At 43.0% G+C, this 288,358-nt stretch overlaps 1 protein-coding gene and 1 non-coding gene across 2 annotated transcripts; one reads left to right on the top strand and one right to left on the bottom strand.

Annotated features, from left to right (window-relative positions):
• The first annotated feature begins 79,720 nt into the window (after positions 1–79,720).
• On the top strand, positions 79,721–223,593 carry LOC126191271 (general odorant-binding protein 70). Its single transcript, XM_049932080.1, has 7 exons — positions 79,721–79,836; positions 158,932–159,019; positions 162,246–162,319; positions 175,701–175,748; positions 194,894–195,038; positions 206,964–207,028; positions 223,392–223,593. The coding sequence occupies exons 1-7, from the start codon at positions 79,771–79,773 to the stop codon at positions 223,413–223,415; spliced, it is 510 nt and encodes a 169-aa protein (XP_049788037.1). The 5' UTR covers positions 79,721–79,770; the 3' UTR covers positions 223,416–223,593.
• Trnat-ugu (transfer RNA threonine (anticodon UGU)) lies at positions 93,322–93,396 on the bottom strand. Its single transcript has one exon. It is a non-coding gene; the product is annotated as a tRNA-Thr (tRNA).
• Positions 223,594–288,358: the final 64,765 nt, after the last annotated feature.

Here is a 288,358-nt window from a genome sequence, read left to right as displayed (position 1 = left end):
AACTACACAAGCATGCATTTCACTTTTGACTTTGACATATGAGCTTTTTTTGGTCTGGGTGATCCCTCTGAGCACCATTGCGAACTGTGGCTTTTTGTCTCTGGATCGTACTGAAGAAACGAACTTTCAACACAAGTTATAACACCGCTCAACAATTCTGGATTGATTTCCGTTTGCTCTAACAGATCGGCTGCCACATTTTTCCGTGATTCTCGCTGTTGTGGTGTGAGATTTTTGGTGACAATTTTTGCACGAATCTTTATCATAGCAAATTCTTCAGTTATTAGTAGACGAACCGTTTCTCGATTGATGTTCACTTCTTCTGCAATCATTTTCACAGATGATCTTCGATCAGATCGTACTAGTTCACGCATCCTGGCCAAGTTGACATCCGTCCTTGAGGTTGATGGTCGTCCACTGCGGTCTTCGTTTTCAACATTCGTTCTGCCTTCAATAAACATGTCATGCCAACGAAAAACTTGAGTTCTTGATATAACCTCCTCTCCAAAAGCCTTCTGACTCTTACCGTAAGTTGTCGTCACGTTTTCACTCAATTTAACCGAAAGAGAAATGGGATACTGTTGTGCAATATTATGCGGTTACATTTCTGTGACGAGTGACACAAACACGTGTTAACTTATTCCAGCACAACTCACGACTGACAGTTGCATCGATGTGCCGCTTGGACTAGAAGCTGCTTATAGACCAAGGTCAAAGGTATTGTGCCTACGAAACCCTGCAGGGTTGCCACATCTTACAAAGAAAGTCAGTCTCATTACTTTATTGTCGCACCTTGTATATAGCGAAGGACATTGATTATTTGCATGTCGCCAATTGCTTGTGACAACTCATTGTTCAAATGGTTCAAATGGCTCTGAGCACTATGGGACTTAACATCTATGGTCATCAGTCTCCTAGAACTCAGAACTACTTAAACCTAACTAACCTAAGGACATCACACAACACCCAGTCATCACGAGGCAGAGAAAATCCCTGACCCCGCCGGGAATCGAACCCGGGAACCCGGGCGCGGGAAGCGAGAACACTACCGCACGACCACGAGCTGCGGACGACAACTCATTGTAAATACCAAGTTAAGTGTTGTCAGTTAAATTACTGTAGTAAACTCCATTAATATGATTTGCTTGTATGTTGTCCAGCTATCCGAGAAAACAGCTTCCCAGGCACCCGATAAGAGACGAGTGCGAAGGATGCCACTGTTTCCTTCAGACTCAGTATCATAACTGGCATCATACCGACAAGCATTGGGAGGTAACCCAAGCTGCGGCCTGTAAGCAGCACAATGCAGGGGCCCGAGCACCCTACTAATACGGCTCAAAACTCTACGAACTGTATCAGCAAGGAAGCCGTTTTCTACAGATGCTATCCTGTCTAAACTTAAAGTCTGTGGGTCCTTGACTTGCACAGAAGAGGTAATCCGGTAACTGGACCCTAGCTTGACAGTGCTATAAAATGATACAATCACTGACATGCCACTTGCTTCTTATTGTTACATTTTTAATCACTTTTAGGTCATTGCCGTCTGTGTGGAACTGAATATGGGCAATATTTATTTTCCCAAACATACAGGGCTATTACAAATGATTGAAGCGATTTCATAAATTCACTGTAGCTCTATTCATTGACATATGGTCACGACACACTACAGATACGTAGAAAAACTCATAAAGTTTTGTTCGGCTGAAGCCGCACTTCAGGTTTCTGCCGCCAGAGCGCTCGAGAGCGCAGTGAGGCAAAATGGCGACAGGAGCCGAGAAAGCGTATGTCGTGCTTGAAATGCACTCACATCTGTCAGTCGTAACAGTGCAACGACACTTCAGGACGAAGTTCAACAAAGATCCACCAACTGCTAATCCCATTCGGCGATGGTATGCGCAGTTTAAAGCTTCTGGATGCCTCTGTAAGGGGAAATCAACGGGTCGGCCTGCAGTGAGCGAAGAAACGGTTGAACGCGTGCGGGCAAGTTTCACGCGTAGCCCGCGGAAGTCGACGAATAAAGCAAGCAGGGAGCTAAACGTACCACAGCCGACGGTTTGGAAAATCTTACGGAAAAGGCTAAAGCAGAAGTCTTACCGTTTACAATTGCTACAAGCCCTGACACCTGATGACAAAGTCAAACGCATTGAATTTTCGGCGCGGTTGCAACACCTCATGGAAGAGGATGCGTTCAGTGCGAAACTTGTTTTCAGTGATGAAGCAACATTTTTTCTTAATGGTGAAGTGAACAGACACAGTGTGCGAATCTGGGCGGTAGAGGATCCTCACGCATTCGTGCAGCAAATTCGCAATTCACCAAAAGTTAACGTGTTTTGTGCAATCTCACGGTTTAAAGTTTACGGCCCCTTTTTCTTCTGCGAAAAAAACGTTACAGGACACGTGTATCAGGACATGCTGGAAAATTGGCTCATCCCACAAATGGAGACCGACAGCGCCGACTTCATCTTTCAACAAGATGGTGCTCCACCGCACTTCCATAATGATGTTCGGCATTTTTTAAACAGGAGATTGTAAAACCGATGGATCGGTCGTGATGGAGATCATGATCAGCAATTCATGTAATGGCCTCCACGCTCTCCCGACTTAACCCCATGCGATTTCTTTCTGTGGGGTTATGTGAAAGATTCAGTGTTTAAACCTCCTCTGCCAAGAAACGTGCCAGAACCGCGAGCTCGCATCAACGATGCTTTCGAACTCATTGATGGGGACATGCTGCGCCGAGTGTGGGAGGAACTTGATTATCGACTTGATGTCTGCCGAATCACAAAAGTGGCACATATCGAACATTTGTGCATGCCTAAAAAAACTTTTTGAGTTTTTGTATGTGTGTGCAAAGCATTGTGAAACTATCTCAAATAATAAAGTTATTGTAGAGCTGTGAAATCGCTTCAATCATTTGTAATAACCCTGTATTGTGACTCAATTTACTAAAGAATCCTCAGTAACCTGAAATACTTATGTATACAGCAGAGAGGGCTGTACGTGGTACTTTCAAATTACATATTCTGCTCTTACAGACGTATGTTGCGGAATCACAGTTCTGGCACAAACCCATTTTGCTCAGTCTATGTTTTATTACCTACAGTGTGTGCTGATATCGTTCTACGTGTGCTGTGTTTATGTTGCTGGTGAAGCTGTTATTCTGCCTGCAACACTAAATACAGGTTTGAGCACAGGTCACAAACTGCAGACATATTCTTCCACAATGTTAACTTTTCTGTGTTATGTAACGTTGTCAACTGTGGGCTGTATTTCAACTACTGCTCATTACCAAGCCTGGCCAAAAAGATGACAAACACACACAAATATAAGAGTTCTTCTTGTGGGGCAGCAGCAACTACACAAGTCCATTTCGAAAAATGAAACAACTGTTCTGTGGTTTCTTCGTTTTCAAAACATAAATATAACACTTAACTATACAAAACACAAGCTACATCTCATAGTTGGCAGCACTATGTAACATAAGCTAGTCGAGATGTTGAAAGACTGTGTACTGTTTGTGTCTAGCGCTGAAAAATGTTTTCAGAACTGTAGGCTGAATAACAGCTCCACCAGCAGTGTAGTGCGTGCACATGTAGAACAATATCAACACCCACAGTCAGTATTAATACATACATAGGGCAAAATGTGGATTGGTCAGAACTGTTTCTAACTTACCTTTACAATAGCAGAAAAATTTGTGAGTACTTCAGACCATTGATGAAGCCTTAATAAACTGAGGCGAAACGCGTCTCGTAGAAAAAATACTGCATTTATTCAATTGCATACCGGCGGTCCTAACCTGAAACTCATTAACGTAATAATAATAGCAATTGGACGGACAAATCAACAACGTTGAAGAAATTGGACAAAGATGTACACAAGTTCTCCGCTGTAAATGTCTAGAAAAACATTACCTGTCAAAACAGAATAGACGACATATAGTTGACATTCCGTCAAATGTGTCACAAGCACTGTAACAGGTTGAAGTAGCAAATAATAAACAGATGGAAACCGAACACCCGCTGGAGCGGGAGCGTGGAATGGTACCATTCAAAAGCAAACGCCATACGCGTTAAGACATTTAACCAACTGGGAGAAGATAGGATCAGTTTCTGCTTATTACACCATGATCGGCCGCTCAAAGGTCACGTCAGTACTCTTGCACTTCATTATCCGACTGAAAGCAACGTCCACGAATGTCTTTCTTCAGGTCGCCAAAGATATGAAAATCACATGGAGAAAGATCCTTGCTGTACGGAGGATGTTGCAGTGTTTCCCAACCAAACACATGAAGCGTATCCTTTGTCAGATTGTTAGTTTGGGGTCGGGCGTTATAGTGGAACAGGATGATTTTGACCGACAGCACTCGTTACTATAAAGTGTCTTCATGGTGCTGCACACTGATTGTAGTTGCACGCTCGAGCAACTCGGCGAACAGAGGCCCACTGCAGTCGAAGAAGGAGGTCATCGTGATCTTACTGAAACTTATGTGAACCGCTTTAGATGTCTTTGGCGGGATAGACGTGGAATGCTTCTACTTTTAGCTTTGCACTTTGCCTTCGAGCTGTCGGAATGCGGTCGGATAGATACATCCTGTTGCACGATAACGCCTGTCCCCACGGTGCCAATCGAACGAAGGATGCGATTCATCGATTTGGTTGGACAGCACTGCAGTTTCCTCGGTGCAGCCCAAATCTTCCACCACATGGATTTCATATCTTTGGCGGGTGAAGAAGGACATGCATGGACGTCCGTTTCAGTTGGATGAGGAAGTGGCAGAGCCGGTGCGGTTGTTGATCCGTCAACGACCGACAGCGCTTTGCGTAACACAACCTGATAGGCTCATCTCCCACTGGGATAAATGTCTTGGTGATTACCTTTGAATGGAACGATTCCATGGTCCAGTTGTGGAGGCTGTTTGGTTTTCATTTGACTGCTCGTCATAAAGTTACTGTCTGTCAAGCGAACCATTATTGCTGCCGTTTTTATCCAAAGCTGAACATCATGAACACTTTTGTAGTCCAGTTTAAACACGAACACTGTGAATGATGACATGCCCCGTCTCACGAAAAACACATCACCAAACAAAGCTCGCTCGCCAGCAGGACGATTGGAATAGAACTAAATTACTCCTACAAGACGAAGGCTAATGATATTCTTGCAGACATCGTCGTTCTACTGTATTTTACATAACACATGCTAAATAACCACACTGAACACGCAGGTTCACCAAGTGGTCCTTCTGTCGTTGGCTTCTCACGACACAAAATCAACAGAGCAAGCAGTGTATTTCCCGCGGTGATCTGCAAGGATTGTGGTGGCACAGCAGCGAAAGAAATTGATCTCCCAGTCCGTAGGACAGCCCAGTTCGCATTCCGTCTAGACATTACTCAAATTGCGTAAGGCAACTGACAAGGCAGCTTCTTCCCAATCCTCGTCTAATCCGAGCATACACCGTCACTAATGACGTCTTCGACTGGGCGTTAAACTCTGTTTATTTTCCCTGTAACACCTGCAGCTGGCGCTTGCCATCTGGTGCATTACTCATCACTCTTGGCAGGAGAACGTACTGCCGAATTCACGCATCAATGCTATCTAGTCGTAAATCTCCGATTCCGTACTGAGTAATGAGGTTGGTGGAGAGTCATGTTCATCAATGGGGACTATAATCGTGCAGCTGTAACACATCTTTTCTCAGGCCGAAGTTTGGTTTTCAGTCATCCTGTTAAAGATTCTGAAGGATTCATCGCATGTGATCCATAACCAACGGGCCTTGTGCGCTTTATATATTTCCTGATTGTGGGAGTCGCACAAAAAAACATCTCTGCGGAGACTGTACGACTAATTAATTGCACTCTCCGAATATATAAAGGGCGATCAAAAAGTTTGCGTTTGACGACGTTGTGAAGCGTGTGTGCACTATTCCGATGCGGGTATATGAGCACCGACATGTAGGCAAGCGATTATTGTGACATTAGCGTCTTTACAACGTCCGGAGATGTGAACCGTGTCGACGTCATTACCAAATGCGTCCAACAGAACCAACATCCTGTTATTATTTTCTCGGCTGTCGAAGGACAGACACCGGTAGACATGCACCGGAGGACGGAGAATGTGTATGGAGGAGCATGTCTGTCGAAAATCACCGTTGTGGAATCGTGCGCAACAAGGGGGCGCTTGCTGCTTCATGACAACCCACTCGCCGATATCGCAAATTACGTAAGGCAGAAGTTACAAAAAGGCAGGTTGGAGACACTCTAGCACACGCCCTGTAGTTCTTCCACCAAGCGATTATCATCCCTTCAGTCCCGTAAAAAAGGGCTTAAATGGTTGACTATTCCTGTCGGACGAGTATATGCACCAGGACACCGTTTCCTGCCAAACACGCATCTTCAACGGGATGTGTTGGCGGGATGATTGCCTCTACGCTTCCGGGAATTTATCATGATTGGAATACCGATTCTGGACCGTACGGCCTTCGAGTAGAAACTTTTTCATCGCCCCTTTTAATGTCTCTAAATACGTCATACAATTGTAACGACGTAAGAATTATTATTGTATAGAATTTACATTCCCATAAATCTTTACGGTTTTCTTTATTTTAGTCAGTGACTGAGACCATTAATGTTCGTCGTGTGTCGTATCATACCATTATCTGAACACTGTTGAAAGAGAACGCTTGAACTAGTTTGGAGGACGCATAATATTTGTTTTCTCTCCTTATACCAAATAACAAAACTAGTGTACTTTGAAGCCGTTTGCCCTTCCGTTGAGGGGGTTCTCGTGCTATTAATTTTCAGTGACTTCTTATACATCTTATTTTAGTAATTGCTAGCCAGGGACAAACGTCAGATTCGGAGAACCGTATTTTCCGGAACCACCGCAAGACGAGCAACCGGCAATTTCTGTGTGGAAAAAATTCCAGAAAATAAGTCTCATTACGAAAAATAAACATTTGCTGCTAACGTATGATAGGTACGACTGAGCTGTGGTGAGCTGGCGCCAGTGTTGTTTTGTTCATGTATCGCTGAGATCCATTGTGGTTGAGCTAGATCTTTGCTTCCCGCGAGTCCTATCTTCCGCGTTGGCTGGTGAAGCGAGTTGGTTGTGAGCCTTCGACGGGTAACCATCGAGATCACGTGCCATTCGCAGGGAGACGAGTGTCAACGGCTGCCGAACGAGCGTGATGACCGTTACGTGTTGTGGTGTGAAATTGGTTGGGCGTTTTGCCGACATGGGCAGCTTGGAGACACAAGTTCTGTGACTTCGCTGGGAACAAAATTTGAAGGGAAGCGGTGAAGTTGTGGAACCCGCTCCCTCTTATTGTGTACCTGATATGAAGTAAGTCGTCGTAATTGTGTTTGTTCACCGACACACTCAGAGCCATTTAAACGTTATTATTATGGTGAGACAGGGTGGAAGAGGTCAGTTGGCTTAATTAAATGATGGCCGTTATTTGAAAGTTTTCTCAGAAGTTTTACTAGTGCTAGGTGTCTCTTGAAATCAAATGATTTTATGTTGCCGTTTTTAAAGCCTGCACTCTATTAATACAACTTCCCATGTAAGTCAAAGGCTCTGCCGAGTGTTTCTATGTTCCAGAGTTTTTGGAACGTCTTTGTGATTCGGGCAGAAACTTTTGATTGTGCCAGCGCCTTGGAGGGGAGTGAAATGTCATCCCAGGCAGTGTTTAAGAATCTGGTGACTATTGGGAGTTGTTCACATATCGCCTTTCGATACTCTTTCATAGTATTTAAGATATGGTATGTAAGTGTGGTACTATTAAGGAATCACGTGTCAACGACTGTACAGTGTTGTTTCTTACAAAATTACTGAGAAACTTCGGTAATTCAAACTCCCGTATAGGATTTCCCTGAAAACACATATAACACCATCTTCCTTTCACCAAGGTGGTTTAAGCTGGTGGATATATAAATACATATTGTATGTAACCTATATGTACATGAATTTGTTTCCTTTTGTCATTGGGTCACCCTTTACTTGTAATTGTTTTATTATACGTGTTTTCAGGGAAATCCTATATGGGAGTTTTAATTTCTGAAGTTTGTCAGTAATTCTGTTTTCTTAGTAAGGGACTGTTTGAGTACTGAGTCAGTTGCGTTTCTAACTGTGTTTGCAAAGCTTTATCTAGTGGCTCGTCCAAAATCTGTAATTCTCAGTTTTTTTAAGGTGTAATGTCAATAAATTGCCTCCATTATACAGTGTGTCCACCAAACATGATTCCATCCAGCTTCCTCTTTCATAGTATTTAAGATATGGTATGTAAGTGTGGTACGATTAAGGAATCACGTGTCAACGACTGTACAGTATTGTTTCTTACAAAATTATTGCTTCCTATGGCTCAGTTATTGCACTTAAATCGCTGAAAACCAATATACATTACAGTGAAATCTCTGGACTGACTGCTCACAGCAGGATGGGACAGAATCACACACAGTGATTCTAGAAACAGAGAGAGATGATGTAGACAGATACAAATCCTTACCTTTGCTAACAATGTTCAAGAATTTTTTTGTTAAGGCAATATGCAGAAGGGTAGTTCAACAAATCATTACATACAATACGTAGTCAGACCTGATAACTTTGCTGCTGACGAATCCTCTCGTTTAAAAACAACATAGTGAGTACTGTTTGGTAACACTTTTTCAGTGTAATACGATACCTCTTCGTACATGCCGTATATACGTATTTTTTGCATTAGGGTACGTGCGGAACTGTAACGAAAGCTTCATGGAAGTCAAGACATACCTAAGAAACATCTCGCCAACAAATGCTCACGTGGAAGACAAAAGAGTCGTTGTTCTAGAATCTTCAGTGTAACCAATTTTAGATTTAATACACCAGTAAGGGTGCAGCTGTTGCCGCTGGAGCGAGCGCCCTCTGGTTTACGATGCGCTACAAAACTGGATCAGAGTTTACTCTCCTCTCAAAACTTTGCTTAACAAGGATAACCCTAACGCAGTTTACGCGCGGTCCTAGGACTGAAATTTAATTTGCAGCGCTCGTACTGAACGCTGCAGGCTCATTCCGCTAGATGATCTTTGCTCATTCATCAACATCTCAATAGCGCATCTCGAGAGCTTGTGCAAGTTTACTAGCGTGTTGCGCGACACAGACTTCACTTCATCTTACGAGGTCCGTCGTAGTTCGAAGCTACGCTGAATTTTCGACATCATTACGGGAATCATGCTCTCATTTCTTTAGTTATAACTTCGAATGTTAAACTTATCTTACAAGGTTAATACTAAGCGAACGACAACATATGATCTTATTTAAAAAAAAAAAAAAAAAATAGAGAGAGAGAAAGAGTCAATGTCTGAGGACTCAAATAACCTGTGAGAGATGATAATGGTGCAAACAGTTTTTCGTTTCAAGCCTTTGTTTGTATTTGCTGTATTTTAAGTTTCGTTCTACTAGGCACATTGTTCGGGTGAGAGATTAGGGTATTAGCTGGAGGAAGCACATTAAAAACTCTCCTGATCATTTCCAAAGAGCGCGTAACATTTCATCGTAATTCTTCGGTAGTATAAGAAAGGAGAGCACAGGATATCATTTTCCAATTTCATTCGTAAATCTGATACACACTTGTCTTCCTGTAACCTACGACCGACGAAGGGATAAAATTCGACGAGTAGGCACGTGGAAGTGATCGTTGTAGGAAAACTAGAAAATGTGAAAAGGGAAAAGTAAAGGCTTTATCTAGATCTACTGGCGGTAAATGAAGCGAAATAAAAAGAAGATAAAGGATTTCTAGTCAGAGAAATATAGAGTGCTATCAACGGCGGTAGAAAATGTTATAAAGAGAGTGGGATACGTAATGAATATTAAAGTAGGGCAGAGAAAAGTGTGAAAAGTTCAGTGACAGGGTTGTTCTCATCAGGTCTGACAGCAAACCAACGCCAATAACGATCGTTCAGGTATACATGCCAACATCGCAAGCAGAAGATGAAAAAAATACGGAAATATATGAGGATACTGAACGCGTAATTCAGTATGTAGAGGAAGATGGTAATCTAACAATCATGGGGGACTGGATCGTGATTGTAGGGGAACCGAAGAAAGGGATACACGGGTGGACACCGGCTGGGCAGTAGGAATGAGAGAGAACTGAGTCCTACAATAAATTGCAGATGGTAAGAGTGAATACTCTGTTCAAGAATCACATGAGGAGGAAGTGTACTTCGAAGTGCCCCAGAGACACGGTAAGGTTCCAGCTGGATTAAATCATGGTCAGACAGAGATTTTGAGATCAGATAGTACACTGCAAGGCGTACCCAGGAGCATGTATAGACACTGATCCTAATTTAGTGATCATGAAGAGTAGAATGAAGTTCAGAGAATCGTGTGGAAGGAAGTGGAGTGTTGAAGTAGTGAGGAATGATGAAACGCATTTGAAGGTATCTAAGGATCTGAATACTGTGGTAAGATGTATCACAGTAGGCAGTTCAGTTGAAGAGGAATCAACAGCTCTAAAAATAGCAATAACAGATGTTGGAGGGACAAACATAGGTACAGGAAGTTAACTGCGAAGATGAAGTACTTCAGTTTATCGTAGAAATATTTCTGTTGTTCGACGGAAGGATGGAGCATACAAATTTCAGGGCAAGACAGGAATACAGCAATATAAATCACTGAAGAAGAAGAAAATATGAAGTGGAGGACAGCTAAGGTGAAATGGCTGCAGAAAAAATCTGAAGCAATTAAAAAAGAAATGATAGTTGGAGGGACTGACTCAGGATTCAGAAAGGTCGAAACGAACTTTGGTCAAATTGAAAGCAATGTTGATGACGTTAAGAGTTCAGTATGAATTTCACTGTTAACCGCAGAGGAAAGAGCGGATATGTGGAAAGAGTAACTGAAGGCCACTATCAGGAACTCGTCTGATGACTTGATAGAAGAAGAAATTGGAGTAATTAAGAAAGACACAGGGGATCCCATATTAAACTTAGAATTTAAAAGAACTCTGGAAGATTTGAGAACAAAAAAAGCAGAAGGGATAGACGACATTTCGTCAAAATTTCTCAAGACATTGGTGGAAATGACAACCGAACGAATACTGAAGTTGGTGTGTAGACTCTATGAGACTGGCAATATATCATCAGACTTTCAGAATGTGGCGAAACAAGCGCTGTATCATTTCAGAGATGCAAAGACGAGCGAGTGTGGCGGGACTTACCCAGTTCACTGCTACTAGGGACACGTCATCATAACGCCACTGTGCGTAGCGAACAAGTAATTCGCCATAATTTAAGAATGGAATTAAAATTAAAGAAGCTTTTCCCAACTTTGTCAACGAGTACTTAGGTATATTAATGTTTAAATCAAAGGTTGCTCAGGTGCATATCTGTCCCTAAGTACATGATTTTAAGAAAAAGTACGTGGTGCTAAATAACAAATCTAGAAAGCCAAATATTGATCCGAATGTGGGAATGTATGTCCAAATTAACTGGTGCAGGTCTCAACGTGATCGGAACAAGATTTTAGTCAGAATCCACGTTTTTAGGAAAAATTAAAGGCGCTAAATATTAAACATAGAAAGATGAAAATTTGTGTGAAGCTTCAGTTTGATATAAAAACAGTAACTTTGTGAACCATTAAGCTACCTCTAATAGTTTTCGAGTAATTTAATGAAAACTAAACTTGGAAGAAAACGTTCTTATTTTTAGTAGGTTAAGTATCATTTATATTAATGATAGAAAGTTTTGATTTCAGTACCTGATGAAATCCATTAAATACTAGAGTTGTAACAAATTTCAAGACTTTGATGTAAATAACAGTCAATATAAGGTCTCTTAAAGTTGAAGTTTAGAGGTCATGTTCTACTGTCAGTTCCGTTCTAAAAGTTCTAGATGGCGAAGTTTAAATGCAGTCGAGCTAAAATTTTTTCCTGCGATAAAAGCCTACTGAGCTCCATTTACACAAAAATTAAGAATATTCAAAATTGAATCATGACAGTGTTCTAAAATATTATGTCTCCGAGAAAGTGGCCATTTAGAGGCTATACCGGGCCATAGATCGGATGACAGCAGGTGGTCCCTTGGCCGTCCGCTGCGCCCATATACACTCCTGGAAATTGAAATAAGAACACCGTGAATTCATTGTCCCAGGAAGGGGAAACTTTATTGACACATTCCTGGGGTCAGATACATCACATGATCACACTGACAGAACCACAGGCACTTAGACACAGGCAACAGAGCATGCACAATGTCGGCACTAGTACAGTGTATATCCACCTTTCGCAGCAATGCAGGCTGCTATTCTCCCATGGAGACGATCGTAGAGATGCTGGATGTAGTCCTGTGGAACGGCTTGCCATGCCATTTCCACCTGGCGCCTCAGTTGGACCAGCGTTCGTGCTGGACGTGCAGACCGCGTGAGACGACGCTTCATCCAGTCCCAAACATGCTCAATGGGGGACAGATCCGGAGATCTTGCTGGCCAGGGTAGTTGACTTACACCTTCTAGAGCACGTTGGGTGGCACGGGATACATGCGGACGTGCATTGTCCTGTTGGAACAGCAAGTTCCCTTGCCGGTCTAGGAATGGTAGAACGATGGGTTCGATGCCGGTTTGGATGTACCGTGCACTATTCAGTGTCCCCTCGACGATCACCAGTGGTGTACGGCCAGTGTAGGAGATCGCTCCCCACACCATGCTGCCGGGTGTTGGCCCTGTGTGCCTCGGTCGTATGCAGTCCTGATTGTGGCGCTCACCTGCACGGCGCGAAACACGCATACGACCAAAATTGGCACCAAGGCAGAAGCGACTCTCATCGCTGAAGACGACACGTCTCCATTCGTCCCTCCATTCACGCCTGTCGCGACACCACTGGAGGCGGGCTGCACGATGTTGGGGCGTGAGCGGAAGACGGCCTAACGGTGTGCGGGACCGTAGCCCAGCTTCATGGAGACGGTTGCGAATGGTCCTCGCCGATACCCCAGGAGCAACAGTGTCCCTAATTTGCTGGGAAGTGGCGGTGCGGTCCCCTTCGGCACTGCGTAGGATCCTACGGTCTTGGCGTGCATCCGTGCGTCGCTGCGGTCCGGTCCCAGGTCGACGGGCACGTGCACCTTCCGCCGACCACTGGCGACAACATCGATGTACTGTGGAGACCTCACGCCCCACGTGTTGAGCAATTCGGTTGTACGTCCACCCGGCCTCCCGCATGCCCACTGTACGCCCTCGCTCAAAGTCCGTCAACTGCACATACGGTTCACGTCCACGCTGTCGCGGCATGCTACCAGTGTTAAAGACTGCGATGGAGCTCCGTATGCCACGGCAAACTGGCTGACACTGACGGCGGCGGTGCACAAATGCTGCGCAGCTAGCGCCATTCGACGGCCAACACCGCGGTTCCTGGAGTGTCCGCTGTGCCGTGCGTGTGATCATTGCTTGTACAGCCCTCTCGCAGTGTCCGGAGCAAGTATGGTGGGTCTGACACACCGGTGTCAATGTGTTCTTTTTTCCATTTCCAGGAGTGTATAAATACCGCCTGAGAGGCGTGAGTGTGTGAATTCCATGTTTTTAGTAATCATAGAAAGTGAACTCACAAGGACTGTGCACCGTCATGAATAGCTAAGATTTCGCGGAAGTAACTGTTTGTGCTCCGCCCTTAATGTTAAGAAAAACTTGTGGTAAGTGGCAACATTATTTTCCACTTTTGTAGCGAGTAATTAACTTTGATTATCAGAAGTCAGGGTGAAAGACCATTTAATTTGAACTTACCGTAGAGGTCGACTCTGAACTGCTCACAGTGTTGTTTATGATAGAGACGTCATATTTTGGATTACTATTATCATCAGGAATATTACTACGCTGCGCGTGTGACTGTTTATCAGATATATCTACCAATTAGAACTCAAAATCTTCATTTATAATCATAGTTCCTGATCCGCTGAGTAAACAGAGAACAGAAATATTTCTTTCAGTGGGCAAGACAAGAATGTGGAACTGCAGACTGGAAAATATGGTCAGTATGTTCTCCATCGCTTTCTAGCTGACCACGGAAATAGTTATCACGCCCTTGTAGAAGACAGCAAACAATATTTCCAATAACCTATTCCTTATTATTAACCCCTTCCCGCAAGAAGAATATGATCCGCACAATTTCAAAGATAGCAAGGGCACACTCAGAGTAAGACGTCACACATCCAAGCAACCGTCAAGAATAATATACTGAAGAACGGGAAAGAAAACTGAGAATCTGCAATATGAAGATCAGTTTAGGGAAGGGCACCACAAAATCAGGTCTGACTGCGCTCGACAGTGGAAGCAGGGCTGAGGAAAAGTCAAGATATGCTCGTAGGATTTGTCCATCTAGAAAAAACGTTCGACAGTATAAAATGGTGCAAGATGTTCGAAATTCTCAGGAAAACAGGAGTAAGCTGCAGGAAGGACGGGTGATACACAATATGTGCAAGAAGCAAGAGGGAACAATAAGATTGGAAGACGAAGAAGGAAGTAGTAGGATAAAAAAGGGTGTAAGACAGAGACGCTGTTCAAGCCATATGTCGAGGAAGCAGTAAAGGAAATGAGAGAAACTGGGATTAAAATCAACGATAAGATTCAGTGATGACATAGGTACACTCAGCGACAGTGTGGAAGAATTACAGGATCCATTGAATGGAATGAACAGTCTGAGTATAGATTATGGACTGAGAATAAACCAGAGACAGACAAAACTAACGAGAAGCAGCCGACATGAGAACACTGAGAAGCTTGATACTTAAATGCGGGCTCAGAAATTCTGCTGCCTTGGAAATGAAATAGCCCGTGACGAACGAAACAAGAAGGGCACAAAGAGCAGGCTAGAAGAGGGCCCTCCTGGCCAAGAGAAGTCTACTGGTGTGAAACACAGCCTGAATTTGAGGAAGAAATCTCTCAGAATGAACGTTTGGAGCACAGTGCTTTTTCATGGCTTCTTCATCGCGTTTTCATGTTACAGGCATTTGCATCACCCATGTGAGGTTTTGGAATTGTAGTTCGCCCTCCAATTCCCTGCTTTTGGAGCTGTCTTGATGTTGTTCTGGTGCTGACATGATTCGCGAGTGCAACACCGAGTTCTGCTGTAACTTTTGGGCTGTCGACCTCTTTATTTTTCGTCACAGTCCTCTTGAATGACCGTCCGCCACTACCATGCAACACACATTTTGTCAACATTATGACATAGTAGATGATGTTTTTCCGCTTTCCCTGCATGCTGTGTAAGCTTTCGATACGGTGCCTCTTGAAACACCAAACACTTCGGTGAACTTGGACACGGGAGCAACCCCACCCCCCTCCCCCGCCATACGAGCACAAAAAATCTTACCGCTTTCGAATTCACTTGGCCCCGACATAACGCACTCACAACTACCTAAAACACTTCTATGACCACCACTGACACTTGCAACGTATTGAGGACATTGCAGAGATGCCGTTCGTGATCAAATACAACAACGCAACCTGCAGGCTTGGACAGCATCTACATTTAGGTTCAACCATACATTTCTCTCTGTTTTTCCATACTTTTGCCGAACTCCTGTATGTACATGTGTGTGTGTTTGTGCTGACTTTCTTAGCTTCCCTTTGGTGCATTATGTACTGTAATGGTCTCATCAGAAAAGTGAGATAGAAGGGTGGCAGCGGGGCCTACGAATCCACTGCTCAGTATCACTGAAATCCATCAGTTCTTGTGTCTCAGAAAATACCGTGAGTTCACCTGTAATGATGAGGTAACTCGAATAGAATGACGACCACCATGAATTTCTAACACAGCGGCGTTTCGAAATCTCAGTTCTCTTTTCAACATCCCATTCTGAAAGCCTTGTTACAACGCAAACTGATAGTTATAATATTTGTCAACCACGAAAAAATTTTTGATTCATTCACACAACAACGTTAATAGATGGATGAAGAATCGTCGACCTACGAAATTCTGTCCCACACTGAAAAAAATTATAGAATAAGTATTACAGGAAACATTCACAGCTTTTTCCCTCTAGTGATAATTTCAACTGTTCACAGCCGTGCTTGACAGAATGATCAATATATTTATTATAATTTGCTCATCACCGACCACTACATAAAAAGTCACCACTGTTATTCCATGTTCGTTTTGTTTTCCTGTCTTTCTCACGTGGACACGAGCCACATGTTGATCTCTTCTCCCCCATTCACTTCTCTTTCAAAATTGTTGCCTAAAATCCTACCAGATGTTGAAATGCACTTACGTTTACTGCATCTATTATGGTCTTGGTTCCTTTCTGTGATATCCGTAATCGTCTTCTTATTTCGGGTGCAGCAATTTCTTTAGCAAGGTCTCTTACAAACATCCTACTTGCTCTGTTCTTTTATTCGCCCATAGAAATTATGTTCCTGTGCAGAATACGGGCACTGATGGCTGCCATTTCTATCACGTCAAAAAATAAAAAAAATAAAAAAATAAACGCCAGCAAGAGGCGAATCCTCGTAGCTCATTTAGTTAAATACTGCCTTGCCATCATGGTGACAGTGTCTACTCCAGATTTCGTGCTGTTGCAGAATAAAAAAACCCTTTGACCCCCTATGCACTTTGCCTCAGGGTCTACAGCCTCCCATATTTTTATCCCATGTTTCCTGGTTTAGGTGGTATATGCACTCTGAAGCCACACCTTACGCTAAATGTGCACAGATGCTCGTCCACTGTAAAATTATCACCTACTATACAGCATTAAATACAAGTTTCAACGAACATCTCAAATACAGCTCCTACAGATTCTCTTTTATTTTTCGAGATTTCTTTTCTCGTCTAGTGTGTAGCCTTATCATCAAATCCCAGACATCGTAGTAGATCTCCAACCCTAATTCTACTCATGATTGTTCGGAACAACGGAATTCCATATTCATGAAGGAACTTACCTTTGCCCTTCTCTACACACATCTTTTCTAAATTAGGGGCACTTTGAATAATGGGCATGAAATCATCTTCAAAAATCTTCATGTACCGTTCGGTAGTCACTGTGCCATTATGGAATAGCGTACCGATTATTCGGCGACTAGACATTGCACACCACAGTCACCCGTTGAGAGCGAAGTGACTGCTACATTGCGAAATGCGGATTCTCAGTCCCCCAGATGAGCCAATTTTGCTTATTGTCGAACCCATCCAAATGAAAGTGGGCTTCGTCGCTAAAACAAGGCATGCATGCGAATACTAATTCTCTTCATGTTCCACTGCCAACCGTGCAGTTTGAGCGCTCCGACACAAACCGTTGAGAAGTTATGACGATTTTATTCCATATAGTTCAATAACTCTCATCCTGTACCTAATGTTATTTGTTGCACTTAGAAACCTAAGTGTATTACCTTCATTAACAGCTGCATCGCATATTTACTAGAGTACTAGCGTACTAAAAGAAATCCGATAAATTTTGGGTATACGACAAATCGCACAAATCTAAGGGAATTACAATTACGAGCTACTTAAATTGGAAAGACCACATAGATAATATTGTGGGGAAAGCTTAACAAAGACTGTGCTTTGTTGGCTGAACACTAAGAAGATGCGACAAACTCACTAAAGAGACAGCCTACATTACGCTCGTCCGTCCTCTGCTGGAATATTGCTGCGCGTTATGGGATCCTTACCAGGTAGGATTGACGGAGGACATCGAAAAAGTAGGACATCGAAGAAGTGCAAAGAAGGGCAGCTCGTTTCATGTTATCGCGCAACAGGGGTAGGAGTGCCACTGATATGATACGCGAGTTGGGGTGGCAGTCACTGAAACAAAGGCGGTTTTCTTTGCTGCGAGATCTATTTACCAAATTTCAATCACCAAATTTCTCTTCCGAAAGCGTAAATATTTTGTTGATAGCCACCTACATAGGGAGAAATGATCATCATAATAAAATAAGAGAAATCAGAACTCGAATGGAGTGATTTAGGTATTCCTTTTTCCCACGTGCCATTCGAGAGTGGAATGGTAGAGAAGTAGCATGAAAATAGTTCAATGAACCCTCTGCCAATGACTTAAGTGTGATTGCAGAGTAACCATGTAGATGTAGATGTATATGTCGAGTTTCATACACAGATTTTAAGAGGGTTTAATGTCGAAGAAAACTGGTTAAAACGTATCTATTGAAATAAGAAACTGCAGGAATTTTTATTAGTACACTCTGTCAATTTCCATTAATTTAATGTAATTCTGTATAGCTCTACCTGCAGACTGCAGAAACGAGCGGTTATTACACAGTAAACGAAATAAGTTTAAAATATAACCACACATCGTTCTTCAGGTATATGAGGAAAATCGGACAGTCCGTCTTAATAACAAGTTGCTTCGTGGTGCTACCAACGCATCATTCGCAGACAGTGAAGAGCGTGGATCACGTGTGGAGACCGCTGCACCGCAGCTCGCTCTGTGGACTAGTGATGGGGAGCTCGTGAATGAGTCGTTCAAATGATCGCTTCACTCCAGTGAAGTGTGAACTAACCACTCAATTTCAATGAACTGGTACTTCAAACTCTCCACAGATAGCACACTCCACACTTTTTTTCTAGTTCGTTCACTCACTCTCTTCCCCTCCCCCTCTCCCACTACATTGGCGCTACGTCACTCATTCTCCCTTCGCTTCAGTCCTCCCTCTACTGCCTGTCGACGAATCGCGCGGTGAAATACACTGACAACAACAGTTGCACTTTGCTTTCCCATCACCTAAATCAGCGAAGAAACCCCAAATTTCACTACTTCTACGCGATCGCGAGTTGCTAGCCATTATATAAGCGTGAACAGACACAAAAATTGCTTTCCGAATAAAATAAAGAGGGATTTTACCTGAAATTGTACCAATGACTACAGGTGACAGTTTACATTTTGAATTTAGAGGGTTATTTTTCTCAACAAAAATAAAATCTACAGGAAAACTTCTGAATAATTACTTAACGTAGATGTATAGAATTTGTGACAGTGGTAAACATACTCATTCTATTTTGCATTAAATTTAAAAGGAACATAACATTGGACTGAATTTCGTTAGTAACCCTAGTTTTCAGTCCATAAATACAACAAATAAGGTTTCACTTGGCAGATGAAGACTCTTTTTGGCGCTTCATGAGAAAATGTCGAGCAAGGTTAAACGTAATACCTTCTTTATATGTGACAGGCTTCTCTATTTATCTTTCCTTTGTCCTCTTCGACCATGCAGTATTTAAGTGAACTCAGACGCCGTAAGACGCAAAACATTGCGTGGACGTTACTTCATAGTTCGGCCATCTGTTGGTAAAATTATGAAGTATTACGAAGCTTTATTGTACGAGCGAGGCGAAGCGAGCGTAGCCGCGGCTGAGCGGCGAACTGGACAACTTCGCCAGGCTTCCGTACTTCATGAATGAACTACTTCATTTGAACGCTACACGGCAAAGAGTGAAATGAATGAAGTACTTCACGGGAATGAACAAGTTCGACCCATCTCTACTGTGGATGCGTCTGTCTCCGCAGCATGGTCGGCCGTTAATCGCTGACCTCGATAGCCATCTGTCGCCAGAGCTTTGAAGCTCTAAGACTCTCAAGTACCAAGACCTACACCGGCGGTGCCCGAAACGTTTAGGGAACATTGCGACAGCGTAGTTCGGGATGATTACGTCTTTCAAATAGAGACATTGTCCAGAATTTGACACAAAGAGATTAAAAACAGTGTGTTGCATAGTGATAGACTCCGTCACTTAACTACATTGACTGGTGATTTCGTATCAGTTATCACAGTCTCAAGTACAATGGGGTCCAAAATTAAAGCAACAAATGGAAATTTGGCAAGGTAGCAGTTATTTTGCCAGAAAACAGTATAAACCCGCGATAGTAAAGTAGAAACAATGTAAAGGATACAGAACGTAATCAACTGCAACATGCATAACGGTAGACAAAAATTTCCTTCGTTTTCTTCCAGCTTCACGGATTTGCAAACACAGTCTGACAACTGGTTAGTGCGCTCAGTGTGGGATGTGACCACTTCTGGCAACAATACAGACCTAACGATCACGGGACATGCTGTGAGTGATGTCGTGAACCTCATGTTGAGGTAATAACGCCCATTCTTCCTGCATAGCTGCTCATAAGCTCTTGCAGAGTGGTTGGAGGATGGTGCCGTGATGCAACTCGTCTCTCTAGTGCATCCCAGACATGCTCTATGTGATTGAAACCGGGAGAGCGAGCAGGCTACGCCATACGCGCAGTATCTTCCGTTTCGGAAAAAAAAAAACATCATCCACCTGTGTTCTGTGAAGTCGGGCATTATCGTCCATCAGTATAACGTCTGGGCCCACAGCACCTCGCAACAAACCTGAGATCCCAACATATCCTCACGGTACCTGACAACAATTAAATCTTGCTGAATCGCCCGTACAATCTCATGAAGAGGTGTTCGAATGGGCAACATTATCCTTGTCCATCTATTAGACATCCTACTCGATATCGGTCTCTTCCAATAATGATGCGGTCCTAAGATAAAGTTCCACGTTCCCTCCAGATGCGAGTCTATCGAAAATCACTCTCCAGACCATATCGGGACTTAACTGTGAAAAGAACATTGGCCTACCGCTCGATCGCCCATGTGGCATGTTGGCGGCTCCACTCTAGACGTTCCCTTCTATGAAGACGCGCTAGAGGTGAACAGACAGCAGGTCTCCTACAATAAAGGTCACTCTGTTGAAACCTTCTGTACACCGTTTGCCTCGATACGACATGTCCAGGGGATGGCAGTACAGTACTAAGGCGGTACAGTCGTACCCGTGCAGCTGATGTCACACGCGGTCGGCCCTATCCTGGTGTCCGGGATACAGTTCTATCTCTATAAACTGTCGCCTCATCCGAGAAACAACAGAACGATTCACATTAAGGGGCTCCGGAAAGGCTCAAAATCATGAAAAGTTCAATTTTTACTTTTTTGCGTTTTCTGAATCTGCAGACTATTACTTTTTAATAGATATATAATTTATTCAATTCCGAAGACTACAACTATTTTTAAATTTTTTTTGAAATGTGTTCTACATGGGCGTGACCCACTGTGGCGCTGTTAAACTGCTGTAAAATGGTGTTATTATTAACGTCCGTGTTCATCAGGTACATTTTAGTGATGTGAGATAAAGTATGTGTTGTGGCTAACCTATTTTCATAGACTTAGCAGCACCTGAACTGTTGAAAAGGTGTATTCACGGAAAAACTCAAAACCCCAATGAAAGTGTAAATAGTGTTATATGGTCGAGAATCCCCAAGACTGTATTTGTTGGAATAGAAACACTTCACTTTGGTGTGTATGATGCTGTTGCTACTTTCAATGATGGCAACATTGTAAGGTGCAATGTATTTAGAAATATGGGAATGAAGATAGGTTCCAACATGGTACGAGCGATGCTTGCTTTAGACAAGGAACGCCTTCGGGCTGCAGACAGGGCTGTAAAGAGTCTAGAAATACAAGCAAGAGTAAACAGGAGGAGGAACAAGAGGAAGCTGGAGGAGGAGTTTCCAGAGGATGATGATAATCCATCCTATGGACCTGGAATGCACTAAAAAGTTAATCCAATCTTTGTCGCTCGATTCCCAAAACTTTTATTTTCTCATACTAATTACATGTTTTCTAAGGATCTTCCAAACATATTTGTTTCAAACTTTCAGTAAATGTTACACAGTACCTTCTGCATAATTTAACACAGCCTTTTTCCAAGAAACTGTATATTTTTGATTATATAAATAAAAAATTGCAAAAAAATGTTGTGAATTTTCATTACAATTGAAAAAAAATCATCTTTAATAACTGAACTAAAATTTTGTAAAATCCCTGTGTTAAGTTGTAGCCCATATTCCAATAAATAATCTGTAAAAAGTTCAACTTCCTACCTCAAATACTTTGTGAGGAAAGATGTAATTTATAAGCGTTATTTTAACATTTCAAGTATAGGGCATTTCGGAGCCCCTTAAGCCATCGGGCCACATCAGTTTGCGACTCTCCTGCTTCCATTCTCCTGCAGAGAGTCTGTAGGCGCCTTCTCTGTCCCATACAGCACCATCTGTGACTGTGTACACTGCGATTGTTGATGTGGGACTACCCTGCAAACACTACCCCGCTTGATAGGAGCCCGGACATGTTGACGTGGTTGTCTGTTAATCGGAATGCTCTCTTCCGTGCAGAACACGATCGTAGCGACATCTGTCGACAGTTTGTATTATTATGTTGCGAATTACACACAGGATGGCGAAAAAGCAGCTTCTTGGTTTAGTTTTGGACACCAGTATTTATGGAATGGTTAGCGACGATATTATCGTTCCATCTAAAAAGATTGGATTTGATTATTGCGTATGTATTATCATTCTATTATACCTATATAATTGGTAGAAAGAACCAGTGTCTTGCGAATAAAAGATATATATTATGAAATAACAATAAAGTAAAACGTACCAGCTGATTATTCGACGTTACTCTGTGATCCCAAATCTTATATTAAAAAGGAGGAAGAGTCAAACCATCCAAAATTGTAAAATAAAAGTTGACTTTTTTACATGTTGATGAATAAAGTACACGACATTAATTACATAGTATTTTCTTTTATAGATTCATTGCAATAACAATGTAACGCAAAACTTGATAAAAAACAGTACATTTAGTTTGTCCACCAAGAGAAAGAATAGTTGAATTCTTAAGAGAACGAAACTGTGTGTAACTCTGGAATGTCCAGAGCAACAAATATTCCATTTGACTACATTCTAAACATTGTATCGATTCCTCAGTCACCTAACCTAAACACGCGCATATGTGTATAGTATGACGAATGCTATTCGCAGACCATAAAGACATTATACACTCCTGGAAATTGAAATAAGAACACCATGAATTCATTGTCCCAGGAAGGGGAAACTTTATTGACACATTCCTGGGGTCAGATACATCACATGATCACACTGACAGAACCACAGGCACATAGGCACAGGCAACAGAGCATGCACAATGTCGGCACTAGTACAGTGTATATCCACCTTTCGCAGCAATGCAGGCTGCTATTCTCCCATGGAGACGATCGTAGAGATCCTGTGGAACGGCTTGCCATGCCATTTCCACCTGGCGCCTCAGTTGGACCAGCGTTCGTGCTGGACGTGCAGACCGCGTGAGACGACGCTTCATCCAGTCCCAAACATGCTCAATGGGGGACAGATCCGGAGATCTTGCTGGCCAGGGTAGTTGACTTACACCTTCTAGAGCACGTTGGGTGGCACGGGATACATGCGGACGTGCATTGTCCTGTTGGAACAGCAAGTTCCCTTGCCGGTCTAGGAATGGTAGAACGATGGGTTCGATGACGGGTTGGATGTACCGTGCACTATTCAGTGTCCCCTCGACGATCACCAGTGGTGTACGGCCGGTGTAGGAGATCGCTCCCCACACCATGATGCCGGGTGTTGGCCCTGTGTGCCTCGGTCGTATGCAGTCCTGATTGTGGCGCTCACCTGCACGGCGCCAAACACGCATACGACCATCATTGGCACCAAGGCAGAAGCGACTCTCATCGCTGAAGACGACACGTCTCCATTCGTCCCTCCATTCACGCCTGTCGCGACACCACTGGAGGCGGGCTGCACGATGTTGGGGCGTGAGCGGAAGACGGCCTAACGGTGTGCGGGACCGTAGCCCAGCTTCATGGAGACGGTTGCGAATGGTCCTCGCCGATACCCCAGGAGCAACAGTGTCCCTAATTTGCTGGGAAGTGGCGGTGCGGTCCCCTACGGCACTGCGTAGTATCCTACGGTCTTGGCGTGCATCCGTGCGTCGCTGCGGTCCGGTCCCAGGTCGACGGGCACCTGCACCTTCCGCCGACCACTGGCGACAACATCCATGTACTGTGGAGACCTCACGCCCCACATGTTGAGCAATTCGGCGGTACGTCCACCCGGCCTCCCGTATGCCCACTATACGCCCTCGCTCAAAGTCCGTCAACTGCACATACGGTTCACGTCCACGCTGTCGCGGCATGCTACCAGTGTTAAAGACTGCGATGGAGCTCCGTATGCCACGGCAAACTGGCTGACACTGACGGCGGCGGTGCACAAATGCTGCGCAGTTAGCGCCATTCGACGGCCAACACCGCGGTTCCTGGTGTGTCCGCTGTGCCGTGCGTGTGATCATTGCTTGTACAGCCCTCTCGCAGTGTCCGGAGCAAGTATGGTGGGTCTGACACACCGGTGTCAATGTGTTCTTTTTTCCATTTCCAGGAGTGTATAATATTTGCAGAATTCTTTTCGAATAATCTTGGAAATAAATCCCATTTGTACTGTCATCATTGAGTATAGCGTCTTTCCAAACTATCATTTTGACACTAATATCTAATGTTTTCGATTACACAGGCCAATTAAAAAAATTTTCTTAAACTTTTTTTTGTACTTTGATATTTGATCTTTATAGATTGTTATGAGCTGAATACAAATATAGCCTTAGTTTTTTTTGTATCACCCATAGTTTTCGAGCAATATGCTTTTTACTAAATGGTATAAGAATCCTATGCTATACGGTAAATGGGGAAATTAATGAAACGCTTTGTTACAACATTAACGTGGTTTGTATTTACAGGTAGCTACTTAAATGGTTCAGATGGCTCTGAGCACTATGGGACTTAACTTCTGAGGTCTTTAGTCCCCTAGAACGTAGAACTACTTAAACCTAACTAACCTAAGGATACCACACACATCCATGCCCGAGGCAGGATTCGAACCTGCGACCGCTGCGGTTTCGCGGTTCCAGACTGTAGCGCCTAGAACCGCACGGCCACTCCGGCCGGGGGTAGCTACTTAAACCAATGATATGTGTAAACAGAGGTTCCACTTGTCAACTGGAATTGGTTTGTATTTTCTTTCTCTTTTTTCTTCAGAGCTTCTTGTGTAGCTTTTTCTGCGATGAGTTGCTTGCTGAACTTCTCGGTAAGGTGAACAACAGTAGTCCCCCATCATGCTGGTGTTCCAGCGACCTTGATAGTGTTTTCCCACAACTTTAATGTTATGGTGAAAACGCTCTCCTTGCTCCTCACTAAGATCTCCCACATTGTCCGGGAAGTAATCAAGGTGATTGTTCAAAAAGTGAACTTTCAGGCTCATAAAACATCCTAAAGTTTTAAAGTTCTTTAACATTGTAGCTATAACAGCAACATATTAATGGACATTTTCATGTCCTAAGAACTTTGTAACGATTTGCTTGAATGATACCCAAGCTTCTTTCTCATTTAAGGTCATTGTGGATTCAAAGTTAACATCAAACATCAGTTATCTAATGTCAGGTCCGACAAAGACGCCTTCTTTTAGTTTAGCCTCTGAAAGGTGTGAAAACTTTTGGCAGAGATACTTAAAACGTGATTCATCTTTAGGTAAATCCTTTGCAAACTGTTTCATTAGGCCTAACTTTATATGCAGAGGTGGTAGGAGTACGCTTTTTGGATCTACAACGTTTTTGCGTAGAATGTTCTCACCAGGTTTTAAAGACTATGAGGACTGGCCAGTTCTTTGTGCACCAGTGTTAATCCGTAGCTCTACTGTCCCATTCACACAAGAAACATGAAGATTTGGTAAAGCCAACTTGCTGACCAAGGAGCACGTATGTTACTTTTAAATCGCCACATATCATCCAACCATGAGCAGAATAGCCTATTTTATTTAGCACTATTTCTAGGTTTCCACAGCTTTCTTTCATATCTACAGAGTGTCCAACAGGTATAGACACATACATGTTACCATTGTGTAATAAAACAGCCTTTAAACCAGTTTTGGATGAATCAATAAACAGCCACCAGTCTTCTGTTTTGTATTCAATACCAAACTCATTCATCAGATCAGGACTGTCTGAGCAGTACACTAAATCACCTTCCTGTTGAAAAAACTTGGAAAATTGCCTCTCTCTCTTTCTATACATGTATATGTTGGTTACAGCTGCCAATAAGTTCTTTTCTTCTAATCTAGAGCCAAGTAATTCAGCTTTTTCTTTCGTTATTCCCAGATCCCTAACAAAATCTTTAAGTTCAGTCTCAGTAAACAATTTGGGCTCTAGACTTTCTGTATTACAATGGAATTCATCGTCATGTGGTTCATCTAAATCACATAGTTCACCAGAAAACGCTTGTGTTGGAATAGAGTTTAAAACATTTGGTGGTTCAGGAACCGGCAAATAGAGACAATGCCTTACTGGTTCGATGGCAGACAGAAGGTTAGCGTAGCTCATTACCTCCTTGTTTTTCGAATTATGACCAGTAATATCAACACTGAAAAAGCAGCAATCATTGGAATGATTTCTTGGCTTCCTCCATATCATAGGAACAGCAAAGCTAAAGGCTTTTTTCTCTTTTTTGGACCATTTTCTCAGATTTTCAACACACATATAACATACCTTATGTGGGGCCCACGATTTATCTTGATCACCAAGTTTAGATCCAAAGCATGATAGACGAACTTTTTCACAAAGTCTGTAATATTTCGTTTATCTTGATCACCAAGTTTAGATCCAAAACATGATAGACGAACTTTTTCACAAAGTCTGTAATATTTCGTTTTTACAACCACTATTAGATATTGTACTAGGCACACGTACAGGAAACCGGAAAGTATGGTTAGGTTGACAGTAAACAAAACACTATCTGTTAACGCAAAAATAGAACAGAACTTTTCTTGCCAGAAAATGTTTTTCAGCAGTGCTACAACGTCATCTACATTCATTACAACTCCTTTTCAAATTATTTTAACTGTTAAATTCTTTAAAAAATAACTTAATTTAATAAATTTAACTGTAAAATGTGAAGAAATGGAGGGTGATACGGTTTTTTAAGTATCATATTTAGACTTCCCACCGTAAAGAATATAAGATATTTACAGCAAAAAAAGTATTTACGTCGTTGGCCTGTGTTATTCTGACGTCACCCTACTTCCATTTCAACCCCTAACAGCAGCAACAATGCTGAAATGTCATACGTACGGTCTAATGGCGTCAGAGACTATGGGTCTGACACTTGTATTCACTGTTTTCAACTATGCCTTTTCATGTTGCATGTTAATGAGTTGGCAGGTCGTATTAACAGTAATCTCCCACTCTTAGTAGGTAATGCACTTACCTATAACAAAATACTGAGTAAAGGAATATTTTAAAGTGTTGCAGAGATTTGCAGCTTGCTTCAAACGTTCAGAAACGTAAACTTCTGCACTTCAGAAGACACAGAATGATTTTGACTACAGCTGGAATTAGTTAGCTGATACAAATACCTACGTATGACAATTGCTAATGCTATGAAACGGAATGATGATGTAGGCTCAGCTGCAGACAAAATGGAGGCAGACATCGATTCAGTAAAGCAGGTCAATAGTGATTTTGCTGTTTTAGATTTTGACGTATTTTTATAGAAATTTACATGCCCTCATTCTAAAAGTGTAGCCCATATAACAGTAACGATCATAGTTTCTCTAAGACTTATTATCTTCAGTTTCTATTTATTTTACTGTCTTTTATGTGAGCATGAAAATTACACCATGGCAACCTCACCATCTATTGGAATAAATCTACTCAAAAGCATAAATTTGCTGTTTTAAGACAGATGGCAGCACATTCCTAGCTGTTTACATCATTTTGTATTGTGAATATATCAATAATGGCCGCAACAGTTATTTTACAAAGGAAGAAATTAATATACTAACAATTTGTTGGCCTTATCGTATGTATTTCAGTACAGACTAACGCAAAGGAGGTGTTCAGTAAATAATCGAAATTCATCTTGCTACATTTAAGGTATTTTTATTGTGAGGAAGATGAGAAACAATACATTATTTGTAACAAAAGCTCACAACGCTCATTTCGGATTCGAATTTGGAACTCGATTGTCATTTGGTCTCGTCATACTGTGCGCAGTGCTTATGTGAAAAATTACGAAATTTGACAAAGTGAAATAAACCATTACAAGACTTTGGAATGTCAATGAACTGGTCTATCTATCTAGAGATACTGACTGTTATCTCTGTACCCAAACTTGCCATCTGCTATGATACCACTGGCACATGGCCCTGGCATTCCCATAGCAAAGCCACCTACAAACAGTAGTGTACTGCAGACACAGGAGCGGTTCTACGCGCTACAGTCTGTAACCGCGGGACCGCTACGGTCGCAGGTTCGAATCCTGCCTCGGGCGTGGATGTCTGTGATGTCCTTAGGTTAGTTAGGTGTAAGTAGTTCCAAGTTCTAGGGGACTGATGACCTCAGAAGTTAAGTCCCATAGTGCTAAGAGCCGTTTGACAAATTTGCAGCCGGCCTCGGTGGCCGAGGGGTTCTAGGTGCTTCAGTCGGGAACCGCGCGACTGCTACAGTCGCAGGTTCGAATCTTGCCTCTGGCATGGATGTGTGAGATATCCTTACGTTAGTTAGGTTTAAGTCGTTCTACGTTCTAGGGGACTGATGACCTCATATGTTAAGTCCCATAGTGCTCAGAGCCATTTGAACCATTTTTTGAACCCATTTGCAGACAGAGCCATTAACCGTTATCGTCGTCACTCTTGTCCGACGAATTCGTTCCTGAAATATTAAATGCCCCAGATCTATTATCAAAGGCCAAGCTAAGTGATACAGTAAGGGATTTAAAACTCCCGAACGATGCAGCTGAGCTGTTAGGTTCGAGGCTACAGGAAACAACTTAGTTGCCGGTGATACATTAGCGTATTTTTATAGGAACAGAGAAAAGGGTCTCTTGCAGTACTTCAGTGATGAAGGAAATCTAGTTTATTGTAAAAACATTCGCCGGCAGTTGTGACCGACCGGTTCCAGACTCATCAGTCTGGAGCTGCGCGACCGCTACGGTCGCAGGTTCGAATCCTGCCTCCGGCATGGATGTGTGTGATGTCCTTAGGTCAGTTAGGTTTAAGTAGTTCTAAGTTCTAGGGGACTGCTGACCTCAGAAGTTAAGTCCATAGTGCTCAGATCCATTTAAACCACTTTTTTTTATAAAAAACATTCCAGATTAATAAACGACCTACGTTTTGTGTAAATATGACATATAATTATATATTATTCATCGATGTTAGTAAAAGTACTCTTAAGTGTGTGCGACCAGACAGTGTTAATGTTCTGTCTTCAGTTCCATCAGCATACCGAGTGCGGCCGAAGGAGAATTCCGACAATTTAGGAGAAAATTAAATATGCTGAAGATCAGTCTTTGTTTTATGGAGATTTGCAAGCAACCTATATGACATTAGGGCTACAACAGAGATTCACAAAGTATCCATGTTATTTCTGCGAGCGGGCAACCAGCGCAAGAGTCAAACATTTGAAACAAAGACAATGGCCCACAAGCGAATGGTTAACACCAGGTACTAACAGCTCAATAAGGCGTAGCCTAGTAGATCATAGGAAATTTCCTTCGTAACCGCCGGCCGCGGTGGCCGTGCGGTTCTAGGTGCTACAGTCTGGAGCCAAGCGACCGCTGCGGTCGCAGGTTCGAATCCTGCCTCGGGCATGGATGTGTCTGATGTCCTTAGGTTAGTTAGGTTTAAGTAGTTCTAAGTTCTAGTGGACTGATGACCTAAGATGGTAAGTCCCATAGTGCTCAGAACCATTTGAACCATTTGAACCTTCGTAACCTCTTCATATAAAACTTAGCGTAATGAAACAGTTTCTGAAAGCTCTTGATCAAGTCACTGATAGTTGAAGATATGTCAGTGACAAGTTTCCCGCTATTTTGGAAGCCAAAATTTCAGTAGGGAGTTTCGTAGGTTCTCATATCAGAGCTCTGGTTAAAAAACAGAAAAGTTGAAGTTACTATTACTTCTAAAGACAAAAATCATTGAAATGCATTTAAAGAAATTATGGGAAATGCTGTGGGAAAAAAATAAATACCCTGAGTATGTCAGAAAGCTGAACAACATGCAACAGAAGATGAGATTTGGATGTATTTACCGGCAGCCGGGGGGCAGTCAGTGAGGGACAAGCAGAGAGTTTTCACCACGTTGTTTCAGAAATGGAGAGGAGATATCAAGGGCGATGGAATAATTCAATGCTTGGAGATTAGTGTTGGATGTTGTGTAGGGATTCTACAGAAAAACACAAGAAAAAATCCAAGAGGCAAAAATCGAACAAGATTTTACTGATGTACTGTTTGTAAAATTAAGAAATGTGTGAAATTTAGTAATAAGTAAACTTGCCAGTTGATTTGTAACTCTTGCCAGTGTCATGGTTATATAATATATTTTAAGAAAATTTGTATGTCATTTTCGATTTGTCAACAAAGCTGGTGTGTTGGACAAACAAGAAAGCCTTTTTCAAAATCAGCGTTACTGCAAAATTGAAAATAACTTTCCAAATGACAGACAGCTCTTAAGTAGTTTTAATACGTAGTCCTTTTAATGGGATGGGTATAAGCAAGAGAGCTCGATGACGTAAAGAGGATCACTCGTAGCGATACCATGGCTCAGCATTGTGACATGAAATACGCTGAAAATGTAGCCGTCCACCTGCCTGGCTAGTTACTGAAAGAAAGAATACTTCGTCACGCAGAATACGTCATTTCTGCAACAGCAGCACCCCCAGAACCTGCTTTGGCATGTATAAATATCGGCTGTCTGGGAATGTACCACAATAGCGTCAGATCAGAACAATATGATAGCACTTTTATTGAGTGAACAAAATAAGTGACTTTAAAATTCTAGTGTATCGTCTCGGAAGTTACAAGTACAGGTGACGCGGGCAGCAGTGATCTACATATTCAAACACAGCAATCGTGACCGAATAAGGATTGTAAGAAGGCGATATAATTATTCACAAAGCTATGTGGAAAGATTACTGTCATCATTGGGTGTTGTCTATGTTAAACATTACATGTCACATCCATTAAGTGCATAGAATATTCCTGTCCACCTGGAAACAAAGTGTGCGGAACAAGGTAAAATATCAGAAGTCTTCCAGACCGTGTCGTCTTCACACAACCCACATGTCGACGACCGGTTTGCGTTTAAAACTTATAATTCTAGTCTAGATGTTCCGTTACAAAATGTAGGTACGGACTGAATGACGAATCACTTCGCTATGAGTGCGTGTTCCCCTGTATACACATTGACAGAGAGCTGGTGGCACACGTGTGGAGGCGACCAGCACGGCAGACGATGTTTATCGTTCTGTAAAAATTGTAAACAAGTTATTCGTTGTCACTGGCTCGCTTTTTATCCCGTCCAACAATAATTCAGGAGGCCTTACTGAAGTTTATTTCACGTACTGCAAAACATGTGGCCATGGAATTCACCGTCACAGCCGTGTATAAATTTACTATTTTTAGTTCAAAAATGGTTCAAATGGCTCTGAGCACTATGGGACTTAACAGCTGAGGTCATCAGTCTCCTAGAACTTAGAACTACTTAAACCTAACCAACCTAAGGACACACACACATCCATGCCCCAGACAGGATTCGAACCTGCGACCGGAGCGGTCGCGCCGTTCCAGACTGAAGAGCCTAGAACCGCTCAGCCACACCGACCGGCTGCTATTTTTGGTATCTGATGCTCTTAATGGATAACTGACAGACCTTGCTCTACTTTAATCTCTCATAATTGGGTCGCAACGATTTGAAAAATGAAACAAAGTGCCCATACACCCCGTTCTATCTCTAATAGTTTTCGCTTGAGGCGAAATTACAAATCTCTCTCGACTATGGTCCACTGTTAGTGTGTTCTTCTAGGATTTATCATTCCTATTTCTTCTTAGAAAGAAGACAACTATTCTAGGACGTCAAAGCAGATTTCCCAGTAACAATTCCCTTCTTATAGCAAGACTTTTACAAGAACCCTCTGCTCGCTCATTCCTTCTTGCACTTCTTAATTTCGTACTTCACTAGAGAATTCAAGAAACGAAAGAAAGTTTATTTTTATTTCTGTCGATGTAATGTAACTGGATAGATAAAAAATCTACTCGCCAAGCGGAGGCGGAACACACACATAAAATAAGTTTATGTTTAAGCAAGCTTCCGAAACCAGAGACTGCTTCTTCTGTCAGAATGGTTTAAGGGGAAGGAAGAGGGTTGAAGGAAAAGGACTGGAGAGGTGATTTCGGAAGCGGTAGATTTCGGAATAATCACCCAGAACCGCGGGTCAGGAGAGTCTTACAATACGGGATGAGAAGAAAAGATTGATTACTGAGGACTTCACCGGACGAGATTTGAAAACCTGAGAGCTTAATGATGGAAGACGGAGTAACATACAAGACAGAGATTACTGCGTTACATCGAGTATTAGTTAATAAGAGTGAGAAGGTAAGTGCATAGCTCGTAAGAGAGGTAGGAGGCGGAGGGCAACAAATGGAGAGGTAAGAAAACGGAAGATGTAGAAAACTAACACGGAGTAGTTATTATCAAGAAATGCTGAGACGGAAGAAATTAACGTAAATTAAGGCCAGGTGGGGGGCGAGAACCAGGGGCACGTTATAGCGCTTGTTCCAACCTGCAGAGTTCTGAGAAACTGGTGTAAGTTAGTCTCTTATGAATAGTAGGCTTTGTTGACGTACTTTTGTGTGATGTCCGGCAGTATTCTGCCAAAAATAATTAAAAGCAAAAATTCATAAGTAAACATTCGAATCTCATGGTAACGAAACAAAACGTCCCGCCGATGACATGAGCATTAGTGACATAGGAAAAGATCGGGTTTTGGAGAAGCTGGAAGGAAATCAGCCGAGTCCTTTTCAAAAGAACCATTCCGCCATTTCTCTTAAGAGATTTGGTGAAACACCGGTAAACATCAATCTGGATCGCTACGAATCTAGATGAGTGGACTGGCACCTGAACCATCATTCAACTTATTCAAAATATGATGTCTTCTCGTTACAGCACCCTTACAGGTATCGATGGTTATTAAGTAACTACCTGAGTTTCACGAAATTTCATTACATCGATCACTGATGCTCTTTAGATGCCACATGTAAGTTGAGAGGTAGCAATACTGCTGAAATCACCAAATCCTTTCATTATAACGTATTGCCTGGTGTTATTGAATATTCTTTCTGACTATCGGCAGCTCTCTTGTAAGCAGAATTTCAAGGTTCTATGTTTCATGAATTTTTGGTTACTCACTTTCGTGGTAGCCACGCCTGTGCCTTACTTGACGACATCATCTACAAGGGTACGTGTACATTTCACGTGTATTCTTAGATGTGTGATTGGATGCCCCGCAGTCATGTAGCACGTTATTAGCACTATATAGTCGTTTCAGTAGCCAGATGTACCCGTGAACCGCAACTTAAGTCTCTTAAAAAAATCTCTGTAAGTAACTGCGTCATTTAGCTCCCTCCCATTACCTAATTACATGCATATCATCAATCATCAGTGTTCTGTCAGCTTGTAAGTTCTTGCTTTTAATAGATGCATAGAGCAAATTCACGTCTGTATTTTTTCATGAGTCTTAAATCCCATACTTTCTGTATGCTAAGTCAGCAGTTCATGTTAGGCCATCTGTAGCGTAGCTGTGTCCGACCCATTAGCTGAACGCGTGGGTGACAGGGTTCGATTCCCGGCTGGGCTGGAAGATTTTCTCCACTCAGAGACTGGGTGTCCGCATCATTTCATCCCCATTGTCGACGCGCAAGTCGCCCAATGTGGGGTCGCACTGAATAACACTTTCACTTGGCGGCCGAACTTCCCGCCTGGGAACTCCCAGCCGCTGACGCCATACGCTCATTTCCATTTCCAGCGTAGCTGTTTCTTTTTAATTCAGGTTATGACGCCTGTAACTGTGTTACGTAACTGTAATGGGCAGTACGTTCCATCAAGAGTAGCGAGACTTTTTCTTGTTTCTTATGTACAAGAGCTGTAAGAACGTCAAGGCTTATTCGTTAGTTTGCTTTCTAAAGAGACTCACGTAGTTATCAAAGTCCACAGGCGAAGAACGAGTGCCTCCAAAAGGTGCCTTCTCGCAAAAAAAAAAAAAAAAAAAAAAAAATCCCGTTTCGAAAATTTTCTACTAGATGCTGTCAGCAACCTTATTGCTGTTACAAAATTATTAACGTCTTCTGTTCAACGGGCAGCATTTTTTTGATCAAGCCCGATTAATATTCACATTGACAACTTCCTAGATTCTATCTGGGATTACCTCCTAAGTGAAACTGGATGTCTGTAAAAGACAATTCAAATTTCCCTCTTGACTGCATTGTGATCTACATCTACATCTACATCTACATCCATACTCCGCAAGCCACCTGACGGTGTGTGGCGGAGGGTACCTTCAATACCTCTATCGGTTCTCCCTTCTATTCCAGTCTCGTATTGTTCGTGGAAAGAAGGATTGTCGGTATGCCTCTGTGTGGGCTCTAATCTCTCTGATTTTATCCTCAGGGTCTCTTCGCGAGATGTACGTAGGAGGGAGCAATATACTGCTAGACTCTTCGGTGAAGGTATGTTCTCGAAACTTCAATAAAAGCCCGTACCGAGCTACTGAGCGTCTCTCCTGCAGAGTCTTCCACTGGAGTTTATCTATCATCTCCGTAACGCTTTCGCGATTACTAAATGATCCTGTAACGAAGCGCGCTGCTCTCTGTTGGATCTTCTCTATGTCTTGTATCAACCCTATCTGGTACGGATCCCACACTGCTGAGCAGTATTCAAGCAGTGGGCGAACAAACGTACTGTAACCTACTTCCTTTGTTTTCGGATTGCATTTCCTTAGGATTCTTCCAATGAATCTCAGTCTGGCATCTGCTTTACCGACGATCAACATTATATGATCATTCCATTTTAAATCACTCCTAATGCGTACTCCCAGATAATTTATGGTATTAACTGCTTCCAGTTGCTGACCTGCTATTTTGTAGCTAAATGGTAAAGGATCTATCTTTCTGTGTATTCGCAGCACATTACACTTGTCTACATTGAGATTCAATTGCCATTCCCTGCACCATGCGTCAATTCGCTGCAGATCCTCCTGCATTTCAGTACAATTTTCCATTGTTACAACCTCTCGGTACACCACAGCATCATCTGCAAAAAGCCTCAGTGAACTTCCGATGTCATCCACCAGGTCATTTATGTATATTGTGAATAGCAACGGTACTATGACACTCCCCTGCGGCACACCTGAAATCACTCTTACTTCGGAAGACTTCTCTCCATTGAGAATAACATGCTGCGTCCTGTTATCTAGGAACTCCTCAATCCAATCACACAATTGGTCTGATAGTCCATATGCTCTTACTTTGTTCATTAAACGACTGTGGGGAACTGTATCGAACGCCTTGCGGAAGTCAAGAAACACGGCATCTACCTGTGAACCCGTGTCTATGGCCCTCTGAGTCTCGTGGACGAATAGCGCGAGCTGGGTTTCACATGACCGTCTTTTTCGAAACCCATGCTGATTCCTACAGAGTAGATTTCTAGTCTCCAGGAAAGTCATTATACTCGAACGCAATACGTGTTCCAAAATTCTGCAACTGATCGACGTTAGAGATATAGGTCTATAGTTCTGCACATCTGTTCGACGTCCCTTCTTGAAAACGGGGATGACCTAAGACCATAGTTGAAAGGTGGCTACACTGAGCCACAGCGCCAAAAATCGCGCCAGAGAGTATTGTTCCGCCGCCTCACCTGGCAGTGATTATTGAGACGTAGCGGCAAGCAGTTCTTGCCGAGAAGTTGTGGTGGACACTGCTTGTAGCTGAAGTCAGAGTGAGATGCGGTAGTGGAGAGTGTTGTTCCATGTTTATGCAGTTATTTGATGGGAGAGATAGCAGATGTTGTTCCAATGGAGATATTGTAATGATCTGAGTGCTTTTCGTCAATATAAATTAAGGTAACTAACTACTGTTCTTTATTTTCTTATTATTTGTGTGTCCTGAATAATGCTTCATTACAGGTTCAGTCAACAAAGCATCTGGCGTGTGTTCTTGTATTAGAGTGTAATTCTGGGTTTCTTGCACAATTATAGTATTTCTAATTTTCTTTTATCACGTCAGTATAAATGATATTTAAAAATTCTTGTCTTGTTGAAGAAGAACCGTGCCAGATGTGCGTTGAGTCATACTACCACATACAGAACAGCTACACTTGTGTTTTGTTGGTTTCGTAGGTTTTATAGTTGTTGGGGACTTAATTAATTAATTGTTTTAACTAAAATTTTCATTTCATTCTTTGTTGTTGTTCTATGCAGTCAGATTGCGTACTAAAACTAGTCAGGGCCAGCCGTTTACGAAATAGCGTAATCGGACATACAGCGACAGAAAATTAAAAAGTATTTGCATTGTATTCTTATATCTTTATTATAATTAAGCCCCCATGCACGTGGCGACCGCTGCTTCGGATCGTCCCTTGGAAATCTTCTGATTGTAAAAACAGTAGACAGTAGTATTGTTGTAGTAATTTGTAGTTTAGTAATTGTAGTCTAGATTGCATGTGTAGATTTGGTAATTGTCATTCTTGTAATGGTATTTCATAATTTAATTTTGTTGTCTTGTATACGCGTTTGACAATCTAGTGCAATTATTTCAATTGTTCGTTAATCGTGTTTGAGGGAAACATTGCACGTAAATGGTATTGTTGGAGATAAAGAGGCATTGTGTGTAATTTTCATATAGTGACGAGTTTTGTATATTTTGTAAATGATTACGCGATCAATGAAAAAGGCAAAAATGATGAATAGTGAGAATAACGAAATTGTTGATATGGCGAACTCGCCAACACAGGACAACAGTATGATGGATAATGAAGTGGGAAACAATTCAATAAGCAGGGAAAATAGTCCGGAAATTGTTCAAAATTTTTCACAATCAAAGAATTTTCAGAATACGAGATTAACGACAGAAGATATGCAGCGGTTAATGGGTGCAATATTAAATCTGGGATCACAGTTGGAATCTAAATTTAAAACTGAGATGAAAGCAATGACAACACGGTTATGCTCAAAAATAGGAACAATTGAAACAGAAATTAAAACCGAGATGAAAGCAGTGGGTTCAAAGTTACGATCTGAATTAGAAACTGATATGGGAACAATGGAAATACAGCTAGGCTCACGAACAGGGACATGGTTCAAAAACATGAAAGATGAATCAAAGAAAGAAATTAGAGAAGAAGTACAACCGATTTTGAAGGCTCACAGTAATAGTTTAATTTCAACAGAAATCGGACAAGAGGAATAGGACAGAGAACAGGAAGAAAAAGATCGCGTGATAGTACAAAATTTTTCAGAGTTAAATTTACATCGTGCACACGATAAGGAAGAAATAATTGAAAGAACCGAGGAATCCGTACCAAATGACAGAATAAATAACTTAACGCAACAGTGTGAACAGTTAACTACTAAATGTGACAATACCGAAACCCGATTCGCGACACTTACGGAAGACGTAAATAAACAGGAAGAAAAAATAGGTGACTCATCGGAAAGAGTTGAGGAGATCTCAGATAAACTGACAAGTCTTAGTTTAAATGGGGACAGGGATTCAGATGACACAGCTCCATTGCCATTTTCAGAAACCAAAGAGTACCAGAGCATAAATAAACATGTTGAAAATCAGGGAAAATTTAATGAACGTGTTAAAAGGGAGTCTGAAGCATTAGGAAAGTAAGTCAAACAAATTGAAAGCAAAATCGTAGGAAAGGACGGTAGAAGAAATTTGGAATCACCGATAGCAGCGGGTTTTGAAGATAGTAATTTATTTCATTTACGAGAAGCAACAAGAGAGCGCCAGGCGCGCGAACTTGACAATAATCGACATTCGGACTGGGACAGACGCGGTAGGTCTTTGTCGCCACAAGGAGAAAACATTGACGATAAACACTTCTTAACTGTTCGGAAATTTAAGATCTTTCGTAATTCTAACAATGACATACATCCATGTTCATGGTTAGATCAATTTACGTACGCACTTCCGCCAAATTTGCCACTAAGTCACAAACTAAAATTAATGTGCAGCTATTAAAGTCCTCAGGGGATTCACTACACTAAGTGAATATGTGCCGTAGCGTGCACAGGGCCTCGAGCTGTAGTGGTGCTATTTCTCTTTTAGTTTTCTGCACCGCTGCCTACTCTTTTACTATTCTTTGCATCTATCAAAACAACTCTTCAACTATCAATCTATCTAGAGAGCGTGTAAAAAAAAAAACCGGATACGACTATATTACCTAAAAGTGATTTCGGAAATTACCGTTTGGACTTACTGTATCTTCAGCAGCATTCATTCGTAGCTTAAATGAAATTTTACCCGTTTATCTTCGTGACAATATTACTTCATATGTTGACGACATTCTTATTGCTAAACATTCTTGGAGTGAGCATAACAAAATTTTGGATTCATTATTACGTATTTTTGCAAGAGTTGGCATTACGGTGAACTTAGAAAAATCTGAATTTGGTCGTTCTCAGGTGAAATTTCTCGGTCACATTATTTCTACAGAAGGTATTCTTCCTGATCCAGAAAAATTAGACGCTATTCGTAATCATGCTGTTCCTACCACAAAACGTGATGTTCGTAGTTTCCTTGGTGTCTGTAATTTTCTTAGACGCTTTGTTAAATTGGACGATTTGGCCACACCTCGTTTATGCAAATTATGTCAAAAGCCGCCAACTATTTCTCACAGAGCACCGTTGTTTCCTATCATTCCAGCGAAATTAAAGGACATGGCTGCAGTTTATTTGTTCGGTCCAGTGGTTCGATCTACTAATGGTTTTGCGTACATTTTCGTAGCAGTGGAGTTGACATCAAAATATGTGTGTTTTACACCGTTACGCAAAGCAACAGCTCGTTCAGTATCTAACGCTTTCATCAAACATTTTCTTAAAGAAGTGGGTCATGTTGATAAGGTTATATCAGATAATGGATCACAGTTTCGTTCTAAAATTTGGCTTCGTACTCTACGGCATCTTAAAATTAAACCAATTTTCATTTCACTTTTTCACCCTCAATCTAACGCTTCAGAGAGATGGATGAAGGAAATCAATAAATTGTGTCGTCTTTATTGTCATCAGAATCACAGAACTTGGGATCAGTATCTTCATATTTTTCAAAACATTCTGAATGAACTTCCTAACGACTCAACTTCTTTACCACCTATACTGATATTAAAAAACAAAGCACCGACAAATCGCATTTCTGAAATCGTTCCTTTTCCGCCTACACGGAAACTGCGGCATTCTGAAGTTGTCAACCTGGCTCTACAAAATATTGCATCTGCAGCTGCTAGAAGAGAGAAATCAGCTATGCGTCCTGGTCGTTTAAAAATTTTGTCAGTTGGTCAGAAAGTGTTAAATAAGGCTCATCGTTTGTCTCACAAAGGAAAAGGCTTGTGTCGGAAATTTTTTCTGCTTTATAACGGTCCATATATAATTCGCAAAATTATTCATGATAACACTGTCGAAGTAGAAACTCTTAAATCACGACGCTCTAAGGGAATACATCATATATCTAACGTTAAAATTTTTGTGGAATGATATACTTTTGAAAAATGTTTGTAGAATGACGTACTTTTGAGAAATTAACAGTTGTATGTAAACACACGGAGAGTACAAGGATACCGCGCAGTGTTTTGGCGGCGGCATATACTCAAAGCAACAGTCAAGTCTGCGCGCCGCACAAGGCAGTCGTTGACCGCAAACAATCACTTCCTACGTCACGCGCCTACAGCTGATCGAGCACTCAGTGCGAATGCACTGACAGCCGTAAATAAATACACAGTCTAATTTCTCTGACTAAATTCAGTATAAAGCTATAGTGACTTGATGAATTCTGTTATTAACATTCAGTATTTTTCAGGATACGGTTCTATAAAATATTTAAGAACTTCAGGTAAATTCTGTGCGTGTCCGACGTTAAGACGACTTGCTATCGAGAAAATTTCAGGAAAAATGTCATTTCGAAGAAGAAAGTAATAAACTAAAAAGGTAATTATTAATTGAGTTTATTTTTCAGGTAACATATTTCCACTTAGGTACGTACTTTAGACGTAATTTGCTGCTCGCGATTACGTGATTCATACTTTGTACTAATTTCATGCTCTATGAATTTACTTGTGAAGCGACGTGCTTGCGTACGTTAACTGATTTTGACAATGATTATTAATGAACTGGATTGTTACTTGTGTATATTATGCATCGCTTGGCTGCACTGCTTTTTCACTGATGTCATATTTTTAATTATGTGCCTGCTGTGCCTATTTATTTAAATTATAATTGTCACCTGATTAATTGTGCTGATGTGGTTAGGTATGTAAGTTATACTTTGTGATTTATCTGCTTGCGCCTTCATGTTTACTTATTAAGATACGATGCTAATGACCTGTTTAGTACGTAAGATATATGTTTACTGCTATGCGTATGGATTGCACATTTACGCATTTCTGCTTGTTGTCATAACTATACTTTAATTTGGTATATAGCAATGCTGATGTACAGTGTACGGACATGGAGTGTGGGTTACGCTGTGGTATGGGTTACGGATTGTTCGCTTGGCGAAGCCTCGTTATAGAAATTGTGCTGCATCCACTTGTTGACATTCTGTTCACTACTGGTATATTTACTCGCTGTTGCTTGTTTTGCTTACGCTCAATGCTTTATATTTTAACATAAGAAAATGAACTGCAGTAATTCGACGAGCGACTTTAGTACAAGAAACTTCATAGAAGTCACATGAGCTGGAGGTTTTATGAAAGCTGTATAAATGTATGCCAATAGGAAGGACATGACATACCAACACAGTTATTACACTGCATTTTTCGTGACCAATTGAAATAGAAAGTGACACTTGACACAAGAAATACTTCACATGTTTGCTTCTGTTTGCCATAATTCTTGAAGGGGTGTACACACTGTGAAATATTAGGATCATTCTCACTCCGTAATCGTACTTAATTACTGAGAGTTATTCTAACTAAGTCTGTTAGAGGTCATGTATGCATTCTTTGTTTATAATTCATAATGAGTAGAAGATTTTGGTCAGATGGATTACACAGAGGTTGTGTGTTGACAGTGTGTCTTCGGATTGTATGGGATGAGGAGGTTTGCATTAGGATTTTATCTGTACTCGATCGAGGAGACTGACTAGAGGAAAGAGTTGTTATGGAAGTGAAATGATACTGGCAATAAGGTTTATATGTATTGACGTATTGAAGAGGTATGATGGAGGTATTGAGATTATATGAAGTTGATTGGAGTTATGGTGTATAAGAGGTAAAATAAGTGAGGTGCATATTTTTTGTTGTTGTTGGTCTATATGGAACAAGGAGGATGAAGATAGCAGACTAGAACACTAAAATGGAAGGAAGATTGTCTACACACACTTTGTTAAATCACTAAGCAGTATGTACTTTTTTTTTTGGAGAGAGGAAGTTGCATATCTTGGCACACTGACAGTTGTTCAGCAACAGTACATTTTGATCTGGCTTGGCAAACATTGGTCTTGACATGACGACTATGACGTTGACTTAACTATTATTGACTGTTATACATTGCTGTCACTACTACTTGATACACATGATGAACATGAAATTTTGACAGAAGTGGATTCACACAGTTAACACTATTCAATTACACAGTAGTACTTAATGTGGATGAAAGATGAGTGAGTGTGTTTTGTGTGTTTTCCTTTCCTAATCCTACCCACCTATCTCCTAAATATTATTTTATTTGTTTGTAGTGGCTTGCACTGACACCCATAAATATTATAGGTTTACTGATGTTTGTGTATTTGTAATAGTAATATGACAATTTTCTGATATCATTTGTGTGTTTGTTATGATTTGTATGTTTAGTGTAAGAGCATTGTAAAAGCATTTGTATGTGCATTCAAACTATTGTTCATGCTTGAACTGTCTGATTAGTGATGGTGATATAATGGACTGTTACTTGTACTTTTTCTACATGATTGGTGCCACTAGGACATGTCTAATTTCTGCTAATGAACTGTGTGATCAGTGATAGTGAATATTATGGACTGCTGTCTGCACCTACTCAACATTGCTGGGTGCCACTGATGGACTGCTTATACTGAGATGATGTGACCTGTTGGAGTCTGCACCTGTTCCACAATGCTGGGTGCCACTGATGGACTGCTTCTACTGAAATGATGTCACCTGTTGGAGTCTGCACCTACTCAACATTACTGGGTGCCACTGATGGACTGCTTCTACTGAAATGATGTCACCTGTTGGAGTCTGCACCTACTCAACATTACTGGGTGCCACTGATGGACTGCTTCTACTGAAATGATGTCACCTGTTGGAGTCTGCACCTACTCCACAATGCTGGGTGCCACTGATGGACTGCTTCTACTGAAATGATGTCACCTGATGGTGTCTACACCTACTCGACATTGCTGGGTGCCACTGATGAACTGCTTCTACTGAGATGATGTCACTTGTTGCTGTAGCACCTATTCAACAGTGCTGGGTGCTACTGCTGGAACTGTCAACTACTTGTTGTGAATATTTGTATAAACTGATTTTTTGTGTATTACTGTTTGTGAAAAGTTATAAGACTCTTACCTGCTCATATTCGTTATTGCTGACGCTATCGATTGAATTGTATAACCACATGATATTTCTGTAAACTATTATGTAAAGTCATATGTATGAAAGAATTTGTATTCCTTAGTGTATTTTATATATTAGGCTATTGAAAGGTCAGTGCAAAGCCAAAATTTTATCTAGTTATATGATACTTACGTATTAATATTATCTTTTATTTTTGTCTGTATTTTTTTTTGACGAATTTGGTGGTATTTTCACCACCAATGCTGGCAAAAATACCATCAAATTCTAGCCCGTGGAGGAAGGGCATATGAAAGGTGGCTACACTGAGCCACAGCGCCAAAAATCGCGCCAGAGAGTATTGTTCCGCCGCCTCCACTGGCAGTGATTATTGAGACGTAGCGGCAAGCAGTTCTTGCCGAGAAGTTGTGGTAGACACTGCTTGTAGCTGAAGTCAGAGTGAGATGCGGTAGTGGAGAGTGTTGTTCCATGTTTATGCAGTTATTTGATGGGAGAGATAGCAGATGTTGTTCCAATGGAGATATTGTAATGATCTGAGTGGTTTTCGTCAATATAAATTAAGGTAACTAACTACTGTTCTTTATTTTCTTATTATTTGTGTGTCCTGAATAATGCTTCATTACAGGTTCAGTCAACAAAGCATCTGGCGTGTGTTCTTGTATTAGAGTGTAATTCTGGGTTTCTTGCACAATTATAGTATTTCTAATTTTCTTTTATCACGTCAGTATAAATGATATTTAAAAATTCTTGTCTTGTTGAAGAAGAACCGTGCCAGATGTGCGTTGAGTCATACTACCACATACAGAACAGCTACACTTGTGCTTTGTTGGTTTCGTAGGTTTTATAGTTGCTGGGGACTTAATTAATTAACTGTGTTAACGAAAACTTTCTTACATTCTTTGTTGTCATTCTAAGCAGTCAGATTGCGTACTAAAACTAGTCAGGGCCAGCCGTTTACGAGACTTGCGTAATCGGACATACAGCTAAAGAAAAATATTTGCATTCCTATATATAAAAAAAAATTAAGCCCCCATGCATAGTGATTTATTTAGTGTGAAAATAAATGTCTTATCACAAAATAGCCAAAGCAGAAAACGGAATTATTAACTAATAAATTTATGACTGTACTATGCGATATGAAAAACTTTATAGACAGTAAGTTTGACAACAATTATTTCGTCGACTTTGCTTTTCTAAGTTTTCAGTTAACCCAATATTAACTTTGTCGTCCCTCACAATCGTCCCATCTTATGCTTCCCACGGATCTAGGTGTTGTTCCTATATCCATGACACAGTCGTAAATGAGAAGTTCACTATCTGTAAGCCTAACCCAACAAATATATTAGTCATAAGTATGATTCAATGTAGTGACGGATGGAACTGTTGCTTCTGACTGTAGCAGTCTAAGGAAAAGCTGTTAATCAAGCTGTAATTTGGTTTTGGAACTCTGATTCTTAGCTAGTTCGTTAAGCATCAGCTCCATTCTCTCGCAATGTTTTATTTCTGCCCTATAGTTTTTAAAGCAGTACTGGCAATCCGTCCTGATTTCGCACGGGTTGCAGTAGGTGTCTACATCCGGACGGCTTTTTGTAATATGTGGTGATTTACACAAGTCTTTCTCACGAATCAGTCTGTCTGTTAGCGAAAACGTTATCAAAATCACTGCAGTAGTTCTTGTCAATAACTTTCACATACGTTAATAAATAAGCGGCGGGGGAATTTCATTTACAATATTTATACAAGGTGTTTTTGTAAGAGCGTGCAAAATTTAACAGGACATAGAGAATGCTCCACTGAAAAATTTGAGTTAGGGAACCTGGGGTCAGAGAAGCCAGCTTAAGGATACAAAAGGAATAAAATGACATTGCTGTCTACTTTGTTATTTACATTAGTTACAGTTAACTGCAAATACCATTACTGACACAATGAACATACCATTTGTACTCTGCATCTTACAAAATGTGTTGAATTTAACGGCCATCAACCTCAATGGAAGCGTGACATTGGCAAACAAGATTCAGACTCACCCTGAAAAATAACTCTGTGTGTTTCGAATCAAATCACTTTCAGTTACAATTCTGTCAACTAATTCCATCTCCGTATCAACTGGGTTCTCATCCACCAGTGCAGGGTGACAATTATTGAACTATATGAAATGAAAACGTCATTACTTCTTAACGGTTTGCGATAGGATGTTCAAACTGCACGGTTTTCCGCAGGGCATGATGGGAATTAGTATGCGCAGTATGGTTTGGTTTAGCGACGAAGTCCACTTTCATTTGGATAGGTTCGTCAATAAGCAAAATTGGCGCATCTAGGGGACCAAGAATCCGCATTTCGCGATCGAAAAGTCTCTTCAGCCTCCACGGGTGACTGTGTGGTGTGCAGTGTCCAGTCACGGAATAGTCGGCGTGATATTGCTTGATGGCACCGTGACTACCGAACGTTACGTGAAAGTTTTGGAAGATGATTTCACCCCCATTATCCAACTGACCCTGATTTCGACAAGATGTGGTGTATGCAAGACGGAGCTCGACCCCATCGAAGCAAGAAAGTGTTTGGTCCCCTGGAGGAGCAATTTGTGGACCACATTTTGGTGGGACTTCTATTGGCCCCTGTATTCTCCGGATATGAACAAATGCGACTTCTTTTTGTGATCCTGTATTGAAGACTAGATGTACAGCAATAGCCCCAAAAACATTGCTAAGCTGAAAACAGCCGTTGAAGAGGTCATCGACAACATAGATGTTCCGACAGTTCAGGGGATCATGCAGAACTTCGCTATTCGTCTGCGCCAATCATCACCAATGATGGCAGACATATCAGACATGTTGTTGTGGTTGTTGTGGTCTTCAGTCCCGAGACTGGTTTGATGCAGCTCTCCATGCCACTCTATCAAGTGCAAGCTTCTTCATCTCCCAGTACCTACTGCAACCTACATCCTTCTGAATCTACTTCGTGTATTCATCTCTTGGTCTCGCCCTACGATTTTTACCCTCCACGCTGCCCTCCAATACTAAATTGGTGATCCCTTGATGCCTCAGAACATGTCCTACCAACCGATCCCTTCTTCTGGTCAAGTTGTGCCACAAAATTCTCTTCTCCCCGATTCTTTCAATACTTCCTCATTAGTTATGTGATCTACCCATCTAATCATCAGAATTCTTCTGTACCACCACATTTCGAAAGCTTCTATTCTCTTCTTGTCCAAACTATTTACCGTCCATGTTTCACTTCCATACATGGCTACACTCCATACCAATACTTTCAGAAATGACTTCCTGACACTTAAATCTGTACTCGATGTTAACAAATTTCTCTTCTTCAGAAACGCTTTCCTTGCCATTGCCAGTCTACATTTTATATCCTCTCTACTTCGACCATCATCAGTTACTTTGCTCCCCAAATAGCAAAACTCCTTTACTACTTTAAGTGTCTCATTTCCTAATCTAATACCCTCAACATCACCCGACTTAATTCGACTACATTCCATTATCCTCGTTTTGCTTTTGTTGATGTTCATCTTATATCCTCCCTTCAAGACATCATCCATTCCGTTCAACTGCTCTTCCATGTCCTTTGCTGTCTCTGACAGAATTACAATGTCATCGGCGAACCTCAAAGTTTTTATTTCTTCTCCATGGTTTTTAATACCTACTCCGAATTTTTCTTTTGTTTCCTTTACTGCTTGCTCAATATACAGATTGAATAGCATCGGGGAGAGGCTACAACCCTGTCTTATTCCCTTCCCAACCACTGCTTCTCTTTCATGCCCATCGACTCTTATAACTGCCATCTGGTTTCTGTACAAACTGTAAATAGCCTTTCGGTCCCTGTATTTTACCCCTGCCACCTTTAGAATTTGAAAGAGAGTATTCCAGTCAACATTGTCAAAAGCTTTCTCTAAGTCTACAAATGCTAGGAACGTAGATTTGGCTTTCCTTAATCTTTCTTCTAAGATAAGTCGTAAGGTCAGTATTGCCTCACGTGTTTCAGTATTTCTACGGAATCCAAACTGATCTTCCCCAAGATCGGCTTCTACTAGTTTTTCCATTCGTCTGTAAAGAATTCGTGTTAGTATTTTGCAGCTGTGGGTTATTAAACTGATTGTTCGGTAATTTTCACATCTGTCAACACCTGCTTTCTTTGGGATTTGAATGATTATATTCTTCTTGAAGTCTGAGGGTATTTCGCCTGTTTCATACATCTTGCTCACTAGATGGTAGAGTTTTGGCATGACTGGCTCTCCCAAGGCCGTCAGTAGTTCCAATGGAATGTTGTCTACTCCGGGGGCCTTGTTTCGACTCAGGTCTTTCAGTGCTCTGTTAAACTCTTCACGCAGTATCGTATCTCCCATTTCATCTTCATCTACATCCTCTTCCATATCCATAATATTGTCCTCAGGTACATCGCCCTTGTATAGACCCTCTATATACTCCTTCCACATTTCTGCTTTCCCTTCTTTGCTTAGAAATGGGTTTCCATCTGAGCTCTTGATGTTCATACAAGTGGTTCTCTTATCTCCAAAGGTCTCTTTAAATTTCCTGTAGGCAGTATCTATCTTACCCCTAGTGAGATAAGCCTCTACATCCTTACATTTGTCCTCTAGCCATCCCTGCTTAGCCATTTTGCACTTCCTGTCGATCTCATTTTTGAGACGTTTGTATTCCTTTTTGCCTGCTTCATTTACTGCACTTTTATATTTTCTCCTTTCATCAATTAAATTCAATATTTCTTCTGTTACCCAAGGATTTCTACTATCCCTCGTCTTTTTACCTACTTGATCCTCTGCTGCCTTAAGTACTTTATCCCTCAAAGCTACCCATTCTTCAAATAATAACCGAAATCCGAATATATGTAGTAATATTTACATGTTGAATAAAGTGTGTGAAGAGCGTATTTTGTAACTAATTTAGTTTCTTTTTTTATAGTTCAATAGCTGTCACCCTGTAACTTTATACATCCACATAGGAAATAATCAAGGTGATTCAGGTCAGCCTTTCAGCAGCGAGAGCATTGCAACGTACTTCCTCAGACACGAGGTGCATGCCAGTGAATTTAGTGAAAGTGTACCAGAACTGCTCCTTCACGTTGTACAGTACGTCTCTGAATAGCACTGACTAATAAATGGGCCTGTAGGTGAATCATAGTACGTTGTGTCATGCGGAAAGTTTAAATACCATTCAGCAGAGCCCCGTATGCACAAGTAAAGTAAACAAAACCTAAATCGTGACTTCCTAGTAATCAGGCTCGTCTTCCTTGTATCCTCGCAGGAAATAAATAATGTACGTGCAAATAAACAACACAATAAGTGTAAACTTGTAGGAGTGTTAGTTGTAAATAAGCTGGGAAACAATAACGCTAGACAGTGCGGTAGGTAAGTTTACTTCCATATCTCCTTAAGCTGGCTTCTCCGACTCCAGGTTCCCTGCCTCAAATTCTTCAGTGCAGCATTCTCTAAGCCCTGTTTCATTTTTGCAGCTCTTACAGAAACGCCCTGTAGCGTAAACTTTATAGAGGAAAGCTACCAGATCCTGCTTCCTTACGCTGTGTTTTATTTGAGAGTCAGGTAGCTCGTTCTGCTTCAAATGCTTTTTTTCTTAACTCTGTTCCTCGGAAAGAACGTCGCCTTCCTTCCTTTACAAATGAAACACACCCCCCTAAAGTTAGGTCTTCACTTTCACAATCCTCACATACTCGTTCCATTTCATATCGCTTCGCAACTTTGCGTTGTGTCGCGCAGAATACTAATAGTGCTGTATCCACATATCACGAGTTTGTTTTTCCTACAAATTTGCGTTAATATTTATTTTTCTTCATTTAGAGCTAGCTGCCATTTTCAGACTAATTAGAAATTTCGTCAGACGCGTTTCGTATCCCCCTGTAACGCCGGAAATGCATATCCTCCTATTTCCATCTATTGTACTATTATTTTTTTCCCTGCTTTGTTACCTCAAGATACGACATTTCTGTCTCTTTATATATTGTAATTGTTTTACTGTTTGTATATATATATTTATGCATTTATGTCGATGTATAATTGGTTTATTTCGTAAATATTATTTGTATTTTTACGCTGGGTCTTGCCTAGGGAAAACTGCTATCGAACGATTACGTCGATAGGTCGTGTGAAGAATCAAAGTGTGTTGGATCATCGGTAGTGTTAACTCTGCCGCGTGGAGCGCGGTCTGGGCAGAGGGAGTCTGGCTGGAGTAGCGAGTGTAGCAGGTGTGTTGTGTGACGCTCCCGCGAGTTGCCGCGGTTTCGGGGTTTGGCAGCATGTAATTGCGCTCGACTTGCGATGATAGTTTCTGACATGGTGTCGCGGACGGGAAACATTAACTAGCGCACATCAAGAGCCCGTTTCGTCTGGTGACCGTGTCGAGAAGAAGGCGCGCCAACATCCAGCTTCTGCAACAGCGACGGCCGACAATGAGTGACTGTCGCCACCTCCTCGATCGACGGCTTCAAACCTTCAATCAACCAACAAGGAAGACTGGAAGCACGTAAAGTTTTAGAACTGCATGGCAGACCTCAGCTTTTAAAACTGTTCAAATCACAAAATTACAGCAACGTAGCATGAACCTTTGTTGCTCATTGTCCCAGTTGCATTACCAAGCAGGGTCCCTTCCTTTTCCGGAACGAACCCGAGTGTCGTTGAAATTCAACGCCAGCATACTATTTCACTGCTTTAATTTCAAAGTTCAGTTAAGGTATTCATAGCTGGCTACAATATTCAGATTACACAAGCACAAATTAAGAGTGCGAGTTTTGTTACCATATTTTAGTTACCTGTGACTACAGCTCAGCTTGGTACGTACTAAATTTTACTATTGTTAATTGTTCAGAATCATTTAATTCAAGTTCAAAGTTAAATCTCTTATTTCTAAATAGCGTAGATTCAAGTAGTTTTTGAAAGGATTGTTGAGGTAGTCCAAGACTAACCGTATTTTACTGAATTTCGATGTGCTTCAGAAAGAAAGCTCACTATTAACTTCAGTCACTAAATTAACTTTTGATTTTCCGGTTTTATTAATTCTTTTGCTAAATTAAGTCATAGTGTAGCGAAATTGATTACTTCTGACAAACTTTCAGTTTTCACACTACACGTGTCAACCTTCAGTTGCCACGCTTCTAGTGCTAATTATATGTGTAATAACCTTTCTTTTTCAGTTACTATAGTAATTGTCCTTAGGACTGGCGACCGTAATTTCCCCCAAATCTCAAATATCTAATTAGCGCCAATTAATTGTTAACGTGACGACCGCACATTTACTTTCTTTATTAACTTTACCCCTTTTCAAAATTAATTTCCACCAGTTTCATTAGCATTTTTCCTCCCATTTAGATGTAACCCTTTCCTCCCTCTTTACCGACAAATTAACCTCGGTGACGATTGCTTTTCCAAAATTCCCATTAGGTACACGCGGTTTCATTTTTCACTGTCATTAAGGTCGATAAGTGAGGGGGAGGTTACACCCCTACATTCACTCAACAACAACACCTTGCCATAAGTTCTCAATACAGTCAGTTATGTATGAGACGTCACTTCAGTTTCTTTATCTTGAGTCGAAACCTGATGGAAATCATTTGCTACTGCAATCATACGCAATGAAATTGGTTGTTTTCTAATGGATGAGACAGTGAAGATAGCTATTTTAGAAGCAGTGTGTCCCTTACATAGAAGTAAAATAAGTTATTAATTAGAAGTACGAGTAGAAGCGTTAGCAAAATGTATTTTTCAAAACCGTAATCATAATGTACGCAAATTAAACTTTTCAGAAGTTTCTACGTGATCTGACTAATACTCAAATCACGTCACTGGCGGAGTTTTTATCGGTGCAGCTTAAGGGGCACGAACTTTTACTGCGCAGTGGAGTACTTAAATGTGAAGGCAGATTACGAGAGTAACAGGACCTTTCGGAGGAAAACTGGGAAATGGTTTGAGATGGAACAAAAAATTCATATTAATAAGCGAGGTATGTTTTGAAATCTTGTTACAAATATTTTTCTACAACGTAGCATTGGTTATTAATTCCAACTTATTTAGTTTTTAGTGAATATTATTGTTGTGGTCACATAATGATCTGAATCATAAAAGGAAAGTGCTGAGCATTTATTCGCGTACAGTCCAGAAATGAAAAAGACTGGAAAACGACATTCAAATATCGAGAAGTGTCTTCCACAGAAATTTCTGTATCGCAGAACTTATGCAGCTATTTGAGTCGGGATTATGTGACGGAAGAAAAGAACGTGAAAAATGAGTAACAGCACTCTAGAAAAATAACTTACGTTGAACAATGATTGCGAGCCTACTACAGTATTCCACCGACCGCTGATAATCTCTCGCAAACCAAGGAACTTTCGGTATCCCTGCCAAACAGAGATGTAGAGATCGCAAGTATTTACGATGTGCTGACGGCGACACTAATGCGAGCTTCCAGAAACTGCCGTAAGGGGCGCTATCGTCGCCTCTCGTGGACAACACGTGACGGTTGCCTGCGCATAAGAGGTGCGGCTCTGTGGCTCGCAGGCTATTGCACGAATACATGTGGCATAGGTAACCTGAACATGTCGTCTACTTTACTCTTGTAACAGAATCTCACATTTTCTTTGTCTGGGATTTATTGATCCAGAAGGAAATTAAAAGTAGTTTCCATTACCCGATTCTGGCCAAAATTTTCGGGAGGTATCGATTGGTTGTGAGGCACATGCCGGAGCTGAAACCCATTTTCCCCTTCCCCTCCCCGCTGCGAATATTACAGATTAGTGTTCCCTGTTCCAGACCATCAGCTCTCCTGGCATTTGGCTGGAAACTCCATGGCCCTTCAATGGATATACATCTATATACTCCAAAAGCCATTTTACGGCGTGTAGCAGGGGCCACTTCCAGTACCACTCACACTCTTTTCCCCTCTTCCCTGAGCCATTTACAAACAGCGTATGTGAAGAATTACTGTCGGCCAGCCTCTCTTCTAGATCTATTTTTTTTGATTTTCTTGTTACGGTCATTTCGCGAGAGGTGATGTGTGTCAAGACTCATCCCTCGACTTACTCTCTTTGTATTTCCATGGTAAATCTTCCTGTGAAGCACAACACCTCTGTTGTAGCCAGTGCCACTGGAGCCTCAGCGTCTCCATAAAGCTCTCGTTGTGACTAAACGATCTCGTACGAAACGCCCTGCTCTTTGTTGAGTCTTCTTTATCTCTTTCATCAATCCAGCGTGTTGAGGTTAAGAGCCCCCGGACCTTTGAGCAATGCTCACGATTCGGTCGGACAAGTATTATGTAAGCCACTTGTTTCGTGGGTGAATTACGTTTTATTAACACTCGTCCACTGAATCTCAGCCTGGTGTCCGCTTTTGCTTCAATTTGCATTATGTGATCATTCCACAGTAGATAACTCCGGAAAGTTACTCCTAAATATCTTACGGTATATACAGGTTTCCCTGATAATGCAATCGTACAGTAGTGGATCTCTTCGACTGTTTATGAGCGCTACGTTACACTTGTTCGAGTTCAGAGTCAACTGTCATTTCGTACACTAATCATTCACCCTCTGTAGGTCTTCCTGTAGCTCGTTATAATCATCTGGCGTTGCTACCACCTTATAGTCAACTGTATCAACAGCGAACAGCCTCATGTGGCATCCGACGTTATTCTAACACCATTTATACACTTAAGCGCCAAAGAAATTGGTATAGACATGTGTATTCAAACATAAGAGGTACGTAAACAACCGAAATACGGCAGCTGTAGTCGGCAACGTTTACATAAGACAAAAAGTGTTTGGCTCATTTGTTAGATCGGTTACTTCTGCTACAAAGGCAGGTTATCAAGATGTGAGTGAGTTTGAACGTGGTGTTATAGTAGGTGCGCGAGTGATAGGATACAGCATGTCCGAGGTGGCGATGAAGCGGGGATTTTCCCGTACGACCATTTCACGAGTGTATCGCGAATATCAGGAATCCGGTAGAACACCAAATCTCCGACGTCGGTGCGGCCGGAATAAGATCCTGCAAGAACGAGACCAACGACGACTGAAGAGAATCGTTCAACCTGACAGAAGTGCAAACCCTTCCGTTAATTGTTGCAGGTTTCCGTGCTGGACCATCAACAGCTGTCAGCGTGCGTGCCATTCAACGAAACATCATCGATATGAAACTTCCTGCCTGGATCGATACTCGTACTTGGGACCATTACCTGTCGCAGGCAACTGCTCCACCAGCTAGCTGTGAGGTCGGGTCGTGCCTAGGAAGCTCAGTTGGTAGAGCACTTGCCCGCGAAAAGCAAAGATCCTGAGTTGGAGTCTCGGTCCTGCACATTGTTTTAATGTGCAAGGAAGTTTCACATCAGCACACACTCCGCTGCAGAGTGAAAATTTCATTCTGGAATCATCGACATGGGCTTTCGGAGCCGAAGGCCCCCTCGTGTGCCCTTGATGACTGCATGACACAAACCCTAACCCCTTGCCTGGCCCGTCAACGCCGATATAGGGCTGTTGATGACTGGAAACGTGTTGTCTGGTCGGACGAGTCTCGTCTCAAATTGTACCGAGCGGATGAACGTGCACGGGTATGGAGACAACCTCACGAATCCAGGGAACCTGCATGTCAGCAGGGAACTGTTAAAGCTGATGGAGGCTCTGTAATGCTGTGGGGGGTGTGCAGGTGGTGTGATATGGGACCCCGACGCATGTCGATACGCCTCTGACAGGTGACATGCACGTAAGCGTCCTGTCTGATCACCTGCATCCATTCATTGTGCATTCTGAGGGACAAGGGAAATTCCAGCAGGACAATGCAGAGTGGCTCCAGGAACACTCTTCTGGGTTCAAACGCTTCTTCCGGCGACCAAACTCCTCAGACATGAACACTATTGAGCATTTCTGGGATGCCTTGCAACGTGCTGTTCGGAAGAGATCTCCACGCCCTTGCACTCTTACGGATTTATGGACAGCCGTGCAGGATTCATAGAGTGGATTCCCTCCCGCACTACTTCAGGCATTAGTCGAGTCCATACCACGTCGTGTTGCTGCTCTTCTGCGTGTTCGCAGGGGCCCTGCACGATATTAGGCAGGTGTACCAGTTTCTTTGGCTCTTCACTTTATATATTGTAAACTGTATCAGTCCTATCACACTTTCTTATTCTACTACAGTTCTTGCATATATATTCCGGAGAATTTTCCCTTAAGACCAACGCTTTAAGTTCTGTCTGCAAGGAAGTCCTCAATCCAATCACAAATCCGGTATGATAGAAGGTAGGCTCGTATATCATTTGCTAAAGGACGGTGTGGAACCGTGTCAAAAGCGTTGTTGACACCAAAGAACACGGGATAAAGACGAGGTTTAGGGAGCACTTTTTAAATAAGGAAGGTCAGATTAAACAAAATTCCGCATTTGCTGAGCACCTAAAGACCAACGGAACCAGTCCCCTACGTTAGAAAACCTGATGATACTATACCTTGCTCAGAAGGGGAAGAAGCTGTATCTACTAAAGGAGCTGGAAATTGTTAAACATCTCCATGTTGACAAAGGCAGGTTGATGAACGATCAACAGATTAGCAGTATGCAAATATATTGTGATACAGTGTCACGAGTGTTCCGAATGTTGCTGAAATGATTATTTTATGTCGACAGTATCACTCTCAGTTTCTTGGTTTTTGTGTGGGGATTGGAGTAACAATATTTTAAAGAGGAATTTTTAACGACATTTTGTTGTAGATGGCTTTACCACTTTACGTTTTATAGCTTATGTGTCTTTATTTTTGCCGGCCTCTGTGGCCGAGCGGTTGTAGGCGCTTCAGTCCGGAACCGTGCTGCTGCTACGGTCGCAGGTTCGAATTCTGCCTCGGGCATGGCTGTGTCTGATGTCGTCAGGTTATTTAGATTTAAGTAGTTCTAAGTCTAGGGGACTGATGACCTCAGATGCTAAGTCCCATAGCGCTTAGAGCCATTTGACCCATTTTTCTTTATTTTAACGACAGAATATTTCTAGCTCTTGTCTGCGATGCTTAATACTGCCCCCGATCCTGGTATCTTGAAGTTTTATCGATTCCGAATGCATATGCTATGAATGTACTCCAAAATTCAGCTGTTTTACTCTCTGCGACGGAGTTTTAATGATATACTTTGATTTGTTTATATGTAATCTTTATACCTATGCTTTATATGGGGGTACTTTTAGTTTACTCTAGAGTTTTAAGTGTCTCCATTGGTTTGATTGTATCTATTTTAATCTACTAAGCTACGCACTTCGGTTATTTTTTTTTTTTAATGTGCCTTAAGTCGGTCCTGCACACCACATGGGTTCTTCTTGCCGCACTATACACGGCGCTGTATCTCAACTTTTCATAGTAATGTTTGTGAGGGCGCCAGTACAGACAAGGTACCGTGTGTGGTTTGTACCGCCGCTTTGTAATCATGGCCCTATCGTGTACTGAAAGCTTTTGAAATGTGGTGCTACAGAAGAATGCTGAAGATTAGATGGGTAGATCACATAACTAATGAGGAAATATTGAATAGGATTGGGGAGAAGTGGAGTTTGTGGCACAACTTGACCTGAAGAAGGGATCGGTTGGTAGGACATGTTCTGACGCATCAAGGGATCACCAATTTAGTATTGGAGGGCAGCGTGGAGGGTAAAAATCGTAGAGGGAGACCAAGAGATGAATACACTACGCAGATTCAGAAGCATGTACGTTGCAGTAGGTACTGGGAGATGAAGAAGCTTGCACAGGATAGAGTAGCATGGAGAGCTGCATCAAACCAGTCTCAGGACTGAAGACCAGTACAACAACATCGTGTACTGCGACGGCGGAGCGGACTGGTGTGCTCAAGATAACATACGGTAAACGTGGTAAATACACTCCTGGAAATTGAAATAAGAACACCGTGAATTCATTGTCCCAGGAAGGGGAAACTTTATTGACACATTCCTGGGGTCAGATACATCACATGATCACACTGACAGAACCACAGGCACATAGACACAGGCAACAGAGCATGCACAATGTCGGCACTACTACAGTGTATATCCACCTTTCGCAGCAATGCAGGCTGCTATTCTCCCATGGAGACGATCGTAGAGATGCTGGATGTAGTCCTGTGGAACGGCTTGCCATGCCATTTCCACCTGGCGCCTCAGTTGGACCAGCGTTCGTGCTGGACGTGCAGACCGCGTGAGACGACGCTTCATCCAGTCCCAAACATGCTCAATGGGGGACAGATCCGGAGATCTTGCTGGCCAGGGTAGTTGACTTACACCTTCTAGAGCACGTTGGGTGGCACGGGATACATGCGGAACAGCAAGTTCCCTTGCCGGTCTAGGAATGGTAGAACGATGGGTTCGATGACGGTTTGGATGTACCGTGCACTATTCAGTGTCCCCTCGACGATCACCAGTGGTGTACGGCCAGTGTAGGAGATCGCTCCCCACACCATGATGCCGGGTGTTGGTCCTGTGTGCCTCGGTCGTATGCAGTCCTGATTGTGGCGCTCACCTGCACGGCGCCAAACACGCATACGACCATCATTGGCACCAAGGCAGAAGCGACTCTCATCGCTGAAGACGACACGTCTCCATTCGTTCCTCCATTCACGCCTGTCGCGACACCACTGGAGGCGGGCTGCACGATGTTGGGGCGTGAGCGGAAGACGGCCTAACGGTGTGCGGGACCGTAGCCCAGCTTCATGTAGACGGTTGCGAATGGTCCTCGCCGATACCCCAGGAGCAACAGTGTCCCTAATTTGCTGGGAAGTGGCGGTGCATTCCCCTACGGCACTGCGTAGGATCCTACGGCCTTGGAGTGCATCCGTGCGTCGCTGCGGTCCGGTCCCAGGTCGATGGGCACGTGCACCTTCCGCCGACCACTGGCGGCAACATCGATGTACTGTGGAGACCTCACGCCCCACGTGTTGAGCAATTCGGCGGTACGTCCACCCGGCCTCCCGCATGCCCACTATACGCCCTCGCTCAAAGTCCGTCAACTGCACATACGGTTCACGTCAACGCTGTCGCGGCATGCTACCAGTGTTAAAGACTGCGATGGAGCTCCGTATGCCACGGCAAACTGGCTGACACTGACGGCGGCGGTGCACAAATGCTGCGCAGCTAGCGCCATTCGACGGCCAACACCGCGGTTCCTGGTGTGTCCGCTGTGCCGTGCGTGTGATCATTGCTTGTACAGCCCTCTCGCAGTGTCCGGAGCAAGTATGGTGGGTCTGACACACCGGTGTCAATGTGTTCTTTTTTCCATTTCCAGGAGTGTATTCTACTTTCTCTGTATTACTCTGGCTGTTTCCCTCTTTTCACTATGTCCATTACATGGTTCAGATGTTTCATGACATAGGGATTATGTATCGGGTTACCTTGGTGATTACATTACAATACAAGTGATTTTGTGACTGAGGGGTCTTGTATCCAGCTACTTTTACGCAAGTTTTTATTACTTTTAGTTCGTGTTCTCTACGTAGCAGTGCATGGTATCACCATGCCTTTTTCCTTCATATGTATCTAATTCATTGATTTCTTCTTTTTTGTAAACGATCTGATGATTCCCTAAAAAAGTGAAACGCGAGATTGACATTAAAAAATTATTTCACAACCGAGACTGTTTTAGTTTCGAAAAACCTTTAAACCGGTTGCCGTAACATCCTGCCTCGATGGAACGGGAATTTTTTTTAATGTGAATAAGGGACTTAGAGTAATGAATCGCACTAAACCCAACGACAGTCCAGTGGAAGGATTTGGGTTTGGCTAATGCCTGGGAACGTCACCTGCCGTCAGGTATAGTGCCAACAGCGAAGTACGGAGCAGGTGCTGCTAAGGTAGGGAGGTGTTGTGCGTAGTAAGGTTGAGGTCCGCATATTACGCTTAAGAAAACGCTAAATACGGAAGGATATGAACACATTTTACAGCGTTGTGTACTTAGTGGATTAGATGAACAGTTCGAAGGCGGTGCTTGTATCAGCATGACAATGCACCCTTTCTAAAAACAGTATCTGTGACGCGATGATTTGTGGACAATAACATTCCTGAAATGAACTGGCCTGCTCAGATTCCATATGTGAAGAAAATGTAGCACTTTTGGGTTTGAGTTAGAACTCAACTTCGCTTCAGACCCCAACGTGCAACATCATTACCCTCTGGTTTCGGTTCTTGACAAAGAGTCGACTGCCATTCATAAAGGCGAAGGGTGGATGAACCCCTTATTAATGTCCACAAATAGCTGTCCGGATACTTTTGATTAGATAGTGTATGAGTGGTTTTCCGGAACTGTCACACAAGACGCGGTTCAGCGTCTATAAAAATGGCGTACCATTTACTGAAAACTGTTTCACGTCCGGGGTGCCATAAACGAGAAATGCATCAGGAATTCCTGAGGCTCACTCTGGCTGTTACGGATTAGGAATGTGCGACACTTTATATCCCTCCCTCATGAGCAACACCAGACAATACCACAACAAAGTAATTTCCCAAAGTGGGTGTGATACAGATATCTTCAAATTATGCTTTTGGGTACACCTTAAAAGTATTATGATTGTCGATACAGTGTTTGACGAGCAGATATCAGATGCACCTGTCCGTGCATGATGAGTCGCTATTCAGAGAAAGGCTGGAATATTCTATCGGGTGAGGTAGACGATGCTATGTTCGGGTGCAGCATCTCACTGCATAAGGACGACTGTGAAGGTCTGATGTATAGTAAACAGCATCGGTCGGGTTCTCACTTCCCGAACACGGGGTCCCGGGCTCGATTCCCGGCGCAGTCTGGGGATTTCACCTGCCTCGAGATGACTGGGTGTTTGTGCTGTCCTCATCACTGCATTATCATTCATGAAAGTGGCTAAATTGGACTGAGGAAAAGTCGGGAATATGTACGGGCGCTGATAACCGCGCAGTTGAGAGCCCAAGAAACCAAACATCATAGTTGACAGCATTAATAGTGCAGTCGCATCGGTACTCATGCCATTTCTTTACTTAAAGTTCAGTTGGCGGATGGTATGTCAACAGAAAGATTTTTTTTGCGTTGTGTACATCCGAACTCCTCCAATTTTTATGACGTGGTTGTAACCTTCCCCTCACTTACCGACCTTAATGACAGTGAAAAATGAAACCGCGTGTACCTAATGGGAGTTTTGGAAAAGCAATCGTCACCGAAGTTAACCTGTTTGTAAAGAGGGAGGGAAGGGTTACATCTAAATGAAAGGAAATGTGCTAATGAAACTGGTGGAAATTAATTTTGAAAAGGGGTAAAGTTAATAAAGAAAGTAAATGTGCAGCCGTTACGTTAACAATTAACTAGCGGTAATTAGGTATTTGAGATTTGGGGGAAATCACGGTCGCCAGTCCTAAGGACAATTACTATAGTAACTGAAAAAGAAAGGTTATTACACACATAATTAGCACTAGAAGCGTGGCAACTGAAGGTTGACACGTGTAGTGTGAAAACTGAAAGTTTGTCAGAAGTAATAAATTTCGCTACACTCTCACTTAATTTAGCAAAAGAATTAATAAAACCGGAAAATCGAAAGTTAATTTAGTGACTGAAGTTAATAGTGAGCTTTCTTTCTGAAGCACATCGAAATTCAGTAAAATACGGTTAGTCTTGGACTACCTCAACAATCATTTCAAAAGCTACTTGAATCTACGCAATTTAGAAATAAGATATTTAACTTTGAACTTGAATTAAATGATTCTGAACAATTAACAATAGTAAAATTTAGTACGTACCAAGCTGAGCTGCAGTCACAGGTAAGCTAAAATATGATAACAAAACTCGCACTCTTCATTTGTGCTTGTGTAATCTAAATAGTGTAGCCAGCTATAAATACTTTAACCGAATTTTGAAATTAAAGCAGTGAAAACGAGTTAGCTATATTACTTTAATGCTGGCGTTTGAATTTCAACGACACTCGGGTTCATTTCGGAAAAGGAAGGGACTCTGCTTGGTAATGCAATTGGGACAATGAGCAACAAACGTTCATGCTAAGTTGCTGTAATTATAGTGACGACAATGGAACAGTTTGAAAAGCTGAGGTCTGCCATACAGTTCTAAAACTTTACGTGCGTCCAGTCTCCCTTGTCGGTTGATTGAAGGTTTGAAGCCGTCGGTCGAGGAGGTGGCGACAGTCACTCATTGTCGGCCGTCGCTGTTGCAGAAGCTGGATGTTGGCGCGCCTTCTTCTCGACACGGTCACCAGACGAAACGGGCTCTTGATGTGCGCTAGTTAATGTTTCCCGTCCGCGACACCATGTCAGAAACTATCATCGCAAGTCGAGCGCAATTACATGCTGCCAACCCCGAAAGCGCGGCAACTCGCGGGAGCGTCACACAACACACCTGCTCCACTCGCTACTCCCGCCACACTCCTTCTGCCCAGTCCGCGCTCCACGCGGCAGAGTTAACACTACCAAAGATCCTACACACTTTGATTCTTCACACGACCTATCGACGTAATCGTTCGATAGCAGTCTTCCCTAGGCAAGACCCAGCGTAAAAATACAAATAATATTTACGAAACAAACCAATTATACATCGACATAAATGTATAAATATATACATATACAAACAGTTAAAGAATTACAATATACAAAGAGACAGAAATGTCATATCTTGAGGTAACAAAGCAAGAAAAAAAAAGTAGTATAATAGATGGAAATAGGAGGCTATGCATTTCCGGCATTACACGTGCCCCACATTGTCTGAAGATGTTCGTGTAACGTAAACAGATTCTGAAAATGTCCCAAAAAAGAAACAGCGGAAATGCATACGCTCAAAACATCAAAAAAATTTAGCATTCGTCTAATTAATCATAAACCAATTTTTATACAATAATAATTGAGTGGAGGCACTCCTAATCTTATTCCACTCAGTCATCTTGCACAAAATAAAACAGGTTGATTAAATATCAAAATTCATAGAAAACATAGAAAATGGTTTAGCTATTCCAAAATCATTAAAATTCGTAACACTATAAGAAATGGAATACTATTTGCAAAATTAATCAGAGTACATGGTCATAAAAAACAGGTATATAAAAATACGCAAACTAATGATTAATTACATAGAATACACATTTTTATGTAACCTTTTCATAATTAATTTTCTCGTCATGTCCAATTAACGCTAAACAACAAAATAATATACAGCAGATCGAAAAAGACACAAATATTGACAGCAGAATTCTTTCACATCAGCTGTCCGGGAAGAAAAGCAACTCCACATTCCGTACTCGCGAGTACAAAGAATGCCGACAGCGGCACAAGAGCCGACAGCGACACAAGAGCCGACAGCAGCTCAGCCTTGCCAGTATTGTTGCGCCCGCCTGTGCGGCATGCTTGATCTCACTAGACCTTGTAACGGCGTTTCCAGAATGTCCGTTTCACTGAATTCTTTCGGAAAAACTCACTCCCAAGTAATCTCAAGGAGTCCATAGCCACTATCACAGTGGATAACTCAACACTGTCCATCAACACACGCATGTACTAGCCTGAAACTTAAAACAGCGTATAAGTACATCGGCAATGACTAATAAAAACACACATTCATGAAATACTACAGCAAGTTACAATATCATATTTACATTCCTTAATCTACTGTGACTCAGCTGAAAACTTAAACTAGCAGCTTGGATTTTTCAGATGATTACTAATCAGTTACTCTTAAATCATTTAGTTAAAATTAATTACTTATTAATTACAACTTCTTTAATGACCTCTAGGTCAGGCAAAAGCATCGTAACATGGCACATCCTTAAATCTTACACTCTATATTTACATACTGTACAAATTACCCATTGTGTGGTATTAATCGATCCTAGGTTGGTACAATTTCAAGTCTACAATATTCCGTATACCTAATCGTTTTCCAGAGCTTGGATACTCTAAGCAATAAGCATTTGTGTGAGGTATACCAATGACTTTATATGGTCCATTATAAACAAACTTAAATTTAGAGATTTCATTGTCTATCTCGATCGATTTCTCATGAGCTTTTACAAGTACTAAGTCTCCGATTGCAAACTTAGCAAAACGCGCTTTAGCGTCATGACGACGTATGCTGGCATCGGCTTTTAGCTTCATTACTTCTCGCAAACGATCTTTTTTCACACCAATACTAATGTCAATCCGTGGAGGGAATTTGATTATCTCTTCCACTAAACTTTTACTTCTGTCATCCAACAGGATTTCCTCACATTACAGTAGTTCAAATTCATTCGTACGTCAATGTCATCCAGCCAGTTAACAATGTGTATAGGCTGGTATTGCTTATGCACACCGTCTCCTGCCTCGTCAAAACTAACTATTATCGTTTTATCTTGTGACGTACATGTCAAAGATTTGCTTTCGCAATTAATCACCGAACGGTACTTTAATAGCCAATCTAACCCGATAATTACTTCCGTAGTCAAGTCTGGCACGACGACAAACTCATGTTGAAATCGTGCCCCACATATCTCGAAGTTGACAAAAATCTGTTTTGTGACCGGTTTACTGGCCTTCCCAGTAGCACCGATAATTTTCACTCCTGTTACTGGCATAACTACGATGCCAGGTCTGTCTTTCAGTAACTCAAATATTTTCCCAGATACAGCACTCAATTCTGCACCGGTGTCAATCAACACGTTTAGTTGTAGGTCATGCATATTAACAGACACTACTATCTGTCTACACTTGTCCTCGACTGTTTCTTTCTTTTCCCATAGTAAATCCTCGTCTATATCCAGGTCATTCCAGAAAAAACCATCCGGCTTTGATCCTAAATTCGGCTTATCTGGCGGCTTTTTCAGCCTCTGTTCAAATACAGTTTTAATTTCAACACGTTTGTCCTGAGGCTTAGTCTGTAGCTTCGCCTCCAATACCGAAACCTTTTCCTGTAACTCGTCAACTAGTGAGTGTTGCTTAGCTATCAATTCATTAATCGTCACCTTCGTTGATTCCACTTTGGTCAGATTAATCTCTTCTGCCAATCTACCTGGAGGAATGTGCCCAGTATTATCTGCAATTACTTCCTCTGGATCTGCGCAACCCACACTGCTACCGTCTGACCGTATAACGTCAGCTCTAACCCCATACACGCTGTAATCTATGTGCTTTTCTACCAATCGTGTCCGGCTATCACTAAAATTTTCGCAATCTTTCTCCTTAATACTCTCGCAATGTTTAAACTGAAGGTTTGCGTCGGATGGGTCGGTTACTTCTACCACTGAAACTTTCGGTAAGGTCTGCCGGTTAGGGCCAGAACTTTCCGTTACTACTTCAACATCTAACTCCTGCGGGACGAAACACGACGAATCTTGCTCGTGCTCCCCCTTAACATCAACTATTTCTAGTAAAGTCTGCCGGTTAGGGTCAGAACTTTCTATCATTTCACAAACACTATCTTCCTGCGGGACGAGACGCGGCAAATCCTGCACGCGCTCCCCATAAACACTTCTCCCATACAGACCCCTATAATCTCTTAGTTCGTCGTATAAGCGACCGAACTGCCTTAACCAGACCTCATCCCTCTCTGCATCCCCTCGCTCGATGACGGACGTGTTATCCGACATCTGATCTTCTCTCAACAATTGCGAATCATTCTTAAACTCAATCTCCAGTTCCGCTGTGGGTATTACAGCTGCCACTTTATAATCGATTTCCGGAACACTACTTAAATTGTTCTCACTGACACTGAATGTACTACCTACTGCCGTGTATACAGCTGATCTACTACTTGTGGGCGCACTCCTTTCTCCTAACACTGGCACACACTCCCGCCGTTGATTATTCCACACGGAATTTTCATAATGACGATACCTGGGTTTTCTCCTGTTATTGGGCCGCCAAAATTTCTCCACGCCCGCTCGGCCCCTCACCGGCGCGGCTAATGGTTTCCCTGTCTCGTCCCAGCAGATACGCTCCCCGGATGCTGCTGAGGCGGCTGATCACACCCTCTGGCGTTATTACTATTCTGTGAAGCCCGTATCACGTTAGTATGATACTGGTTTCTGTCATTCCTGTTATTATTTGCATTGTACCGATTGTTATTACGGTCCGAACCATTATTGTTATTGCTGCGGTATGCATTATTCACATGGTTATCGTTGTTATGGTTGGGGTGGTATCCGTTGTTGTTACCACGGCCTCTACCACTGTCGCGATTATTGCGCCAATTGTCCTCGTCCTCAACTCTTTCCAGGAAATCATTGATTGTCTTGTAATTGCTTCCTACGTAGCGTTTTGTATCATCTGGAAGCTTCTTGTAGAGTTCCCAGACTATTTCGGATTCCGTGCGGCGATCACGCAAATATTCCAACTTGCGGATCCAGCCCTCACAAAACTCCCTCATCGAACCGCGCGAATTCGCATCGAAAGGCCTCGATACGACAAATTCGCGCCAGACACTTTGCTGTTTTTGCTCTGACCAGTATTCTGCCAGAAACAAATGTTTAAACTCGTCAAAAGTCAGGTTCGTAATGTTGAGGTTTAAGCCCCAACGCTTGGCATCACCAGCCAGCACATCAATAACCGCATTAATTTTTCTCTCATTAGTCCATGATCTGGGTAAAACTCTTTCACAATTTTTAATGAAATCCGTCGCGTGTATACCGCCTTTTTTCAAGGGGTCGAACCGCTCCTCTTTCGTCAACAATTCCGAACTATGTGCACAGATTGGCACATAGCTCTGTTTTTCGTCAAGTTTCTTTTCTAATTCCGACACTCTCGTAATTACTTGGCAAGTGGTTGTCGCAAGCGTTTCCACTTCCCTCTTTTTCTCTTCGCAGGTATTAGCCTGCTCCCTCACTTTAGTGTCTACTTCGGACACTAAAGCCTTTAAAGTTTCCACCTTCTGTTGATCCTCCTTTTTCACTAATTGAATTTGTTCCATCACCTTATTCTCGATGATCGGAGCAACTGCTTCTCCTACACTTTTCTCGATTCTGCTAATTTCGGAATCAAAACGAGTATTTATGCTCGCAATTTCCGCCTGAACGCCTATCATTTCCTGTTTAAGATTACCGATTTCGGTATTAATTACAACAATATCTTCTTTGATTTTATCAACTTTTGTATTAACAACTCCAACATTGTTGTTAACAACATTAATAGCTTTGTTCTGATTGTCTAGCTTTCGTTCAATTTTTTCAGACTGAGCTTCTTGCTTGGCAGCCTGAGCTTCTTGCTTGGCAGACAGAGCTATAATTTCTGACGATTGACTCTTGATTTCGTTAATCAAAACATTCAATAAATCAGTTAAATTCCCGGAAACTACCGGTTTTACTTCCGTAGCGGCTTCCTCTTTAATTGTTCCCCCATATTCGTCATCAAGGGATTCAGATTTGATTTTCACTTTCGATTCCGAAACATTTTCTAAAGTTTGGAATTCCATTTCTGCTCTTTGTTGCGTTTCGGCGGTCGCGTCTTTCATGCTAGCCGCCTGCCCCTGAACAATGGGTACCGCGGCGCGCGTTTCCCACTGTTCGACCGAATGTTCCGTATCCAAGTCTACCAAATTTTGGCAATTGTTGCTTTCACTCATTTTAATAATTTTCAAGATAAATGCCAAATCTCAAATACAATTAGGATTACTCCCACTACTTATTCTCGCTGACGTAACGACCGTTTCGTAACCAGTACTTTGTTGCGAGATTTGCACAATGCAAAATTCGTGTCCAGAACAACCTCAAATTCGAAGATTGTCCTGTCACCAGGTCGCCACGTGTAACCTCCCCCTCACTTACCGACCTTAATGACAGTGAAAAATGAAACCGCGTGTACCTAATGGGAGTTTTGGAAAAGCAATCGTCACCGAAGTTAACCTGTCGGTAAAGAGGGAGGGAAGGGTTACATCTAAATGAAAGGAAATGTGCTAATGAAACTGGTGGAAATTAAATTTGAAAAGGGGTAAAGTTAATAAAGAAAGTAAATGTGCAGCCGTTACGTTAACAATTAACTAGCGGTAATTAGGTATTTGAGATTTGGGGGAAATCACGGTCGCCAGTCCTAAGGACAATTACTATAGTAACTGAAAAAGAAAGGTTATTACACACATAATTAGCACTAGAAGCGTGGCAACTGAAGGTTGACACGTGTAGTGTGAAAACTGAAAGTTTGTCAGAAGTAATAAATTTCGCTACACTCTCACTTAATTTAGCAAAAGAATTAATAAAACCGGAAAATCGAAAGTTAATTTAGTGACTGAAGTTAATAGTGAGCTTTCTTTCTGAAGCACATCGAAATTCAGTAAAATACGGTTAGTCTTGGACTACCTCAACAATCATTTCAAAAGCTACTTGAATCTACGCAATTTAGAAATAAGATATTTAACTTTGAACTTGAATTAAATGATTCCGAACAATTAACAATAGTAAAATTTAGTACGCACCAAGCTGAGCTGCAGTCACAGGTAAGCTAAAATATGGTAACAAAACTCGCACTCTTCATTTGTGCTTGTGTAATCTAAATAGTGTAGCCAGCTATAAATACTTTAACCGAATTTTGAAATTAAAGCAGTGAAAACGAGTTAGCTATATTACTTTAATGCTGGCGTTTGAATTTCAACGACACTCGGGTTCATTTCGGAAAAGGAAGGGACTCTGCTTGGTAATGCAATTGGGACAATGAGCAACAAACGTTCATGCTAAGTTGCTGTAATTATAGTGACGACAATGGAACAGTTTGAAAAGCTGAGGTCTGCCATACAGTTCTAAAACTTTACGTGCGTCCAGTCTTCCTTGTCGGTTGATTGAAGGTTTGAAGCCGTCGGTCGAGGAGGTGGCGACAGTCACTCATTGTCGGCCGTCGCTGTTGCAGAAGCTGGATGTTGGCGCGCCTTCTTCTCGACACGGTCACCAGACGAAACGGGCTCTTGATGTGCGCTAGTTAATGTTTCCCGTCCGCGATACCATGTCAGAAACTATCATCGCAAGTCGAGCGCAATTACATGCTGCCAACTCCGGAAGCGCGGCAACTCGCGGGAGCGTCACACAACACACCTGCTCCACTCGCTACTCCCGCCACACTCCTTCTGCCCAGCCCGCGCTCCACGCGGCAGAGTTAACACTACCAAAGATCCTACACACTTTGATTCTTCACACGACCTATCGACGTAATCGTTCGATAGCAGTCTTCCCTAGGCAAGACCCAGCGTAAAAATACAAATAATATTTACGAAACAAACCAATTATACATCGACATAAATGTATATATATATATATATATATATATATATATATATATATATATATATATATATATATATATATATACAAACAGTTAAAGAATTACAATATACAAAGAGACAGAAATGTCATATCTTGAGGTAACAAAGCAAGGAAAAAAAATAGTACAATAGATGAAAATAGGAGGCTATGCATTTCCGGCGTTACATGGTCATTAGGGGCAAACACGTCTCAAGAAACTATGCGTTTCACGACTTGTTCTGGCACATAATGTTTTGAAAGTCTTTCAAAAAATGGTTCAAATGGGTCTGAGCACTATGGGACTTAACTGCTGAGGTCATCAGTCCCCTAGAACTTAGAACTACTTAAACCTAACTAATCTAAGGACATCACGCACATCGGTGCCCGAGGCATGATTCTAACCTGCGACCGTATCGGTCGCGCGGTTCCACACTGAATCGCCTCGAACCGCTCGGCCACTATGACCGGCGAAAGTCTTTCAACAATCGACAACGTCGTCGTTGCATCGTCTTCAACTGGCATTTATTAAGCATTACCTTGTGGCTCTAGCGCTGCCGAAAGAAATCGGCAAGGTGAAAAACAAGCCTTCTTCAGAATTCGTCTTACTCTTGTGTCAGTTCTATTTGGAAAGGGTCCACGCCGACGAATATACTCACGTTTTTCACGAGATTTGTTGTGCTGGTGAATTACGCTTTCAAATACCTCTAATTTATAAGGTCTCTAAGGTCAGGAGCTCTAAAATGTGTGCGGCTTTCGTATTAAATGACCTGCATGTTTGGCTTTTACTCATATAAGTCCTATATTCAGATCACGAGTGCCCTCTTCAAGCCAGATAACAGTTCTAATACCCTAACTGTGGTGAACCGTTCACGACAAGGAGACCAACAATCACCGATTATGGGCAACGCATCCAGTACTTGCAGTCTTACTGGAGCCCAAAATAGCATAAGTTACAACTCTCCAGTCAAATGAAAGTACTATAAGCAAAGAATAATTATCTATCCCTACAATGCATCTCAAGCCTTAAATGGAAAGCAAACTTCAGAGTATTATAATAGATTCGAAATGACTGCTTCACACAGTTGCTCACTCCTTATGATATGTCCAAGAAAAACAGTAAAACCCTGATTATTAATTTTTCAGATATTTTCTGAAACCACTGTATACATTTACTGTCTCTTATGATTCCTAAAAAACTGCCATCTGGTGAGCAAGATGTATGAGACAGGCGAAATACCCTCAGACTTCAGGAAAAATATAATAATTCCAGTCCCAAAGAAAGCAAGTGTTGACAGATGTGAAAATTACCGAACTATTAGTTTAATAAGTCACAGCTGCAAAATACTAACGCTAATTCTTTACAGACGAATGGAAAAATTGATAGAAGCCAACCTCGGGGAAGATCAGTTTGGATTCCATAGAAATGTTGGAACACGTGAGGCAATACTCACCCTACGACTTATCTTAGAAGAAAGATTAAGGAAAGGTAAACCTACCTTTCTAGCATTTATAAACTTAGAGAAAGCTTTTGACAATGTTGACTGGAATACTCTCTTTCAAATTCTGAAGGTGGCAGGGATAAAATACAGGGAGCGAAAGGCTATTTACAATTTGTACAGAAACCAGACGGCAGGTATAAGAGTCGAGGGGCATGAAAGGGAAGCAGTGGTTGGGAAGGGAGTGAGACAGAGTTTTAGCCTCTCCCTGATGTTATTCAATCTGTATACTGAGCAAGCAGTAAAGGAAACAAAAGAAAAATTCGTAGTAGGTATTAAAAACCATGGAAAAGAAATAAAAACCTTGAGGTTCGCCGATGACATTGTAATTCTGTCAGAGACAGCAGAGGACTTGGAAGAGCAGTTGAACGGGATGGACAGTGTCTTGAAAGGAGGATATAAGATGAACATCAACAAAAGCAAAACGAGGATAATGGAATGTAGTCGCATTGAGTCGGGTGATGCTGAGGGAATTAGATTAGGAAATGAGACACTTAAAGTAGTGAAGGAGTTTTGCTATTTGGGGACCAAAATAACTGATGATGGTCGAAGTAGAGAGGATATAAAATGTAGACTGGCAATGGCAAGGAAAGCGTTTCTAAAGAAGAGAAATATGTTAACGTCTAGTATAGATTTAAATGTCAGGAAGTCGTTTCTGAAAGTATTTGTATGGAGTGTAGCCATGTATGGAAGTGGACCGTGGACGATAAATAGTTTAGACAAGAAGAGAATAGAAACTTTCGAAATGTGGTGCTACAGAAGAATGCTGAAGATTAGATGGGTAGATCACGTAACTTATGAGGAGGTATTGAATAGAAATGGGGAGAAGTGGAGGTTGTGGCACAACTTGACAAGAAGAAGGGATCGGTTGGTAGGACATCTTCTGAGGCATCAAGGGATCACCAATTTAGCATTGGAGGACAGCGTGGAGGTTAAAAATCGTAGTGGGAGACCAAGAGATGAATACACTAAGTAGATTCAGAAGGATGCAGTCTGCAGTAGGTACTGGGAGCTGAAGAAGCTTGCACAGGATAGAGTGGCATGGAGAGGTGCATCAAACCAGTCTCAGGACTGAAGACGACAACAACAACAACAACAACAACAACGTGATTCCTAACTATACTTCACGTAAGACAAAGAATTTTAAGTTTATCAATATTAAGCAGTCTGTCCTGAAGCAAAAGGAGATTGACATCAGTCTTGCGAACACAGGCCGATCACTGACGCTCTACAACGTAATTCATGCTTCCTTTTTAATCAACAACTTCTTCTGTACTCCGCATGCCTTCGGATTTATTGTTCCGGCCTCATGCCTCCTTCATTCTGGTACTTTTCCATCCTGGCGGGGTGAATTATTGCGTGGATGTTCGATACTCAACATTAAACAGATTTTTAGAATAACTGAACGGCCGTTATAGTCGGACCGTTTGAAATATTTATCGATGTACATTTCTGACATTGTAACCGCGGGGGCGATCTATAGTAGGCTTAGTATGAACACTATATAAATATTCAGCTGCCAATATCGCTTAAACCCGTCACTCATTCAGATGATCGTTTCCGTAAATTATCTTTTGCCATCTTCAGATCAATGTTTACATCATTAAACAGTCTTTAGTGTTGTGCCGAAACCGGTAACCTATTGAAATAAAGGATTTTAGTAATCCTGGCACTTGAAAATTTATGCGCTGTCCGTTTACGATATGGCTAATTGCTATGTATGACTACCGATTATGTCGTCAAACGGTATCACGTCTCTTCTATTTACACGAAAAATATTACATTCTTTTATGTTCAGGGCCAGCTGACAGTCTTTGCATCAAGTTCTGTTGATATGCAAGATAGTCCTCCTCTACTTCGTAACTACCTATTAACTATGTGTCTCTTCTGCACACACCGTTGTCGTCTGCCAATAAGGTCAGAGAGTTACAAATCATTCAGTCAGTTCATGTACACAGAAAAAGAAAAAACCGATTAGTATTTCGTTGCGCACTGACAGCGACAGGTACAGATTTATATATAGTGCGTGACTGAGCAAATTGGTCTTCCCATGGAAGGTAACAGGTATAGAAATATATGGAGTTTAATAATGAGTTAAACAGTTACCACATGATGACCGTGCTGAATGTGAGTAATGTCACGTAAAAGAAATTTAAGAAATCAATACGGAAAGAATCAAATGTGGAGATAACGTTGACTGCTCAGAGAAAGAGCTAAAAATAAAAGTGCAATTTTGCACATGAGATAGAAGGCAGAAAAGAGAAAGAGGTACGAGAAGTGCTTGGATAGTGTTGAGAATGTGGCACACATACTGGTACATCGTCGGACAAAAAAGAAACAGCTCGGATATTCCGACAGATATTCCGCGTAACACGCGGGATACAGAGGAGTTTGTCCCAGAGCAGTACAGCTGAAACGGAGAATTAGCCAGTAAAAGATTTAGTACTCTTTAAAGGTACAGCCAAGATGCTGGGCGTATCAGTAGGTGTTTGATACGTGAGGAGAGCAGCTGATAACAAAGAAACTTACGGAGGAAACAGATCGCTAGGAAATCAAGTAGCCCGCCCGGTCACATTCGCTCAGTCTCAGCATGCTCGCGTATTACGACATTTCTGGAGACTGAAAATCTCCTCAGTAGCAACGAACACGGGCCCCGAAAATAGCGATCGTCTTTACCTCAGCTCACTCCGTTCGTCCACGAGAGTCACAATATATGCCGAAGTTCCCCGCCTTCCAGAAGGCGTTCGATACAACCCGCACTGCCGCCTAATCCTCGAGCAGGGGTATTTTATACCGCAGCAGATGATTTACATATCACAGTCTCACACGTTAGGAAAATGAGGTTTATTTCTTGAATACTGTTGCTGACCATTATAATTCTATATTTTTTGTGAACCTGCTTGATTATTGGTACTTTTTAGGGTGAAATTTAAATATGTCATGGAAAGTTAGTACAAAGTGTTTCGTTTGAGGTTTACTTACTTTATTTTCAGTTGTGTACACGTCCCCTACAATGTAAGCCTATTGAACACAAGCCGCAGTTGAAACAACGTCTTAGTCGTTACAGTTGTAGCAAGTGAATTCCGAAACAAACATTTTGGATGTATCACATACAATGATTCTCGCTGCATCTTTTGTTCGTCCACAAATTACACACATCCCACGTTTCTTGTTTACTGATTCTTGAGAAGTAGATGGATATAGGTCTTTCTTTTACAGGAGTTCTAGATATTTAGTTAAGAATGCCGAAATGTCACCAGTGGGACACATTACTTTGGATCTTTCACTCAGATGGGTCTTCATCAGTGCCATTGCTAAATTCTTCGAAAACATTCTTCTTGCATAACGGGGGTTCTTTGAATTAGTGGAAAACAAGATCTGTGTACTGATCTGTGTTGCATTCATGAGAGAGTCGAGACACACATTGGCCTTCACCTCAATATGCAGGAGACATTGTACGCATTGCATAATTGATGCAGCGTGTCACCTCCCCATTTTATCATATTATAGTCCATCATAATTACAATCTTGTTTGTTTTATCATCAAATTTCGGTAGTTCATGTATCGTTGATAGCAATATTGAAAGTTAACGCTCTGGAGGCTATAAATATGATTAGGAAGGAAGCAAACTTTACTAGAGTTCTAACGACAATTATTTTTCAAAAGAAAAAATAGACATAAATTATGATAAACAAGTTATTGATCGAATACCGTAAACAACTAACAGGTGGTTTAAGACCAGATTGGACAAGGATCCTGGTTTGCAGAAGTGAGTCAAGTACTTTGGCCCTAAAAATGTCGATAACGCAATCTGAACTGATCTGACGCTGTGCAGACTTCGATTGTTCAAATCTACAGAATTTTCTCTATGCAGGTGCAGCTGAGAGCAAGTGGCGATTGAGGTCTGTACTCCCCGACAAGGCCGGAGCGGCAGCACGTTACGCTGTTTGCTTTGTGTGGCGATGTAACTCGCAGCTGGCGAGATGTGTGCGGCGGGGGCGAGACGTGACGTGGCACCAGTGAATCGATCGCGGCCACGAAATAAATGCAAAAATCTCACGGTCTAGCGATCAGGCAGACGAATCGGAATTTACTCCCTACCAGAGCCCTGAAATCATGGTAGATTTCAGTGTGTTACACACCCTTCGCTGCTCGTACCAAGGACCAATTTGGCTCACTTATATGACGGAGCACACAAGGATACCAAACGTCAAGACTGTCCCCTCGGCAAATGAGTAGTCCGATACGTTTGAAGTCACACTGTCAGTACAGTAAGAACTTCACCTTAGGCTCCCCAATCCAAAGTACTCGCAAGTGAAGTCAGTCTTAAGACAGAACCCAAGCACCAATCACAGATGCCAGAGCATCGACCAGATGTGTTCTTACCAGACAAAAGACCAGCGCCCGAGTACCTGGCACCTATTCAGAAAAAAATACTTTTTCCCACGAAGTGTACGAACGACACCACCTTCATGCCGTCTTGAGCGAATCACAGGGCTCTAGAGGAGCTAAAACGCCCCTCCCACACGACAGCACAAACTGATGTTGAACCAGCGCAAGAGTTATGAAAGCTGCGTTTCTGGAAAAAAAAGAAACCGCCAATTACTGGTTTTTTATGTTTTCACGGAGGGGGAAGATGGTTTAATCTGTAGTCGTGTCTCTTCCACGCCAACAAGTGAACAGATACAATCTCAATGATCTTTATCAAAATCGTCTGTGCCTTGGAGCTTGTTAGTCCTAGCTATAAGGTGTAATAAGGATTCTATATCCAAACGTTTCCCAGATGCCAAAGTTTCTTATACAACCGAGGCGACTATTGGAAGTCGTTCACAGGCCTATTTGCAGAATCAACGAACACGAAAAGATGTGAAATTTATTACTTGTGGCTCTGCGCACAATGGCAGATTTATGACTCCATTGTGTAGATGCATTCCTTTAGTCTGTTGCCTCCAGCCCAGGCTTTGGCTGGCGCCGGTGCAGGTGCCACGGCATTGTTCTGCTGGAGATCTGTCATGGTGAGGGGCTGCTCTGTCTGCCCTGTATGGCAGTAAGTTTTACTGAGGGATGGGCTCGCCGCCAATTGCTTTCAACTCCCAACATGGCGTTTCTCCGAGCTAAGAACCATAAAAATGCCTCTTGCTTTTAGTGCCCTACCAGGCTCCATCAACGTTTGCTCAGGCCGTTAAATTTCTAGAGTCTCGCTCAAGGTGCATCAGTTTCTAACAATATCTTTAATATATTTGCGTATATCAAAAATAGTTCAGAGAGTAACTTGTCCTCCCTCAATATCATTGTTTTTTTTTTTTTTGTATCTATGATGTGAGAGTGATGCCTTATTGAAATCCAAAAATTGAAGTCCCAAATTTTCGATTTTTGCTGTCCTGAGATTCAAGAGGCATTTCTCTTTTGTCCTTCTTCAGCATTCCAAGACAAGTGAACTGCTTCTTTGGGAGAGATGTCGCCAAAGGGTAACTGGTATCCCAGTTATTAAATTAATTAATTAAGTTATTGCTACCTTTGATGTCAGGAATCAGGTGCATCACTATGTTTCTTGGCTTGTTTAAGGTCTGATATGGGGCATGCTTTTGTTTTCCAGAGTATACATCCAAGTCACATGTACAAAAAGTTTTTGAGTTGGACATAGGAAAGATCTGGATTTCATATTTTCCAGGTTTACTGGGAATGTATCGTATGAAACTTCAGCCTAGGCGGAAAGCCCATAGATTATCGTCCGTAGTAACACAAGGTCTGAGGCTGTACGAATTTCTACAGCTGAGAGCGAACGGCAGCAAGAAAGGACGAATGACATCTGGTTTGTCTGTTTTTCTCTTTCTGCTCTTATGTCCTTGTCATCAGATCACATACATCGGAGTAAGAACAAAAATCTCTTGTAACTTATACATGCTCTTAGAAATTGCATTCATGGTGATGTCCTTCCTTTATTCTAATCAGATATAAACATCCCAGTAAAGCAGTACTTCAGTTAATAATGTCTCCTTTGCACCTCTGTCACGAGAGCATTGTGATGAATCACTTTTCTTCCGTATATATGAGTGACTTATTGTCATATTATATATATTTGTATGAGTGACGATATTACCCTTTTTCTTAAATCTTATGGGACTTAACTGCTAAGGTCATCAGTCCCTAAGCTTACACACTACTTAACCTAAATTACCCTAAGGACAAACAGACACATCCATGCCCGAGGGAGGATTCGAACCTCCGCCGGGACCAGCCGCACAGCCCATGACTGTAGCGCCTTAGACCGCTCGGCTAATCCCACGCGGCGACGATATTACCTACCATACTGTTGTCTATTATTTTATGGAAAGCAGAAACTTCGTTACTCAGGTCGTCTGCACTGCGTCAAGGACCACAAAACACTTTCACTATATTCTTATTTATAACTTTACTCTGGTTGAAGTATTCAACTTTTCTCCACTTTGTAAAGTTGTCTCTGCCAATAAAAAACTCCAGATTTCCATTTTCTCTCGAATCGCTATTGTCACCTTCTGTAACAGACATCATGTCTTGTTCAGAATGACTGCCATGCTAATTTCCTTGAATTACTTTTACCTCCTTGTCCGATGCCCCATGCAATTGCTGCATACTTTATGATCTGGATTACCTGACGCATCCGACAACTCCTGCTGAATTTTGGCTATTTCTTCTGGCGTCATTTCCCTCAATAGGTAAAAAACTAATTAGTTTTTTTTCTCAAACTACTGGTCTGACACAAATATCTATGGCACGTTTGCACGTACATACCAAATATATATTCACTTACAGGGGAGGCGTGCGGGGTACCTTGTACACCAGTAGGGTTCTGCCAACAGGTTCACGGTTCCAAAGGTACACAGAGAGCGACAGAGTGAAACTAACGATAACAGACGGTACCCGGGACAACAATAGAGGAATGCTATGTGCCAGTAATCTGTGATAAAAAGCAATGTCGCCACTAGCAAAAACGTAAATGCAGTGTACTCTATATCCCAGTGCGCCCGCTCGACGGCTAATGAAAAAGTACGAGTGTACGGGATATCTGACTAGGTATGTAATCGAACTGAAGAATTCCTTACAAACAGAATACAGCACTTCATTGTCAACGTGCAAAAATCTTGAGACGTAAAAGTAACTTCATGTTAATCCCAAGGAAGTGCCATCGGACCATAAATTCTCGTAATATTTATAAGTGACGTGATGGATAACCTCAGAAGTTCTATGAAGGTCTTCGATAATGATGCTGTTATACACAGAGACGTCATAAGGCTGCAAAGTTGTATAGAAATGCAGAGGATCGACGCTTGATGTAAGGACTGTCAACTGACCTTCAACATATATCAAAATAACGAATTGTTCATAGATAACCAGAAAGATAGATTATGAATACGCAACTGCAGAACGATCACTGGAATTAGTCACTTCTATAAACTACCTACGAGTATGTCCGCTGAATGATATGAAGTGCAAAGTCCGCATAAAAGTAATCGGAGGTAAGGCACATTGATTCACTGGAAAAATCCCCAGGAAACGTAGCCAATCCACCGAGGAGGTAACCTGTAAAACACTTGTTGGACCAATACTTGAACATTCCTCTCCAGTCTCCAACCTGTACCGAACAGAACTGATGCAGGGAACAGAGAAAATCCAAAGAAGAGCAGTGCATTTCCTTACAGGTTCGTCTATTTAGCGCGGAAGCGTCAAGGAGTTCCTGTCAGCTTCAGTGGAAGATGCTGCGAGAGAGGCCATGTGAATCAGGGAATAGTCTGCTGCGTCCGAGAGCGTACATTCCTGAAAGAGTCCTAACCATAACCGTAAAATTAAGGGGTTTCGATCTAACACGTAGCCTTGTCAGCAATTGTCCTTTGCGGAAAACATTCGCGACCGGAACAAGAAAAGAGGAACTGACAGTGGTGCACAAAGTGCCCTCCGAAACACACCCTGAGGTGGCTTGCAGAGCACGTAGATACAGATGTGGAACGGGGCTGACATCATGAAATAACCTATTGCTACACACATATCGTACGTAAGCATTTATGGCTCGGTCGAGTGGTGTTCCGGTTTCGAACTTGAGTTGTGTCGAACAATACCACAGTAGTCAAGATATAGTCGGACTAGAGACTGCACTTTGTTTTATTTGAGACGCAAGTACTCTGACGACCACCGTCGACCGCGACAGGGAATTCCAACTGATAGCGTTGATAGCGCGTGATGCACTAAGGGAAGTACGCAAGCATAGCAGAGAAGAATAGGTAATCATCGTAGCAACCATGTGGGATGTAAATAGGGAAATCCACTGACGTAAACGACTTTGACGGAAGGCAGAGTGTTGTGGTCTGGCGCCTGGGAACGAGCATCTAGGAAAAGACAAAGTTGGTCGCTGCTTCGCGTGCTAGTGTCGTAATTATGTAAGGGAAGGCGTTGGAGGATGTGGAAATGACGAATAGGCGACAAGATGTTGGACGTTAACTCCCCCAGCACAAAACGTGGAGTGTGGATGCATGGCTGTCCTGTGAAGCAGGATAGGTGGCGATGTGTGGCAGATCTGACGACAGCATACAGTGCTGGTGCAGGAGCGAGTGTTTCGAAGCGCACCGTTCAGCGCATATTGTTGCACCTGGAAATACATAACAGACGACCCCTGAATGTTTACGTGCTGACCCGACGACATTATCAGTTACTACTTAAGTGCCGGCCTGAGTGGCCGTGCGGTTCTAGGCGCTACAGTCTGGAACCGCGAGACCGTTACGGTCACAGGTTCGAATCCTGCCTCGGGCATGGATGTGTGTGATGTCCTTAGGTTAGTTAGGTTTAAGTAGTTCTTAGTTCTAGGGGACTGGTGACCTCAGAAGTTAATTTCCATAGTGCTCAGAGCCATTTGAACCATTTGAACAACTTAAGTGACCACGGGATCAAGGAGAATGGATCGTTGATCAGCGGTTACGCCTCGCCTGGTCGACTGAATTGAATACTGTTACGTTTTACGACAGGTCAGTTCACATATCCGATAGTCTCGTGATCCGGGCGAACGGGTGCTCGAAAATATGCACTGTGTCACTGCATTATACTATGAGGATCATTCACTCGGGCTTCGCCCGCATCTCGTGGTCGTGCGGTAGCGTTCTCGCTTCCCACGCCCGGGTTCCCGTGTTCGATTGCCGGCGGGGTCAGGGATTTTCTCTGCCTCGTGATGGCTGGGTGTTGTGTGCTGTCCTTAGGTTAGTTAGGTTTAAGTAGATCTAAGTTCTAGGGGACTGATGACCATAAATGTTAAGTCCCATAGTGCTCAGAGCCACTCGGGCTTCCATACAGCCTGTGGTAGTAATCGAGGACATAATAAATGCTGTTGGCTTTGTGAACATTAATGTGGACCACCTGCATACCTTCATGCACGAATTCTTGACCAGTAGAGCAACTGTCCGTTTCAGAAAGGCAGAACGGCGCTACAGGGGTTTTAGAAGCGGGGTAGTTACCTTAAATTCAGGAAGTGACCATGTGGAACACTATCTGGCGCCAGCTCTGTGCCTACAGGCTACTTGTCCGTAATTTATGGAAACTGAATGGCCTGTGCGTAGATATTTGGTGCCACTTATCTCTAGAAATATTCCAAGGATTTGTCGGAGTCACGCCATGGAGAGTTGCTGCACCAACATCCCGTTAACCACAATGAGATTTTCACTCTGCAGTGGAGTGTGCGCTGTTGTGAAACTTCCTGGCAGATTAAAACTATGTGCCGGACCGAGACTCGAACACGGGACCTTTGCCTTTCGCGGGCAAGTGCTCCACCATCTGAGCTACCCCAGCACGAGTCACGTCCCGTCCTCACAGCTTTACTTCTGCCAGTACCTCGTCTTCTACCATCCAAACTTTACAGGAGCTCTCCTGCGAACCTTTTTTATCCCGTTAACCAGATTCTCATAATGGTTTGATTCACCAGTGAATATTTTCAAAATTTTTACTGCATAAACACAAGAGAGATTTTCTGCATGCTGTACCAGTCTGCTGTTTCTTATCCCTGTATTGTATTGTATGTTAACCGGGGACCTAGAAACGACGGACAGGCTCCGTCCCCACCGCAGCCGCTGTAGTCAACAACCACACGACGACTGCCGCAGTCCACTTCACCCCTCCGCCGCCCCACACCGAAGCCAGGTTTATTGCGCGGTTCGGTCCCCGGTGGATCCCCCAGGGAACGTCTCACACCAGACGAGTGTAACCCCCATGTTTGCGTGGTAGAGTAATGGTGGTGTACGCGTACGTGGAGAAATTTTTTGTGCAGCAATCGCCGACATAGTGTAACTGAGGCGGAACAAGCTGAACCAGCCCGCATTCGCCGAAGCAGATGGAAAACCGCCTAAAAACCATCCACAGACTGGCCGGTTCACCGGACCTCGACACAAATCCGAAGGGTGGATTCGTGCCGGGGACCAGGCGCTCCTTCCCGCCCGGAAAGCCGTGCGTTAGACCACACGGCTAACCGGGCTGGCTTTCTTATCCTTACGCTCATGCAATATTATACCGATATTCTCCACTGATTTTTGATGGTGCATTAAGCAGTTATGGACAAACTGTTTCAAAAAAATACCCTCTGATCTACAAAAATGCTTCAAATGGCTCTGAGCACTATGGGACTTAACTTCTGAGGTCATCAGTCCCTAGAACTTAGAACTACTTAAACCCAACATCTTGTCGCCTAAGGACATCACACACATCCATGCCCGAGGCGGGATTCGAACCTGCGACCGTAGCGGTTGCGCAGTTCCAAACTGCAGCACCCTCTGATCTACCTTTGATTTCTTGGGGTTTAGGATGTCAAATCAAACACCTTCCATCAGTCCAGTTTCCAACCTTATTTTATTTCGCAACCTGTTTCAGCGTGTTACTACGCCATCTTCAAGCCCCTGACGGACGTGTAGGAAGATTATATATCTGTTGTGATTAAAACAGGGGTCAGCAATACTGTATTACTAGATTTTTGCTATAGCGATCACTTCAACCACCATCAGTGAGGTAGAGTCTTCCATCACGTCGGTCAGGGGCCTGAAGATGGTGTAGTAACACGCTGAAACTGGTTGCCAAATAAAATAAGGTTGGAAACTGGACTGCAAGATTTAACATCTTGTATCGAATAGCTGAGTCCAGCAACCATCTCTAAAAAGATGAATATACAGTTTTGGAGTTTAGCTCAAGAGCCAGGTTTTGTGCCCGTCGCTATAACGCGGAATGGTCGTTGTTCGTACCAGACACGACGAACTGATGCATGGGCTTAGATACAACTCGAAGTCGTCAACATATAAGTGGTAGACGGAGATGACATAACTCATACAGAGAAAAAGCAGTGCTCCGAAGACTGACCCCTGGGGGACTGCAGACAGCACGTGCTTCTCTAACCTACAGACGACTCGTTTACCCAGCAAGTTACAGAATGTGTAGTGTAACCGAGTACTAAGTGGGAGGGAGACGGCAGACAGCTGCCTGCCTTGTTACGCAGCGCGGTCTCCGGAGTCTGGCTGCCCCTCCAGCGCGACTCCCCTCCAGCCACTGGCCTACTTGCCAGCGCGCTCCGCTGCAGCCGCAGCCGGCCGCACCACAGTCCGGTGCAGCATGCAGGCCCCGCAGCTCGTCTTCGTCTTGGCGCTCTGCCTCGCCTCTGCCGTCGCGATGCTGCAGGTAAGGTGCCACCACTCACCACGGAGGGCATTCACCGCCTTAGCTGCGCCGAATGCTCTTTTCGAAAACATTAAAACTGAAGTAACGAGTCTCTCTATATCTGCTGCAGCACCGGAACGTTGGACTTATAAAACCTGCAATGATATCGATCTCAGGTTCTGATGCCCACCCGGTTGGCCGTGCGGTCTAACGCACGGCTTTCCGGGCGGGAAGGAGCGCCCATCCGCGGCACGAATCCACCCGGCGGATTTGTGTCGAGGTCCGGTGAACCGCCTAGTCTGTGGATGGTTTTTAGGCGGTTTTCCATCTGCCTCGGCGAATGCGGGCTCTTTCCCCTTATTCCGCCTCAGCTACACTATGTCGGCGATTGGTGCGTAAACAAGTTATCCACGTACGCGTACACCACCTTTACTCTACCACGCAAACATAGGGTTTACACTCGTCTGGTGTGAGACGTCCCCTGGGGGGTCCACCTAGGGTCGAACCGCACAATAGCCCTGGGTTCGGTGTGGGGCGGGGGAGGGGTGAAGTGGACTGCGGTAGTCGTCGTGGGGTTGTGGACCACAGCGGCTGCGGCGGGGACGGAGCCTCTCCGTCGTTTCTAGGTCCCCGGTTACAATACAATACTATAGGTTCTGATAGTTTCTTCTAAACTATTTCAGAACGGTGCCAAATTCCCCAGTTACGGGAAAGAGCGTAGAGTCTCTAATTATTTATTTGTACAAGGAAAGCCACATATTAAGAAAATGACCACCAACATGTTCATCAGAGTATTATGGACGTCACACAGAAATAACTGTCAACCATTCTGAACCTTGGCTTGAGTGGTTTTCCATACACATCCAAGAATATAATGTATTTCACGTTTTATGCAGGGCGGAGCAAATAAAAGTGCCTGGACGAATGGTATACGAGTGAACACGAATTTGTCGTGGCACTAACAGAGGAGGAAAAGATGTACAGCTACTTCCAATAGGATGGAGCAATTGCCCACACAGCCGGCAGAACCTTGGAGCACATTTATACAATCTTCACGATGATGATGATGATGTTTGGTTTGTGGGGCGCTCAACAGCGTGGTTATCAGCGCCCGTACAATTATCCAATCTTTGCTCAGTCCAATTGCGCCACTTTCCTGGATGATGATGAAATGATGAGGACAACACAAACACCCAGTCATCTCGAGGCAGGTTACAATCTTCACGCCTGGCAGAGTTGTATCAGAGGGCAGTCTGATCGCGGCCCTGGGTGGTCACTCAGGTCACCTGTCACCGTGCGATTACTCTGTGTGGGAAGCACTCAAGTGGAGGATGTATCGCAACAACCCTCATAGTCTTCATGAACGGCGGCAGAACATTTCGGACGAATCCTGCAGCAATTCGAGCAGTCCAGTTTCGATCCGCCTTCAGCAACTTTCTGACCAGGGCCCAAAACTGCCAAGAGATGAATGGTGGTCACTTTCAACATCTGCTGTTGTCATGTTAGTGCTGTATCTCCTTTCCCCTGCTGTGTATCTTTGCAACCCGGAATCCTGTTCTCTGGGCCACTTTTATTTGCCCCACCCTCTATTTGAGGAATATTCAAATTATTAGCACAGTTTTTCGTTGCAGATTTGAATGTTTGTATGTGTAGCAGCCATGGCTAGCGTTGTTTGGAACATAACAGTGCTCATACAAGCGAACTCCTGTTAGAAATAATATATATACATAATTGTGCACAATGCGGAGTCTAAGTCGGGCCCAACTTGCCTTTTTTGACAAGTAAAACCTATTGTCAGGTACGGAGTCTGCAATAAGTACCAGAAAATGGTTAGGATGATCAGAAAATGAATCGGCATATTTTTCAGTGTACAGCCATACCTCATCAATTCTGCCTACCTCTGCTTGAATGCTGTGATCAGAAATTCTTGTGAAAATAAATAAAGGGAAAACATGTCCTTTAAAGGCCCCTTGAGGATATTTGTACTCTCTACCACAATACTGCACTCAGCTGCCTGCAAAAAAACTGTACGAAAATAAATTCATCTGTACACATCATGTGATAAAGGGAAAATAAATAAAGGGAAAACATGTTCTTTAAAGGCCCCTTGAGGTTATTTGTACTCTCTACCACAATACTGCACTCAGCTGCCTGCAAAAATACTGTACGAAAATAAATTCATCTGTACACATCATGTGATAAAGCAAACAGTACGAGAACGAGTTAACTGGAATATTTATAAAAAAAATTCCATCGCTGGAAATGCAATCACGAGATGGGTGTATTTGTTCACGTTCTTTCCACTATAGCAAAATATTTTCATTCGGCAATGACAGCGAGTCACTGATGAAATCTACGTTTAGTGAAGTAGTAACTTCGTCTTGAATAAACATTTCTACGTGTTTCACTCTCGTCTTTGTTTAAGGGCGAGTAAGAAACTCGCTAAAATTTAGATTCCCGACACGCTGCTACTCGGCCGATAATCCAAGAAAATTTCATCAGCAAAACGTTTTCATCTGGAAAAACATTCCGATTTCACTATCGAGCTTCCGAAAAGCTGCACAGGTACCTCTCGAATAGGGAAACTTTTCTTTTCAGAATTATTCAGTATAAATGTATCCATTAAAAGGTTCTTACATTAGAATTTAATTTTAATATATCTATTTGTACTGAAATCCCAAAGGAAGCACTGAGAATGGTAAAATAATAAGAACATATAGGGAAATTCTTCAACCGCGCAAGCTGAGACGACAAAATTTCTTTCTCAGTCACTCTGCACACTCAAACGAGTTGTGGGCTGAAAAGGGGAACTGAAATTCAGTAACAGTTTGGACGATCTGAAGTCAATGGAAACGTGAAAATATAGGTTAATACGAAACATTCTTTTCAAAGCTAACCGAACAGTTCAATCAATAAAAATAGCTGCCTTGTAACAGTTTAGCGCCACTAGGTTTTGCATTTGTGTGCATAATCTCCAAGAATCTTAGTGTTATTCTACCGTTGTATCACTGAAACTGATCCGAGACGTAATTTACCCCACAAATTATGTTGAAAATTAAAAATATTTCTGTTAACCTTCTTGCAGCTAACCAAACTTACATAATGTTGTGTTAACGTAATCCAACTTTTTTACTGGCCTTTTTCCTGTCGGAAATAAATGTCCGCATTGCCATTAATTAAAAAAAACCTCTTGAATGCCACACTTTCATCGCCTCGTATCAGTTTTGGTTTTGAACCTTCCACATTCTTATAAGATTTGATTCCAAAAGGAAACAGTTGTGCCAGATACTCCCAACTGGAACATTCATGTCTGAGGCTGAATTGACCAACTGAACCTCTGACACGAATAATCCAGTCGAAACTTGAGTTTACCATCTCAATACAGTCGGAACTACGTGCATATAAAAGTGATTTTCAGGTTTTAACTTACGTATACTGAACTGCACAGTGACAGAAAATGTGATATACGATAAATATCATCTGCAACTGACTGCTGTACCATTTACTACTTTCGACGTTCGCTTCGTACGTTCGTTGCTTTCGTAATGTAGCTCTTACCCAATAATAAATCTTAAAATCTGGTATGTGTGGTACGGAAAATCATTACAGATTACACAGAGATTGCTTACAGTTTCCTAAATTCATACCAGTTGTACACATGATCACAATTCTTTAGCCAGATTTCAACCAATACTGTCACATTTATTAAAATCTGTATTGCAGACTTTGTAATAGTCCGATTAGGACCATTCATTTCGGTGAAACTACACCCAGAACAGTCTCCCGAATGCCAATTATAACACTGGAAACAAGTGTAGTGCAAACGGAGAAATATTTCTTTGGTTCGCAGTGATTCTGAAAGCTCCCGCTCAAGAAAGACACTCTGTATGCAGACTACCTGCGTGTAAGGAGTAAAGGGACTCTGCACTTCCGCTGAAACCCCATGTCGTAAGCCTGGTTAGCACTGACCCAGTAAGAAGCTGTCGAGTGTGTGCTAAACGGGCCACGAACCGGTTACTCTCGGACCGCATGACCCTCTCTCTCTGTTCGTATTGCGCGCCGTTCACCCCGACATTCTCCCACGCTCTGTCAACACTTTCCATATCTAACTGCATTTCCGCTCCATTTGATTCCGGTAGAATAATCATAATACTCGCCAAGCAGGTTTCTTTTTCCTGAGGAAGAAAGTGTTTCAAGCGATGAACTCCGTTAACGGCGAATAGCTGAATGACCGAGATATCATCGTATGTCTCGTCTGAGCGGGTAGCGAGTCACACTGTATTCACTTTCATGATAGCGTTAGGGAATTAGACAAATGTCGAGATAAGATCATTACGCGATAACTTAGTGCATCAGGAAACTCAGCTCTGTAACCGACTCAGAGAACATCTAAGCTCCCTGACAGGCAGATAATTTTGTTTCTGACGTTCTAATCCATGAATATGCTCCTGGTAATGTCAGTGAACAGCAGAATTACATTCATTAGGAATATAGTATGTCTTGAACGGCAGTCCCTCTACTGAACTAGATGCCCATAGTGTGTTCACTAATCAGAGAGAGCACTCTAACAGCTGCAAAAGTAGAGAAAACTGGGAGGTTTTATCAGCAGTTGGTTACAGGCTGCTGAGCAGCAAATAATAAAAGTATGGTAGCTCAACATAGATTTTCCTAATGCTGAGGAAAACTGCGAATCGCCAGCAGATTATCGTTGCACTTGACATTACGTCAGATGCCACATCTAGCTTCTAAAAGCACGGAAAACTTATCAGTTTCTTGAACTGCCGTCAATTAATCGTTATCATTTTTGTTACTTCGGAATGAACATTCAGTGAAGGAACTCATGCTGAAGAATCTGAAGCCCAGTGCCAGGAACAGAGTTACAATCATTCGGGTTAATTTTCGCAAAAGAGTGCAAAAAATGGTACATTTATGACCGACACACAATTTCGTAGTGAAAACCTGTGAATGACTGAGAACAATCGACTGTGATAACACTCTCTCTCAGCCTCTATTTCAGCAGCTTTCTTTCTGATAGCCAAAACAAAATGAGATCGTTAAACGCACAGTGTAGCTGAGAGAGGCAAAGACGAAACAATTTCTAAGCCTTGTGTTTGTGAATTGGTCCACATCAGCATTTTTGTACAGAGTCCCAAAGAAAGCTAGATATCTGTGAGTGCGAGAAATTAACTAAGTCTTCTAATAAAGAGTCCATAAAATTTTCATACGCTCTGTCTTACTAGGTCTCAGAAACCGCAACTACGGAATATATATTCTGATTTCCGTGACCAGATACTGCTGTCTAAAGCTCCCTGTCGAAACAAATGATTTCTTCAAAGCAGACGTTAACGCTGACTGCTATGGAATAAGCCTGATGAGAAACGTACTGTGCTTTTATAGAGAATCTCCGAACCAAGGTCAGGTAACCAGTTACTACATTCTCTCTTCAAACACCAAAACGATAGTGAAAGTGCATAAATAGTATTGGAAAACCTAAATAATAATCGCAATGGTTCACTTGGCGGCTTACAAACAAATGTTACGAATGAAAAGAGCGCTTGAGAGAACAATAGGCACTGTTCAGCACAGACACCCGCTCCGCAATTACCTGCCGCGAATGTCAAAACATCTGACTCTCGAGGAGTAACAAAAACTTGTTTCTCCTTGTGTTATATCTCTCTTCCTTAACGACTGTCCCACTTTACGGTCGGCTGGGCTCGGTGTGTAATTTGTATCCTCTTCTTGTTTCCCACAATCATAATTTGAACAGCAGTCGTAACCTGCGGTGACCTAATCTCAGCGTTTACGACAGTCAGATTTCCGAGTAGTGACGTTTTTCTGTGGATGTACGCTGGCGAGCATGACAGTGCAACCACATCGTCACGCACTCGAGTGGATGTGAACAACTGCATTAACAACTGCTCTGCGGGTGTCCGTATGGACTGCTTTCCTTTGTTAGGTGGATGACTGGGTTCGAATTGTGTCTGAAAGAAACGGACAGTCGCCGAGCAAGAAAGGAACGTACCATATTATTAGATAAAAGAAAAAAAAGCTCTCGTTTCCTTAGGGAAACATATTAAAATAATTAGTGCTCATGCCAAACAGCATATCCTTAAGGTGGGATAGGATGTGAAACGAGCCGATGTGAAGCAGGAGAGGCACCACAGGACATTTTAATTTCCACTGGTTACACTTTTACAAATAAATTCATTGTCAGCATGACTAGGAAGGATTCAGGATTCACACTATAAGTACACATTTCTCCATAAGTAAGAGAGATTCTTCGACGACTTATACACATAATACAAACCATAGTTACACGCGTATGAAACTCCAGAATTTATTCAATTTATGAAAAAATGAATGAACTGTTATATTTTAAACTTCATGTTTATAAGAACTCAAATTTTATAGTTAATTATCTCAATTTTGACAACAGTTTTTAATAGATTCTAGATAAATTCTAGAGTTTCGTGCACCTGTATGTATGGTTTGTATGCCGTGCAAAATTCATTGAAGAATTTCTCTTATTTATGAATAAAATGTATCTACAGCAACAAATGCAGCCAACACCAAGTGAAAAATGATGAAATTTCACATGTAAGAAAAAAATTGTTATGTTTTTGATCTTCCACTGCTACGAGTGTAAATTCTGAATCCTTCCTGGTCATGCTGACAAAGTCTTAGGAATTTATTTGTAAAAGTATAGACAGTGGAAATTAAAATGTCCTTTGGCGCCTCTCCTGCTCCAAGTCGGCCTGTTTGACGTTCTACCCCCCTTAAATGAATAGCTGATTTGAAAATTGCGCTCGGAATCAATGCGTCGAACGGACGCGGCCGATACAATTGTCTATAAGACCATAGCCAGACGCAGCAAAACCTGTAAGAATCCGAGACCGGTGCAGCAATTGTCTGTTGACGCTCAACTCCAATAAATATGACGTGCTGCGTATAAATAGTCGAAGGGGTCCATGACCGTTCGGTTTCGCTATTGTTGATAAATCAATGGAAACAGTAACAACCCTACAATACTGTAAGCATGCGTCCGGAACGAACTGAAGCAGAATGACTTCCTAAAACTATTTCTAGGAAAATCAGATGCCAGCCTGAAATTCAAAGGAAGAGTCGAAATGAAATGTAGCTTATCCACAAAAGAAGTAGTTTACATGAGATTTGTAAAACCAAGCTTTGAGAACAGCCCATTTGCTGGGGACACGTACTAGGTTGCATCTAACAGAAGTGATAAGCTGCTTCGGAGAGCGATATACTTTCTCAAACATTGTTTAGTAAGGGCTGGCGTTCGTGAAGTCCTCAATACACTCTGTTGGTAGATGCTGCGAGAAAGGCATTATGCATCACGAACAGATTTAATGTTGATATTCCGAGTGCTGACGTTTCGTGAAAAGGCGGAGTAACACATTACTTTCTACCATACACGTCTAGAGAAATGACCGTGACGAGAAAATGGGAGACATTAGAACTCATGCGGCTCTTTGTCGCTAGTCGTTCTTTACTCGTATCATCCAGGACAAAGGACTTGATAGGGGCGAAATAATAATTATAGGCCAAGTACCCTCCCCTACATATAGTGAGATGGCTTTCGGACACTCTGAGGATGGCCAGACGGTATACGGCCGAAATATGAGTGGAAGAAATAATATTGACGCGGCTGCATGCCAAAAATTCAATGGTTTACATAAAGTGATCTAAAACTTAACCTAATCGAAAACCAATAGTAGCAGCGCAAGTACAAAATGTGGCAGTTCTTGTGTGCACCCACCTACTGTGCGCCTTACCTACTCTGCTTCTTATGTGCTCATTTCTTCGACCGTCAGTTATTTTCCTTTCAAGATAGCAGAATGCCGTCACTTTGTGCACTACATGGTCCTCTTTTTTGATGTTAAGTTTTTCGTTAATCTCACTTTTGCTTCGCATCTCTGTTCGACTTTCTCTTCATTCATATTCTCTGTTCAGAAACTGTTCGTTCTCTTAAAAGTATTTTGTAATTCTTTCTAATTCACACAGACTACGGCAATACAACGGGCGTATCTTATCATTGATATATTTCCCCCTGATTTATTTAACTGCAAAGACCATGAAACTATGGAACAAATTCGTGAATCAGATTTCTTATCGTCTTCTTTTTAGAAACACCGCGAAAGCAACGAACATAGTTAGCGAGTGCAGAAAATTGGCTCTCGTGAGTTTTAAGTTTGCTGTTAAAGTCACTTTTGCTACGTATTTTTCTTTGCTTGTCTCTCCATTGACACTTTATGGTCAAAAAATCTTATTTCAATTAAAAGTGTCCTGTAATTCTTTCTAATTTACACAGATGCAGCAATATAGACGGTGTATCGTATCATTGTTATATTCCTCCCTGACTGGTTTTATTACATAGGATATGGGACCATGGAACAAACTCACGGATCACATTTCTCATACGCTTCTTTTTAAAAATACCACGAAGGCAACGAACACAGTTCGTGAGTGCAGAAAATTGGCCCTCTGGGAAAACTCTCGAGGAGGCTGTAACCGTTACAGCAGCGGGTTTCTCGGTTACGCAAGAGGTGTCATGGTCATACTGGCTCTTTCTTGCATAACAAATAACTGGCGCCTATATGACCATGTGTTTATTTTTTTTTGTGAACCTAGTCGCCCGATTGAGAGAGAACGTGACCCAGTTTTCTTTTCATTCCAAACATCATGACAGGAAGAACCTTCTTCGACTGTGCTGTGTGATATCATTGAAGATCAGTCGAATGAATTGTACACACTTGGTAAATTTTTGATGTTTTAATATTTATTACTTTCTTTTTTATTATATTTATTTTATTATGGAGTTCCTGGGGTCTGAGTGTCTCACTTAGAACTACAACTTATTATTACAGCATTCGTATCTTATCCGTATTTATTGAAAAATTTGCTTAATGGTGTTTCTTCTTTTTCACATTTGTTTTATAGGGTGTCTCAGGAGCAATGATCAACATTACGGTATATGACACGAACGATCATTCGAAGCAAAAGTCTAACAAATATAGATGCTAAAACGCATACCTTAAGATCTATGAGCATACTTCACTTTCTATAGTGTGAAACGAATCTTTTCTACTACAAGCATTTTGCTTTCCATATTTTAAGTGGTGGTAGTTCGGATCAAAACAAAAATGTCAGTAAACATGCGCTCTGAGGTTCATACCTTAAGAGCTATCAGCAAGCGTTTCATCTTCGTTAATTTGAAGCTCAACTCTTCCAATGAACAACTGCTCATATTTCTTAAGGCATGCATTTTAGAGGTCGTGTCTACTAGAAAATTTTATATTGTTTTGGGTTGTAATACGAAAAGCCAAGAGCTGGCTGCAGAAGATTAGTTTCTCAGTATTGAAAATGAAGAACAGCTAATAGCTCCTAAGGCAGGCATTTTACTGTCTATATTTCCGAGGCATTTGTCTTCGAATGATCATTGGTCCTGTCGTATCCTTGAATACTGACCATACCTCGAGGAACACGCTGTACACTCATTTTGCGGTATCGGGTTCTCTAAGAAACTCTTATTAGCTCTGACCATGTGTAAAAATTCATCTCTCGTCATTATTATAGTCTCTCAGTATCAACATGCCTCAATCAACCTTATACTGTTGGAGTCATTTAAGTCAACTAACGTTCTGGCATATAAAACAAATTCTCATATTCACTCCACTACGCTTCATTCTGAAGATTTGTGTTTCTGGAATATGAAATAAATTCTGATATTCACTCCACTACGCTTCATTCTGAAAATTTGTGTTCCTATGTTCGATCATGAGGCTGCTTCCATTTGCCACCAAAATTCAGAACTACCTCAAACCATCTGTTTCCAAATACCTGTGTTCTCTCCTTATTAAAAGTCAGTGTTTCCGAAAACACATTGCCTACCGCACCTGATCGAGTTTCTATGATGTCCGAAATCGGTTCATCTGTTTATAAGTCTATTTTAATTAACTTATTAACTGTATTGGTTGAAAACAGTCTTGGTTGCAATTTTATTATTTTTTTATTTTTCAACGACGCGTTTCGCCTTATTTAGGCATCTTCAGGTTATCTTTTCTAGATGGACGCGAGAGGCACCAAGATGTGCATAACGCGCTCCCGTTCAAAGGAGCGAGTAACAGTAAGATGGGGGCTCAGTTGTTACTACCTGAGGAATAAAGTAAGAGAAAAATGCACACCATATTAATTTAAAATTGTGAGCAAAGTGTATACGTCATATAATCGTGAAAACGTAATCTACTAAACGGAGGTCAATATTTCATGTTATCGTAGATAGTCACGGTATAATGCTAATGCAATGCCAATGAAACAACTGGACTAAGATAACGTAGCCGTATACTGACGAGTTCAGACTGAACATAAAACGTTCGATTACATGCTGTTATATACTAGTAACACTTATACCACGTACTGGAGGTCAACCTCATAACTACCTGTACCATTATATACTACTAATGACTAATAAAAGGGCAGTAAAACTTCATCAGTGCAATTTATTGATCACAGCTCATAAGATGCAACTTATTTAATAAAACATTTCTAGTGAATCAAACCGTGAATCTAATGTAATATACCGTAACGGATTCCCACTAACAGATACGTCACTTAAATAGCCGCGTTGCTTATCATGGCTTCCGATCATCATTAACCACCCGAAAGTGGAGACCGCATTGAAACCTGTCACCGCTAGACAAATCAGCTAATACCGCTCTCTCTGTCCCCTCGATAAACAAATCATTCACTTGCTCCCTCATTAAATTCCGTTTTCCTCCTCCACCCACCTCCATTCTTCGCCACTCAATGCGCCACTTGTTAATCTCACCACCTTTCAACAGACTGGAATATAAATTTCCTTCAATGGGCATTCTAATGGCCTACGTTAAATATAATGAAATAATTGTCACAAATATGGTATCTTCTGATAATTGTTCGTTTAACTCGTGAAGATTATCTTGATTTACAACGAGATCGCTTCGGCTGCTCTGACATTCTCTAGCGTTGAGATATTATAACTGATGTAGCACACATTCTTACGTCCATGGTTCTTCAATGTAATATTACGTCACATTGCATTTACGGCTAGATGAAATGAACTCCATAACGCATACCTGAACAAGTTTTCTGTCTGGTAATATGTCGTTACTATAAATTGCGTAGTACTTTTTTTTTATTAGACGTTTAATGATTTCATATAGTGTTAAGTAAATCGAAAATGCTTTAAAAATTCTGCATAAAATACCTAATGGTCACACTATGAACATTTTAGAACAATCGGAAATTTACATACATCCGAAAAAATATCTGAACGACATCGTTCACGAACAAACAGATCTGAAACATAAGGACTACTTAGAAAACTATATTGAAATAACAGAAAAGGATGAAAATGACATTACATGTAAAATAAAGCTATAGATATCATTAAAGTTCGCATAACTACAAATTTACAATTTCTGAAACTCAACCAACACCCCTGAACTTCCGTGATATAATATTCTCTGTAAACATAAAACATCACTGCAGCGAAAACTGTCAAAAATGCTATATAAAGTTACTATAAGTCTAATACAAAAGAAACTGCATAATTTATAGTAACGACATATTACCAGACAGAAAACTGGCACCAGGATGCATCATAGAGGTCGTTCCACCTAGACGTAAGTACAGCACAGTGTAATGCTACAGAGAAAATGTATTGAGGTAAGGTGCATATACTGCAAAAATTGTAACGTAAAAGCAGGAAAACTTGAAAATGGCAGTACCGCCGAAACAAGCTCGTTTTGAGTCAATGTAACAATTAGGGCCTACGTGGTAAATAAAACAATTTTCAGGTATCCTTGTTCCAGTTGAAAGAAAAAACCGTATGGTATCTTTCTGTCTGAACTAGTTACCTCCCACGTTTCCCCCCCCCCCCCCCCCCAATAAAAAAAAATACCTCCAGAAAACTGTTGACGCTTAAATTTACTGTCAACGTTAGCAAATTTCTGTTTCTTTCCTTGCAATTTTTGGTCTGCATTTAAGTCCTTTCTACTTCTCAGCTACGTCCATGTTTAATGTCTCGATTCATAATGTGATTCTCTCGGCATCGCTGTGTATGATTCGACTATATTAGATAATCCGTGGTTTACTTTTGTTTCTGTGTGGCTGGTCCCAGCGGAGGTTCGAGTCCTGCCTCGGGCATGGGTGTGTGTGTTTGTCCTTAGGATAATTTAGGTTAAGTAGCTTAGGAACTGATGACCTTAGCAGTTAAGTTCCATAAGATTTCACACACATTTGAACATTTTTTACTTTTGTTTATACTTATCTTATAACACTTTTCAAACACTATTCACTCCTTCCTTCTCATCTTCCATGTCTTTTGCAGTCTCTGATAGAATTACAGTAACATCAGCTGCCATGGAAACTTTTATCAGTTTCTCCTGAAATGGAATTCCCTTCCCAAATTTCTCTTAGATTTCCATTATAGCGCAGATTAAGTAACGTAGGGGATAGGGCACAAGCATGTTGGAAATGCAGTCCTCCAGAAAGTAAGGTTCTTGTAGGAAGTAATCGTCTGTACCAACAGACATGTACCCCAGAAAATTATTCGAGCTACTAACATGTTTCATTTTGAAAGCATCGCAGATATCAGTGTAAAGACGTCCGTAAACGAGCAACGGGATCTGGAGAGATTTGTGTCGACTGGCGATACGACGCCGCTGTGGCCGCAACCTCGCTGCAGCAGGTAGCGAAGGTCACGGAGAAGAGGTCGCCCTAGAGGCGCTTTACACAAGTGGAGACTGCAGCCGCTGCGTCGCGGAACTGTTCAAAGAAACCGGCGCTTTGCACTGCCAGTGCTGACCGTTTACGTATGGCTCTCATTAGGGCAGCCATCTGGCGCTGTGCCACTTACACACCTGCAAATTCATTTCCAGGTACCTCTTCCACATTTTCGCATGGATTACCATGCGATTGCTGCTTGTCCTAGATAGCTACTACAGGGATTCAGACATACCCGTATCTAGGCATGGGCAACACAGCGCACAACTAGAGTGACAAATTGCAAGGGGCAGAAATTTCTGAGAAACAAGAAAGTCATTCCCAGCCATTTCACGTCTCCACAAGTACCGCGAACTTCGACAAGGATGCCATATGACCCCAATCATATATAAAAACTACTTAGGGGACGCCCGTAAGAGATGGAGGGTAACGTTCTACGGAGTAGGAACATCCACTAAGATAAACTCTGTAGTCTATAGCCTTCTCTTCGCTAATGATCGGATTAATGTAGCTGGAAATTAGGACTATCTTACAGGGTAACAGTTACTGACCTATATGAAAAAAAGGAAACGTAAATTATATATGACGGTAGTATCTGTTCCCGAAATAACAGTTACCGTGGATGACCATGCAGCTTGCTAGAAATGAAATGATAATTAAATGGACACCCTAGCTGCAAACAGGCGTTGATGTACTTCATTGGGGACGTGTTGAAAATGTGTGTGCCCCGACCGGGACTCGAACCCGGGATCTCCTGCTTACATGGCAGACGCTCTATCCATCTGAGCCACCGAGAACACAGATGAATAGCGCGACTGCAGGGACTTATCCCTTCCACGCTCCCCGTGAGATCCACATTCAACGTAAATTAGTTACAGACTACGGAGTGTACACACTTTATTCAACATGTAAACGTCACTACAGATATTCTGATTCAGGTTATGACATGTTCGATACGCGTGGTATCATTGGCGATGATGTGGCGCAGACGAATACAGGAATTCTGCATGACCCGCTGAAGTGTCGGAACATGGATGCTGTCGATGACGTCCTGAACGGCTGTTTTCAGCTCAGAAATGGTTTTGGGATTGTTGCTGTACACCTTGTCTTTAATACAGACCCACCAGATCCGGAGAAGATGGTGGCCAATCCAGGCCCATGCAAGCGGCCTCTGGGTATCCCAGAGCCAGAATGCTGTCCCCAAATTGTTCCTCCAGGACATCAGACACTCTCCTGCTTCGACGCGGTCAAGCTCCGTCCTGCATCAACCACATCTTTTCGAAATCAGGGTCATTTCAGATAATGGGTACGAAATTATCTTCCAAAACCTTCATGCATCGTTTGTAGTCACCGTGCCATCAAGGAATATAGCACCGATTATTCCGTAACTGGACACTGCACCATTGAAGAGACTTCTCGATCGCAAAATTCGGTTACTCAGTCCCCCAAATGTGTCAGTTTTGCTTATTGACGAACCCATCCGACAACACCAAAGCGCGTGCGCATACGGATACTAATATTTATCAAGCCCCATGGCCAACCGTGCGGTTTGAACGTCGTAACGCAAACCGTTCAGAAGTTATGACGATTTTATTTCAAATAGTTCAATAATTGTCATCCTGTACATGCTACGAAAGATGATGGAAGAATTCGGACGATGAGAAATGGCAACATGTAAAAAAGAATGTCTGACAGTAGGTGAAAGAAATGTTGGAGATTTAGGCATCAAACAGAGTAAAATTGAGAAAAATAACAATTCCATATACATGGGAAAATCGCTCTCAGCCAGCAGCACCAAAGTTGACATAAAAAATAGATCGAAAGAAAAAGCCAGTAACGTAAATCAACTCTCTGTGAGAGCAATACAAATAAGTATGCCCACACTCATAACTTTTGGAGCATAATTTTTTTCAGTTCGAGACTCAATCGTGTACTTCACCGCTCGCACATTTGGGGTTTGGTGTGGTCTTGGTGCTCGGTTTATGTCTAAGCTAGGAGTTTTCGGTTTCGTCCAGTCTAGAGACCATTTGTACAGCCATTCTAACATCTGTCGTACAGTAGCTGTGTTTCAGAATGTTAAGCAAGGTTTGAAAGACGAACCGGAGCTAGCGCCAAGGCAGATATTGCGACTTGATTAATTCCCTTCGTGAAGGATTCTGGTTGGTCTGAAATTAATGCTCAGCTGATGGCACTATTTGTATGTGTGGCTTCGGATTTTACGTCAGAAACACCGACCCTCGTATGGATTTTACGTGCAAAAAGAGTCACCATTAAATAACTTCGGACTACAACGAAACTGAGGGTACAAATTTGTTCACCGGTGAAACAGTCTTTGGTCTTAAGGTAATTTTTAACCGTAAGACAAAATCTTGCTTCGTTTTGACTTTAGGTGCAAAAAACACGTTTTTGAGAGAACGCTAACGAATCGGTTTAAATTTTGCAATAAGAGAAAGTCATATGATTAATGGTCATCCTATTGTTTTGTGAAAGCTTTATTGGTTTTCTCGACATTAGTAACATTGTTCGAAGGCCAATAAGAAATCCTATACCGAAACAATCTTCGCCCAGTTCGACAAAAATCTACATCGACTTCAAAGCTATGGCGGTCTAATGTCAGAATTATAGTAGAGTAAACGTTGGGACCAAAATGAAAACCCCTCCTATCAAAAAAGGTGAATATATCCTAAGCAGAGGTAGGTATGTAAGAGAAGGTGGCTAGCTCTTCGACTTATCTGGCAGCGTGAAATAAATTTAGATAAAAAACATAGTGATATATTCGCTCCTTTTTATGAGTTCTCTAGCGCAGTAACCTGTCTTAGCTGCAAGGTGTTGGCACACCTGCATCTTGCAACGTACAGCCCTACGTTCCTGACCCTGTGCCAAAAATCCTAAAGATTCGCCGGTATACTACATCATATCGTTGAGGAGCATACACGCATTAGCAAACATTTTTTTCAGGTTGGATAAAATAGACATGTTTTCTGGGGAGATTGTAAAATATTTTTTTTATTTCTGGGTGCGGGAGCATTGATTTTTCTCCCCCAAAACCACGTGACATCATATATCATGTTACTTTACTTGACTCGATGCGTTGTGTTACATGACACTGGAATTAATTAAAAAGGAGTAAAAATGCGGAAAATGTAAGCTGTTTTGATTTAAATGTCTTTGAAGCTGGCAGTTAAGTCAAAAAGCTTTTACATCCCTAAGTCTTCCAAGAACATATTCGCCTTTGTTGTGCTGTGCTACTATCATTCCCATTCTGCTAATAAAATAAGAGATAATATTGTAGAAAGAAAGACGATAATCAATGCAAACAAAGAACAGCTGTTTGGGTTTGGCCATCTTGAAAGGGTGTGGCCAAAATGAGTTTAGAAACGGACTCTAGAAGGGAGAACATAGAGATGACGCCTACCAAGCATATTGAAGGACAATGTTCATGAGGCAACAACGATCAGAGGCTTCCGGGACGGAGACCTGCTGAACAGAGAGAGCGCCAGAAAATGGGGAACGAAAGTCCATGATAGCAGCAAATACAGACAACACTCGCTGTAAATTCACACCATGACTGAATTTCCCAATCCCGTTGAGTCTGTATTGCTGCAATTCATGTAACTTCACATTCGCGTATTTCTTGCTATGTGTCTAGTGCACTGAGGTGACAAAAGTCGTGAGATACCCCCTGAAGTCACGTTAAACCTCCTTTTGTCTGGCGCAGTGCGCAAGCTCGACGTGGAATGAACATTACAAGTCGGTGGAAGTCGCCTGAAGAAATATTGAGCCTGTAGACCCGCACAATTGCCGAAGTGTTGCTGGTGCAGCTTACACCGCGTGAACTGACCTCTTGATAATGTCCCATTGATGTTCGATGTGATTCGTGTCGGGAGGTCTGGATGGCAAAATCATTCGCTGGATTCGTCCAGGATGGTCCTCAAATCAATCGTGAACAAGTGTGACCAGGTGACAAAGCACATTGTCATCCATAAAAATTATATCGTGGTTTGGGAACATGCAGTCCTCGAGAATCTGCAAATGGACTCCAAGCAGCCAAACATTGCCAGAAGATCCAGTCCACTCCATAGGAACTCAGCCCACACGGTTATGGGGCCTTCACCAACTTGCACAGTGCTTTGTTGACAACTTGGGTCGATGGTTGGATGGGGTCTGCGCCACACTCGAACCGTACCATCAGCTCTTACTAACTGAAATCGGGGTTGATCTGATCAGGCCACAATTTCTAATCTTCTGGGGTCCAACAGATATGGTCGAGAGTGCAGGCGAGGAACTGCAGGAAATGTTGTGCTGCTGACAATGGCACTCGCGTCGGTCGTCTGCTGCCTTAGCCCATTGACGCCAAATTACGCCGCACTCTCCTAATGGATACGGTCGCTGTGGGTCTCACATTGATTTATGTGGTTATTTCACGCAGTGTTGCTTGTTTGTTAGCACTGACAAGTGAAGGCCGTCGGCCACTGCGTTGTCAGTGAAAATAGGTAACAGCTGAAAATTGGTATCCTCGACACACTCTAGACACTGTGGATGTCGGAAAACTGAATTCCCTAATGATTTCTGAAATGGAATGTCCCATAGATGTAGCTCCAACTACCGTTCCCCTTTAAAAGTCTGTTAATTTCCGTCGTGCGACCGTAATGACGTCGAAAACCTTTTCACCTGAATCACCTGAGAACAAATGACAATACCCTGCACTTTTATACCTTAAGTGCGCGATGCTACCGCCAACTGTATATGTGCATATTGCTATCCCATGACTGGTCATCTCAGCGTTTACTGTGTACTACTGTAACTTCATTGAATGTTGAGTGCCTTCACCTGCGACTGAGGCCTGGTCTTCAGTGTCTGATTACATGGAACTGGTTTCAGGAAATACTAAATCAGAAGAGATGAAAAAATATGCTGTGCGTAACAGTGATGTCTGATATGATTTGCATAACAATATTTGATACGACTTTAGTTAAAGTAGGAATGTTGATCATAAAAATACTAAGCTATGTATTCAAAGAGTACAGCAGTTCACAGTAGGAATCATTTAGTGTACCTCATAGAGGCCATACCTTGTTTCCAGCCTTCGCTCAGCTACATTCAGTATTGCCAGTAACATGTTCTTCATTTTATAATTTTTGTTCGTTCCTGTGCTCTGTCACCTCTCCTCCTCCTCCTCCTCCTCCTCCACCTCCTCCAAGTTTTAATTTTATATTCCTTGGTGTTTGTACAACAGACCCTTTTCTTCTCTCGAGGTAAGATTTTTCGTTAAAGTTTTTCCTCGTTTGTTCTTTGTAGTGCGTCGTCAGTACGAAACTTTTCCGTCGCTAAACTTTTACTTCCCGGTACAGCAACGCAATCAATTTGTTCCATTGCCTTTCGGTCCTGATTATTCTGTGTTCTCCTTCCACGAAATTATTTGTTGCCGATGTACGGTTACAGGAAAATGTATTTAATTCCTTCTCCGCATTATAGACCAGTAAAGCTCTTTTGTTGAAGGAGGAATTCTTCGTCTGCGCCAGTATATTAGCTTTGTATCTTTGGCGTAGTCTGCATTAAGTAAAATTTAAATTCCAGTGTGTTACGGAATTTTGATTTCTCAACTCTCCTGTCAATTATTTTCCATGCGTTTATCTGCACTTCCTTTATCGTGCTAATCACAACGTACATTTTATTGAACACTTACGTGTTCTCTTTATTTGCACCACGTCCATTAACATGCCCATTCTGAAATTCTTTTTCTATCGAATTTTCGGTGTCTTCCGCTTTCCTGGACCAAAAATGGTCTTTATGTAGTAATTTTAAATACCTCCTCTTTTTCTATTATCCCCGTGTGTACTTTAAAAGCGTGAGTAATTGTCACATTCTTTCGTGTATTTTCCAATAGTGTGATGTTTCTAGAAATCTTATTTTAATTCTCCTGGTTGACATATCTTTTGACGCAAGATGTAATAAACTACCAGTTCCTACAAATCTCCCTTATTTTAAGAACTCTGAATGTATAGCATCGGCTTAATTTTATATGAAATTCGGATGCATTACCTGCGTGTCTCTTTCTCCCATATCAGCCTTCACCTGCTCTTCCTCGTTGTAGGTGCATTATACATAATACCGTCCGTCTATCGTTTTACTGCCGACACATTTAACTAAAGTGGGTGAAGGTATAAAAAAGTGAAGCTTTGAAAAGTATATACGGTAATTACTGATCTGAAATGACTGCAATCTTGATCGGAAGTAGCACAGACCGTAATCTCAAAAGACTTATTCAATTAATAAGTAAATCCGAACGATTTTAACAGCACAACTGTCAAGGTAGTCTTTAACTCGGTGAATCCGATGTATTCGAGTTACTTTTGTCCCAGGATACACTATCTGACCCATACGATCTGGATACAGTGTGAACTATGGATGAAGGGCAACAGGCAGATCCCATATTTCTAGATTTCCGAAAAGCATCCGACACGGTACCCCACTGCACACGAAGGTACTTGCATAAGGAATAGGCTCCCAGATGTGTGACTGGCTCAAAGACTTCTTAACTAATAGAACCCAGTATGTTGTCCTCGACGGTCAATGTTCATCGGAGACAGGGGTGACATCAGGTGTGCCCCAGGGAATTGAACAGGACCGCTGTTGTTCCCTATATGCATAAATGATTTGGTAGACAGGGTGGACTGCAATCTGCGGTTGTTTCCTGATGAAGCTGTGGTGTTCGGTAAAGTTTCGAAACTGAGTGACTGTTGGAAGATACAAGACTTAGACAAAATTTTCGTTTGGTGCGGTGAATGGCAGCTACCCCTGAACGTGGAAAAATGTAAATTAATGCGGATGAGTAGGAAGGTCAAACCTGTATTGTTAGGGTACAGTATTGGTAGTGTCACGTCAAGTCGTTTAAATACCTGGGCGTAACGTTGCAAAGCGGTATGAAATGGAACGAACATGTGAGAACAGCGGTAGGGAAGGTGAATAGGCGACTTCGGTTTATCACAAGATTTTGGGCAAGTGTGGTTCACATGTAAAGGAGACAGTCGTGCGAGCTATTCGTAAGTACTGTTCGAGTGATTGGCATCGGTACCAGGTCAGATTGAAGGAAGGCATCGAAGAAATTCAGTGGCGGGCTGCTAGATTTGTTACCGGTTAGTTCTACCAACACGTAAGTGCTACGGTGATGCCTCGGGAACTCAAATGGGAATCCCTGTAGGGAAGGCGATGTTCTTTTCGGGAAACACTATTGAGAAAATTTAGAGAAGCGGCATTTGGAGCTGACTGCCGAACGATTATACTGCCACCATCATACATTGAGCGTAAGAACCGCGAAGATCAGATACGAGAATTTAGCGCTCATACGGAGGAATGCAGTGGTTTTTCACCTCGCTGTATTTGCGTGTGAGACAGGGGAGGGAATGGCTACCCTCCGCACGCACCGTATGGTAGCTTGCGGAGTATCTACATAGGTGTAGATGTAGATGTAGACATTAATATGGAGTGTGTATAGGGTGTTTCAAAAATGACCGGTATATTTGAAACGGCAATAAAAACGAAACGAGCAGCGATAGAAATACACCGTTTGTTGCAATATGCTTGGGACAACAGTACATTTTCAGGCAGACAAACTTTCGAAATTACAGTAGTTACAATTTTCAACAACAGATGGCGCTGCAAGTGATGTGAAAGATATAGAAGACAACGCAGTCTGTGGGTGCGCCATTCTGTACATCGTCTTTCTGCTGTAAGCGTGTGCTGTTCACAACGGGCAAGTGTGCTGTAGACAACATGGTTTATTCCTTAGAACAGAGGATTTTTCTGGTGTTGGAATTCCACCGCCTAGAACACAGTGTTGTTGCAACAAGACGAAGTTTTCAACGGAGGTTTAATGTAACCAAAGGACCGAAAAGCGATACAATAAAGGATCTGTTTGAAAAATTTCAACGAACTGGGAACGTGACGGATGAATGTGCTGGAAAGGTAGGGCGACCGTGTGCGGCAACCACAGAGGGCAACGTGCAGCTAGTGCAGCAGGTGATCCAACAGCGGCCTCGGGTTTCCGTTCGCCGTGTTGCAGCTGCAGTCCAAATGACGCCAACGTCCACGTATCGTCTCATGCGCCAGAGTTTACACCTCTATCCATACAAAATTCAAACGCGGCAACCCCTCAGCGCCGCTACCATTGCTGCACGAGAGACATTCGCTAACGATATAGTGCACAGGATTGATGACGGCGATATGCATGTGGGCAGCATTTGGTTTACTGACGAAGCTTATTTTTACCTGGACGGCTTCGTCAATAAATAGAACTGGCGCATATGGGGAACCGAAAAGCCCCATGTTACAGTCCCATCGTCCCTGCATCCTCAAAAAGTACTGGTCTGGGCCGCCATTTCTTCCAAAGGAATCATTGGCCCATTTTTCAGATCCGAAACGATTACTGCATCACGCTATCTGGACATTCTTCGTGAATTTGTGGCGGTACGAACTGCCTTAGACGACACTGCGAACACCTCGTCGTTTATGCAAGATGGTGCCCGGCCACATCGCACGGCCGACGTCTTTAATTTCCTGAATGAATATTTCGATGATGGTGTGATTGCTTTGGGCTATCCGAAACATACAGGAGGCGGCGTGGATTGGCCTCCCTATTCGCCAGACATGAACCCCTGTGACTTCTTTCTGTGGGGACACTTGAAAGACCAGGTGTACCGCCAGAATCCAGAAACAATTGAACAGCTGAAGCAGTACATCTCATCTGCATGTGAAGCCATTCCGCCAGACACGTTGTCAAAGGTTTCGGGTAATTTCATTCAGAGACTACGCCATATTATTGCAACGCATGGTGGATATGTGGAAAATATCGTACTATAGAGTTTCCCAGACCGCAGCGCCATCTGTTGTTGAAAATTGTAACTACTGTAATTTTGAAAGTTTGTCTGCCTGAAAATGTACTGTTGTCCCAAGCATATTGCAACAAACGGTGTATTTCTATCGCTGCTCGTTTCGTTTTTATTGCCGTTTCAAATATACCGGTCATTTTTGAAACACCCTGTACATCCTGCTCTTAATGCTTCTCTGCTGACGTCACAGTACTATGGACAATACCAATGATGTTTCTGAATATCTGTGGAGGAAGAGTACCACATTCTTCCTCAAGAGCCGGATCCAGAGAAGTTTATACAGGGCGCTGGGGTGTAGAGTTAAGTCGACGTTCCATTCGGTTCAGGTCGAGACTCTGGGAAGATCAGTCCATTTCACGAAGATTATTGGCCACACGGCAGTACCTGATTGATACTGCTCTATGACGGAGTGCATTGTCATGCTGACACAATTATCGTTTCCTAACGCACTGTACGCTGCACAAAATGCTGTAAAATGTGACAACATCCGTCTGCATTCAACGTTTTCATAAGCACAATAAGGGGGCCGCAACGTAGCCACGAAAACACCTCCTTACCACTACACTTCCCTTTGCGAACTTCACCTATTGGCGCTACACATGTCGCCGGCCGGAGTGGCCGACCGGTTCTAGGCGCTACAGTCTGGGACCGCGTGACCGATATGGTCGCAGGTTCGAACCGTGCTTCGGGCATGGATGTGTCTCATGTCGTTAGGTTGGTTCGGTTTAAGTAGTTCTAAGTTATGACCTCAGAAGTTAAGTCCCATAGTGCTCAGAGTCATTTTTTGAGCCACTACACATGTCGGCAGGTGAGGATCTCCAGGTATTCGCTAAATTCTTCCATTGGATTCCCATGGGATACGGCATGGCTCATCACTCCAAACCACTTGTTTCCTCTCGTCCACCATTCAGTGGCTTCCCTCCACAAGCATCGCTTAACACTGAGTACAGAAAAGAAAGGAAGTTCAGAGTTAACTTACAATGGAGCAGAAGATCGTATTAGGGATTGATGAGGAAGGAAATCGGTCGTGACGTTATTGATGGATTCATCCCTGTATCTGCCCGGAGCGATATACGGATGTTACATAAAACCTATGTATGGAGATTTGAGCCGTCGTCCTCCCGAATGCGAGTCCAGTGTACTAACCGATAAGCCAACCCACTCGGTGACTACAGAAATGTGTGTGTTACGAGAACTGACTCGACCCTTCCACTCTATAGTTTATAACTATGTTCGCACACTCATTGTGTCAGCTGGAATGCTGGGAGAACTTCGGAATTCACGAGTGAATCCTTCCACTAATTCCATGCTGCTTTTACGTACACCCTCAGCAATGCTCGACGGTCTCTGTCCAGCAATATGTGAGGCTTCCCTGCTCACGATTTATATACGGTTGTCAATGCGTGAGGCCTGCCTGGTAATGGTAGAGTTGGGGTTCCTTCTCTGCGTTTCTACTTCACAGTCAGGTTTATAACGGGCTCGGGCAGCTATAGAAGAACTACTGTATGTCCATCATGAATTTGTTACACAAGTGACAGCCAACGGCTAGTCCGCGCTCGAAGCCCCTGAGCTGCCCTGACTGACTCATTTTGCTGTTACAGCATCTCTACATCTACATCTACATCTACATAGACACTCCGCCAGCCACCGTATGGCGTATGGTGGAGTCCAACCAGTGGAATTAGTAGTCATTTTATTTCCTGTTCCAATCGCATACGGACTGAGGGACAGGCGATTGTCCGCATGCCTTCGTATGAGCCCTAATTGTGTCTTACCGTAGCGGTTCTTACGTGCAATGTATGTTCTCCACTGTAGAACCGTTCAATAATCGGTTTCAAATGCCGATTCTCTACATTGTCTCAATACTGTTCCTATGAAAGAAATTCTCCTTCTCTTCAGGATTCCCATTTGACTTCCTGAAGCATTTCCGTAAGACTCGCGGGTTGCTCGTGAAACGTCCCCTTTTTGAAGAATTATACATGACTGTGCTTAAAGTGACACACAATATTTTTTTGCGCAACGCAATCTGACTTTCAGAAATCCCTACAAAGGAATGGCCCTGACTAACATTAACCTGTACCTTTCACAAATCACTTACCTCACCAAAAATCTTGGTTACTCGAACTACTGCAATACAGCGAGCGCCACTACTGCCAGCTAAATAAAAGATTCAAACTACGGAAGGCACTAACTACTGATAGGCATAATTGGCAAATGAAAGATTTTAATAGAGAACAAACAATGTATTTACCTTAATAGTGTTGAAAAATCATAATATACATAACAAATCATGACATCCAGTCTTAGAAATTTCCAAACTCCGCCATCTCTCTCCCCACATCCACCACTGCTGGCGGGTCACCTCCAACTGCGCAACGCTACGCGCTGTTCACATCCAGCTGCCGCTGCCCAACACTACAATGGCAGACAACAATGCAAACTAGCCACAGACTGCACACAGCACAGCCAGTGATTTTCATACAGAGCGCTACGTGGCGTTACCAATAAGAAAACCTAAACAAGGCAGCTGGATGTGAACAGCGCGTAGCGTTGCGCAGTGGGAGGTGAGCCGCCAGCAGTGGTGGATGTGGGGAGAGAAATGGCGGAGATTTGAAATTTGTGCATGAACTGCTATATATATTATGACTATTAAGGTAAATACATTGTTTGTTCTCTATTAAAATCTTTTATTTGCTAACTATGCCTATCAGTAGTTAGTGCCTTCCGTAGTTTGAATATTTTATTTAGCTGGCAGAAGTGGCGCTCGCTGTATTGCAGTAGTTCGAGTAACGGAGATTTTTGGTGAGGTAAGTGATTTGTGAAAGGTATAGATTAATGTTAGTCAGGGCCATTCTTTTGCAGGGATTTTTAAAAGTCAGATTGCGTTGCGCTAAAAAGTATTGTGTGTCAGGTTAAGCACAGTCGTGTATAAATTGTTCTAAGGGGACGTTTCATATCTCTCCAGGATTCCCATTTGATTTCCTGAAGCATTTCCGTAACACTCGCGGGTTGCTCGAACCTACCGGGAACAAAACTAGCAGCCCGCCTTTGGATTGCTTCGATGTCTGCTACAGATCCCAGTCACTTGAGAAGTACTCAACAATGGTATATGAATACAGTAACTCTTCTGGAAAGAACATTTGGATTGTTTGGGGGAAGAGACCAAACAGCGAGGTCATCGGTCTCATCGGATTAGGGATGGACGGGGAAGGAAGTCGGCCGTGCCCTTTCAAAGGAACCATCCCAGCATTTGCCTGGAGCGATTTAGGGAAATCACGGAAAACCTAAATCAGGATGGCCGGACGCGGGATTGAACCGTCGTCCTCCCGAATGCGAGTCCAGTGTGCTAACCACTGCGCCACCTCGCTCGGTTGGAAAGAACAGATACGATTGATGACCGTGCAGCTTCTCTAAAATAAATGATAATTAATTGAAACCCTCAGCTGCCGACAGGTGTTGTTGATATTCCTCGATGAGGACAGCTGAAAATGTATGTAGATTGTGGACAGTTGGGAATGTGGGTCTCACGGGAGGCGTGCATGGGATAAGTCCCTGCAGTCGCGCTATTCATCTGTGTCCTCGGTGGCTCAGGTGGATAGAGCGTCTGCCATGTAAGCAGAAGATCCCCATCGAGGTATATCAACAACACCTATCGGCTGCGGAGGGTTTTAATTAATTATCATTTACCCAGCAATAGGTCGCACTGTTGTCCTTTATGCGGTCTCCTTTGCAGATGAACCAAGCTTTACTAAAACTCTGTCACAAACCGAAGTCGACAATTCGGCATCCCTACCACAGTCCTCGCATCCGCGTTCAATTTCATATCGTTTTGCAATCTAGCGCCCTGATATTTAACCGACGTATCAGAACATTACGGGTTTGTTTTTCCTAGTCACCCTTATTAACTTACATTTTCTACACTTAGAACTAGCTACCATTCTTCACCCCAACCAAAATTTTTGTCTAAGTCATCTTGCATCCTATTACAGTCGCTGACCGCTGTGTGCGAGCGGTTCTAGGCGCTTCAGTCCGGAACCGCGTTGCATCTACGGTTGCTGGTTCGAATCCATTCTCGGGCATGGATGTGTGTGATGTCCTTAGGTTAGTTAGGTTTAAGTAGTTCTAAGTCTAGGGGACTGATGAACTCAGATGTTATGTCCCATAGTGCACAGAGCCATTTGAGCCTATTACAGTCACAACATCATCAACAGCAAATAACCGGAGGTGTCTGCTCACGGTGTCCACCAAATCGTTTATATATACAGAGAACAACAGCGGTCCTATAATGCTTCCCTGAGGCACTCCTTGCCTCTGATGACAACATAATGACGTCATACTACTTCAAGCTTCTTTTCATATTGACGGGTCCGCGTCTCGTGAGTCGTGACACGTGCGGTCAGTTACGCTTTACAAACGTGTTTCCGGATACTTTCCGTCAAAGAGCGTATGATACAATCAGGGTACTGGACGAAGGGAGTAGAGTGCTGCAACGCTCCATGTTTGACCGGTCACGGCTCGCCTGTTGACGGGGGGACCGAGCCGCTCGTGTCCGGCCCCACACGACTCAGCTCGGTCACGTACTCGCCCCATGTCTGTTGTCCGGATTCCGGACACCCGGATAACGGAGCATGACCGGTCACCGCTGACGTCTCACCTCGCCTCCCCAAGGCTCGCTGCTCTGTACTTTACTGTACAAATCCAACGCCCCTCTCCCTCTCTCTCTCTCTCTCTCTCTCTATTTCTGTCTCTCTCTATCTCTTTCTTTTAATACAAAAGTAACGTTTCCAAGAACGGGTACGTTACACAGTTAAATTCACAGAGCACTTTCTTTTATAATATTTACTCCCGTCTTCCTAATGTCCGGGAATTTTTTTGTAAATAAAACATTGATCAGAAGAGACCAATCTGTGTTAATGTAACGAGATGTAAGCGTCAAATAGTGCACCTGATTATGCGAATCAGTCCACATATCAACTATCGCAGCACATGTTTTATTAATAACTTCCGCAATAACAGAAGCCATTATACTGTTTCGTATTGCATCAACTTGTTCTTTGACATGTCTGCTTATAGTAAAGGGATGTGGCATGACATCTGCCACGTTAACATTTCCATAATGCGCACCTAGATGTATTAATTCTTGGCCTAGTTCTCTGAAACCTTCACCGCAAACAGCATTAAAAGGTCTCATATCTTTAGCACACATTGCAACACACTACTTTTTATTACTGCCGGTATTCCTGAAGGGGCTGTATCTTTGTGAGGTTTCTTGCAACTTTGTTTCTTTAAAAGAATGCTTCCCGATTGGAAACACAATAATGTGGAGCAGTTTATGCACGATACGTATCCAGTAGACGCTCTGTTTTCGTCTACAACCACCAAAAATATGCTCCGTACTTGGCTTTTTAGACCTTCCCGTCTCTTCAATGTGTAAACATTGATTTCAATCTTACGTCTTACTGCACTGGTTTCCTCGCACTGCATGATTGCAGAGAGAGAGAGAGAGAGAGAGAGAGAGAGAGAGAGAGACACCACAAATGAGAAGCCCGTACTGGCTGCAGTCTCTCACGGATAATGACACGTGTAATGTGTTTGAAGTTGCGTGCTACGTATTCGGTCACGGCTTCTATGCTTGGTCACTAGAACTAGTGCGGGCAGCCTATCCAGTTAGGGTGTGCTCGCCCCACCTCGTATTTTGTGCTCGGTCATGCAGGACTCTAGAAGGGAGCGCAGACAGGACGAGTGAACTGGGGCAGAGGGCCGGACTGGTCGGAAGTGAAAGCGAGAGTGTCGGCCGGTTGCCTAGCGACCGGTGCGCCGTGAGGAAGCGACCAGACACGGGGCTACAGTGCTGTAGCTGGCCCGTCTCCAGGTGCGGCCGCCGAACCTGCTGGCGCCGCCGGAGAAAGCGACTGTTACGTCACAGGCAACTGCGGCACCCGGTGGGAAAGGCGACCCGCTCCTAATGACAGCCCGCTGTCTGACACGGCCCGCTCTCTGTCAGTGAGCGGCCGTGGAATGCTAACGCAGCCGCTACACGCGACAGGTGCATTCGGTGCGCTCGGTGCGTCGTTCGCGTTCGCTATTGGATTCAGGCGTTCTCCCCACTTCGTCGCTCTTTACCACCTTCACCCTCAGGCGACAACGCTTACCTGCTTCTTTTTTTGATTGCGCACATCCACTTTCTATTAGGCCGAGCTGTATATTTCAAATTATGAGGAATGCGTTAAAGAAATTCATTAGTTCTTTCATCATTTGCTCACCGGAACCTACACTGAATAGCCAAAGAAACTGGTACACCTAGCTAATATCGTGTAGCGACCCGCGAGCACGCAGAAGTGCCGCAGCACGACGTTGCAGCGACTCGATTAGTGTATGAAGTAGTGCTGGAGGGAACTGATACCATGAATCCTGCAGGGCTGTCCATAAATCCGTAAGAAAGGAGGTGATCTCTTCTGTTGCCCCAGCATTGAAATCTGCAAAGGTTGCATTTCTGTCACGTTGTACGATTCTCTTCAGTCGTTTTGGTCCTGTTCTTGCAGGACAGTTTTCCGGCCGCAGCGATTTCGGAGATTTGATATTTTACCTGAGTCCTGATATGCACGGTACACTTGTGAAATGGTCGTACGGGATATCCCCACTTCATCGCTACCTCGGACATGTTGTGTCGCATCGCTCATGCGCCGACTGTAACACCACGTTCAAACTCACTGAAATTTTGACAACCTGCCATTGTAGCAGCAGTAACAGAACTAACAGCTGCGCCAGACACTAGTTGTGTTATATAGGCGTTGCCAACCGCAGCGCCGTATTCTGCTCGTTTACATATCTCTGTATTTGAATATGCATTCCTATACCAGTTTCTTTGGCTCGTCAGTGTACATATTCACTCTTCCTCCACTTGATTTTTGTGACAGTAACTACGACATCAACCACTGGCGGTTTTATTTTACAAAGTGTTTGATGTTTCCCAATCAACCTAGTTATTCCCAGCGTATGTCTTACCATCTACATTTCAGTTATGAACTAGAGACCCTGTTTTTTCACACCCATATTTTACATTTATCATCCACACGTCCTATTGATCTTGCATGATCATACGCATATGGAAAAAGTTTAGATGAACACAAGTTTGCTCCATTGGCGATCCCTTAATTTGATATAAATAAATGTCTTTTGATATAGACGATTTTCCGTGAAAACGTGTGTAAACTGTATTTCGCTTCCTTGGAATTTGTATACAAGTATATTACGGAATCAGATACCGTAAGTAGCATACACCGTTACGTGACCTGTTCCATTCGTCCATAGGTCGATGATAAAATGTTACTCTGATGCTTAGTTACAGCTTGTTACATGAATGTCCCTTATACGGAATAGACGACGGAGGTTCTACGAGGCAAGGTTTCTCTGAAATTAACTGACTGAGTGCGCTATACCAGCTTTGTCTTTTTTCGAACGAAGTCTGATTAATGTTCCTCCTGAATCCGTACGACGAGCTCTATGTTGATTTAGTCTGCTTTGCTAATATCGACCCTCTAATTATAGCATTCAATGGTTCCTTGTGCAGAGGATGACGTGGAGTTACGGCTACTATACGCTGTTCGAAGTAGTTTATCCCAGAGCTATTCGGAAAGTAAAGTCCGATTGATCGCTAAATGGAAACTAAGTAAAAATCAAAACATTTTTATTTGCAACAGTTTTCTACAACTTCTAGCCACTTCTCCACTTCCACGCACAGTAGCCATTCCGACTTAGACATTTGTCGTAGCGTTGTACCCCAATACCATCGTTATAGAAGGCAGTCGTCTTCCAACACTTCTCCATGCTTTTCTGCATTTCATTGTCTGGGGCAAAACTTCATAGCCAGTGGTTCATGTGAGCAGAATTGAACATCAGATGGAGCCAAGTACAGACGGTAAGGTGGGTGATCAAAGACTTCCCAAGGAAACGCTACAGAGGCGTCCTAATGGTCCCTACGGTATGCTGCCGAGAATTGTCATCAAGAAGGAAATGTACACTCCTGGAAATTGAAATAAGAACACCGTGAATTCATTGTCCCAGGAAGGGGAAACTTTATTGACACATTCCTGGGGTCAGATACATCACATGATCACATTGACAGAACCACAGGCACATAGACACAGGCAACAGAGCATGCACAATGTCGGCACTAGTACAGTGTATATCCACCTTTCGCAGCAATGCAGGCTGCTATTCTCCCATGGAGACGATCGTAGAGATGCTGGATGTAGTCCTGTGGAACGGCTTGCCATGCCATTTCCACCTGGCGCCTCAGTTGGACCAGCGTTCGTGCTGGACGTGCAGACCGCGTGAGACGACGCTTCATCCAGTCCCAAACATGCTCAATGGGGGACAGATCCGGAGATCTTGCTGGCCAGGGTAGTTGACTTACACCTTCTAGAGCACGTTGGGTGGCACGGGATACATGCGGACGTGCATTGTCCTGTTGGAACAGCAAGTTCCCTTGCCGGTCTAGGAATGGTAGAACGATGGGTTCGATGACGGTTTGGATGTACCGTGCACTATTCAGTGTCCCCTCGACGATCACCAGTGGTGTACTGCCAGTGTAGGAGATCGCTCCCCACACCATGATGCCGGGTGTTGGCCCTGTGTGCCTCGGTCGTATGCAGTCCTGATTGTGGCGCTCACCTGCACGGCGCCAAACACGCATACGACCATCATTGGCACCAAGGCAGAAGCGACTCTCATCGCTGAAGACGACATGTCTCCATTCGTCCCTCCATTCACGCCTGTCGCGTCACCACTGGAGGCGGGCTGCACGATGTTGGGGCGTGAGCGGAAGACGGCCTAACGGTGTGCGGGACCGTAGCCCAGCTTCATGGAGACGGTTGCGAATGGTCCTCGCCGATACCCCAGGAGCAACAGTGTCCCTAATTTGCTGGGAAGTGGCGGTGCGGTCCCCTACGGCACTGCGTAGGATCCTACGGTCTTGGCGTGCATCCGTGCGTCGCTGCGGTCCGGTCCCAGGTCGACGGGCACGTGCACCTTCCGCCGACCACTGGCGACAACATCGATGTACTGTGGAGACCTCACGCCCCACGTGTTGAGCAATTCGGCGGTACGTCCACCCGGCCTCCCGCATGCCCACTATACGCCCTCGCTCAAAGTCCGTAAACTGCACATACGGTTCACGTCCACGCTGTCGCGGCATGCTACCAGTGTTAAAGACTGCGATGGAGCTCCGTATGCCACGGCAAACTGGCTGACACTGACGGCGGCGGTGCACAAATGCTGCGCAGCTAGCGCCATTCGACGGCCAACACCGCGGTTCCTGGTGTGTCCGCTGTGCCGTGCGTGTGATCATTGCTTGTACAGCCCTCTCGCAGTGTCCGGAGCAAGTATGGTGGGTCTGACACACCGGTGTCAATGTGTTCTTTTTTCCATTTCCAGGAGTGTATTACAGTTATGTGATGCGGGGTTGCATGAAATCAGGCAACATATCTCGGCAGGCACTATACTTGGCGGGAGACTCTGGTGGTGCAGTCAACTTTATGTGCTCACAGTGCACTCAGAACTAGAAAAGGCGACGTCAGGCGATCGACAGGTATACTAGAGACAATGTCCAACACATTTGTGCAGAGCTTCATCGGATTTTACCCTGTCGTTTTCATTCGTAACCTATCGGACCTTACATTTCGAATAGCATTAGTACTTCATCTGTATACAAGTTGGTTAACTCTAATCCTACCATGATCTATCCCCTCAGTTTATAGTTAGCCAATCCGTCATTTGCACCAGTCTTCCACCAGCTGGATATTAGATGGTATGGCCACACCTAACCTCTTTCAGTCATCTGGTCAAGCAGCACACCGGATGAAGTGACATTACTTTAGACACTGGACTGACCCTAAGAAGGTACGGATTTCAACTCCTCTTTCCTGTACTCTGATTTAAATCTCCCTTGTTCCCTTTAAAAAATGTAAGACAAGTACTGAGGTGACTCGTCCTTCATAAATCCCAACTGATCTAGAATTCTGCTCCCTATCACTTGGCCTGCGGAGGAATGTTAACCCTCCATTCCAGCAGACCCATCCTCTGAACGGTATTAAGAGTGATAAACCAGAGGACGCGACAATGGTACATACTGCATCACATGTTACCAAACTTACATATACAGAGTGTTTCAAAAATGACCGGTATATTTGAAACGGCAATAAAAACTAAACGAGCAGCGATAGAAATACACCGTTTGTTGCAATATGCTTGGGACAACAGTTCATTTTCAGGCAGACAAACTTTCGAAATTACAGTAGTTACAATTTTCAACAACAGATAGCGCTGCGGTCTGGGAAACTCTATAGTACGATATTTTCCACGTATCCACCATGCGTAGCAATAATATGGCGTAGTCTCTGAATGAAATTACCCGAAACCTTTGACAACGTGTCTGGCGGAATGGCTTCACATGCAGATGAGATGTACTGCTTCAGCTGTCCAATTGTTTCTGGATTCTGGCGGTCCACCTGGTCTTTCAAGTGTCCCCACAGAAAGATATCACAGGGCTTCATGTCTGGCGAATAGGGAGGCCAATCCACGCCGCCTCCTGTATGTTTCGGATAGCCCAAAGCAATCACACGATCATCGAAATATTCATTCAGGAAATTAAAGACGTCGGCCGTGCGATGTGGCCGGGCACCATCTTGCATAAACCACGAGGTGTTCGCATGTCGTCTAAGGCAGTTTGTGCCGCCACAAATTCACGAAGAATATCCAGATAGCGTGATGCAGTAATCGTTTCGGATCTGAAAAATGGGCTAATGATTCCTTTGGAAGAAATGGCGGCCCAGACCAGTACTTTTTGAGGATGCAGGGACGATGGGACTGCAACATGGGGCTTCTCGGTTCACCATATGCGCCAGTTCTGTTTATTGACGAAGCCGTCCAGGTAAAAATAAGCTTCGTCGGTAAACCAAATGCTGCCCACATGCATATCGCCGTCATAAATCCTGTGCACTATATCGTTAGCGAATGTCTCTCGTGCAGCAATGGTAGCGGCGCTGAGGGGTTGCCGCGTTTGAATTTTGTATGGATAGAGGTGTAAACTCTGGCGCATGAGACGATACGTGGACGTTGGCGTCATTTGGACCGCAGCTGCAACACGGCGAACGGAAACCCGAACCCGCTGTTGGATCACCTGCTGCACTGGCTGCGCGTTGCCCTCTGTGGTTGCCGTACTCGGTCGCCCTACCTTTCCAGCACGTTCATCCGTCACGTTCCCAGTCTGTTGAAATTTTTCAAACAGATCCTTTATTGTATCGCTTTTCGGTCCTTTGGTTACATTAAACCTCCGTTGAAAACTTCGTCTTGTTGCAACAACACTGTGTTCTAGGCGGTGGAATTCCAACACCAGAAAAATCCCCTGTTTTAAGGAATAAACCATGTTGTCTACAGCACACTTGAACGTTGTGAACAGCACACGCTTACAGCAGAAAGACGACGTACAGAATGGCGCACCCACAGACTGCGTTGTCTTCTATATCTTTCACATCACTTGCAGCGCCATCTGTTGTTGAAAATTGTAACTACTGTAATTTCGAAAGTTTGTCCGCCTGAAAATGTACTGTTGTCCCAAGCATATTGCAACAAACGGTGTATTTCTATCGCTGCTCGTTTGGTTTTTATTGCCGTTTCAAATATACCAGTCATTTTTGAAACACCCTGTACTACACACGTTGTAGTCAATCTCCTACATATCTCGTATTTACCAAGTGGTTGTTTTTGTTGCCTTCAGTCCATGGACTGGTTCGATGCAGTTCTCCACACAAGTATACTCTTTGCAAGTATTTACATCTCTTCATAAGTACTACAGCCTACACCCATATGCACCTGCTCTCCAGCATTGCTCTCCTACTATAATCTTCACTCCAACCCTCCTCCTCTCTCCGCTCTCCCATTATTACCTCCATTACTAAATTAAATATTCCTTGAATTTGCGAACTTTGCACTAGAAAACGCTACGACGCTTGAATAGTTTACTTATGTTTTATTGCTCAGACACCAGAGGACGACTTATCATTTTATTATCATGTCTGAATACCTGACTATTTCACTTTCGTATCGTTATTCCATCAAAAGAGTTTACTGAAACATATGTTAATACTGTGAATTGACGCGATGATGTGAACAGAGCAAATATTTCTTTTCAGTCAGGACACCAACAACTGAGAACTATGAGGCAAAAGATTCTAAGAATGCCGTGACTCACTCAAAGGTAGCAGCACTTTCTTCAGCAGCTAGACAGACGGAAACATGTCTCTCATTAAGCTCATTTCCTAGGAAACGTTGAGAGTATAGAGATGGGTGTGATCCTTACAAAGGAGATGAGTAAACGAAATGCTCTGGCTCCCTTTGTTTCGCGTTACATCACACCTGAGCGGCGAATGATAACGTCACTGTACTCCTAATGAAGTTCACTGAATGGAATCAAGGCTTTCTGACAACTGCTCCAGGCGTCGAACCTGCTTATACAACATAACGTTTAGAATGCTAACGTACCATAATTTTTAATCGAATTCGCGTGTACCTTACCGAGACCACTGGTCTGGTATACCCACAAACCTGCAAGCAGCTCCAATTCGCAGTTGCAGAACTAAAATACACGCTCTGTTAATATATGAAATATGCAGAACATTTTGTTACACTATTCGTAGACATATGAGGTACATATATTGTGTCTTACACATTTGGAGAAATGCCACTATGGCGACAGTAATTTCTTCCAGTTACAAAATCAATATTGGGTTAAATACAAGACACTAAAGACATGGGTATCCAGAGGAAGTTGTATGTACGCAAGGAATTATTGGAACCAGGAAACATATTCCTACCAGTATGAGTATTGCAGCAAACGTCAAATGGTTCAAATGGCTCTGAGCACTATGCGACTTAACTTCTGCGGTCATCAGTCGCCTAGAACTTAGAACTAATGAAACCTAACCAACCTAAGGACATCACACACATCCATGCCCGAGGCAGGATTCGAACCTGCGACCGTAGCGGTCACGCGGTTCCAGACTGAAGCGCCTAGAACCGCACGGCCGCACTGGCCGGCGCAGCAAACGTCACCAGTGTCCGAGGAAACAGTAAACAGACTTATGTTTACTCCTCAAAATGGTCACGAAAGGAGCTAAGTATGTTACAGTACACGAAAACCGTGTACTGTACAGTTTCTAATAACAAATACACAAGCTTTCCAATCACTGTGTCAAGCGTTTGTCCGTATGTGGTGGGAGGAAGAAAGTATAATGTAGAATGAAGCATAACATTTTCGTCATTTTAACTAATTGTACTTTCATTACCTCACTCATCGTGCTTACCAATTTTGTATTCAAAGTTGGTTTTGGCTGCAGATTGGTGCAAGTAGCCCTTTCAAGCTCTTTCGCAAGGCAGCGAACTCTATCCATTTAACATGAGGTCCAAACTGACCGTTTACTTGCTGAACTGACATTCTGAACGTTTTCTAACACATATGGTCACAAGCGATAATAATCTGCCCCTTTTTCAAACTCACTGACGTCAGTGTGTGTCGTCAACTGACGGTCCATATCGCCGTTAGACTGGTTCCACATTCATCTCTGCTCTTCTTACAAATGTATCGACTCATGAATCTATATTCTTTCCCGTATAACATTATCGTCACTACCATCCACGTTTCAACACCATCCAAAAGTAACCAGGAGCCTCCATCATATCATCTACTCATCGAAAAGGATATATTCAGCAAAAAGTATATTTGTGCCGTTAGCTGTACAATTTTATGTCTATTCTTTACCAGTTTCGATTATTACAGTAATGCTCATGGAAAAAACCAAAGTACATCAATGGATCATCCACACATTTTCATTATATATGAGCCGTACAGATACAGAACACATATAATTGTCATAGTAGTCTGGCTTATATTTTTTCCACACTTCTCTGCCTCAAATACAACGAAAATATGTAGATGATCCCTTGATGTATGATGTTTTTCTCCTTGAAAATGATGGTAATAATTGAAAACAGCAGAGAAAAATATAAAATTGTACAGCTGATGGCACAAATGTACTTTTTTCCTATTATCAAACGGCTCTAGACAATCACGCAAGAAACGCTCCAAAGAAAAAAAATATACTCCGTATCACCATCATTTTGCCATAAAAAATTACGATTGGTAATCATCTATGGAAATAGCTGAAGAGTGGCTACTTGAAGGTTGTCAGCCCATCCTCACGAAGTGGGATACGAGTAAATGAAAAACCTTTTCACTGTATGATTGTGATGAGAGAAAACACAACACCCTTGTACAAGCAAAAATGTTGGAAAATTTTCAGTAATGCTCACGGTCAGTTAATCATACGATGTATTATCATGACCGCAAATGTGACGCCTGGCGGCAAGCAGGCGCGTTAGCAGCAGCGGACGGCGGTAGAAAGGTATTCTCGCCTAGCTAAGGGAAAGTGACTTGCTGCAGCAGGGGGCAGTTGGAGGTGTGGAATGAAGGCGGCGGCCTGGTATGTGGAGTGTTACTGGCGCATCCCACCAGTTGGTTTATGTAAGGGACAGCTCCACGACTGATTAAGGAAGCGAGCCTGTTCGGGGAACACCTTACATGTCCATATTGTGGACAACATCGTAATGCCTTTTGTAATGAACAGTACTTTTTGTTTCCAATCTGTGTGTGCACCTCTGCATCCTGGTTCCTTTCGGGTCTATCTGGTATCTGTGTCGTTCCTCCGGTCCACTGTTGTGAGCCAAAGGCGCTCATTTGTCTTTTGGTACTGGGCTGTCTGGCTGATATTCTGGACACGTATTGGCGGTTTGTGGCGAAGGTTTGGTAGATGTCGATTTTGTTGTCTACTCGCCCTGTTACTGACTTGTTTGTGCGTGCAAGGCGTTTTTTCTGTCCAATCATTCAGTAAGTTGCCTGCTTGGCTTATTACTTATCCCATGCTCGCCAGACTTCTTTAACTCACTGACTTCTGTGCTGGCGTACGCCTCCGCCAGCACACTGGTTGACACTAGGAAACATAGTATAGCAGGCGCTGAACTAGGCGCGCCCATGACAAGAGAAGACCAAGACACGCCCCCAGGCTACGCGCCGATAACGCCCTCTGGGCAGCGTGCATATAGGCCGTCGCCGCCGACCGAGCTGTGTCACTCTCTCAATCTCAGACCTCAGCACGTCGCATCGGGACTCAGTTCGCACTGCACCTCAATACGTCGCACTGTGCTCTAGTCTTCCGCAGTAATAGTCGTCGCCTCGCACCTAAGCTAGCTGTGAGAGAACGTTATCATTGTATGTAGTTGTGATATGGACGCGGATGAGATTCTAGAATTAGTACATTGTATTTGAATGTTGTTAACCACAGAACGTGGACGTCACCGAAGTTAAGCACTCAGTTGGTTCCTGTAACAAAATGTATTTTAACAATGTGTGCATTTTGTGTTGTACTGAGAGGAAACTGGCCACCCACCTATCATGGTACGAAAACATCTACATCTACATCTACATCTACATTTATACTCCACAAGCCACCCAACGGTGTGTGGCGGAGGGCACTTTACGTGTCACTGTCATTACCTCTCTTTCCTGTTCCAGCAAATGACCCTGAATAAGGAAAAGTGTGAAGTTATTCACATGAGTACTAAAAGAAATCAGCTAATTTTCGATTACGCGATAAGTCACACAAATCTGAAGGCTGTAAATTCAACTAAATAATTAGGGATTACAATTACAGGTTACCTAAATTGGAACGATCACATACATAATATTGTGGGTAGAGCAAACCAGAGACTGTGATTCATTGGCAGAACACTTAGAAGATGCAACGGGTCTACTAAAGAGACTGCTTGTCCGCCCTTTTCTGGAGTATTGCTGTGGAGTGTGGGATCCGCATCAGGTGGGACTGACGGATGACATCGAAAAAGTACAAAGAAGGGCAGCTCGTTTTGTATTATCGTGAAATAGGGGAGATAGTGTCACAGACATGATACGTGAATTGGAGTGGCAATCATTAAAACAAAAGCGTTTTTCGTTGCGACGGGATCTTCTCATGAAGTTTCTATCACCAGTTTTTTCCTCCGATTTCGAAAACATTCTGTTGGCACCCACATACTTAGGGAGAAATGATCATCACGATAAAATAAGAGAAATCAGGGCTCGCACAGAAAAATTTAAGGGCTCGTTTTTCCCGCGTGCCCTTCGAGAGTGGAACGCTAGAAAGACAGCTTGAATGTGGTTCATAGAACCCTCTGCCAGGCACTTAATTGTGAATAGCTGAGTAATCACGTAGATGTAGATGTAGATACCACGCTCTCCTCATCTACCTAGGAACCAGAAAACATTACAAGAGGGTACAGCCACAACATTTTGTATTTTATTAAAGTAGTGTTCACCATATTTACAGTTAAGGTTAACTGTAAGCTATCCGCCAGGCACCTTATCTACTCACTGCTTGCGAGATTTTTTTTCTATTCACTGATTGTTTTGGCATTTTATTAGTACAGTGTTTAATGTTTAGTTCTTGCCCAATTGGCTCAATTCATTAACGTTCTGTATTTAATTAGAATACTGTTTAAAGTTTCCAGTGCATGTCGAACTTGTTTCATGCATTAGTGTTTAATACCAGTGGTTGTAATTAAATTGTTCAAATGTGTGTGAAATATTATGGGACTTAACTGTTAAGGTCATCAGTCCCTAAGCTTACACTTTACATACCCTAAATTACCCTAACAGACACACCCATGCCCGAGGGAGGACTCGAACCTCCGCCGGGACCAGCCGCACAGTCCAGGTTGTAATTAACTGACAACGTTCCGAGTGCTGTACTGCGGGTTGTACACATCGCAGGATGTTCATTAATCGGCGCCTTCGTAGTGTATATTGAAAAAAAAAAAACTGTTCTACTTTCTGCTTCCACGTAAAACTATGTTGCGTGAGCAGTAATACTTTGGTGTGAGTGTACAAAAAGGGGAGGAACGATCAAACACATAAACACATAGTAACGATGGTTCTCGCACGTTTATTAGGACATGACCACAAGCTACAGCATGTGTTCAGTATTGTCCCCTGACTCTACAACATAATGTATCCGTAACACTGCATGGTCAACAGTTGCTCGCAGCACATCCAGTGCAAGCAGAGTGATCGGTCGTCGTATGCTATCCTTCAGACCAGTAGGAGTTCGGATACATCGCTGATAGACACGATCTTTCAGACATCCCAACAACCAGAAGTCACATGGATTTAGGTCGGGGGATTTGGAAGGCCACATGTCTTGAAAATGCCTAGAGATGATGCGGTTGTTACCGAAGAAAACACGCGCGAGGTGTCATTTCCTCGAAAAAAATCTGACCGATCATGAAGGAGCTTGTGAAACCACACCACTAAGTCACGTAATCTGATGTAGAGGGTGCTCTTGAGGCAACATACGGCAGAGTAGAACTCCATATGCGACAGTTCTGTGCATTCCTGGTATCATCCAGAATAAAATGAGCCTCGTCCGTCCAATGCACATTTCCTAGGCGCATGTCATCCATTTCCATGCGTGCCTGGAAACGAACGGAAAAGTTACGACGTTGTAGCCTATCTTGTGGCTCTGTTTGGTGCACAATCTGTGTATTGTAGGGACACCAGTGTAAAATGCGCTGCAAAATCTTTTGAACAGTTATCCAGGGGAGAGTCAATGTCCGTGACAAAGTTCGAGCACTGGCTCCAGAATTTGAGGCTGTAGCTGCAGCATCTTCATCTACAATTGCTGTGACAATGGGTCGCCTATCACTCCCTCCTGCACAACCTAGTTCTCGAGTTTCTTAGCCGAATGGGTCCTTAGCCGAATTGTGACATAGTGCCTCTTCACAACTGTTTCTGTCTACGGCATTCCCACAATGCAACCCTGCTACTGCTAACGTTCCGATACAACAACTTTACCAGCAGTAGTGCACAGTCTCTCTTTCTTAACAGCCACTGCGTTTCGTCCGGAACACTTCGATCTTCTTAAACTTTTACACCAATAGTCACTTCACAAAATAGATCGACACGTGACGCCATTAGGAGATTTTCACTTGCCTCGAGATGACAGGGTGTTTGTGTTGTCCACATCATTTCATCGTCATTCATGAAAGTAGCGAGATTAGACTTAGCAAAGGTTGGGCATTTGTACGGGCGCTGATAACCGCGCAGTTGAGCGCCCCACAAACCAAACATCATCATCATCATCATCAGCAGCAGCAGCAGCCATTAGGAAAACAGCATATTGGCATCAAAACAGGAAACACTTCACATCCTGGTTGCTTACAGAGCTATGAGTTCACATGGTGGCAGAAAGTGGAACTATATTTTTTTCAGTAAATTCCACGAGTGCACCGATTAGTGAACGTATCTACGATGTTTCAGCACCCTGATGTTGCCGCTCGTCAAACCCCGTCAGCCTAATCATAAACACTCGGAATTTGAGTAGAATAGTGTTTGGTTCAAGTGGCTCTGAGCACTATGGGACTTAACATCGATGGTCATCAGTCCCCTAGAACATAGAACTACTTAAAACAAACTAACCTAATGACATCACACACATCCATGCTCAAGGCAGTGGTCGCGTGGTTCCAGACTGAAGCGCCTAGAACCGCTCGGCCACACCTGCCGGCAGAATAGTGTTTAATTCTGCCTACATGCGAGTATTAAAGAACAGATTAGCCATTATTTAATTCTTTATCAGGGACAAACCCAGATAGTTCTGAATAATTTTGTGGAAAAGGTGCCCATTTTGGTGAGAGAACTGGCCAGCTGATATAGTCAGTCCACATTATTTGTCGTTTGTTATTTTCCGAACTAGCTGCCTTATCAATAATCATTTTGTGATTTTTTTATTCGTCGTTTCTGCCCACAGAGCTTGGCTACTCGCCCTCTTTGTTTGGTCGACTATTGCCGCTGTTTGCTTTCATGTAATCTCTGAAATTAAGCGTTTGGATTGCTTTGGTTTTCTATATTCCTAACGTGTATAATGCAACGCAAGTGATTTCTCTAAACCCCGATTAAGGAAATCTAGGGAACACCATCTAAAGGTGGCTTTTAGCGTACGTTTAACCTGATGTTTTAGTCGGCCATGGTTCCTTAAATCTCTCTGTGTCAGTGTTTAAGATACTTCAAAATAGTTGCTGATTTCTGTAAATCATTCAGCACCTCTACACACGTAAAATTTGTTTCTCTGTATCTGCCGTAAATGCTGTGAAGGTTCGTTTAGTGTAATTATTTTCCCTTAAGGTTGGTCGCTATTGCCGTAAACTAGTCTTTACTGGCGAGTAAACGTCTTCCTTAATGAAAGTCTCATGTAAAATTGAAGTGGTTTTGCCTTGGTAGACACTTATCATTGGGCCTTAAGCTGTTTTTGCTTGGTATTGATCCGTCATTTTTCGTTAACCACATGTACTGCAACTGCTTAATACTTTTAAACGTTTTTTTGGCTTCGCCGAGGTAGAAATTTATTATTGGGTCTTTAAGTTGTTTGTGGGATAGCTAAGAATAACTGTTTGTTTGAACTTGACTGGCAATTCACTGTTATCAAAGGTTTATTTCATGCAGTTTTCAAGCAGTTGGTATATGTTTCAAGAAACTCATGTCAGTGAACTGCATAAACTGGATTTTATTTATGGATCTTTTGAAACATTTCTCTGTTAACGACCTTTACTGGAAATGCTTTTTACTTTAAAGTGTTTTAGCTTAGCAGTGGAAGAAATTCGTCACTGGACCTTAATCTTTTTGTTCAGTTGCTTAATGTAGTCAGTAATTTTCTCGAATTCTCTGTTAAAGAGGAACGCCGATGGGCGATTAGTAATTTCTTTACAGCTATGTAGTGTGTAAATTATTTGATAATATCATTTTGCCCTATGAACGTATGAGCACTTTGTGCCTTTCTTTTAATTATCGTTTTACTCTCATTCATTTCAAGGATTTTATTTAACTGTGTATTTTCTCATTTATAGTGTTTAATTTTCTTGTCAATAAAATGCTGCTCTAACGTATTTCATTCTGTGGTCCCAGTACCTTTTCACATCACAACCCGCTCCGCCGTTTCAGAAATCTTTATTTTCAGTTACTGATAAGTTAGTTTAAAACTTGCAAGAGCCTTTAGTTTTTCACGTAAACGCCATTTATGTCGATATATTTTCGGAGGCGCTGTTATAATTATGAAACCAGTTCTCCAGCATGTCGTGAGGAAGTTTTCCGCCTGTTCTTTCACCTCGCCACCATCGCTGAAGTGCGAGATGTTCTTTCGGCAAAGGAAGCAGTTGGCAGTCATTGGCTGCCAAGTTAGACCAACTGCTGAGAGAGTGATGAACTTACTACAACCTTGATGTACTCCTAAATTTGTCCTGAGCTTAGATTTTCCATTTCCTGTAGTGGTAGTTTCTGATCCTTGGTACTTGCTTCCAACTACGATTATTATATGCATCGGTACTCCCCCTTTTTTCGTAATCTCCCATAACTTCTCTCTATTTAACTAACTGAAGCCTCGACATAGTCTGTGGATACTAAATATGTCTCTCTATACAACTCTTGCGTTTCTGAATAATATTGCTAATAGCTAAGGTATCGGCATTACTTTTTTACTCAGAAAACTATATTATGTCACAAAATGTTCCGTTTTGCAAACACGGTATTTAACGTCAAAGGAATAAAAAACTATAATCAAATTCTCCCTAAATACGAATTTATATTATTAATAAGTCGAGCCTGAGAGACTACCCATCTTCTACGTCATCTTTTCTTTTATATTTAGCTTCAACTGTTATTTCACAACTCACTTATCGTTCTCTGTTGGGGCGCGGAAGAAGAAACATGTAAGTCCTTTGTACTGCCTGTCACGGAATAATAAGTTAAAAATTAATATTTTAACTGTTTTCATTTCTTAAGATCACATGCTATACCTTATATGAAATGAAATTAAATTTTCTACATTGCATAGAATTTTTATGAGTTTCATCGCCAGAGCTTTAGCAGAGATGCCGGCCGTAGTGGCCGAGCGGTTCTAGGCGCAACAGTCTGGAACCACGCGACCGCTACGTCGCAGTTTCGAATCCTGCCTCGGGCATGGATCTGTGTGATGTCGTTAGGATAGGTGGGTTTAAGTAGTTCTAAGTTCTAGGGGACTGATGACCTCAGAAGTTAAGTCCAATAGTGCTCAGAGCCATTTGAACCATTTTTTTTTTTTTTTAGCAGAAGTGCTGGATGACATGCCATTCACTACAAAACAACGTATGTGGCCCCAGAAAGCACATTTCAGTCATCCCGTGCGTCGATTTTTGAACTCACAGTTTCCAGGAATCTTGATTGGCAGTGGTGGTGGTCCTGTACCGTGGCCTGATTTGACTGACCCCTCTGTACTTTTCTGTGTGTGGAGAGATGTGCGACCTTGTTAGGAAAAAAATCCTATTGAATGAGAGGAGGATCTCATTGCCCGGCCAGCAGCAGGAATTAAGAACAGCAGCAGGAATTAAGAACATAGCTAAATACATACGTTAACACTTGTTCCATGGATCATGAAAACGACATTTAGTAGTCCGTGTCACTTTACGTAAGTTTTCTTTACACAAAATAATAATAATTATTAATACAGTTACTATTTCATATCTAACATTCATCTGTTGAGTAATAGGAGTTGACATACAGAAATTCTTTTGTTTTGATTTATTGGTTGGCTGTCTGTCAGAGTTTTAATGCTATTTGGCAAATGACCAAAGATTTTTGTGGCAGCAAAATTCCCCACTTTCTGTACCAAAGTCAGAATAGTGAAGATAAACCTTTCTTCTAGTGTTGTAGCTATGCTTTTTTCTGTTATTTTTGATAGGGGATGAGTTATTAATACCAAATTTCATAAGTGAATATGTGTATTGCAAAGGTACTGTGAATATCTCGAGTTCCATCACTGCAAGATGATCTTGGGTGGGCTCCAGCTATTATTCTGATTACACTCTTTCGTACAATGAATACTTATCTCTTAATGATGAATTACCCACATATGAAAGTGATTCACACTATCACAAGCTTTTCAGAGATTACAAAATATCCCCATGGAAGATGTTCGGTTATTCAATGCATTTAATATTTGATCAGCGAAAGCATTTATAGTATTTTCTGTTGAAAAGCCATTCTGAAAACCAAATTTATATTTTGTTAGCACTTCATTTTACAAATACTGTCTTGCAGTCTTCGACGTGTCGAACAGAACGTGACGCACCGGTGTATCTTCTGTTTACGCGCTATATGAAGGCATTTTTTGAACCTCTACCGTAACTGAAATAATTGCGGTGTTAATGTCGTTGTCTCTTGGTAATAAAGAATTAAAATTTGTGTTTCATTTTACCCTCACAGGGAAAAACAATAGAAAAAATCTTTGCATTATCCCACACAACCTCCCAGAGTTTGCTAGTTAAATTAATTATGATGATGAAGTTCCATGCTTCTTGACAGAGCGTAGGGGAACGAAGCGGGAGACCCGCATCGCTGTACTAGGCAAGGTCCTAATGGACGTGGTTTGCCGCTGCATTCCCCCACGCGTAATGGGGATGCATGATGATGATGAAGACGACACAGTCATCTCGAGGCAGATGAAAATCCTTGACCCCGCCCGGAATCAAACCCGGGACCACTTGCTAAGGAAGCGAGAACACTACCGAGACACCACGAGCGGCGGGAAAATTATTTATCGTCCAGATAAAACTTCGAACGTGGTCAGGTGATTGGGTCACTTGTGTCATACGTGTGTACGCGAGATTTCCACACAGCTAAACATCCCTAGGTCAACTGTTTCAGATGTGATAGTGAAGTGGAAACGTGAAGGGACACGTACAACACAAAAGTGTGCAGGCCGACCTCGTCTGTTGAGACCGCCGGTAAAGGCCAAACGTCGCCTCGCATGATGTAATGAACGTAAACATTGGAAGATTCAACAGTGGGAAAACGTTGCGTGGAATTACGGATCACAGTACCCAATGTATTCGATGGTATTGTGTGGGTATCGCGAATGCCCGGTGAAGGTCATCTGCCAGCGTGTGTAGTGCCAACAGTAAAATTCGGAGGCGATAGTGTCATGTTGTCGTCGTGTTTTTTATGGAGGGGCTTGCACCCCTTGTTTTGCGTGGCACTATCACAGCACAGGCCTACACTGATGTTTTAAGCACCTTACTGCTTCCCACCGTTGAAGAGCAATTCGGGGATGGCGATTAGATCTTTCTACACGATCGAGCATCTGTTCATAATCACTTCCTGTGGCGGAATGGTTACATAACAATAACATCCCTGTAATGGGCTGACCTGCACAGAGTCCTGACCTGAATCCTATAGAGCACCTTTAGGGTGTTTTGGAACGCCGACTTCGTGCCATGCCTCACCGGCCGACATCAATATCTCTCCTCAGTGCAGCACTCCGTGAAGAAGGGCTGCCATTCCCCAAGAAACTTACTAGCCCCTGATTGAACGTATGCTTGCGAGAGTGGAAGCTGCCACAAGGCTAAGAGTGCACCAACACCATATTGAATTCCAGCATTACCGATGGAGAACGCCACGCACTTGTAAGTCATTTTCAGTCAGCTGTCCGAATACTTTTGATAACATAGCGTACTTCCCCTAAATACACTTCATTACAGCGTTTAAGGGAATATATGTTACTTCTTCTGCACGCTCCTGGCATCTAATGGCAGTCTATTGCACCTGCTGTAGTGTCTGTTTGTTGTGAGCCTTCACGACTGTGTGAAGGATACATCCCACCAATCACGGTGTTTTAATGACTATTTGGAATTATGGTTAACACCAAAGTAGTTTATGGCAGGGGCTTGTGAAACATAATTACTAAAAAATTCATCCGTCATGTTTGGTCCTTGGAAAGAACATTTACCACCAACTTAGGGCCATCCCAAAGATTTTGGGAATATGTTTTACCATGTCTATGTACCCCTGATGCCTTGTGGTAGCACACGGCACCAGGAGTATGAAAACAGCTACATCAATCACCCTCTGTATGTCGTGGGATCACTACATTGTAGGAACACATTGCTTCGCTCTGCAATATACATTAGTGTGACCTGTATCAGGTCATACATTTACTAAGTTATATAGTTTCAAGGATTGTTTATACACTGTGGTAAATAAACTTTAATATCGGTAACATTTTTTTATTTAAATTAAGTCAAAGAATATATAAAATAAAAACAGAATACTTTCTTCATTGTTTTTCTTTTACGTGTAAAACATACGATTTTAAAGATGTCTGCATTTCAGCAGGTGTGCCTACACGAGTTTGGATTGTATGGCGCAGACATGCTGAGCTGACTATTCCAGAGTGTATTCGCCCACTGCACACAGGTCCGATCCCAGGCTTCATGGTGTCGGGCACATCAGTTACAATTCGTGGTGACATTTACTGTTTGTGCAGTGTAAAGTAAAGAGCACCTCACTACTTTGAGCGGGCTATTATCCCCTTACTATGGCCATTTCTTCGGCAGGAAGATGACGCGCTTTTTCAGCATGATAATCCACGTCCACAAACAGCTGCTTCGAGGCAACGTGCCCTTCAGTATGTACAACAACTGCCATGGTCAAACGATCAGCAGATCTCTCGCCAATTGTACGCTTATGGGACGTGATGAAGAGAGAACTTAGTTGTTGTCTGGAGACAGTAAGAACCATTGTCAAACTGGAATAACATGACCTCAATATGTTTGGGGCAGCCTTTACTGTGACCTGCGGGTTTCATTTGGTATGAATCTGTTATCATGTAATCCTACAATGATGAAGTATATTTCATCTCACTTGTCAATAAAATGTCCTTATCTTTGAGGATGTTGCATTTTTTCCGGCAATATAGTCACATAAGGGTAGTTTCTTTTTCAATAATGGGAACAGACTTTGTTTAAGTTTGTAGGGGACTACGTCAATTGACACTGAGACAGTAACGTGAGTGTTATGCCTAGGAAAGGAGGGTTAAAATGTAGCGTCCTGCAGAACAAGGTAATTAGAAACAGGGTAGTGCCTCGGATGGGGAAGGTAAACGTCGCGTCCTTTTGAAAGCAATCATCGTATTATTTGGTTTGTGATTTAGGGAAAGAGAGGAAAATCCATAGATGGACTGTCGAAGGAATGTCTGACCCGAGGTTCTCCCACGTGCAGTTGTTGTATCTTAATCGCTCACTTGGTTAAAAAGTGATTCCAGAGAAGGCAATCTGATCCTTTATTACAGAATTCGACCGGTCGTTGTGGCCGAGAATTTCTAGGCGCTTCATTCCTGAACCGCCCTGCTGCTACGGTCGCGGGTTCGAATCCTGCCTCGGGCATGGATGTGTGTTCTGTCCTGAGCCAAAAATATCCTTTAAGAATGACAAGAGTTTCCCCAGAATATAATACTATTCAACATAAGAAAATGAAAGTACGCAAAGTAGACAAATTTTCGTGACGAACGATCGCTCACTTCAGATACCGTTCGAATAGTAGAAGTGGCAGCATTAAGTCTTTGAACAAGATCCTGAACGTGGGATTTCCACGACAGTTTACTATCTATCTGAACACCTAGAAATTTGAACTGTTCAGTTTCACTAATCATATGCCTATTCTGTGAAATTAAAACGTCAGGTTTTGTTGATTTGTGTGTTAGAAACTGTAAACACAGGTCTCACTGTGATCTAGCGTTAGTTTATTTTCTACAAGCCATGAACGTAGGTCATGAACTGCTCTATTTGAAACCGAGCCAATGTTGCACATTACATCCTTTACTACCAAACTAGTGTCATCAGCAAACTGAAATATATTAGAGTTACCCGTAATACTAGAGGCCATATCATTCATACAAATAAGGAACAGGAGTGGCCCCAACACTGATCCCTGGGACACCTCCCATTTGACTGTATCCCACTCAGACCCCACATTCAGCCATTCTCAACATTGTGAATAATGACCTTTTGCTGTCTGTTGTTAAAGTAAGAGGTAAGCCAATTGTAAGCTACTCCCCGTATAACGTAAAGGTCCAACTTCTGGAGCAGTATTTTGTGATCAATGCAATCAAATGCATTAGTTAAATCATAAAGTATGCCTAGCGTTCGAAATCTTTTCTTTAACCCATCCAGTACCTCAAAGAGAAAAGAGAACATAGCGTTTTCAGTTTTTAAGCGATTTCTAAAGCCGAACTGTACGTTTGATAGCAAACCATGTGATATAAAATCATTAATTTTCCTTACATACATAGCCTTTACAATAACTTTAGCGAACACTGATGCATAGAGATAAATCTAAAACTGTTTACATGATCCCTTTCTCCCTTTCTATAAACTGGCTTTACTACTGAGTACCTTTATCGTACAGGAAAATGACGATTCCTAGAGGAAGAATTATAAATATGGCTAAATACAGGGCTAACATGTGCAGCACAGTACTTTAATGTTCTGCTAGGCACTATATCATATCTATGAGAGTCCTTAGTCTTCAGTGACTTAATTATTGACTAAATCTCCCCCTTGCCTGTATCATAGAGGAGTATTTCAGACATCAATCTCGGAAAGGCATTTTCCAGTAAGTTATATGATTCCCTGTAGAAGCTAAATTTTTATTTAATTCACCAGCAATGCTAAGAAAAATATTGTTAAATACTGTACATATACCTCATCAGTAACAGAAATACTTTATCTGCCAACTGACTTTATATCGTCGACCTTGTGCTGCTGATCAGACACTTCTTTCACTACTGACGATATGGTTTTAATTTCATCCTGTGAATGAGCTATTCTATTTGCATACCACATACTCTTTGCCTTCCTAATAACATTTTTAAGCACCTTACAATACTTTTTGTAATGGGACACTGCAGCTTGATTGTCACTAATTTTAACATTTTGATATAATTCTCGCATTGTTCTACATGATATCTTTACCCCACTAGTTAGCCACCAGGGCTGCCTATTACTGTTCGTACACTGTTTAGAACGTTCTAATGCAAAGCAACTCTCAAAGAGTATAAGAAATGTGTTAGGGAAGGCGTTATATTAATCGTCTACGCTACCGGCCCTATTAACATCCTGCCACTCTTGTTCCTTGACAACGTTTAAAAATCTCTCTATTGCTGTTGGATTAACTTTTGAAACGTCCCCTTAGAAAAATTATCAACTACTGTGCTGGTAAACTTCTACGTTAATTGATACAAAGACAGCTGAGTAAAACTGAACGTACTCAGACACTTCTCTCTTTACTTGTTCTGATCATCACTAAACTGACACACAATATTTTTAGCGCAACGCAATCTGACTACAAAAGAATGGACCTGACTAACAATAACCTTCATGAATCATTTACCTCACAAAAATCTTCGTTACTCGAACTACTGCAATACAGCGAGCGCCAATACTGCCAGCTAAATAAAAAATTCTAACTACTGAAGGCACTGACTACTGATAGGCGTAGTTAGCAAATGAAAGATTTTGATAGAGAACAAACAATGTGTTTGCCTTAATAGCGTTCAAAATTCATTGTACGAGGGCTATCCACAAAGTACATTACGTTTTGGAATTAAAAATAAATAAAGTATAGGAATTTTTTAAAAATTATATGCAGATGAAAGCCACACTTAAATACTACTTTTCTACATAGTTGCCATTTAAATTAAGGCTCTTGTCGTAGCGATGGACGAGCTTGGAACTTCCTTCGTCGTAAAATTCGGCCGCCTGCGCCTTCAACCACTTAATGACTGTCTTTTGTGACAGAAAAGGTGTGATTTTTGTGGATTTCCTGGGAAGAGGCACTACAATAAATTCTCAAATGTATTGCCAAACTCTGCACAACATCAGAAGAGCAATACAAAACAAGCGCAGGAGAAAGTTGGACTCAAATATCTTGCTGATTCACGACAACGCCCGGGCCCACACGGCAAATGCCACTCGTGAAGTTCTCGAATCTTTTAAGTGGGAGTTGTTTCCTCATCCGCCGTACAGTCCCGGCCTGGCACCGAGCGACTTCCACTTATTCCCACCAATGAAGAAGTGGTTGGCTATGCAGCGTTTTGATGACGAAGCACAGCTTCAACAGGAGGTATCCACGAGGTTGAAGGCGCAGGCGGCCGAATTTTACGACAAAGGAATTTCCAAGCTCGTCCATCCCTACGATAAGTGCCTTAATTTAAATGGCAACTATGTAGAAAAGTAGAATTTAAATGTGGCTTTCATCTGTATATAATAAAAAAATTTCCAATACTTTATTTATTTTTAACTCCAAAACGTAATTTACTTTGTGGATAGCATTCGTATATATACAAAATTTTGTGACATCCAATTAAACAAATTTCCTTTTTCTGACGGGCACACGTCCAGATCGTCCGCTCAAAACTCTGGCATCTCTCTCTCCACATCCACCACTGCTGACGGCTCACCTCCAATTGCTCAACACTACAATAGCGAATATTCCAACAATGCCAACGAGCCAAAGACTGCACACGGCACAGTCAGAGATTTTCATACAGAGCGCTACGTGGCGTTACCAACATAAAAACCTAAACAGCCAATTTACCCTTTCATACATAGTTTGTAATTACATGTGACACTTGTTTGATTACAAAAGCCATATAGTTTTAAAATTTGTGCACCATGGTCTGCTAGGCCAAACACGCTTTTACTAACAGAACGCCCATCTAGTAACAAAGAATGTATAAAAATATTGTCATGGCTGTGCTACTGTTCCCCTCTACCCTAGTTGGAAAAAACACAGTCTGCATCAGATCAAGTGAATTTAGGACATCTACCAACATCCATTTTCGTGCACCACCATATACAAAATTTATATTGAAATCACGACATATAACTAATTTCTGGTACTTTCTACAAAGTGAAGCAAGAGCCCTTCGTAGCTTGAGCAGAAATGCTCGGAAGTCAAAGTTAGGGGACCTTTAAACAACAACACTTAGAAGTTTAGTTTCACTAAATTCAACTGCCCCTTCACAACATTCAAATATCTGTTCAGTGCAGTGCCGTGATAGGTCTACGGACTCAAATGGAATACTGTTTTTTACGTAAATAGCCACTCCCACACCCCACAAGGAACTCCTTGAGAAACAGCCAGCTAATCTGTATCCTGGTAAAGGAAGCCTCTGCATTGTCAAATTATGTAAGTGGTTCTCTGGCATACCAATAATTTCAGAATCAACATCTGTAAGCAGTTCACTAACTTTATCTCGAATACCTCTTATACTTTGATGAAATATGATAATTCCTTCTCTACTTGGAAACATGACATCTCTGAAGGTGAGCCTATAGTCAGAGGGACTTCCTTTAAGCAAGTATAGCTATTAGCTGACTTCTATCTGGAAAAGGTGCACTTCTAACACCAACTACTACTGGAAATTTTACGTGAGTGATCCCACCACTTCCCACTACACTGTCACCTGTAAGCTTTGCCGGCCTCCCTTTCCCATACCTATCGAGATGCAGGCCAAGCCTAGTGAAATCTGAGCTGCTGACAGACCCAATTGGCACCAAAATACACTCCTGGAAATGGAAAAAAGAACACATTGACACCGGTGTGTCAGACCCACCATACTTGCTCCGGACACTGCGAGAGGGCTGTACAAGCAATGATCACACGCACGGCACAGCGGACACACCAGGAACCGCGGTGTTGGCCGTCGAATGGCGCTAGCTGCGCAGCATTTGTGCACCGCCACCGTCAGTGTCAGCCAGTTTGCCGTGGCATACGGAGCTCCATCGCAGTCTTTAACACTGGTAGCATGCCGCGACAGCGTGGACGTGAACCGTATGTGCAGTTGACGGACTTTGAGCGAGGGCGTATAGTGGGCATGCGGGAGGCCGGGTGGACGTACCGCCGAATTGCTCAACACGTGGGGCGTGAGGTCTCCACAGTACATCGATGTTGTCGCCAGTGGTCGGCGGAAGGTGCACGTGCCCGTCGACCTGGGACCGGACCGCAGCGACGCACGGATGCACGCCAAGACCGTAGGATCCTACGCAGTGCCGTAGGGGACCGCACCGCCACTTCCCATCAAATTAGGGACACTGTTGCTCCTGGGGTATCGGCGAGGACCATTCGCAACCGTCTCCATGAAGCTGGGCTACGGTCCCGCACCCCGTTAGGCCGTCTTCCGCTCACGCCCCAACATCGTGCAGCCCGCCTCCAGTGGTGTCGCGACAGGCGTGAATGGAGGGACGAATGGAGACGTGTCGTCTTCAGCGATGAGAGTCGCTTCTGCCTTGGTGCCAATGATGGTCGTATGCGTGTTTGGCGCCGTGCAGGTGAGCGCCACAATCAGGACTGCGTACGACCGAGGCACACAGGGCCAACACCCGGCATCATGGTGTGGGGAGCGATCTCCTACACTGGCCGTACACCAATGGTGATCGTCGAGGGGACACTGAATAGTGCACGGTACATCCAAACCGTCATCGAACCCATCGTTCTACCATTCCTAGACCGGCAAGGGAACTTGCTGTTCCAACAGGACAATGCACGTCCGCATGTATCCCGTGCCACCCAACGTGCTCTAGAAGGTGTAAGTCAACTACCCTGGCCAGCAAGATCTCCGGATCTGTCCCCCATTCAGCATGTTTGGGACTAGATGAAGCGTCGTCTCACGCGGTCTGCACGTCCAGCACGAACGCTGGTCCAACTGAGGCGCCAGGTGGAAATGGCATCGCAAGCCGTTCCACAGGACTACATCCAGCATCTCTACGATCGTCTCCATGGGAGGATAGCAGCCTGCATTGCTGCGAAAGGTGGATATACACTGTACTAGTGCCGACATTGTGCATGCTCTGTTGCCTGTGTCTATGTGCCCGTGGTTCTGTCAGTGTGATCATGTGATGTATCTGACCCCACGAATGTGTCAATAAAGTTTCCCCTTCCTGGGACAATGAATGCACGGTGTTCTTATTTCAATTTCCAGGAGTGTATTTTGCGCCTGCACCTATGTTCTGAGGACGGAATATATTTTTTCGTGTTTCTCATCCTGAGACGAAGTATCTCGTAAGTCGACACTATATACAGCAGATATCTTGTACAGTGTTATTCGTAAGTACTCCAGGAGTTTTAGACGACAACTGCAGCAAAATTAAAAGACACACAGAACATACACACATAGGTAGAATTTCTCTTCAAGTTTTTGACAGGTGCTGAACGTGGGCACCGTTTGTGACGCGGCGACATTCAGCACGGGCTGAAAATCTAGCCAGTGGTGCTGTTGCTGCCGTCTGGGGAAGGTGCAACGACCCGCGGTCTGCTTCGTCAGCCTGCTAAATTTGGTTTCCTATTTGCAGGAGAGAACTAGTTCGATCCATCAGTATGGACCGGATGATTTTTAAAGATCTGTACTTCTATCGGTAAAAACGGCGCCCTTATAGGATGACTTTATTGACCGTCTGTCTGTCTGTCTTTCTGACCGACTGTTAAAAACCGTTTTTGTCTGGAAAGGTTAGACGTTTAAAGTTGAAATTTGTGTCGGACACTAATGTCTATGGTTCCTCGGCGGCCCAATACGTGTTAGCTTATCAATCAATGTAACCAAAAGATTCGGCGATTTAAGGGGCTCCGCAACGCCTTATACTTGCAATGTTAAAATAACGCTTATAAATTACATCTTTCCTCACAAAGTATTTGAGGTTGGAAGTTGAAATTTTTACAGATTATTTATTGGAATATGGGCTACAACTTAACACAGGGATTTTACAAAATTTTAGTTCAGTTATTAAAGATGATTTTTTTCAATTGTAATAAAAATTCACAACATTTTTTTGCAATTTTTTATTTATACATTCAAAAATATACAGTTTTTTGGAAAAAGGCTGTGTTAAATTACGCAGAAGGTACTGTGTAACATTTACTGAAAGTTTTAAACAAATATGTTTGGAAGATCCTTAGAAAACATGTAATTAGTATGAGAAAATAAAAGTTTTGGGAATCGAGCGACAAAGATTGGATTAACTTTTTAGTGCATTCCAGGTCCATAGGATGGATTATCTTCATCCTCTGCAAACTCCTCCTCCAGCTTCCTCTTGTTCCTCCTCCTGTTTACTCTTGCTTGTATTTCTAGACTCTTTACAGCCCTGTCTGCAGCCCGAAGGCGTTCCTTGTCTAAAGCAAGCATCGCTCGTACCATGTTAGAACCTATCTTCATTCCCATATTTCTAAATACCTTGCACCTTACAATGTTGCCATAATTGAAAGTCGCAACAGCATCGTACACACCAAAGTGAAGTGTTTCTATTCCAACAAATACAGTCTTGGGAATTCTCGACCATATGACACTATTTACACTTTCATTGGGGTTTTGAGTTTTTCCGTGAATACACTTTTTCAACAGTTCAGGTGCTTCTAAGTCTCTGAAAATAGGTTAGCCACAACACATACTTTATCTCACATCACTAAAATGTACGTGATGAATACGGACGTTAATAATAACACCATTTGACAGCAGTTTAACAGCGCCACAGTGGGTCACGCCCATGTAGAACACATTTCAAAAAAAAAAAAAAAATTAAAAATAGTTGTAGTCTTCGGAATTGAATAAATTATATATCTATTAAAAGGTAATAGTCTGCAGATTCAGAAAACGCAAAAAAGTAAAAATTGTACTTTTCATGATTTTGAGCCTTTCCGGAGCCCCTTAAGTAACATATTTTGATATTCGCATACTCACTCATCAAAACATATAGGGTAGTTAACGTTTATCTAGAATCATGAAATTTGGCAAGAATCAAGCTTTCACACTACAACCAAAGTAAAAAAAAAAAAAGCCGATAAATTTTAATTTATAAGTATATCACACGATTTTTTTGTCATTTGTTATCAGAGTCTCAAGAACGGGTCGACAAGTCAAGTTTAAATTTACGTTACCTTCTAAAATCTACGGCGCTATAAAAATTTAAGATTCGTTCTTCCCACGCACAATTCGTGAATGGAACAGGGAAGGGGGGATCAGATAGTGGTACAATAAGTACCCTCCGCCACACACCGTAAGGTGGCTCGCGGAGTATAGATGTAGATGTAGATGTAGAATTTAATCAAAAGATACGGCCATTTATGTGACATTTTTTGATAACGTGCCTGTATCAGTATCTACAATGGGCCTAAATCGTCGAAATTATGTTTCCTGGTATGTGTGAACTATCTATACACTTGATTAAGTTTGAACGGGAACCTCGGTGTGCGAGTCATACTCCCACTTACCAGGATTTTTCTGTGTGCCCTGACATGGCTGCCCCCTAGTGAGCGCTCTGCAATCACACTATTGCATGTACTGCGAATCGAAACTTTGGTTGGTTGGTTGGTTTGGGGAAGGAGACCAGACAGCGTGGTCATCGGTCTCATCGGATTAGGAAAAGATTGGGAAGGAAGTCGGCCGTGCCCTTTCAGAGGAACCATCCCGGCATTTGCCTGGAGTGATTTAGGGAAATCACGGAAAACCTAAATCAGGATGTCCGGACGCGGAATTGAACCGTCGTCCTCCCGAATGCGACCGAAACTTTGAGAGACTCTCAATCCACTAGTATGTGTCTTTCTGCTTGAAGTTCCACGTAGTCATCTTCTGAAACCTGGTAGGTACTTTTGAATTAAGGTACAAAAGAATTGAAAACATTAGCCGCCAGTGGGTGTTCATTTAGATAATTGGGAAAGTTAAAAACTTGTACCACACCCGGATTCGAACACGGGTCTCGCGTTTATAAGGCTGATGCACTGACCACTACACCATCCACACGCAGTGGTCACTACACTTGCACGAACTGTTGTAGCTCGCCTCCCGTCAGACCCAAATTCCCAACCTACACTATACACTACTGATGGAGTGGCCCTGTTCATTTTTATTCGAGGCATCTCGGCGATTTCCGTAAGCGTTGGAGCTTGGTGTGCATCCGCACTGAAGAGATCATAGGTAATCCTTCCATTAATTAATATACACTATGTGGTGTCACCGCCAGACACCACACTTGCTAGGTGGTAGCCTTTAAATCGGCCGCGGTCCGCTAGTATACGTCGGACCCGCGTGTCGCCACTGTCAGTAATTGCAGACCGAGCGCCGCCACACGGCAGGCTTAGAGACACATCCTAGCACTCGCCCCAGTTGTACAGCCGACTTTGCTAGCGAAGCTACACTGACAAATACGCTCTCATTTGCCGAGACGATAGTTAGCATAGCCTTCAGCTACGTCAATTGCTACGACCTAGCAAGGCGCCATTACAGTATATTGAGATTGCACTTATGTATCATCAAGAGCGATGTACAACAATTATGGATTAAAGTTTAGTATTCCAGAAGCTATGCACTATTTTTGGCTACTATAATTCCTTGTCATTTTCCAGACCTCACGCCAGCCTGCGTGAGCTTTAACGCGTGCCTTTCGGCCTCCTCTCGCTATACGGTGTTGGCTCTTCTGCCAACACATCACACTGTATATTATTAAGCATCCCAATTCTTTGTAACCATAGAGAAATTTTTGTATATTATGTTCTTTGTATTATTTAAACTAGGATCAACAACTGCTTACCAATAAGATTGTAAGAAAAAGAAGCCTTTGCGGTCAGATTTAGAAGCATCCGATCTACATTACATATCAAGGCGGTAGATTACTCTATACTGATAATGAAATAAATAAATATACGATATGTGGTGTCTGTTCTTTCGGGCATCAGCGAAAGAACAGGCACGACATATATATATACTTGTGAATAACTCCGTATTTCGTATTATTATGTAATATTCTGTACGACAATCAATAAGTAATTAGTCGATAGAAATAGTGAACACTTTTGTCTGAAGGCAAGTGCATAGGTGACACTGATTACTGCTCCGTACGTTGTTCATTCGTGGAAGTTGCAAGTGATTACAATTTTTTTTTTCTTCTGTCCATGTTACCGATAGACCTCTTTCTCCGTTTTTACGATTAAACTTATATTGAATACGTGTTGCTTCAGCACTGCGAGTCACAGCTGGAGAACAACATTAACGTGTAATTTGCAAATAAATCCTGCACTTTTTGTGCACAGACGAGCACAGGCACATGAACTATATAAAATCTGCAGTCGAACAAAGTAACCGCTGAGAAGCGACAAGTGGAAACTTTCCTTTTCTCAGTTCCAAGCGCCCAGTTCACCTGGGGTGCGTGTCAGGAGCAGTCGCCGCAGAGCGCGCTAATTACCTGTCGCTGACGGCGCTGAGTCGAGACCGGAGCCACTGACCCTTGACCCTCCCTCCCCCTTTCTGCCCGCTGGACGGACGTGCGGCGGCCGGCCACGTGTTCTCCTGAGAGAAACAAAAGCACCGCTATCAACATGCTCGGCTAGTCGTGGCTTGGGAGAGAGCACAGTTCGCTAATTAGCGGACGAAAGCCGCGGCCATTGCGTAAGGTTTGCAGGCGGTACGCCCTGTCTGCGACGAACAATGCTTCGCCGAGCGTGCGTACGCTGGAGGAAACGGCGGATCCTGGAAGCGGCACGGTTGTGGCGCAATAGCCCGGAGAGCGCGTCCTCCGCAAACGTGTCTACCGCTTTGGCAGCAGCACACGCACCTGGCTAGTAGGTGCCGTTCCCAGGGCCATGTCGATTAATGCCGCCTGAGCGTGCACGTTTATTTGGCAGTGAAACTTTTCGCCACAATTGCTCGCGAGTGGAACATTATTTGCACAACAGTGAACCGCTTCGTGGTGTTCCCGTTTCGCGATAGAACAGTCGTATATGATCAGCACTCTAGTATCCGATAGTACTGCTACCAAAGGTAAACCAGTCACTGAACATGAAATTAAGGACACAGGTTTTCTCTGCCTCGTGATGACTGGGTGTTGTGTGATGTCCTTAGGTTAGTTAGGTTTAAGTAGTTCTAAGTTCTAGGGGACTGATGACCAAAGACGTTAAGTCCCATAGTGCTCAGAGCCATTTGAACCATTTTTTTAAGGACAAAGGAGCTGGATAAGAAGAATGTTTACAGTTTCAGAGGGAGCTAGCTTCAAAACTGAGCGGAACTGTGGAGAGGAGTTCAATTTAAGATGAATGAGTAGCTGTTAGTGATGAAATGGTGAAGATGAAGTAGAATGCAAGAGAAAAAAGAGAGTTACATCTAGAAATAGTTGGATAACATAAATATAAATTAAATGAGAAGCGGTTGTTGTTGTTATGGTCTTCAGTCCTGAGACTGGTTTGATGCATCTCTCCATGCTACTCTATCCTGTGCAAGCTTCTTCATCTCCCAGTACCTACTGCAACCTGCATCCTTCTCAATCTACTTATTGTATTCATATCTTGGTCTCCCTCTACGATTTTTACCCTCCACGCTGCCTCCAATACTAAATTGGTGATCTCTTGATGCATCAGAACAAGTCCTACCAACCGATCCCTTTTTCTGGTCAAGTTGTGCCACAAACTTCTCTATTCCTATTCATTACTTCCTCATTAGTTATGTGATCTACCCATCTAATCTTCAGCATTCTTCTGTAGCACCACACTTCGAAACCTTCTATTATCTTATTGTCCAAACTATTTATCGTCCATCTTTCACTTCCATACATGGCTACACTCCATACAAATACTTTCAAAAACGACTTCCTGACACTTAAATCTATACTCGATGTTAACAAATTCCTCTTCTTGAGAAACGCTTTCCTTGCCATGGCCCGTCTACATTTTATATCCTCTCTACTTCGACCATCATCAGTTATTTTGCTACCAAAATAGCAAAACTCCTTTACTACTTTAAGTGTCTCATTTCCTAATCTAATTCCCTCAGCATCACCCGACTTAATTCGACTACATTCCATTATCCTCGTTTTGCTTTTGTTGATGTTCATCTGATGTCCTCCTTTCAAGACACTGTCCATTCCATTCAACTGATCTTCCAAGTCCTTTGCTGTCTCCGACAGAATTACAAAGTCATCGGCGAACCTCAAAGTTTTTATTTCTTCTTCATGGATTTTAATACCTACTCCGAAATTTTCTTTCGTTTCCTTTACTGCTTGCCCAATATACAGATTGAATAACATTGGGGAGAGGCTACAACTCTGACTTACTCCCTTCCCAACAACTGCTTCCCTTTCATGTCCCTCGACTCTTATAACTGCCATCTGGTTTCTGTACAAATTGTAAATAGCCTCTCGCTCCTTGTATTTTACCCCTGCCACATTTAGAATTTGAAAGATAGTATTCCAGGCAACATTGTCAAAAGCTTTCTCTACGTCTACAAATGCTAGAAACGTAGGTTTGCCTTTCCTTAATCTTTCTTCTAAGGTAAGTCGTAAGGTCAGTATTGCCTCACGTGTTCTAGTATTTCTACGGAATCCAAACTGATCTTCCCCGAGGTCGGCTTCTACTAGTTTTTCCATTCGTCTGTAAAGAATTGGTGTTAGTATTTTGCAGCTGTGGCTTATTAAACTGATTGTTCGGTAATTTTCACATCTGTCAACACCTCCTTTCCTTGGGATTGGAATTATTATATTCTTCTTGAAGTCTGAGGGTATTTCGCCTGTTTCATACATCTTGCTCACCATGACAAGAGGAGAAATAACGAAAATGATGAACACTAATTGGACATATAGGAAAGCAGACGTGTAAAAATGAGACAGACAGGAGTAGCAACGCAGAAATTACTAGAAAAGAAATGGAACGCTGTCGAAGCATGATTAAGGAAAAGAAGATGTATCGTACTTAAACATTACACAGTGATTGGAGAAAACAGAGGTAGCTGTATTCTTGTCAACAGCTGAGGTGGAAAGCAAGTATTAAACAAAGAAAGGGAGACTGCAAGGATGAAAGAATATATGGAAACACTATGCAGAGAAAACAGACTTGGGGTCAATATACTGGAAAGAGAAAAGGAAATAGACGTGAATCAGTTGGAAAATTGATACTAAGAAAAAAATTCGACAGACTACTGAAAGACCTAACACGGATCAAGGCACGTATTGACTGGTGTGGGTGATCGTATCACCGAACCATGAGTTCAATAAATCATGGTTGCAAAGTACTGACAAGGATTAAACAATTCCTCTTAGAACATAGACTGAAAAAAAGCAAGCCTAGTACACAGGGTGGAGAAAAATTCTCACGAAATTTTAACCCTGGATAGCTGATGCCAGTAGGAACCTAAATTACTTATGTTGTGTAGGTCGATAAAGAACCATTATTAAAATACGGAAACTTGGCGACACGCGCTCCGATTGACCATGGGATTGCTCTGTTGTCGTTCGTCGGTTGGCGGGCATCGCTACGGTTGTCGGTTTACACATACAAACGTGCCTCTCACCGTGACTGCCCCAACGTGATATGCACAGGTGTAGAATAGGTCTTGCTGTTTGTCTCCACCTCGTGTCAGAGGCATTCTCACGTAAGCTTCTCTTCGGAGCACACACACGTCACGTGCGATTTACTCATACAGTAAGTATGGCGGCACAATATTCGTTTGAAGAACAACGAAATATGTTTTTTGTTAATGGACTAGCCGACGGTAATGCGCACGAATCTCGACAGTTCTATGACGAACGATACCCAACAAGACGCCACCGGACTGGCAAACGTTTACAGCAATTGACCGGTGACTTGGAGAAACAGGCTCGTTAGCAGGATATCATGGTGATGCTGGAAGACCTCGAACACGACGGGATACTGCATTTGAAGAGATTGTTCTCGAGTGCTCTGTGCAAGGGGAAATCTTCACGTCACGTACGTCCACAGACACCAGGGACGATTTTCGCTCAACATTTAGGCAGGGACTGTGGGTGACTATCTGATTGGGCCGGTCAGTCTACCTCCTCGACTTACCGGGGCAAATTACCTGCACTTTTTGCAAGAAACTCTACCCAGCCTGCTGAAAGATGTTGCAGCAGCAAGGGCCGCCCGCTCATAACAGTCGCACTGTGCGCGGATATTTAAATGAACTCTTCGACGGTCGGGTAATTGGCAGAGGTGCTCGCAGGACGTGGCCCCCGCGATCACCAGACCTCACGCCAGCGGAATTTTCCCTGTGGGGCTCTTCAAGGTTCTAGTTCACCCACCCAGACACGAACCACCTAGCAACCAAGAGGAATTAATGGATGGCATTCAACATACCGCCAATGACATCAGGACAATGCCAGGAAGCTTTGAAACAGTTCGGCAGAGCACCGATCGACGTAAGTAAACTGGTGTCGCGTCATAGGGTCGCTAGTTCGAGCACCTGCTTGAAGTAAACAATGTCATAACTACGAAAAAAAAACTTATTCAGGGCCGACAAAATTTGTGAAAGACTTTCTGTACGCGAAGTAACATCTTTTTACAGGTTTGTTCCCGGTACATCTTACTATGAAACTGCAATCGATGTGGCGAGAGCCAGCCGTTGTAGCCGAGCGGTTTTGGGCGCTTCAGTCTGGAACCATGCGACCGCTACGGTCGCAGGTTCGAATCCTGCCTCGGGCATGGATGTGTGTGCTGTCCTTAGGTTAGTTAGGTTTAAGTAGTTTTAAGTTCTAGGGGACTGATGACCTCAGATGTTAAGTACCATAGTGCTCAGAGCCATTTTTGATGTGGCGAGACTCCAGCGGATTCGCACCCAGTCCCCCAGAGTGGAAGGCTGGCGCCCTACCACCTGTAGTGATGGCCGCCTTGGATGCATCGCGATCTCCGTCAGGGAAAGCATTCGCGGTCAAGCGTTGTCCAAAGTATTCGGCAATAGGGCAATCCCGCGGCAAATCGGAGCGCGTGGCGACAAGTTTCCGTAGTTTAAAAGTAGTGCGTTGTCGACCTACACAACATTAGGAAGTTTGGTTCTACTAGCATCAGCTATCCAGTGTCAAAATTTCATGACACAATTTTTCTGCGGTGGTCTAGCGGTTCTGGCGCTGCAGTCCGGAACCGCGGGGCTGCTAAGGTCGCAGGTTCGAATCCTGCCTCGGGCATGGGTGTGTGTGATGTCCTTAGGTTAGTTAGGTTTAAGTAGTTCTAAGTTCTAGGGGACTTATGACCTAAGATGTTGAGTCCCATAGTGCTGAGAGACATTTGAGCCACAATTTTTCTCCACCCTGTATAGCTTAAGTATGTGGGGTTGTCATGGTAAAATCGAACACCTTCCACAACCGGACCATGGAATGGTTGCGTTCAAAATTAATCACCATACGCGTTAAGACATTTATCGTACTTGCAGATGAGATGATCAACTCCTATTCCGTCGAATGCGGTCGTCCGCCGATAGATCCACAACGTCATCCACATTTGCAGTTCCTCGTTCGATCGTTCTACTCAAACCGACGTTAATGCATGTCTTTCTTCAGGTCGCGAAAGATGTGAAAGTCACATGGTGAATGATCTGTGCTGTACAGAGGATGTTGCAGCGGTTCCCAAACGCTGAAGCCTCCGATGGATTGGCAGCGTGGGGATATAACAGGATGTTTCAGTCCGATAGCATTGTGACAGCCCGACTGCAAACAGCAAACCCAACAGTGGAAGCATTCATCATCTTCCTCCGCCAAAAAACTTGAAAGCTGTCCAAATAACTTCCAGTAAGGTCATGATGACCTTCTTTTCCGACTGCTGGAGCCCTCTGCTCGTCGAGTTCCTCCTAGGCTGGACCCTTAATTCCGTGATTTTGACATCTTAAATGACGACCTGAAGGAAGACATGCATGGACGTCGGTTTCAGTCAGAGGAGGAACTGCAGGGTTGGATGCAGTTGTAGAGCTGTCAGCGGCTCATCGGGTTCTGAGAATCGGGAACTGATTGTCTCGTTTCCTAGTGGGGTAAATGTCTTAACGCGTATGGAAGTTACTTTTGAATGGGACCATTCCATGGTATCGTTGTGGCTTGTGTTCGGTTTCCATGTCCGCAGCTCGTGGTCGTGCGGTAGCGTTCTCGCTTCCCACGCCCGGGTTCCCGGGTTCGATTCCCGGTGGGGTCAGGGATTTTCTCTGCCTCGTGATGACTGGGTGTTGTGTGCTGTCCTTAGGTTAGTTAGGTTTAAGTAGTTCTAGGTTCTAGGGGACTGATGACCTAAGATGTTAAGTCCCATAGTGCTAAGAGCCATTTGAACCATTCGGTTTCCATTTGCCTTCCTCTTATAGATTCAGAGAAAATTACGACAATGTTCACATCAAAATGCCGATTTAAAATCTATATTTGCCACTGATCTGATACATAGAGTGAAAGGCTGATCAGAAACTAATGTGTAGTTACACGATTCAGAGGACATGAAAGGGAAGCAGTAGCTGAGAAGGGAGTGAGTCAGCGATTATGTCTACTGCCCACGTTATTCAATCAGTAAACCGAGCAAGCAGTAAAGGAAAAGATAGAAAAAATTGTAAAGGGAATTAAAAATCAGGAGAAGAAGTAAAAATATTTAGCTTTGCCGATGACGACAAATGACTCTGAAGAGCAGATAAACGGAGTGAAAGGTGTCTTGAAAATTGTTTATGTGATGAACACCAACGAACTTGAAGTAAGGGTAATGTACTCAAATCGAATTAAATCAGGTTATTACGAGGTAATAACATTAGGAAGTTATATGCTAAAAGTAATGGGTGGGTTTTTCATTTTGCGCACCAAAATAACTGTCGATGGTTGAAGTAGATGGTATATAAGACGCAGAGCAGCAATGGCAGGAAGATCGTTTCTAAAAAAGAGAAATTTACTAACACCGAGTACAAATTCAAATACTAGAAAGTCTCTCCTGGAGATATTTGCGTGGAGAGTAGCTTTGCATGGAAGTGAAACGTGGGCGACAAACAGCTTGCACAAGAACTGAATGTAAGTTTTTGAAATGTGGTACCACAGGAGAAAACTGGCAATTAGGTGGGCAGATTGTACACTGAGGTGAAAAAAGTCGTGCGATACCTCCCGATATCGTGTCGGGGCCACTTTTGCCTGGCGCAGTGCAGCAACTCGAGTGGCGTGTACTCAACAAGTCGTTGGAAGTCCCCTACAGCACTGTTGCCTCTATAGCCGTCAATAACTGCGAAAGTGTTACCGGGGCACGATTTTGTGTTGGAACTGACGTCTCGATTATGTCCAATAAATGATCGATGGGATTCATGTCGGACGACTTGGTGGACAAAACGTTCGCTCCAATTGTCCAGAATGTTCTTCAGACCAGTCGTTGACAATTACAGTCCGGTGACATGGCGCACTGTCGTACGCAAAAGTTCCATCATTGTTTAGGAACATGAAATCCATAACTGACTAAAAATGGTCTTCAAGTAGGCAAACATAACCATTTGCAGTCCATGATCGGTTCAGTTGGACCAGAGGACGAATACATTCCATGTAAATACAGCCCACACCATTATGGAGCCACTACTGACGTGCAAAGTGCCTTGTTGACCACTTGTGTCCGTGACTTAGTGGGGTCTGCGCGACACACGATCTGTATCATCAGCTCTTACCATTTGAAATCGGGACTCATCTGACCAGGCCTCGGTTTTCCAGTCATCTAATGGTGCAACTGATATGGCCACGAGCCCAGGTGAACCACTGCGGGTGATATCGTGCTGTTAGCAAAGGCACTCGTGTTGGTCGGGTGCCGCCAATGACCATTAACGACACCTTTCGCAGCGCTCTCCTAACGGATACGTTCATCATACGGCCCGCACTGATTTCTGCGGCTTGTTTTATGCAGTCTTGCTTGTCTGACAGCACTGACAACTCTACGTAATGCCTGAAATTTTTTATTCTTGGCACACTCTTGACGCTGTGGATCTTGGAATAGTGAATTTCCTAAAGACTGCCGAAACGGAATGACGTACGCGCCTAGCTCCAACTACCACTCCGTGTTCAAAGTCTGTAAATTCCCATCATCCGGCCGCTGTGGCCGAGCGGTTCTAGCCGCTTCAGTCCGGAGCCGCGCTGCTGTTACGATCGCAGATTCGAATCCTGGCTCGGGAATGGATGTGTGTGATGTCCTTAGGTTAGTTAGGTTTAGGTAGCTCTAAGTCTAGCGGACTGATGACCTCAGATGTTAAGTTCCATAGTGCTTAGAGCCGTTTGAACCATTCGAATTGCCGGCCGGTGTGGCCGTGCGGTTTAGACGCTTCAGTCTGGAACCGCGTGACCGCTACGGTCGCAGGTTCGAATCCTGCCTCGGGCATGGATGTGTGTGATGTCCTTAGGTTAGTTAGGTTTAATTAGTTCTAAGTTCTAGGCGACTGATGACCTCAGAAGTTAAGTCGCATAGTGCTCAGAACCATTTGACCCATTTTTGACCATTCGAATTTCCGTCATGCGGCCGTAATTTTTCACATGAATCACCTGAATATAAATGATAGCTGCACCACTGCTCTTCTATATGTTGTGTACCCCATACTACCACCATCTGCATATGTGCATGTCACTATCCCGTACCTGTTTTTTTCCACTTCAGAGCGTAACTAAAGAGTTGCTGATAGAAAGTGCAGCGAAGCGTAATTTTCGGTTGGAAATGATTCAAAGAAGGGAAAGTTTGATACGACACATCAAGGAATGGTCCGAATGTTTTGTAAGTAGACTGTTTAGGTTTTTATATTGGTAACGCCATGTAGCGCTCTGTATGAAAATCACTGGCTGTGCTGTTTGCAGTCTGTGGCTGGGTGGCATTGTAGGAATAGTCGCTTTTGTAGTGTTGGGAAGTTGGATGTTAACGGCGCGTAGCGTTGCGCAATTGGAGGTGAGCTACCAGCAGTGGTGGATGTGGGGAGAGAGATGGCGGAGTTTTGAGAGCGGGTGATCTGGACGTGTGTCCATCAGAGACAGTAAATTTGCAAGACTGGATGTCATGAACTGATATATATATATATATATATATATATATATATATAATGACTTTTGAACACTATTAAGATAAATACATTGTTTGTTCTTTATCAAAATCTTTCATTTGCTAACTATGCCTATCAGTAGTTAGTGACTTCAGTAGTTAGAATCCTTTATTTAGCTGGCAGTATTGTCGCTCGCTGTATTGCAGTAGTTTGAGTAACGAAGATTTTTGTAAGATAAGTGATTCATGAAAGGGATAGGTTATTGTTAGTCAGGGCCATTCTTTTGTAGGGATTATGAAAAGTCAGATTGCGTTGCGCTAAAAATATTGTGTGTCAGTTTAGTGTTGATCAGAATAAGTAAAGAGAGTAATGGCTGAGTAGTTCAGTTTTGCTCAGCTGTTTGAAAAGCAAATAATGTAAGAGGTTTATCAGCACAGTCATTCATAAATTTTTCTAAGAGGATGTTTCAGTTTAAGTAGTGAAGAGCGCAGCGGGACACTGCGGCATGACTTCAGTAAGAAAATTCAAATGAATGTACGTTGCAAGAGAATTGAGAAGGACTTGCACAGGATGTACTAGCTTGGGGAGCTGCGCCAAAGTAGCCTTCACACTGAAGATCACAACGTTGACAAAAAATTCGACAGCAGATTTTCTGAACTGTGACTAAGGTGCTATTACTTTTATTAATTAGCAAGTATACAACTGCTAGATTGTATCCATCGTGATTCTGTAGTGTTTGTAATTCAAGAAAACGTGTTCGGAATATCACCTCCAGGTGCATTTATTTTACACCTTCTACTTTGACGTTTGCCTGGGCATTTCAAAGTGCCCACATCGGTTACTTTACCTACGTACGTCTCATAATATAATGTTTTAACCTTGAAAATTTTTTTATAAATTTGTATTGCTGTGCGTTTAATTACGTTGTGTAACATTATTATTTTATTATAATAACAGCAGTAGCACTAATGTGCCAAACAACAACAATTAAAAGACAGTGAAAGTCAAGGATTACGGGGATAAAGTAGAATCTAAGAGTTAGCAGAAGTTGGTGCACGCCTGTCACTGGTACTATCGCACATCTCCGAGATTCCAAAGAAGAGGATGTACGTGTACGAGGGTTGGAACTTTAATAGTGGCAAACTATTTATTTACAGCTCGTATAATAGATGCGTGTTTCAAAGTTTTGCTGACCTTCAGAGAAGTCACCAGCATTGTGTGTAAACCGTTGCCAGCGATGTGGAAGTCGTAGGATACTTTTAGCGTTGCCAGTTGTGTTGACAGTTCGAGTGGCGCGGTCTATTGTCCGACTAATTTGTAGTATTTCTGAAGCGAATGCCGTGAAGTGTTTCCTTCAGTTTAGTAATCGTGTTGAACTTACGAGGGCTTAACTCAGGGGAATGCAACAGGTGGGATAGCACTTAGCAGCCTCATCAGTGAAACAAATCAGTAACAAAAGTAAAGCTGTGAGTACCGGGCGTGAGTCGTGCTTCGGTAGCTCAGATGGTCGCCGGCACGGTAGCTCAGCGTGTTCGGTCGGAGGATTAGCTGCCCTCTGTAATAAAAAAACTGAGTTCACCGATCAACAACGAACCAAAACGGGTGTCTTACGACGTCCGCCCCGAGCAGATACAACGAACAAAAGAGAACAAAATGAGATTAAAAAAAAAAAAGATGGTAGAGCACTTGCCCGCAAAAGGCAAAGGTCCCGAGTTCGAGTCTCGGTCGGGCCCACAGTTTTAACCTACCAGGAAGTTTCATATCAGCGCACACTCCGCTGCAGAGTGAAAATCTCATTCTGAAATCAGTAACAGCTTGCACTGTACGTGCTTCAGCATTCTCCTGGAAAATTATTGTCAAGCCCTGCAGAAAATGTCATCACTTCTGTCTCTACGCTGTTCATTTTTGGAACACAACCTACGGCCAGCTTAGAGACAGAAGTGATGACACTTTCATCCGGACCTGACCATCATTTTGCAGCACAATGCTCAAAAACGTACAAGTGCAAGCTGTTACTGATTTGTTTGACTGATGGGGCTGCTAAGTGCTATAGCACCTACTACACTCCCCTGACTTGAGCCCTCGTGAGTTCAACTCTATTTCGTAACTGAAGGAAACACTTCGCGGCATTCGCTTCAGAACTGCTACAAATTCGTCGGGTTATAGACCGCGCCGCTCGAAGTGTCCACAGACCTGGCACTGCTGAGACTATCCTACGACTTCCACATCGCTGGCAACGGGTTATACACAATGCTGGTGACTACTTTGAAGGTCAGTAGAACTTTGAAACGCGTATCTATTTTGTACGAGCTGTAAAAAAATAGTTGCCACTATTAAAGTGCCAACCCTAGTAGTAGCTTGGGGAGCTGCATCATACTATCCTTCGCACTGAAGACCACATAGCATCCAGTATCTATAACTGCATGTCTTTAGTAGATGGTAACTGCAGAAGGCAGTTATGTACGGTCATTGGGACCCAGTGAGAAACTGGACTCATCACTGAAGACATTTCTACACCAGTCAATGAGATTCCAGGTTGCAGACGCGTCTGGAGACACCCCGGACAGTGGCGGGGTATCATCGTCATACGGCCTGATAACGAGGAGTGATAGTCTGGTTTGACATCTCTTTTCATAGCAGGACCCCTTTGGTTTTCATCCGCGGCCCCTTACTGCTCAGTGGTTTGTAGACGACTTTGTACGCCCCGTTTTGTTGCCCTTCACGGCAAGGTATCCTGGGCTTGCATGTCAGCAAGCTAATGCCCGTCCCTACAAGGCGAGAGTTTCTATTCCTTGTCTGGCCTACCTTAGCCAGCAATGTCGCAGTATATCTCCCGAAATGAGAACGTCTGAAGCATTATGGGCAGGGCCCACTCCCAACCATCTCGGGATTTTCTAGATCTAGAGCGCCAGCTGGAGAGAATTTGTCATGATATCCCTCAGGAAGAGAGCCAGAAATTCCATCAACAAATTTAAGGACGAATAATTGCTCGCGTAAGGGCACAGCTGGACCACTGCCTTATTGACTTGCTCAGTTTGTGAATTTTTCTTCCAGTTGAATGAATCATCCAGTTTTTGTGAGATTGAAATCATTAGTTTGTCTACACATGTTCATCATTGTATTGCCGTCCGCGGTGGTCGTGCGGTTCTAGGCGCTACAGTCCGTAACCATGGGGCTGCTACGGTCGCAGGTTCGAATCCTGCCTCGGGCATGGATGTATGTGGTGTCCTTAGATTAGTTCGGTTTAAGTAGTTCTGAGTTCTAGGGGACTGATGACCTAAGTCCCATAGTGCTCAGAGCCATTTGAACCATTTGAATCATTGTATTGTTTTCCGTCGCATTCGGATAATCCATCTTTGGTGCTTAGTTTTTATCTCATCTTAGCGTGTATTTAAACAAAATTAATCACTATACAAAATCATTAAAACTTGCTTTCCTATACTTTTCAACATTTTCTCTTGTATTGGATTTCTCTAATTAATTTTCAATCCAATAATGAAATATAATGACATGTGGAATAATCGTGTCTACTGCCGGATGTTTGTGTCGCTCTGGCGCTATATTTCGGCCATGTAACTCGTTGCCTTCTTCAGGTGCTACCTGAGACTGCCGTGTTGGAGGATCTTGTCCAGTATTTATGCCCAGAGGGCGCTGGGTGCTCTCTTTGCCGTCCGCGCCCGCCGGCAGTAGACCCGATTATTCCACATGTCAAAATCTCGCAGGGAAAGCCTGAAGAGTTACATGAAATATAATGCTTATCACCATTGCTTTATGTGATTTTATTATGACCACCTGCTGACACATTAAATCACTCTTCTGTGGCTAATACTTATCCCGTTTAAGATACTGCACATACTATTCAAGAATACTTTATTTGACTATTTTGCTAGACGCAGAACTGTCTTTAAAGTAATCTCAATTTCATTTCATTTGTGTTCTCCAGCAATGAATGGGACACAAAAAATGCGTCTCTGATCACGTCCGAAATACAAATTTCGTCTTCGTCTAATATTTCATCCGTCTCGTCTTAATTCAACTTTTCTCCTACTTTTTCCACGTTCTATTCTATTCACATGTTGCAAAGTTGCTCTTGTTAAAAAGACCTTCATCGACAAAGCTGCCTGCAAAAGCGACGATGTCTTACAGCGAGACTTGCAGTCGGGAGGAACTATCCTGATAAAAATTGACGTGTTTTTCTCAATAAATTCGTCCCGTCTATGGATGTGATTAGCAGACACGGAACAGCGAGCAGCACAGCATTCAGCGGCTGTCTCTAGGCCGAGGCACCTGGCAGCGCTGTTGCTGGTGCTGCGGTTTTGAGCCGCGGCTTTCCACGGACTGTGTGCTCATTGCGCAACAAGTGGCCTTTTTCCAGTAAACGTTAGAGGTAGTTAAACGACGCTCGCCAGAAGTCACTCCTCTGAAGGTGATGCCGTAACCGGAGAAATAAAAACGAACGAACGTCTTGGGCTCTCGTGAATAGACTCGTCGGAAGCATCTCGTAATGGCACTTCTGAAACAAGAACTGAAGTGAACCTTCTTCCCTTGGTACTCTTGTACATCTCATAAAGCTGGAGAGTTGTGACTAACACTTGTTGGGCTAGTGCTTGTAACGTTAAAGTAGCAGAGACGCTTAACTGTTGTAGGAAAGTTTCGCTTTTCTCAACTGTGGGAACCAAGAGCCGCTTCTGTAATCACGAAGTGCCTCCATCATACAAGTTTTACATAAAATGTTCTCTTGTGTGTCATTATTCAAACACAACAAATTCACTGCCATTGGTGAGGACTTCTTAAGTCGTCATCATCATCATCATCATCATCATCATTAAATGCTTGTGGGCCGATTCCACCTTTAAGGAGAACTCTTTCTCCCATATAGTGAGGGCTCTTACGCATTTCTTCATCCTCTTGGTTCGCACAGCAGTAAGAACATTGAAAACCTCGTATTATCTATTTGAATACTATTTTCATTTCAGTTTACTGTCCTGTTTTCTGTCAGCTATATTGTAAACGTTCGGTTCCTTCCGAGTCATTTTATCCAAGAGTGCCTAACCTACAAGTGCTAAAAATCATTTCTCGACAGTGTTTAATTTCCTATTGTCTTATCTTTTTGGTGTCTATTTTCATCATTTATGTTTAGTTTAGTTCTCAAATGGTCCTTCGCTTGAAAGTACGAACTCTATGCGATATCGTCCGCTTGAAATCTATGGCCAAGTTTTGCAGCATGTATGTTCTAAATTCCGCTCGTATTATGAATAGGTAAAAATAACATGGTCATTAGGTAATAATAATATTTTAGACCACATTATCCTTTTTACGGTTCTGTAGGTCCATCGATAAAACCGGAATCCTTACAGGGACAGTTTGTTGTTTCTCTGCCTGTCAGTGCTACCGCTAAAAACCCATATTCTCAGGAAATGGTAGATGTCTGGGGTTGAAAATTATTTCATAGACATGCGGATCTTCGTCCCTTGGTGGTGTATGAAAGCGAAGCTTCTAAGCCAGTGCTGTCAAAAGATACGTCACATACTTTTACACTCGCAGACTCACTCATCAAATCCTAGTGGGTACACACATTTCACCTAGAACCAGGAAATTCGGCAAGAAGCAAGTTTTCACATCAGAAGGAAAGAAAAAATACAAAACTGTCAATTTGTAATTTTTTTGTCATCCTCGGAACTCCCTGAGTTCTCTGTATCAATAGCTTGCCAGCATCTACGTTTATAACAGAAAAAACCATCTAGATCTTCGATTCGATACTTAGAATGGATTAACTATCTGTATACATAATTAAGTTTCTGTGGAATCCTCGGCATGAACTATCTGTATACATAATTAAGTTCGTGTGGAATCCTCGGCGTACAAAAGCTCCTCACATTTACCTGGATTTTTTAAAATTGTTTGCCAGAGTACTTTTCCACTCCTGTATAACAGCATTTAAAATAAAACTGTTCGTAAAACGAATTGAAAATGATAAAAGTATTCACAACGCGTTGCTATTGAAAACCATTTAAATTTGCTGTTCAGGTAACGGAGGAAGTGGACCAGCGGACAAATGTGCAAAGTAAGAAATGCAAGACAAACCTTTATCAGTAAAATAGGCAGGATGATTGTATATATTAAGTGTCCGATTGCAGTTAGACTGGGTGGGAAACACAAGAGACAAAAACTAACCGAAATGTGTAGCACTAACTCCACAAGTGTTTGAATATCAACGAAAGCAACGGTACAGAAAGAGCGTGAGAATGACTTAGTACCAAAAGTTGTGCAGTTGTTCTACCGAAATTGTTGCTCTATCTGATCAATAGAGGGTGCGGCCTATGTTTAAAAATAAGCAATTCCATATGTTCGGAAAAATGTTATATGATTTCGACCAGAATGAAATTTAGATTACATTCACTATTCATGTTATGGAAACAAAAACAAAGTTAAAGAAGTTTCTCTGCAAATATTCCTGCTACCTCTCCCTTTACATCATATGTCAACAGTTTAGCCGGCCGCTGCGGCCGAGCGGTTCTAGGCGCTTCAGTCTGGAACCGCGCGACCGCTCCGGTCGCAGGTTCGAATCCTGACTCGGGCATGCATGTGTGCGATGTCCTTATGTTAGTTAGGTTTAAATAGTTCTAAGTTCTAGGAGACTGATGACCTCAGATGTTAAGTCCCATAGTGCTCATTATGTGATAGGTATGATCCACAGTGACAGGATATGCAGCGTGAACAAAACATCAAAATATGCATATGTCCTGGTATTAATCATCGTTAAGGAGCAACGCAAATATATAACAACAATATGACAACAATTAAGTACTTATTTTGTCTTTGTTTCACTACACAATTATCTGCATAGATTCCGTAACAACATGCGAATCAGGAAGTCGTCGCATTCCGCATCGGGTAATCGTGTGTTGTTATTATTATTAATTTAGCAAGTCTGACTGGATGGAGTATAAGTTGATATGGTTCCCTCTGTTCGATGGTCTTGTAGACCGCAGATGGAATCATGATCACACTTTAACTTCAACATCGATCCTTGTATACGGGCAGCATAATCGAAAATGGTTCAAATGGCTCTGAGCACTATGGGACTTAACATCAGTGGTCATCAGTCCCCGAGAACTTAGAACTACTTAAACCTAACTAACCTAAGGACATCACACACATCCATGCCCGAGGCAGGATTCGAACCTGCGACCGTAGCGGTCACGTGGTTCCAGACTGAAGCGCCTAGAACCGCACGGCCACACGGGCCGGCGGCAGCATAATCGGCTGGAAACAATTAGTGAAGTAGAGATAACAGCATTTCTAAACGAAACCACCCTTTATTAGCCGGAAGTAAATCAGGGAAATCCAGGAAGCCCGGAGGAAACATTTATAAGGATGGATGGACTACTAACAGAAAACTTTGGTGGTTGAATGTAGAACACATTTGGGAGAAGCATGGAGATCAAATAGAATCCTCTGCAAAGGAATCGCTGCGGCTTTCCACGTTAGTTCTTTTCAACTTATTCTTGTGGTACTAAGAAATCTGGGGTACAAAATTCGGTGAAAACTCTTTGCTGATATGAATAAGTAGAGATATTAGCGAAATAGACTATTGCTAACAATTCATTAAGTGGGAATTTTGTTATATTCTTCTTCAACTCCATTTTTCAGTCAGTCAGCTTTTTCCATATACATCTTGTAATCTTTTTATCTATTATCCTCGTTTATCAAGCGACATGCACAATTTGTTTCGTTTATTTATTTAAACATCTACTGTGAAGGAAGCCCACTATTAAGGAACGCGTGGATATTCTGGCAAGGTGAACTGAATGAAACCTTTCTACTACTATGTGGGGAGGAAGTAAGTGAAAGTAAGTTGTTGTCATTAATGCTGCTAATGACTTAACAAGAGTCACACCAATGGTCAATAGAAATATAAAGGACTTTATCCTCTGGCTTGTAGACTGACAGAAATCTACATTTACATCTGCATCTACATGCATACTCCGCAAGCCACCTGGCGGTGTGTGGCGGAGGGCACCTTGAGTACCTCTATCGGTTCTCTCTTCTATTCCAGTCTCGTATTGTTCGTGGAAAGAAGGATTGTCGGTATGCCTCGGTGTGGGCTCTAATCTCTCTGATTTTATCCTCATGGTCTCTTCGCGATATGTACGTAGGAGGGAGCAATATACTGCTTGACTCCTCGACGAAGGTATGTTCTCGAAACTTCAACAAAAGCCCGTACCGAGCTACTGAGCGTCTCTCCTGCAGAGTCTTCCACTGGAGTTTATCTATCATCTCCGTAACGCTTTCGCGATTACTAATTAATCCTGTAACGAAGCGCGCTGCTCTCCGTTGGATCTTCTCTATCTCTTCTATCAACCCTATCTGGTACGGATCCCACATGGCTGAGCAGTATTCAAGCAGTGGGCGGACAAGCGTACTGTAACCTACTTCCTTTGTTTTCGGACTGCATTTCCTTCGGATTCTTCCGATGAATCTCAGTCTGGCATCTGCTTTACTGACGATCAATTTTATATGATCATTCCATTTTAAATCACTCCTAATTTGTACTCCCAGATAATTTATGGAATTAACTGCTTCCAGTTGCTGACCTGCCATATTGTAGCCAAATGATATGGGATCTTTCTTTATATGTATTCGCAGCACATTACAATTGTCTAGATTGAGATTCAATTGCCATTCCCTGCACCATGCGTCAATTCGCTGCAGATCCTCCTGCATTTAAGTACAATTTTCCATTGTTACAACCTCTCGATATACCACAGTATCATACGCAAAATTTTCGTTTGTCTGTAAGGCGTTGGCTATGTTTATGTTTGCTGTGAAGTTCCCTTGATTTAAAAGAAGATTTGCACCATAAGATTGTTATGACAAACGAGGTCCCTCACAAATAAGTTCGTCTGACAGGCTTGATTAATCTACGAGTATATTCAAGTGCTATGGGGTTAACCATTTACCGGATGACATTCAGAGGAATTCTATTACAGTTCATTTATTTTCCCAAAATTTACACACATGGAAAGAAAGATAAACTTATCGTGACGGACGTCTTCATTCAAAAATAACAGGAAATACATGAAGTGTTAAACTGTCTCAGTTACAAGTAATGCTCGTTTGGTGGTCTGCAACATTTTGGGAAACACATTGTACAAGACACGCCGTTACCAGAGAAATCGACTGACACGAATTTAATGGAGTATCAGAAATAATTGTATTATCCATGGTATTAAGGAGAAGTTAGACTTGCTCCAGAATTAATCCGTACACCCCGCTACTTAACGAGCATGTCAATGGTAAATCAGGATTCACTGTAACAAAAAATGAGTCCCGAATCTCGAAGGAATTGAAATGAAACATAAAGAAACGTGACTGCTGACGTGAAACGAATGTGAGATGATCAAATGTCTCCTAAACTTCATTCTATGCTATATTCCATTAAATCCTAGCACTGTAGTGAAAATACCATTCTACCTGCCACCTTTGATCTCGAAGTAAAGACCAGTTGCTATCCATCAATCTCATAACCAGAAAGCTGCTCTTGTCCGATGCTCTTCCAAATGAACTCCAATCTCTACCACCTTCCAGAAGAGAATGTTCTCTGTGCCGTTCTCCAAAATCAAAAATCTTCTCCTGTGTTTCACTTCTCTAACTCTGGCGCCCCAACAAATACAATCCCGCCAAAAACCGCGTCAGTCAACCAGGGTTTCTGCTTATTTGTTTTACCTATCGAACAGGGAAATTTTCTTTGCGGCTACCCTCTTCTCGTCTTACGAGTCTCAGAAATGACCACGTCATATATTAGCGGTCAACAAGGACTCTAGTCTTGGTGTTAGCTTATGAAACATGAGCAGATACTCGTTACTCCCCTACCATCGACTGGCAAAACTCTCACAAGCTCCTCAGTTGTCTTTTGGGACTGGCGCCAGCGAGTCTGCAAAAGGCGTGTCTCCGTTGTTAGTAAGTGATGTGTCGTCCGTGGAGCATGCCGCAGGCAATGAATCTTGACGAACCGCTGTCGGGATTGAAAAATGACCGCACTGGGCAACAGTTCTGCTGAATACTTTTTCCATAGTGCCCAAGAAACAACGAGGCCATCTTGCTGGAAGGGGCGCTTGACTTGCGAGTGAAATTAAGTCATCCGAACATTACTTCATACGAATGAAAAACTGTTAATTTTCAATAAGACCTGATTACCTTGCTTTTTGACCCCTTAAGAGGAGCATAGAACTGTCCGCCTAAATTCTGTTAAATGAGCTACTTACGAGGGTGGCTGCAATTGTTTCTGCTCTGCTCACGCTGATATCACTGATGGAAATCAAACTGACTTTTAATCACAGCAGGTGAATATCACATTCAAAGTCCAAGTAGTGGGATACACCCCAGCAGATCTCTCTCATCTGTAACTCGCTAAAGGGCATATCCATAATGTATCGCTCTTGGAAAAAGAAGTTAATGGTATAGGAAAAGAAAGAGAAGGCAACAGTGCAGAAACCATCATATCTAGAGAAGAAAGAAACAGGTCAAGGGAAGAGAGGTTATTAAAGAAAATCGTAAGCAGAAGAGACAAAGAACAATCAGTAGAGAAGCGATAATAAACTGAAGGAAATAGAGAGAAAGAGTGCTGGGAGAAAGTTGAAGCAGAATTTAAGAAAGCTGAACCCATAATAACAACAATTTCTGTTGAGCGCAGTGTGATTTCGGTCACACACAGAGAAATTCGTTCCACAGATGTATGGCTAAAATGGAAAGAGATTATGTAAAGTTACGAATATGCCCAAACATGGTTTCGCATGCATCGGCACAGATAATGCTATTATGGTATGTTCTGTCGTACCTGATACGCCTGGAAATCCTTTATTGGCATGCAGGGAGTTAAAAATTTGGGAAAATATTTTTACCTAAAATAAAACGAGAAGTAGTACAATCACTTGTGCAGTAGAATTTCCTCTACTATGAAGTAACTGAAAATGGCAAACATAATGAAACCGTCGGACCACTCGAGCTAAAAGTCCAGTAACTATGAAACTGATAAATAACACAGCGCTTGTAGAAACCGCTCAACTTTTCCCGTCGTATCCACAACAGTTGTCCATAAGGGAGACTCATCTGGCCAAAACATACGATGAATACAAGCATTCACGGTTAGCTCGAGTAGTCTACTGGCTTCAGTACGTTGGACTTCTTAAGTTAGTTCGATTGAACAGGTGATTAGACTTATTTTAGTTACATTTCAGGCAGAAATATTTTTTCAAAACATCAATTGCATGTGATAAAGTGAAGGATCTCTGGCAAAGTTAACAGTGTGTTCCGACCAGTCCAAGATTATGGCGAGATACATTACTGTTTGATACGGTAACAGGATTCAATCGAAGAAAATGTTGACTGATATTATTTTCGTGAGATGTAACGATTACCTGTAAATTCTATGAAATTAGTTGACGTGCAGACTGTATACGTATCTTAACACAAAACAAACGTCATCGTTAATGACTGAAATGGCTGTAGTGTAATTCTTAGGACAATCACTTCAACACGTTTGACTATGATTAACATACAAGTGAAAAGAGTGTGACTCAGCTATCGCTGATGAAGAGGTAGGAATGCACCGAAGCAAGGGCTGAATCGTGGAGCTCTAAAGAGAAAATTATATCCTACAATGACTTACTCCAAATAATACGTCACCTAACACCTTGATAAAGGACAGGCTAATGTTGAAGAGCAGAAAACGATAGTTTTTGTTCGAAATGTACGCCTTCTGCTTTAAAAAGCTGTACACGCTAATGAAGCTTATACAACATTAAATGAATTTTCCGTCGGTGCCTGGCAGAGCATGATAATAATATTCTATAGGAAGTCACTTTCTAATCTGCTGCAAAAATATATTTATTTATTCATGAACCGGCCATTGGCTTTTCATGCCATCTTCAGGTGACAACTGGATGCAGCATACACAGATAAACATGATGTGTGACTTACATAGATATTATTTTTTTTTAGTTAATGAAATTATTTGGCTCTGAGCACTATGGGACTTAACTTCTGAGGTCATCAGTCGCCTAGAACTTAGAACTACTTAAACCTAACTAACCTAAGGAAGTCACACACATCCATGCCCGAGGCAGGATTCGAACCCGCGACCGTAGCGGTCTCGCGGTTCCAGACTGTAGCGCCTAGAACCGCTCGCCCCCCCCCCCCCCCCCGGCCGGCTAATGTAATTATTTCTCTGTGACAAAAAAGTAATGACCTCATATGTAAACACTAAGTCATTTTTGTATCTTCTGTGCAGATATCACTTTTTATCTGTGTTCACGACATTCAGTAGCCTCCTGAAGATGACCTGAGAAGCCGAAAGCCGGTTCTTGTAGAAATATATGTAATTTTGCTGAATAATAGAATGTGTTTTCCTTTCAAATAGTGAAACTTCTACATGCAGTGTTCAATCTTATACCAAACTCAGACACCTGTTTCACTTAAAATGGAACAGGGAAAATAAATAACGAAAGTCCCATTACACATGTGGTGATAAGGTCTACGTCGAGTGACTACTACGCAGCAAAAGAAGTCCCTAAACTATGGAGAAGACTACTGACGTCAGAACAGGAATCCAAGACCTTAATAATTTTGAAATTTCTCTAGTCTGACACTTAACTGAGCTTATGGGACCAATGGTTTCAGAGCCCCTGTTGAAAAACATCCTACAACAAGTTAATGTAGGGCTGAGAAGTCTTACTATCGCCTGATCTTGAACGTAGATGATAGAATAGAGACTTCTGGTTCTGATTTTACTGAACTTTCGGCTGCCTTTTATGCAATGAAACACAATAAATCGCAATGGATGTTCTCCCAGCTGACAGTAAATTTACGTCTTATACTTACACGTGAAATGTTCCTTTAGAGCCCCAGACATAATGTTCAGACTCGTTGGAAAAATCAGCGAATAGAAATTGAAGAAGCACAGAATTTTCCCAGCAGTGCTTTTGTTTCAGTCTTACTTACAACATACGCAAATCACCCACCTGTTAGCTGATTGACAAAGTAGTTTATTCATATAACGATAGCTCCATAAATGCCCAATGATGATTTTTACGATGAGAACTACTCGAAGCTTAATGGATCAGCGAAATAAGCGTACACATTCGAGTTGCGCAACAATGTGTCAAACGGACGGTGAGTACGTTCTGGGAGAACCACGGGTTACAAGACAAGTAAGGCCCTGAACATCTGCTACTGTCTTGGACGCTCCCCGTCAAATGGTTCAGATGGCTCTGAGCACTATGGGACTTAACTGCTGAGGTCTTCAGTGCCCTATAACTTAGAACTACTTAAACCTAACTAATCTAAGGACATCACACACGTCCATGCCCGAGGCAGGATTCTAACCTGCGACCGTAGCAGTCTCGCGGTTCCGGACTGCAGCGCCTAGAACCGCACGGTCACCGCGGCCGGCTAACATGGAACTGAAACACACTCAGTCTTGAGGGATGCCACGTGCTCCCAACAAGAAGAGGGGATGGGAAGCTGAAATTTTTAAACAATGTTTATACACAACAATGCTTCAGAAACTTGCCAATAAACGTTAGGCAGACAGCATGTGGAACTGAATAACGCTGCAAAGTTAATACGTAGCATACTGATACAGAAATTTGAACTACATGTCCTCGGATTCGGTGACCAAGTGTTTCAGAGTTTTGTTTTTCGCTTCGCAGGCGCCGTGGTGCCCCACGACGGCGTCGAGCGGTGTGCAGGACGACATGGGGCTCTGCGCCGAGGAGCTCAAGGACGCCATCCTCAGGGGTGAGTCGGCGTTCTAGCGGCGGCTGGCGTCCCTCCGTGCTCGTTCTGCACGGCCAACGTCTACAGTTATCTGTGGTAGACACGGTAAACCGGAACGTCACCGGTGAATTGCAAATATTGTTCAGGAACATTTTCGTAGAGCTGACCCGTCGTCTATGCTGGCTCGTTGCAGAGTAATTATGCTTCTGTCGTTTATTCAGTTCGTTACCCCACATAACATTTATTTTTGTCAAAATAGCGTCATATCAAACCAAAGGACTGTTATATGCAGTCTCCAAACTGTACGAGATATAACACCGAGTAAAGCGACAACAGATCCAGAAGTACTGTGCTGTGGCTGCCGTCGGTGAGAGAACAGGGCTCAACATAGCATCGTTGTGGTACGCCTCCATTACATTCAATGAAACCCATACACGAGTTGCATACCGACAACCTCTTCGTCAATAACACTGTCCATATTGCTGTGTATCACTGTTAGTGAACTACTAACACGGCTGGATAAACGTAACCCAGGTAGAGCCGGACAGTGCTGAATGCTTGCTCCAGGGCGAAAAATAAAGGGGATATTATTACTGTCCACAGCAAGTGTCGGCCGTGAATAGAACCATTTGGAACATGGCGTCCGACAATATGAAGATTTTGCTTCAGATAATCTTTCATGTCACATCCTTGTACGTTTACCGTTCCTTCTGGGACACGATGAGGATACAAAGATAGATGAGGATTAGAAATCAAACGAAACGGAGTATTCTGCAATGAGCCACCAGAGACCAAGTTTCATCTGTATCAAAACTCTCAGAAAATATCGATGAACAACCTCCTAAAATTCTGCCAGTGCAGCTGGGGTTCACCTTTTGTTTTATGATGTTTATAGCCTGTACCATTTTTCGTCTCAACTGATGCTTACAGTCCGGAGTAAAGTATTTCCAGTTTTCTTGCTAAATACCTACTAACCTCTCGCTCATTTTCCTACTTCTCCACGGGTCTGATCTACCTCCCTTTATTTTCTATTAGTTTGTAATTTCATAATCTACGTAGAAATTTAATTTTAAATATTTTTTGGTCTGATCATGACAAGGTTTGAAAATGGTGGATAGTAGACAACTTGTTTTAAGTGTTAAGATGTATAAAATTCTGCGCTTCTCCAAAGGCAGGAAATTTGTATCCCACGAGGCAATGCAAACAGTTAACACATTTAAATACGTGGATGTAGCAATTCGTAGTACGAAGGGAGTTCAACAACTAATACAACACAATATCTCCTGGAAATAGTTTGGATTTATTCAGGATTCCAATACATCATGTTCCCTAGTCTTCTGGCATTAAATCTCTAGTTCTCAACATAATCTCCATTCAATGCGTTGACCTTACTCCACCTTACATTAAGGACATGTATACCCGAATGGTAACACACTAATGGTCGATTTACTGAAGATAGTGCGATACTCCACAGAGTCGACCGTTGCATCATCCGGGAGGACAACAAACGGAATACCACCTTCGCAGTCCCAGAAGACCGTCGCCATGACTTTACTGGCTCAGGGTGTGGCTTTGAACTTTGTCTCTGGAGGAGAAGCGATGTGGTGCCACTCCATGGACTGCCGTTTTCCTTCCGGTTCGAAACGATGAACCCATGTTTCATCGTCAGTGACGACGTTGGACAAAAAATTGGCACTATCAGTCCTGTAACGCACAAGCAGTTCAGTACAGATGGTCCTTCGTTGCTCTTCATGCTCTTCTGTTAGACCGCAACGATCCCAGCGGGCGCAAACCTTTGAGTGTGGACCAGTATGTCTGAACTTCTAGCAGAGACAGCCAGTTCAACACTGAGGTATTTGATTGTGATCTGGCAATCACTCCGAATGAGAGCACGTTCCAACACTTCATGAGTTACAGTTTTGTGAGCATGGCTGGCGTGCGGGAGATCGAAAAGGTTTGTGCCATATTGTTGGAGTGATGACAGACACCTCGCCCAACGGCTCGTCCAGCTTTTGATAACTGCCACCCCCGTTGACATTCTGCAAGCGCCTATGAATTTCTGCGATGTTCTGGTTTCGCGTCAAAAAAAATCTGTGACAGTTCTCTGTCTGGAACGCATCTCCGTGACAGAAGTTATTTTGAAGGCTACGTATGCTGCCGCCACCTATCGGAACTTCATAAAACTATAGGGGCTCAAGCGGGAGTTTCCCCCGATGTTCCACAATAGAATCCATATTTTTTCACTGGAAATTTATCGATAAAACAGACGCGTTCCATTACGTATTGAACGTCCCTTGTAATACGAAGTACAGAGGCCATATAGGCTACATTGCAGGATAGGTAGCTGGCAAAATTTTGTTCATTTTCAGGATACTGGGAATCTGCAACCAATCTGCAAAAGTTACTACTTACGAAACACTTCTGCGGTCTAACTTACAATATGGCTCACGTGTGAGGGAACTATACCACATAGGACTGTCGCGAGAAACTAGACGTGTACAAATAGGGACAACACCTACACTCACAGCTCTGTTTTACTCATGAGAGAGTTTCGCGGAGATGCTCAAGAAGCTGAACTGGCAGGCGCTTGTAGTTAAACCCTAACTCTCCATGCGTACTTAAAAGATTCAGAAAAGAGCATTAAGTATTGCTCTCTAGAAAACCGGGCAGCTTACTATGATTAAAGCGCCCATAGAGGCATTTAAGCAATCATTCTCCCCGTGTTCCATATGCGAAGGGAAGGAGAAAAGCCCGAGTAAGTGGTACATGGAGAAGCACTCTCTGACGTGGATTTCGCAATAATTCGCAAACGGTGGAGGTAGATGTAGATATAGATCTTACGTCAGTAAAATTAAGATGATATTGTAACTATACATCATAAAGTTTGTTTTATCGCGAATGTCGCTCAAAGCATCTTCACTGATTATCGGCCCGGTGTGAGTGTCATCTTGAACCACGATATCGACAAATTTTTTCTTTGTCATCTTCAGACAAAGTGTTTGGATCCTGATTTATCCATGAGCCGCCGTAATTAAGCAAAACTTCGAAATCAAAAGTAACGGTCACTGGTGAAAGTTTGGACTCCTTACAGTGTGTTGCTGTAACGTGAGAATGATCTAATATCTTAAGATATGAACAATAAGGCTTTGCAAGAATGTGATGTACATTTAACATCTGATGTATTATCCTGTATAATCTGTCGTTTACTCCTCTAGTACTTACAGATCGTATACGTGCTGTGTTGCAGAATACGCCAAGTCAGTAGCAGCCAGGCGCACGAGGAGTGCAGAAATGTCAGACGAAGACCGCCTGCTGGTTGGGGTGAGTTGAAAATGATCCACGCTATATGAAAACCCAAATTCTGACCTGTAGTTCTCACAGATAAATTAAGTGTACTGAATCATTTGCCGTCGTATATATGGTCTCAAAAGACCCTACCACAAATTTCCAAGAAAATTATACATATATACGAGGGCTATTAGCAAACTAAGAAACGATAGGTCACGAAATGGAAACCACAGTGAAAATCAAAACTGTTTTATTTGTAACGGTTAGCTACAGCTTCCAGCTACTTCTCTGCACAGTCGCCACTCAGACATCTGTTGTAGCGTTGTACCAACTTTTCAGTTCCCTCGTTATAGAATAAAGCCGCCAGCGCTTTTCGACAATTTTCTACTCTGGACTGCAGCTTGTTGTCTGTGTCAAAATATTGTCTTCATAGCCAGCAGTTCATTTGAGCAGTGATGAACCTCAGGAGTAGCTAATTACGGGCTGTATTGTGAGTGATCAAACACTTCCCACCGAAAACGTTGCAGGAGCATCTTCATTGCCCCTGCAGAGTGCGGCCGAGAATTGTCGTGTAGAACGAACCGCATGACAGTTATGTTACTTGGATTGCATAGCTTCAGGTGAAATCTTTCGCCAGACCCTCATACTTGGCGGGACACGCTAATTTCTAGCCATCTTTACATTCTCACTGTGAGTTCAGAACTGAAAAGAGCGACATGATGCTATCGACGGGCGTATATATATATATATACTTCCCTCCTGGAAGTTTAACTCTGCCGATGTAATCCAGCAAGGTTTCGTAGTTAATTCCAGTTCAGTCAGCATTGGTCGTGGTAATGCTGATTCGGATACCATTCATCTACCAGGTCTCAGTACAGTACGCAGCACGACAGCAAGACATCTCCCGTAGCCGCCTCGGCTAACCAAGCCCCACAGCACAGCAAAGTGCTTTCTGCGACGTGCTGCTTCACGGCTAACCACACACTGTCTTATCCATTTACTCCTAAAACTCTTCGGGAACGTATACATGTGGTACTACCATCGCAAGTCAAAGATTTTCGTAGTGTAAGACCAATGTGTCAACATTCGGCAAAATTCTCAATCTCTTCTTGAGGAATGGCCTCTATCTTTTTCCAGATTCCGGCTTTCAGCTCATCGGTACTTTGGAGAAGCAGTGAAAAACATTTGGTCTTTGAGATGGCCCCACAGAAATAACCAGGAGCCGAAACATGAGCTGACCCCGCTGGCCATGGAATAGCTCAAAAATCTGAGAGTAATCGATGAAGAAATTTGCGCCTCATAGTAGTGACTCAATTACGGGCCATATAGGCTGTAGTCCAATCATGCTGAAAATAGATCCCGTTCAGACGGCAATATCCCTGCAGCTGTGGAATGAAGAAACTGTTACGATCACATAAGGCTCGCAGTTAACACTAAGTGGTCGCCAGCAGTTGTCTTTTTCTCCTTTAATAAAAAAAAAAAAATAGCGACCCAACGATTCCAACGGAGTGTTCAGCAGCATGCCATATAACGTAGCACTTTGAGCTACCCTAGATCTTCTCATGAATGTTCTGCGGGTTTGCGCCCGTGAAATATCGCAAGTTTTGATTATTGAAAAGCCCATTCCGACGGAAGTTTGCTTTATAAGACAGCAAAAAATGTTTCAGAAAAACGTCATCCTAGTCAATTCCGCCCAGTAACGTTCTGCAGAAATAACGCCTACTCCCGTTTGCTCCCGGCCGTAACTGGTGAGCCAATTGCAGCTTATAAGGCTGAAATTTTAAATACTTTTTCACAATAATATACTCTGCAGAGCGGTGCGCGGATTTGATAGTGTTCTGGAATGGCGTTCGACAGATCGCTGAGGGCTTTGTTGCAGAACTGCTCGAACTCATGGGATATTTTCCGGCGTTCTGACAGTCATTTCAGGACCCTTGTGCTTCACACAGTTTTCAGAACCCGTCCCACGCCACTGTTTTACCCTCCTGGATATGGTTCTTCTTTGTGGAACACGAAAATGGCACTCTCGTTCAAGGTGTACTGCGTGGCGGACAGCTCCAACGCTGTACACATGACAACTAATCCACTGCTTCATTACGCCCCTGTACTTGCCAATGTTCCATTTTGGACTGAATGGGATACTATGTGGTACCGATCACACGCGGTAGACAGTGCGAGATCGTCTGCATCTCAGCAGTGTAGCCAACTGAAAATGTAATATCACCTTTGCTATATCTTGTATATACATCCTGATTCAACTGCCCCTACCTATGGGTTTTATGCAACCCACAACGCTTTCATATATCACGAGCAAGGTTTTCATTCCCTCTCACTCGCTACATGCTGTTAGTTCTTCAGAAAGAACGAACACGAAGTTTTTGTAGGAAATTTAATGTATTTGAGTTTCGAACTGGGATACGTTTTCTCTAGAGGCCATACTTTTCGAATTATTCAACAAAAATGTAAAAAAAGTGACGATCAAAAGAGTTTTTCTTTAGTATCTGGAAATGTCGTACAAAGACGACCTGTTCATTTTTTTCTGTAGGGCTAGTAGTTTGCACATAGTGAGCGAGAGAAAGGAAAATATAGCGAGTGGTTTTTAAGGCGTTGCAGGTTGCATAAAACCCATTTATAGGGGCGGTTTACTCACACTGTATACCAGACGCGATCAAGACACTAGTAAATAAAAGAAAACATAAATTAGAATATGATATGGCGCTGCCATTTTATTGTAACGGTAAAGCCAAGTCTCTGCCATACTGTTATTATTGCGGAGCATTTTGTGTCTTCTGAGGTGTTGCGATGCACACAGCTGACAGCGACGGTATCACCAGTCCAGTATTTTAGTTTTTTTAGTTGTAAATCTGAAGATGCCCTGATCCAGCTGAAACTGGTCATGACAATTACATAAAACATTATCTAAAATGTTTTCTGCATAAAATAATAAAACAGTAAGACTTGCTTCTCCTGCGACAAAATACCGTCCTTAGGTACAGTTACGTGATGTTAAAGATTATAACTGAATCTAAGGGCAGTAAGTCGATCAATTTGAATCTAAAAGCCACTGAAGTCATTTATGGACCTGCAGCGATTTTTATGAGATTTATTTCTAGCACAGTTTTCAAGAAGGAGAAAGTGATTGCTATCATACATTGGTGTGTAGGGTTTATCTGATTTTTTTTCTGTCTGTCTTATTCGAGTTAACGGCTTCTCATTTAGGTACTTTTAATCCTGAGACACTATACAAACGTCGAGATATTTGTAGCGAGAGCCTCAAGTTCAAAACTGCTCAAGACTTTCGCATCGGAGCTGTAATCCGCAAATGGTTTGCAAAACCGGAATGCCCCCATCTCTCTAGCTTACGACCTTCTCCTGTGCTCATTACTCGCTAATTTACGGTGAGGCTGCAGGAAAATCCAAAGCGGATTAAACTTCATCGAAAGTTTCAGTCTAACAGTAAAACTTGACTCTGCTACCTGCTTCAAGTAACTTAATGGCGTCGTTAATTGCTCGCATTTGTCTGCTACTTAACCTCCCGTTTTTCGACGAAATACAGCGCTTCTCTGCAAGCTAAAATATAATGAACATATAACTCTCCCTGATTAGGTGGAGTACCTACTGGGAAATTCTGAAAGGCTATTTGACTGCGAATGAGCTCAAAAGGGAACACAGTCATACCGCACTCCGTAGTGCAACGAAAGCGTCAGTATGAAGGGCACACATATAAATATAACGTGTTCTAAATGAATACAAGCAACTCTTTTCTAATAAAATCGTTCTTCTCATTGGTTTAGTGCAATCTGTATCAGCTTCCCTGTAAAGCCGTTTACGGCTTTCATTAGGTGTGTGTATAACGCTGTAGCAACGTAAATACTTCGAGCTTGTATTTATGTGATTCAGAAACAAGAGTACATAAATAAATTACCAAGAAACTTTGAATACAACACATTCTTGTATAACTAATTGCAATTACTGTCTAAAGGGAACCAATTTTGTCTACGAAACAAGTACGGAAGAAAGGTTCGGGGGGGGGGGGGGGGGGGGTTATGGGCGCTCAACATCGAGGTCATCAGCGAAGAAAGGTTCGAGTACAGCCTCCTGCACGACGGACGTACAGAAGTACACAGTTTGTGTTTTTATGCATCAGCTACTTTCAGCATTTGAAAAAGGAAAAGCGGCATCGGCAATATGAACCTTACCTTTCGCTGTTCATTCGATTTGCGCTATAGATTGAAGTTGAGGAGATCCTCAAGAATTCATAATATACACCCTAAGAAAAGAAAAAGAAACGCGCCAAGAAGGAATTATCTAAATTGGATGAAAATCGATAGACATGATGTAAATGTACAGACAAACAAATGATTACAAATTTAGAAAAACTGGAAGATTTATTCAAGAGAATGAGCGCCACAAAGTGAAATAGTCAACATCGAATTGGTCCACCTCTGGCACTTACGCAATCATTTATTCGGCTTGGCATTGATTGACAGAGTTGTTCGATGTCCTTCTGTGGTATGTAGTGCTAACTTCTTTCTAGCTGGTACGTTAGATCCTCAAGATTCAAAGCTGGTAGGAGGTCCCTGCCCATAATGCTCCAAACGTTCTCAACTGGGGAGACAGACGGCGACCTTGTCGGCCAAGGCAGGGTTTAGCAACCACGAAGAAAAGCAGTAGAAATTCTTGCCGTGTGGGGTGGGGCATTATCTTGCTGAAAAGCAAGCCCAGATGGTTTACCGTGAGAGGCAGCAAAACAGGGCGTAGAAAATCGTCGATGTACTGAGCTGTAAAGTGGATGACGACCGAACAGATCCTTCTATAGAATGATATGTCACCGAAGACCGTCGCTTCCGCTTGTCTGGCCGTATGGTCAGCGACAGTCAGGTTGGTGTCCCAACGCTGTCTTGGCGTCTCCGGACATGTCTCTGGCCAGGAATCGCATTATTTGGAGCAGAATTGTCTTCAGTGATGACTCACACTTTGAACTGACTTCTGATGAGCAGAACAGACCTCTCTGGAGGCGGACAGGACATGGCATGATATCACTCAGAACGACATCCACCAAGTCTTTAAGTCAATTCCGAGCCGAATAACTGCTTGCATAATGACCATTTCCGCTAGACCTACCGATAGCCTTGGGAGAGCCATCCATGACAAAACTCTTCCGTCAGCTGCGCTTCCGGTCTGAGTGGTGTACGGTCAAATAGGGGTGCCCCAGGGAGCAGTGTTCGGGCCACTGCTCTTCCTTATTTATATAAATAATATGCCCTCTCGTGTTGCAGGTAATTCTAAAATAATTCTGTTTGCTGATAACACTAGCCTGGTAGTAAAGGATGTAGTGTGCAACATTGGCTCTGTTTCAAATAGTGCAATTCATGACATGAGTTCATGTCTTGTAGAAAATGAACTAATGCTCACAGTACGACACAGTTTTTACAATTTCTAACCCACAATTCAACAAAATCCGAAGTTTTAATTTCACAGAATGGCCATATGGTTAGTGAAACTGAACAATTCGAATTTTTAGGTGATCAGATAGATAGTGAACTGTCGTGAGAAGACCACATTTAGGATCATGTTCAGAGACTTAATGCTGCCATTTTAACTATTCGAACGGTATCTGAAGTAAATCATCATTCGACACGAAAATTAGTCTGCTTTGCTTACTTTCATTCGCTTATGTCGTATGGTATTATATTTTGGGGTAACTCTTCCCATTCTCAAAGGCTACTTTTGGCTCAGAAACGGGCGGTTCGGCCAATAAGTGGTGTAAGTTCGCGAACCTCTTGTCGACCCCTGTTCGCTAGTCTGGGTATTCTGACATTGGCCGCTCAATACATACATACTTTACTGTCGTTTCTTGCTAACAATATCAGCTTATTCTAAAGAATTAGCAGTTTCACTCAGTTAATACTAGGCAAAAATCCAATCTACATTCGGATCGCTTCCTTAACTCTTGTACAGAAAGGTGTGCAGTACACTGCTGCATCCATTTTAAATAGCTACCACAAGAGTTAAAAAATATTAGCAGTACTCCAAGCGCTTTCAAATCGAAACTGAAGAGTTCACTCATGAGTCTCTCCTTCTATTCTGTTGACGAGTCCCTTGAAAAATTAAGCTGATTCATATGTCACATTGTTGATTGTGTTTACTTAAACTTATGGCTTGACTTTTCTTTTGGTACATAAACATTTCATTTTATGTGTTATTACTTTTATTTTGTAATTTCATGAACTAACACGTTAAATGACCTTGGAGATTTTCTCCTCAATTTGGCCCTACGGAACTAGACGTGTAAATAAATAAATGAATACCAGATGTATGACACAGATGAAATACCGTCAGACTTGAAGAAGAATGTAATAATTCCAATTCCAAAGAAAGTAGGTACTGACAGGTGTGGAAACTGCCGAACTATCAGTTTAGTAAGTTACGGCTGCAAAATACTGACATGAATTCTTTACCGAAGAATAAAAAACCTGGTAGACGCCGACTTCGGTGATGATCAGTTTGGTTTCCTGCGAAATACAGGTACACGTAAGGGAATACAGACAGTTCCACTTCTCATAGAAGATAGGTTAAGGAAAAGCAAACCAACGTTTCTAGAATTTGTAGACTTAGAAAAGGCTTTTGACAGTGTTGACTGGAATACTCTCTCTCAAATTCTACGGGATGCAGGGGTCAACTACAGGGGCCGGCACGGTAGCTCAGCGTGTTCGGTCATGGGGTTACGCGCCCCTGTAATAAAAAAAAACTGGGTTAATAGATCTTCAACGAACTTAAACGGATGTCTTACGACGTTCGCCCCCAACAGACGCAACGAACAAAAGCGAACAAAATGAGATTTCAAAAAAAAAAAAATTAAAAAACGGGAGCGAAAGACTTTTTACGATTTGTACAGAAAGTAGATTTCAGTTATAAGAGTCGAGAGGCATGAAAGGGAAGCAGCGGTTGAGAAGGGAGTGAAACAGGGTTTTAGCCTATCTTCGATGATGCTCAGTCTGTGTATTTAGCAACCAGTAAAGGAAACAAAAGAAATTGAAGTAGGAATTAAAGTCCAGAGAGACGAAATGAAAACCTCGAGATTTGCCGATGGCATTGTAAGTCTGTCAGTGACAGCAAAGGACTACGAAGAGCAGTTGAACGGAATGGACAGTGTCTTGAAAGGGGGATATACTGGTAAGACGAACACCAACAAAAGAAAAAAGAGTATGGTGGAATGTAGTCGAATTAAATCACGTAATGCTGATGGAATTAGATTAGGAAATGAGACACTTTAAGTAGTAGATGAGTTTTTCTACTTGGGCAGAAACATAACTGATGATGGTCGAAGTGGAGAGGATATAATATATAGACTGGTAATGGCCAGAAAAGCATTTCTGAAGAAGAGAAATTTGTTGACATCGAGTATAGATTTAAGTGTCAGGAAGTCTTTTCTGAAAGTTTTAATATAAAGTGTAACCATATATGGAAGTGAAACGTGGACGGTAAATAGTTTGGACAAGAAGAGAACAGAAGCTTTCGAAATGTGGTGCTACAGAAGAATGCTGAAGATTTGATGGGTAAATCACGTAACTAATGTGGAGGTACGGAATAGAATTGGGGAGAAATGCTGAAGATTAGATGGGTAGATCACGTAACTAATGTGGAGGTTCGGAACAGAATTGGGGAAAAGAGGAATTTGTCGCACAACTTGACTAAGAAGGGATCGGTTTATAGGACACGTTCTGAGGCTTCAAGGGTTCACTAATTTAGTATTGGAGCGAAGCACGGAGGTTAAAAATAGTAGAGGGAGACCAACTGATGAATACACTAAGCGGATTCAAAAGGATTTAGGTTGCACTACGAGATGAAAAGGTTTGCACAGGATAGGATAACACGGACACTAACATCAAACCACTCTTCTGACTGAAGATCACTACAACAACAACAAGAACCAGAGGGGGACCACCGCGTTATTGACTTGCTGAATTTGTGAAGCTCTTCCTCATGCATAAATCATCCCATTCTTCCGAAGTTTCAATCATTTCTTTGTATATATGTACGTCACATCTACCGATTTTCTTTCTATTCGGACAGTTCCTTCGTGGTGCTTTTTTTTTTTTTTTAGTGCATTTATACCATATAGGAGATATAATAATGTTGATTATAAATACTCAAAGTTAAATGGATTGCAAAATGATCTGGAAATTTTTCATTTAACTGGCAATAGCAAACTGGCCACAATACACGTAAATATGCAATACACAGAATTGTAGTCTACTTCAGCCTCACATCATTACACAGAAACTCAGTTTATAACACGTACTTCAATGGTCACACTACTGCACTGAAGATGTGCTAAAAGATTTTCGATAATACTTACGTGAATAAAGTACATCAGGCAATACTATTAAGAAATTCGTGATTGGTGTAAAAGGAGCTGACCACCAGTAAACCCTTTTTGTTCCTCTTATTAGTAGCTACACTTTTCTCTGCTGCTGCCAAGTTATTGAATATTTGTGTTGCTGAATATCATACGCATTTGTGGAAAAAATTAAGAGATTTTTTATCTTTATGAAGGTAATTTTTGTTTCTATTATTGATTCCATGCACTAAGCTATTGATCTGAAGAGGAGACATATTACTTATGACAAAGTTAATATGGGAAGCTGTAGTTAGTATCCGCACCTCCATTAATGATCCTCTGCTCGACGTTCTTGAGACTACTAAGAAAATGGTTCGTATTACAAGCTTACCTTGATGAGTTACCGTCAAATAATGGTCCTGTATGACACTATTGAACGAAATTAAGTGACTTATTTTAGCTTTCTTTCTTTTTATATCACCTAAGTCTGACAGAAGCCGAAATGCAAATGAAGATTTGTCTAGTGGTTTCAGCAGTTCTTTTGTATCTCCCCCTCACCCCCCCCCCCCCCAACCAAACATATTAAGAATTTAACCAGCTCAACCTTTTCTGTGTGCTTGTCATCATATTTGACACATGTGTTCTTGTTCGAGAGATATACTCGAGATCTAGATAATAGGGGGTTGTCATTCATATCATTATTATGGACTCTAGGAAATACTTCGGCGCATTTTCTAAAGGCGGATAGCAAACAAAATGAGTGCTTACGTGATGTCGGGAGAGGTACACTGATGTACTGCTGATTTCGTGGGTAACAAAATCTGCTATGTGGTCCTCTGGAGGTACCTGCAGAAACGAGAGCACCGTCTGGTAGACTAGGATTACGGATTTTACTTGCAAAATATAAAATGAAGACCATCATTTCTTAATGCAAAGATTAATAATTGGTCCCCAGCGTAGAAATATGCAATGGAGTTGTAAACAGACGAATACACCTCACACCGTTTGTCTTTTGATCAGTAACAGGAGATGTTGTGAGTAGTTCAGAGTACAACAACGACCAGAATATTGTCACGGGGACAACATACACTGAGATGGCATAAGTCATCCGATACCACGTAATAAGGTGTCGGACCTCTTTTTACACGGCTTAGTACAGCAGCTCGACGTGGTATGTGCTCAATAACTCGCTGGAAGTCCCCTGCAGAAACACTGAGCCATGCTGAATCTATAGCAGTCTATTATTGCGAAAGTGTTGCAGGTGCAGGAGTTGGTTCACGAACGGTTTTCTCCACTATGCCACATAAGTGTTCCATGGGCTTAATTTCGGGCTATTTGAACTAATGGTGCCTCCATCAGTCCTATCAAGCACACAGTAGACCGCATGAAATGCAAAAAGAATCAACCGATTAGCTCCATTTGCTGTTGGGCATAGAAATGGTCCCTAACCCAAGCGCTATCCAAAACACTTGACCCTAACTTTCTATCATTAATAAAACCGGAGATGTGAGGGCCGAAAAGTACCGTTTTTATGCACGGCTTTGTTGAACATACAGAGTGTTTCAAAAATGACCGGTATATTTGAAACGGCAATAAAAACTAAACGAGCAGCGATAGAAATACACCGTTTGTTGCAATATGCTTGGGACAACAGTACATTTTCAGGCGGACAAACTTTCGAAATTACAGTAGTTACAATTTTCAACAACAGATGGCGCTGCAAGTGATGTGAAAGATATCGAAGACAACGCAGTCTGTGGGTGCGCCATTCTGTACGTCGTCTTTCTGCTGTAACCGTGTGCTGTTCACAACGTGCAAGTGTGCTGTAGACAACATGGTTTATTCCTTAGAACAGAGGATTTTTCTGGTGTTGGAATTCCAGTGCCTAGAACACAGTGTTGTTGCAACAAGACGAAGTTTTCAACGGAGGTTTAATGTAACCAAAGGACCGGAAAGCGATACAATAAAGGATCTGTTTGAAAAATTTCAACGGACTGGGAACGTGACGGATGAACGTGCTGGAAAGGTAGGGCGACCACGTGCGGCAACCACAGAGGGCAACGCGCAGCTAGTGCAGCAGGTGATCCAACAGCGGCCTCGGGTTTCCGTTCGCCGTGTTGCAGCTGCGGTCCAAATGACGCCAACGTCCACGTATCGTCTCATGCGCCAGAGTTTACACCTCTATCCATACAAAATTCAAACGCGGCAACCCCTCAGCGCCGCTACCATTGCTGCACGAGAGACATTCGCTAACGATATAGTGCACAGGATTGATGACGGCGATATGCATGTGGGCAACATTTGGTTTACTGACGAAGCTTATTTTTACCTGGACGGCTTCGTCAATAAACAGAACTGGCGCATATGGGGAACCGAAAAGCCCCATGTTGGAGTCCCATCGTCCCTGCATCCTCAAAAAGTACTGGTCTGGGCCGCCATTTCTTCCAAAGGAATCATTGGCCCATTTTTCAGATCCGAAACGATTACTGCATCACGCTATCTGGACATTCTTCGTGAATTTGTGGCGGTACAAACTGCCTTAGACGACACTGCGAACACCTCGTGGTTTATGCAAGATGGTGCCCGGCCACATCGCACGGCCGACGTCTTTAATTTCCTGAATGAATATTTCGATGATCGTGTGATTTCTTTGGGTTATCCGAAACATACAGGAGGCGGCGTGGATTGGCCTCCCTATTCGCCAGCCATGAACCCCTGTGACTTCTTTCTGTGGGGACACTTGAAAGACCAGGTGTACCGCCAGAATCCAGAAACAACTGAACAGCTGAAGCAGTACATCTCATCTGCATGTGAAGCCATTCCGCCAGACACGTTGTCAAAGGTTTCGGGTAATTTCATTCAGAGACTACGCCATATTATTGCTACGCATGGTGGATATGTGGAAAATATCGTACTATAGAGTTTCCCAGACCGCAGCGCCATCTGTTGTTGAAAATTGTGACTACTGTAATTTCGAAAGTTTGTCTGCCTGAAAATGTACTGTTGTCCCAAGCATATTGCAACAAACGGTGTATGTCTATCGCTGCTCGTTTAGTTTTTATTGCCGTTTCAAATATACCGGTGATTTTTGAAACACCCTGTATTAGTAAGCATACTGTTGCAGGTATACAGGGTGTTACAAAAAGGTACGGCCAAACTTTCAGGAAACATTCCTCACATACAAATAAAGAAAATATGTTATGTGGACATGTGTCCGGAAAAGCTTAATTTACATGTTAGAGCTCATTTTAGTTTCGTCAGTATGTACTGTACTTCCTCGATTCACCGCCAGTTGGCCCAATTGAAGGAAGGTAATGTTGACTTCGGTGCTTGTGTTGACATGCGACTCATTGCTATACAGTACTAGCAGCAAGCGCATCAGTACGTAGCATCAACAGGTTAGTGTTCATCAGGAACGTGGTTTTGCAGTCAGTGCAATGTTTACAAATGCGGAGTTGGCAGATGCCCATTTGATGCATGGATTAGCACGGGGAAATAGCCGTGGCGCGGTACTTTTGTATCGAGACAGATTTCCAGAACGAAGGTGACACGACAAGAAGACGTTCGAACCAATTGATCGGCGTCCGAGGGAGCACCGAACATTCCAGCCTATGACTCGCGACTGGGGAACACCTATAACGACGAGGACACCTGCAAAGGGCGAGACAATTCTTCGTACAGTTGACGATAACCTTAATGTCAGCGTTAGAGAAGTTGCTGCTCTACAACGTAAGGTTGACCGCGTCACTGTATGGAGAGTGCTACGCGAGAACCAATTGTTTCCGTATCGTGTACAGCGTATGCAGGCACAATCAGCAGCTAACTGGCCTCCACGGGTACACTTCTGCGTATGGTTCATCAATCAATGTTTTCAATCCTCATTTCAATGCAAATGTTCTCTTTACGGATGAGGCTTAATTCCAACGTGATCAAATTGTAAATTTTCACATTCATCATGTGTGGGCTGACGAGAATCCGCACGCAGTTGTGCAATCATGTCATCAACACAGATTTTCTGTGAACGTTTGGGCAGGCATTGTTGGTGATGTCTTGATTGGGCCTCATGTTCTTACACCTACGCTCAATGGAGCACATTATCATGATTTCATACGGGATACTCTACTTGTGCTGCTAGAACGTGTGCCTCTACAAGTACGACACAACATGTGGTTCATGCACGATGGAGCTCCTGCACATTTCAGTCGAAGTGTTCGTACTCTTCTCAACAACAGATTCGGTGACCGATGGATTGGTAGAGGCGGACCAATTCCAAGTCCTCCACGCTCTCCTGACCTCAACCCTCTTGACTTTCATTTATGGGGGCATTTGAAAGCTCTTGTCTACGAAACCCCGGTACCAAATGTAGACACTCTTCGTGCTCGAGTCCGCAGCTCGTGGTCGTGCGGTAGCGTTCTCACTTCCCGCGACCAGGTTCCCGGGTTCGATTCCCGGCGGGGTTAGGGATTTTCTCTGCCACGTAATGACTGGGTGTTGTGTGATGTCCTTAGGTTAGTTAGGTTTAAGTAGTTCTAAGTTCTAGGGGACTGATGACCATAGCTGTTAAGTCCTATAGTGCTCAGAGCCATTTGAATCATTTTCTTCGTGCTCGTATTGGGGACGGCTGTCATACAGTACGCCATTCTCCAGGGCTGCATCAGCGCATCAGGGATTCCATGCGACGGAGGGTGGATGCATGTATCCTCGCTAACGGAGGACATTTTGAACATTTCCTGTAACAAAGTGTTTGAAGTCACGCTGTTACGTTGTGTTGCTGTGTGTTTCCACGATTAATGTGATTTGAAGATAAGTAACAAAATGAGCTCTAACATGAAAAGTAAGCGTTTCAGGACGCATGTCCAGATAACATATTTTCTTTCTTTGTGTGTGAGGAATGTTTCCTGGAAGTTTGGCCGTACCTTTTTGTAACAACCTGTATATCGATTAACGTTGATGGGATTACCAGAAGTTGCTCTTATTGCGTTGGGAAAATCTTTATCCCAGCCGCTGCTCTGGTCGTCTGTTGTGGAGATGGTGTACGTTTCTGAAACTCGTGTCTTTCTTTTCTTGCAGTGCATGGTGAGCTGCCTCTTCCGCAAGGGACCCCACGGCCGCCTGCAGGTAAGCAGAGAAAGCGTCTCGCGTAGGCACTGTAGGTAAACACAGGGAGGCGGGCGCAAGCAGGACGGGTCGGTGGGCTGGTGTCCCCGGTTGCGCAATGGTGCCACCTGCAGGCGGGTTGCGCAGCCGTGGACGCCGCGAAAAGTCGCCGCAAGTCTGCAACCAGAGGCAACTGGGCCACGGGGCCGCGTGCGCGATCCCTGCCGCGGCCCTTTTCTTGCAGAGCCCTCGGTGAGTGGACAACTGTGTGACGGCCGCGGACCCGGTCACCTACACAGACTAATAACGGTGTCGCCAGAGGCGGCCTCAATCTGATGCCGTCTGTCTCCAGTGTCCTCAGTCTGCTGCTGCTACGTGAAGGGTACTGGCCAGCGCGTAATACATGCAGCCGTCGAGTTGTCCATCGAAATAAACCTTCATTCGTGGTCAACTTTCATAAAACTAATTTTTGAGAACATATCTCTTGGAGCACAGCGGTTTCATTATTACTTAAAAAATGAAAATGAACAGTCGTGACAGCAAGAAAGTGTTTTGTTTTGTGAGGTTAGCGGTTTCGGCCTGTTGTAGACCATCTTCAGACCTCACACCGTGATGGTAGATGGTGGCTGTTAAAGGAGCGGTCCCTACGACTGCACGAACGCTAACTGCTGCTGAGCAGTCAGATTCGTGGAGTCGTTGTGCCTACTCCGTCAACGGCTGCGATCTACCATCATGATGTGAGATCTGAAAATGGTCTACAACAGACCGAAACCGGTAACCCCACAAAAAAAACTTTCTTGGGATTGTAACTATTTATTTTGATTTTAAAATAACTGTAGCTGAGCTGGTGTTGGCTGGACAGTACTGAGTAAACATCTTTTAATTTGTAATGTAAATACTATTTAAAGTTTGTAACACACAACTTATAATTGTAGATTGTCAAGATATGTCACACACTGCTTTTTCCCAGGGAGGGAGAGACTAATAAGTTCTGTTTCGCAGTTTCCTTTTCCTTTTTCCTTTTATATCCATTTGTTAATATAAAATTAAATATTTGACATCGAATTATTCCTATTCCAGACATTTGCATTCCAATAGAAAATCAATTCCATGTAATCAAAAATATTTATCAAAAGTTAATGTACCAAAGAACGTTATTGTATACAGTCAATGACAAAATGGGCCACCTCTAATAGTAAAGGTAACTTTCAATTGATATCATAAGTTAGGTATCTAAAATTTTTAATTCCTTACACCCAAGATGAGGAAGACGTCGAGATGGCGTAACGTAGTAAGAAGAATAAAAACATGCAACACATATTTCCCGTGCATTCAAATTGTAGACGATTTCATTCTCTCGAGGTCGAGACGAAATCTGATGGTTTTCACAGAGGAAGCGCCAAATCCTGTTCCAGGAATAAGGGCAGGATCGGTGTTCTCTTTCATATATGTAACCACGCTGCCGCCACACCTGTCCAAACGTCAAGTGCGGTAATCCAGGTACGAGAAACAGGGGAAGCCAGGAGATGTAGTTCCTTATATACACTATCTGGTCAAATGTACTGCGACACATGTTAGTGGTCATTAATATGGGGTCTCTCTGCCATCCGCGTTTATGATGCCTTGAACTCTCCTGGGGACGCTTTCAGTGAACTGTCTGAACGTATGTGCAATGGATATGTTGGAATGCCTAGCACTATATTAAAGTATGTGCTGCACATGTTAGCCCTGTACTTAGCCAGTTTTGTAATTTTTCCTTTCGGAATTGTCAGTTTCCTGAAAGATTGAAGTACTCAGTAGTAAAGCCGCTTTATGAAAAAGGAGAAATCTATAATGTAGACAATTTTAGACCTATTTCTATGCTATCAGTGTTCGCTGTGGTTATTAAAATTCTGTGTATGTAAGGAGAATTGGACATCTTATATCACACGATATGCTATCAAATGTACAGCTCGGCTTTAGAAGTCGCTTAACAACTGGAACTGCTATATTCTCTTTTCTCTGTGAGGTACTGGATGGGTTAAAGAAAAGTTTTCAAATGCTAAGCATATTTTTTGATTTAACTAACGCGTTTGATTGTGTTGATCACCAAATATTGCTCCAGAAGATGGACCATTACGGAATACAGGGAGTATCTCACAATTGGTTCACCTCTTACTTTAACAACACACAGCAAAAGGTCATTTTTCACAGTCCTGAGAATCGCTGTGATGTGGGGTCTGAGTAGGGTATGGTCAAATGGAGTGTGCCCCAGGGATCCGTGTTGGGGCCACTCCTGGTCCTTATTTATATAAATGATTTGCCATTAGTTTTAAGGTAAAACTCTAAAAATTTTCTGTTCGCTGAAGACTCTAGCTTAATAGTAAAGGATGCAGTGTGCAACATTGACTCGGTTTCAAATAGTGCAGTTCATGATATCAGATCACGGCTTCTAGAAAATAAACTAACACTAAATCACACTAAGAATCGATTTTTACAGTTTCTAATACACGAATCAACAAAACCTGACGTTTTAATTTCACAGAATGGGCATATGATAAGTGAAACTGAACAGTTCAAATTTCAAGGTGTTTAGATAGATAGTAAACTGTCGTGGAAATCCCACGTTCAGGATCTTGTACAAAGACTTAATGCAGCCATTTTTAACATTCGAAAGGTATCTGAAGTAAATGATGGCTCGACACGAAAATTAGTCTAGTACGCTTATTTTCATTCACTTATGTCGTATGGTATTATATTTTGGGGTAACTCTTCCCATCTTAGAAAGATATTTTTGGCTCAGAAACGTGCGTTTCGGGCAATAAGTGGTGTAAGTTTCCGAACATCTTGTCGACCCCTTTTCTCGAGTCTGGGCCTCTCAATATATATATTCTTTACTGTCATTTCTTGTTAGCAGTATCAGCATATTTCCAAGAATAAGCAGCTTTCCCTCAGTTAATATTCGGCAGAAATCCAACCTGCATTTCGATCGGACTTTCTTAAGTCTTGTGCAAGAAGGTGTGCGGTATACTGCTTCATCCATTTTAATAAGTTACCACAAGAAGTCAAAAATCTTAGCAGTAATCCACGTGCTTTCAAATCGAAAATGGAGAGATTCATCATGGGACACACCTTCTATTCTGTCTAGGATTTCCATGAAAAATTAAGCTGATTCTTGTTCTATTGTTGACTGCGTTTACTTAAACTTATGGATTGACGTTTTATGGGTTATAAACATCTTATTTTAATCTGTTATTACTTTTATGTTGTAGTTTCATGTACTGACACGTTCCATGACCTTGGAGATTTGCTCCTCAATGTGGTCCTACGGAGCTTGACGTGTAAATAAATAAATAAGTAGCGTGGCAGACTATTCTTCCTCGAGAGCCAAAAATCTAGAAGGTTGGTCGCTGGGTTCCTGGACGTTCTCATTACCATACAGTCGTTCCCACAAGACGGGACCCTGAGCAGCTTGGTCTATTTCAGGAACGTTATTTTCCACAAAGTAATGCTTCACAAATGTTGCTTTATGCAGAGTGAACAGTCATGCTGATACTAAAAATAATGGCCTCCGAATGTTCTCCAGGGATTCCCCCAACATAAACCACTCAACTGTGTCGCCACAAGACTTAGCGTGACTTATCACCTCAAATCATTCGCTTCCAGTCGTCCGCGGGTCCAGAGCCTTCATCTTCACACCGCCTCAAGCGTCGCAGTGTGCTGACTAAAAAGACGTTTGGCGTAATTGGGGCTGCTCGACCGCTCTGATCAATTCCTTTTGTACACCTATATCTACATGTACATGGATACTGTTCTCTACTATGCTACTCTTTAACAGTTCACGGAAAAAACGAACAAAAGTATCCGGACACCTGTCTGAAAATGACTTCCAAGTTTTTGACACCCTCCATCGGTAATGCTGGAGTTCAGTATGGTTTTGGCCCACCCTTAGCCTTGATGGAAGCTTCCACTCTCACAGGCATACGTTCAATCAGGTGCTGGAAGTTTTCTTGGGGAATAGCAGCCCATTCTTCACGGAGTGCTGCACTGAGGAGAGATATCGATGTCAGTCGGTGAGGCCTGGCACAAAATTTCTGCCTTCTAAAACATCTCGAAAGTGTTCTATAGGGTTCAGGCCAGGACTACGAGCAGGTCAGTCTATTACAGGGATGTTATTGTCGTGTAATCACTCTGCCAAAGGCCGTCCATTATGAACTGGTGCTCGATCGTGTGGAAAGATGCAATCACCATCCCCGAACTGCTCTTCAACAGTGGGACGCAAGAAGGAGTCTAAAACATCAATGTAGGCCTGTGCTGTGATAGTGCCACGCAAAACAACAAGGGGTGCAAGCACCCTCCATGAGAAACATGACCACACAAAAACACCACCGCCTCCGAATTTTACTGTTGGCACTACACAAGATGGCAGATGACGTTCACCAGGCAATCGCCATACCCACACCCTGGTATCGGACCGCCATATTGTGTACCGTGATTCGCCATCACTCCAGACAACGTTTTCCCAATGTTCAATCGACCAATATTTACGCTCCCTACACCAAGCGAGGCGTCGTTTAGCGCTTACGGACGTGATGTGTGGCTTATGAGCAGCCGCTCGACCATGAAATTCAAGTTTTCTCACCTCCCGCCTAACTTTCATACTACTTGCAGTGGATCCTGATGCAGTTTGGAATTCCTGTGTGATGCTCTGGACAGATCTCTGCCTATTACAAATTACGACCCCCTTCAACTGTCGGCGGTCTCTGTCTGTCTACAGACGAGGTCGGCCTGTACGCTTTTGTGATTTCCGTGTCCCTTCACGTTTCCACTTCACTATCACATCGGAAACAGTGGGCCTAGGAGTGTTTAGGAGTGTGGAAATCTCGCGTACAGACGTATGACACACGTAACACCCAATCATCCGATCACGTTCGAGGTCCTTGAGTTCCGCGGAGCGCCCCATTCTGTTCTCTCACGATGTCTAAGGGCTACTGAGGTCGCTGATATGGAGTACCTGGCAATAGGTGGCAGCAGAAAGCATCTAATGTGAAAAACGTATGTTTTTGGGGGTGTCCGTATACTTTTGATAACATAGTGTATATCTTTCCGCGCGACCTCTGATTTCCCTTTACAATGATGCTCGTTTCTCCCTGTATAAGTCGGCCTCACGAATTTTTGCATTCGGAAGAGAAATTTGCTGATTGAAATTCCGTGAAAAGATTCCTCCGCAACAGAAAAGTCTCTGTTTTAATGGTGTCCATCCTAGATCCTGTATCATGTCCGTGACACTCTTTCTCCTATTTCGCGATAATACAAAACTTTCACGGTGTACTCCGTTAATCCTATCTCTTTGGGATCCCAGACCGCGCAGCAATGCTCCAAAAAGTGGACGGACAAGCGTAGAGTAGGCAGTCCTTTTAGTAGATCACTTACATTTTCTAAGTGTTCTGCCAACAAATTGCACCATTTTGTTTGCCGTGCCCACAACATTTTCTGCGTTTTCATTCCAATTTAATTTATTTGTAATTGTAATTCCTAGGTATTTAGTTGACTTTGCGGCCTTCATATTAGGCTGATTTATCGTGCAACCGAAGTTTAACGGATTTCTTTTAGCAATCATGTGGATGACCTTACACTTTCCATAATTTAGGGTTACTTGCCAATTTTTGCACCATTAAGATATGTTTTCTAAATCGTTCTGTAATTTGTTTTGATCTTCTGGTGAGTTTACTAGACGATAACGACAGCATCATCTGCAAACAACCTAAGACAGCTGCTCAGGTTGTCTCCTAAACCGTTCATATAGATGAGGAACAGCAGAGGGCCCATAACACTACCTTGGATCCTTTATAGTATGATTATATGATTGCGGAACAAACAATGGTAGCAGTTACTTCTACAAAGTATCTGGGAGTGTGCGTGCGGAACGATTTGAAGTGAAATGATCATATAAAATTAATTGTTGGTAAGGCGGGTACCAGGTTGAGATTCATTGGGAGAGTCCTTAGAAATGTAGTCCATCAACAAAGGAGGTGGCTTACGAAACACTCGTTCGACCTATACTTGAGTATTGCTCATCAGTGTGGGATCCGTACCATGTCGGGTTGACGGAGGAGATAGAGAAGATCCAAAGAAGAGCGCCGCGTTTCGTCACAGGGTTATTTGGTAAGCGTGATAGCGTTACGGAGATGTTTAGCAAACTCAAGTGGCAGACTCTGCAAGAGAGGCGCTCTGCATCGCGCTGTAGCTTGCTCTCCAGGTTTCGAGAGGGTGCATTTCTGGATGAGGTATCGAATATATTACTTCCCCCTACTTATACCTCCCGAGGGGATCACGAACGTAAAATTAGAGAGATTCGAGTGCGCGCGGAGGCTTTCCGGCAGTCGTTCTTCCCGCGAACCATACGCGACTGGAACAGGAAAGGGAGGTAATGACAGTGGCACGTAAAGTGCCCTCCGCCACACACCGTTGGGTGGCTTGCGGAGTATAAATTTAGATGTTGATGTGATGTAGATGAAATCACTTGTGTTTTACTCGATTATTTTCCATGAGCTACTACGAACTGTGACCTCTCTGACAGGAAATCACGAATGCAGTCGCATATCTCAGACTATATTCCGTAAGAACGCCATTTGATTACAAGCTGCTTCTGAGGTCAAAAGCCTTCCGGAAATTTACAAATACGGAATCAGTTTGAAACCCCTTGTCGATAACACTGAACCGTTTGTGTGAGTTGAGAGCTAGCTGTGTTTCACAGAAACGACATTTTTAAATACATGTTGACTGTGCTTCAATAGTCCATTTTCCTTGAGGTAGTTCGTAATATTGAAATACAATACATGTTCCAAAATCCAGCTTCATATCGACTTTAATGATATAGACCTGTAAGTTAGTGCATTACTCCTACTACTTTTTTTGAATATTGGTGCGACTGAGGAACTTTTCAGTCTTCGGTTACGGATCTTTCGACGATTGGACAGTTGTATATGATTCTTAAGCATGGAGCTATTGCATCGGTATACTCCGAAAGGAAGCTAACTGGTATACGCTCTGGAGCAGAAGCCTTGCTTTTGATAAGTGATGTAAGTTGCGTCACTACTCCGAGAATATCTTCCTCTAAGTTACTCATGTTGGCAGCTGTTATTGATTCGAATTCTAGAAATTTACCTCGTAATCTTTGGCGAAAGAATTTCGATAGGCTGTGTTTACCTTTTTATGCACAGTTATTGTGCTTCGTGGAGTGCTAGCAGCATTTCGGAACTCACGACTGATTCCCTCCGCTGATTTTCATGCCATTTTTTTACAATTACACTGCCCAGTGCTCGACGGTCCCTGCACGTGAGTACAAGGGGTCCACCTGTTCTTGGTTTATCTGTGATTGCTCCTTCGGGCTACCCACAATGACGTTCCTAATAGTCCACTAGGGCAGCTTTAGAAGGCTTCAAATGCCCCAGAAGAATTTCTCAGTCAGATGACTTCCGGTGACTAGTCCAGTGAGCCTTCCTCACCCACTCACCCTGCTTTTACTGCTTCTCTGCTGACAACACAATTCTCCCCGCCGAGGGCTGTTCAAAAAGTAAGGTGACTTTTCAAATTGCGCGGGCGACGTACGTGTTCTTTCTGTTATGTTGTGAAAGGGTACTGTAGTCCCCTTTCATTATCATTTTATTTGCTTTCCAATGATACAGAACTCTCTGGCATGCGTGAGTGAATGAATGTGGGTGTGTTTCATTTTGCTATACAGTAGTTTAGTCTGCTGCAAAGAATCAAAGGTAATCCTACAGAATGGTCAAACCTTGTAGTTTTGAGGTAGGCAAAGAGGTTTTCTCCCTTTGTGTGAAAGGCACCGGTGTTAGGTTGGTGGCGGAAGCCTCATCTCTGGGTTTTCCTTGCCACGGGGTCGCGTGGGAGACTTTGGAGTGTGTGAGAGGTCAGTCTGCTTCCAGCTCGCCGAGGGTCTGCAGCCGAAGTTTCTTCGAAGAAGAGTGGGTTGCCTTAACCATGTGGGGCGTTGTCTCATAGCAAGAGGGGAGCTTTTAGCTTTTGATCTCGCGTTTCATCTTATAAAGATTGATTCGCTGGGTAGCAGCAAGGAATGCAAGGTTTCTGCAGACTTTCAGTTTGATTCCTAATGCAGACTTGACTTTGATCCGACGAACGTAGCACAAAGGTGTTGCATATGTTGAAGCGCCCTCGGTTCAGTGTGAATGTTTGTGTGCCTGCAACTGCATGTGTATCCATTCTAATCTTTTCCGAATCTTGGTATTTCTTACTTCTTTGTGAATTTTCTTTGTCTCATCACTTTATGTCCGGTGGAAACCATCCACATGGTTTAATATTAGAGTTTGTTGGCCGTCTGCCATTATCCTTTCTCTATTCAAATGTGTCCTTTGTAAAAGGTTAATAGTTCGCGACTGCGTGGTTTGATGTTACTAAAATTTGACCACGATAAGTAGAAGTTGTGTCTCCGCGAACCACGTGGGCACACGAGTCTGTTGTGAAACGTATAGCGTTTCACAAGCAATCGTACTTAGTTACCAGGCAACAGCAGTCTATAGCTGCATTACATCAATGTTTTAAGAAATAAATAATTTTGCTTCCAATCTTATCCAGTGTACCGATGTTACGTCTCCGTTACCTACGCCATTTACCTTGCAGTTTTCCTTGTTAGCCCATCCATAGCGTTTCCATGCGCACAGGTACAATAATTAGTGTCCCTTTTTTATTTAAAACAAATGCTTCGGAATATATCTTGTTTCCAGGAATGTTGCTGCACGCTGCACTTACGCACAGTGTTAACTCACGCTTTCCTTTATTTAATATTTGATTCACGTGAACAATGCCTGGATCATATTAATAATTACATCCCATTCTGTATCAGTGACTTTACAACGAATGCTTTTTTGTGGGTTTTTCTTATGAATCAATTATGTAATTTTCCGACTGAGTGCAACCTCCTATTTGTCGTGCGGCTAGAGTTGGTGGCGACCCAATCTTTTACGTTGATTTCAATGTCAGATAGCATTTTCTTATTCAAAGTGCGCGTAGCTCTTTCAGCCATCAGGACACATTGAAAGTGCGCTTCACGCTTCTTATACATAGCGACCTTTTATTCAAGCTACTTACACAGTTGGTCCACATGTCCATAGCATGTGTTCACAGTTTTAAGTGTACAGTACGTTTCGTTTGTTTTTGACAGATAGAAAGGTTAGGCGTGTTTTAGTGCGCTCGGCTATTTGCGTTTATTATAAAAATGGAGCAAAGAATCTGCACCAAATTTTCTGTGAAAAGTGGAATCAAATGCCCTAAAGCACTTGAAATGTTGACAGTGGCATGCGGAGAGTCTGCTCTATGTAAAAAAAAAATTGTTTACAAGTGATACAAGCTCTTCCAACATGGCCGACAGGATGGCTATGACGAACCTCACTCTGGACGCCTCAGCACGTCAAGAACAGAAGAGAAGTGTTTTGTTAGTTCAAAAAAATCGCTGTGGTCGTACTTGCAGATTCTGAAACAGTTCGGAAGAAGCACAAGTAGCTCCCTACAAATGCGAGTTGTTGTGTTACGATGTTCAGCTGTGCCAGGACATGGGGAGAGGCCGTGAGTGTGTCTGTTGCGTGACTGTGAGCACCGGGCCGCTGCTCTGCTTCACGGCGAGAGCTCCTCAAGGCCGACGCGCGAAGGCAACCGCCGAGCGTGGAGCGCTCTCGCTTTCTTCATCACCTGTTGTTTGTTTACCTCCAGCTGCGGTCACGGGAGTTGCACGTACTGCAGGTCGAGCTGTTTTTAATACTAGAACAGCCGAAGGGACATTTTTATCCATTAGAAAAATTTTAATCCCTGTCCGTCGTCTGATTGTTCTAAGAGGTCGGAGACGGCTTGTGACTGTCCTCGCCATTTTTAAATAAAAGTCAACGCTGCCAGTTGCGTAGTTTTCCAGAAAAAATAATAAATACTGTGCAACTTCCCCACTATATTTACTTCTGTATGAAATTTAGCCCAACTTCACCTCCCGCTCTATAAAAGTCTAGATATTACCTAGACTACGTACCCGCGAACTATTATCCAACTTCAACTAGTATGCTAATCTTTTACTAAACAGAACCTTATTTGAACTGAACTGTAACTGATCTGAATGCAACTTGTCGTTATATTTAATGCGCAACTGAAGTAAAACAGGTACCAAGCCCTAATCAAAATTTCTACATACCTCGCTTCTTGACAACATTGTTGCAGATGTATCGAAAGCAAAACAGCAAACAGCAAGCAGTTAGCGGCTAAGCTAGATTTCTGTTCCTGATAAAATTTCCAAACTATACTAAAACTGTGTCATACCACATCGTACAATGGGGTAATGCGTAATGATAAACAATGGGATCGTGTCCGTAACTATTCCTATGAGGCGATATTCCAAGCCAACGATCTTATAACGAAGTATTTATTCAAGAAGACAGAGTAAATCTTTGAGTGATCTTCACACATAATGTAGGTCTTAACAATACTATGATTTAAAGAGGGTACCACATTTACAGAGATTTTCTGTAAAAATCAAGCAGCTTAATCAATTAATAGTTAATGCATGGCTGTGGCAAGTGGGGTGGTCTTTCTTTCAACACTGAGCAAGATAATTAGCTGACAATAATCATTCCGACACACTAGCTGCGCAATCCTGCAGTCTTACCTCAAACTTCTCCTCTTAAATAAATAATAAGATTACTGAAAATTTATATTCCCTTCGCTTTCTAATAAATGTAACTTATCCATCCTTGCTGTCCTTTACAATCAATCTTTCTTCATCTAACAGATACAATCACAAGTGGCCGGCCGCTGTGACCGAGCGGTTCTAGGTACTACAGCCTCGAACCGCGCGACCGCTACGGTCGCTGGTTCGAATCCTGCCTCGGGCATAGATGTGTGTGTTGTCCTTAGGTTGGTTAGGTTTAAGTAGTTCTAAGTTCTAGGGGACTGCTGACCTCAGATGTTGAGTCCCATAGTGCTCAAAGCCATTTTTTGAACAATCAAAAGTCAACACAGCGCTGCAAAATACAACCGTCACGTGCTGAGAAACAATGATTAAAAAAGATTTCACATGTTGCGTCGTTTCCGATTCATATAGCATTGAAGTTACTTAATCAGGACGATTCGCGTGCAAATGAAGCACTTTCAAACGCTAAAATGCGGTAATGCAGACATCTGTAAGTGCGTGAGTTACCATTTGTTCGAATGCTCGTCACTAGTTAAAATGCGGGTTTCTTGGAAGTGATATATTGACGTTAAGTGAGCGAAACCACGTTTTTATCAATATGAGGGAACCAAACTAAGACGTATGGCGACGCTATTTCTGACAGGGTGCGTGAATCTGCGCGGGCGACAACCTGGTTGGCTGCCGTCGATGCTTAATAACACGTATCGGATTTTTTCTTAACAATTGTTTCTCAAAATTGGCTCTCAGCACTATGAGACTTAACATATGTGGTCATCAGTCCCCTAGAACTTAGAACCTCTTAAGCCTAACTAACCTAAGGACATCACACACATCCATGGCCGAGGCAGGATTCGAACCTGCGACCGTAGCGGTCACGCGGTTCCAGACTGAAGCGCCTAGAACCGCACGGCCACATTGGCCGGAAATTGTTTCTCAGTACAGTTGTTCCTGCAGTACCCTTACAGGCTTTCTATACTGCTTCTGACCACCATATAAAGTGCCCAAAAGGTAAAGAAAAATAGTTCAGACATACATATGTATATATTACAGGCCACTGAAGGTTCTTTGCAAATAATAAAGGCAAAACGCGTATGGCAAGAAAAATTTCTTTCAATCAGTTGTGACATACGGTTGTAAATAACAGACAACTCAATGAATTTTCTGTCTGACACTATAGGCTGTATACACTGAAGAGCGAAAGAAACTGGTACACTTGCCTAATATTGTGTAGGGCCCCTGCGTACACCCACAAGTGCCACAACACGGCGTGGCATGGAGTCGACTAATGTCTGATGTAGTGCTGGAAAAAACTGACACCATAAATCCTGCAGGGCTGTCTATAAATCAGTAAGGAAACGAGGAGGTGGACATCTCTCATGAACTGCACGTTGCAAGGCATTCCAGATACGCTCAATAATGTTCATGTTCGGCGGCCGGTGGCAGCGTTTAAACTCAAAAGAGTGTTCATGGAGCTACTTTGTAGCAATTATGGACGTGTGGGGGGTCGCATTGTCCTGCTGGAACTGCCCAAGTCTGGCGGAATGCACGATGGACATGAATGGATGCAGGTAATCAGACAGGATGCTTACGCACGTGTCACCTGTCAGAGTCGTATCTAGACGTATCAGGAGTCCCATATCACTCGAACTGCACACGCCTCATGCCATTACAGAGACCACTCAGAGTCCCCTGCTGAGATGCTGTGTCCATGGATTCATGAGGTCATCTCCATACCCATCCACTAGATATAATTAGAAACGAGACTCGTTTCCAGTTATCAGCAATCGAGTGTCGGTGTTGACGGGCCAAGGTGAGGTGTAAAGCTGTTTGTCGTGCAGTTATAAAGGGTACACGGGTATGCTCTCGGCTCCGAAAGTCCATATCGATGATGTTTCGTTGAATGGTTCGTACGCTGACTCTTGATCATGACGCAGCATTGAAATCTGTAGAAGTCTGTGGAAGGGTTGCACTTCAGTCACACAGAACGATTCTCTTCAGTCGTCGTTGGTTCTGTTCTTGTAGAATCTTTTTCCGGCCGCATCGATGTCGGAGATTTGATGTTTTACCGGATTCCTGATATTCACAGCACACTCATGAACTGGTCGTTCGGCAAAGTCCCCATTTCATCGCTAACTTGGAGATGCTGTGTCCCATCGGTCTAACGCCGACTATAACACCACGTTTAAACTCACTTAAATCTTGATAACCCGCCATTGTAGGAACAGTAACGGATCTAACAACTGCACCACGCCCTTGTTGTCTTGTACAGGCGTTGTCGATACCAGCGCCGTATTCTGCCTGTTTATGTTTCTCTGTACTCTGTATTTGAATACGCATGCCTGTACCAGGTTCTTTGGCATTTCAGTGTAGTATATACTTGTGTACCACATCTTGAAAGCAAGATTCAGTTACTGATAGGTTTTTTATTTTGTTTTTCTAAACAAAGTTGTTACGTATCTATTTAACTCCTCTCATTATGTTTAGCCTATTATTCATATCTGCAGCATATGCAAATGTTTCCTAGAGGCTAGTTGTTCTGCTAATGGCGCGATTATTACGAATATCTATTTTAATGCTAGAGTTACTTACAGCATTTGTCGTACCTCTAGAATAGTTGTTCCTCAGAACATGCTTACAATCCATTTAACACTAGAGAAGCGAGAGATATGTTACCGCAGGGCAGCGGGAGCGTATCGTATAAGCACTAATGAGATCCCAACAAAAATTCACAAAATAGCTAGAGTAAGAGCTATAATTTTTCCCAATTATTTGTACGTCATTTACGCATTTCAATCAAAACTTTACTTAGGATTCAATCACTTGTACATTACCGCTTAGCACACAAAATGTTGCTTGTCTACTTATAAAAGTCACCTATATATACAATCCCTAATATTTCTTCACTTATTTTACTTGTTTGTTTCTAAACTTTGAAATCACATATCTTGTTTCCTTAGCACAGTCCAGTTTGATAATTATTTGCAATTTTGATTTGTTTGGTCCTGCAGCTGTTTCTTAGTTCTACAAGTCTCGGTCACTTGGTTGATAAGACAATGGAGTCCAACCCAGTTTGGCGCTGTTTCCCGTTCCTGAGAAATGTGTGTGGTAGTGCACTGCCATATTGGAGCAAGATTTGTTTTCAGTCCTTTACAGACTGAACAACGAGAAATGTTTTTTGAGTTTGCTCTGACCCTTTTGGCAACCCATCCACAAGAATCACACCACCACTCTCCCAAAAATTTTTCACCATCAGTTTTCCAACAGAGACAGTCATTCTGGTTCCGGCAAAAAGTGACACACCCATGTTTCAATACGTGTAACTATCCATGATGGAAAAATCTCACGATTGGCCTCTGTTGTGAGGTTTCGTGAAATCCGTCCCCTGCATACCTTCGAATATCGAAAAGTCAGTTGTAGCACACGGTTTTCCGATGCTGATCGATAGCGGTAGGGCCAACTGTGGAGTTGCGATGGGCTGGTCTGCAAGAATAATGGCATTCGTGCGGATCACCACGTTGGAAGTATTTTTGGTGCTGCATCTCCCGATCGAGGCGAATCACGGAGCTCAGTGTTCTGCACGTCCTGACACTCCAACTCGCTTTACCCACCGTCCAACACTACTCCTATGAACCTCACAAACGTTCGGATATTGAGCATACTTTCCTTTCACGCAACCAAAAATGAATTACAGCACGTTGCTCGCAATGAGTGCATCTCTTAGACGCAGTTTTTATCGTTCACTACTGCTACTGCATCCATCGTAGAAGTAGAAAAAATATCAAATTTGAACTGCGTGAAAGAAAAGAAAGAACAGGGTAATTACTTGTTGAACAATGCTCGTACCGTGAGACGTAGTACCACAATCCGAAATTCTATATGTTAAGTGATTTTGACACCGGAAATCTAGGCACTTATACGAACTGATCAGAAGTATCCGCTCAGCTGTAAGAAGTCCGGAACTGATAAGTGCGTGTCAAGAGAGGCCGATCCTTCAGCATAAAAGGACGGGAGTATTGTACTGCCAGTGTAGCAAAAGAACAGTTGAATGTACCGTGATTTCTATCGTGGACTAGTCGTTGGAATGCGCTGGAAGTAACAGGTACGTCAGGGACGTTCCAGCCCTGTAAACCGGCCCAAGGTGACTAATAATTATGTGAATGTGAAGTGGTGGAAACGCAAAGGAAAAACCACAGCTGAACCAAGATGAGACAATCCACGTATTCTGAAGGATAGCGACCTTCGAGCATTGCGAATGGTGGTAGTAAAAATTCACAAAGATTATGTGCAAACAGTTAAAAAAATGGATACAACGATAGAGGAGCTCTTCAGAAGCAATACATGTGTGTAGTCAGTTGTAAGCGATGCTCGAGGTGGAGTAAAGCGTGACGCTACCGGACTGGAAACGAGTTATCTGGAGTGATGAATCGCGCCATTCCATGTGTCAGTCTGATGGAAGTGCTTCGGATTGGCAAGTGTGTGGAGAACATGGCCTGACATCAAGTGTAGAGGCAACGATGTAGTACAGAGCGGGTCGTGCTACGGTATGGCGGCGTTTTCCGTGTTAGGTTGTGATCCCTTTATTGTGCTCAGGAAAACGCTAGGGACGGAAATATGTTGTTGTTGTGATCTTTAGTCCTGAGACTGGTTTGATGCAGCTCTCCATGCTACTCTATCCTGTGCAAGCTTCTTCATCTCCCAGTACCTACTGCAACCTACATCCTTCTGAATCTACTAAGTGTATTCATCTCCTGGTCTCCCTCTACGATTTTTACCCTCCACGCTGCCCTCCAATACTAAACTAGTGATCCCTTGATGCCTCATAACATGTCCTGCCAACCGATCCCTTCTTCTAGTCAAGTTGTGCCACAAAATTCTCTTCTCCCCAATACTTCCTCATTAGTTATGTGATCTACCCATCTAATCTTCAGCATTCTTCTGTAGCACCACATTTCGAAAGCTTCTATTCTCTTCTTGTCCATACTATTTATCGTTCATGATTCACTTCCATACATGGCTACACTCCATACAAATACTTTGAAAAACGACGTCCTGACACTTATATCAATACTCGATGTTAACAAATGTCTCTTCTTCAGAAACTACACTCCTGGAAATGGAAAAAAGAACACATTGACACCGGTGTGTCAGACCCACCATACTTGCTCCGGATACTGCGAGAGGGCTGTACAAGCAATGATCACACGCACGGCACAGCAGACACACCAGGAACCGCGGTGTTGGCCGTCGAATGGCGCTAGCTGCGCAGCATTTGTGCACCGCCGCCGTCAGTGTCAGCCAGTTTGCCGTGGCATACGGAGCTCCATCGCAGTCTTTAACAGTGGTAGCATGCCGCGACAGCGTGGACGTGAACCGTATGTGCAGTTGACGGACTTTGAGCGAGGGCGTATAGTGGGCATGCGGGAGGCCGGGTGGACGTAGCGCCGAATTGCTCAACACGTGGGGCGTGAGGTCTCCACAGTACATCGATGTCGTCGCCGGTGGTCGGCGGAAGGTGCACGTGCCCGTCGACCTGGGACCGGACCGCAGCGACGCACGGATGCACGCCAAGACCGTAGGATCCTACGCAGTGCCGTAGGGGACAGCACCGCCACTTCCCAGCAAATTAGGGACACTGTTGCTCCTGGGGTATCGGCGAGGACCATTCGCAACCGTCTCCATGAAGCTGGGCTACGGTCCCGCACACCGTTAGGCCGTCTTCCGCTCACGCCCCAACATCGTGCAGCCCGCCTCCAGTGGTGTCGCGACAGGCGTGAATGGAGGGACGAATGGAGACGTGTCGTCTTCAGCGATGAGAGTCGCTTCTGCCTTGGTGCCAATGATGGTCGTATGCGTGTTTGGCGCCGTGCAGGTGAGCGCCACAATCAGGACTGCATACGACCGAGGCACACAGGGCCAACACCCGGCATCATGGTGTGGGGAGCGATCTCCTACACTGGCCGTACACCACTGGTGACCGTCGAGGGGACACTGAATAGTGCACGGTACATCCAAACCGTCATCGAACCCATCGTTCTACCATTCCTAGACCGGCAAGGGAACTTGCTGTTCCAACAGGACAATGCACGTCCGCATGTATCCCGTGCCACCCAACGTGCTCTAGAAGGTGTAAGTCAACTACCCTGGCCAGCAAGATCTCCGGATCTGTCCCCCATTGAGCATGTTTGGGACTGGATGAAGCGTCGTCTCACGCGGTCTGCACGTCCAGCACGAACGCTGGTCCAACTGAGGCGCCAGGTGGAAATGGCATGGCAAGCCGTTCCACAGGACTACATCCAGCATCTCTACGATCGTCTCCATGGGAGAATAGCAGCCTGCATTGCTGCGAAAGGTGGATATACACTGTACTAGTGCCGACATTGTGCATGCTCTGTTGCCTGTGTCTATGTGCATGTGGTTCTGTCAGTGTGATCATGTGATGTATCTGACCCCAGGAATGTGTCAATAAAGTTTCCCCTTCCTGGGACAATGAATTCACGGTGTTCTTATTTCAATTTCCAGGAGTGTATTTCCGTGCCATTGCCAGTCTACATTTTATATCCTCTCTACTTCGACTGTCATCACTTATTTTTCTCCCCAAATAGCAAAACTCCTTTACTACTTTAAATGTCTCATTTCCTAATATAATTCCCTCAGCATCACCCGACTTAATTTGACTACATTCCCTTATCCTCGTTTTGCTTTTGATGATGTCCATCTTATATCATCCTTTCAAGACACTGTCCATTCCGGTCAGTTGCTCTTCCAGGTCCTTCGCTGTCTCTGACAGAATTATAATGTTATCTGCGAACCTCAACATTTTTATTTCTTCTCCACGGATTTTAATACCTACTCCGAATTTTTCTTTTGTTTCCTTTTCTGCTTGATCAACATAAAGATTGAATAACATCGGGGAGAGGCTACGACCGTGACTCACTCCCTTCCCAACACTGTTTCCCTTTAGGTCCCTCGACTATAATAACTGCCATCTGGTTTCTTTACAAATTGTAAATGGCCTTTCGCTCCCAGTTTTTTACCCCTGCCACCTTTAGAATTTGAAAGAGAGTATTCCAGGCAACATTGTCAAAAGCTTTCTCTAAGTCTACAAATGCTAGAAACGTAGGTTTGCTTTTCCTTAATCTTTCTTCTAATTTAAGTTGTAGGGTCATATTGCCTCACGTGTTCCAATAATTCTACGGACTCCAAACGGATCTTCCCCGAGGTCAGCTTCTACCAGTTTTTCCATTCGGCTGTAAAGATTTCGCGTTAGTATTTTGCAGCTGTGACTTATTAAACTGATAACTTGGTAAATTTGACGTCTGTCAACACGTGCTTTCTTTGGGATTGGAATTATTATATTCTTCTTGAAGTCTGAGGGTCTCACACATTTTGCTCACCAGACAGTAGAGTTTTGTCAGGTCTGGCTCTCCCAAGACTGTCAGTAGTTCTAATGGAATGTTGTCTACTCCCGGGGCCTTGTATACGAAGTATATGAACACAATTTACATGGTTGTGTACTGGAAAGTTTCGCATATGATAATTGTTTGTAACAGTGTGACAATGCACCCTGTCGTAAAGTATCACATTTGAGGCAAAGGTTTGTTGACAATATCATTCCTGGAATGGACTGGCTTGCCCAGAGTCTAGACGCGAACTCAGTGGAACACCTTTGGGATGAGCTACAGCGTAGATCTCACTCCAGACCCCAGCTTCCACTGTCACCACCTTATCTAGTTTCGACTCTTGACGAAGCGTGGGCTGCGGTTCGTGCAGACACTGAGACACCTCACCTTAGCAGATTTCAAGCCATCGTAAGGCGAAGGATGGATACATCGCACACTAAAGTCCTTAGTCGGGATACTTTTGGTCAGATGATGTGTATTTCTGGAGTTGGTTGTGTTGTGGATTGGCAAGAGAGCGAACCCACTATGAGAGGAAGCCGAAAGGCACGCGTTTTAGCTCACGCAGGCTGGCGTGAGGTCTGGAACAGGTCAAGGAAATGAGACTATCAAAAAAGGATGTAGCTGTGGAATAGTTAACTTTAATCCACAAATGGTGAACATCGCTCTTGACGGTACATGTTTTACAGCATCAATAGTAACTGATAATGGTGCCTTGCTAGGTCGTAGCAAATGACGTAGCTGAAGGCTGTGCTAACTATCGTCTCGGCAAATGAGAGCGTATTTCGTCAGTGAACCATCGCTAGCAAAGTCGGCTGTACGACTGGGGCGAGTGCTAGGAAGTCTCTCTAGACCTGCCGTGTGGCGGCGCTCGGTCTGCAATCACTGACAGTGGCGACACGCGGGTCCGACGTATACTAACGGACCGCGGCCGATTTAAAAGCTACCACCTAGCAAGTGTGGTGTCTGGCGGTGACACCACAGGTTGTTACGAAACGTTTCCCTGTTATTGCGGCAATGTGTGCTGGACAGTACGACGCGGTGGCGAGACTACCTGTTGTTACTGTGGTTGTTGTTGTTCGCAGACGGGCAGCAAGCTGGCGCTGGCGGAGCTGGGCGCGATGCGGCTGTTCTCTGACGGCGCCAAAGACGCGCGGTACCTCAACGCCACGGCGGACGCGGTGAGGCGTTGCTCTGCCGCCAGCAGGTCGCTGCTGCCCGACAATGGCGGTAAGTCTGCCGTCTCCCTGCCTTCATCTCTCCCTCCCTCTCAGCCTCCCCCCGTCCCTCCCTCCCTCCCCCTCTCGCTCTCTCTCTCTCTCTCTCTCTCTCTCTCTCTCTCTCTCTCTCTCAGACCACCCTCCCCTCTGCCTCCAAATACAACTTCCAAAATTTACAATAGTGAAGCCAACTCTCCCTCCCTCTCAGCGTCCCCCCTCCCTCCCTCCCTCCCTCCCCACCCCTCTCTCTCTCTCTCTCTCTCTCTCTCTCCCCGTCTCTCTCAGACCACCCTCCCCTCTGCCTCCAGGTACAATTTCCAAAATTTACAATAGTCAAGCCAACTCTCCCTCCCTCTCTGCCTCCCCCCTCCCTCCCTCCCTCCCCCTCTCGCTCTCTCTCTCTCTCTCTCTCTCTCTCTCTCTCTCTCTCTCTCTCTCTCTCTCCCCGTCTCTCTCAGACCACCCTCCCCTCTGCCTCCAAATACAACTTCCAAAATTTACAATAGTCAAGCCAACTCTCTCTCCCTCTCAGCCTCCCCCCCCTCCCTCCCTCCCTCCCCCCCTCTCTCTCTCTCTCGCTCTCTCTCTCTCTCTCTCTCTCCCCGTCTCTCTCAGACCACCCTCCCCTCTGCCTCCAAATACAACTTCCAAAATTTACAATAGTCAAGCCAACTCTCCTATTAGAAAGCTGTATAACACGGGTATGCAGTCTTTATGCAGACTGAATAGTAGGGGGGAATGTCGGAAGTAAAAGACAGGTTCAGGAACAGGATTAAATTTCATGTAAGAAATATCCAAAACGATTAGACTCGCTGCAGGAAGGAAGATTCGGCTTAACGTCCTCCCGTCGACGTCGAGGTCACCAGAGACGGGGCACAAGCTCGGATCCTGTCAACGATGGGGAAGGATATAAGTCGCGTACTTTCAAAGGAACAATCCCGGCGTTTGCCTGGAGCAGTTTAGGAAAATCACGGCAATCCTATATTTGGATGGTCAGAAGTAGGTTTCAGCCGTCGTCCTACAGAATACGGGTCCAGTGTCCTAATCACTGCGTCACCTGTCTGGGTAGAATTCGCTAATGGTATGGCTATACTCAGTGAAAGTAATGAAAAACTGCAGGACAAGGACAGTGGAATGAATGGCGTAATGAGCATAGAATATGCGAAAGTAACGAGGAGCAGCACAAGTGAGGCCACCGATAGTTGGCGGGAGAAGTATTTCAGCCACTTGAAATTAAACGGAGTTAGAGAATGGGAGGGCTTATCACCACTAATTTTAAGAAGAATATCGAGTGAAATTAAAACACACTGTCTGTCTTTTATATGCCATTTTCTAATACTTTCACAAGCTCTTACAGATGCAGTTACTCAAACAAATCTCCTGAAAATAACAGCACATAGAAATGAAAACAGAATTTCAATTCAAAAAGCAGATTTCATGAAAAATGTAAACAATGCATCAATGTACGTAGTAACACAACAGGTAAAATAGACCGAGTTCGGACATTTAAATATGGTGGAGAAACAATGCCGCAGAATGTATTAGAGGACCAAAGTTTTGAACATGGCTGCTTGGTTCAGTGTAGGTTTATAAATTAAAATTGAAACAAATGAGCCCTCTGTCGCTGTAGAGGTATGAACAACCCTTACAGGCTCGCCTTCACACATTCCTTTTTAATTATTTTGTGACTCAAGCCCTTCTGGCGACTTATTTATTTCATACGTGACATGTAAGTACTGTCTCTGTCTTGTATCGTCAGTACTTAACACCTTTTTATATAAAAATAAATATAAAAATAAATTAACACGAGGAAGCCTTTCTAAGAATAAAATAGTAAATTTATAACGCTTTCATGGCAGAAAATATATGGAGCCTTTAACAACACGTACGGAAAAAAGTAAAAGCCTACATGGGGAGAAGATGAAGGGATACTGCAAAAACCAGGAGAAACAAAAAAACTGATTATGGATTTTTAACGTTTTGTTAAGGTATGACTAGTAATCCTTTTATTTCATGTAGGGTGTATTTTAAATCTATCATAGTTGCAGTACCTATGTATATTTTGGCGACTAATTTCAAACCGGCTGGTTCGGTCTGAAGCCCGACATATTGAGGCTGCACTGAAAGTGCCTGATCTTAATGACAGTCATCTAAAAGTGGTGAATACATGTATCACACAGTGACGATAGATAATGTCACAACATGCATATGCTCACATTACAAGGCAGAATGGAACTGTTTGATTCTGATTTGTATTGGGAGCATCTGTTCAAAAATATTCAAATGTGTGTGAATTCCTAAGGGACCGAAATGCTGAGGTCATCGGTCGCTAGACTTACACACTACTTAAACTAACCTATGCTAAGAACAACACACACACCCGTGCCCGAGGTAGGACTCGAACCTCCGGCGGGAGGGGTCGCGCAATTCGTGACACAGCGCCGCAAACAGTGCAGCCACTGCGCGCGGTAGAGTATCTGTCTTTGCCAAATTCAGATGGTTGTCATTAAGGTCAGACACTTTCAGTGCAACGTCAGTAGGTCACGCTTGAGACTGAACCAGCAGGTTCGAGACTAGTCGCTGAAATACAAGTACTGCAACTGTGACAGATTTGTAATGAACTCTTCATGAAAAGTACCGAAGTTGTTAAGTGATCTTAGCAGGTCAGTATTCAGGCAAAATAAAGTTAAAATAGGTGGGGGGGGGGGCGGCGTACGAACTATACGAAGAATAAGATCCAACTTTGGAAGCAAAATTAAGCGTAATGGACTGTGCAAGGAAGTTATAAGGAGAACGACAGAAAAAACAAAGTGGACTTCCGTTCTCAAGAGAACTCTTCCAGAATGAAACATAAACGTTAATCTGAAGAAAAGTTTCAGAGTCGTTTAGAGCGCACATAGTTGTGTTGGAGTGAATCATGATCTGTTCAAAAATTGGAAAAGAACAGACTGGAGGGTTTGAGAAGTGTCGTTAAAGAAGGACGCTAATGGTGAGATGTACTGGTAACATATCAAATGAGGTGATTTTCCTCAGAAGTGACACCGAAGAGCCGGCGAGAGTGGCCGAGCGGTTCTAGGTGCTACAGTCTGGAACCGCGCGACCGCTACGGTCGCAGGTTCGAATCCTGCCTCGGGCATGGATGTGTGTGATGTCCTTAGGTTAGTTAGGATTAAGTAGTTCTAAGTTCTAGGGGACTGATGACCTCAGCAGTTAAGTCCCATAGTGCTCAGAGCCATTTGAATCATTTAACACCGAAGAACTTTAAGGCAAACATTGACGAGAAGAAGGAACACCATGATAGGACACATGGTAGGACATCTGAGGGTAATTTCCATGGTAGTAGATGGAGGTGTAGAGGGTGAAAACTGCTAGGGACGACAAAGATTGGAAGACATCGCACAAATAGTTGAGGCCGTAGGTCTCAAGTGCTGCCACTAGACGGAGAAATTATTACTTTATGTTTCTTCAAACATCCAACATACCAAACTGAAATTTGGTATTACTTATTTAAATAAAAATACCGCATGTCTCTTCTATATCTACTACAAAGTGACTCGCCAGCAATTAAAAATACTTTCTAATAATTGTCGGCGCTTCTCAGTTTGTGATTACTTTCTTTCATCATTTAATTTGCAGTTGTTATAACGGATATATTAAAGTATTGACTATACTAATTTGTCAAATTTACATGCTTACACAAACTTTCCTGTATCTTTCTTTTTGCTAGGTTTCATCCCCTTTAGTGTGGGGTCCGTTTTCTCTCAGATTTGGAAAACTTTATTTTATTATTTATCTTTGTAGCAGGTTTTCATTCCCTGATTATGAAGCGGAATTTGTGGACGAGCCCAGTGTTTGGCTAAACGAGCTTGGGGAACCGCCTAAAACCCTCACTCATCCTTGCTGGTGTATCGGGTCATGGTCGTTAATATGACACACACATTCGATCCTGGTCTGGTTCGCCTACTTGTCTCGCACAGTAGTGGGATATGCGTTACGCTTTACGAGTGGCTCCCTATACGAATTTTTTTGAGTAAAGCGGTGTATTTCGCCATTAGTTTCTATATTACTACAATAAGCAATGTTCCATTTTCGTTTTAGAGAGTATATCATAACAGCATAAACTGGGTGGCGACCTCGTTAAAACTGCGCTGAGTTGTTCGTATTGAAGATTCTCTGTCTCAGGGAAGGAGAAGCGTGGACCGGAAGGCAATGGACACAGTGTTGTCACGTGGTTCATTTCATTTTATATAAATTACTTCCGGATGGTCAGCGTGCCACAATATAAAGGAATTCTGTTAAAAATCACAAAAACTGACTCTTTGCGTGTCGTTGTTATAAAGGGTGTCCCAGAAGAAATAGCCATATACAAGAATAAGACAGGAACGAAGATTCGAAGCAAAAAGGTCTGCGAAAAGATGTACTCTAAAATCCATACATAAGCACTTATCTTCGATAATGTGAAACAAACCCTTATACTCAAAGCTCTTTGCTTTCAATGTTTCGAGAGCTTGTACTATAGGCCAAAACAAGAAAAAAAGTGACAAGTGAACATGGGCCCTAAAGCCAATGCCATAAGAGCTGTGGGCACTTCGCTACTGTGAAACACATCTCTTCCACTTTACCAATGCTTATAGCTCTTGAGGCATGTCCTTTAGAGGCCATGTTTACTGTAATTTTTTGCTTCGAATGATCGTTTCTGTCATATCCATGCATACTGAGCTTTCATTCTGGGACACGCTGTATGTCACACCGACTACCTGGGGCCTAATTGCTGTTGGTAAATTCAGCAGAATTTTCCAAAGCGAGCATCTGAAAGTAAGCGTCTGAGTATCTGAAAAGGAATGGGAGGGAATAGGAGCAGAATGGTTGCCAGGGCAGTTGCTGGAAGCTCTTTCGTGGACATCAAGAAATAACAAAAGTCGGAGTCGATAACTTAATGATAGATGGAGTGGTGAGATGAAGGAGTTATATGGATGTATACAGCAGAAGATCGTAATGTAAGAAAAATGTCGAGCAGGACTGACATCAGTGGCTGTCAAATGCTTAACTATGATGACGTTAACGACGAACCATGGGGCATTTAAGTAACTAAATGGAATAAAACGACGAAAGACAATTACAGTTACCTTCATCCTGCCTCACAGTAGCTTCAAGATCCACTTCTCTTGCTTTCTCCCAAATCTAGTTTTCCCTATTTGTTTGGCACTTCGTTTTTATTTTCTCATGAGTGCAACAGCATTCTGTATTATTTACTATCTTCTAAAGATACAAGTGCAATAGAGCTCACCTGTGTTATCAGATTATTTTTTCCCTTTGAAAATCACGTTATCAAAATTTATGTAGCATCTTCATGGTTTCCAAACAAAAGCGACTCAATCTCATGAGATCTTAGACTTAAAGTAGTTTATACGCGTGCGGGATGCGAATCTGTGAGAGTCAAAATTCTTTTACTTTACACGGATAAGCGAAAGTCTGATAGGGCTTCTCTTGCTTCGTACAGACAGATTGCCATACTGAACGAAATAGTAGTAACACAAACTGCACAGAGATTCGAAGCTCCTCGGGCCGATGGAACCGCGAAAATTTGTGGCTGAGTTGGATTCTCCTTTAAGAGGAATTAGTCGCAAACAGACTAAAAAAAATCCACCTTTTTAGTCTTGTTCAGTGCACCAATTATTTTGCTACAAAACGACGTTCGTTTCGCGCTTATTTCACAATTCGCTTCGGAGTTATCACTTTTTTCGTTTGTGTGGTAACCAGTCCCGCGCCCATTTTTGCTCTGTTTTGCTGAGCATTGGTTATAGAACAGCAAACATTTATGGTCCACAGTTATACTTAATTGCACTGCAAGAGAGAGTTGTTGTTTTGATGTTTGCCGGCATGTATGCATTATATACTGAGTTTGTCTGCTTTTCATCTTTGTTCTTTAATACGTTTTGACGATAGAAATGTAAAATAAGTAATAATGTAACGCTTTAGAATACGGAAATTTGGATATAAGGCCTAGTTTCTTGAAAATAAATATGTAAAAATAAACCACTAAACTGCTAGTTATGAACAGAGAGGTGACGACGGTTTTCCAAGTCCCACTCAAACAGGTGACAGCGAAATACATCGTGTGAATAGCGTTTCTGCTACTGCTGACACAAACATTCTGATTTCCATGAGGTCATTAAATAACCATATGGAAAAACACAGTTGTGAAAACTGTGGAGGAAACGTAACTTTGCACGAAGATGTGGAGGAAACCAGGGGATTGTTTATAATTTAGTTTTAAAATGTTTGAGATGTAAATTTACTGCCAATACAACGTCCTCTCACGTAACCAGAAGCAGACTGTATGAAAACAATGTAAGATTAGCGTATGCACCTAGACCTGTTGGGAAAGGATGAAGTTCAGGTGCAGCTCTTTGTGCATTGATGAACATTCCCCCACCTCCCAGAAAGTTTGATGTTTGGAACAAGACCATTGGTGCAGTTGTACATAATGTGAGTGAATCTACAACGTTGAAAGCAGCAAAAGAAGTACTTTATTTGAATAATATGAAATCTGATCCAAGACATATTGGTGCTGGTTTTGATGGCAGTTGGCAGAAATATCTACATCTACATCTACGTGGATACTCTGCAAATCACAATTAAGTGCCTGGCAGAGGGTTCACAGAACCACCTTCACAGTTCTCTATTATTCCGTGGGCGTAAATCCCTAAGTAGCATTGTGTCAGCCACTGCTTTTGATACCAGAAAGGTTCTGGTTACTGAAATAATCTGTGACATCTGTAGGAAAAATCCCACTACACAACAGGTGTGCAAAAAAGACTATGATGGTTCTAGTGGAGGCTGTGTTGCAAACATCTTCGAAAGGTCTATGCAGTCAAGACGTGTCCTGTATGCAGATTTTCTGGGGGAGGGGACGTAAGGCTTAGTCAGAAAATGGTAGTAAGTAAAACTTACGGGCCTACAGTGAAAATTAATAAACCTGAGTATAATGAGCATGTACAGAAAAGAATGGGATCACGACTTATGAAGCCAAGTGGTAAAGGTGCCCTGACAAAGGATTAAATAGACAGGATCCAGAATTATTATGGTATGAGAATTAGGAATAACTGCAACAATGTAAAAGCAATGAGAAGATCTATCTGGGTCATATTCTTTCACAAAATTCCAAAGGATGAGAAACCACAACACGAATTTTGCCAACAGGGAGCTGACTGCTGGTGCAAATTCAACAACCCTGCTACAGCCTCCAGTTATAAGTACAAACATTCAATTCCGAAAATATCCAGCTTACTGTGAAGCCCATTTTCAGAGACATTAGTTAACAAGACCTCTCAGAAAACTGTCTCCATGGTAACCTCAGAACCCGAGTGAAAGTTTGAAATCTGTCATTTGGACAAGGGTACCGAAAAGTATTTTTGTTAGAAAAGAAACATTAAACTTTGGTGTTTATGATACAGTGATGTGCTTTGATGCTGGCGTGTCAAAGAAGGCTGATGTGTTAAGACTCTTGGGAACACAGGGCGGCATCAATACTGCAAAAAAACTAAAAAGCTTCGGCATGGGCCTTATCCGTTGCACTGAAACTTCTGCAAGAAATTGGTACCAAGGATGCCAGTATAGACATAAGACCAAAGAAAAGAAGAAATGAAAGTAAAAAGGTAGAAGTTGAGTCACAGTGTAGTCCTCGAATGTTTGAGTAGTGTCTGTATACGGTAATGTACATTAGTTTCTTGCATTTAAAACTTTAATAAAGTTTTCTCAAAACTACATTTTTTGATCTCCTGGTACACTTTCCTCAAAACTAATATTGATGAAGACATCAGACTTTCAGAATCTCTTCTTAATAAAACTACTAATCAGATAAAACATGGGACCTGTAATGACAACAACAACAAATTTACAATCTCCAAAGTATGTATAAAAGTTATAATTTTTTCTCTTTTAGAACAAAAAATCATTACTCATAAAGCATATAAATACAGTAACAAATATTTATGTGATTTGCGGATGATGTTTCATTTGTTCCGGTCTTTATCTCCACTAGTTTCTTCAGAAAGTGTACCTCAAGGTTGTCCATTTTAGCACAGTTCTTTTTTTTCTTTTTTTTTTTTTAAAAAAAAAGTTCCTTTGTGACTGTGTCCTCTTGAGTTACGTATGATGTAGATATTTCGAACAATGAACTTTGCCCCATAATTCAGAACAAACACTGGTGATACTCGTCAGCAAGAACAGATGCGCAACTGTTTCGCAAACATACTATCCTATATCTCTCGATCCATCTGTTGTTCAGTCTGAACTTAAAAGTAAAGAAGCAGCTAGAATAGTATGGCATGTTTCGCGAAAGACAGCACCATCTGAGAAACTTTAGTGACGCGATTTCTTCACGTGGCATTCTGAAAGCTATAAATAAAGGCAGATCTTGAGTTCCTAAAAGGTTTTCATTGAGTACTACGCTAACACTTACTAACGAGAGTACAGTCATAGGGGTAACGAATAAAATTTGTGACTGGGCTGAAGATATCTCGCAGCATGCTTTCTTGGAGAGAGATTCATGTATAAGTGACTTCAGATGTGACCAGAGATGTGTGCTGGGCCCATGCTGTTCATGTTGTACATCAATGGCAATGTTAATAGTAGCCTCAGATTTACTGCGGATGATTTAATTCTCTATAGTCAAGTAATGTCTGAAAATATTTGTATAAATTTTCACTTGTTGTTGTTGTTGTGGTCTTCAGTCCTGAGACTGGTTTGATGCAGCTCTCCATGCTACTCTATCCTGTGCAAGCTTCTTCATCTCCCAGTATCTACTGCAACCTACATCCTTCTGAATCTGCTTAGTGTATTCATCTCTTGGTCTCCCTCTACGATTTTTACCCTCCACACTGCCCTCCAAAGCTAAATTTGTGATCCCTTGATGCCTCAAAACATGTCCTACCAACCGATCCCTTCTTCTAGTCAAGTTGTGCCACAAACTTCTCTTCTCCCCAATCCTATTCAATACCTCCTCATTAGTTACGTGATCTACCCACCTTATCTTCAGCATTATTCTGTAGAACCACATTTCGATAGGTTCTATTCTCTTCTTGTCCAAACTAGTTATCGTCCATGTTTCACTTCCATACATGGCTACACTCCATACAAATACTTTCAGAAACGACTTCCTGACACTTAAATCTATACTCGATGTTAACAAAGTCCTCTTCTTGAGAAACGCTTTCCTTGCCATTGCCAGTCTACATTTTATATCCTCTCTACTTCGACCATCATTGGTTATTTTACTCCCTAAATAGCAAAACTCCTTTAGTACTTTAAGTGTCTCATTTCCTAATCTAATTCCCTCAGCATCACCCGACTTAATTCGACTACATTCCATTATCCTCGTTTTGCTTTTGTTGATGTTCATCTTATATCCTCCTTTCAAGACACTGTCCATTCCGTTCAACTGCTCTTCCAAATCCTTTGCTGTCTCTGACAGAATTACAATGTCATCGGCGAACCTCAAAGTTTTTACTTCTTCTCCATGAATTTTAATACCTATTCCGAATTTTTCTTTTGTTTCCTTTACTGCTTGCTCAATATACAGATTGAATAACATCGGGGAGAGGCTACAACCCTGTCTTACTCCTTTCCCAACCACTGCTTCCCTTTCATGCCCCTCGACTCTTATAACTGCCATCTGGTTTCTGTACAAGCTGTAAATAGCCTTTCGCTCCCTGTATTTTACCCCTGCCACCTTCAGAATTTGAAAGAGAGTATTCCAGTTAACATTGTCAAAAGCTTTCTCTAAGTCTACAAATGCTAGAAATGTAGGTTTGCCTTTTCTTAATCTTTCTTCTAAGATAAGTCGTAAGGTCAGTATTGCCTCACGTGTTCCAACATTTCTACGGAATCCAAACTGATCTTCCCCGAGGTCGGCTTCTACCAGTTTTTCCATTCGTCTGTAAAGAATTCGCGTTAGTATTTTGCAGCTGTGACTTATTAAACTGATAGTTCGGTAACATTCACATCTGTCAACACCTGCTTTCTTTGGGATTGGAATTATTATATTCTTCTTGAAGTCTGAGGGTATTTCGCCTGTCTCATACATCGTGCTCACCAGATGGTAGAGTTTTGTCAGGACTGGCTCTCCCGAGGCCATCAGTAGTTCAAATGGAATGTTGTCTACTCCCGGGGCCTTGTTTCGACTCAGGTCTTTCAGTGCTCTGTCAAACTCTTCACGCAGCATCTTATCTCCCATTTCGTCTTCATCTACATCCTCTTCCATTTCCATAATATTGTCCTCAAGTACAACGCCCTTGTATAAATCCTCTATATACTCCTTCCACCTTTCTGCCTTCCCTTCTTTGCTTAGAACTGAGCTCTTGATATTCATACATGTGGTTCTCTTCTCTCCAAAGGTCTCTTTAATTTTCCTGTAGGCAGTATCTATCTTACCCCTAGTGAGACAAGCCTCTACATCCTTACATTTGTCCTCTAGCCATCCCTGCTTGGCCATTTTGCACTTCCTGTCGATATCATTTTTGAGACGTTTGTATTCCTTTTTGCCTGCTTCATTTACTGCATTTTTATATTTTCTCCTTTCATCAATTAAATTCAATATTTCTTCTGTTACCCAAGGATTTCTATTATCCCGCGTCTTTTTACCTACTTGATCCTCTGCTGCCTTCACTACTTCATCCCTCAGAGCTACCCATTCTTCTTCTACTGTATTTCTTTCCCCCATTCCTGTCAATTGTTCCCTTATGCTCTGCCTGAAACTCTCTACAACCTCTGGTTCTTTCAGTTTATCCAGGTCCCATCTCCTTAAATTCCCACCTTTTTGCAGTTTCTTCAGTTTCAATCTGCAGATCATAACCAATAGATTGTGGTCAGAATCCACATCTGCCCCTGGAAATGTCTTACAAATTTTCACTTATAAACTGGAAACATTTCGAAGTGATATCGTGATTGTTAACTAGCTTTGAATGTTCAAAAACGTGAACCTGTGTACTTCACAAAACCAAGCAACGCAATACGATATTGTGGTCCTTTTTACGAGAGGTCTTCGGTCCACCTATATTCACCCTGGAAGTGGAGCAACACAAATTATGTAATATAACTGACGTCGAGGTTATTAAAAACGTTGTTCTAAATGAGATACGAATTAGTGGAAGAATCGACAGAGACTTTATTGGAAGAAAACGTGAGTAGCCTATTACAGACCGGTTGTACAATGTCTAAGACACGCTTTGAAATGGTATACCGAATCTTAACAATTTGTCATGCTTTCCGCTGTTTCGTTACCCAGTTGAAAATTTCTGTTAAGGCCTTAAGGAAATTTTGAATTGCTGTAGACGGTGAAGGTATTCCGTGCAAAAGTGTATTTATTTAGAAGCTAGTAATACGGGAAGACTTGCAAAGGTGAGGCCAAGAAACGTGAACCGCTTACCTGTAGATCATGCTGGGATCTACAATCATGTTAAGGCAACTGCTCGCTGCTAAGGGAGGTGACAGATTCGACTGACTGTTGATTTTGTAATATCAGACAGTAATCTGCTTTCCATGAGGACTTCTGCAAACTGAAATCTTTCACGCAGAGCGGTTAAATTTCGACAGATGCCACTATCTCTCCTGTGTTTTTAAAACGAAAGCTCTTCCCATCGTTCGCTGATCCAGACAGCTGGTCACCAGCACACCCTGCGAGAATTTTATTAGCCTAAAAATAAACCTCAAATGCTCCGGAACACACATGACTTTTATTTTCGAAGTTCCCTCTGATGTGGCTTTCCTTAGTTAAAAACTGTGTGAAAACGTTTGTAATCCTAAAGTTCACAGCTGCGACTTCTGAAGTGATGTTTTTAATGAAATTATTCTGTTAGCTTCAAGCAATCCAGTTAATGACGAGAGAGTACGAACATTTACTTTTTGACATGTTGTCTCATTCTTTCATCTGCAGGACCACGTCATGAGTGCGAACTGGGATTCTTCATGTTCGAGTGCGTCAGCGACCAGATCACCGAGGTACGTATGATTCAGAGAAGTTGAAACGATAGTCTTATGTTGGGCGAACTGGTTTTGGCCGATGCTCTAACTGTATCAAATTGATAAGCTTTCCTACATCGCTCTTGGTCGTAGAAAGAATATGGAATATACCCGTGTTGGTGACTTAACAGCAAATAGTTATGCGTTTCTCGTCAAAATTATATATGGGTTGAGATGTGAAGCAGTTATGCATGAATGGCGTAGGATACGGGGACGGCGAAAATATAGTGTTTTACTGAAGTTGCTGTTAGACTAACCACAGTTCCTCGTTGAGAGGTAAACTATCTGATCAAAGGTACCCGGTATCACTATCTAATCTGGAGATGACCTCTACATGTTATGTGAGGCGAACAAACCAGTGTGAAAGGAGTAGTGTACTGAAGTTGCTATTAGATTAACCTCAGTTTCTCGTTGAGAGGTAAACTATATGGTCAAAGATATACAGAATCACTATCTAATGTGGAGTTGATCACAACACGTCACGTGAGGCGATCAAGCCAGTGTAAAAGGAGTACTCTACTGAAGTTACTATTAGGTTAACCTTAGTTCCTCGTCGAGAGGTAACTATCTGATCATAGGTAACCAGAATTACTATCTAATGTGGAGGTGACCACTACATGTCACATGAGACGAGAAAGCCAGTGTAAAAGTAGTACTGTACTGAAACTGAAAAAAGGTAAGAAATTAAGGAGACAGGATGTAGATGAGCCTAAGGAGATACAAACTGAGTTTCAGAGGCAACAGGAGGCAAAGTCAGATTGAAACAGTGGAAAGAAATGCAAGACAAGACGAATGGGTAGCTTTGAGAGATGCAACAGGGAAAGCATCAGAGGATCATGAGGATAAAAAGAAAAGGCCAAGTAGAAATCCATGGAGAACTCGGGAGATATTGACTTCAACTGAAGAAAGGCGAAAATATATAAATGCAGAAAATGAAGCAGGCGAAAAGGAATACATACCCAATTTGTTATTCGATCTGCCAACCTATTCTACAGCGCTCTGCTGTAGCGTCATATGTCAACTCTTGACATACACCTTAAAAAAAACTACCTACCACTTAAATTTCTATTAGACATTAAGGAATTCCTCTTTTTCAGAAATGCTTTTCTTGCTATTTCCAGTTTCTAGTTTACGTCTTCCCTTCTTCGTCCATTATTAGTTATTTTGCTGCCCAAATAATAAAAAACTCGTCTACTCCTTTTAGTGTCTCATTCTCCAATCTCATACTTTCAGCATAGCTGATTATATTTAGCTAACTAAATCCCATTAACCGTTTCTTTATTTCTTTGATGTTCATCTTACAATGTTCTTTCAAGACAAAACCCGTTCCGTTCATCTGCTCTCCCACGTCCTTAGTTGCCTCTAACAGAATTACAGATTCATCTTCAAACTGCAAGAATATTATTTTCTTTTCCATTAACTTTAATTCAATTTCCAATATCTGCTTGGTTTTCTTCACAGATTCCTGTGTCATAGACTGAATAACTTGGTGGATCGGCTAAAAATCTCACTCTCTTCTCAACCGTGGCTTCTTTTTACGTTCTTTGAACTCTTATAAATGAAATCTGGTTTCTGTACAAGATGTAAATAATCTTTCGATCACTGTATTACATCCCTGCTACCTCCTTCAATTTCAAGAGATTTATTCCTGTGCACACAGCCAAAAGCTTTTCCTAGGTCTACAAATGCTATCATTGTAGGTTTGCCTTTCCTTAACCTATCTTATAGCATAAGCCATAAAGTCTACATTTCCATCAACGTGATTACTCAGCTATTCACAATGAAGTGCCTGACAGAGGGTTCAATGAACCACCTTCAAGCTATCTCTTACCGTTCCACTCTCTAAGGGCGCGCGGGAAAAACGAGCACTTAAATTTTTCTGTGCGATCCCTGATTTCCCTTATTTTATCGTGATGATCATTTCTCCCTACGCAGGTGGGTGCCAACAGAATGTTTTCGCAATCGGAGGAGAAAACTGGTGATTGAAATTTCATGAGAACATCCCGTCGCAACGATTAACGCCTTTGTTTTAATGATTGCCACTCCAATTCACGTATCATGTTTGTGGCACTATTTCCTCTATTTCACGATAATACAAAACGAGCTGCCCATTCTTTGAACTTTATCAATATCATTCGTCAGTCCCAACTAATCGGATCCCACACTGGACAGCAATACTCCAGATTATGAAGGACAAGCGTGGTGTAAGCAGTCTCTTTAGTAGATCTGTTGCACCTTAATCCCTAAGTATTTAGTTGAATTTACAGCCTTCAGATTTGTGTGACTTGTCGCATAATCGAAATTTAGCGGATTTCCTTTAGTACTCAAGTGAATAACTTCACACTTTTCTTTACTCAGAGTCAATTACCATTTTTCGCAGCACACAGATATTTGTTCCAAATTATTTTGCAATTCGTTTTGATCATCTAATGACTTTGTCGTTGTTGTTGTCTTCAGTCCAGAGACTGGTTTGATGCAGCTCTCCATGCTACTCTATCCTGTGCAAGCTTCTTCATCTCCCAGTACTTACTGCAACCTACATCCTTCTGAATCTACGAGTTTTACCCCTCTACGATTTTTACCCTCCACGCTGCCCTCCAATGCTAAATTTGTGATCCCCTCATGCCTCAGAACAGGTCCTACCAACCGGTCCCTTCTTCTTGTCCAGTTGTACCACAAACTCCTTTTCTCCCCAATTATATTCAATACCTCCTCATTAGTTATGTGATCTACCCATCCAATCTACAGCATTCTTCTGTAGGACCATATTTCGAATGCTTCTATTCTCTTCTTGTCTAAACTATTTATCGTCCACGTTTCACTTCCATACATGGCTACACTCCATACAAATACTTTCAGAAACGACTTCCTGACACTTAAATCTATACTCGATGTTAACAAATTTCTCTTCTTCAGAAACGCTTTCCTTGAGATTTCCAGTCTACATGTTATATTCTCTCTACTTCAACCATCATCAGTTATTTTGCCCACCAAATGGCAAAACTCCTTTACAACTTTAATAGTCTCATTTCCTAATTTAATTCCCTCAGCATCAACCGACTTAATTCGACTACATTCCATTATCCTCGTTTTGCTTTTGTTGATGTTCATCTTGTATCCTCCTTCCAAGACACTGTCCATTCCGTTCAACTGCTCTTCCAAGTCCTTTGCTGTCCCTGACAGAATTACAATGTCTTCGGTGAACCTCAACATTTTTATTTCTTCTCCATGGATTTTAATACCTACTCTGAATTTTTCTTTTGTTTCTTTTACTGCTTGCTCAATATACAGATTGAATAACATCGGGGAGAGGCTACAACCCTGTCTCACTCCATTCCCAACCACTGCTTCCCTTTCATGCCCCTCGACTCTTATATCTGCCATCTGGTTTCTGTACAAATTGTAAATAGTCTTTCGCTCCCTGTATTTTACCCCTGCCATCTTTAGAATTTGAAAGAGAGTATTCCAATCAACATTGTCAAAAGCTTTCTCTGAGTCTACAAATGTTAGAAACGTAGGTTTGCCTTTCCTTAATCTATTTTCTAAGATAAGTCGTAGGGTCAGTATTGCCTCACGTGTTCCAACATTTCTGTGGAATCCAAACTGATCTTCCCCGAGGTCGGCATCTACCAGTTTTTCCATTCGTGTGTAAAGAATTCGCGTTAGTATTTTGCAGCTGTGACTTATTAAACTGATAGTTCGGTAATTTTCACATCTGGCAACACCTGCTTTCTTTGGGATTGGAATTATTATATTCTTCTAGAAGTCTGAGGGTATTTAACCCGTCTCATACATTTGTCAGGACTGGCTCTCCCAAGGTCGTCAGTAGTTCCAATGGAATGTTGTCTACTCCCGGGACCTTTTTTCGACTCGCGTCTTTCAGTGCTCATACATCTTGCTCACCAGACGACAGAGATTTGTCAGGACTGGCTCTCCTAAAGCCGTCAGTAGTTCCAATGGAATGTTGTCTACTCCCGGGGCCTTGTTTCGACACGCGTCTTTCAGTGCTCTGTCAAACTCTTCACGCAGTATCGTGTCTCTCATTCCATCTTCATGTACATCCTCTTCAATTTCAATAATATTATCCTCAACTACATCGCCCTTGTATAGACCCTCTGTATACTCCTTCCGCCTTTCCGCTTTCCCTTCTTTGCTTAGAACTGGTTTTCCATCTGAGCTCTTGATATTGATACATGTGGCTCTCTTTTCTCCAAAGATCTTTTTAATCTTCCTGCAGGCAGTATCTATCTTATCTCTACTGAGATAAGCCTCCACATCCTTACATTTGTTCTCTATCCATCCCTGCTTAGCCATTTTGCACTTCCTGTCAATCTCATTTTTGAGACGTTTGTATTCCTTTTTGCCTGGTTCATTTACTGCGTTTTTATATTTTCTCCTTTCATCAATTAAATTCAATATTTCTTCTGTTACCCAAGGATTTCTACTAGCCCACATCTTTTTACCTACTTGACCGTCTGCTTTCTTCACTACTTCATCCCTCAAAGGTACCCATTCTTCCACTACTGTATTTCTTTCTCCCATTCCTGTCAATTGTTCCCTTATGCTCTCCCCGAAACTCTGTACAACCTCTGGTTTAGTCAGTTTAACCAGGTCCCATCTCCTTAAATTCCCTCCTTTTTGCAGTTTCTTCAGTTTTAACCTACAGTTCATAAACAATAGATTGTGTTCAGAGTCCACATCTGCCCCTGGAAATGTCTTACAATTTAAAACCTGGTTCCTAAATCTCTGTCTTACCATCGTATAAACTATCTGATATCTTCTAGTATCTCCAGGATTCTTCCATGTGTACAACCTTCTTTTATGATTCTTGAACCAAGTGTTAGCTATGATTAAGTTATGCTCTGTGCAAAATTCTACCAGACGGCTTCCTCTTTCATTTCACTCCCCCAATCCATATTCACCCACTATGTTTCCTTCTCTGCCTTTTCCTACTACCGAATTCCAGTGACCCATGAATATTAAATTTTTGTCTCCCTTCACTACCTGAATAATTTCTTTTATCTCATCATACATTTCTTCAATTTCTTCATCATCTGCAGAGCCAGTTGGCATATAAACTTGTACTACTGTAGTAGGCATGGGCTTCGTGTCTATCTTGGCCACAATAATGCGTTCACTATGCTGTTTGTAGTAGATTATCCGCACTCGTATTTTTTATACATTATTAAACCTACTCCTGCATTACCCCTATTTGATTTTGTATTTATAACCCTGTATTCCCCTACCAAAAGTCTTGTTCCTCCTGCCACCGAACTTCACTAATTCCCACTATATCTAACATTAACCTATCCATTTCCCTTTTTAAATTTTCTAACCTACCTGCCCGATTAAGGGTTCTGACATTCCACGCTCCGATCCATAGAACGCCAGTTTTCTTTCTCCTGATAACGACATCCTCCTGAGTAGTCCCCGCCCGGAGATCCGAATGGGGGACTATTTTACCTCCGGAATATTTTAACCAAGAGGACGCCATCATCATTTAACCATACAGTAAAGCTGCATGCTCTCGGGAAAAATTACGGCTGTAGTTTCCCTCGTTTTCAGCCGTTCGCAGTACCAGCACAGCAAGGCCGTTTTGGTTAGTGTTACAAGGCCAGATCAGTCAATCATCCAGACTGTTGCCCCTGCAACTACTGAAAAGGCTGCAGCCCCTCTTCAGGAACCACACGATTGTGTGGCCTCTCAACAGATACCCCTCCGCTGTGTTTGCACCTACGGTACGGTCATCTGTATCGCTGAGGCACGCAAGCCTCCCCACCAACGGCAACGTCCATGGTTCATGGGGGTAGGACTTTACAAGGGGGTATGACTTTACAAGACGATAAATGATAGCATCATCTGCAAATAATCTAAGAGGGCTACTCAGATTGTCTCCTATGTCGTTAATATAGATCAGGAACAATAGAGGGCCTATAACACTTACTTGGGGAACGTCGGATAATACTTCTGTTTTAATCGATGACTTTCCGTTATAACTACGAACTCTGACCTTTCTGGCAGGAAATCACGAATCCAGTCGTACAACTGAGGCGTTATTGCATGGGCAGACAGTTTGATTAGAAGACGCTTGTGAGGAACGGTGTCGAAAGCCTTCTGAAACTCTAAAAATATTGAGTCAATTTGATATCCCCTGTCAACAGCTCTCATTACTTCATGAGTATAGGGAGCTAGTTGTGTACCGCAAGAACGATATTTTCTGAATCCGTGCTGACTATGTGACAGTAAATCGTTTTCTTCGAGGTATTTCATGATGTTGGAATACAATATACACTCCTGGAAATTGAAATAAGAACACCGTGAATTCATTGTCCCAGGAAGGGGTAACTTTATTGACACATTCCTGGGGTCAGATACATCACATGATCACACTGACAGAACCACAGGCACATAGACACAGGCAACAGAGCATGCACAATGTCGGCACTAGTACAGTGTATATCCACCTTTCGCAGCAATGCAGGCTGCTATTCTCCCATGGAGACGATCGTAGAGATGCTGGATGTAGTCCTGTGGAACGGCTTGCCATGCCATTTCCACCTGGCGCCTCAGTTGGACCAGCGTTCGTGCTGGACGTGCAGACCGCGTGAGACGACGCTTCATCCAGTCCCAAACATGCTCAATGGGGGACAGATCCGGAGATCTTGCTGGCCAGGGTAGTTGACTTACACCTTCTAGAGCACGTTGGGTGACACGGGATACATGCGGACGTGCATTGTCCTGTTGGAACAGCAAGTTCCCTTGCCGGTCTAGGAATGGTAGAACGATGGGTTCGATGACGGTTTGGATGTACCGTGCACTATTCAGTGTCCCCTCGACGATCACCAGTGGTGTACGGCCAGTGTAGGAGATCGCTCCCCACACCATGATGCCGGGTGTTGGCCCTGTGTGCCTCGGTCGTATGCAGTCCTGATTGTGGCGCTCAGCTGCACGGCGCCAAACACGCATACGACCATCATTGGCACCAAGGCAGAAGCGACTCTCATCGCTGAAGACGACACGTCTCCATTCGTCCCTCCATTCACGCCTGTCGCGACACCACTGGAGGCGGGCTGCACGATGTTGGGGCGTGAGCGGAAGACGGCCTAACGGTGTGCGGGACCGCAGCCCAGCTTCATGGAGACGGTTGCGAATGGTCCTCGCCGATACCCCAAGAGCAACAGTGTCCCTAATTTGCTGGGAAGTGGCGGTGCGGTCCCCTACGGCACTGCGTAGGATCCTACGGTCTTGGCGTGCATCCGTGCGTCGCTGCGGTCCGGTCCCAGGTCGACGGGCACGTGCACCTTCCGCCGACCACTGGCGACAACATCGATGTACTGTGGAGACCTCACGCCCCACGTGTTGAGCAATTCGGCGGTACGTCCACCCGGCCTCCCGCATGCCCACTATACGCCCTCGCTCAAAGTCCGTCAACTGCACATACGGTTCACGTCCACGCTGTCGCGGCATGCTACCAGTGTTAAAGACTGCGATGGAGCTCCGTATGCCACGGCAAACTGGCTGACACTGACGGCGGCGGTGCACAAATGCTGTGCAGCTAGCGCCTTTCGACGGCCAACACCGCGGTTCCTGGTGTGTCCACTGTGCTGTGCGTGTGATCATTGCTTGTACAGCCCTCTCGCAGTGTCAGGAGCAAGTATGGTGGGTCTGACACACCGGTGTCAATGTGTTCTTTTTTCCATTTCCAGGATTGTATGTTCCAAAAGCCAACTGAAAATCGAAGTTAGTGTTATGGGCCTGTAATTCAGCGGATTACTCCTATTTCCCTTTTTGGGTATTGGTGTGACTTGAGCAACTTTCCAGTCTTTAGGTACGGAACTTAATGTGAGCTAGTGGTTGTGTATAATTGCTAATTAAGGATCTATTGCATCTGCATAGCCTGAAAGGAACCTGAATGGTATACTATGTGGACCGGAAGCCTTGCCTTTATTAAGTGATTAAAACTGCTTTGCAACAACAAGCATATCTACTTCCATGCTTCTCATCTTCTCAGTTTATCATGACTGGAATTCGGGGTTATTTACTTCGACTTTTTTGGTAAAGGTGTTTCGGAAAACCGTGTTTAATAACTCTGCCTTGGTGGCACTGTCATCAGTGACTTCAGCGTTGTTGTCGCGCAATGAAGGTATTGATTGCGTCTTGCCACTGGTGCGCTTTATATACACTCCTGGAAACTGAAATAAGAACACCGTGAATTCATTGTCCCAGGAAGGGGAGACGATCGTAGAGATGCTGGATGTAGTCCTGTGGAACGGCTTGCCATGCCATTTCCACCTGGCGCCTCAGTTGGACCAGCGTTCGTGCTGGACGTGCAGACCGCGTGAGACGACGTTTCATCCAGTCCCAAACATGCTCAATGGGGGACAGATCCGGAGATCTTGCTGGCCAGGGTAGTTGACTTACACCTTCTAGAGCACGTTGGGTGGCACGGGATACATGCGGACGTGCATTGTCCTGTTGGAACAGCAAGTTCCCTTGCCGGTCTAGGAATGGTAGAACGATGGGTTCGATGACGGTTTGGATGTACCGTGCACTATTCAGTGTCCCCTCGACGATCACCAGTGGTGTAAGGCCAATGTAGGAGATCGCTCCCCACACCATGATGCCGGGTGTTGGCCCTGTGTGCCTCGGTCGTATGCAGTCCTGATTGTGGCGCTCAGCTGCACGGCGCCAAACACGCATACGACCATCATTGGCACCAAGGCAGAAGCGACTCTCATCGCTGAAGACGACACGTCTCCATTCGTCCCTCCATTCACGCCTGTCGCGACACCACTGGAGGCGGGCTGCACGATGTTGGGGCGTGAGCGGAAGACGGCCTAACGGTGTGCGGGACCGTAGCCCAGCTTCATGGAGACGGTTGCGAATGGTCCTCGCCGATACCCCAGGAGCAACAGTGTCCCTAATTTGCTGGGAAGTGGCGGTGCGGTCCCCTACGGCACTGCGTAGGATCCTACGGTCTTGGCGTGCATCCGTGCGTCGCTGCGGTCCGGTCCCAGGTCGACGGGCACGTGCACCTTCCGCCGACCACTGGCGACAACATCGATGTACTGTGGAGACCTCACGCCCCACGTGTTGAGCAATTCGGCGGTACGTCCACCCGGCCTCCCGCATGCCCACTATACGCCCTCGCTCAAAGTCCGTCAACTGCACGTACGGTTCACGTCCACGCTGTCGCGGCATGCTACCAGTGTTAAAGACTGCGATGGAGCTCCGTATGCCACGGCAAACTGGCTGACACTGACGGTGGCGGTGCACAAATGCTGCGCAGCTAGCGCCATTCGACGGCCAACACCGCGGTTCCTGGTGTGTCCGCTGTGCTGTGCGTGTGATCATTGCTTGTACAGCCCTCTCGCAGTGTCCGGAGCAAGTATGGTGGGTCTGACACACCGGTGTCAATGTGTTCTTTTTTCAATTTCCAGGAGTGTATGACCAGAATCTCTTTGGGTTTTCTGCTAGATTCCGAGACAGAGTTTCGTTGTGGAATTTATTAAAAGCATCTCGCATTGAAGCACGCACTATATTTCGAAGTTATGCAAAACATTGCCAATCTTCGGGATTTTGCGTTATTTTAAATTTGGCATGCTTTTTTCGTTGTTTCTGCAACAGCGATGTGATCCGTTTTGTATACCATGGGGATCAGTACCATCGCTTATTAATTTATGTGGTATGTATCTCTCAATTGCCATCGATAATATCTCTTTGAAATCATTCGACATGTTTTCTACGCTTCGTGATCAGATCGGAAGGAGTCGAGATTGTCTCTTAAAAAGGCGTTAAGATTATTTTTCTCAGCTTTTTTTAAATAGATGTTATTTGCACTTCTTTTTGATGGTTATGGGTGTTACGGTATTCAGCACAGCAGCAACTGCCTTGTGGTCGCTAATCCCTGTTTTCGCCATGATACTCCGTATTTGTCCAGGATTATTTGTTGCTAAGAGGTCAAATATGTTTTCGCTACCATTTACCTTTCGAGTGGCCTCATGAACTAATTGTTCAAAATAATTTTCTGAGAAAGCATTAAGTATAATTTTGGATGACGTTTAATGCTTGCCGCTGGCTTTAAATGTATAATTTTTCCAGCATATCGTGGGTAGACTGAAGCCGCCAGCGACTATAGTTGTATGAGTGGCGTACCTATTTGAAATGAGACTCAAGTTTTCTTTGAACTGATCGGCAACTACATCTTCTGAGTAGGGGGTCGGTAGAACGATCCAATTAACAGTTTAGTCCGATTGCCAAGTACAAGCTCTACTCATACTAATTCGCAGGAACTATCTACTGCAATTTCACTACGAGGTAAACTACTTTTGACAGCAATAAATACTGTATTTAATCTACCTTTTCTGAACACTGTTAGATCGTTTGAAAAAAATTCGGCTGAACTTATTTCCGGCTTAAGCCAGCTTTCTGTACCTACAACTATTTGAGCTTTAGTGCTTTCTATTAGGGCTTGGAGCTCTGGTTCTTTCCCAACACAGCTACAACAATTTACAACTACAATACCGATCGTTTCTACAACTACCTCACTGTGTTTTACTTGCCCCCTTTTAGGCGGACGTCCTTTATGTGGTTTCCTGAGACCCTCTAACTTACAAAACCATCCAGTACCCTCATACAGCCCCCGCTAGTCAATATTGCCTTGGATGTTTCTACATTTCTCCAGAACCCAAAGCGACCTTCTCCAACGTCAGCCATGTCTTATATATGTAATTTTTGTCGATAATTAGCTTCCTAGAATTCTCAACCTGATGGTTGAATAGTATTCACACCTGTCAGCAACTGCCTTCTTTGAAATTGAAGCTATTACATTCTTCCTGAAATCTTAAAGTAAATTGTCTGTCTCTTACAACCTACATACAAGGTGGAATTATTTTGTCATGGCTGGCTCTCACCCCTATGGATCTCAATTATTCTGAGGGAATCGCGTCTATTCCAGGTCCGTTGCTCCCACTCAGGACTTTAAGTACTCTTTTAAATTGTTCTCGCAGTATTATATGCCTCATCTCATCTTCACCTACTTCCTCTTCTCTTTCTACCACATTGTTCTGAGGTCTGTTTCCCTGTGTTGGCCCTCCCTTATGTTCCTTCGACCTTTCTGCTTTCCCTTCTTTGATCAACACCATATTGTCATCTGATCTCTTGATACTCATACAGTTACTTCACTTTTCTCCAAAGACCTCTTCAATTTTCCACAGGTAGCATCCATTTTTCTCCTAGTTTTCATGCTTCTGCAACCTTGCATTTATCCTTCCGCTATTCCTGCTTAGCCGTTTGGCCCTTTGTGTCAACCTCATTTGACGTACGGAGTATGGAAAATGGCTGCACCGACAAAAGATTGGGAATTTTTACGGGCGTTGATAAACGTGTGGTTGAGCGCCCCACAAACCAAACATTGCCATCAGAAATCGCTGATAGGAATCCTGAGGCAGCAAAGTACTGTCAGTTTCGTAATAGAGAACAGCGTGAGGGCAAATACTGTAGGGCGAAACCAACGTTTGAATACAGTGAGCAGGTTTAAATGGATAAAGACTGAGGTAGACATGCAGACATGAGGAGGCTTGCTTAGGATAGACTAGTATGGAAAGGTGCGTCCATCATGCTGAAGTCCACAGAAACGAGATATCAGTTTGAGTCTACGTGAATAGTTTTACCATCTACAAATATATATGTCGAATTACTAAAAATATATGTACAGAAATAAATGTGGAGCTGCAGGAGAATGCTGAAGATTAGATGGGTAGAACACATAACTAATGAGGAGGTACTGAATAGAATTGGGAGGAGTTTGTGGCACAACTTGACTGGAAGAAGGAATCGGTTGGTAGGACATGTTCTGAGGTGTCAAGGGATCACCAATTTACTGTTGGAGGGCAGCGTGGAGGGTAAAAATCGTAGAGGGAGACCAAGAGATGAATACACTAAGCAGATTCAGAAGGATGTAGGCTGCAGTACGTACTGGGAGTAGAAGCAGCTTGCACAGGTTAGAGTAGCATGGAGAGCTGCATCATGCCAGTCTCAGGACTGAAGACAACAACAACAACAATGTACAGAAATATAAGGGGTGTTCAAAAAGAAACGAGCAGGAGGCATAATTACAGAAACTAGAAGCTGAATGTTAGATTGACCCTGGCTGTTGAGACACTTGTCCCACTGGACACAAGGCGGGAAATGCCTGTTTCCGGGGCTGCGTTGTTAGCCAATGCCACACGAACAACTGGAGGTCGCCGTCCGAGGCGAGTCGTTTGCCGCTCAAAGCGTTTCTATGGGGACGAAAAATGGCGCAATTACAGGGAGAGAGGTCCGGACTGTATGGAGGGCGGCAGAGAACCTCCCATTTGAATACCTGCAGGAGTGCCGCGAAATTTGTTGGCCGTATGAGGCTTTGCATTGTCGTGGAGCAGAATGACCCCAGGGGTGAGATTGCCTAGTCGTCTTAATTCGATCGCTTGGCGAAGGGTGGTCAGTAAGCGAGCAACGCTGGGCATTCACTGTTGTTCCGTGCTGCATGAAGTGAATCAGAAGGGGGCCATCTTGGTCAAACGATCTGAGGGGCAAACGATTCACATCGGACGACGCCGTCCTGCTGTACGTGCGTAACTGGTTAACATCACAGCCCCGGGAATTTTATGAGACTGCCATTCACCGCCTTATGTCACAGTGGGACAAGTGTCTCAACAGCTAGGGTCAATACTTCTAACATATAGATATTGGTTTCTGTAAATATGCCTCCGCTCATTTCTTTTCGAACGTCCCTTATACAACTGCACCGCCTTAAGGCCTGGCCAGACAGAATCCGGCCTGCCGCTGCGACGGACGGCGCAGCGGCGGGCCGGACCCGTCAGCGGCGAGGGACGCCACACAGGCAACGGCCGGCCGGCCGCAGCGACTCTTGATGCGTCAGCTGTGTTACACTGTGGAAAGGGCCGAACCCTATTATTAAGCTTGCATGCGTAGCGCGATTGTCTTGGCGTTAGACGATTTGGAATCCTCACACGGGACGTGTTATCTCTGTGCGAGTTTATTATTATTTTTATTGCAGAAATGAGTAGCTCGCACTAGCGATACGAAATGGCACCACGAAGAGGAGATGTTGGGTGCACGACATTAATAGCAAGAGAGAAAGCTTCGGAGAATACCATCGTCTGTGTATTGATCTATGTCTGACGAAGATAGGTTCTTCAAATATTTTCGTATGTCGCGAGAATGTTTCGAGGAAATGCATCGCCTGATAAAAAGGTAGCACCGAGAAGTGCACAACGAACTCGAGAAAGCCAATTGATACAAGGCACAGGCTAACCATTTGTTTGCGGTAAGTTTTACTGTTTGTGGCCTCTTTGTGCTTCAAACAGAAGTCATATAAATTATTCCATTTCAGTTTTGCTATATCATATGAAAGGTTCGCCGGAAGAAAGTGCTATCCCACAACGTAGTTACGAGTGGAGTGATAAATTTATTTGCAGTGTTTACGAATACAGCAAACGATAGTAACATCTAGTTCCGTATGTCCTGCTAGAGAGAACTTTCTACTTAATAGATTGTTTTCTTTCATTGTATTCATACCACTGTCATTGAATTTAAACATATCTTTGGTCGTTAACTTAGCCATTCGTTCTATCGGCATAACAGATTTTAATCTTTTCCAGATACTTGACGACAGGCGACAGTCACCAGACCATAGTTTTTTCTTTTCGGTTAGGACGTTCAGATATTGTGAAATAAGTGTGCCAGGCAATATGGACTGTTCTACAGCCCAAGTATTTACATACTCCTACAACAGAGATGTGGAAGAAATCTGAAGGAGGATTTCTAGAACTTTGGGGGTTTCAGAACTGCCTTGGAAGCATAGACGGAAAGCCTATCAGGTTAAAATGCCCGAAGGATAGTGGATCCCAATTCTTCTGTTACGAACAGTTCTTTTAGCTAGTTCTCCTGGCGATCGTTGATCCATACTACCGAGTTTACAGTAGTTGATATTGGAAGTTATGGACGTCACAGTGACAACACTATTTCTGAGAATTCAGCTTTCTATCAAGAGTATATCGAGGGCAAAAGTATTCTACCTCCAAATCGCGTGATCAGACAAAAAGTTGTATTCTCTCACCTCCTTTGTAAGTCTTTCTGTGTCCATGATGCATGCACTACGAGCTGCAAGACAAAAACCGCCTGACGCCACTGCTTCCAGTGTGACAGCAGAGCGGTTGAGTGCGCCAACAGAGGCAAGCAGCCGCTCCGGCTTGCGGCGAATCTGTAATCTGTGACAACCCGGCGGCGGCCGGTGCGGCAGGCCGCATGCCGGTGCGTCAAAGCCGCACTCTGTGTGACCGCCGCCATACAATAACGAGCGATTCAACAGTGCGGCATGCCGGCTGCAGCTCAAGGCCACAGGCCGGGCGGCCAGGCCGCATTCTGTCTGGCCAGGCCTTTACTCAGTGCAGGTGAACACATAGTAAGCCGTGCGCAGAAAAAAGTTTGCGGCAGGTTTAAGCGTTGTCGATGCGAATAGGATACTGTTAACTATGATCCATGTTTAGGTTTACTGTAACAAATGCTTAGGAAACAGGCCATTTTCTTCCTGAATTTAGAACACAGATTGACTTAACACCACGCCGCCCGACGAAACCACAGTGGTGTCCTGCGCGAAATAGCGGTCAACAGCCGGCGACACGACAATGATGTCGTCTGCATGGTATCGCGCGGTTGCCGACGACACAGGAGTGGTGTCGTGGGCATAGTAACGCGCAGTGACCGGCGACAGCACGTTAGTATCTCTTGCATTATGTTGGTGTTTTGTTTAGGTAACAGCAAGTTACACACGCCAACAAGTGTTTTGTTTTTATAAGTAATTGTACACTTTCATCATGGTGGACGAAAGAAACAATAGGATTATTTACGATGAATGCGCGGAGGTCTTGTCTGACGTTCCGTACGACAAGAAGACATTGGATATGAAACCATTTAAAGTGAAACAGAATCGTAGGATGAAAGTGAAATACGTCCAAGAAGAATTCGGCGAACGATACGATTGTCGACTGATTCGGCTGAATCAGACGAAAAAAACAGTGCCCAGTGGTCAGACGGTGATTTACCGAGGACCACTAATAAATTTGAAGGATCCCCGGGTCCATACATATTTCCCAGAGATACACAGAGCGTCGAGGATATCGTACAATTATGTATGGGGAACGATCTATTTCAATATATTTGCAACGAAACCAAAAAGTACTACAGTCAAAATTGCAATAGAAGGGAAGTGGATTAAAAATGCCAAATTTGTTACCGTTACGGGACGAGAACTGGAATTGTAAGGAAAGCAAGGATCAATTATTATTAGTCAACGAATCCGTTGATAGACACACTGATATTTCGCAAAACGATGTCCCGCAGTCGATTCAGACAACTATTTTCATTTTTACATTTTTCCAACAGCAACAATAAACTGGATAGTGCCGGCCGGCTTGTCAAAGTGTAATTCGTAACTTATTATTTTTCCAAAAAGTTTAAAGAAACATTTAATCTAAGTCAAAACATCTCAACTGATGAAGGAATAATACCGTGGAGTGGGTGGATACATTTTAAAGTTCACAATCTGTTGAAAATTGCTAAATACGGCATACTCATTCGGATTCTGTGTGATTCGAGTACGGGATGCATTTCCTCATTCAAGATATATTCCGGCGCTAGATAGCCTTTAGCAAAAACAATGACGGTACTATTGACACCTTCTGATGGAAAGTTGCATCACCTTTGTATGGATTATTATTGTAATAGTGTAGAACTTGCACAGAAGTTACTTGAAAATAAAATTCGAGTTTGTGCAACGATATGGCAAAATAGCGGATTTCCGGAAAATTAAATGGCGCAAAAGTCAATGTGTTTGAAGCTTGTCATCAACGGAAAGGTGACAAGCGGCCGGCGACAAGCCAAATAATCCGAATTAGTGCTGCAGCCGCCAAGCGAATAAATTTGTACGAGACGTGCGGCCGGCAGAGTGTTAAGGATGCAAAAAGAGCGGAAGCAATTAATAGTTCATTGACAAGAGCGACCAAGAACCATAAATTTCTGACAGAGGATGTAGCTTTGAGCAACAAGTTTGTCTCGAAGTAGACAGCGCTAGAATCAGCCTATAGCTAGTCTTGTCACATTTCGATTTTCCTTTTATTTATGGCACTATTCGATGAATGGCCTTGACCCGCTACGTACAGTGGTAGTGCCCCAGGTAACCAACGCCGTGACACGCGAGTTAACTGTTTCACCGACAACTGTGCTGAGGGCGTCCTCGGCAGCTGAGCGGCTAACCCGCCTGCTGTTTGTCGTGTTTCAGTACTGTCAGTGGCAGAAGGAGTGAGCGGGGAGCTGCTGCCGGGAGCCGCTTCTGCCGTCAGCGGACCTCCACACCCGCTGCTTGCGGGATTCACACAGACTCTTCAGAAATCCTGCACTGCATTGCCACAGAGATGTATTTATTTTTGTTTCAACACATATAATTTGTACAAGTTCAAAAATACATATTCTCATAATACCAACCGAGTGTTTTACATATTTTCTCATTACTTCCACAGTGTATAGTCTGTGACACTAAAGATATACCCTCTCCCACCTATACGTATAAAACGTTTGTGATTTCTCTAAGGTGAGTACTCGAATCAGTAGAAATTAGAGATGGGGGATCCACTCTTGAACTAATTCATAGAGCTGAATCTTTCAAAGGAGTGAACAATCAGTGATTGAGAAAAAAATAACGGTAGCTCCAAACGTTTCCCACGGCAGAGAGAGAGAGAGAGAGAGAGAGAGAGAAGAGAGAGAGAGAGAGAGACGGAGCATATCAGCAGCGCCTCTGCTGGTCAGAGCACAGTGCACGCCACACAACACAGCCAGCGCCGGCCTCTGCCCTGCTTCTACCTTGGCTGCCTGCATTGTGCAGTGCCCCATTGGATTTTGTGTTTCACATATGCCGTACCGTCTCTGTGCGTCGTCTGCCGCCTGCAGTGTCTGGCGCAGCTTAACTTCGCATCGCACTCTCTCGGCGATCGTTTCAGTCGCATGTCCTGCCCTCTGGGCAGTTGATGCGAGCAACAGGACAGAGAGCCACCTAGCGGATAACATAGGAACTACTTGCAAAAACCTGCTCGCAAGGGAACGGACGATTTGTCTCCGAGCGGGTGAGTTCACCGCTCCCCCCGCACTCGGAACTCGCCCGCTCAACGCTCACCCCACCGTCTCGACTCTAGCCAGAGCGTTGAGCAAAGCGACTCAGGTGTCACTCTGGTCTCTGCCGTCTCAGCTCATGCAGTAATACAGCTCGCGGCTCGACCTGCTCGACTCAGCGCCTCTACATCGGAGTTCGTCCCCACTGGATATTGTTCTTCGTAGTAATACTGCTATGTATATTACATTAATATGTTATGTATACATCAATTGTTTTTATTTTATTTTTATTTGTTTAAACTGATTAGATTAGGTTCCTGATGACTCCTCTTACTATAAGATTTTTATTATGGACTCTCTAATTTACACTTTAATTACGAGCGAACCGATAAACGTATCGCAAAATGTGATACACCAATATTTTCCTTGTTTTATTCTGCGTAAGGCTATATGCAGCACTTTCGTTTTACAGTCAAATTTATATTTTTTTTTCTTATTCTGGTACGGATTTTGCGATTTTAGGCGTCTTCGGAAGGAAACGTTCACTTTAAAAATATATGGCTTGCGATGTATTTGTATGAGGTTAATGAAATTTTAATACATCATAGCCAAATATATTGTTAATGTAAATCTCAAGTTACAACATTTTCCGATCACCCAAAAAACCACGATAGTGCAAAATAAATCAATAATCAAAAACTTTGTCATGTCGTGGAAATTTCAATAAACAATACAAAATTCTTACTCATTATCTGTGTTACTTCAAAATAGGATCAAATAAGATCAAAATACAGGCATAGTACTGGAATAAACCAAGTTTAAAGGACAATGTGCCTTCCATTTAGTTTCTATTGTAAATTAGTGGTGAGTCATGAAAAAGAGTTAATTCATTTCAGGGAGTGAACAGTTCTGATCCAATCTCTGAAAAGAACAGTTTTGCCCATCTCTAGTAGAAATGTATAAGGGTGTGAGAGTGAACAGTATGGAATCTACCGCCTCAATGAAGGAGACTGGAGGTTGAGCATTTGCCACAAAGTTGCTTCAAACTATATTAATGTTTTGCGTACACTGCAGCTAGGCATTTACATTACGACTCATTTTAGAAACGTCCCTCATTAAACTGTATATGTGAAACACTCTATTACTTTAAGAAATTGGCATTGCTGTGGTATTCCATAATGAATTCCACATGTGGCAACTAAGTGGGGACACCAATATACGTAACGAAAGAGTAAATACGCTCCAATTGTAAAAAAAAAGAAAAGTGACGCACCAGAAGGAATTATCTGTCTGAGACGGAACTCAGCAGATGGGCTATCCACAAAGTACATTACGTTTTGGAATTTAAAATAAATAAAGTATTGGTATTTTTTTTATTATATACAGATGAAAGCCACACTTAAATACTACTTTTCTACATAGTTGCCATTTAAACTAAGGCACTTATCGTAGCGATGAACGAGCTTGGAAATTCCTTCGTCGTGAAATTCGGCCGCCTGCGCCTTCAGCCACGTGGTTACCTCTTTTGGGACAGAAAAGGTGTGATTTTTGTGGATTTCCTCGAAATAGGCACTGCAATAAACTCTCAAAGGTATTGCCAAACTTTGCACAACCTCAGAAGAGCAATACAAAACAAGCGCAGGGGAAAGTTGGGCTCAAAGATCTTGCTGATTCACGACAACGCCCGGGCCCACACGGCAAATGCCACTCGTGAAGTTCTCGAATCTTTTAAGTGGGAGTTGTTTCCTCATCCGCCGTACAGTCCCGACCTGGCACCGAGCGACTTCCACTTATTCCCAGCAATGAAGACGTGGTTGGCTATGCAGCATTTTGATGACGACGCACAGCTTCAAGAAGAGGGAAGCACGTGGTTGAAGGCGCAGGCGGCCGAGTTTTACGACGAAGGAATTTCCAAGCTCGTCCATCGCTACGATAAGGGCCTTAATTTAAATGGCAACTATGTAGAAAAGTAGTATTTAAGTGTGGCTTTCATCTGTATATAATAAAAAAAATTTCCAATACTTTATTTATTTTTAATTCCAAAACGTAATGTACATTGTGGATAGCCCTCGTACATGTACAGACCAACAAATAATTACAATTTCAAAAGAATTGGATGATTTATTCAAGATAAATAGCTTCACAATTTGAGCAAGCCAGCCGGCCGGGGTGGCCGAGCGCCTCTAGGCGCTTTATTTTAGAACCGTGCGACCGCTACGGTCGCAGGTTCGAATCCTGCTTCGGGCATGGATGTGTATTATGTCCTTAGGTTAGTTAGGTTTAAGTAGTTCTAAGGTCTAGGGGACTGATGACCTCAGATATTAAGTCCCATAGCGCTCAGTGCATTTTATTTATTTATTTTTTTGTTTTTGAGCAATCCAATAACGCGTTGGTCCATCCAGTTCATAGGCAAACACTTATTCGACTTGGCATTAATTGGTAGAGTTGTTCGGTTCTATCCTGTGCGATATCGTGCCAAATTTTGTCCAAATAGGGCGCTCGATCGTCAACGTCCCGAGGTAGTTGTAGGCCCCTGCCATGATACTCCGATCATTCTCAACTGGGCAGACATCCGGCTATCTTACCAGACATAGTACAGTTTGGCAAGCACAAAGACAAGCAGTATAAACTGTCACCGTGAGCAGGCGGGTATTATCTTTCCGAAATATAATCCCAGGATTGCTTGGCGTAGAGGGCAAGAAAACGAGACATAGAATATCGTCGACGTACCGCAATACTGTTAAGGTGACGTGAATGAAAACCAAAGGTGTTCTGCTGTAAAAACAAATGGAACAAATCGTTGTTGGGACGTATGGGACGACAGTTACGTTGGTATCGCACCATTGCACGTGACCTTCCCAGACACGTCTTCGATGGTCAGTGGGGCTCAGTTCGGGTAATGCAACTGATGATGATAAATAAAAGGCCGAAATTCTAAACCTAGCTTTCAAAAACTGCAGCACCATTCCCACTTTCAATCATCGAACAAATGCAGGGATGGCTGACATAGCGTTTAGTGTATCTGGGATTGTAAAACAGCTAAGATCCCTAGACGCCAGGAAGGCATCTGTCCCAGACGGTATCCCAGTAAGATTGTATGTTGATTATGCTACAAATATAGCACCATTCGTATCCATCATCAATCAGAGATCATTGAAACAGTGGAAAGTTCCACGGGGCTGGAAGAATGCCCAGGTCATAGCAATCTATAAAATGGGTACAAAATCGGATGCACGTAATTACCGGCCAATTTCACTGACACCGGTTTTTTGTAGAATCATAGAACATGTTTTGTGTTCAGATATAATGACCTTTCTAGACTCTGAGGAGCTCATCTGCAGAAACCAGCACGGCTTTAGGAAACAGCGGTCATGCGTTACACAGCTGGCCCTCTTAGTGCATGATATACGACAGGCTCCAGATACCGGCTCCCAGGTTGATGCCATATTTCTCAACTTTCGAAAGGCGTTCGACTCAGTTCCACACTGTCGCTTGTTCCAAAAAGTGCGCTCTTACGGTCTATCCGATGACATATGCGATTGGACAGAAAGTTTTCTAACAGACACGGAGCAGTATGTCGTCCTGAACGGGGTGACTTCAACTGAAACAAGCGTAACTCCAGGTATGCCCCAGGACAGCGTAATAGGACTGCTACTTTTTACTATTTATATATACGATCTGGTTGATGGTATTGACAGCGGCATAATGCCGAGCTGTTTACCAATGTTGCTGTAGTCTACAGAAAAGTAGTATCACACGAAAGTTGTGAACAAATCAATGAGGATTTGCAGAAAATAAATATGTGGTGTAATGACTGGCAGTTAGCTCTAAATATTAGTAAGTGTAACCTACTGCGTATAACAAGGCGAAAATCCCCATTAATGTACAAGTACAAAGTAAACGCCCAGTCTTAAGAAGCGGTAACATCCTTCAAGTATCTAGGTGTGGCTATTCGAAATGATCTCAAATGGAATGATCAGATTACACAAGTATCGGGTAAGGCGAACTCTAAATTGCGGTTTATTGGTAGAATCCTGAAGCGATGCAGTCCTTCAACAAAGGAAATAGCTTACAATTCGTTAGTTCAACCAGTCGTAGAGTATTGTAGGTCTATACGGGACAAATAACGGTTGGGTCTGATTCAAGAGATTGAAAAGGTCCAAAGAAGAGCGGCAAGATTCGTGACTGGTACATTTAGTCATCGCGAGAGCGTTACAAATCTCATAGAAAGTTTGAAGAGGGACACACTTGCAGATAGACGGCGCGCTAAACGGAAGGGGCTGCTTGCTATATTCCGAAATCCGATCTTCACCGAGGACGTAGAGTATATATTATTACCACCAACTTTCAAATCGCGCAATGATCACCATTCAGAGATAAGGGAAATTAGAGCTCGTACTGAGGCGTTCAGACAGTCGTTTTTTCCTCATTAGATCTGCGAGTGGAACAGAGGGGGAGGGGGGGGGAATATGACTTTGGTGCGGCTTGTGCCCTCCGCCACACACCCCTTGGTGGCTAGCGGAGTACATATGTAGATGTAGAAGCGAGGTTCATCACGGAAGACAACTCTACCCCATCTAATGAAATTGCGGGCCGAAGATGCATGTAGAGACGCCCCGGACAGTGGTAGGATATCAGCCTGATTACGATATTGCACTGTTTGTTTTGTTAAGAACGATGCAACGCTCCTTCGGACGTGCGTGCATATCTGAAGGATAAGACACTGCGTCGATTACAGCCGTTATCAAATATCCCAGATGTATTCGCAGTTGCGAATACGAAAAACCATCAGCTGTATAAAGGAATGACGACATTGTAAATTTGTGCCGGACAGGGACTCGAACCCGGATTTTGGTCTTCCCGCGAGCGGTCGCCTTAACCTCTTTGGCTATCCGTGCACGACACACTACCAGATCCACACAGTCAAACATCTTCGTTCACCTGCCACAACCTGCACTCGTACACACATCATGTAATTCCCCTGCAGGTGAGGACATTTTAATTGGAAGTCTCGGATAAATACGATATTGGCGTGCCTGTATTGTTGAGAACAACTGTGCAATATTCATTCGGACATGCATGCCCGTCGTAATCATTATTCCCTTTTACAGTTAACAGTTAGCCGGCCGGTGTGGCCGTGCGGTTAAAGGCGCTTCAGTCTGGAACCGCGTGACCGCTACGGTCGCAGGTTCGAATCCTGCCTCGAGCATGGATGTGTGTGATGTCCTTGGGTTAGTTAGGTTTAATTAGTTCTAAGTTCTAGGCGACTGATGACCTCAGAAGTTAAGTCGCATAGTGCTCAGAGCCATTTGAACCATTTTAGTTAACAGTTGTTTGTATGTATATTTACCTGACTCTACCCCACCATAGGTCCCGAAAACGAGGAGTCATAGACAGGGGTGCATTTCATTTCACACCACGAATTCTTTGGTTGACATCCGTGGTACGTCGACAGCGGTACGTCGACGATATTCTACTCCCCGTTTTGTTGCCCTTCATCCCAAGACATCCTGGGCTGAAACTCCGGCAAGATAATACTCGCAGACAGACGGCGAGAATTTCTAGTGCTTGCCTCCGTGCTTGCCGCACTATTCCTTGGCCAGCAAGTTCGGTGGATCTCTCTGTATATGAGAAACTTCGGAGCATTGTGGGCAGCGCCCTCCTACCAGCTCGGAATTTTTATTATCTAACTAGCCTGATGGACAGAATTTTGCACGATATCCCTGAGGAGGTCATCCAAAAACTCTATCGATTAATACCAAGGCGAATAACTGCTTGCATAGAGGCAGGGTAAATCAACGAGTTATTGACTTGCTTCATTTGTGAAGCTTTTTCTCTTGAGTAAATCATCAAGTTTTTGTGAAACTGTGATTATTTTTTTGTCTGTTAATGTACGTCACGTCTACTGATATCCTCCCATACGGATGATTCCTCCGTGGTGCGTCTTTTGTTTCTGTTTTGAAGTATATATCGATGTGCGAGTTTCAGAGTTTCATTAAGTTGTAGAGGGTAAAAATTATGCCTGGAGACAGAGAATGGAATACAGCAAATAATTCAAGAAGTAAAACTTTCAGGCAGATTAAAACTGTGTGCCGGACTGAGAGTCGAACTCGGGACCTTTGCCGTTCGCGGGCAAGTGCTCTACCATCTGAGCTACCCAAGCACGACGCACGCGCCGCCCTCACAGCTTTACATTTGCCAGTACCTCGTCTCCCACCTTTCAAATTTTACAGAAGCTCTCCTGCAAACCTTGCAGAACTAGCACTCCTGAAAGACGGGGCGTGAGTCATGCTAGGGTAGCTCAGAACCTCATGCTTCTCTCACCACTCAATATGTAATGCGCACACTATACCAAGAAATGATCTACATGTTCCTTTTAACAGAGTGATCTTTATTGAAAATAAATCAATAAATAAACAAAAAAAAGATGGTAGAGCACTTGCCCGCGAAAGGAAAAGGTCCCCAGTTCGAGCCTCGGTCCGGCACTCAGTTTTTATCTGCCAGGAGGTTTCATATCAGCGCACACTCCGCTGCAGAGTGAAATTCTGAATTCAAGAAGTAGTTTGCAAGTGCCACTCTGAGATGAAAGGGTTGGCACAGGAGAGGAATTTGTGGCGAGCTGCATCGAACCAGCCAGAAAGTTGAGACTCAAAAAGAAAGGAAGGCAAATAAAGGTGACTTTATGTATGCAAGTAATTTTTAACCTTTATGTCTGTCGATTTATGACACCGACATGTTTGTGAATGGAACTCTATGCGTTTCTCTGTGACACTGGAAAGAGCTACCCAAGAGGACTTCACTGACACAACACTTGTGAAACGTGATTCAACAGTAACAAGATAACAGCGTTTGCAAACCTATGAGGAGAGAACATTCCTTCAAATGTCTGCATTGCCACACCAAAAGCGAGTACTCACGTAACTCGGATAGGGTTCGTGTGTTCCTTATGTACAAATATATTTCTAAGCTAATATCCTGGAACCCGTTATCAGCTCCTGGTCGCTCGACCACCCCGGCCGGCACCTCCGTCAATCCTACCTCGTAAGGATCCCATACCGCGCAACAATATTCCAGCAGAGGACGGCCAAGTGTAATATAGGCTGTCTCTTTAGTGGGTTTGTCACAACTTCTAAGTGTTCAGCCAACAAAGCGCAGTCTTTGTTTCGCCTTCCCCACAATATTATCTATGTGGTCTTTCCAATTTAAGTTGCTCGTAATTGTAATTCCTAGGTATTTAGTAGAATTAATAGCCCTTAGATTTGTGCGATTTATCATATACCCAAAATTTATCGGATTTCTTTGAGTACCCATGTGGATGACTTCACACTTTTCTTTATTTAGTGCTAATTGCCACTTTTCGCACCAAACATATATTCTCTCTAGATCGTTTTGTAATTGGAATTGATCACCTGATGATTTTACTAGACGGTAAATTACAGCATCATCTGAAAATAATCTAAGGGGGCTGCTCAGATTATCACGTAGATCATTTATGTAAACCAGGAACAGCAGAGGGCCTATGACACTACCTTGCTGAACGCCAGATATCACTTCTACTTGATGATTTACCGTCTATCACTACGAACTGTGATCGCTCTGAGAGGAAATAACGAATCCAGTAACACAACTGAGACGATACTCCATATGCACGCAGTTTGATTAATAGTTGTCTGTGAAGAACCGTATCAAAAGCCTTCTGGAAATCTAGGAACATGGAATAGATCTGAGATCCTTTGTCGACAGCACTCACTACTTCATGTTGCACAAGAACGATATTTTCTGACTCTGTGTTGGTTTTGTATCAGTAAGTCATTTTCTTCAAGGTGATTCATAATGTTCGAGTACAGTATATGCTCCAAAATCCTACTGCAAATTGAGGTCAGTGATACGGGTCTGTAATTCAATGGGTTACTCCTATTTCCCTTCCTGAATATTGGTGTGACCAGTGCTACTTTCCAGTCTTTAGAAACAGCTCTTTCGTCAAGTGAGCGGTTGTATATGATTGCTAAGATAGGCGCATTGTGTGTCCATACTCTGACAGAAACCTGATTGGTATACCATCTGCACCGGAAGACTTCCCTTTTTTAAGGGATTTGAGTTGTTTCGCAACATATAAGATATCTACTTTTATGTCACTCATGCCAGCACCTGTTCTGGTTTCGAATTTTGGAGTATTTACTTCGTCTCTTTTGTGAAGGAATTACGGAAAATTTTATTTAGTAACTCCGCTTCAGTGGCACCGTTATCGGTAACATTTCCAACGCTATCGCGCATTGACGGTATTGACTATTTTTTGCCACTGGTGTACTTTACATACGACCAGAATGTCTTTGGGTTTTCTACCATATTTTGAGACAATATTTCATTGAGGAAACTATTAAAAGCATCTCGCATTGACGTGCGCACTAAATTTCGAGCTTCCGTGAACTTAATCAGTCTTGGGGATTTTGCGTTCTTCTGAATTTGGCATGCTTTTTTTCGTTGCTTCTGCAACAGTGTTCTGACGTGTTTTGTGTACTATGGTGAATCAGTCCCGTCTCTTATTAACTTATGTGGTATGAATATATCTATTGCTGTCGATACTGTAACTTTGAATTTGAGCCATATCTGGTCTACACTTACATAATTAGCTTAATTAGCGTAATTATTCATCAAAGTTTTAAAATTTAAAATTCCGTCATAAAATGCTTATTACGCTGAAAGTCTAATACAATAACAGAAGAATTGCACACAGAAACAGTGTGTTTGTCTTGAGTTTGTAACACTACCGCCCTGTCGGACGTGCGTTAGCTCAATAAAGCCTGTACTGTAATAAGTTCACGGGCTTCACCTTATAAACAAGGATTTAGTACATAGATTGACCGCGTGTACCTAATGGAAGCAATTCGGACTTATATTCAGTCAGTAACTACAGTGATGCGTCAAGCAAATGTAAAATACAATTACGCGTTCGCATGGACAAGAAGTACACACAGTAGATATTACCAATGATTAATAGTTCGGTCGCCAGCCTAATTAGGCATTGAATGAGTTTTTCCCTGTATAAGTGTGAGCATGTACAAGCATAACAACACGTAAGACTGTTGCGTTATAAGACAAAGTTAGGAACCAGAAAGAATCTACTGAACTAAAGTTTTCTTCTTTTGTACTAATTTGGACGAGCTAAAATTACACAACACCACACAGCAATGATTACTACGAACTGCATTTGTACATTGATCAGACTGAAATCGGGCATAGATTACCCTAGAATTAGCAATTTTGAAAGTACACATACAATGTCACTATTAAAATTGGAAAAAACACTAATGCACTTAGGTTAAATATAGAACTTAACTTTGCTGTTCAAATCTGATCAGCACACTTCAATATGTGCAAGAATGGGCAAGAAAAAGGGGGGGGGGCCTGAAACTGTTATGGTCGTTATACTGAAACTAGTAAGTCCTGGATGTAAATTAACACTCAAAATTATCAATCTGTGGATAACTACTCTTTTGTCTTATTTTTGAATTAATTAATTATCATTATTTCTGTCACACATTAGTTAAATAACATTGCGAGCTCAATTCAAACTTTATCTTTCAATTTAATCACACTGTTGTTCTTTACTAACATTTGCTTTAACACACCTAACTTTAAACTTCTTTATAGCATAGATTGGTCTGCAGATAATTAACTACTAACTGTAAACTTTCATTTCGGGATACTCGGGTTGCACAATATGTGGTAAGGACCCTGTCTAGGTCAATGATAAGGATAAGTAACGGCTAAGGCAATTCTGATAAAAGTCACGTTACTATTGAACAGTTAAAACAGTTTCGACACTGGTCCACACAGATACAATTCTAAAGATGAAATAAATGTTTGACCTGTGCAAGTCGGTGCGGCGGATGGCGGGCAGCGAGGTAGCGGGCAGCACAGCACACATACAAGCACGGCTAAGGCTCTCACTGCATCGGCACTTTCCTTCTTCTTAGCGTCGTAATCTTTCCAATTTTGTGCCTGAGAATATAGCCATGCCAAGTAGTCGTCGGAATCGGCCCATCCGAGGCTCAATGGAATCCACTTTTCCTAGATAGCCTCCTCGGTACAGTACATGTTCCTCTGACCGATACCCAACTCCGACTGTTATACTGAGCCCGTTGTGCCGAACCGCGCCAGTGTGCGTTTTCCCGCACTCGCCTGCATCCACCTTTTCCCGCTCCCCTACAGGTAGGGTATTCACCACAGGTTTTCTACTACACATATCCTAATGCATTACCTACGTATGGACCAAGTGTATAAATTACAATTTTCACATCATACAATAGTTTTAACATTAAATACATTTCCCTTTGATTATTATATTGCTTGAAATCTAACACAAATAATAACATTCATTTTTAAAAGTTGCTTACAGTTTCTTTAACATGACACGAAAAGAAAAAGAAATTCAAAACATTACTTATATTACTTTACATAAATACAGAAAGACAAATTTATCTAAATTCATAAAGAAAAAAATTATTATAGGTACATTATTGTTACAAGTTCCGTAGCTCACTGTGTGCAAATAATTGGAATATACTCACCCAGTATTTGAGAATTAGATCATTTAGCGACATTCAGCATACTTAGCAAGTACTTTCAAACATTCATGAAACACTTCATCGCTGACATTCCACCCTCCCCAACACATACACAAAATAATGAAAGCAAAACGTTATCGGTTTCTTAATTTCTCTGTGCATGCAGTCAGGCTTGAGCATCGGACATGTTGTTTTCATTTATTGCTTCTTTATTATCAACTTTGTTAGTAGCACACTTTGCAGACGATATCTACATGTATCACTGAATGTACCTGCATCATCATATCGTTCTGTGAGGTATGATGGGGACAACCAAACATTTCCGTTGCCGTAGAATGAGATTTTTAACTTGTCATTGGAGTGTGGACCGATATGAAACTTCCTGGCAGATTAAAATTGTGCGCTGTATTGAGACTCAAACTATCTTTGTCTTTCTCCTCACAGCCTTACTTCCGCCAGTACCTCATCTCAAAAGCACTTTCCTGCCAAAGGTAAAGATCCCGAGTTAGAATATTAGCCCAGCACACAATATTAATGAGCCAGACAGTTTCATTACCGTTGACGTCAGAGGACACGAAGAAAATTGTTTCTCCAGTTGTTGGATTGGGAAGGATGCGCCAGTACCATGGCCATCACGTTCTCCCGCCCTCACTGTTGTGGATTGTGTGTGCGTGTATGTACATGTGGCGTGGTGGGAGGGGGACAGAAAAGTGAAGCATCTGATGTATGAGACACCTTCAGACAGTCAGAGGAGCTGGTCAAACGTTTGGCTAAAACTGCTGTCATTATTTGTGAAACACCTGTTTGTTTTGAATGTGTTAGAGAATGATTAGCATACAGATGCCAGTTGTGCATTAATGTAAAGGAACGACATTTTCAGCAACGTTTCTAAAACAACATATCACGAGGCTGGCTGAACAAGATCTCGAAACATCCCTAGCGTCTAAACATTCATGAGAACCCGAGCAGGGAGGCGGTGCACATGTGGCATTTTCTTCACTTATAAATGTGATAATTTTTGTCTCCTCTAGACACTGCGAAAGTTTGTATAAGGAGTTTTTTATGCCTTGTGTATTATAAACGAATTTTTGTACATCTGTCAATTTTTTCCGTTAGAACGAGGTGTTTTGTTTTATCAACATGGCTGTTTTGAATCCAATCACATATCTGATCCTGTATTCGGTAAACTGAAAATTTGTTCACTAAACAACAGTACGGAACTGTATCGAATGCTTTCGTGTAGTGGTGCAGCACAGCATCAACGTGGGCGCCATTGTATATGGTGATCTGGGCCTGTTGGACAAACAGAGCGAATTAATGCGGTTATTGAAGTTTTCATGGTGGATGGCGTGTCCCATCATCTCTCGGGGATGCATTCCGAATAGCAATATTTTTTCATTCGATATTTTTGTTGATAACTGTATAGTCACCTCCAAGATGAGTTGGTGCTTGAACTGAAAGCACTGGGCGAAATTATATACCGTCGAAGAAATGTGTCTGCGTCAGAGAGAAGACAGTCGCCACTAGAGAGCGTCAGTCATAGTTACATCATTGGGTCTAAAAATGAAACACAGGAAGCACCATGTCAGTGCGTCCGACTTACGAGTTACTCAATTAATTATCAAAATATGTATGGGTACCGTACACTGGAATGCCAGGCAGAGATGTCTTTCAAGAATTATTCATCTGACAACACAGAAGTGAAGTGAGCGGTTTCCACGATTTCTCGAACTGGAAAGCCTCGTCTCGTTTGAATAGTTTTTCTGGTTATTCTGTTCCCACTGCTTCATTGACCAAAGATCTCAACTGGATGAACCTGTGGCCAGTATCTCGACTTTCCCATAATCCATCGAATGGCCAGTAGATATGTTGTGCTCAGTGGCTGCCTATTTGTTAGGCTGCAGAAGGAAGATGTGTCTCAATGCACTTTTCTTGTATAGTTCGCATGGTTTATGGTGTGTAGCTGTAATCACATTGACAAGGGATCTCAAAAGCAGATGCTTAACATGCGCAGCTACTCATGATTACTTATGGTGTTTCAGAAGACGCATGCTTGAAAACTGCAAGACGTTGTAATGTTGATGCATTAAGTTGTTCTGAAAGCAGTGCTGATATTCAAGACAATAAAAGCGCGTTAAAAGCTGTGAGCTATCTGGGGAAGTTAGCCTTGCATTACTGAGCAACTGTTTCACCTGGTATCCAGTCTAGCTTACCAAATTCCCAACCATACTAACTATATATATATATATATATATATATATATATATATATATATATATATATAGTGAATTTAAATAAAAAGAAATAAATCAGTTTATATTTGAACATTTAGTTTAACATTGTTCCGTTAAAATTTCAGCATATTAAACTTGATTCATAAGTAAACAGGTGCCTTATTTAGGATTGTGAAAATGTGAGTTTGTAATCTTACAGAACACAACAAATATGGAGCCAAGATTGGGAGACTGCCTACAACACTGCATTCATAAAATAACACACGAAGAACGTTGAAACATATGCAAGAGGAAATTAACCACAACCAACCGATTCAATTTTCACCCAAAGAAGTTACGTTCGTAGCGCAATCCAGTCCAGCATGAAATTATCACACACTGGTATACTAAATTCATACTAACTCTCTGTGAAATCTTCCCGAAAAGAATAGCTGAGGGCTACTTTGATGCTTACACCACATGCTTCACGTGGTCAACTTGGTTTACACAAAGAGTGTAACTCCACAATAATTTTGATAATTAAAATAAATTACATCGAAACGCAGTTTACAAAAGAAAAACCTTTAACTGGTTACTATCGTCTTACTATTAACCTGATGGGTCAAAGAATTTTATAAGCACGTGGTATTTGTCTCACAAAGTACACCCCACGTGGGTTGAACATAAAGAAAAGTTGCTATATTGAAAAATATTGTCAAGACGAGACGTTATAATCTCACGCACATTCGCATTTCAGATTGATGATCTTAGTTAGAGTTACGGATCATCAACACATGTTTCCACTTTACTCACAAAGTAGTGACAAAGTAACTACTGGAAGATATTCTGAACTTCACACTCGAATTACACTGTGTTGCAATTTAAGAAACATAAGATATTTTAGTTCTAAACCTGAAATAAAGGTCATTAAATTTTCAGTTAGGCTGAACTTAAGAAATCCATTGTCCTACGGACTTAGCAGAGACGCGCTTAGACGGAGATCTTACCACTTCAGACACTCGCTGCGGACAACGTGGCCTGGGCCCCTACCGAGGGTACCTCACAGATACAAACGGAAGTGACCAGAGAGGCAGCTTCCTACACCAACATGACAAGGGACGGGCAGGAACATACTAAGAGTAGAAACCTCTTTGCTTTTAGAAAGCATAGCTACCTGTTCCGACGTTGGTCCTACTGTTCTCTAGCAGACAGGCTTGTCTGCTACCATCAAGCATGGAACTAAAAATACATTTGCTCGTTCATCCATTCACACAGAAGGGAAGGGGGATGACAGTATCTTATCATATACAGTATATAAAAGAAAGCGGATGTAGGTTCTGTATGATACTGTGTGACATGAATTACATATAAACTGTGTTTTAAATTGTAGTAGTGTGACAGATCGTTCTTGTTTATGTGCAAAAGTAACGCGTTCCACTGCTCAGTCTCCTCCCAGATGAAGTCAGAAACACCACAGTAAATTTAGAAGAGGAATTTATGCCGTAAATGACAACAGATTTAAGAAATTAACATGAAAGGAATCCAACAGAGAGCTTTCAACGTTCACAAAAGAGACACATATCAGTAGACGGAACATCTCTCCTAGCTTTTAACTCAGATTACAAGGTGCTCAATATGGACATCATTTGTTATGTGGCGATCTTCAGTGCTTGTGGGAGAGTAAGTGAGAACCAATTTATGCAAGTAGCAGACGCAGTTATTACAACAGCCCACTCTGGACATGTGTTCATTAAGTTTCCACTTCGACAAATTCGACATTGTGCGGCAAAATGGAGGCAATGATTTGTCTGCACATTCTGACGCGCCAGCCCTCTCGCGGTGCGCTTGCTTTGCAACCACGCCACGGCGCATGTTACGAATCGAAACTACTAGAGAAACGCTATCTACTGGTGTGCGTCATTTTCTTCTACGTCTTCTAGTTTTCGTGCAGTCGTTTCTCGTAACCCAGGAGCCACTTATTAAAACTGTGTATGTTCGCCATATAATTGTTAAAATTCATAGTGAAACCTTCAGCTGTCGTTTATTATGTACAATACGCTACTACTTTCGGTCAATGACCGTTATCAAGCTTAGCCTAAAACGATTAAATCAAACCATTAGAGATTATACAGTTTACTGGCAAATATGAGGTTAAAATACTATTTTGCTTATTGGAATAAACGGCAGGAAAGTTTAACATAAATTGAACAAAAGTAATTTGCTCTTTTAAGCCCACCATAGTACGTAAACAATTTCTCACAATAGTGACCGTATACGATAATATTCGTCAAGAAACAAGTCCACATCGACATCTCGATGAGGTTAAAATACTATTTCGCGTACTGGCATAAACGGCAGGAAAGTTTACCATAAATTGAACAAAAGTAATTTGCTCTTTTAAGCCCACCATAGTATGTAAACAATTTCTCACAATAGTCACCGTATACGATAATATTCGTCAAGAAACAAGTCGACATCGACAGCTTGTAACGCACTGACGGTTGTAGCTAGGCCAAATAGTCAAGGACACAGTCAAAGACAATGCCACGCAAGAGATAAAACTATAGAACATACTAGCAATTTCAGTATCAGTTTACTACGAGGTATATTCTAATCTTTGGTTCCAAGTAACCACTGTACATTAGTGAGCTAGAACGTGAGCTGGATCCTGAGATCCCATATATATAAAGGTAATGCGTCATTTCTTGGTGTATTTCGTTTGTAAATATGGAATTTCGCGATCTAGCTCATTAATGCACAGGGGTTACTTGGAACCAAAGATTATAATGTGCCTCGTAGTAAATTGATACTGCAATGGCTAGCATGTACTGTACCTTTATCTCTGAGATGACATTGTTTTTGACTAGTATCGAATTTGGCATAATAAATAACAGTTGAAGGTTTCACCATGTATTTTAACACTTATGGAGACCCCCGTATGTTGCACTTAGTAATGGCCCTGTCATACTCCCTTGATGTGCTCACTAAAATACCGAATTTTGTGATCTATATTTACAATACATGCCGTTCAGCTTAATAATTACCACATTATCCGTAAGCACCGTGGATTTAGAGACTTGCAGCTTGTTATATTTTAGTTTTAGATGACTGAGATCATGGGCCGGATGTCTTATTCTGACGTGTACGCATTTACACCTCAGTATATCATTGCGTCAAGCAGTTTCAATTCAGTCACTGACGTAGCTTCATGACGGCTGTATAGTTATGAGATGAATTATGGTAAAGAGAAGAACTACTGATCCACATGCATGCCTGTAAGGCGATGGGATAGAGCGAAGCTAGTCCCGCAAGATCTCTGCCACTCTGTTAAACAATATTCTGCGTAGACTAGATTTCCCGTCGACATGGCGTTCTGCGGCGTGTAGTAGGGTAGGGCCCTGCAAGGCCGAAACAGAATCGTTCCGACGGCGGACAAGTAACCCCGTTTATGTCTGGGGCTCAGTGTCGCAACCTCCTCTATCCCTCCTTTCCTCCCTTTCGCCCCTGTTGCTCTCTCTCTCTTTCCGTCCCTCCTTCCCTCCCAACCCCCTTTCTCTCTCTCTCTCTCTCTCTCTCTCTTTGAGTGTCTCTCTCTCTCTGTCTACGTCTCATCCGCATCTATTCCTGCCTCCCCAGGCGCAGTCAAGTCCTTTCGCCGCATCGTCCTCCATCCCTGCCGCTCCCCACCTGTCTGTGACCAGAGACACTGCCTTTCACACGCGAAGTAAATACGCCGGTGTTCCGCCGTTCTGCAACACAGCCTGTTGGTTTTCCCATCGGCGCCGATTGTTCCTTGCACCTGTCGGCGCTACCACAGTATCTTCTAGGTAGTATCAGCCCTCACGGCCCTTCCCACAAGTGTCTTCGTCGCCTCACACAAAGCATCCTTTCTTCCGACGAACGTTCTATTCACTACACACGGTGTTTCAGACGTGCCTTAGGGCCCCTGTTTCTTACCCTGAAGCGAGATACGTCCGTTTCTTTCTTCTGGTGTAATGCGCTTTAGATGATCCTATACGGAAAGGTGAACATTAAATTACATAGAAGACGAAAGGAAAGCACATTAGAGTTCAACGTCCCGTCAACGTCGAGGTCATGACAGACGGAGTACGAGCTTGGATTAGGGCGGTATGGGGATGGAGATCGGTATTGGCCTTATAAAGGAACGATCCCGGCATTTGAGTGGAGTGATTGAGGGAAAATACGGAAAATGTAAACCTGGATGAGCGGAAGCGGATTTGAACCGTCGCCCTCTCGAATGCGAATCCTGTATGCTGAACACTCCGCCACCTCGCTCGGTAAATTACGGCCAACGTGCAGGAAAAATCCAATGAGGCCACGAAAAACACTAAAATCTCTTAAGAAGGCTATCAGAAAAAATAATTTTGTCTAAAAAGAATTTTTGTCATATATACATCAATTCTATTTTCTGGCGACTATATCATCAAAAACTCTTCCTGAAGCTGACGAACGGAATAACTCTTAAGAACAGAAGAAATATTTGCAGGATTCTTGAAGTGTTTTTAAAGTTACAGTGAGGAAAGACTGGCTTTATAGTTTTAATTCTAAAAAAAATTTTTTGTGGAATTTAGAACTTGTAGTAATCTTTCTGTTTCTGTTTCCGGAAATACGTGTCCAAAGGGTTTCCGCCTTGTTCTAAGTAAAAACATATCTACTTTTGTGTACGTTGAGTACCATAAAGAATATCTCCATCTGGTAAAACTGACGCGATTATTAATTTTCGTTTTCTGTTTTTCATGCAATCTCGAGTTTTGTGACACTGTTGATGCAGTGTGTCTTTGATGCATCTCCGAAAGAAATAATTGAGAGCAGTTAAATATGATGTTCACGATAACCTAGCCTTCTGATTTACGATGCGCCAGGCCTCGATGGACAAATTTGCTGTGTTCCCGTCTTGGTGCCGCAAGATTAACAACAGTGTTTGTAGTGGAACATTTCTGGCAACCTTGTCCGTACGTGTCGCAGAAATAAAGCATACCGCTCACCATTTAATTATTCATAAAGAACTATGTTCACTAACTTTCTAATGGATGAACCCACGCCAGGCGTGATTGTCATCCTAATGGCGTCAACATGAAGTCCAATTTTTATTTGAAATCAGCTACAGAATGGGATTCTTGTGCGGAAATCCTTGCTTTAATCCCTGATAAATACGGATGTGAGTCCGATGCAAACAACTACAATGCAGTATTCTTCACACTGTGTTTCTGCTGATCAGACACTCATGTAGAAAGATGGGAAGCGACATTTACTGGTGCAACATTACCAGCACTTCTATAATCTGTAACTCGACTCCAGACTTCTTTGTTGCGGTTTTGAATCGGTTTCACCTGGTCGCTATTGCGAACCCTTCCCTACAATCGCCGAAAAACACATCGTGATCGATTCTGAAAATTTTGACATCGATCTGCGTAATTCCCGCTCTACCTGTAGAGAATTCCCCGAGCTCCGTAAGTATATCAAATGACTCTTCATAATAATTTGCCATTACTTAATGGATAACAGAAAATAACTGAAGATCACCACATAAACGCTTCTGATTACATGCGAGTAATAGCCCTGTCAGTGCGAGAATATATATACACTATTTATCATCAACAGTTGCCACTAGGTTCGGCTGACTGGAAAAGTAGATAATCATAATCGTGGTACCCACTCTCCACCACTCATGATAGAGTGGTTTGCGGAGGATAGGCGTTGATGTAGATGAAGGCAGTGGAGCCTGTCAGAAGACGGGTAGCCATTACTGCAAAAAGCAAATGCGGGAGTACCGTATCCACTGCGGCTGCCATCAGAATGGTTCAAATGGCTCTAAGCACTATGGGACTTAACATCTTGAAACGTCCCCTTAGAACAATTTATACAAGACTGTGCTTAAACTGACACACAATATTTTTAGCGCAACGCAATCTGACTTTCAAAAATCCCTACAAAAAAATGGCCCTGACTAACATTAACCTATACGTTTCACAAATCGCTTACCTCACAAAAATATTGGTTACTCGAACTACTGCAATACAGCGAGCGCCACTACTGCCAGCTAAATAAAAGATTCAAACTACGGAAGGCACTAACTACTAATAGGGATAGTTAGCAAATGAAAGATTTTAATAGAGAACAAACAATGTATTTACCTTAATATCATCAAAAGTCATAATATACATAGCAGTTCATAATATCCATTCTGTACTCAAAAATCCGCCATCTCATTTCCCACATCCACCACTGCTGGCGGCTCACCTCCAACTGCGCAACGCTACGCGCTGTTCACATCCAGCTGCCCAACACTACAATGGCAGACAACAATGCAAACTAGCCACAGACTGCACACCGCACAGCCAGTGATTTTTATACAGAGCGCTACGTAACGTTGCCAATAAGAAAACATAAACAGCCTACTTACATAGCCCCCATGCTCCCCACAAAAAATTTTACAAATTATTTTGGGCAGTGGCCAATAACGATTTGAAAAAATTTTTCATTATTACAATAACAAAGATATCAAATGCACACACTTATTTATACAATGTTGGTCAAAAGCTAAAATTTCCTCACAGTCCATAAAGAAAGTCCAGATTGTTCATCACAGTAAAATTTCAGTGTTTTTTTTTTTTTTTTTTTCAAAGTCTGAGCAGTATAAGAGAATGCACACGGAAGTAGTGGATTTCCATGCAGTCTTGAAGAAGTAGTGGTGTCCTTCCAACGGAAAGACAGCGCTGACTCTTGACATGCTGACAGGTAATGGGCCACAACAGAGCAAACCCACAGCAGAGTCATTCGACGTTTTGAAGAATATTGTAACTCAGCCTGAATATAGACCTTGGGTTCTATATGTTATTATACTATTATACCCGTTATTTATTAAAATAATCTTTGATTACGAAACACCTTCGAGCTTAAAACATAGACAGTTCACCGATACGCAGTACGGAGCCAGAAACGTCACATAATTTCGTGTTTATTCAACTGTTAGTATCATTCAAATGCTGCCAGGTATCAGTTTCAAAATGGGAGTGAATATATATTTCATTGAAAACGTGGGTATTAAACTCTTACTACCTCGGAGTAACCTTCCACTTCTTCAGCGGACACTGTCGGAAAATTACAAATTAGGACACATCAATAAATAAAGAATCATGTTATAAGAAAAGAGAGAGATATGACGAAATGTGGCGAATGCCTAAGTAAACAACACTATTTTTGGTTAATTTAGATTAATAAAGAGTTTTATAATTTGTTGAGTTACTAACCTGGAATCGCAGATTTCTGCGAAAAGTAATCTACTTGTAGTTCATCAGAGCATGAAACGTTGTACAGCGGGATTTTCCTCTTCAGACGGCTATTTGTTTCAAGGGAGGGACGTAGGGACGGGGGAGCGGCGACGCCTGAGCGAAGTGGTTTTCCTAGTGACGTATTGATGGCAATGCGTCTCCCTTTCTCAGAAAAGTTGCCTATCTGTCTTGTCCTTGAAGGAATTGGATCAGACCTCATGAGTCAGACGTGGTAGGAATACCGAACGTGCTGGCCGTAGTATGAACATTGCCGTAGGTGGCTACTAAGAAATAATAGTGCAGAATTATAAATCCAGAACAGCTCGTGCCATATACCATCTTCTTAACACATGAAGACCACTTGTCCACTACACCACAGGTAAGAACAGATCTACACAGAGACCTGATGCTAAACAGTTTCGTAGCAACCTACTGTTCTTGGACTGATATTATAAGATTACTCTTATACGTCTATGTTCGACTACGTCATCATTTTCTGTGACAAGGACAATTTTTAATGACTTTCAGAAAATGTTTCGAATGGGTGGACGGCTATTCTATCTCTTGTTAATGTGCCGGTCTATTAACTAACTCCGGAGGCCGTCCCTACAACAGAGACGTTACACAGGATGAATCACCTAAAACCTGAACCGAAAATATTGCAGAAATGGAAAATTGCTATTCACATGGAGTTTTCTCAGAGTGGATTGGTAGTCACAGGTCAGCCAACAGATTGCAATAATCATTATAAAGGGTATTTTTTGTGCAAACATACCCTGTTTTAAATAGAACAATGGCTACTGATATCAACAAACTAAAAGTAGGATAAATTAGAACGTCAGTGGTGTATGTTGCAGGACTGTAGTGTGCGCCATTTATGAGTTATCGTGTTTTGAAAAGTAGCCACACCGAGACTTGTACAATACCTATGGTAGCCCACACTACAGAACAAGAGAAGTACATACACTAGTGAAGTGGATTCTCACCACTAACGGTATAGTTTATATGAAGATAGTATGTGTTCTTGAAAGAACAGATACCATTGATGACCGTGCAGCTTCTCAAGAGTAAATGATAATTAACTGAAAATTAATTGGGAATGTGGGTCTCACGGGAAGCGTGCAAGGGATGAATTCCTGCAGTCGCGCTATTCAACTGTGTCCTCGGTGGCTCAGATACATCCACATACACATTGGAGTATAGTATGGCGGAATGTGCACAGCGACGTGTTACCGTCACGCGTCATAGCCGACTGGTATCTAACAGTCAACGATAAAGTAGCAACGAATGAAAAGCTACATAAAATTGGCCTTCATCCAACGCCCAACTGTGACGCGTGCGGAAGGGTCGATACTCTTCTTCATAGGTTCACGTGCGGACATGCAGAAGAAATTACTACATTTCTTCGTCAACGATTGTCGGTGATAGACCGTCCGACGCCCTGTGATGTAGACCTGTTAGAGATCATTAAGCCACAAAACCTGAGATATCCACGAGCAAAAAACAACGCTGCAACGTGGATCATGGGCCACACAGCATCGTTTATTATGCAGAATAGGCATGCTACTTTCCTCGACTATTATTCTTACATAGAAATTGAACACTTTAAAATGAGACAACATTGTGACTACAGGAGGATATTTGGAAATATGCTGAACATCATAATTAACGGTTAAATGCTTCTAATACAATATTTCGGACCGCAGAGGTTGCCAGTGACCTGTATGTATGAATCCCATTTGCTTCCTGGGACTTTAGTACTTGTCGGAATTTTGCGATACTATTCAGATGCTCACCAATGCAGAAGGCATTTTTTCTTTCCCATTTTCGTTTTCACATTTCCCTTCTCTCGCAGAGCAGCGAAGCAACCTTCCTTCAATTATGAAGTGATAGTCTTTTGTGAACCATAAAAATTTCTGTTTACTACTTGGCCAAAAAAAAAAAAAAGATGGATAGAGCGTCTGCCATGTAAGCAGGAGATCTCGGGTTCGAGTCCCTGCCGTGGCATACATTTTCAGCTGTCCCCATCGAGGTATGTCAACAACACCTGGCGGCAGCTGAGAGTTTTAATTAATTATCATTTATTCTAGAGAAGCTGCACCGTCATCAATGGTATCTGTTCTTTCTAGAACAGTTACTATCTTCATATATATAGTTAAAGGCTTCCCAGTCATTGATCTTAGTCCGTGCTAATGTGCACAGGTTGCCAGAACTCTGGCGGCTTCGCCAATCTGCGCGAGTAATGAGTGGATGGGCAAGTATCTATTAGGTACATTACATATGTAGAATTGTGGACATTTGGGAATGTGGGTCTCACGGGAAGCGTGCAAGGGATAAGTCCCTTCAGTCGCGCTATTCATCTGTGTCCTCTGCGGCTCAGATGGATAGAGCGTCTGCCATGAAAGCAGGAGATCTCGGATTCGAGTCCCGGTCGGGACACACATTTTCAGCTGTCCCCATCGAGGTATATCAACAACACCTGCCGGGAACTGAGGGTTTCAATTAATTATCATTTAAACGAGATAATTGACCAACATAGGTTGTGTTCAAAATGATCACCGGCAGCAGGAATACACGCTTCTATGCCGGACTGGAACGACTACTGCACACGTGCTAGCATTTCAGTGGGAATGACCGAGCAGGCTGTAGTACTACGTCATTGCATATCATCGTGTGTTCTTGGTATGTCCTTATAGACAGTGTCTTTCATAGTTCTCCACAGAAAAAAGACTACAGGCGTTAAATCTGGGCAACAGACCGGCCAAGGTACAGGGCCTCTGCGTCCAGTCCAATGATTTGGAAGCAATTAGTGAAGACATACTGTCGTACTTCATGCACTATGAGCTGCACAGCCATCATGTTGGCACAACAGATTACTCCTAGTCTGCAGAAGGCCGTCTTCTAGCATTCGTAGATGGTGGCCTGTTAGGAGCTGCGACAATTGTGGGCGTTCAATGTTCCGGCTATGGAAAACGAGCTAATGAGCTGATGGTTCACTATGCCACACCACACGTTTCACCTGACGAATCCGACGAGGACTTTCAACAGATCGATAATGCGTTTCCTCGGTCTACGTGGCCACGATAGATAAATGTGGCTTCATCACTAAACAAGATACATGATACATCTGAAGTATCATGTCTTAATGCCCACGTACAGTAGTTAAGACGATTCTCACAATCGTTTCCACGCAGATATTGTCGGAGAGAGATGTGATATGGATAGTATATGTGCCGATGGAGAGCGCATAGTACACTTTCCTGAATAGTATATGTGCCGATGGAGAGCGCATAGTACACTTACCTGAATATATGAAGATGGTATCTGTTCTTTTAGACATGTACGAAAGAATAGATACCACCTTCATATAGTTAAAGCTAAGCGGCCATTGAGCTCCTTCTTCTGTGCGGATGTACACGTATTGCCAGAACTTTTACGGGACTCGGTAAGAATGTCTGCCGCGAGTGATGAGTGTAATGGGCAGGGGCACTACGAATATAGTGTGTGGACATATAAGTTGGGAATGTGGGTCTCACGGGGAGCGTGCAGGGGATAAATCCCTGCAGTCGCACTATCCTCTGTGCCTTCGGTGGCTCAGATGGATAGAGCGTCTGCCATGTAAACAGGAGATCCCGTGTTCGAGTCTCTCAAGAAACACAGAAGCACACTGTAATCAACTGCGCAGGTTGAATGGCACAAACAAGTGTCCTTGTGGAAACTTTCCAAAATACGATGCCTCTTAAACGACTGGCACTAGAATTCTACAAAAAAAAAAAAAAAACAAAAAAACACTGCCATTCTAATTCACCCTATTTTTAGTTTGTTAGTGTCAATAGGCATAGTTCCATTGAAAGGTGTACATGTTTGCACGAAAAATACACTTTCCAAGTATTATTACAATCTATTTATTGGGTAAAAATACGAACCCCTGACGAACAATCTATTATGTGAGAACCGCACTTCAACAGCAAATTACATTTCTGCAATATTTACGGTGCAGTTTTTAGCTGATTCACCCTGTATACTGAGGAGAAGCCAACTGTTCAGAAGTCCGAGAGCTCACGCTCAAAGCAACATCTAGTAGCAGACCACATTTTGCCACACAGATTTCACGAATGGTCTCTATGGCATTCAGATAAATCCTACCTTGTAAGGAAGCTTACCGACAGACATTCTTCCGTATGTGCTTCATGTGAAATCTAAGGGGATAATAATGCAAATCTTTAACATGATGCAGCGCGTCAGCAACTGTGAAATGTACTGAAAATAAACTTTTTTTTTCAGCCTTCAGTTGCAAGGTAATAGAAGTTATTTCGAAGGATTTCAACCTTTACTCCAATGGAGTTGACCCACAGTCCGCTTCGAATTGCCGATGCTGTTTCCCTATCTGCTTTGTCCCTTTATTATAGACACCTGTGTGTCTTTGTATTTCGTAATATGCTTGGTAATGACACATAGTTGCTAAGGCGTTTTCATGTTAAAGACATTTTATGCTTACCACGCATGGTTTCGACACTAATTTTTAATTACTGTAGCGGGGCTTCGTCCTCTTACTATAATATTTAAACGTAAAAAATATTTATACCTTGGCTTTGTAGTTTGTTCTCAGGTAAATTGTTTAATGTTGCTATATCAATAGATAGGTTTGTCCATTTGTAGAACGGCTTTCAGTCACATTTTGTTTATATGTATATTTGCTCTAAGTAATTTTGAGACAGATTGTCTCGCCGCGGAACTGCTCACGACGCCTAGTTTCCGAGCCGCTCACGTGTGGTCCTTATTTCTGGCCGGCGTAGCTCAGTCGACGTTCGCCTTAATGGTTTTAATTTTGACAGACATAATCTTATGATTATGCGCCTTTATTGCTTTAACTTTTAATCTGTGAGATGGCCAGTGTTTGGATCTCAAAATAAATTAATTAACTTTTTTTGTAAGTATCACGATTTATTATTATTTATCATTAGACTGACAATGCATTTCAGTGAGTAATATATGTCCGTATGTGGTTTCATTTATAGGTTCTGAAGAAGATTCCATTACTGGAATCGAAACCTAGGTAAACGAGTAAAAATTACCTTGCAACTGAAGGCTGAAAAAAAATTGTTTATTTTCGGGATAATAATGATTGTGATGCAAGATGTATCCTCTGCAACACGCCGTAAAATAGCTTTGTAGTACAAATGTACAGTTAAATGAAGCACGCAAGTGAGGCCGAAGAGATACAGGATAAACCTAAGTTTGTGTTAAGAGAGAAGGGAGGTACTGAAGAATTAATTTTGACCTGCGATTAGTAATTGGAGAAAAATAATGAATAATTGGGATTCGTACATAGCATTTGTAAACCTAGTGAAAACGTCCCATAGTGTAGAGTGGAAGAAAGTGTGGACATCCTTAGAAACATAGTGATAATGCAGGAAGATACGTGATTGTCCGTCCCGGTAGCTGCACGGTCAGCGCGGTGGTTTGCTAAGCGAAAGGGACCAGGCGTCGATTCCAGCCCGGCTCGGAGATTTTCTCCTCTCGAGGACTGGAAGTTGTGTTGTCCTTACTTTCTTATCGCCATAATTGACATTACTGTTGAGGTGCCTGAATGGACACGGCCCAAAAGGCAGTAAGTTGGAAAAAGAGACGGGCAATGCGCCTGGTAATATTAGATGTACCAAGCACAAATAAGTTCCCCTCGTAGCTAAGTGGTCAGCGTGAGTGAGTAGTACGTGGACGACAGAGCTTCGATTCTCGTTGATACCAAGGATGTTTCCTCGACAGTAGCACTGCTGACTCGGAGTGCACTCAACCTCGGGATCGAAATGAGGAGCCTCTTGAATGTGAAGCACCGTCTCCAAAGTCTGCTAAGGTCTGGTAGGCTGGAGTGGTGTACTGAAACTACACCCCTCCATACCGCATCGGAAGGACGCCATTGGCAGAAGATGACAGAGCAGCTGATACATACTGAATCATCCACCATGGTCAGTAGAAGAAAATAATGCTTAAGGGCCATGACTAAGAAAGACACGGTCTTCAGAAAGACACTCGCTCAAGACATATCACCATCGCTATTAGACTTAGTTTGTAGGTTAGGTTATCTGCACAACTGAAAGAAAAATGTGTGTTCCACATCAAGCATATAACAATTCGCACTCATAATTCGTAGAAATCATTTGTGGTGTACCACTTATTTCTATTTTCGATTTATTGTTGTTTAGTTGTACGATAGTTTTCTTCCACTTGCCTTGTTGTTGTCCAAAGACTGGTTTGATGCATCTATCCTGTGCAGATCTCTTCATCTCCGAATAACTACAACAACTCCCTCTACGATGTTTACGCCCACCCCCCCCGCCCCACACTTCCTGCCAGTACTAAATTGGCGAGCGGTTGATGTCTTAGAATGTGTCGTATAAACCGGTCCCATATTATAGCCATGTTGTGCCACAAATTTTTTTTCACCACACTTCGATTCAGTACCGCCTCATTAGTTACGTGATCTACGCATCTAATCTTCAGCATTCTTCCGTAGCACTACGTTTCAAAAGCTTATATTTCCTTCTTTCCTAAACTATTAATTGTCCATGTTTCATTTCCATACATGTTACACTCCATACAAATACTTTCAGAAAACACATCCTGATACTCAAAACTATATTCGATGTTAAAATTTTCTCTCCTTCAGAAAAGCGTTTCCTCCAGTGAGTCCACATTTTTGTCCTCCATACGTCAGCCATCATCAGTTATTTTGCTGCCAAAATAGCAAAATTCAACTACTGCGTTAAGTGTGTCGTTTCCTAATCTAAATCTCTCAGCAGCGCCTCATTTAATTCGACTACGTTCCATTATCCTTGTTTTGCCTTTGTTGATGTCCATCTTGTATTCTCCTTTCAAGATGCTGTCCATCCGTCCAACTGTTCTTCCAAGTTCTTTGCTGTCTTCCACAGAATTACAATGTCATTGGAAAACCGCAGAGATTTTATTTATTCTCCCTGAACTTTAATTCTTAGTCCAAGTTTTTCTTTGGTTTCTTTTACTGCTTTCTCAGTGCACATATTGAATAAAATCGGTGATGCACTACAACTCTGACTCATTCCTTTCTCAACCACAGCATCTCTTTCATAGATCTCGAGTCTTATAACTGGCGTCTGGTTTCTGTACAAGTTGTAAACAGCTTTTCGCACCCTACATTTTAGCGCCGTTGCCTTCAGAATTTCAAAGAGCGTGCTCCATTCAACATTGTCAAAACCTTTCTTTGAGTCTACAAATGCTATAACCGTACGTTTGCCTTTCCTAAACCTATCTTCTATGATAAGTCACAGGGTCAGTATTGCCTCGAGCATTGCTACATTTTGCCCGCATCTCGTGGTCGTGCGGTAGCGTTCTCGCTTCCCACGCTCGGGTTCCCGGGTTCGATTCCCGGCGGGGTCAGGGATTTTCTCTGCCTCGGTATGGCTGGGTGTTGTGTGCTGTCCTTAGGTTAGTTAGGTTTAAGTAGTTCTAAGTTCTAGGGGACTTACGACCACAGCAGTTGAGTCCCATAGTGCTCAGAGCCATTTGAACCATTTTGCTACATTTTCCGAAATCCAAACTGATCTTTCCCGAGGTCGACTTCTCCCACTTTTCCCATCCTTCTGCAAGCAATTCCTATTAGTATTTTTCGACCAAGACTTATTAAACCCGGGTGCTTTCAGACGGTTCGCGCGGCTCTCCCCGTTGGACGTTCGAGTTCTCCTGTGAAATACTTTTCGTTGTATCTTATCTCCCATCTCCTCTTCATCTGCTACTTCTTTCATTTCTACAAGTGCATTGCAAGATTACTGTACCGGCAGTTAAAATCTGGAACAGTAACACTTGGTTCAAGTCAAACTGGATACCATTATATTTTTAGAAGACTCAGAACACACATTCCACTTCTCATTATTGTTCTCCATAAGCTATAAATCTAGCGTCTTCGAACAATGAAACCGAGAAGTAGGCACTTTTAAATTTCTTCCGCTGTTGAACATCTTCGACTGAATGTGACCTATAAAAATAGGAATTAGGGAAACGATATCCTGGTAGTATCGAAGTACCTAAGTTGAGCTACACTTCCAGTGTGAATTTTTACTGCTATACACGATTTAAAAATTATAAAACTAGTTTAACGTCTGTGTTTTCCTACACTATTGGCTTGCTGTTGTTGTTGTTGTGGTCTTCAGTCCTGAGAGAGACTGGTTTGACGTAGCTCTCAATGCTACTCTATCCTGTGCAAGCTTCTTCATCTCCCAGTACCTATTGCAACCTACATCCTTCTGAATCTGCTTAGTGTATTCATCTCTTGGTCTCCCTCAACGATTTGTACCCTCTACGCTGCCCTCCAATATTAAATTGCTGATCCCTAGATGCCTCAGAACATGTCATACCAACTGATCCCTTCTTCTAGTCAAGTTGTGCCACAAACTCCTCTTCTCCCCAATCCTATTCAGTACCTCCTCATTAGTTATGCGATCTACCCATCTAATCTTCAGCATTCTTCTGTAGCACCACACTTCGAAAGCTTCTATTCTCTTCCTGTCCGAACTATTTATCGTCCATGTTTCTCTTCCATACATGGCTACACTCCATACAAATACTTTTAGAAACGACTTCCTGACACTTCAGAAACGCTTTCCTTGCCATTGCCAGTCTACATTTTATACTCTCTCTACTTCGACCATCACCAGTTATTTTGCTCCCAAAATAGCAAAACTCCTTTACTACTTTAAGTGTCTCATTTCCTAATCTAATACCCTCAACATCACTCGACTACATTCCATTATCCTCGTTTTGCTTTTGTTGATGTTCATCTTATATGCTCCTTTCAAGACATTGTCCATTACGTTCAACTGCTCTTCCATGTCCTTTGCTGTCTCTGACACTATTACGACGTCATCGCCGAACCTCGAAGTTTCCCCATGCATTTTAATATCTACTCTGAATTTTTCTTTTGTTTCTTTTACTGCTTGCTCAATATACAGATTGAATAAAATCGGGGAGAGCCTACAACCCGTCAACAATCCCTTCCCAACCACGGCTTCCCTTTCGTGTCCCTCGACTCTTATAACTGCCATCTGGCTTCTGTACAAATTGTAAATAGCCTTTCGCTCCCTGTATTTTACCCCTGCCACCTTCAGAATTTGAAAGAGTGTATTCCAGTCAACAGTGTGAAAAGCTTTCTCTAAGTCTACAAATCCTAGAATCGTAGGTTTGCCTATCCTTAATGTATCTTCTAAGATAAGTCGTTGGGTCAGTATTTCCTCAAGTGTTCCAACATTTCTACGGAATCCAAACTGTTCTTCCCCGAGGTCGTTCTACCAGTCTGTGAAGAATTCGCGTTAGTATGTTGCAACCGTGACTTATTAAACTGATAATTCGGTAATTTTCACATCTGTCAACACCTGCTTTCTTTGGGATTGGAATTACTATATTGTTCTTGAAATCTGAGGGTATTTCGCCTGTAGCGGCCGGAGTGGCCGAGCAGTTCTAGGCGCTACAGTCTGGAACCACGCGACCGCTGCTGTCGCAGGATCGAATCCTGCCTCGGGCATGGATGTATGTGATGTCCTTAGGTTAGTTAGATTTAAGTAGTTCTAAGTTCTAGTTGACTGATGACCTCAGCAGTTAAGTCCCATTGTGGTCAGAGCCATATTTCGCCTCTCTCATACATCTTTCACACCAGATGGTAGAGTTTTGTCAGGACTGGCTCTCCCAAGGCTGTCAGTAGTTCTAATGGAATGTTGTCTACTCTCTGGGCCTTGTTTTGCCTCAGGTCTTTTAGAGCTCTGTCAAACTCTTCACGCAGTATCATATCACATGTTTCATCTTCATCTACATCCTCTTTCATTTCCAGAATACTGTCCTCAAGTACATCGCCCTTGCATAGGCCCTCTGTATACTCCTTCCACCTTTCTGCTTTACCTTCCTTGCTTCGAACTGGGTTTTCATCTTAGATCTTGATATTGGTTCTCTTTTCTCCGAAGGTCTATTTAATTTTCCTGTAGGCAGTATCTATCTTACCCCTAGTGAGATAAGCCTCTACATCCTTACATGTCCTCTAGCCATCCATGCTTAGCCATTTTGCACTTCCTGTCGATCTCATTTTTGAGACGTTTGTATTCCTTTTTGCCTCCTTCATTTACCGAATTTTTATATTTTCTCCTTACATCAATTAAATTCAATATTTCTTCTGTTACCCAAAGATTTATACTAGCCCTCGTCTTTTTACCTACTTGATCCTCTGCTGCCTTCTCTATTTTATCCCTCAAAGCTATCCATTCTTCTTCTACTGTATTTCTTTCCCCCATTCTTGTAAATTGTTCCTTTACGCTCTCCCTGAAACCCTGTAAACTTCTGGTTAAGTCAGTTTATCCAGGTCCCATATCCTTAAATTCCCATCTTTTTGCAGTTTCTTCAGTTTTAATCTACAGTTCATAACCAACAGCTTGTGGTCAGAGTCCACATTTGCCCCTGGAAATCTACTACAATTTAAAACCTGGTTCCTGAATCTCTGTCTTACCATTATACACTCCTGGAAATTGAAATAAGAACACCGTGAATTCATTGTCCCAGGAAGGGGAAACTTTATTTACACCTTCCTGGGGTCAGATAAATCACATGATTACACTGACAGAACCACAGGCACATAGACACAGGCAACAGAGCATGCACAATGTCGGCACTAGTACAGTGTATATCCACCTTTCGCAGCAATGCAGGCCGCTATTCTCCCATGGAGACGATCGTAGATATGCTGGATGTAGTCCTGTGGAACGGCTTGCCATGCCATTTCCACCTGGGGCCTCAGTTGGACCAGCGTTCGTGCTGGACGTGCAGACCGCGTGAGACGACGCTTCATCCAGTCCCAAACATGCTCAATGGGGGACAGATCCGGAGATCTTGCTGGCCAGGGTAGTTGACTTACACCTTCTAGAGCACGTTGGGTGGCACGGGATACATGCGGACGTGCATTGTCCTGTTGGAACAGCAAGTTCCCTTGCCGGTCTAGGAATGGTAGAACGATGGGTACGATGACTGTTTGGATGTACCGTGCACTATTCAGTGTCCCCTCGACGATCACCAGTGGTGTATGGCCAGTGTAGGAGATCGCTCCCCACACCATGATGCCGGGTGTTGGCCCTGTGTGCCTCGGTCGTATGCAGTCCTGATTATGGCGCTCACCTGCACGGCGCCAAACACGCATACAACCATCATTGGCACCAAGGCAGAAGCGACTCTCATCGCTGAAGACGACACGTCTCCATTCGTCCCTCCATTCACGCCTGTCGCGACACCACTGGAGGCGGGCTGCACGATGTTGGGGCGTGAGCGGAAGACGGCCTAACGGTGTGCGGGACCGTAGCCCAGCGTCATGGAGACGGTTGCGAATGGTCCTCGCCGATACCCCAGGAGCAACAGTGTCCCTAATTTGCTGGGAAGTGGCGGTGCGGTCCCCTACGGCACTGCGTAGGATCCTACGGTCTTGGCGTGCATCCGTGCGTCGCTGCGGTCCGGTCCCAGGTCGACGGGCACGTGCACCTTCCGCCGACCACTGGCGACAACATCGATGTACTGTGGAGACCTCACGCCCCACGTGTTGAGCAATTCGGCGGTACGTCCACCCGGCCTCCCGCATGCCCACTATACGCCCTCGCTCAAAGTCCGTCAACTGCACCTACGGTTCACGTCCACGCTGTCGCGGCATGCTACCAGTGTTAAAGACTGCGATGGAGCTCCGTATGCCACGGCAAACTGGCTGACACTGACGGCGGCGGTGCACAAATGCTGCGGAGCCAGCGCCATTCGACGGCCAACACCGCGGTTCCTGGTGTGTCCGCTGTGCCGTGCGTGTGATCATTGCTTGTACAGCCCTCCCGCAGTGTCTGGAGCAAGTATGGTGCGTCTGACACACCGGTGTCAATGTGTTCTTTTTTCCATTTCCAGGAGTGTATAATCTATCTGATACCTTCTAGTATCTCCGGGCTTCTTCCATGTTTAAAAAATTCTTTCATGATTCTTGAACCAAGTATTAGTTATGATTAAGTTAGGCTTTGTGCAAAATTCTAGCAGGCGGCTTCCTCTTTCATTTCTTACACCCAATCCATATTCACCTACTACATTTCCTTCTCTCCCTTTTCCTACTATCGAATTACAGTCACCCGTGACTATTTAATTTTCGCCTCCCTTCACTATCTGAATAATTTCTTTATCTCATCATACATTTCATCAATGTCTTCGTCATCTGCAGAGCTAGTTGGCACTACTGCTGTAGTAAGCGTGGGCTTCATGTCTGTCGTGGCCACAATAATGCGTTCACTATGCTGTTGGTATTAGCTTACCCGCACTCGTATTTTTTATTGATTATTAAACCTACTCCTGCATTACCCCTATTTGATTTTGTATTTATAACCCTGTATTCACCTGACCAAAAGTCTTGTTCCTCCTGTCACCGAACTTCACTAATGCCCACTATATCTAACATTAACCTATCAATTTCCCTTTTTAAATTTTCTAACCTACCTGCCCGATTAAGGGATTTGACATTCCACGCTCTGTTCCCTAGAACGCCAGTTTTCTTTCTCCTGATAACGACATCCTCTTGAGTAGTCCCCGCCCGGAGATCCGAATGGGGGACTTTTTTTACCTCCGGAATATTTTACCCAAGAGGACGCCATCATCATTTAACCATTCAGTAAAGCTGCATGCCCTCGAGAAAAATTACAGCTGTAGTTTGCCCTTTCTTTCAGCCGTTCGCAGTACCAGCACAGCAAGGCCGTTTTGGTTAGTGTTACAAGGCCAGCTCAGTCTATTATCCAGACTGTTGCCCCTGCAACTACTGAATAGGCTGCTGCCCTTCTTCAGGAACCACACGTTTGTCTGGCCTCTCAACAGATACCCCTCCGTTTTGGTTGCACCTACGGTACGGCTGTCTGTATCGCTGAGGCATGCAAGTCTCCCCACCAACGGCAAGGGCCATGGTTCATTGGGTTATAGTATCATTATTAGTGAAAGCTCGGTTTACAGTGATAGTATATTCATAATAGTGAGGTAAATTATAGAAATTATATCTAGAATTAGAGAGCATCTTGTAGAGACTCGTTAGAGAAACTCGAAAGTTTTCTACTTTTTCACATTGTATATGTGCTTTGCCATTGCAGTATTTCAAAGCACGAATATGTAATACTAGGACGAAAACTAACGTTCACAAAGAAGTTAAATATTTAATATTAATTCAGAATGGAGTCATAAGCTTTTTCGTTGATTTATTTACCTTGCCAAATGCCATTAAGATAGCATGGGAATTAAAGAGCGAATTGAAGTAATTTTTTGATTGGTAGTTGTTTCTCCTCTGTTGAGGATCATCTTCACCTAAACTCTTAAAGTTATTATTTTAGGTTATGCTGTAATAAATAGTAGCATTATAGTAGAACAAAATTTCATAAAATTACGTCATTTAATTGTTCTGATCATGGATAACACCTCGGAGGCCCGACCTACGGGGGTTTTCAGTGTAAGGTATGTATGCGCTCTGTTTAACAATACGTTAGGGCTGACATGGCAGCAGGGCAGGTGCAGGCGTAGAACAGAGTTATCACATCCTGGGCAAAACTTGTCTGTAAGCTCACACTTCATTCAACACAGTCTTACTGTTAAACAGTCTGTTGTACAAATTTGGAACGGCAGTAATGTATTCCAGAATGTCTGCTTTCTGTTTCAGGTTACTTTTATTAATGGTAGCAAGTTTTTAAAGTGAAATGCTGAAAGTATACTAAAATGCATTTCCTGAACGACTTACAAAATTCTGAAAAACTAGGAACCGTTTCTGATATTGAGTTGAGACTCCGAAGCAAAGCTCTATCAGAGATCTCAAACAAAAGAGCTAAGCTGTCGCCCATTTCGCTTCATGGAGAAGCAAATCGTTATCTATATGATGAACCGTTTATTACGTTTTATGATGAACAATATTATTTCTAACACAAAAATCAGATACGTGTTAATGGTAGTGAAAAAGTATACTTTCAACAGGCGAACGAGGATTGGGAGTCAGAAGAATAGCAATACCAAACTAGAAACTTACTACTGCAGTAACTCTGTTGTAAATCTGTGAGACAGTTTTCTTTGGTATTATTTTGTTGTTCAGAGTAAATTATTGACAATACCTTCATCCGAGTGCAGCTGTTGACGATGTTCTTTTTATCAAGCTGACTAAACTCAAAGAAATATAATTTTGCTAGGCAGCTACTAACCACTGTAAACCATTCACTCTACTCTTCGAGATAGAGCTACGTCAGAGATAACTCCCCGAACAGATTAGTTGTTGACTGCTCACATGCAGACTGGGTATTTTATTTATTATTCTGGGAAATCCATCGTATAACTTGGGCCAAAATCAGCAGTATTGGGACCAGGTGGTAGTGGTAACGTGATAGCCTAATGACTGTATACCCATCTGTTTTTGCCAGTTCGTCGAGTTTGTATCTGAGAACAAAGGTTAGTGAAGAGCTATTAGCTCCATAAACTTCATGTTTTCAAGATTATTATATGCTTAGATTTTGCGTTGCTAAGCCAATCAATTACCTGCTTCCCTCACTCTGCCACTGTATGAGCCTATTCAACAACATGTTAACGGCAAGCAGCCTTACCAACAGTTACTGTTCACGTTTTTCCCACATTTATTATTGTCGCGACTTCAGAAACTAAGTTACATATCATTATGGCAGGTCGGGAAACTTTAACATCCAGGCTCGATGCCCGTGGGTTAGAGTCATTCTTGCTACCAGAGATGAAAACTGTGTACTAAATTTCGTACTCTGTGCACCCCGAAATCGTCTACATATTTTTCAATGGCTATAGCCTAGTACACTGTATATGCTCAATAAGTAACATTTCTTTATCATGTTCCCTTTCTGGCGTTTCAGTGCACAAAATTACATACGAGGGCAGTTCAATAAGTAATGCAACACATTTTTTTCTGAAACAGGGGTTGTTTTATTCAGCATTGAAATACACCAGGTTATTCCCCAATCTTTTAGCTACACAACACTATTTTTCAACGTAATCTCCATTCAATGCTACAGCCTTACGCCACTTTGAAATGAGGGCCTGTATGCCTGCACGGTACCATTCCACTGGTCGATGTCGGAGCCAACGTCGTACTGCATCAATAACTTCTTCATCATCCGCGTAGTGCCTCCCACGGATTGCGTCCTTCATTGGGCCAAACATATGGAAATCCGACGGTGCGAGATCGGGGCTGTAGGGTGCATGAGGAAGAACAGTCCACTGAAGTTTTGTGAGCTCCTCTCAGGTGCGAAGACTTGTGTGAGGCCTTGCGTTGTCATGAAGAAGGAGAAGTTCGTTCAGATTTTTGTGCCTACGAACACGCTGAAGTCGTTTCTTCAATTTCTGAAGTGTAGCACAATACACTTCAGAGTTGATCGTTTGACCATGGGGAAGGACATCGAACAGAATAACCCCTTCAGCGTCCCAGAAGACTGTAACCATGACTTTACCGGCTGAGGGTATGGCTTTAAACTTTTTCTTGGTAGGGGAGTGGGTGTGGCGCCACTCCATTGATTGCCATTTTGTATCAGGTTCGAAGGGATGAACCCATGTTTCATCGCCTGTAACAATCTTTGACAAGAAATTGTCACCCTCAGCCGCATGACGAGCAAGCACTTCCGCACAGATGGTTCTCCTTTGCTCTTTATGGTGTTCGGTTAGACAACGAGGGACCCAGCGGGAAGAAACCTTTGAATATCCCAACTGGTGAACAATTGTGACAGCACTACCAACAGAGATGTCAAGTTGAGCACTGAGTTGTTTGATGGTGATCCGTCGATCATCTCGAACGAGTGTGTTCGCACGCTCCGCCATTGCAGGAGTCACAGCTGTGCACGGCCGGCCCGCACGCGGGAGATCAGACAGTCTTGCTTGACCTTGCGGCGATGATGACACACGCTTTGCCCAACGACTCACCGTGTTTTTGTCCACTGCCAGATCACCGTAGACATTCTGCAAGCGCCTATGAATATCTGAGATGCCCTGGTTTTCCGCCAAAAGAAACTCGATCACTGCCCGTTGTTTGCAACGCACATCCGTTACATACGCCATTTTAACAGCTCCGTACAGCGCTGCCACCTGTCGGAAGTCAATGAAACTATACGAGACGAAGCGGGAATGTTTTAAAATATTCCACAAGAAATTTCCGGTTTTTTCAACCAAAATTGGCCGAGAAAAAAAATGCGTTGCATTACTTATTGAACTGCCCTCGTACATTGCCGAAAGTGTAGGGGTTTCCATCTCACTCAAGGTTTATTGTTGCTACAATGCATATAGAGTACATGAAATGATTACATTTACAGATCAATAGCACAAGAGATTCAGAGGGACCACGTATCGACCAGTGCTGAAACACCTATACCAGTACGTGGTGTAGCCTGTACGGGCGGCAATGCAGGCACTCACTCTGACATTCAGTCGATCGTACAGATGGCGAATACTGGCCTGAGATACGTCACGCCTGCTCGATATGTTCACATAGTCCTGTAAGAGTTTTTGGTTGACGAGCTGCATGTGTCGCACCTCGTTCCATCATATTCCACACGTGCTCGAGTGGAGACACGTCCCGAGATCGTCCTGGCCAGGGGTGCAGCAGCAGTTCTTGCAGAACACATTGAGTTTCAAGGGTACTGTGTGGGCAAGCTTTATTCTGATGCAACAGCACATCACATTCCTGTTGCAAGAATGACAAAAGAATGGGTCTAAGAACACCCTGCACCTATCGGGCGCTGGTTAGTGTCCCCTCCAGAAACACCAAAGGTGAATGAGAGTTGTAGGATATAGCACCATAGACCATAAGGCCTTGGATATGGCGATTGTGGATAGGACGAATGCACTCTACGAGACAGCGCTCACCAGATCTACGCCGGACGCGCAAACTAGCTTCACTTGCGTTCAGACAGAACCTGCTTTCATCGCTGAAGACCGCGGCGTGGCATCCGATATTCACAGTCATCTTCTCACGGCAGAAGTCGAGTTGTGCACGTCTCGCTGTGGCGTGAATGGAAGATGGACTAGATGTGTGCGTGCCCATGGTCCCACTGATAATAACAGTTTCGAAAAAGTTCGTGTTGACACATATGATCTCACAAGCCTTTCTAAGAGGTGTATTCAAGGCCTCCGAATTTTTTTCTCTGGGCTGGAAAGAGATAGAAACATGCGCATTGTTTTAAAATTAGGCCGCGTTCATTGTCAATACGTCCCAGAGATGGCAGCACCGTACGGCAGATGGAATTTTACCGCCAGCGGCGAGAATGAGAACTGTTTTAAATACTTAAAATGGCGACGTTTTCCTTACTTGAACAGCGTGCAATCATTCGTTTTCTGAATTTGCGTGGCGTGAAACCAATTGAAATTCATCGACAGTTGAAGGAGACATGTGGTGATGGAGTTATGGCTGTGTCGAAAGTGCGTTCGTGGGTGCGACAGTTTAATGAAGGCAGAACATCGTGTGACAACAAACCGAAACAACCTCGGGCTCGCACAAGCTGGTCTGACGACATGATCGAGAAAGTGGAGAGAATTGTTTTGGGGGATCGCCGAATGACTGTTGAACAGATCTCCTCCAGAGGTGGCATTTGTGTGGGTTCTGTGCACACAGCCTGCATGACGACCTGAAAATGCGAAAAGTGTCATCCAGGTGGGTGCCACGAATTCTGATGGACGACCACACGGCTGCCCGTGTGGCATGTTGCCAAGCAATGTTGACGCACAACGACAGCATGAATGGGACTTTCTCTTCGTCGGTTGTGACAATGGATGAGACGTGGATGCCATTTTTCAATCCAGAAACAAAGCGCCAGTCAGCTCAATGGAAGCACACAGATTCGCAGCCACCAAAAAAATTTCGGATAATCGCCAGTGCTGAAAAAATGATGGTGTCTATGTTCTGGGACAGCGAGGGCGTAATCCTTACCCATTGCGTTCCAAAGGGCACTACGGTAACAGGTGCATCCTACGAAAATGTTTTGAAGAACAAATTCCTTCCTGCACTGCAACAAAAACGTCCGGGAATGGCTGCGCGTGTGCTGTTTCACCAAGACAACGCACCCGCACATCGAGCTTACGTTACGCAAAGTTTCTTCGTGATTCCTCATGCTCCCTACTGACCTGACCTGGCTCCTAGTGACTTTTGGCTTTTTCCAACAATGAAAGACACTCTCCGTGGCCGCACATTCACCAGCCGTGCTGCTATTGCCTCAGCGATTTGGCAGTGGTCAACACAGAATCCTAAAGAAGCCTTCGCCGCTGCCATGGAATCATGGCGTCAGCGTTGTGAAAAATGTGTACGTTTGCAGGGCGATTACGACGAGAAGTAACGCCAGTTTCATCGATTTCGGGTGAGTAGTTAGTTAGAAAAAAAATCGGAGGCCTTAGAACTTGAATGCACCTCGTATCTAAGCTGTGGTAGCTGTGAGTCTAGCACTGTTGCCATTACGAGACGACGATCCTGGCGGGCGACTGTGCTGCGTGGACGTCCAAAAGCTTGTCCCCAGATGTAAGAATGTTCACGTGATCTCTGACACCTGCACTGATGCACAACAGATCCAGTACGTCCAACTTGTGTGGCAGTTCTCCGAATGTGCCACCCCGCCACTCGGAAGGACACAATCTGACTGCTGTCAAACTCGCTCAGTGGGCTGTAGGACGCACGAGTGCATCTCTCCGTGGTATGGTTGCCTGCTTGATTCGCACGTTTGCACCACACTGAGTCTTCTGACTGTGAGCATTCCCTACTAAAGGACAGACACAGCTAGCTATGCCACTACGTTACGACCTTGGAACTATTATCAGTACATCTACTATACGCCGCCCCACCCTCACCCACGCAGGTGGCACATGCCGTCATCGGATCAAAATCGATGTCGTACTTCCAGACGTACTAACTTGTTTCTGCCACCTTGCATCCGTCTGAGGCATCCTTGCAGCGATACGTACCTGCAAAATTCAGTCGATTATAGAGAACATCGAAGGAGTAAAAGTGCATGGCCTTCGATTTCTACCGGGTGGTTATAATTAAACAGGCGGTGATTAGAGTGCTGCACTGCGATCTGTATACATTACAGGACACTGAAAAATCTTAGATATGCCCATTGATTGGAGCGCTGATGGAGTATACTAAAGAAAATAGTAGAACCACATCCTGGCTCAAGGTGACAATATGGCGCTGTAAGAAGTCAGAATGTAGTGTGGGCGCTGGAAAAGGGAAGGAACTATCAAGCAGTTGATAACGGTAGTTTTGCCTCGTTTATTAGGATATGGTCGCAAATTACACGATGTGTTCAGTGTAAATACCGTACTGCAGTGCCTGTGTTGTTCCGAATACGATGCACAGTTCCTTGGGAAATGTAGTATCGTATTTATCAGCCGACACCGGACAAACGACATTCATTTAAAACGAAATTAGAATTATATATTAATACCTTCAGATGCTGACGGGCGTTGATTTATATCGACGTGGACAGGTGAAAATGGTGCCCCAACCGGCAATCGAACTTGGGATCTCATGCTTGCATGGCAGATGCTCTATCCATGTGAGCCATCGAGGTCAAAGAGGATAGTGCGACTGCAGGGACTATCTGATAAACAAAGTAAGAGCCAACGGAATGTCAGACCAGCTGTGTGGCTAGATTGAAGGGATTTTAGCAAACAGAACACAGCATATTGTGCTGAATGGAGAGAAGTCTACAGACGTTAAAGTAACCTCTGGCATGCCACAGGGGAGTGTTATGGGACCATTGGTTTTCACAGTATATATAAATGACATAGTAGATAGCGTCGGAAGTTCAAGGGGGCTTTTCGAGGATGATGCCGTAGTATACAGAGAAGTTGCAGCATTAGAAAATTGCAGCGAAATGCAGGAAGATCTGCAGCGGATAGGCAATTGGTGCAGCGAGTGACAACTGACCCTTAACATAGACAAATGTAATATATTACGAATACATAGAAAGAAGGATCTTTTATTGTATGATTATATGATAGCGGAACAATCAATGGTAGGAGTTACTTCTGTAAAATATCTGGGAGTATGCGTACGAACGATCTGAAGTGGAATGATCATATAAAATTAGTTGTTGGTAAGGCGGGTGCCAGGTTGAGATTCATTGGGAGAGTCCTTAGAAAAAGTAGTCCATCAACAAAGGAGGTGGCTTACAAAACACTCCTTCGACCTGTACTTGAGTACTGCTCATCAGTGTGGGATCCATACCAGGTCGGCTTGACAGAGGAGATAGAGAAGATCCAAAGAAGAGCGGCGCGTTTCGTCACAGGGTTATTTGGTAAGCGTGATAGCGTTACGGAGATGTTTAGCAAACTCAAGTGGCAGAGTCTGCAAGAGAGGCGCTCTGCATCGCGGTGTAGCTTCCTGTCCACGTTTCGAAAGGGTGCGTTTCTGGATGAGGTATCGAATATATTGCTTCTCCCTACTTATACCTCCCGAGGAGATCACGAATGTAAAATTAGAGAGATTCGAGCATGCACGGAGGCTTTCCGGCAGTCGTTCTTCCCGCGAACCACATGCGACTGGAACAGGAAAGGGAGGTAATGACAGTGGCACGTAAAGTGCCCTCCACCACACACCGTTGGGTGGCTTGCGGAGTATAGATGTAGATGTAGATGAATCTCGAGTACGCCTCTCGCGAAACCCACATTCTCACCTAATATGTCCATGCACTACATTCGTAGTGTCCCTAACAGAAACACTCATTACTCGTGGAAGACATTCTTACCGAGTCCCGTAAGAGTTCGGGTAATATGTGTGCATCCGCACAGAAGAAGAAGGTCATGGCCAGTATTGCCAGAACTAGATACTTATATGGATGTCCGAAAGAACAGACATCATATCCATATAAGTATATAGTCCTGGCAATAACGGCCATGACCTTCTTCTTCTGTGGGGATGCACTCTTATTACCCGAACTCTTACGGGACTCGGTAAGAATGTCTTCCACGAGTAATGAGTATGTTGGGTAGGGACACTACGAATCTAGTGTGTGGACATATAAGGTGAGAATGTGGGTCTCGCGGGAGGCGTGCGCGAGATAGTCCCTGAAGTCGTACTGTCCTCTGTGGCTCACATGGATAGAGCATCTGCCATGTAAGCAGGAGATGCCGGATTCGAGTCCCGGTCGGGGCATACATTTTCACCTGTCCCAGTTGATATATATCAATGCGTATCAGCAGCTGAAGGTTTTAATATATAATTCTAATTTCGTTCTAGATGGCTGCAGGTCATCAATGGTGTCTGTTCTTTCGGACATGTCCTAAAGAACAGACACCATATCCATATAAGTATACTTTCATTTAAAATGTCTCGCCTGTACGGAAATATACACATTGGCTGTACTAGTACAGGTTGCCGACACAAATGTTCGACGTTTTATGGAAGTTGGATCTGACCATCAGTAGTGCACGGATAGCGCTAAGCGGGAAATCCGGGTTTGAGTCCCGGTCTGGCACCAAATTACATATTGGCTGTACGAGTACAGGTTGCCGACACAAATGTGTGCACGGATAGCGCTAAGCGGGGAATCCGGGTTTGAGTCCCGGTCTGGCACCAAATTTCTATTGTCGTCATTCCATTCTAGAACCGATGATCGCTCATATTCGCGATTGCGAATACATTTAATGTGTTCAGTACGGTCTCCCAAATCAGCAACATGCTGTACCCCTAACGCGGCATGTTCCCAGCTCATCCGTGGTAATCAGAGCGATAGGTCTTTCTATGTTATCCTTCAGATCAGGAAGAGTCCAGATACATCCCTCACAGCCATGGTCTTTCAGCTATTCCCACCACCTGAAGTCACTAAGATTGTCGGCGGATCTAGCAGGTCACACGTTTTGAAATTTTATAGAGATGATGCAACCGTTAGTGAAGGATTCTCGAAGCAGATCATACACCAACAGTCAGTTCACAAAAGAAATCAGCACGCGTCGCTAAGCGACAAACAGCACACCAACGTCAGGACATGAAAGATTTCGCGTTCCTACTGTTTACAGCACCACATTTTCACCTGGTGGCAGAAAGTGGAACTATTATATTATTCATCATTCTTCGCGAGTGCACCGATTGACGGACGTACCTACGAGGTTTCCGCGTCCTGCGATGAATAGCGAGCGCACTGCAACACGCGGGACAAGGTGACCACCCAGTATTTCAAAATGATTGACGGCTGCAAGACTGATAACATCTCTGTTACTGCAACAAACACATGGCAATTGCATCATCTGAAAACGACGAAGAGCTATGAGTGGAAACTGAGTGAGGCACTCGGTTCTTTTACAGACGTACTGATAACAAGCCTAATATGTGCATGAAGTTCGTCCTTGAAAAAGATCTTTATAGATCGACCTGGCAGGACTTTCAGCTGTATCCTTCTTAACACTTATAATGAACTCATAGTCACCTGTGGCTCGTCAGAGTCATTGTATTTCTTATGATTCCTTACTCAGAGTAATTTTTGTATCTCTATTGCACTGAAAACGCCCACACAACAGCAGAAATGTAGATGGTATGTGCTGTGTTTTCTTTGGAAACAAAGTTGTTCCCTCACGATACTAGCAGCTAATAAAATAAGAGTCTAGTCTCTCAAGCTTTCATTCAGTAATGCTCGGCTCTGCGTCTCGGTTTGTTTTCCGGACAATGTTGTTACATTACTCTGTGTTTTGTTTGGTATAGTATAGTGACTGTTTACTACACGCGTTATCACTGTCATGAATATACACTCCTGGAAATTGAAATAAGAACACCGTGAATTCATTGTCCCAGGAAGGGGAAACTTTATTGACACATTCCTGGGGTCAGATACATCACATGATCACACTGACAGAACCACAGGTACATAGACACAGGCAACAGAGCATGCACAATGTCGGCACTAGTACAGTGTATATCCACCTTTCGCAGCAATGCAGGCTGCTATTCTCCCATGGAGACGATCGTAGAGATGCTGGATGTAGTCCTGTGGAACGGCTTGCCATGCCATTTCCACCTGGCGCCTCAGTTGGACCAGCGTTCGTGCTGGACGTGCAGACCGCGTGAGACGACGCTTCATCCAGTCCCAAACATGCTCAATGGGGGACAGATCCGGAGATCTTGCTGGCCAGGGTAGTTGACTTACACCTTCTAGAGCACGTTGGGTGGCACGGGATACATGCGGACGTGCATTGTCCTGTTGGAACAGCAAGTTCCCTTGCCGGTCTAGGAATGGTAGAACGATGGGTTCGATGACGGTTTGGATGTACCGTGCACTATTCAGTGTCCCCTCGACGATCACCAGTGGTGTACGGCCAGTGTAGGAGATCGCTCCCCACACCATGATGCCGGGTGTTGGCCCTGTGTGCCTCGGTCGTATGCAGTCCTGATTGTGGCGCTCACCTGCACGGCGCCAAACACGCATACGACCATCATTGGCACCAAGGCAGAAGCGACTCTCATCGCTGAAGACGACACCTCTCCATTCGTCCCTCCATTCACGCCTGTCGCGACACCACTGGAGGCGGGCTGCACGATGTTGGGGCGTGAGCGGAAGACGGCCTAACGGTGTGCCGGACCGTAGCCCAGCTTCATGGAGACGGTTGCGAATGGTCCTCGCCGATACCCCAGGAGCAACAGTGTCCCTAATTTGCTGGGAAGTGGCGGTGCGGTCCACTACGGCACTGCGTAGGATCCTACGGTCTTGGCGTGCATCCGTGCGTCGCTGCGGTCCGGTCCCAGGTCGACGGGCACGTGCACCTTCCGCCGACCACTGGCGACAACATCGATGTACTGTGGAGACCTCACGCCCCACGTGTTGAGCAATTCGGCGGTACGTCCACCCGGCCTCCCGCATGCCCACTAGACGCCCTCGCTCAAAGTCCGTCAACTGCACATACGATTCACGTCCACGCTGTCGCGGCATGCTACCAGTGTTAAAGACTGCGATGGAGCTCAGTATGCCACGGCAAACTGGCTGACACTGACGGCGGCGGTGCACAAATGCTGCGCAGCTAGCGCCATTCGACGGCCAACACCGCGGTTCCTGGTGTTCGCAGTGCCGTGCGTGTGATCATTGCTTGTACAGCCCTCTCGCAGTGTCCGGAGCAAGTATGGTGGGTCTGACACACCGGTGTCAATGTGTTCTTTTTTCCATTTCCAGGAGTGTATTTTCACAGAAACGGAAGTAAATGAGTTAACGAAAGGGAATAAATCCTAAATAGGTTATTATTCTGTAGAAAACCAGCAGAGACCACAGATCTGCTATACCAAAGTACCCAGAAAATGTCTCTGAACAACCTCTGAAGTTTCGTCAGCGCAGTTCATGATTACCCAAAATATTGATATATAAGCCTGCTCCAACAACTATTTCCTTCAACCATCCGTTGAGTTACATTATTCTGCAAAGACTGTTGTAGTAATATTTGTTCGTCCGTTCTATCTTTGCGATTAATTACGTTCGCTATGACGCATTTTCTCTCGGCGTCTCGTTACAGGATCTGATTATTTCTTATTCGATCAATACATTTGACCTTCCACGACTTTCAGAGACTCGCAGTGGTTTTATTTTTTCCTTCCTCATTTTCCTTGTTTTACACAGTTGCCTTGTCCTATGGATACGGTACAGTAGTTACCGCTCCATAAGCAGCAGGTTTCGTGGCTCGCTCACACCGGGAATGCAAAGTGAAGCGGCTCGGCCGCCAGTTTATTGCACGACGCCGTCGGCCGTGGGTGCAGCGGAACCCCGTGTGGACGGATGGAGAATGTGTTAGGTTTCATTATACATGTTTCCATATGACGGCTATCATGTTTTACTTGTACTTGAATGCATATCATGCACGTGATCATTCCTAATCCCTCTCCCACCATTCCATAAAGCGTCGCCAAATACTAGTTGGGAAACAGCAGAAGTAGTTCTGTAGTATAGTAGTGCCAACCTTACTCCTGGGTAGGAGCTAGAGATACAGCACAGACAGGTCGAAGTCAAAGACGTTCCAGTATCATATGATTTGGGGTGGAGAGGTTGGTCACGGCCATGTGGTTCGACCATCCCCTCCACCGGGGCCTAGGAAGACCTCCGGGTCCCCGCCATATTCTAGGAGTTCTACAGGAAACGGGTAAGTGAGCAGATGTGCCCTCACTGGGTCTGTCTCGGTGTTCACAGGAAGAAACGTTTTAGAATATTTGAACTAATACTATTTTATATCCAGCTACAGATTATGTAGGGAAATAAATATACGTAATGATTGCTTTCTCGTTTATTTCGGAAATTTTGCGTGGAAACAGAGTAGGCTCCCATCCTTTGTACAAAGCCACTTGGTGTCGTAAGCTACAAAGTCTCATCAATAGTCCCAATGCATAAATTATATCGCACAAATCGAGTTCAAAGAAGTACATTCAAACGCTAGTGATTTATTTTGGTCGAAAAATTGAACTGTGTCTTTGTGCGAAGGGGTGCTAGAACATGTGGTGTGCCCCATGCTAGTAATAGTGAACGTGGTTGATTGTTGGTAACCAAATTATAACATCGAACGGTCACATCGTAATTCGCTGCCTCACGGCATAGTTAAATTAATTGTCGGTTCCACTCCACTTGTAGTTAGCTGTAATGTAGTTCCACGTGGTCGTTCGTTCGTTGCCGGTGGGCACTAGTTACATCTCCTTCGACCCCTGTGTCAATGTGTCTGGTCCCCAGTTATCCGTTATCCTCCTCTCATACAGTGGATGTTCTATGTGAATTTATGGTAGAATTGGTGGTACACATTTGGCCAAACGCAGTTCCGTCTTGGCCGTAAAATAAAAACGTGCGTGCAGACTAGCACATAAGATAGACAAGCTCTAAGTTGTAAAAACGTAATCTCTGTAAAGTGGAATAATTTCTGTAATTGCTGTAAAGTCGAGTGATTATGTTTAATATAAATAGGTTATGAATGATCATCAATCTTTAACATACCCTGAAATATCAATGAAGTCAATTTAAGAGAATTCATTTATAGAAGGAAATGATTTTTAAAAATAACAAAAGATATAGCACGCAGGGTGTGAGCCCTTCAGCCTCTTACTTAGTAACATGCAAAATAGGACACGCTCTGTTCTCTAGCTAACGCTCTCATGTACCCTTCCCCCAATTATCCGTTGAGCCATTTCCATTCAGGGCTAGTTGCAATGACTACCTCTTTTATTCATGCCGATGTCGATGTCAGGTGTAGGTTTCCGCCTGGTTGTGGACAGGTATAGAAACAAGAAAATCCACAAAAATCACGAGGGCTGCGTAAAGCAGAAATACGAGCGTTTGCAGAGGGTTTTAAAAAAACACATGCAAAAGCATAGTTTTCTCTCCTCCACAGTAACACAGTTAACTTTCATCTGGCGCCCTCTGCTAGATTTATGGTACACTACTGTCCATTAAAATAGCTTCACCAAAAAGAAATGCAGATGGTAAATGGGTATTCATTGGACAAATATATTATACTAGAACTGACATCTGATTACATTTTCACGCAATTTGGGTGCATAGATCCTGAGAAATCAGTACCCAGAACAACCATCTCTAGCCGTAATAAAGGCCTTGATACGCCCTGCGCATAGAGTCAAACAGAGCTGGGATGGCGTGTACAGGTACAGCTGCCCATGCACCTTCAACACGATACCACAGTTAATTATGAGTAGTGACTGGCGTATTATGAGGAGCCAGTTGCTCGGCCATTATTGACCAGACGTTTTGAATTGGTGAGAGGTCTGGAGAATGTGCTGGCCAGGGCAACATTCGAACATTTTCTGTATCCAGAAAGGTCTGTACAGGACCTGCAACATGCGGTCGTGCATTATCCTGCTGAAATGTAGGGTTTCGCAGGTATTGAATGAAGGGTAGAGCCACCGGTCGTAACACATCTGAAATGTAACGGCCATTGTTCAAAGTGCCGTCAATGCGAACAAGAGGTGACCGAGACGTGTAACCAATGGCACCCCATACTATCTCGCCGGGTGATACACCAGTATGGCGACGACGAATACACGCTTCCAAACTGCGTTCATCGCGATGCCGCCAAATACGGATGCGACCATAATGATGCTGCAAACAGAAGCTGGATTCATCAGAAAAAATGACTTTTTGCCATTTGTACAGTTAGGTTCGTCGTTGTGTACACCATCGCAGTCCCTCCTGTCTGTGATGCAGCGTCAAGGGTAACTCCAGTCATGGTCTCCGAGCTGATAGTCCATGATGCTGCAAACGTCGTCGAACTGTTCGTGCAGAAGATGGTTATCTTGCAAACGTCCCCATCTGTTGACTCAGGGATCGAGACTTGCTGCACGATCCGTTACAGCCATGCGGGTGAGATGCCTGTCATCACGACTGCTAGTGACCCGAGGAGGTTGGGATCCAGCACAGCGTTCCGTATTATCCTCCTGAACCCATCGATTCCATATTCTGCTAACAGTCATTGAGTTCGACCAACGCGAGCAGCGATGACGCGATAAGATAAACCTCAATCGCGATAGGCTACAATCCGACCTTTATCAATGTCGGAAGTGTGATTGTACGTATTTCTCCTCCTTATACGAGGCATCACAACAACGTTTCACCAGGCAAGGCCGGTCAACTGCTGTTTGCGTATAAGAAATCGGATGGAAACTTTCCTCATGTCAGCACGTTGTAGGTTTCGCCACCAGTGCCAACCTTGTGCGGATGCTCTGAAAAGGCTATTCATTTACATATCACAGCATCTTCTTCTTGTCGATTAAATTTCGCGTCTGTAGCACGTCATCTTCGTGGTGTAGCAATTTTAATGGGCAGTAGTGTATATTAAAACGCAAGTGTTTTATTTTGAAAAAAATTGAACTGTAAAAATGATTCTTTGTGCGAAGGTGTCTTAGCGTGTGCCCCATGCTAGTAATAGTGAACGTGGTTGATCATTGGGTAGCCAAATTATAACATCGAACGGTCGCATCGTAATTCGCGCCTCACGACATAGTTAAATTAATTGTCGTTTCCAATCACTTTGTAGTTAGATGTACCGTAGTTCCACGTGGTCGATCGTTCGTTGCCGGTGGGGACGAGTTTCAAATAACGACAAAACACTCCTTCGACCCCTGTGTCAATGTGTCTGGTCCCCAGTTTGTCCTTTATCCTCCTCTCATATAATGGATGTTCTATGTAAAGTAATGATAGAATTTGGTGGTACACATTTGGCCAAACGCAGTTCCGTCTTGTCCGTAAAACAATAATGTGTGTGCAGACTATCATAGAATATAGCCAAACTCTAAGTTGTAAAAACGTAATCTCTGTAAAGAGGAATAATTTCTGAAATTGCTGTTAAGTCGAATGATTCTGTTTAAAACGAATAGGTTATGAATGATCATCAACCTTTAAGATACCCTAAAATCACAATGAAGTCAATTTAAGAGAAGTCATATATAGAAGGAAATGAATTTTGAAAATAACAAAAAGATATAGCACGCAGGGTGGGGCCCTTCAGGCTGTTGCTTAGTTACGTGGAATATAGGACACCTTCTGTTCTCTAGGTAACGCTCTCATGTACCCCTCCCCCAGTTATCCGTTGCGCCATTTGCATTCACGGCTAGTTGCAATGACTACCTCTTTTATTAATGTCGATGTCGATGTCAGGCGTAGGTATCCGCCTGGTTCTGGACAGGTATAGAAACAAGAAAATCCACAAAAATCACGAGGGCTGCGTCAAACAGAAATACGAGTGTTGCCAGAGGGTTTTAAGAAAGCACAGGCAAAAGCATTGTATTCTCTCCTCCACAATAACACAGTTAACTTTCATCTGGCGTCCTCTGCTAGGTTTATAGTAAGAAAGTTTGTTGGATTCCCACAAAACGGTAAGCTTTCATCTGGCGTCACTTTGCCATGATTCCCACCAAGCAGACGGTTGTTGTTGTTGTGGTCTTCAGTCTAGAGACTGGTTTGATGCAGCTCTCCATGCTACTCTATGCTGATAATGGTTCTTCATCTCCAAGTACCTACTGCAACCTACAGCCTTTTGGATCCGTTTAGTAAATTCATCTCTTGGACTCCCTCCGCGATTTTTACCCTATACGCTGCCCTCCAATACTAAATTGGTGATCCCTTGATGCCCCAGAATATGCCCTACTAACCGATCGCTTCTTCTAGTCAAGTTGTGCCACAAATTTCTCTTCTCTCCAATTCTATTCAATACCTCCTCATTAGTTATGTGATCTACCCATCAAATTTTCAGCATTCTTCCATATCTCCACATTTCGAAAGCTTCTATTCTCTTCCTGTCTAAACTATTTATCGTCCATGTTTCACTTCCATACATGGCTATACTCCATACAAATACTTTCAGAAACGACTTCCTGACACTGAAATCCATACTCGATGTTAACAAATGTCTCTTCTTCAGAAATGCTTTCCTTGCCATTGCAGGCTACATTTTTTGTCCTCTGTACTTCGACCATTATCAGTTATTTTGCTCCCCATATAGCAATACTCATTTACTACTTTAAGCGTCTCATTTCCTAATCTAATTCCCGCAGCATCCCCCGACTTCATTCAACTACATTCCATTATTCTGATTTTGCTTTTGTTGATGTTCATCTTATACCCTCCTTTCAAGACCATGTCCATTCCTTCAGCTGCTCTTCCAGGTCCCTGCCACCTCTGACAGAACCACAATGTCATCGGCGAACCTCAAACTTTTTACTTCTTCTCCGTGGGTTTTAATTCCTACTCCAAATTTGTCTTTTGTTTCCTTTACTGCTTGCTCAATATACAGATTGAATAACATCGGAGAGAGGCTTCAACCCTGTCTCACTCCCTCCCCAACCACTGCCTCCCTTTCATGTCCCTCGACTCTTATAATTGCCATCTGGTTTCTGTACAAATTGTAAATAGCTTTTCGCTCCCTGTATTTTACCCCTGCCAACGTCAGATTTTGAATGACAGTATTATAGTCAACTTTGTCAAAAGTTTTCTCTAAGTCTACAAATGCTAGAAACATAGGTTTGCCTTTCCTTAATCTATTTTCTAATGTAAGGTGTAGAGTCAGTATTGCCTCACGTGTTCCAACATTTCTACGGAATCGAAACTGATCATCCCTGAGGTCGGCTTCTACCAGTTTTCTATTCGTCTGTAAAGAATTCGTGGTAGTATTTTGCAGCCGTGGCTTATTAAACTGATAGTCCGGTAATTTTCACATCTGTCAACACCCGCTTTCTTTGGGATTGGAATTATTATATTCTTCTTTAAGTCCGAGGGTATTTCGCCTGTCTCATATATCTTTCATTATTATAGTAGTTTTATTTTTATAGAAAGTGCTTAGCTTTTTCCTACATATTTCATTTTTAAACGCATACTCATGTTTGGTAGGTTGTTCCTGTGACTGGGTGTTTAAAATATACAGAAAGAAATTCAGTGGTAACCGAGTATCATTTCTTTTTTTTTTTCGGAGCCTTTTCTCCGACGTGGGGCAGTTCCAGAGTATAATTCACGTGAAGAAGTAATACGAAATGCTTTTGACCTATTAAGGGATAAATCCACCTCTGTGCAGTTTTGTTGTGGAGTTTCTTAGAGAGCGCTGCACTACATTTCCATACATGCACTGTTTGCTAACCTTATCGAAGACGCTAAAAGTATTTGACGTTTGCCTCCACAATGCTCCTCAGCCTCACGTTGCCTGAACAATGTTCCTGAGCACCACGTAATAATTGTTTCACGATAATGCAGGGAGCATCGGAAACGCGTCGTATATAAAATAGGTTTAGATTATTGACTGATTACGTTGTGGTTTTATTCGCATTTTCTTTATTACACTACTGGCCATTAAAATTGCTACACCACGAAGATGACGTGCTACACACGCGAAATTTAACCGACAAGAAGAAGATGCTGTGATATGCAAATGATTAACTTTTCAGAGCTTTCACACGGTTGGCGCCGGTGGCGACACCTACAATGTGCTGAAATGAGGAACGTTTTCAACTGATTTCTCATACACAAACAGCAGTTGACCGGCGTCGCCTGGTGAAACGTTGTTGTGATGCCTCGTATAAGGAGGAGAAATGCGTACCATCACGTTTCCGACTTTGATAAAGGTCGGATAGTAACCTATCGCGATTGCGGTTTATCGTATCGCGACATTGCTACTCGCCTTGGTCGAGATCCAATGACTGTTAGCAGAATATGGAATCGGTAGGTTCAGGAGGGTAATACGGAACGCCGTGCTGAATCCCAACGGTCTCGTATCACTAACAGTCGAGATGACAGGCACCTTATCTGCTTGTCTCTAACGCATCGTGCAGCCAAGTCTCGATCTCTGAGTCAACAGATGGTGACGTTTGCAGCTCGGAGACCATGGCTGCGTTTACCCTTTACGCTGCATCACAGACAGGAACGCCTGCGATGGTGTACTCAACGATGACCCTGGGTGCACGAATGGCAATACGTCATTATTTTGGATGAATCCAGGTTCTGTTTACAGCATCATGATGGTCGCATCCGTGTTTGGTGACATCGCGGTGAACGCACATTGGAAGCGTGTATTCGTTATCGCAATACTGGCGTATCATTTGGCGTGATGGTACAGGGTGCCATTGGTTACACGTCTCGGTCACCTCTTGTTCGCAATGACGGCACTGTGAACAGTTGACGTTACATTTCAGACGTGTTACGACCCGTGGCTCTACCCTTCATTCGATCCCTGCGAAAACCTCCATTTCAGCAGGATAATGCACGACCGCATGTTGCAGGTCCTGTACGGGCCTTTCTGGATACAGAAAATGTTCGAATGCTGCCCTGGCCAGCACATTCTCCAGATCTCTCACCAACTGAAAACGTCTGGTCAATGGTGGGCGAGCAAATGGCTCGTCACAATACGCCAGTTACTACTCTTGATGAACTGTGGTTTCGTGTTGAAGCTGCATGGGCAGCTGTACCTGCACAAGTCATTCAAGCTCTGTTAGACTCAATTCCCAGGCGTATGAAGGCCGTTATTACGGCTAGAGGTGGTTGTTCTGGGTACTGATTTCTCAGGATCTATGCACCCAAATTTCGTGAAAATGTAATCACACGTCAGTTCTAGTGTGATATATTTGTCCAATGGATACCAGTTTATCATCTGCATTTCTTCTCGGTGTAGCAATTTTAATGGCCAGTAGTGTATGTATTCTAGATCCGAGTTAGGAAAATTCCTCCACTTCCTCAAGAATCTCTCGTCTCCGTAGAGGTAAAGAAGTCTAGGAACGCCGCGCTATGACGCCTGACGTTACGGCACAGGACTGTTGTGAGACCAGAGACCAGCAACGAATCGTCGGCGGCAGGTGATATGGTGGAGTTTGTTCCTCCGCGTGACTGACGACCCCCGCAGCCTTCTCGTGCGTGCGCGCCCTGCGGGGTTGCGTGCAGCACGGAAAGCGCGGTCCGCCGTTGCGTTGGCGGCGGCGCTGATGCATCGCTGTCGGAACCCGACACCCGGCGGCGCTTCTGATCTGATGACGGCCGTATCGCGCGGTAGTGCGCCTCTCAGTCGCGGCAGCAGGTGGCGAAACACAATACGCTTGCTGTGACCACTGACAGCCACAGTCAGACGTTGCAAAAAGACGCGTACAGACTTTTATTCCGCTACAGTAGTCATGTCCTGACGAAGTTCAGATCACTGAGCTGACATATTGAATGTTCCAGATATTGTCTACTCTAGCTTTTTAGCTACAAGGTGCATCAAAAAAGTACATCCGATTTTATAAGACTGTAACTTGTATGGTTCAGGAACATGGAGAATGACTAAGCGAGAAAGGGAAAAACTATTAATATTTGAAAGAAAAGTAATGAGGAAGATATGGGGATCAGTTTTAGATAACGGAGAATGGAGGAGGAGGAAAAAATAGGAAATATACCTTCTGATGCGACAACCAACTATCCTACAGAAGATAAAGAGCAAAAGAATACAATGGGTGTCCATGTAGCCCGTATGCCAGATGGAAGACAGGCGAAGATGGCACTAGCGCGGAAAGCAAACACCAAACGCCCCATTGGACGGCCAAGGCACAGCTGGATGGACGACCTGGCGAAAGACCTAGCAGCCCTGGGAACTGAAGACACCTGGAGGAACCGGGCACAAAACAGGAAGGAATGGAGGCAGTTTGTGGAAACAGCGCGTGGTCTGCAGGGCCTGCGATCGCTGAATACCTACCTGTCTTGAACGTGGATGAAGACAGCCACTTGGGTCACCATGTTTTTGTTTTTATAATAACCACCGTGGGTTACAGGAGTACTTCTCTGCACGCATGCGCATACAACCTCTGGGAACGTACTTCACTTTACGTTTAGGGTCTATATTCTCATTACCGTTTCACAAATGTTCGACGGTCCCTCCACTGAATGCAAGACAAACAGACGATGGTCGAACCCTTCACGTCCACTGCAAGATCTGATGTTGTATTAGGACACTTATTAGCGGGAATTAAAATAGGGTGAGTTTACCTTTAACTTTAGGAGGGCTTGAAATCTGCTGGGGGCACTTTTAATAAAGTGTCTGAATGTCCGTGGCGGAATGGCAGCCCATTCTTCCTCAAGCGCAGAAACCAGAGAAGGTGGTGGTATCGGACGCTAGTAGATAGCCCATTTCCGGAAAGTTATTCAGCACAAATCGTTGCCTCCCAGATGATGCTTTATGACAGTGTTCATTTTCATTGCTGATACAAATAGTCATCACCTCCGAACTTTTACTAATGTTGTAAAACGTGTTCATAACTTTTCCTCTTTAGCATTCGTTAATCGCATTAGAGGGACCACACACTAACCATGAAAACCACTCTCAAACCATAACGCCACCTACTCCGTAGTTCACTGCTGGCACTAAACATGATGGCAGGAACAGTTTTTAAACACTTTCACCGAATTTCCACAGGCTGCAGTGTGATTAATCACTCCAAATCACTAGGTTCCAGTGAGTCACTGTCCAGTGGCACCGCTTAGAAATGACTACAGATACAGGGGATAAGCAAAATAATGTGAACACCTGTACTTACTTGGGAATGGTTTATTAACAAGGAGTTGGATCCCCATTTGTCCGTAAAACAGAAGTGACTATTCTTGGAATACTGGTATGTAATGACTGTAAAGTCTCCATTGGAAAGTTATGCTACTCTTCGATCAGAGCCTCTTCTGACTCTTATAGTGACGAGGGGGACCGAAATCTACTCCGGAGTCTGCTAAAGGCCTGGGACTGTGCTACCCACGGAATGCACTGCATTTCAGTTGCATGCTGCTCATACCGGTATCGTAATGTCCCGGCTGTGTGAATGGGTGCATTATCGTAATGAAACATGGCATCATTGTTGGGGAACAGCATTTGAATCATATGGTGCACCTGATTAGGTAAATTGTACGCGTGATCGTTGGCTGAAACACAGCCTTTGAGAGTAATGATCGGACCAGCAGAATACCATGATATGGCTGCTCTTCCTCACCATCACCCTTCCACCTCCATCCTTAACCGATGGAATCAAGAGATCAGGATTGCAGGCTTCCTTTGGGGTTCTCCAGACGTAAACCCTGCCCGATATTGGAAATAACAAAAACGTTGACTCGTCAGACATTACGACGTGTTTCCACTGATCAGCCGTCCAGGAATTATGCTACTGGCACCATGTTTTACGCTTCTTTGCGTTGGTTGTCGTCCCTAATAGTTTCGGTATAGCAGCTCGTCCATGAATATTCGCTTTATTGAGTTCTCGGCGGGCAGTGCCGATAGATACGGGGTCACGAAGAGGCTAGTGAGCTCTGCAGTCACTTTAGAAGCTGTAGTTTTGTGTTGTTTTGACGCAATTCCTGTTAGAGTACGACGATCACTGTCATTTAGTTTTGATTTGCGCCCACCATTAGTTTTACAGGATGATGTCTTTGCATTTTTTGTGTAGGCTGTCATGACTATTGAAACAGTTGCTCTTGAAACATTCAATAAGTTGGCTGTCTTGGTTACTGATGCTCCAGCTAATCGGGCCCCCACAATCTGCCCTCTTTGGAACTCTGTTACGTCCTTCATTGCACGTTGACCTCGGCCTCTGATGCAAATACTAAGTGTGCACTACCCGTAAATAATCTGTACTGATGCCTAGTCCGTACTGAACATGCACAGTCCAGCGCGACACGTGCCTTATCTGCGTTGTTAACCGTCAAACACAATCATCCCATTACTACCACTGCTCACATTATTTTACCTATCACATGTATGTGTGGTTTACGAGGAGCTGCCCGACCATTGCGCCACGTCATTTCTCTACACACATAGTCACTGTAACAGCTGGATTGCTGGTGCTAGTGTTCCTGAGTGATTCCTTCCACACATTTCATGCGATTTTTCACCACCACCGTCCTGAATACCCTACTATTCCTGTCCGTCTGTACATGAGGTTTGCCTGATCTTGTTATAGCTGTGGTTTTTCCTTTGGAATTCCATTTCACAGTCGTATCACCAAGAGTTAACCTGGGTAAGAGAAACACAGCCACCCTTTCGTGGTTACTTGAAGAGGGAAAGACTAGATCAGAAAAATTGAAAATCATTCACCATTACAAATAATTTATTGTTCTCTGGTGTGGAATTAACAACAGGACTAAAGTTCAAAAATGGTTCAAATGGCTCTGAGCCCTATGGGACTTAACATCTGTGGTCATCAGTCCCCTAGAACTTAGAACTACTTAAACCTAACTAACACAAGGACATCACACACATCCATGCCCAGGCAGGATTCGAACCTGCGACCGTAGCGGTCACGCGGTTCCAGACTGAAGCTCCTAGAACCGCACGGCCACACCGGCCGGCACTAAAAGTTCGATAATACAAGAGTAGATACTAAATAATCAACCTATCACCTATGACTGGTAGAGCAACCGGAACAGGACTCAAGCCTGGTCGTCTTCCAATAGTCTGGGCGCGACACAGCAAGCGCTGATGACTTCGGATACTTCGGATACTTCTAAAACATATACGCAGGTATATCATACAACAAATTTCGACATATTAAACTTTAAAATGAACACAGAATCGCGAGTCGACCCTTCCAGTTAACGATCACTTCAAGCACAAGTTCAGTTCCTTTAGAAATGATAACATCCAAACAATTCTCGCACAACGAAATTTTCATTTGGAATAATGAGATTGAAGCAATCAAATAACAAGTTAATTACTCCGAAACGATTATATTTAATTATCTTAAACACAAGGTAAATAACAAGAAATAAGATTAGTATAAATTAAACACTTGGTAATTTTTTTCGGAGACGTCGAGGGTTTTAAGCTCTCCCCTTTCAAATAACATACTATAACAGAATCTGGATGACATAACAACCACTTCGATGTTCGATGTGTTCAAAAACTGACTTGCTGTAAATCATTGCACCAGCAATGTTGGTTATGCACAAACTTGAATTTAACGTCCCCAAAAACTGCATTCAGAACCTTAGATAAAACTAAGGCTCTGGTAGGTAACCCAAATGGAACTCTATTAAACTCATATAACTGCCAATTGGTAAAAAATACTATGATAGCTTTTGACTCTTTTGTTTTAGGTATCTGATAATAGGTCTGATTTAATTCGGGAACAGTAAAATACTCAGCCACGGCGAACCACGTAAAACATCTAAGCAAGTTGGGCAGAGGAAATGTTTCTACAATACTTTTGTTATGCTCGTATAAAGCACGGTAATCCAATACCAGCATACAGTCAGACCCATTCACCTTAGTCACTTAAAAGATGGGAGAAGCATACGGCGAGGTAGATGACCTAATTACACCTCTACACACCATATTCTTCTTCTGCAGCTCAAGTGACGCGACGCGCCCGAACTCAGATATGATTTACTAAGATATCGCGCAAAGTCAAACGCCATTGACGCATCAGAAACATGCACCTAACTTCATTATAATAATTTGTTTAGTCTTAACATTAACTATGGTCTCTCTTTTTTACTTATGAAATCAGTCTCCATCTGGGATAGGGTATGACTGTGCCCTCGCAACCTAAAACTGTAACTACTATCAACAGTCCCACAGACGGAATCATTTACACTCATGCACCAATGACACACATTTCCGGACAATAAAATTATGGTCATGCAGTTAGCAACTGCTCAGCTAATGTGAAATGGCCTTCTCTGGGCATATGAGAGATGATAATGACAAAACTAGTTGAAACGATTCCGTTGCTTAAAAAGAAGGTCTGCACACAGCACTTCCTAGCATTTAAATGAAATTCTTGAGATCGATAAAAAGGAAAGCACATCTTCCAACAGATCATGAGGCCTTTATCGGACCATGGATCGGTGGCCTACCTAGTCATCAGGAACCGACCCCAAGTTCATTTTCGTATCTGCACTCACAATTTTTTTCCCTTATGTAGTGGTGTTCGTTGACTAATTTTAACACACATCACTACCTACAATGAGCACAAGCTTACCGTCGTCCAATTCCAGCCAAGAATGACAAGAAGACGATTACAAGATATGTAGTAATTCTAGATAAATTTCTAGACTAACATTTCGTGAACTTATGATGTGACTCGAGCACGGTATTTTTTCCCTGCTGCCACACCAATGCATATGCTGTATCTACCCCGCAGAGACATAGGCGCTAACACTACTCACCAGAACATGTGCTTGGACTTTGAATTAAGCATCTCCCGCAAAATGAAGGAATTCTTTGATTAATGTCTTGTATTTATAGTAACTTGAAGTTAAGATAAACACTTAAATATTTCAGTTATCTGTAACACGCTGTCCTAAAACAAATTCCTGAAAAGTGAAGAAAGAAGGGGATCACGACCAGAACGTAGGGCCTAAGTATATCCCAGCTCTAGCTATTGAATTAGCACCCCGTCAAATTGAGGTGCCCTCATGAATTAACACAAACTATTACCTGCAAATAAAAATGCACTTTGATTAGTACATCAACATAAACATTTTACATGCTTACGATGTTATCAACATAAACATTTTACATGCTTATGATGTTGGAGATGACTTCTTATTTCACAGCATTAAACAAAGTACACATGCTACGTTCTACTACCAGCGTCTCCTTTCCATCAGTCCCCGACCCGCAATGGCGCTAACCGGCGGTTCCTAGTATCTCTGGATATTGGTGGGGTGGTCCGCTGAACCAGATTCGCCAACCGTGGCTGATGATGCCTGACCACCCACGTCTTTGATTTCTTTTATCAAACTGCAGAGTATCGACCTAGTAAACATCCGACTACACGTGTACCATCTTCGCCGAACCCCATCTCTCTCTAGCAGAATGCCCATTCAGACAGACCGAAACATGCAAAATATTAAACAAAATTACATTACTGAATGAGGGCACAGTAAGGAATATGTATGGAAGTTCACATGTGGTGTCACCGCCAGACACCACACTTGCTAGGTGGTAGCCTTTAAATCGGCCGCGGTCCGCTAGTATACGACGGACCCGCGTGTCGCCACTGTCAGTGATTGCAGACCGAGCGCCGCCACACGGCAGGTCTAGAGACACTTCCTAGCACTCGCCCCAGTAGTACAGCCGACTTTGATAGAGATGGTTCACTGACAAATTACGCTCTCATTTGCCGAGACGATAGTTAGCATAGCCTTCAGGTACGTCATTTGCTACGACCTAGCAAGGCGCCATTATCATTTGCTATTTATCTTGTGATGCATGTACCATTAGACCGATGTTCACCAATTATGGATTAAAGTTAAGTATTCCATCAGCTACGTACTTTATTTACCAGTCTCAATCCGTTTAACTGTTCCAGACCTCACGCCAGCCTGCGTGAGCGTAAACGCGTGCCTTTCGGCTACCAATCATAGTGGCTTGGCTGTCTTGCCAAGTCACAACATCAAATACATAACAATAAAAAATGAAACACAAACGTGCACCTTTCCATTCAGTGCCTGCTGCAGTGCCAAGTGTACTTCAGGTATCATTGAAAGTATAATCCGATACCAACTGAATGTTCCATTACTTAAAACAGTTGTAAGGGAACGTAAAATACCTTTTCAATAGTAAGCGGATTTAAATGGATTTAGGCTACAGTAGTTATTCGGAGATGAAGAGCCTTGCGCAGGATACTCAAGCATGGAGAGTGACGTTAAACCAGTCTTCGCACTGAAGGCCACCAGAAAATGAACAGGCTGACGAGAGTGATACCGAGCGCCATCGGCTCTGGCGAGTGGCGTGCGGGAGAATAGAGATACCGCTTACTCGACGGTGTAGGATCATTTAGCCACGTCACATAGTTGGAGTCAAGAAATGGGCTGTTTGCAGTAGGGCAAGTATCCACGCAAACATGTGGAGCGCCACGCACTGTCAGCCTGGCGACCATTGTTGCGGCTTCTCAAGTAGGGGCGCGTCGACGAGGTGCTACCATTGACAACACTGGACACGGGACCGGCACCATACCGTCTTTGCGGACGACGGCATCACGTTAGCACAACAGAGTGTGGAGGCTCCAAGGCGACTGTTGTAACGCCTGGCGTGATGCTATACGATACTACTTTGCGCACGAGAAGATTACTTGCGATTCACACTGTCGGTAATTTTCCAACGGGCATTACAATTCTAACGTGTTAAGGCCAGTGCCGGTGTGCACTGTCTTCGAGGTCTTCAGGACGCTGTGCTTCAACAAGCTAACGCTAGACCGCATGATGTCCTTACTTTCCTGAGGATGTTCGACTATTACGTTCGTCAGTACGCTCTACAGATCTCTCACCCATGGAGAACATCTAATCATGGGTTTCCGAGAGCGTGGATCGTCAGCATTCCTCTGCCACTACGATCGATGAAGCTTGGCATAGAATGGAAACGGCATTTAATTACGTACCAGCATCTCTCGTCCAAGCTCAGTTCGACTCTACGTCCATCAGGATTATGGCCACTATATCTGTAGAGCTAGCAACGCTGTGTACGAAAATTTTCAGCCGATCTATCCTCTAAATTAAAACATGTATTCTTCGCACTAACCTCTATACGCACAGTACGAGAATTAAATTTTCCTGATTTCCTCTTCTTCCTGGTGTTAAAATTTAAACGGCCAGCTCCGTGTACAGAGAAAGTTCACAGATGTTCCAACTACTGCAGTGCAATGACCTCCCGCACTGTGTACCGTACATAAGGTGGGAGTTATTGTCCCTCTGAATTGATGGGAAGTTTAGAATCGAAGTAGGCATAAAGAGTCGTATATAATCAAGATTTCTTGCAGGTCATAATAAGTAAGTATAAATGCCTTCCATAATACTGCAGCTAATTTAACATCAAATATACAAGTCTATATTTAAGTGCATTTTTCTGACGCCCACTCTTGAAAATCATTGTGGCTTGCTCATTTTTCCTAACGCTTGTTCATGTTGGCACGCTTGGAGATATATTATGAATACGTAGCTAATGTATCTCACTTCTGCACTGTATTGTTTGTAACGTCCATTGAATTATTCACTGACTAGGACACCGTCGGACCAGCTTGCTAGTAAATGAAGCATTAGATATGATAAATGTAACGACTTACGTAAAGCTGAAGTTCGACAGCCGAATCAATAACAAAACAAAAGAGAAACGATGAAGTAACGATGGGTGATTGTCTTGCAGCCACGATAGGAGTAATATTCATATACGCGCAGAACAACAGACTTCCTGACGAAATGAGTGAATTTGATAATTAGGGAGACCAGAAAGTAATGCACCACTCGAACTAGCGAACATAGATACACTGGTTTAAAAGCTTTAAGGATAAGCAGGAAATTCAATACGTTCAAATGTGTGCGAGTTCTTAAGGGACCAAACTTGAGAGGTCATCGGTCCCTAATCTCATACACTACTTAAACTAACTTACCCTAATAACAACACACACTCATGCCCGAGGGAGGACTCGAACCTACGGCGGGAGGGCCCGAGCAGTCAGTGACATGGCGAATCTAATCAGGAAATTACTCAATCGGTAAATTATACGAATATGTGTATATATGTCATATTTCCAATAAGTACTATGACAGTACAATAACAACCGAGTAAGTGTATGTGGATTATCAGTTCAGCGTACTATCCGTGCCTAGTTTGGCGATTTTTGAGAAATTAGGTACGAAGCCTAATGTATTGAATTATAATTAGAAGGAACAGTTTCGTTCAGAATACACTGTTATACATGTGACACATGCTTTACCGCCGAAATTCAACGCGCGTCGGAATCGTACCGTCGCACATCTCTGAAATACTTTTTTCGCGTTGTTTACAATTTCACCTTCATGTATGAGCTGTTGGATGTGTACGTGGTCTATTTCCCTCCTATATCTTTGCCTATCCCTTTTACAAAGAGGTAGCGCCGATTATTTCTAACCCATTGTTTCTGACGAGTGACGTGTTTAGCGATACAGCAGGCTTCGAAATGTCACATGTATCGTGTTTTATAAATACAATAAACATCATTTTAAAGTAAAAACATGTGTATTTTGGCTTATCCATGTTATTCCGTTATCCGAGCAGTGCCGGGTTCTCACTAGCCGGGATGGTCGAAAGCTTTCTTTTTATTAAAGGAACGAGAAGGATGGATTTCATGTTTGAGGTTCCGATTGACATACAGCTATTGTTTCGGCAATTAATACAATTATATACTTTTATCTTATTAGCTATGATAAAGTTTCATTATATTTCCTTCATCATAATAATCATTATCATGAATATCTTAATACCTCAGGCAATGCAGTCTAAGATAAGAACGCCAGCATAGACAGTGGATACTTTACTGGCAAAGGCCGGCTGGAGTGGCCGAGCGGTTCTAGGCGCTACAGTCTGGAACGGGCAACCGCTACGGTCGCAGGTTCGGATCCTGCCTCGGGCATGGATGCGTGTGATGTCCTTAGGTTAGTTAGGTTTAAGTAGTACTAAGTCTAGGGGACTGATGACCTCAGACGTTAAGTCCCGTAGTGCTCAGAGACATTTGAACCATTTGAACTGGCAAACATAAGAAGTGTAAATAATAAAAACCAACCACAATTATAAGATTCTAATGCTGGATTGAAACGAATTAATGAATTAACTTCTTGCATGGCAGCGAGGGGGTACCATAGTGGCAAAAAAATGGCTCTGAGCACTATGGGACTTAACATCTTAGGTCATCAGTCCCCTATAACTTAGAACTACTTAAACCTAGGTAACCTAAGGACATCACACAGATCCATGCCCGAGGCAGGATTCGAACCTGCGACCGTAGCGGTCGCGCGGTTCCGGACTGCAGTGCCTAGAATCGCGAGGCCACCGCAGCCGGCCCATAGTGGCAGGTCGCTGGAGATAAGAATAGTTTACATAAAATTACATCGTGGTTGACGTTTCAGCGAGTCGAGTGGCAGGGGCCGTCCACCAGTCAATCGCTGTTCTTTCTCTATCGCCACTTGCTGTTGTGTCGGTACTTGTAGAATCTTGTATAGAATGGCTGGCTGCACGCTAGCATCACTTACGCCCGCACACCCTAGCACCTGTGATCTCTGCGTCACACATTTATTTTCTTTGTCACAAAGCAGAGGACCAGCAGAATTTCGTCTATGGCAACTTGATGACGTGGCAGTCACAAAGCTAATCGGTGAGCAGACAGCTTGAGGAAACGTCACCTAGCAACGCGACGGAACCATAGACGCTAAAAGTTGTAATTTTCGGTTGCCTGTCAACAGACGTTCCATAAAAGTCACTCGCAAAGTTCGCTACTGTAACCGCTTTGAATTATTTAGGTTAATTTGGGAAGTGTTATAGTCTTAATCCTTCCTGAGCACGATCGCCTAGTCAACTCGCTTCTAGTCGCAGTTAGCGTTACTGCGTTACTCGGACCAAAATTATAGTATGTCCCCTGTCGGGCGGACGCCATCTTGGTGGGACCTTTGGGGACGATGGAAACTTCGGACCATGGACGCAGTGCTCTTCGAACCAGACTATAACATCGCGACCGTCTACAGTTGAAAATTCTCTCGCGTTTCGTCGATCAAACTTGAGAAATGCAGCGCTGGAAACGAGACAATGAGGACGCTGCCAAGCAGTGCAGTGAGAAATCAGGGAACTCAGAGGCAAGTGAGGACGAACCCATTATTGCGAATAGTAAGAGAGGCGGACCCATTATTTCGAATAATACATCACACAATAAGCAAATCTGTGGGCGACCAGTGCGACCAGCTCCATAGTCAGTATTGATCCTGTAGAAGTGTTTCACTAGAAAAAGTGCAAAATCTCGCTGGTGTGGAAGTGAAGATATCCAAGGACAACTGCTTACAGAAACATTCCTGCAGTATTTCTTTATCGGGTAAGTACTTTATGAAACAATTTCCTCATTCACCGACTGTATACATTATTTTTGTAATGATTCCAGGCACAAGATCAAGAAAGTGTTAAAAACAGCCAAAAGCTCTAACATATTAGTCAGAGGAAGCGTAAAACAGGGAAAACATTCAACTGCTACACATACAGGATGAGTCACGAGGAAAGGCAAATGTTTTGAGGGCTGACGAAATGGTTCAAATGTCTCTGAGCACTATGGGACTTAACATCTGAGGTCATCAGTCCGCTAGAACTTAGAACTAATTAAACCTAACTAACCTAAGGACATCATACATATCCATGCCCGAGGTAGGATTCGAACCTGCGACCGTAGCGGTCGCGCGTTTCCGGACTGTATCGCCTAGAACCACTCGGCCACACTGGCCGGCTGAGGGGTGACAGCAACGGTGATTCTGAACAAAAACTTCAAATGAGCATGTGCTCTTTTCTTAACCGTACAGCTGTTTGAATATCACAGACGTCAGTCGCATGTGCTCTCCACCGGCACTCAACGTGCGAATACAACCAAAGCAACATTAGGATACGTAGTGTACCAGTTCACTTTCACATCTTGACTCAGTACTTCACTGAAACGGATCCTGGGCGTTGGATCGGGCAGGACCGGAGTCATCGCTTAGCCACCAAGGTCACCCATTACATTACTGTTTGTGGGGTTGGCTTAATAACGAAGTCTACAAGCGCAGAGTGGACACACAGGAGGAACTTATC

This window comes from Schistocerca cancellata, chromosome 6, assembly GCF_023864275.1.
Source record: "Schistocerca cancellata isolate TAMUIC-IGC-003103 chromosome 6, iqSchCanc2.1, whole genome shotgun sequence".
In the NCBI taxonomy this organism is placed as follows: Eukaryota; Metazoa; Arthropoda; class Insecta; order Orthoptera; family Acrididae; genus Schistocerca; species Schistocerca cancellata.
This window is presented reverse-complemented; position numbering and strand designations above follow the sequence as displayed.

Coding starts and splice junctions, on each gene's coding strand:
- LOC126191271 (XM_049932080.1), top strand. CDS start 79,771: ATGCAGGCCCCGCAGCTCGTCTTCGTCTTGGCGCTCTGCCTCGCCTCT. Junction 162,320..175,700: donor AAGACCGCCTGCTGGTTGGG/GTGAGTTGAAAA, acceptor CTTTTCTTGCAG/TGCATGGTGAGCTGCCTCTT. Junction 195,039..206,963: donor GCTGCTGCCCGACAATGGCG/GTAAGTCTGCCG, acceptor TTTCATCTGCAG/GACCACGTCATGAGTGCGAA.